General features: G+C 35.9%; 2 protein-coding genes and 1 pseudogene across 3 annotated transcripts; 1 reads left to right on the top strand and 2 right to left on the bottom strand.

Moving 5' to 3' along the window:
- Positions 1 to 45888: 45888 nt before the first annotated feature.
- Positions 45889 to 176095, bottom strand: LOC149530279 (elongation factor P (EF-P) family protein). 2 transcript variants are annotated; one of them, XM_089810304.1, is made up of 7 exons: positions 175872 to 176095; positions 175686 to 175763; positions 104300 to 104406; positions 48274 to 48351; positions 46773 to 46874; positions 46265 to 46346; positions 45889 to 46161 (listed from the first exon to the last, which is right to left on the bottom strand). In XM_089810304.1, exons 1-7 carry the CDS (start codon positions 175999 to 176001, stop codon positions 46043 to 46045), a joined length of 696 nt encoding a protein of 231 aa, XP_089666430.1. In that variant the 5' UTR covers positions 176002 to 176095; the 3' UTR covers positions 45889 to 46042. The 2 variants fall into 2 exon arrangements, with proteins under 2 accessions (XP_089666430.1, XP_089666431.1); XM_089810305.1 differs by having other exon boundaries at positions 175686 to 175774; positions 175872 to 176054.
- LOC149530281 (uncharacterized) lies at positions 97631 to 101332 on the bottom strand (annotated as a pseudogene).
- Positions 164143 to 166870, top strand: LOC149530280 (uncharacterized). The gene is made up of 6 exons (XM_089809446.1): positions 164143 to 164239; positions 164379 to 164611; positions 164727 to 164879; positions 165021 to 165421; positions 165559 to 165964; positions 166099 to 166870. The coding sequence occupies exons 1-6, from the start codon at positions 164151 to 164153 to the stop codon at positions 166677 to 166679; spliced, it is 1863 nt and encodes a 620-aa protein (XP_089665572.1). The 5' UTR covers positions 164143 to 164150; the 3' UTR covers positions 166680 to 166870.
- Positions 176096 to 287402: the final 111307 nt, after the last annotated feature.

The raw sequence follows: 287402 nt of genomic DNA, 5'->3' as shown, positions 1-287402 counted from the left end.
GCACCTACGGACCTTGATAGGGTCAAAATCTCTAAATTTTACTGAGTGTCAAAATTGAAATTCTAGCATCTGGGTTTTGTTTTTCTTCATCCCAAAGCTATTTTTGGATGTTTGCCCTTGAATTTCTCTATCATCTTAGCAATCTTAGCTGCATCTGGAAGAACAAAAGCCTCATACTTGTCTTTTACCTTTTTCAGTAATTGTCTACCTCAATCTGGGTGTCAGCAAAATCCCTGAGTTTGGTATCCAATTCTAATAAGGCTTCTTCTATCCTGAAGGCTTGTTAGATTTCCTCATCATCAACAACCTCCACAAAAATCTTCTTGAAATTCTCCACTACTGTCTCTATAGGTAACAACTTTTCTCGTTCCTCATCTTCAAAAATATCCAAGCATGCATCACTATAATGTCTCTCTGCTTCCAAAATTCACTCTCAGGCTTGGTCCTTGAGCCAATGAATCTCCTCATGTAATGTCTCCATTACTTTATTGCTATCTGCTATTTTCTCTATCCAGTCATCAATCATGTCTAATTCTTCTCTAGTATATACATCAATCAAAACCTGATATCTTTGGCCTTTTATGGCTTATAGAGTTTGCAAATCCTTACTCCAGGCCCGTACCTCATCTATGATACTGAAGTCCTGCTTCAAAATTGCCACGATCTTATTCATGTTCTCTTATGTAGCATGCAGTAACTTCAAATTCCCTATGATAATTGTAACATCTTTCTTCTCAAAACTTTCTCACCACTCCTGACAAGCCTTCAAAAATGGGTCTAATTGTACACCTCCCCCTTCTCTAAGTACAATGTTCAAAGTCTGCTTAGGTTGTTTAGGATCAAGAGGACCAACGACTTTGGCTAGATATCCCTTTAGGATCTCAACTTGCCTCGAAGTTCTTGGAGTTCAATCTCATCTTGCTCCATGTGCTTAAGAACCTCTTTGACTCCCAGAGTCATCATTTGTTGGGTTGAATCTCGTGTAGGCCTTCCCAACATAACATCTTTTAATTCATAATCCTCAAGGCTAAGGCCTTCTGCATTTGTGCCTTCAGGAGGGAGAGCCACTTGTGCAAATAAATCTTGGTTCCTTATGTTGGTAACAAATACCAATGGTGTTGCCTCGTGTGATGGAGACTCAAGTTTATTCATGATTTATGCAATATCACAAATGTTTTCCTTTGAAGCACAAAATTGATGCTTCGTACTCCTCATTATCTCCTTTCAGATCCATCTAGGGATGCATCCTACTGAGGACCTGGCTCTTGATGACAAAGGGGTGTGTTCTACTATCTCCTTCCCCTTATCGCTCCTACTTGGAGTCATATCCTTTCAGGAGGGTTCCCCTTCTGTAGCCTCAGTCTTTTTGGATCCTATAGCTTGAACCTCGGTGTCTTGGGAAGGTGGTTGAGAATATTACGCTATTTGTCCCTCCTTCAACACTTAATCGATCGTCATTTGTTCTGATCACTCCTTTGATGAAGGCTCCTTCTGAACCTGTTCTTCCTCTAAACTTTGAGGTGGAGGGGTCACCAAGCCCTGTTCTACCATTGTAACTTGTGGTGGAGATGGAGGAGTAAGATTAGGACCCTATGTATCTTGCAGCATTTGCATCCAATCTTCTTGTTATGGTTCACCTATAGGGGTGTCCCTTATTTTATCCTCGATCAACTCTGTACCTATGGGCATGAAATCAAAATATGACATTGAAAAAACATCATTGCCGTCTTCACTTTTCTCATCCACCCATTGTTGTATTTCATCTTTCGAAGAAGAGAGTTCTAAGGGTTCTACTTGAGTGGATGGCAGGGTACCCATGGCACTCTTTCTCCTTTGCAACTTTGTGGCTCTAGCTAGCCAAGTTCTTCCTTGTAGGGGCACTTGTTCCTCTTCCTCTTCTGATTGTTCTTCTTCCTCCTCTTCATCTCCTTCCAGAATGCTTTCAAGAATAGATGGATTAGGCACTAATCTTCTACTGATCCTTTGCCTTTTCTTCATTCAAATCTTAATCCTTTTCTTATGTTTCTTGGAAGTAGAAGGATAAGCTGGCTCATCTTGCACAGGAGGAATGGAGATTTGTGAAATCTCTCCCTCTTCTGGTTGGGTAGACACAAAGGGAGGCAACTACGGTTCATCCTGGACCTAGGTAGCTCCAGTATCTTGGGACCCTTGTGGACTCTATTCCTGCTGCTGGGGAGGTGCCTATTCTATCTAAATCCTCTGAGGAGAGGTCCTCTTTCTTTTGTTCTTTCCCTTCCTTTCAAGAGGGTGATAATATCCAACTGGGCGATCAAGCTGGTACACTGTATTTGGCCTAATAGGAGACTGGGCCACAAAGGTAGGAATTGTGACTTTCTTTCCTCTACCTCTTTCTGGGTGAGCATGTGCCTGAAAGATCACTGTGTCAGGAATTGGATCAAGTGGAAAAGGTTTCTTGATCCAATCCTTTGTCATTTTGATGACATGCCTCACTTGATGATTAATATCATCTACCTACTCCCTGTCAACCTTAGCATTCATAATAGGTCTTTCACCAATTTTGTCTATGTTGAACATGGGGTCCAGTAACTCCTTAGAATCTTGTTGCTTTATATACTTTGGGATGTTCAATTGGAAAGACTTTTCTGCTAGATACAAAGTCATCCTAAAATAGTCCCTAATACAGACATCATAGTCATTTTTGACATTCATCCAATGATCTTCAACAACATCCTCATGATGGAAGTCCTTTCCTGCCACACTCTCCACTCTCCCAACATTGTCAAAATTGGGTCGGGGAAAGTTGTATTCTTCAAGGGGATAGTTCTCCCACTCCCACTCAAAGGATGGATTATCCTACTTCCTCTTCACCTGATATGGTCCAATGACCAATGGCCATGCCCAACAAGGTCTCTGTTGTCTCTTTATCTTCTCATAGGCTGACTCAATTTGTCGGGATATCTCCAATAGCACTAGTTTGTCACTTGGGTAGCTCGGGAGCTTCTTGGGATTGATGGAGGCACCAACTACCCATAGATAGGTGAACGTTTTGAATTGGATGAAGTAGGCTCTGAGAGCTATGACTTTTGTTTTGTCTTCATCAGATAACCTCTTCCCATAGTCTCCCTCAATAAATCAAATGATCGCAGAAATGAACACATCATTCACAATTCTATATTCCTTGCTCTGTGCTAAGAGCTTCTTCTTCACCAAATGAGGGTAGACTATGTATGGCCAGGCATTGGGATCCTACATATTACCTCTTCTATACAAACCAAGGTAGTTTGTCACCCTTGCTGCAAGTAGGTATACCATGTAAGAAGTCATATAAAACTTCTTTTTGTCCTTCACCATCCTCAGTTGCTCACACAAATTTTCACTTAGTGTGGTGGCCCAATCTAGTGGTATCTTCGCCTGTCTGATGGTCTCAATAAAGTTGACCATAAAGGTGTTGAGGTGGCCCGCTGCGGGTAAGCCCATGACTCTACTCAAGAGAATGATGGAATAATTGATATCCTCCTTCATGTATCCTCGAGTCATATCCACTTTGCCTGTTATCTTTCCTCGAGGGGGCTTCTCAATGAGGTAAGAGGACTGAACAATGTCAATTGCTTCCTACTGGTGTTCCCTATACCATCTCTTAGCTACTTCATACGAGAGCCTTATGAACTGATTCGCTCTTAGCAGTTGGAAGACCCTCTCAATGTTGTCGGGTTGAAGATCCAACACGACTTCCCCTATGACGCTCTTGATGACTTTTTCATCAGGAACAAAATGTTGTGATAGGGCCATGATTAGTTTAGCTGATTGTACTAACACGAGGTGAGATGCTGCATTTATGAATCCAGAACGGATCAACATGGATACCAAGGTTGTTCTCTCTATTGGCTTGTTGCAAATTCTCAAGAATTCTCCTAGATCTGTGTGTCTGGGGTTGGTATCTTTGATTTCTACATAATCATCATGGAACCTCGACTTTGAAGGTACACCTTGGAATTTGAAGACTACAGGTTTGGGTGCTATTCCGGCTATGGACGCCATTTAATCACCTACATATTGTGAGAAAAACCGTTTATTAGCCCAAAAATAAAACATAAAAACTAATTATGAATTGAAATAAGCATAACGAAAAAATGCCCAATTTGGGTATTTTGTAATTTTTTAATTTTCTCCCTTTTTTATTTTTAGAATTTTAAAATTATATATATAGATATATAATTTTATTTTTTAATTTTTAAAATGTCATCATTTTTTTATTTTTTCGAAAAAAATTTAAATAAATAAATGTGTGTGGGGAGGGGTTTTGAAGGTGCGCATAGCTAGGGTTTCAAGGGGCGTGACCAAGCAAGTGGCACGTGGGTGTGAAGCACCATCGCGTGCGCTCATTTTTTTGGGTGAAGTGTGCATATATTTTATGGCACCGTGGAAGCGGGATGGTGGAGGTTATGAGTGGCACTAGGCGCAAGGTGCGCACCACAGTCGCTAGGGGTGAGTGGTGCCAGGCGGTTGCGATGGCGGGAGATGAAGGCACAATGCACAGCACACAACAAAGATGTGGACATGAAGGGCATCGCAAGCGCGGGTGCAAAAAGAAAGAGGCACTATCATGGGCACATAACAAAAGAGTGCTGCCACACTCATGCTGCAGGTGCAAAACAAAAAGGTGTTGCCACGCTCATGCCACAGGTGCAAAACAAAAAGGAGTAATCACGCTCATGCTACAGGCGTGGGTGCAAAACGAAAGAGGCACCGCCGTGCTCATGTCGTAGGCATAGGCATAAAACAAAAAAGAGGCTTCACCGTCCTCATGTCATGGGCGCAAAACAAAAAGGTGCCGCCATGCTCATGCCGCGGGCGCAGGCGCAAAACAAAAGAGGTGTTGTCGCGCCCATGTCTCACCTTAGCGTAGGGTTTGGAAGAGCACCAAACTTGTAGTCTTCAATGAAAATAATGGTGTGTGAAGTGTTTTTTTTTTTTTTTCTTTTTGGGGGGGGGGTGTTTATAATCCCTCCTTGTGCCGAGTCAGGTGCGCTCTACACCTCAGCATGTGCGTCGATGCGTGGCACACACTCTACCCGTGCGCGCGCTTGTATGCATGCTTATGACTTTTGTTAAATTTTTTGTTTATTTTTATTTTTTATGTTTTGAAATTTTATAATAATTTAAAAAAAAAATTCAAATTTTGATTTTTTTGTATTTTTTGTATTTTTTGTATTTTTTTGTATTTTTCCTAAATTTCTTTTTTTAGACTCTAACATTTTAACTAAAAAATTTCTTCTCCCAACTCTCAAACTGTGAGTCTGGGAGTTGGAAAAAAAAGAGTAGGGGGTCCCCATTCCTAGTGAGGAATGGGGCGTGTGTTGTGGACACCACAACAAATAGTCTCGAAAGGCATTTCTTCATTAGCAAACATCCTTCCAACGTGTATCAAACACCAACCAACTTTGAACATCTCGAGCATCTTTTAGATGACTTTACAATCAAAATCTCAGAATTCAAAACCTTCAAACTCAGTGTGTGCATTGTGTATTTATTCCCTTTGACACCTTAGGATGTCTATCAAAATTTTCTAACAACTCGAAACATTCTTCCACTCCTCTCGACTCATTCATTCAAAATCCCCATGAAGGCTATTCATCGATCACTTGCTTGACCAAATGAGAGAATCAATTCGAGGGCTCTTGGCAAGATGCCATGTTCTTTTAATTTCCTAGCCATTTGAATAATTGCTCCATGTCATTCAAAATGTTACTTCTAATGAAGCAATAATTTTGAATATAAGATACTTTGTTTCGAGAACTTATCATTTTCCATTTTAGATCTTTAGAATCCTTTATTCTTAACACTGTATTTCTCTCTCTCTTTTTGTATCCTGACTATGCTTAGACTGTGTAGTCAGGACATCGATGTAGTTTCTTGGATTCAATCTCTTGCAAACATCCCTTGTGTTCCTATTTTAGAACTTTCAAAAACTCTTGCGCCAAACAACGACCTTAGCAACCATTCGAAGAGACCCCTCCTATTTGAACCAATTGAAATTTGGATTGCCCCTCGTCATCTTTGACTCTGATTCAACAACACTTAAAACAATCAAATTTTTAAATTTGCAAAGTGTTGAGAACTTGTTGGTCTAGACTTCGGATTTCAAGACTAAAAGTCCCCTATTTCCACAAAAAATGTCAGTTGCTTGGTTGGTATAAGACACACAATCGTCGAAATGTTTTAATAAAGAAATACTTCTTCCTAAAATCGAAACCCAAGAGTGGTTAGTAAAATTTTGAGAAGAAATCTCAAGTACACCTTACCCCCCAAGGACTGACACAACTTTGAAAGGAAACATATGACTGAAAGCAAACACACAACATGAAAGCAAACACACTTGCAGAAATAAACACACTTGTGGGAATGAAAATCTAAACTAGATGCAGAAATAAAATCTAACCAGTTTTTTCTTTTCTTTTTTCTTTTTAGGCTCCAAAATAATGCTTCAGAAACTACCCATTTACAAGCAAGGGAAGAAATTCCCCCTGTAAGGAATTGAGCCTAAAAGTGTTTTCTCTAAGAATATCTGTGATCTAATAAGGGCTCATCCACAAGCAGTGAAACTTGATATGACTACCTGGCTTTTCTTTCACCTTATCCCAAAGTGGAACAAGGTCAAAAATCTTGAATGATTTAATCGTGGCTCTCTTGTCAAACCATATTTTGACAAAAGCTTGATGTTTAGTCATGTGCTCCAATGCAATTGTTCGTCTCTCATCCATCTCTAAAAGATTTATCAATCTGATTTGTACTTTGTCAGCATCTTCAGCATACCCACTCATGAACTTCAAAATTGGAATTATGAGATTAAGTGGGAACTCTGGCTCTTGTCTATAGATAAGTAAATATGGAGAAATCCCCAAAGCATTTTTGACTCTCACTCGATCTGTCCATAGGGCATATTTGAGTTGTGCATGCCAATCCCTAGGATTCTCCTTCAATAATCATCTTATTATTGTGATCAAGTTCTTGTTTGTAGATTTAGCTACCCCATTTCCTTCTGGGTAATAATTAGAAGAGAACTTCATAATGACTTTGTTTTCAAATGCCCACTGGGTCAAGAATGTAGATGCAAATGCAGACCCATTATCACACACAAGGGCGAATGGCACTCTGAACCTAGTAACAATGTGTTCTTCCAAGAAGTCTGTTACCACCTTAGTAGTGCAATTTTTGAATGTTTCTACTTCTGCCCATCATGTACAATAATCCGTAGCTGTGAGAATAAATGTGTGTCCAGTTGATGATGGTGGGTTGACTGGACCAATGAAATCTAGCCCCCACTTTGTGAAGGGGCATATCTCGTACATAGGCTATAAGGGCATTGTTGGATTCATTTATTTGTTGCCACTAGTTTGACAGATATGGCAAGAGCATACATGCTCAAAAGTATCTTTGAATATCGAGGGCCAAAAATAGCCCGATCTTAGAATCATGTGGACCATTGTTTCTACCGAACCATGTCCTGTACCATACTTATCGTGAAAGTGCTCCAAGACTTCCTTTGCTTCCTCATGGCCTAAACACTTCAAATAAATCCCTTCATAGTTTCTTTTGTACAACTTGTTGTCATGTAACATGTAGGACTCACATTTCATTTTAAGTCCCCTACATTGTGAACTATTCATCCATTTGGGGCATTGGTCTTGTAGGAGATAATAAACAATGTCTTGATACCAAACATCTGTCACCACACCCTGATTAATGTCAACTTGTGATACTTCTGATCATCCTCATTTGTTTCATCATCAAACTTGAATTTCTTTTCATTTCCATCCTAGTTATCAGCTATTATCTTTGACAACCCTTGACCTTGACTAATCTCATAGATTGAATTCTTGAAGTATGGCCATCCATTTTCCTCTTCTTTCACCAAGTTCATTCTGCATTAAAAGAATCTTCACTGCTAGATTAGGTACAATTGTGAATACCTTGCTTCTTAATATGTAGTGATAGAACTTCTTTACTACCTTGATTAACACAAAGGATTGTTTATCAAGATTTGAATAATTCAACTCTGCATTCTTCAATGACAACTCATAAAAGCAATTGGTCTTTCATCTTCCTTTTCCCTTTCTTGTGTCAGGGTTCCTGCACAAGAGTCTTCAGAAGCAAAGGAATAGATCTTAAAGGGTAACTCGTAATCAAGTCTCACCAAGACCGGTGCTATAGAAATGGAAACCTTGATATCTTCAAATGATTTCTTTATCTCTAGCACCCATTCTGTCTTAGCCCCCCTTTTTGAGTAAATCATTAAGGGGACAAAATATCTCTGCAAATCCACTTATGAATTTTCGCACGAAGTTTATCTTTTTGAAGAAAGACTTCAATTCCTTGTGACTATGTGGAGGTGCTAACTTCATAATGGATTTGACTCTATCCAAATCAATGGAGATTCTGACTTCAGAAATAACATGTCCCAAGAGCTTTCCTTTAGTAACGCCAAACGAGCATTTCTTGGGATTGAGGGATATGCCATATTTACAACATCTATTGAATACCTATCTAAGATCAGCAATATGAGTACTTCGATCTTTTGAAAAGACAGTCAAGTCATCCATGTAGATGACTATACATCTATTAATCAATCCTTTAAAAGCTTCATCCATCGCTCGTTGAAATGTAGCTCCCGCATTAATCAATCCAAAGGGCATTCTTCTATAGGCAAAAGTTCCCCACTTCGTTGTGAAATCTATTTTTAGTCTATCTTCTTCATCAACCATCACTTGATTATATCCAAAATATCTGTCTAGGAAAGACATCATTTTTGAACCATTTACAATTTGCAGAACCTCGTCAAGTGAGGATAGAGGATAATTGTTCTTCTGAGATGCTAGATTCAAGTTACGTTAGTCAACACAAAGACGAATCTCTCCAGTCTTCTTGTGCACGAGAACCAAATTTTCCACCCATGTGGAATGGTGGATAGGAAATATGATCTTAGCATCTAGTAGATTCTTTATTTCTTTCATGATCAGTGGTTCAATGATAGGATTTACCGATCTTTGTCTCTGTCGGAATGGTTTGGCATCAGGTTTCAACAGGATGTCATGTGTGATAATCTTAGGATCATAAGTCTTCAGCTCTTTCATAGCTCCAAGAAATGACATCCTCATACTAGATGAGTAATTTGAGCATGTCCTCCCTTTCCTGTTGATTGCACACCTTTCCTATCTATACCATTTTTGGTTCTTCATCAATACCCAAATTGTACGAGTCACATTCTTCAATTCACTTTTCTTGGGTTACCCTTCTATTGAGTGCTGATTCATCATGATCAAAGATACGTTTAAGTTCAACCATTCCTTTTGGAATAGTGTTGGTTTTCAGATTAAGAATCCCATCTTCATCTTCAAGTCCATCATCTTCAGGTCTTTCATCTAGTGCATCATCAATTTCTTGTCCTTCAAAATGGCAACTACACATGATAAACTCAAGTATATGTTGATAATCTTGAAAGACCTGAAAGTTTGCGATATTGTCAAGAATGGATGTAACAACAACCAATTCTACTAAAAATCTTTTCAACTTGGTTCTTTCAACTAGTTGTAAAGAACTTGCGTAAATGGCGAGAGCATCTACTACCATGTTCTTTCTTCTTGGAATGGATTTGATGTTTAAAGCTTCAAAGTCATCCATTATATCCCATACCCTCTTTTTGTAAGCAAGTAATCTTTTATCATTGCAAGAGTATATGGATTTTACTTGTCGTATAACCAATTGAGAATCGCCTTCGATTATGAGAGCTGTGACTCCTTTGTCCAATGCAAAGAGAAGTCCTCAAATTAACACCTCGTATTCTGTAGCATTATTAGTACATCTAAACTGTATTCAATATGCGGCATAGAAAGACCTACCTTTTGGGTTGACCAATTCGATACCTGTGCTGACTCCCATCTTGCACCTAGAACCATCAAAGCGGGGTGTCCAAATTGCATTTTCCTTGGGTTTTTTGACTTTATGCTTATTCATCCTTAACTTCTCTTTCACATGAGCCTTGAATGACTATTTCTTAAGAATCCAGTGTAACTTTCCTTGTGTAGGACTCCAGGACTCCCCTTCGTAATCTATGGATAGAGGAAGTGTATGTTTTTCTTGTTTATCTTGAATTTCCCCTATCATTTTTTTGATTTCCTCAACTTTAGGTTCAGGATGAATGACTACTAAAGTCCATCCTTTACCTTTCACATATCATCTTCTTCTTTGAATTTTAATCATCCCTGGAGGAGGAGAAGACAAACCTCCCCCATCTGATGAGGTATCATTGTATGACACATTTAAATCTTCAATTTCTTCTTTAATCTTTTCAACAAGGTTGGATGAGTTCACCAAATTTTGGCTTTCCTTGAATTCATCTATTGACGTGTTTTTATCCTTGTTTTCCATTAGGTGTGTCAATACCTTCGCTACTGCTGCTTGACATGATGAGTATTCAAATTCAAAGTGACTAACTTTGTGTAACTAACAAAATCTTGCAAGGAGGAGGGTGTTGGGATCAACTTCCTCTCCCAAGCATTGTAAATTAGTCACCATACTGTCTATGAACTGTGTCACGGTTTCATCTTTGGGTATCGGCACCTTAGGTTCTTCATTATGATCTTGAGATGTATTGTTTGGAACCGTATCCAATACCATCACTTTGTATGAACCCAAATCCGATTGTAAGTATGCTATCTCATTCAAGGCATTGTAATTTGTAATCATCATTTTCAATTTGGGCTCAGCATCTATCTTGATTTGATTGTTCAATCCTTTCCATGGCAACCACAATTGAGTGAAGTCTATAGAAAACCATCCTCTTAGACATTTCAGCCATTCTCTGCTCAGAAGTAACCCATATGTTTTTGGGATATCAACCACATGGATATGAATAATGTCCTGATCGAAGGGTCAACTGTCAACTATATTTGCACATCTTTCAATACACCAATGACTTTTACCTTTGTTTTATCCAACTGTATCACCACTCGATTAGAGGGTTGAGGACTAACTCCTAGCTTTTGAGCTATTGATAATGGCATTATGTTACATGAAGCTCCTGAATCAATGAGATAATTGTGAAGATTCTTCCCATATATCTTAATGCTAAGAAAAAATGGGGGTACCTTAACTTTTTCTTTGAACATAGTGGGCATCACTTCTGTAGCATTCACTTGTTGAGATACTGTCTTTTGAGGAACAATATTTGTATTGTGGGAAACCTTTGTATGATCCAATGTCTTCATAAGAGCTTCTCATTGTTGTGGGAAATTTTGTAACATTTCAAACATGGACATATTGACCTTAGTCCTTTTCAAATCCTCTATCGCATTGAACTTTTTAGTGGACCAAGCGGGATTCTTCAGTATTGTTAGTACATTCACTTGATTTTGATTCTATTGTCCTCCATACATTGGCCTTATTGGTGGCGGATTGTTAATTGCTCTTAGATTAGGTGGAGTTGGTTGTAAACCTAGAGGAATCCCATCTATCAAAGGATCCTTTCTATTTCTTAGATTATACTTATTGCAATTGTCATTGTGAAAAGCAAACATCTCATCATGTTGAATATCAGGTTCCTGACTAAATGGGAATGAGAATTCCTCACTTGCTGGTTGTTCCACTTGTGTATTTTGTGCAGAATTGTAGGATTCCAATAGTATTGTATAGGAGTAGGATTGTCATTTACCTGTGAATTTCAATTCATCTCCTAATTGCCATTATAGTACAAACCATCATTGTTAAGCACATTTTGGCTATCATCATACTGATTGATGTCAGCATATTGAACGTTGTTGTTGTTGTTATCAGTAGGAATGCTTCCATTTTTCAGATGGGTGTTCCATTGTTGGTTCTGCCTTTGGAAGATATTGTTGTGATTAGGAGGATTGAAGTTGTTTCCCCCATTGTTGTTTCCTGCATTGTTGTTGTTATTGTTCCCGTTGAAGTTCCTATTGTAATTCTGACCAAAATTGTTGTTGTAGGGGCCAACATTGTTTCTTTGGAAGTTATTTTTTCCTTGTGACAATTTGAAACGTGTCAATTCATTGTTCATTTGTGACATAGTCTTCTTCATTTAACCAACTTTTGAAATAAGGTTATTGTTTGTTTACACAGGAACTGTGGCCTTCTGTTCAAAGAAAGCTATTTTTGGAGGCTCATACCCCGGATATGTTATCACATGATTCTGTGGAGTGGGTGCCTGTTGTAATGGAACTGGATTCATAGGTATGAACTGACTAGGCACCGTGGGTGCTCCCATTGGGTATGTTGGTATTGTAGTGACTGCTTGCGTTGGAAGCATCATTCTTCCTCCATTAGGATTGGCTTGCTTCATAAATGTGATTGCCTCTGCAAAGACTTTATCTGATGTGTTGATATTTGCTACAAGAAGTCTTCTTAGAAAAATCATAGTAAGATGATCTATAGCATTCAGATAAATTTGAATAGCGGCTTCAACTAGTATGGTGTATGGTGTTTCCAACTTGCAGTAGGCCATATGAAAGTGATGTTTGAAGAGAGAAACTGTCTCAGTTGGATCCCTTTTGATTGATATAAACTGTTGATGTATCATAGTTGGGTTGATGAATGTTTTGAATTGTTCCAAGAATAATTTTTTGAATGTATCCCAATCTCCAATGCATCCAGGTGGCAAATTGATGTACCAATTGAAGGCAATTTCCCCCAAAAAGTAGGGGAATAAACGAAGAACCATGTCCTTATTAGCAATTTTCTTTCAGTTGCAAATTTCCTTGAAAACTTTGACATGATCTTCGGCAGTTCGAGTCTCACCATAGATGAATCTAGGGCAAAACTTCTTAGGATTCTTAGGGAGGTCATGGAGTGCACTTCTCTAGTTTATTGGTGAGTCCACGACGTTTGCGAAAAAGCCCATTGGAGGGTTTGGCGGACCTAACGGTGGTTGTTGAGAAGTAGCTATTAGAATATGTGGTGGTCCACTAGGTGGTTGGAGTGGAGGTGGAGTTGAAGAAGATGATAAAAGTTTGAATGGAAGTGGTTGAACTCAAGATGTTGCCTTGTCACTATGTGGTTTGCGAAAGTGGGTAAGCTCAAGAAACTTGTGTGCACTTGGCATAGACCTTAATACTCGCTGAAATGGGGATTTTGGATCAATATCCTCTAGCTTGCATCAATTCTGGAAAAAGCGCACCTCTATAGAAGTACACTTTCTCACTTGTCTGAATTTTGTGCACCATAATGTTTTGTGCACCTGCGCACCTGCAAAGTTGCTGATGGATGGTGGGGTACCCGTGACACTCTTTCTCCTTTACAACTCTATGGCTCTAGCTAGCTGAGTTCTTCCCTGTAGGGGCACTTGCTCCTCTTCATCTTCTTATTCTTCTCCTTCCTCCTCTTTATCTCCTTCCAGAATGCTTTTAGGAATAGATGGATTAGGCATTAATCTTCTACTAATCCTTTTCCTTTTCTTCATCTGAATCTTAATCCTTTTCTTATGTTTCTTGGAGGTAGAAGGAGAAGTTGGCTCATCTTGCACAGGAGGAATGGAGACTTGTAGAATCTCTCCCTCTTCTGGTTGGGTAGACACAACGAGAGGCAACTGTGGTTCATCTTGGACTTGGATAGCTCCAATATCTTGGGACCCTTGTGGACTCTGTTCCTGCTGCTGGGGAGGTGCTTGTTCTGTCTGAATCCTTTGAGGAGAGGTCCTCTTTCTTTTGTTTTTTCTCTTCCTTTTAGAAGGGTGATAATATCCAACTAGACGATCAAGCTGGTACACTGTCTTTGGCCTGATAGGAGATTGGGCTGCAAAGGTAAGAATTGTGACTTTCTTTCCTCTACCTCTTTTTGGGTGAGCATGTCCCTGGAAGATCACTATGTTAGGAATTGGATCAAGTGGAAAAGGTTTCTTGATCCAATCCTTTGTCATTTTGATGACATGCCTTGCTCGATAATTAATATCACCAGCCTCCTCCCTGTCAACCTCAGCATTCATAATGGATCTTTCACCAATTTTGTTTGCATTGAACAGGGGGTCCAGTAACTCCTTAGAATCCTGTTGCTTTATCTCCTCTGGGATGTTCAACTGGAGAGCCTTTTTTGCTAGATACAAAGTCATCCTACAATACTCCCTAATGTGGACATCATAGTCATTTATGGCATTCATCCAGTGATCTTCAATAGCATCCTCATGATGGAAGTCCTTTCCTGCCAGACTCTTCACTCTCCCAACATTATCAAAATTGGGTTGGGGAAAGTTGTATTCTTCAAGGGTATCGATAGTTCTCCCACTCCCACTCAAAGGACATAATATCCTACTTCCTCTTCACCTGATATGGTCCAATGGCCAATGGCCATGCCCAACAAGGTCTCTGTTGTCTCTTTATCTTCTCATAAGCTAACTCAATTTGTCGAGATATCTCCAATAGCACTAGTTTGTCACTTGTGTATCTTGGGAGCTTCTTAGGATTGATGGAGGCACGAGCTACCCGTAGATAGGTGAACATTTTGAATTGGGTGAAGTAGGTTCCAAGAGTTGTGACTTGTGTTTTGGCTTCATCAGATAACCTCTTCCCATAGTCTCCCTCAATTAATTGAATGATCGCAAAAATGAACGCATCATTCAAAATTCTGTATTCCTTGCTCTGTGCTAAGAGCTTCTTCACCGAGGGTAGACTATGTATGGCTAGGCATGGGAATCTTGCATACTACCTCTTCTGTACAAACTAGGGTAATTCGTCGCCCTTGTTGCAAGAAGGTATTGTACACTCGAAAGTGTCCCACTCTAAACCCTTCTATCCAAACGATTCCATGAGTTGGAATGTTCGGATGCCGGCTTAGAGCTCCCTATCCACGGAGTGCAAGAGAGTGTATTTCAAGTTCAAGGGCTCTCAGTTGAGCCTTAGGAATACTCTTCTTGCTAGTAAACCATGCAATGGGAGGTTCCAAAGACAAGATGCAAGAATGCAAATGTCCCAAGGAGTTCCTCAAGGATGCAATGCAAATGAAGATTAAGCTAGAATGAGAATGTCAAATGCAGCTATGCTAGAATATGAATGAGAGTGTTACAATACCATTATTAAGCTATGTGAGATTAAGCTACATGTAAAAATAAAAGCTAAGCTAAGCTAGAATGCCATGATGCCATGGATGAGAGAATGTAGACAAGAAATAGAAGTTCTCCACAAAGCTCCAAAGAAACCTGTTAGAAAACCTGCAGCATAACAATGTTCAAAAGATCGATTGATTGAGGGGGAAAGCTCTCTCCCTTTTAAAGATGTATGGACGGTGGAGATCAAGATGAAGATGGTGGATGATCAATGGTGGAATTTGAAAATAGGAGTGATCCATGTGCACACACAAGTCAACCAATAGAATATAAGTTGACTTGTCATATAAGACAAAAGTCACAAAGCCTTTTCTTTTAATTGCAAAATAAAAAAAGGACTTTATGTGTGCACTTTAAGTGGGTTAGAAGAATGGGGTATTTCATTTAATTAAAAGGGGACATGTTCTTTTAATCAAATAATGAACTTAGGATAGCATAGTCAAACTATAGGTTATAATCAAATAAATTGATTATTAGCAATTTGGCTTAGGTAAGTGATTAAATTAATTTAGCCAAAATGTTGAAAAGGGGGCTAATAGTCTAGATGACCATTTTTAGGTGATTACATTTGCCCCTCTTTGACTAATGTGTGATCGATCTGGGAACACATTATGTCAAAGAAAATTGAAGCCAAGTAGGCAATGGTAGATATAGATGTCTGATTCCGAAGAGTGAAATGCAGAAATAGATAGCAAGTCCTTAATGCACAGCCTGATAGCAGTAGTACTGAACACTAGGAAGAGATGATATCAGAATTGAAGAAGAATACTAACACTTAGAAAAGAAAATAGAGTGAGAGCAAGTGAGAAGATCAAACAAATGCTCCTAAGCAATAGATAGCTATAACAATCAGCAATAGAGTATTTCTGCCCCCTCGGGATCGAAATCGAAATGAGGTAAGGGGATGCAAAAACCAACTAGACATGAGAAAATTAGAATAGAACAATGTCCAAGATGACAGATAGATGATTAGAACCCAAGAATGACTATAAGAAACTGATAAAATGCCCCAGTTTGACTAGAGTTGACCTTGAAGGATATAGCATAAAATTAGGTCAAATCTAGTAGAAAGATGATTTAGATGTGAAACAGCAAATTGAAGTAGATATGAACCATAGAAATGATGAAGACATGAAGAAATGAAGATGCCCCAGTGATGATTCAGAGATTAGACCTCAAAAGGTCAGCTAATTGCTCAGAAGAAAGTAGAATTTTAAAAGACAATTTTGACCATCAAGATGAACTCGAATTTGGATTTTGATCCCGAAAATGAATCTAGGACGTCAAAATTATTTAAGAGGTCAAAACTTTATATAATGTGATGACAAGATAGAAAAGAGATGAAGCGAAAGATTAAGAAGGTGAAAAGACATGAACAAGAAGAAAGTAAAGAAATATATGAAAGGAGTTAGCTGATATGTCCACAAAAAGATGAAGAGAGAGCTCTCCCCATATGCAAGAATGCAAGACTAAGCTAGAAAATGAACCTAAAATGCAAGCTAATATGCAAAGTGGTTTACCAGCAAGAAGCGCATAACATTTAGACTCTTAATTTCATCATTGAGCATTTATTAGGGACATCATGAGATCATACAACCATCACTAGTATAACTATGAGGATATGAATATGATCAATATCAGATAGGTATGTGGAAATCCAATCTAAGCATCAGAGACATGTAAGTCAAGATAACTACGTGATTAGATTCTCTAAGTTTAATTTAGCAAGATTACACCTGTATCAAGGCATAAGCACTAGGATAAACCCTGAGTGCGGTCTTGCAAAACAGTCAAGGATGATACATTTGTAAGTCAACGTGTTGAATAGAACCAACATAAATGCTTACAACACTATAGAAAAAAAAAAGTATACCCACAGGCAGAAATCAAGAAAATATGTCCCATGCCCCCAGTCTTCTAGTCAATGACATCCTCGAAAGACTATTAGGGAGGGAACACATGGCAAAGAAATCATCATAGACAATACACAAAGTAGATATAGATAAGCATAGCTCAGTCGTTTAAGTGTTAAAGTGCGTGTGTGTAAGTCACTTGGCCATTTCTTCCAGACTTGATTTTGATAGTGAGATATCGCGACATCGGAGACCGTAGGTAAACTATCTGAAAAGTGTTGAAAAACACTTGATGTCAAGGTGGGGGAAGTGTTGAGAAACACTATTTTGTGAGTTGTCAAAGAAACCCTAATGCACAAGAATACCTCAATAGGCTAAGCAATTGTGCCCCCAAGACGAGGACAAGAAACAATTCCAAGCTAGGAAATGTGTAGCGAAGTGGATGATTGAGACTGATAGACATAGGTGCGAGGGTTTCAAGTAGCGCCTGTTTCCAAGTTTTAACCACTTTAACAAATTTTTTTAAGACTTTTTTCAATTTTTTTGTATTTTTTGATTTTTGATTTTTTTTGGTGATACATCAAAGTGCCTATTGCTAGGTTTTCACTAAGAAGATCTTTTTTTTAAGGACATTTTCTAATTTTTAGGATTTTTTCAGCATCATATATGATTTTTTGGATTTTTTAGAAGATTTTAGAGATCACTAGTTCTCAAGCAAGATCACATCATTTTCTCCCAATGTCTAGCAAGGTATAGGACACGATGGAGAAACAAGCCGATGGATAAGCAAAGATGCATAAGAAAGGAATGTGAAGCAAGTGAAAGTGATCCTCAAGAACTGACTCCTCAAGAGTACCCAAGCTAGGGAAAGAGGTGAAATAGTCATATGAAGCATATTTTGGATAAGCAATGGAAGTAATGAGAAATATAGCATGTAGGATAAGCAATGAAGCCAACAAGTGAGATAGCATGAAGCATGTAGTCCAAAAGAGTAGCCATGTCAAGAGACCTAAGAACCATTTTTCATTTATTATGATCAAGACCAACGGGTCAACTAGATAGGATAGCGATGGGATAGAGAAATAAGAACAAAGCTCAAGATAGAGGCTATGAGTGAATGGGAGAGCACAATAGAAAATTTGGTGGATAAGATAGCCAATATGCAAAGATAGCTCAACATTGTCAAGATCAAAGAGAGAAGAGGGGATAGATGATGATGGAAGAATTACGCATGATGTCTGTTTGCCAGGTTTTCATCATGGTTCTTATCCAAGGTGCCACAAGAAGTAGTTTTCACCATAGGATAAATCTATTTCTCTTTACTTTTGCTACCAAGGTGCCACAAGATGTGGTTTTCACTAAGGCACATTTTCATTTTTTTCATTTTTTTATTTTTTCTTCATTTTTTTTTTGAATTTTTAGAAAGAGCTGAAGCTATTTGAATGTAGATAATGCTCCTATAGAAAAGATAAGTCATGATAAGCCAATACCATAGAAAGGTATGCTCAAAGATGTTGATAGGGTGATGAAAGGGAAATGGTAGTAGGAAGAATATATGGAGGATAAGAGTTCATGTATAGAAAGGAGGTATAAGCTTTAGAGGATTTCATGTGGGTAGCTAAAATATTGGACAAGATCAACATTGACACACAACTTGAAGGGTATTGGAACAATGGAGGAATCATGGATGAAGTAGCTTGAGGTTTAGATGCATGAGGTGGTAGAAGAGATTTGGAAAAAGTTGGAGTGGAAGGCTTTGGAATATTTTTAGGAAGATTTTTGGAAGAAGATGGAATGGAAGCCTTTGGAGGTTTGAATGTCAACTTTGAAGTATTTTCAATCTTCAAGTCTTTTAAAAGAGACTTGGGAATCCATATAGCTTTAGATTTTCCTTGTTCTTTGGGTGCTTGAGATTGCATTTCTTCAATGATGGATTTAGGAACCCACATTTGCTTTGATTTAGCTCTCTTCACAGTGGACCTTTGTAGTCTCTTTTGTGCATTTTCCTTCTTAGCATTCACATGTCGATTAGATGGGACATAGTGATCTTCATTTTTTAATGGATTCTTATGTTTATTCTCACTTCCAAAGGAATTGGGATTTGTGGATGAATAAGGATGATATGACTGGTTTAGATGTATAGATGGGTGAAAAGTCATCAAGGATGAGTGTCTTTGTTGATCTTGAGGTATGATAGGAGTGCTAGGAGTGGAAAATGTAGAAGATGAAGGAACATAAGTTCCCAATATGGATGGAAGGTTTGAATGCTTTAGCTTAGATGGATATGGACCAAGGATAGATTTAGAAGATGCTGAGGGATAGTGGAAAGGGATATCAACATCTTTAGAGTGAGCAAAATGGTCAAAGTCATCAATAGACTCATGAGTACCTTTGATAGGAACAACATTTTTAATACAAGCACTTGAAGCTTGAGCACAATTTCGAAGTGGATATTGAGAAGAAGAACATGAGGGGATGCTTTGATCTTGACAAGTAGCCTTGGATAGCATATGAAGAGAACTTTTCTCATAATTTTCAGTAAGCTCAAGGGAAATGGAAGTGCTATCTTCATCATACTTAGGAGGTCGACAAGATATAGGATATGGAGGGGAAAAATCTTGAAAGAGATGAAAAGGTGCTTGATCTTGATCTTTCTTGACATTTATAGCTTTTTCATTTTGAGAGCCCTCTTGACATGGAGCCACTTCTAAGGACAAGGGAGAATGAAGAGTGAGTGGAGTAGTGCTTGGATTAGTCATAGTAGTGCATGAAGGTTGAGGATGTTTAGGATTGGTAGCATGGAAAAGGGCCAAAAATGTACACTCGAAAGTGTCCCACTCTGAACCCTTCTATCCAAACGATTCCATGAGTTGGAATGTTCGGATGCCGGCTTAGAGCTCCCTATCCACGGAGTGCAAGAGAGTGTATTTCAAGTTCAAGGGCTCTCAGTTGAGCCTTAGGAATACTCTTCTTGCTAGTAAACCATGCAATGGGAGGTTCCAAAGACAAGATGCAAGAATGCAAATGTCCCAAGGAGTTCCTCAAGGATGCAATGCAAATGAAGATTAAGCTAGAATGAGAATGTCAAATGCAGCTATGCTAGAATATGAATGAGAGTGTTACAATACCATTATTAAGCTATGTGAGATTAAGCTACATGTAAAAATAAAAGCTAAGCTAAGCTAGAATGCCATGATGCCATGGATGAGAGAATGTAGACAAGAAAGAGAAGTTCTCCACAAAGCTCCAAAGAAACCTGTTAGAAAACCTGCAGCATAACAATGTTCAAAAGATCGATTGATTGAGGGGGAAAGCTCTCTCCCTTTTAAAGATGTATGGACGGTGGAGATCAAGATGAAGATGGTGGATGATCAACGGTGGAATTTGAAAATAGGAGTGATCCATGTGCACACACAAGTCAACCAATAGAATATAAGTTGACTTGTCATATAAGACAAAAGTATGAGAGAATAACAAGGATAGCATAATGAACTTAGGATAGCATAGTCAAACTATAGGTTATAATCAAATAAATTGATTATTAGCAATTTGGCTTAGGTAAGTGATTAAATTAATTTAGCCAAAATGTTGAAAAGGGGGCTAATAGTCTAGATGACCATTTTTAGGTGATTACAGGTATACATGTAAGAAGTCCTTAGTTGCTCACACAAGTTTTCACTTAGTGTGGTGGCCCAATCCAGTAGTATCTTCGCCTATTTGATGGTCTCAATAAAGTTGACCATAAAGGTGCTAAGGTGGCCCACTATGGGTAAGCCCATGACTCTGCTCAGGAGAATGATGGAATAACCGATATCCTCCTTCATGTATCCTCGGGTCATATCCACTTTTCTTGTTATCTTTCCCCGAGGGGGCTTCTCAATGAGGTAAGAGGACTGAATGATGTCAATTGCTTCCTGTTGGTGTTCCCTATACCATCTCTTAGTTGCTTCATATGAGAGCCTTATGAACTGATCCACTCTTGGTAGGTGGAAGACCCTCTCAATGTTGTTGGGTCGAAGATCTAACATAACTTCCCCTATGACGTTCTTGACCACTCTTTCATCAGGAACAAAATGCTATAACAAGGCCATGATTAGTTTAGCTGATTGTACTGACACAGGGTGAGATGTTGCATTTACCAATCCAGAACAGATCAACGTGGATACCAAGGCTGATCTCTTTGTTGGCTTGTTACAAATTCTCAAGAATTCTCCTAGATCCGTGTGTTTGAGTTCGGTATCTCTGATTTTTGCGTAATCATCGTGGAATCTCAACTTCGAAGGTACGCCTTGGAATTTGAAGACTATAGGTTTGGGTGCTACTCTGGATGTGGACGTCATTTAATCACTTGCATATTGTGAGAAAAAACATTTATTAGCCCAAAAATAAAACATAAAAACTAACTATGAATTGAAATAAGCATAATGGAAAAAAAAAAAAATGCCCAATTTTGGTATTTTGTAATTTTTTATTTTTTTATTTTTAGAATTTTAAAATTATATATATATATATATATATATATATATATATAGTTTTTTCAAAAAAAATTAAAAAAAATAAAAACAAAACATGTGTGTGGGGAGGGGTTTTGGAGGCGCACATAGCTAATGTTTTAAGAGGTGCGACCAAGCAAGTGGCGCGTGGGCATGAAGTGCCGTTGTGGGTGCTCTTTTTTTTTGGTGACGTACACGTATGTTTTATGGTGCTACGAAAGCGGGATGGTGGAGGTTATGAGTGGCGTCGGGCACAAGGCACACGCCGTGGTCGCTAGGGGTGAGTGGTGTCAGGTAGTTGCGATGGCGGGTGGTGAAGGCACAATGCGTTGCGTGCAACAGAGATGTAGACATGAAGGGCGCCACGGACGCAAGCGCAAAACAAAAGAGGCACTGCCATGGGCACAAAACAAAAGAGCGTTGCCACCCTCATGTTGCGAGTGCAAAACAAGAAGGCACCGCCGCACTCATGTTGTGGGCGCAAAACAAAAAGGCGTCGCGCCGCTCATGCCGCATGCGCAAGTGCAAAATGAAAGATGCACCACCGCGCTCACGCCGCGAGTGAGGGTGCAAAACAAAAAACAAGCACTATTGCGCTCATGCCATGGGTGCAAGCGCAAAACAAAAGAGGCACTGTCGTGCCCATGTCTCACCTTAGTGCGGGGGTCGGAAGAGCGTCGAACTTGTAGTCTTCAATGAAAATAATGGTGTGTGAAGTGTTTTGGGGGGAGGGGTTATAAACTCTCCTTGTGCTAGTGCGCAGTGCGCACTTTGCCCGCACTTGTGCGCATGCTGATGATTTTATATTATTTTTGAAAATTTTATAATTTTTCCAATTTTTTTTTTTTTGTATTTTTTGATTTTTTTTTGTATTTTTCCTTATTTTTTATTTTTTATTTTTTGACTCTAACATTTTAACTAAAAAATTTCTTCTATCAACTCTCGAACTGTGAGTCTGGGAGTTGGAAAAAAAAAAAAAGGGGGTCCCCATTCCTAGTGAGGAATGGGGCGTGTCTTGTGCACACCACAATAGGAGTTAGACTCAATTTTCTAAGTTAAGTTTAGAACTATTGTTCTTGCAACCACTAGAAACAGAACCAATTACTGTTCCTACAACAGTAGGTGCATAGGTGTATGGTTAAGTAGTTCTCTGAGTTTCCTTCCAGTCATAAGATAGTTGTCTTTCTTTTTGATAAAATAGATTTCCTTAATGGTTATTTTATTCAAGGTAGTAGTGACTTTTAGTAGAGGCTAGAGGATATACTTTGCAGACATCATCTCAAGTTCACGCTCTCGAATTGATATTTAATGAAGACCAACATAGTACTTTGGTAGTAAAGGATGTCCAATCCTTCAACTAAAAAGGTGTTATATTGGCTTGACATTGAGCATATTTTCAATTCATATAATTGTTTATAGTTTATAGACATGTAAAGAGGAAAAAAGAGAACCAATTTAAATAAATAATAATAGAGACCTAGTAGTAGTGCATACTCAAATGATCAAATTTAAGAAAAGAAAAGATAGGTAGTAAGAAGTTTATCAAAGAGGAATATAATTTTTGCATCTAAATGAAGTGGAAAACAACTAGGGTAACCATAAAACATCTTCACGTCACTATACCCTAGAACCATTGACTCAAGAAATAGAATTTCACATGCATTGCAAAGTATCTTAGTCAAGAGCATTGAAGGTGAAGGGTTATCATCCAAAATACAATTTTCACTTAGTATTGCACACATTGATAGTCAACCTGGCAACCTACCATAGAAAACTTGAACCCAAATTTTGAACGACTCAATCTTCATTCCATTAGCTAACTTTAACATCCGCAAGTAAGTGTAGACTATGTATCTCCTTATCTAATCAAAAATTCAAATCAGTCGACAATATCCAAATCTTTGTTGTAATCCCATAACCTTAGAATGGAACTTATACACATTTAGTCATAATGTGTACCATTCAAAAATAACCAGAACTTGATATGAGTGTAAACCCTTTCAAATTAAACATCAAGTCATTTGACTAAATCATAAACATTAGCGTATCTTTCAAAAAAAAAAAAGTTATGTTTTTTCCTTGTTGAGTTTTGGGCATGACAATATCTTGACCTTTCATATATACGAAATCCAATGTCAATTCGGCTCGAATACCCTTTCAAACAAATAAATAACATCCACTGAGTTGGGTTGCATAAACCAACAAATGGATAGAACTAATCTGCTGAAGGTTGGCTAAAATTAGGTCACTCAGTTACGATAGAGTTCCTTGGTAACTGACCTGACTCGATTTACACAGGAATCCTTGAACTTTTCTTCTGAACTTTTTCTCAACGAATACTGGAGTCTTCTGAACTCAGTTCCAACTGGAAATGCTCAGTTAGAGTATAACATTTGTGTAACATAAATGACGATATACAATTGAATAATGTTTATCAACAGACTCTGTTTTGGTGGTGGTGATGCATCAGGCACAAAATTGGTAATGACTAAAGGTGAGCTCTAAGCAATTAGACATTGAGTTCGATATTATAAATCTATATGGGCCTACTCAAGATAAGGGGAAAAATATGTTTTAGCAATCATTGTCAGGGGTATCAGAGGAGATGATTGTGTTGGTAGGAGATTTCAATGCAATGCTTAATCTTGCAATGAAAAAAGGTGAAAGGGGTTGGAGGTCAGCTAGTCAAGGTGATTTTACAAACTTTGTGGTAGGAGTGAATTGTTTGAGATCCCTTTTAAGAGGGAAATTAACTTGGACAAATCAAAGACCAAATTTTTTTAATATTGCAAAAAATCTTGATATATTTTTTGCAGGAGACTGGAAAAGTGTAATTTGGATGGTGGAAGCTAAATTCCTCCTTATCCATGGGTCTAATCATTTCCCAATAGGAGTTAGAGTGTAGAGGTTTCCTCTTTGGAAAAATTCCCCTTTAAGTTTGAAGCAATATGGCTTTGACATGATGGTTTTAGAGAATTAGTTGAGAAATGGTGGTCTGCTGCCCCAATCTATGAAGGGAATAAAGCCTTTATTTTCTTTAAGAAATTACAATTCTTAAAAGAAAAGTTGAAAATGTGGAATAGAGAAACTTTTTAGAATATTTTCAAAAAAAAGCTAGATTTGGAAGAGTCTCTAAAGGAGCTCAATGAAAAGGTTATAAGGAATGGGATGCGAGAGGAAGATTTTGCTGAGGAAAAAACTCTTAGTAACGAATATGATGAGTTGTTAGCAAGAGAGGATATATTTTGGTGACAGAAATGTAGAGAAATTGGGCTTAATAAGGGTGATGGAAATAAAAAAATTGTTTCACATCTATGTAAAGATGAGGTGAGCTTATAAAAATATCTTTTGGATTGAAAACATGGAGGGTGAATTACTTAAGGAAGGTAGGGAGATTAATGCATAAGTTGTATCTTTCTTTAAAAGAAAAGGAGCAGGGAGAGGTGATGGACATAGAGGGAGTTCTCTCTTGCATCCCACAAAAGATCTCTGGTGAACATAATAAGCTATTGAATCCAAAGGTCTCTATAAAGAAGGTGCAAAAATCCCTATGGGGTCTTGGTAAAGACAAAGATCCTAGCCTTGATGGGTTCTCTATCCAGTTTTTTAGAACATTTTGGGATTTGTTTACTACTGATCTATAGGAAGTGGTGGAAGAGTCAAGATAGGGAGGGTTTGTGTTCTAATATCTAAATAACACTTTATAGCTCTGGTGCCCAAGAAGGATGAGATTAATTTTTTTGAGGATTTTAGACCAATTGCTTTATGCAATAATTTATATATGATAATTGCAAAAGTAATTGCTAATAGATTAAAAATGGTTTTGAAAGAGGTGATCTCTATTGAATAGAGTGGTTTCTCTCCAAGACACTCTATAAATGAGGGGGTGATTATAGCACATGAAATTATTCATCCCATCTAGGTGAAGAAGCTGGAAAAAATGATGGTGAAATTAGATATCAAAAGGGCTTATGATAAGGTAGATAGGGATTTTCTTTTGGGGGTTCTAGAGAAGTTTTGGTTTGATGTAAGATGGGTTAATTGGGTAAATTGTTGTATATTAACTCTTGATTTTTCAATTTTGGTCAATGGCAATCCCCAAGGTTTCTTTGAGGTTAAAAAAGGAATAAGGCAAGGGGGTCCTCTCTTCCCTTTCCTTTTAATTATTTTGATAGAAGTGTTGGGTAGACTGATTTGTAAAAGGAGAAGAGATAAGATTTGGAAGGGTGTGAAGGTAACTGAAAGGGTGGAAGTTGTTCCCCACCTCTAGTTTGTTGATGACGCTTTCTTAATAGGTAAAGCTTCATAGAGGGAGGCTTGGGTGATGAAACAAACTCTTGATTTATATGGAAAAGCTTTAGGGTAGAAAATTAGTTGGTAAAAATATGAAGTTTTCTTTTTTAATACCCCTTTATGTAAACAAAGAGAAATTAGTAGGATCCCGAATATAAGCAATGGTGCTCTGCCAAGCACATAATTAGGGATCCCTTTGTTTCAATGTAAAAATAAGGATGACCTTTGGAAAGGTCTGGTGGATAAATGTTTGAAAGGGATGGAGGGGTGGAAAGGATGGTGGTTGACTTTAGCAGGCCGCATTTTAATGCTTAATTTTTTTGTGTCTTTTGTTCCCATTTTCTCAATGATGTGCTTAAATATCCGAAAAAAAAGTGATTAAAATGGTGGAGCCAAAAAGGAGGAAATTATTTTGGAATGGTGTAGGGAAGGGAGATAAGCTTCTTTTGCTTGGATGGGATAAAATTTGTAAGCCAACAAAGTATGGTGGTGCACTCTTGTGAGATTGGAGTTTGATGGATATTGTTAGAGTAATTATTTGTTTGCACTTATTAATTAAATCACTTTGATTTAATTAATTAAGTTGCCTATTACTCTAGTTTGCTTAAGCTATCTTGTAGGCACATATAATTAATATTTTATTAATTATATTGTGCAACCTAACTTTTTTAGGCTTTTAGGTTACCCTTTTTTGGGTTTCGATCTCCTTTTATAAGGATTGATCTCTTTGTATTTTTTATTATGAAGCTTCGTTGAATAATATTTTCTTCGTCTGAGTTTTTCAGATCAAACCCTTGCCTCTTCTTGTCTTTTTCTTCTCCGTGACAGGTTTTCTGCATGCAGGTTTTCTTGGGCTTCGTGGATTTGTTGTGTGCTTTTGCTCAAATCCTACATTGTATCAGAGCTAGATCTACTGTAGCTTGTTTGGTGTTTCAAAGAAAAGGGAGAACAAGGGTTTGGCAGATCAGATTTAGTGTTTTTTCAGGTTTTTATGAGAAAACAGGGGGGTCACTAATTTTCAGAGCAATTTCAGGCTAAGAAAATGATGCCATTAGATCTGAAAAGTCGTTTACAGTCAAGATTCATATAATTTTTTTTATTTTTTTAGCTTTTGTAGCGTTAGGCAAAATTTTTTGGCCCCTCCGGGAGGCCGTACGGACATGATTTTTGAGAAAAAAATATTAAAAATATATAAAAAAGTGGCCGCACAATGGCCACCACTGCGCTGCCACCGCGCCATTACTGCTGGCAATAGCATTGTGGAGCCGTCACAGCGCCACCCACCAGCCTCTGCCGCTCCACAGCCACCTTGGTGCCACCCGTCCTCCTCCTCCGTCGCAGCGCCATCGGCATCTTTAGCCCCTATGGCCACCACCACCAGCGGCCGCTGCCCTCCTACAGCCCCGCCTATTCAGCCCATGTGGCTTTTTCCAGGCAGTCAACACCATTCAGCGGGTGCCACGTTGGCCCCTGCCACATCTGCCCGCCACATCACCATTTTGGGCCCGCATTGGTGGTAGTCCATTTTTTTTTTTTGCAACAGCCCCCTGTCCATCAAATTTTTTGCCGTAAAATGCTGACATCGGCACACCTGCAAACTCTCCAAGGTCCCTTTTTTACCTTCTCGCACTTTTTTGGCCATATCTTGAGCATACAGAGGTTTTTTTTCGATCCGAAAGAAGCGTCAAAAAGTTGGTTCCGAGATGAAGAGAGTGGTGCAAGATTTTTTTGGTTTTGATACAGTTTAGTTTCTTGTTTTTGTAATTAAAGTCCAAAGTTCTATTTTTGACTCCGGCGAGCATTTCTTGTGCGTCCCATCTCTGTTTTTTGAAAACATGATATTTTTAGAAAGTTGGTTCTGTCTACTTTTTAGAAATGATGTAATTTCTTCTAGATTCTGCCCCATGCTCTTTCTATCATGTTTTTGAAATTTTTGCTCTATGATGGATATCTTGGGTGTTTCAGGTTCGAGGATCGTTTTCTTGGCATGGGATCTTTTGTTTTGGGTTGTACTATTTTTTGTATTAGCTTTGTTCCCTTCCTAATCATTGTTGATATTCATTGTAAGAATCTTTATGCAAACGCACTGAGATAAAGTGCCACTCTTGTGTTTTGGGATCATTTTCATCATTGTGATTCGTTGTACTCGCACTATTTTATAAAGTGCCATGGGGGGGGATAGTTGTTTACCAATTTTGTGCCCTCTTCCTCTTTTGCCTCATGCAGTGTCAGTGACACGTGCCTTTATAGGTGTCTGTACCTCACTCTCGATGTGTCTGGTTCCTGTGTTGTAGGAGATTTTTTGACCCACCTTTTCAGTTGCCTGTCACCTCACTTTCCTTAAGGGGGGTTATATTGTTGTTCTATGCTTCTTTGGTTGATGGTTCGTTGGTGTGAGCTATGTATTTAGTACTTGATCCTACATACTAGGCGATTGCAGTGGCTAGCTACCTATGCATTTCGGTGAGATGGATCATTTACTATATAGACACGCTCAATTTGTGCCTTCTATTTCCATGGAGGTTCTACAGATCATCATTTTCGATAGAGTTTTGCAGTTTTTCATGCTTCAGTGGTTCTCTTCATGATCATTCTTTGTTCCTTCTTCTGGAACATTCTTTGCTATCTCTTTTTGGAGAAGGTTTTTTCCCATGTGGTTTTCTCTATTTCTCCTCTTTATAGAGATTTTGTTGTGATTGGGTACCTAATCAGGTCTTGTTGTCGAGACCCAATTTTCTGCTTTCATAACTGTGCTAGGTTAGCTTACCTCCTGAGCTTCGCTTAAGAGGGGGTGCTAGAGTAATTATTTGTTTGCACTTATTAATTAAATCACTTTGATTTAATTAATTAAGTTGCCTATTACTCTAGTTTTCTTAAGCTATCTTGTAGGTCCATATAATTAATATTTTATTGATTATATTGTGTAACCTAGCTTTTTTGGGCTTTTAGGTTACCTTTTTTTGGGTTTCGATCTCCTTTTATAAGGATTGATCTCTTTGTATTTTTTATTATGAAGATCCGTTGAATAATATTTTTTTCATTTGAGTTTTTCAGATCAAACCCTTGCCTCTTCTTGTCTTTTTCTTCTTCGTGACAAGTTTTCTGCATGCAGGTTTTCTTGGGCTTCGTGGATTTGTTGTGCGCTTTTGCTCAAATCCTACAGATATTACATTAGGAGATAACCTAGTCTAACATTTATATAGAAGCCTGGAGAAGTTATGGGTTAATATTTTAAGGTCTAACTATAATGTCCTAAAGACATGATTACTAGCCATGTTTAATGGAAGATAGGTGATAGAAGGAAATAATTTTTTTGGGAGGATTCATTAAATGGTTACCCAATTGTTTATGAGGTTTTTTAGGATGAGGATTTGAAAAGGTTTTTGTGTTCTAGAAACAAGATAAAGTGCCTCCAAATTCTAGATGTTTGGTTAAATGGTGTGCCACAAATGATAAAGTGCAAGAAACTTTGGGGTGTGAGAAACAAGATACAAGATAAAGTGCATACAAATTTTGGATGTTTAGTTAAATGGTGCACCCCAAATGATGAATGGGTCAAGGAAAACTTCAATGGAGATGAAAAGGGTAATCCAGGCCCTTCTGGAGATGAGTTTATCATGAGAGACTAGTTAGGAGAGATTATGTCCTATGGGGGAATGAGATTGATAGAAGGGAAAAATAATTGTGTTGAGATGAAAGCAACTTTACTGGTAGTGAAATTTGCAAAGGAAATAGGGGTGCAATGGCTTCATTTAGAAGGAGATTCTTTAGTAGTAATACAATCCATTCAATCAAATAGAGTTAAGGCATGGCATTTGGAGAATTATGTGAGACTAGCCCCCATCCCATTGTAGATACATTATAATATTAATAATAACAAGGTCACCAAGAACAAAGGAAAGTACATTGGTTAACAAGGACCAACTCATATTATCGAACCCGTTGGAAAAGTCAATAGAAATGATTGACACAACAAACGTGCAAAGCCGTGTGGAAAGGAAGAAGTTAAACTCACGTTGAACAAGTTGTACCTAAGAACTCCAACAAAAATACATAGGGAAACAAAGATATATGTGGCATTAGATTTGATCCAAAAGAAGGATACAAATTAATAATAAAAGATCAAATAATTAACCTCCAACAAATTAGGACCACCATTATATGCAAGTATGTTGGATATATAAAACATAGACAAAAGATTAATGGAGATAGAGGCATTAGGCATCGAGCCAATAAAGGTAAGTATTAAGGATTTTGTTATTGGTAATGTTAAAGAATACATCCACAAACCCCATAAAAGAATAAATGTCCAAGTACAGTCCATCCAAAGTCCATAAAAGAATAAAATATCCATACGATACATCATCTTATATCATAAGGTACATCTCACACATATGATACATCCCCAAAAGGAAGTACATCAGTGCCCATTTGTCTCTCTTGTGGCTAGATGGATAGGATCAGTTGGATCTAGTTGTACTACTGAGGTCATAATTGGATATACTCTTGAGTAACCTAAGAAGGATGTGGCAATGATAATTGTGCCATATGACTCCTGAGAACTTAGTGATGCAACCTCTTTATCTGAGTGTGACTAATAAGAATTTGAATGGTATGTGCCAAAGTAGTCCATATCACAACATCATCCTCCCCTCCTATCCCCCCTTCAAAGCATTCAACCTCCCTAAGCTCTCTATCTCCCTCATCTACACCAAACCACTAGTTGACCATTGTTGCATGGGTGTGTTCATTGGATATTGGCTCTTCCCTGACCTCTATGAGGACCCTTCCCTGTGTGTAGCTCCCCTTGCTTCAATCCATGTACCATTCCTTGTATCCTATGACTAGGAGACCCTCCTAAAGTGCTCTCTTCATTCCTATGGAAAAAAATGTATGGTGGCTCAATCTATAAAACCCAACCTAATCTTGCAAATCTAACATCTCACTCTAGAGCCAAGAAATCTCCTAGACATCAACCATTGATTGTCCACCTTACACCATCACCTAAGCTCATGTCACTACCAGATCCTGTAGTAGTTAGTCCCTCTCCTGATGCAGATGATCTCTATCCTCCTATAAGTTATCTCACTAAGTCATAATTTTCCTCGCTCGTCAATAATGACAAGGCACTCCTGAAATGCTCACCCTAGATATTTCTATAGTGCATCCCTCACCTCTATGATATGTGCCAACTTTCTAGCCAACCTATCATTATCCTATTGGGTGTCCTACAATAACTAACTCACTCTTCCATGTATAGTCTTAAGGGACACTATCCTAGCCTCTATCCCATCAGCGTCCCCTCCAAATGATGATCCTCTTCCTCCTCTTGATCCCCCATAGGTTCCTAAGTAGCAGACGATACTTGTGGACCCTTCCCTTTGTCCCCTCCATCTCCTCCATCCCATTAGTATCCTCCACCATCCACATACATATGATCTCCTCCTTAGACCTCCTCTCCCCTAACCTCTTTTCGAACCCTCTCCCTAGGTTGCACCTTGATTGACATCACCCTCAAAACGTACCCACCTTGGGCTCCTTATCTTGCTCCCCTCCCCTCCTTTTTGCCTATGTATCTTCTCTCAACCTCTCAACCATTGGAGGTATCCCTTTTCTCTTGACTATAAGTGGCCTCCTAAACTAGTCTCAATACTCCTATATGCTACCAACATCTACAAGTCTTCTTTGCCAATCCCAATAGATAGTTTGAATGTCATGTCGTATTGCTAAAAACCCCTTTTGTCTAGACACCACCCAAAATTTTCTCCGTACTCATGGGTTATCTTATAATATCATACCTTTGTGTCTAGTACCCCTTTTGTGAACCCAAAATGGAGAGCCGTCATATTCATTTAATGATGCTCCACAACATACTCCTAGGGGGTTGTAATATATCTTGGAGTCATGGAAAATGGCAGCTACAACCGATCCTCTAATTGGGGACCCACTCCAAGGTATGGGCATCATGTAATGCCATCACAAATGTCATCACTGGACTATGTCTAGTAGTTCAAGTCATCAACATCGAGATAGGTCAATGGCTCGTCCTAGTTGAATACTATAGGTTTATCTTCCTATTTGTCTTATTTTCCAATAGGTTGAAGAACTGCAACATGCTCCCATGCCCATACTTATACTAATGCAAAAAATTCAATGCTGTGTCTCTGGCTTTTGTCTATGTGGTATGCAAACTAATAAACATATCAATCTAGCTCTATCAGCATAAGAGTACCCCATGTAGTAGGTACTCTGACATCAATAATATGCACAACCATAGGGATAACTACTAGCATGAAACCCATCCCTCCTATGTATGGGGAAATCTAGTCTAGCACTAGTCCACAAATGAAGAAATACACTTGCCTCAAAGATGTAGCATCCAAGTGGTGGTTCAATGCAAATTCTTTAAGCCTCAAATATGGTGCTACTCTTGGACTAGCCAACCCTTGCACAACCTCTCTTTGTGTCACCTCTACTGCAATCACATCTAGATCTCACATTCAAAAGCCAAAAAATCTTGTAAATATCCTCTAATATAACTATCATTTCCCATGTCACAAGATAGAAAATGGTTGTCTCCAAGTGCCACTACTTGCATAATGTTATAACCATGACCATGTATGTCCTTTGATGGAGCATCTTGGCTATATACCCCAAGATTATCACATTGACCAATTTTTGATACACAAACATAAAATGCGTAGTTAATTGCAGTACTACTATTTGCCTCTCTCAGGAAACCAATCGGTCTACAGACCACTACGTCCAAGTTTAATCTAGTCATGTCATCTTTAGGCTAGTTACTAACAAAGAATTAACCCTCCCCTTAGGTGCATTTGCTCATGGTCCCATTTTTACTCAAGTTTAACCCCAAAGCTCATAATCCTACTTGCTAGTCATGGCAATCCCATAGCTAAGCCTAGTCCCCACATTCTTGTCAGTACAAGAACATGAAACCCAAGCCACTACATTTTGGTCACACAAGTGCATTCATACAGTCACTTGACCTAACCCCTTGCAAGATCCCATTTTATCCTAGCTCACCTATATTTTTTCTTTGGGAACGTGATATCACAAGAAAGTCCTTAGAGGACTACATTCCCACTATAGAAAAAGTTCTACCTATCCCCCATTTTTTGTGATCCCATGAAACATTCCCCAAAAACCCTAAATTCTAAACAATTTCTTGTAGGATTTTAATCCCTCAAATCATAGTAATAATCTCATCCATCCTGATCTAGTGAGAACACAACTTTGAAAACAGTAACTACAAATAAAGGAATTACATAAATGATAAAGCATGTTTTTTTATCCCACCAATCTATCTAGCACTCGATGCCTCTACACGCCCCTCACCACATTTGTACAGTTCCTTAGATGTCCTCTCACCATCGTGTAAGACAAATCCAAAGTTCCAAACAACAAGAAGTCAATAACCAGTATGAATGCAAATGATCTACTTTTTGTCCCTCTAGGCCCTTATATAGTACCCCTTCCGAGCCTTTCTTCCTTGTTTTGCCTCCTAAGTGACCACTCGTTTCCGTCCCTAGTTATTTTTTACCTCCTAATTGCAAATTCAACATCCTTTACCCCTCTCGTATCATTTTCCCCATCAGGGCATTCTTTCTTTTTGAGATGTCATAAAGTCTCATTTTCTCTCCCTATTGCCTTCTCGAGGAGGCATCACCTAGTCCAATCTCTTGTATTCCTCTCAAAATTGGGGCAATTCAATTGATTTGTAAATTTTTTTCATTGTTGATTTATTTTAAGCATCTTAAAAATAATGTTGTCTCAATGCTATATCTAAGAGGGGCAAAATGTAGAAACCTAAATTTGAATACACAAGTAATTAATCCTATTAAGTTCTATCCTACAGAACTACTGATTAAATAATTAACATTTAATTAATGTGCATCTTCCCCTTAGTAAATTAATCTAATTAATTAAGTATAGTCCAATTAATAATCAATATGACAATCCATAGTTTGATTATTAATTAAATCCTCCTTCCTCTATTAAATTAAAAAATTGCACAAAGCCTATTTAATTTAATTCCTAAAATTCATTTTGATTAAACAAATACCCTTTAATCAACCCTAATCCTAGTCAAACCCCTAACGCAATCATAACGCCTATGTCCACTTACTTAACTAATTAAACATGGTTAGTTAAGTGACCCACTTGCATTCTCCTAACATTTCCACTTGCACTTTAATCACCCACTAATCCAAACGTAATCAAATCTTAATCATTTGTACAACTTCAAGTATGATGATTAAGAAATCCTAACCCAAACTCAACTCAACTCTTGTCACGTTCTCCCACTCCCCAACCCAAATGCATTAAATTTTTCCATAAATTCTCTTTACACCTCCCTTACACACTCCATCCATATCTTAAACCTTTGTCCCCTTCACATCCCCCAAAATGGTGACATTCTCTCCAAAATTGTAATCTTCTTGCAAACTCTCTTATTGTGAAACTTGTCAAAAGGTTATGCATTTGAGAAAGCACAATCCATGTGCTCCCCTCTCCTTGTATATTAGTCACTCTTGAGAAATTTTCATGCTTGCATCTTGACCACCTAATTTCACCTATTTTTGCCTATAAATTGAACCCTTCTACCTTCACAAATCATCCACAATCTATTACAAAGTTATAATGCTCATTTGAGAGCCTATAAACTACCAACTTGCAATTATAATGCCAATTTTTTCCCACATGCATAGCTTGAGCCATTCATCTACCATTGTTGAATCAAATATGGGTCAATGAGTTTCACTCAAAAGATATACACATCTTCCTAATAACAATATCATAAATCTCTCATCCTTTGAAGCTTGAGCAACACTTTGAGCACACATTCATCTTGGACCAAATCTACTCAACAAAGGAGCTACTTGACTTGCAAGGTTTTCTCATCTTTTGTTTATTGTATGCTCTTTTATGGTCTAATATTAAGTGTATGGATTCATTAGTTTGTTAAAATACTTAGTTATCTTTGTATTCCTAACACAATAGTAAATATTGTTTACAACTTTGATCCCAAGAAAACCTCTCTTCGTCCATCTTGAATAGGTTCCAACTAATAACTTATGCAATCATAATAAAAAGGTCAAGAGAGGGGCTCCCTTCATAGATCCCTTTTTGGTAGTCAGAAACTACTTGGAGAACCATTAAGGAGGATAGAGAACTTTAATACATCCTAGTACACTCATTCATAAGGTTGACAAACCTATCACAGAATCCCACTTTGGAGAGAACTTTGAACAAAAAACTCTCAATTGACCCTATCATAGGCCTTTGAGATATCTAGTTTCAATACCGTACGTAGTTCCCAACATTTTTCTATGGAGAGGATAATTTCATGAGTAGAGATAGTAGTGTTGAAGATTTGACAACCAAGGACAACTCTTATGAAATCCTTGATAAAAAATTCAACAAAAGGTTGATTCTATTAACATAGGCATTGTTCTAAATTTAGTCAACATTTTAGGCTCTAGGACCTTAGGAACAAAAATGATATAGGTTATATTGGTTTTCTTTATCAACTTGCTAGTTCTAAAATAATCCTTAATGGCACAGGTGATATCATGACCTACAATGTCACAATACTCTTGAAGAAAGTACTAGGGGAAACCATCAGGCCTCAAAGCCTTGAAAGCTCTCATAGAGAAGACAACATCCCTCACTTCTTCATTAGTAACTTGAGAAAGAAATTGTTTATTTTCCTCATCGGTGATTGTCCTAAGGGATAAGATCAAGTAGTAGTTCCTTTTGACCATTCAAATGGGGAGAAGACTCACATGAAGTAATCTTGAAATAGTTCACTATCGATTCACCAAATTTCTCACTGTCTTGGATGACTTGATTATGATCATTCACTAAATTAAGGATCAAGTTTCTCTTGCAATGCCTACTAGCAGATATATGGAGAAAAATAATGTTCCTGTCTCCCCTCTTCAATCACTAGACCCTAGATCTTTGTTTCCAATTGTAGACACCTAAATCTTATCACATAAATTTTTAATCATATTTAGTCATCTTCTAAATCGTATTTTAATTAAATATTAAATATTAAATAATTTTAGGACCATCCCCTAATTAATTAATTATGATCAAATTAATTAATTAACAGACAACCACTAGTCTAAATTTATTAATTTAATCACCCTTCTATTAAATTAAATAAATGCAAAAGTCATTTAATTTAATCCCAAATACCCTCTCTATTTAATTAATTTAATTAATTAAATCCTTCCAACCACAAACTAACCCTTCAACCCAACAGTTAGCCAAACTCAATCTAAACACCAGTAATTCCCCTTTTAATCAAATAATTCATTTATTTAATTTAATTCACCCACCAACCTTTTTTTCTAACGAATCCACTGACCAATCATATCATCTAGTCAACTAAGCCACCTCACCCACCTTAAGTGAAACACATCACCTCCTCTTCCATGTCTAAAGTCCCTCTCCAAATCACTTGCATGAATCAAGACAATTTATTTCCTCTGCCTCAAGCCCAAGTCCACTCTTTTGCCACATCTCCCTCTTCCACCTCCTAACACATTAGTTTATCTCCACCTATTCTAGTCAATTGAAGCCTATCACACACCTCACTTAGTTAACTATGCATCAACAATATCTATCTCCTCATCCAATTGCCTATTAATTGAACTCTTTGGTCCTCACAAATCATCCACCTTATGAGTGGAATTACTATACCATTTTGAGAGCTAATTGCTTTCAAAGTGCTATTGATATTATTCAGATTCTCACACATCCATCCCCAATTAATCCATCGTTGAAGCATTGAGCACAATATTTAGCACACATCCATAGTCACGACCATATCCACACAACAAGAAGGCTAGATGGAGTTATTCAAGTTTGCATTCTTTGTATTTGGTTTCATGTATGGTTTATCATATTTTTTGCTTTATTAATAGCCTGTGGATGTTTAATTTTAGTTTCATATCCTTAGCACACTAGTTTTATCGCATACACCAATAAATGTCCTCACTTTCAAGATTTTACTTCCATTTCTTGCGCCAATTTTCCTCCTCAAGGTGAAAAGAGTGAGTGGGGTTCTCTTTAGCCATAACATCTTGCGAACTATCTAGCTTAGAAGAGATGTTTTCTTTTTTTTCTTTTTTTTCTACTTGAAGTTGTCATCAGATGTGGCTTTATTCGAAATTTTCACTGTCCCTGATAATTTCAACTTTTTTGTGAAACTTTGAACAAAGCAATACTTGATAATTTTGTTATTAAACTAAATTTATTTTAATTTAACTTTCCTTTTTTATTATTTTCAAACAATTATTGTAAATGTCCATCGTGACATAAGTTCAAGTAAAATCACTTTGTTAGTAAGGTGACACCAAAAATTCAAACTCTTACTAGACTTGAGTGCACTAGACAAGTTATATGCCTAGAATTTAAAATAAAAATATTAAATACAATATTACATAAATCTAAATTACAATAATTATTAATAATACTAAAAAATATTTTATATCATTGAATGGTACAAAAGTTACTTTAATAAAATAAATTGGTGCAAGAGAAATCCTATCCAATACAATTTTCTACCTTTCATGACATGATATTATGCTTATTCATACAGGCAACTAGTGTACCTACTATTAGCATTATTATATAAATTAATTGATTACATATAAATATAATTTAGTTGATAGGCTATTCTTTTAGAGAGACCTCCTAATAGAACTCAAGTCCTCATATTGGGAGGAAGGAAAAAGTAGTATTGGTAGAAAAATACATATTGATAGTCATAGTACCTGATTTGGTTTCCAACACACATATTACATCATTTTTGTGAAATCTTACTCCTTACATTTGGGAAAGACCTACAAAAATTGGGAAGCGTCTACGCAGCAGACAAAATGTCTATTTATTAATATTTATTTATTATTTAATATGAAATTAAAATTGACAATTTCATTTTATTATAATTTATAAATGATTAATTAGTTACCATACACAACCATTCTGTCTGCTGTATAGCCAATTAGCAAAAATTGCACCACCATTGCTCAGGCTGTCTTTATGCATGGTAATGAAATCGTGTCTTTATGCTGCTTAATCATTGCATCCATTACCAACGTGTTGTACGGTTGCATACCGAAATGTTATCTATCGAGTCTATTTTTTGGTTCTTGGCTTAGTAGTCGTTGTACACGCTGAACATTGATACCAAGATTTTAGCCCTAAAGATTATGTCAACATATTCGTAGGCACAATTCTTGCTCTCTTATTTTGGGAGCCTACATTAATTTAAGTGTTGGCTTTTTAATTTTTTATGACTCGCCCGTGTTTCTGCTCTGGAAGAATTTTCACACCAATCCTACAGATGAATCACTACATGCTCAATGCTTCTTACTGTCTTGAATAGTTTTCATGCGATCTATATTGATAAGTTCAAAAGCAACTGCGAGCTATTTGTTATGGTGATAAAGTATAGCTTCCATGTATTTCTCATATCTTTCGTCTCTTTGCTCTTCCAGGTCATTCAACTGAAAGCTTTCTATTAGGAACATAACCTACCAAAGCTTGAAGAACACAATTGATTTCAAACTGACAAAGCACTTGGCTGTGTGGGCTTTAGAACACGTCTCTATTGACATGGTACAGCCACAAGTATGAGATGTCTCCAAATGTGCATTCACTTGACATCACAGACAATCATTTTGAGCTTATTTTAATCTTATTTACAAATTTCGTCGGGAGTTGATAAAAATAAAAAATCTGACGTGTTCCTCCACCATTTTAGCAACCAGCTGAAATATTCTTGTACAAAAGGTAATAATAAAAATTAAATCTTATCAATCAATCAAATTATTAGTTTGGTGATTTTTTAATTTGACTAATAGTGGCTTAGTTTAAGACAGCCTATTTTTTTTTTAATAAATTTTAATTAATCTCTTTCCTAAAAATATTAGTTAAAATAAAAACTTCCAGAAGATGTTAATATATTTTATGCTGGGGAGACAATGAATATTCTTGTAATTTTAATCTCGATTTGGAATTGGCCTTAACTTATTTTAATAAACAATATAATCTTAATAATAATTTTGAAAGATAAAATTTACATTGTAATAATAACATACCAATAAAATGATAAGATCTTATGGAATTAAAGTATAATTTTTCAAGTTTATATATATATATATATATATATATATATATATTCTAGAATTTGCTTTCACTCATATTTTCAAAAGTATCGTATCTTATAATACTATCATGTATATAAATAAATTAACAATTAAAAAAGTGCTTAATGTTTATTCTAAAAATATTATTCCTACAAGAGAAATATTATAGTTAGAAACAAAAAAATTATTATGAACAATGAAATCCTTTACATCCTTCTAACTCACACTAAGATTTCAACAAAGAAAAAATTGTTTTAATATTTATGGTACTAATCTAAAAAAATAAATACAACCTTTTGTAAATAAAAATTAGTAACAAATAAATTAACACAAAACTTTTATTGGAGAATCTTTATTTATACATGGTAATTATTTGATGAAAGAGAAATGAATCCAAATTGGCTTGTTTTATTAGAAATTGTGAATGGAGATCTCAAAACATGTAATGTTCTTCTAATCTAAAAAATAGGAACATATTACTTAGAAAATAGGTAAAATGATATCTCTATGTTTCTTTTTAAAATAATATTAAATGTATGTACCAAAAGTGTATGGATAGCAATACATGTTAGTCATTTTTACTAATTTTACATTTAAAGACATAATTTTTCTTTTTCTATTTATTTGTTAGTACTCTTTCTTCAACAAAAGAGATGTAAGAAAATAATACAAATAAGCCACTTTAATTCAAATGCAAAACACAAAAAAACTAGTGTAAATTTTTAAAAACCTAAAAGTTCTCTTTGAAACTTGTTTGAGGTTGGCCCCAAATTTGTTGATAGAAGCATTGGATTCCACAAGATCTTTAGGCTTTTTTTAAAATAGAAATCAGAAACACATTCATTTCCCTTGTCCCAAAGAAGACAAATGCCACTAATTTGGATGAATTTACCCGTTTCTCTTTGCAACACCGTATACAAACTTCTGACAAAAACTCTTGCTAATAGACTAAAAAGGATCTTGGGAAAATTATCGGAGAGGAGCATACAAGTTTTTTCCCAAGTAGATATATATTTTATGGAGTCATCATAGCTCAAGAGGTCATTCATTCAATCCAAAAGAATAAACAACCTAGTGTGATAATAAAACTAGACATTAAAAAAGCTTACAACAAGGTGGATTGGAGATTTTTAGCTAAGTACATAAAAAAACTAGCTTCTCTAGATCACGAATAACCTTAATTTTCTATTGCATATCAACACCAATGTTCTCAATTTTGATCAATGGCTCACCCCATGGTTACTTTAAAAGCTTTAGGGGAATTTGACGAGGGAACCTAATTTCCCCCATCATCTTCATCATAATGGCAGAAGCTCTAAGTAAGAGGTTAAGTAGTCTCTGGAATCAAGGCATACTAAAAGGTGTGGAAGTCACATCCTCATGGCCAGTAATAAACGAAGAGTCTATGTGGAAACTTGTGTATTATATCACCCTTAATACTTATCTAGGAATTATGGGAGGAAAGAAATTGAAGAATCTTCTAGGACTCTTTGTCCCTCAAGTTATACATAAAGGAGGGCAAGTAAGCTCCAAGAAGAAAGAAAGTTGTGGAAGGTCTCTGACAACTAGTAGTTGGTACTAGAGTTAAAACTTTGATGGGGCCTTCCGACCAAACCTTGATCTGTCAAGTGCTAAATGAATCATTCGCTCTAGCAATGGAGAGACTAAAGCAAGATTAGCATTGCCCATAGTTGAGGATACTAAAAGTGTAACATAATTCAAAGCTATACTAAAAGGAATATCCCTATGCTTAGAATAGAAGCTAACAAAAATGGAAATTGAAGAGGACTCAATAATTGTGATAAATGCAGTGAGGTCGAAGGCTACCCCAAATCGAAGATTACATTCTCTTTCGGAAGTGGTGTTATCCTTGATTAACAAATTTGAGCAAGCTGCAATAAACCACATCTACAAAGAAGGGAATAGTTTATCAGATTAGCTAGTCAAGATGGGTGTGGAGGAAATCATCCCAAACAAACATTTGAAGGAAGGTGAGAAGTATCGAAAGTTGAACAAGACCAAGACGATCAAAATAACACACTTCCTCATAATACTCTACCGCCAAAAATGGTTGGGATAATAGAAACTCGAGAGAATTAGGGTTGTACTTATCAAAATAAATATGATGAAAACTAAGGGATTAGAAAGCAACGACTCCAAAGGAGAACGAGGGAAATGACAAACTAGTGGAAGAGGTAGACAAAAATAGTGAGCAAGATGCTAAAGAGTTGATTAGGTAGCAAGAGATTGCAATGCCCAAGGATAAAATATCTTCAACTCCATTAGACTAAAGAGCAACATATAAACATCTATGTGACTATAAACTATGTTGTTTCAAACATACTTATACAAAATTCTTGGTTTTAGCCCCTTATTTAGCCAAAACAATATCAAGCTTCTTTTTAAATTATTTATATTATAAAAACAATAAATATTCATACTTATAACAATTTTTTTTTTTAAAAGTAAATGTAAATAATATAAGAGTTAAGTTTTAGGATTGATATATAAATATGGTTCATTTGAATGGTTGAGGTACAATAATTATTTAAAATTTTGATGTAGCATAAAGAAGTAAATGATCTTTGAAAACCAAATGTAAAGGATGTACAAGTTAGTTTGACTTGATATTTATAAGCATATAAATAGTAAATATAATGATTATTTTAAAATTTTAATCAGCATAAAAAAATATTATAACTTTTTTAGAGTTTTAACATTAAGATTCGTCTGTGGGTAAGATTGCCGAATCTTCCCCTTCACTTATGGTTGGATTTTGTCCTGGAGGCTGTGGGGGAGGCCCTTAGGGACTTCTTGTTGGTTGATATTGCGTCTTCCAATGTGTTTCAAACGATGTCTGTTCGCATTCTTGTGGAAATCGACATTTGTCTACTTTTTCCTTGTTGTAAGCTTCCAGTCCCATAGACCCACGTTGTGGTCTTTTGTTGGACATTAATAAATTTATCTTATCTTATCTTATCTATCTCCTAATGGCTCTTGGATTCAACTTCTTGATTAAGAGGGTATCCCCTTCAGATGCAAGAAATGTCATAAGACCGGCCACCTTGTTACGTGATGCTCCTTCGAAAAGTTTAGATCAAAGAAGTCACCTTCTTGGTGGATGGGGGTTTCGGATGATCACTACACCGTTCAAAAAATTTTCTTTGTTGGGGTTGGTTTATTTGACTCTTCTCAAGATTCTTTGGTGGCGAATTCTATGGTTGTCTCTGATGGTTCAAATGTTGCCCCTACGGTGGTGACCAATACAATTGTCCCTCCTTCAGATGTTGTAATTGGTGATTCAATTGTTGCCCCTCTTGTGGCTCTGTCTTAGGATAGTGTGGTTTCCCTTCTATTGTTGTGGTCCAAAATTCGTGTGGTGGTGGTGTTTCTTTTCATGTTGCAAGGGTTTTGGGGGCTAGTTGTGGTGTTGCAGACTTTGTGTGGCAGAAGGCAATTGGGAAGGTGGGGGATGGATGGACAACAATAAAAAGAAAAAAGGTCAAGCCCTCTGCTCCATCTTGTGATATGTCTTTACATTCTCAAAAGACAGGACCAAAATGTAAATCTTGAGGCACGGTTTCCTTAACCTGTTGCTCACTTGTTTGAGGTTGTCCCCCTTTTGTTTAGTGCTCCTAACCCTTTTGGCCTGTTGTTCTTTGTAGTTTGACATGGTTTAGAACTAATTATTTATTTCTTTTGTAACCATGGGGTTTCTGGTTTCCGTTCAAAACCTGTTTTGGTGGTTGAAGTGTACTATATTATCTGTGAGGCCACCCTGGTCACCTTGTTTTGGTTGGTGACCTGTTTCACCCTTTGGCTATAGTATTTTTGGTTTGGGCTTCATTGAAAATATTTTGATTTGTAAAGAGTTTTAGGCACCCTTCCAAACCTATTTTCCTTAATCAAAAACATTAATTATTGATTTTAGAGTGCAAATATGACATGAGCATGCATTGAAAGCGTATTTGATTATTTTATTGGAATGATTAGGTTAGAGGGAGAAGTAATTGTTACAATAATTGGTGTAAAAACTTACCACTCAATGTTGTATAAGGATTTATGAATTTTTCGTTATAAATAATTTGAGATATAAACTATTATAGATATATTAAAGTAATCTACCTAAAGAAATGACGATAGATTATCATTATAAAACAATTAAAAATTAATTTACTACATATAAATATTTATATTGACTTCCAATGTTATTATTATTTTATTATAAAACAATTATGAAATGTTTTTGTTCTAGCTGTTGCTTTGTCCATGCAATTTTGGACATTAACCATCTTATTTAACTAAAACCTTTTAAACTTCACTCCATACATATACAATATGTAATTGACAATTGTTTATATTTTTATTATTCACCTTTATTTTTGGAGATCTAGTTTTTATGTTGTTGCTTAAATTATGCAAAACTATTTACATGATATTGAGTTACCTTCAAATTTGCAAATTTGCCACCAATAGGGAGACCTGTGAATAATTTTTACCCGTATTTCCTGTTTATTAGCAACCCAATGGAAGGGAAAGAGTTCACTGCATTACTTAATCAACCCAATGGAGAAACTAGAGTGAGGAAGCTATTCCAAGGGGATCGATCATCCATCAAAGCTGCTAACAATAATTCTTCTTGATGATAATACTACTACAGCTACAGATTGTATCTTATAGTGTATGAGTTCCACAAGTGATAATGTTACTGTTGGAGATCTGATTTTGTCGAGGATTAGTACCACGTGTTAATGCTACTAAATCTATTAATGCCTTTACTTCTACATAGCCTTACAGATTTATGTGATTATTTACTACAATTCTAAGTCTATAGTGTATCTATCAAATCTCTGATCATTTTTACATTTACAACCAATTAGGGTTGGTTGTTGATGACGAACATGTCACAACAATGCAGACAAGGCTGAATAATGTGTAGATGGTTTGAGAGGTTTATGGTATTCATAGCATGTGTATATACTAGGATTTCACTCTACGCCAATACCACCTCTTTATTTGTGTGCAAAATAGTCCCACATAATATCAATAATGCATAAGAAGTGTTCTAAATACTAAAAATTGCTCGTCCCTAAAACAAAATAGGAAAAGAAGTCAACAAGTCCCTATATTATAGTATTAGTTCTCTTGTCTTCTCTAATAATAGAATCATTGAATGGCTATCACTACAAATGTTTTAGCAAGGTTGCATGGGTACTTGTACCCACACCCTTGGTACTCGTACCCACATACCCAAGTACTGGGTACACGTATCCCAAGTACCGAGTACTTAGTGGAGAGCATCATAGCTAAGGACCTTGATTTAGATTTTTGATTTTTTTTCCGATTTTTTGTGTGTATCAGCTCGTTGTTTATAAAGCTTAATTCAGTACCTAATCAGTTCGAAACTTTGATAGAATATTGATTGATAGTAAACTTTATCACTGTTCAAGCATAAGTTTATCATTTCCAATATGTCATCGTCATATGATTTATGATCTTGTTCATGTTTAAAGTTTTCCTTCCCTGTTATTTGTTTATCAAGCTTAATTCAATACCTAATCAGTTTGAAACTTTGATACAATATTGATCAACAATAAACTTTATCACTATTAAAGCCAAAAATTTATCATTTGCAATATGTCAGTGTCATATGATTTATGATCTTGTTCATGTTTACAATCTGCCTTCTATGTTATGCATCTAAACATTTATCATAAATTATTATTACAAACATATAACAAATCTGAAACTGAAAACAATACACTACATTGGCAAACTTTATCACTGTTCTTGATTTGTAAAGTCATTGTCATGACAAATAAATTCAGGTTTTCTATAAATATAAAAGTATAACTAAAAATAAAAGTTTGACATACCCAAGTACCCCCCGTCTCCTATTATAAAAAATAGTTGTACCCGTACCCATACCAGTACCCTAAGTACCCCAAGTACCCCCGTCCCCGTGCAACCTTGTGTTTTAGTAAGTACCAGTAACTAAGTTACATTTACTTGTAAATTGTTGACCAAAGAATGCAAAGGAGTTTGAAACTTTGATGCGATAGGTCACAGGAGAAATAATGCATAAGGATAAAATAAAACAAAGGACAGAATGTGTAAAGACTAGGGCACATGCAAACATAAAGGAATCAAAAACTAAGGCTTGGGAAGCACAAAAAGTAAAACAGTTGTGTAGGTCATCAGGATTTAAGAAAGGTTTGCACAAAAGGCCAAGATTGCTGAAGGAAGCCAAATGTCTATTCGAAGACCCAAAGAGAAAATTGCCTGATAAGCAACTCCCAAATAGCTGCACAAGGTGGCATGAAATAACAAGCCAAAGTGATGACATGAGTATGAACACAGCCAAGAGATCAAAGAACTATTGGCCAAACATTCAGATAAGTATTCAAAGTCCCATGTCTTGAGGAATGAAGGCCTATAAGAAGGTAAGATGTCCATGTATTTAACATCATCAGGAAGAGCTTGTGAAAGCATGCCAAGATTATGTCAGATTGATTAGAGTGAGAATAGGCTCTTGTAGAACAGCAGATATGTTGCTAAGTTAATTGAGGAAAGTTTACACCTCTTCCAGGTGAGTGCAATATGGAGAAGTAATTTGTGCATGCATGCGTGCTTCTTGGTATAGTTAGAATACTATTGTCCATGTGTTATTATGGTCACTACTACATGTCCCAGTATCTTTACATCATTGACTGCCAACAGATATGATAGGAATTCCCGAGGAGTCGCTGCTGGTAAGGTGAGCTCCTAGGTTTTCTTGGTCTAGGTCTAGGTGATAGGCCAGTGGACTCTTCTTGAGACATCATGGTTTGCACAGCACCTAGATGTGACAAGAAACAACACCGACATATAACCATATGGTAGGACCGCATGCCATGTCATGAACATTTTTCTTACATCATTGTGGAAGCATTTCCTTCAATTTATCCAAAATCAATCCACAAATATAGAAAAAAAGATGCACAAAAAACATAAATATATAAACTAAGATTATTAAAGTTGCAGCCAAGAGATACATTATCAAACTCAAACATATAAGTTGATAATATAGCTGGAATGTTGTTTCACTGAAAAATTGGAACCTACAAAAAAATAATTATTAGGAAATAGCACCTAAGCACGACTTGTGTAGGTCCCTGTCCTTGTGTCCACAAGAATCTCATCACCAAGATTGACAAACAGAGGAACACTCACAACAGCACCTGTCTCCAAAGTAACTAGTTTTGATCCACCTGCCAACAAGCAAATTCAGTCGACAATGTGATTATAGCCATCTGTCAACCAAGACGAAACTATGAAATAAACAGTTAGAGATAGATAATTTATATTAAAGACCTTGAACTGTGTCTCCTTTCACCCCAGATTCTGCTTCGGTAACTTTGTACTTGACAGTAATTGGGAAATCAACATCAATTATCTGCAAGAGATTTTCATTCAGTCTCTACTGCTGCTATTTATTGAACTATACTAGCATGCCCATTCCATGAAAGAGGATGTATTAATACCCTGTTCATTTCATCTGACATCTCAATTTGACTCTGAGAACTTCCCACCTTCCAACTTCTAACTGCATACTAGTGTAATATATTTTAATATTTATAATTTTAACATAGAAAGTGCATTACTCATCAAAAAAAAATCAAAACAAGATTCGCTAGTCTATTATTACTTTTTCCATAATTATCTTCTTGCAAACATTGTAATTCAATTATACAGTTCTAAGAACAATCTTGAAAGGGGTTTATTATTCATCATAAGACCAATTCCCTACTCAGGTCCCATACCCTCTATGCATTAATGCTAACTTTGATAAGAAATCATGTTCAAAGGAAATGTGTTGTACCCGCCCATTCCAAGATAGGACGCCACATTCCATGCCCTCCTTCAACCACTTCTTCTTGTCACCAATTTCTCTCTCGCTTAGTCGGGATTCATCATATGTCGACTGTAAAGGCAATGCAAAAAGAATACAACTGAGAACTGAATTAAAAATGAAATGTTAATTAATGTGCTACAATGATCAGAAGATTGAAACAATAACGAGAACAGGGATCCCCCCATGGAAAACATGGTGAAATCTCTGTTACGCACTTCACATTATATGTTACACTTAAATATATGTGCAAAGAGATGATTGAGATTTGAGCTTATGAATAAAATTTCTTTCTCCATTGCACTAATAAAATGGTTGCTACAACAAATTGAGATTCAACTGCTCGTTTATTAGGAAACTACAGAAAATTCAAACAACCAATGCTCAATTTCTCAAAAAATTGTACAATTAAAAGATAATGGAAAACAAAAGCTCAGCAAGGCTTATTTATGGGCTATAATAAGTGCACCAATAAATTTCCAAAATGGGGAAAGTAATTTTTTGCTACATGACTTCACCAATTGGAATTTCCTGGTTGCCTTCTCCAAGAAGAAAGGCTGAGATAAGTAGTTTGTAAGGAAATTTAATCTCTCACTGTGTCATTTACCTAACAAAAGTATAACAATCTAACTTTTAGGATGCCCAATCTGTCAGGCACAATAAAACAATAGGTAAACAAGAAACAAATAACTCCAGAGTAGCCTAAAAATTGTTTGAGAAGACCACATGTCCTCATTTTGTCATTTCCTTCCAATCAGAATTCTTCGACGCTATACACTAACAGCCGTCTTCCATTTTGATTGTTTCGTTACTCAGTTTCAATATTAATATAAGCTCTTTTATTTTGTAGTTCAAAAAAGACCACAAAAAGTCAAGAAAAAAAGTAGAAGATTTGCCTTTGCTGTGTGGTAACACCTAAAGGATTACTGTAGCATATGTAACCTAATTCTGAGATATGATAAACCATGTGATAAGGAAGTTTTTACATTGCATCATCTATGCACAAATGAATTGACCACAGAGAACAACCTGACGAGAAAAAACTGTAACTTTCTCTAAATAGTAAAGAGATCAGAGATCTGTGAGACAGCTTTAGTCTTGCTGGTCCTTCATCTAACAAAAGTATGCCTTAATTTAAGTTTGAAAAACCTGAACTGACAGGTAAAGCAAAACAATCTAACTAGAGGCTTCTAAAATGTGCAACTACCATGAAGCAAGGAATAAAAGAAGAATCTGAAAATGAAGATTTGGCCTTTCATGTTTGGTATCACAAAGAATATCAAAAGAATGTGCAACCCAAAGATCCATGAGTTAGTAAACATGCAACAAAGGAAATGGGATTTTTCACATTAACATTTCTATGCGCATGACCAGAATTAGCAATAGACAATTTATAATGCACTGATAAAGCAGATGTGTCCTGGAGTTTATATGGAGTCTAATAAGTGCCCCTATACAACTGAAATCCCACCATATCCATGAACACAAACTGTTCGCCATCTTTATATGTATATTGTTTTGTTTCCTTCACAATATTTGCCTCATCCACCTGCAAATATAGACATTGTTGCAAACAATAAGACAAACAATAGAAACAAATTCCCAACATCGAAGAAAAGGAAAACAGAAAGCAACTCCTTAATCATCAAATTGAAAATAACATCAGAAATTATCAGTTGGATTTGTTTGCATTACATCAGTTAGAGCATATAATAATAATAACAATAACCAAATGTGCAAGTCTATAAAAATGGGCAGTAGGTCAAATTTTCCATTAGTAACAGAACACCTTTGATCAGCAAAACCAGTTATAATATTTTCCTTGTATTGTAGTAATAGACACAAAAACTCTATGAATAAATTATAAAACTACTCAGGTCACATGTGATCCTATTTTGGAATATACTCATGGCTTGAAGTTGATGAAAACAGCTGCATCAGAAAAGACAGATTTTTATAAAAGATTCGTATTAGTTTGAATTTTGTTGTTCCCTTGACCTTAAATGAAGAGGGTGCTCTCCGGCTTTGGTGAATTTCAAAAATTAGATTCAAAATATTTCAACAAGAGTAGCTTGTGTACCTGGTTCACTCTTCCATAACAAATTTCAATAGTACAGAAGATCCGCAATGAAATCTCAAAGCTGTCTCTTTATAAACTTTGTGTGGTAAACCTATGGTTTCAAAATGACAAAAGAATCTACACTTGTTAAGATTGAAAGAAAATGGAAACATTTAAGATCCCATGTAAGTTAAAAAGAAAATCAATATAGAAAAATCACTGGCCAAGACAACTAAATGTGTATACTAAAGATTCCAATCAAGAGAAAGATACAGGGAAAAGGAATGCAAACTTCCACTTTATTATAAGCATCTAAAGGATTCCAATCGAGAGAAAGAACAAGGCAAAAATAAGCTATTGAAGCATAGGCATCTCGCGGTTTCATTTGCAAGGATGGGGACAAGAACAAGATTATGTGGATCATTTTCTTTTCCAGAACTTTTTACATCCTCTCTTTCCCACTTAAATGTTAAACAATGTTCCCAGTTGGCATTAGAAGAGAATCAAAGATGTTAAGATCATCTCCCGGACAGACCTAACTGCCACTATCTGTCTTAGAACATGTCTAAGAGGTTAGAAAACACATATTGCCCTAACCCAATAGAAAGAAATTGAACTTTGAGTACCATGCACTAAGAGGCTGTTTGAGACTAAACTAAGATTTTTTCAACCAATATAAACCAAGGATTTTTTACCTTCTTCCATATCACACTCTACTTATATCTTATGGATCTCTTCACCCAAATCACCATGAAGGAAAATTAGCGTCACTCCATTTGTTCATCTCAAGATCAAATATTGTTGTAATAGATAATAAGAACCAAATGAATGTCAGTTTAACAACTCGAGGAAAAATAATAAATCTCATCATAATCAATTCCCTCAACCTAAGCATATCCCTTTCCAACTAGTCTAGCCTTGTGCTTTTCAACATTACCAATAGAACAAACCTCCTTCCGAACATCCGTCTAGAACCAATGGGTTTCTGGCCATCAAGCAAGGGTATTAAGCATTGTTCCATAACTCAACACAACTCATGTGAGTTTAGGTGGGTTGTGGACTGTGTAGTCTCTACAAAATTCATGACTCATCAGCATGACCCGCATGACTTGTCGAGCTAGCGTGTCATGCCATGACCCACATGCGACATTGCATCCTCCTAGCTAAAACAAAAAAAACATTTCCCAATTTTTTTGCATATCTTTTGATTATTGACCTAAAAGGTGTTTTATTTTCTTGTTCTGAGAAGAAGAGAGGAAAAGTGAGTGAGAGAGAGAGAGAGAGAGAGAGAGAGAGAGAGAGAGAGAGAGAGAGAGAGAGAGAGAGAGAAGAGGCCATAGGTTTGCAACCGGCAAAGAAGCAAAACGTCGAGGAGTCCAAAAATCACATTGGGGAAGCCATAGGTTTGCATCAAAGTAACGAGAATCGAAATCTTCAAGGCCGAATCGAATTGTGAATCGGCCACAAATCGGAATCGAATCGGCAAATTTTAAAAAACTCTTGAAATTTAGTAACTTATTTCATAAACCCTTTATCGTTGATTCGATTCACCGATTCACAAAAAATCGTTTGGCTTGAATCGAATCGCCAAATTGCGTGAATCGCCGTGATTCTTGGAACTATGGTTTGCATTGAGCTAAGTTATCATTTCAAGTTCGATTCGAAGTTTGAGTTCAAAGAACCGATTCATCGGTACGAAAACATTTTGCAAAGGGGTTTGGGTTCGTTTAGGTTCCTTTGTGCAAAAACATGTAAAGATTATGAAAAACTATATATATATATTTATTTATTTATTTATGAAGCCAAGAAGCATGAGTTAAAATTAGAAAGACACATAATATCATAAATCATACGATTTAAACAACAAAAGCACCATAAACTTCAAAACTTTTAATCATAGCATCATGAGTCATGATCATACCATTATATACTTCAAGTTCAACATCAAAGATTCAAAGCATTAAAATTAAATCATAACAGCAAGTTCAAGTATCATTGTTTCTAGTTCAACTGATGGACTGAAGATTTATTTATCAAGAAAAAATAACCTTCTTGCACACCACAAATAAGAATTAAAAGCCAACATAAGCCTTTCATTTCCAACTTTTCGGGTTAAGATGTAACATACGGATTTTCCTAAACAAGTTTTAATCTTGAATCAAACTGATTTCCTATTTCATTTCACATGACTATGATTTCCATCAACTGTTTAAACTGAAATAAAAACTCTTTTCAATATACATTACATATTCTACCAAGTTTCCAAGAATACAAAATGAGATATTAGTATTGTTAACATTTAACTTCATATTCAGCTGAAAGTAAATAACAGATGTTCTTGTAATGAAATATCTAAAAATACAAAATGAGATATTATGTATTGCAATCATTTAACTACTAAATATTCAACTGAATTTAAATAACAAATGTTCTTGAAATGAAATATCTATCAAATTACAAATTGAGATAATTGCAAACATTTAACTTCTTCTAATTAAAGTAATAGCTATTTGTAAAGTAAATGACTTTCACCTTGAAATGAAATAACTAAACATTCGGAAGTTTAAAGAACATTCAGTATAATTTGTGAAACTTCTTTTACTTGTTGTCCAAGCCCCGACATTGGTGAGAGGAGAAGCATTGACATAGGCTTAACCTCCCAACCGCGGACCATTACTTATCCCCACATATTCTAATTTAATAGAACGGCCCTCCCTACCCTGAGGTCAGGCTTGGGATGTTCATAAGTCCAACCACTAGAGTAATCAAGTGGGTTGAAGTCCCAACAGTTATTCGCCAAAATAATTGAAGCGTCTGGACAATCAACAAAGATCACTTGCTCGGCATATCTGCCTAATTCGACCCTGGCCAAGGATTTCAAAATTGGGTCTACAAACCCAATCTCCACCAACTCGGCTTGACAACATTCTTCATGAGTGGAACATGCATGAGCTAATGCATTATTTATCATGTTATTTATTTATTCTGATGTCATTCTTGTTTTGCAGATTCTGTACACCTCCTCACCTTATTCAGGCCTCCAAGCTGATGATTCCCAAGTGCTATCATACTATAATTGCAGCAGAACAATTCACCTTCTTCACCATATTCTAGCATCATCGCCTGGTGAATTCATTGTTGTTCTGATTTTGAGATATTCTATTCACCATTATGAAATATGATTGGAAGTATTTGGATTTAAACATATTTGTCAGACTACACGGCAAGGTTTCCATTATATGAAGCTGAATACAAATGTGTATATCTATTTCTACCTATCATCCTTTGCATTCGAATGGAACTATCAGATATCATGACATGGAATCGGTATTACAATCTCCTTACTGTTGTTACAATATGAAAAGGAAAACTGAGAACCAGCGGGACTTAGAGCATATAAATAAACTTGGTTTGTTGTGCATTGAACTTGACAAATAAAGAAAGTATAACAAGATGCAACAAGTGCCTTACGTGACTCCTCTAAATGATTTTGAAAGGCTTGCGCTTGGTTGAAACCTTGATTTCTGATCTGTGATCCATGGCAAGTGTGATAAGAAAAGTTCAGGCAAAAATGAATTCAATTTTTGAGCTCTGTTACTTTTGGGTTACCGGCGGCAATGGGCTTGAGAGGCTGAAGGAAAATAATTGAATGCATGATACGATTATGGGAGTCAAAGAAATAAACAAGAGCCTGACTCTATGGCTTCCATCCGTTACAAGAAACCATTCAAATCGACTTAAAGGATAAAAAGAAAGGAGGGAAAGAAAGAAAGAAAGAAGATGAAAAGTTTTTAAAGTTATTATTATTATATTTTCTCATCTACGCTTATGTGTACGTAATGATAAGGTGGCATCATTGGATTATTATTTATAATGTATTGGTGTCATCTTATTATTATTTACATATGTTCGTATTTGAGAATGTAAAATAATAGTTAAATAATAATATTTGATAAGTCTTTTAAAGGTAAGAATTTATGTTTATTTTAATTTATTTATTAAAATGTTCTTATAGCTCATGTGGTTCCACCATGAAATATGTTATCAAGTCCTAGTAACCTTGCCAAGATTGTTTTAGGTCAAACCTGTCAATTCTGATGACTGGGTTATTCGACCACCCCCTTCCGATGACCCCGTTTAGCAATGCTCCCCCTCTCTTCAGTCTTCTTCCTATAATCATTCAAAACGACATTCTCACCGAGACATCAATTCAAGATTTAAAAATTGCCAATTTAAAATCATCAAGTGACCGTTAGGGATTTCATCAATGTCAGAGTAACTAACTCTACATGTTCATCATATATACAACGACTATAATTAACTTACTTTCACATGATCATGAATGAATTGATACAATGGCTATAATTAACTAACTCACTTTCATATGATAAATAAATTGACACAACGACTATAATTAACTAACTCAATTTCATACAATCATGAAGAAATAATCAACGGCTATAATTAACTAACTCAATTTCACATGATATTGTTTCGTTAAATCAACAACTATGTTCAACTTAAAATTTAGGGCAAAATTTGGGATGTAACATAAGATGTGAAGAATTTATAAAATTGAGAAAAAGCCTCACTTAAATAATGTTCGCAGGTCCTAGTCAATCAAAGTTCATGCTTGGTTCGACATGTTTGGGCATGGTTTGTCCAGATTCGATCTAATAGTTAGCAAGTTCGTACTGGGTCCTTATTTTTGAACACTGCTCAAACCAGAAAATGAATTGGACCAGGACCAAGTACCAATTCATACCCAAGCATGGTCCAGAGGGGCTAGGGGCGTGCTAGTTAACTAGGGCATTAAGAGAATCAAGGAGTCCATAGCAGTTGTCTGAAGACTCCTCAACTCATCTAAAAGAGACAAGTGATAAATTTTGTAAACTTGGTTATTTTTGTATGTTTATGGCTTTTCCGTTTTTTTGTTAAATATTATAAGTTTTCAAATCTTGAGGAGTTTTCTATTAAAATATAAATTGCATATTTCAATGAAATAAGTAGAATAGAAAACCCTAGTTTTTTTGAAAAAAAATGTAAATATGTATTTACAATTTTTTCTAAAAAACTATAGGGTTTTCTGATTTTTTTAAAATACAATCCACAAATGGTAATTTGTTAGTAAAATTGTCTTACTGCAACACCCTTCATGTTTTGAAAACATTATTTTTTTCCAATACCTCCAAAGGATAAACATTGTAAATATACCGAAGAGTTTCTTGATAGACAAAAAATCAAGCAAAGTGTATGTTATGTAAAGAAATCAATCATGGTGGCATCAATAGATTTAAATACCATATTGTCGGCACACGTGGCAATGATGTTAAGCCATGTTTACTCACAACTCCTAAGGCAAAATGTTTTTGTTATGTCCAATTAGAAACATATTCACAAGAAAAAGGAAACTAAGAAGAGGTAATGGGAAGAATTAAATGATATTGGCACCCATTCATCTGTGGTTGCATCCACATCCACATCAGCATCTGTAAGTTGTGTTGGAAGGGTTTTTTCATGCCTCCCTTTCGTCCTAGTGCTAGTGCTTTTACTTCTACTCCTAGTGGCACTTTTGTCCTTGGTCCTAGGGTCCATAAATTGAAGTTGGACAGATATTTTGTGCCACGCACTACTCCTAGTGCTAGCTCTTGTTTGAGAACATGGGTTGAAACAAGGAGGTCCATGATGTTGCAAGAAAACAAATTGCAAGTTTTGGTACTTTTGCAACATTTCATTTGCTGCAGCCACATGATTTTTTGATTTGATTGCTTTAAGTTTAACATTAACTTTTCAAATTTATACTTTAATTATAATTTACTTGTGATAGGTATCCTTATTGGCAAGGCATGATAGATGTCATAACCATTTGAGGGGTGGGGTTTAAAGCCCCTACTAATGCTGAGATAAGTGGCCCCCTCTTGTTAGAAATGGTTAATGATATGAAAGTTGAGCTAGAAGACCATGGATAGTCCTAGAGCCAAAAGGATTGCACCATCACGACAGATGGTTAGATGGATAGGAGGAACAAAACACCTAAATTTACTTGTTTCTAGCAGAGGAGATTGATAATTCTACATCCCTAAATGCATTGAATAATTTATATTTTGATTTGATTGATCTGTGATAATTGATAATTATATTTTTGTATTTCCAGGATCCACAATATTCTTGAGGTCTATTGATGCTTCCTCGCATGTGAAAAGTGCCACATACTTATGTGAGGCTATTGAGGAAGTCATACATGAGATAGGGGAAGAAACTGCGATGCAAGTGGTGACACATAATGCAATGAGTTATGTTGTTGCAAGTAATCTTTTAACTTTTAAAGTTTTGATGGAGAGGCATCTATGAATTTATTATTAAAAAAAATTATGGAGAGGCATCTATGAATTTATTATTAAAAAAATTTACACATCTAGATTTCTAATTAATTTGAAATTGTTGTAGGTAAACTTTCGATGGACAGGCACACCAAAAAAAAATTGGTCTCTGTGTGCGGCCCATTGCCTTGACCTTGTGTTGGAGGATATTGGTAAGCTTGAAAGGGTGAAATCATGTGTTAAAAGAGCCAAAAATATTTGCAAATATATCTACAATCATGCATTGGCCCTGTTAGTTCCCAAACTCGCAGGTTGGAATCCTACGAGCCTTGCCTGTTCGATGCTGGGATATCCAACAGGTTAGGGCCAACTTGACGGAACTGAACAATACGGTCCGAGTTCCTTGCACTTCCGGCTCTGCAAGACCGAGGCGGGTGTACCTGATCCTGGATGAAACACTTAGATCCAAGAAACTTAAACAAATCAATTAGAATGCGATTGTGGCAAAAGCTTTCAAAACGGCAAGAATTATAGGAAACTTCAAACTTATGTTTTAAATAAAGAATAATTAAAGATTAATGCAACAGATGAATATATTATTTCTTCAAATGGAAAGAAATGAAACAGCTGCCAGCATATAGATTATGAATCAGGAGTAAAAGACCAGTGCTTAAGTAAATGGGCAATCAGAGTCAATATTATAAGTTGAAACGTACAACTTTGTAAAGTTTAATATATTTAAACTATAAACAACTTTTAATAATTCAGATGCGACAGATCAATTATATAAACGCATTTTAAACTAGTCTGAAATGCACTTTAACTCCTGTGGAAACAAATTAGACATAAATACGGAAACAATAAAATATTTCACAATATCTATGTTTATCAAATTTAAAATGCAATAACGACCTAGTCCACTTATCTGAATATTAAAATATTTATAGAAAATAATTTAAAAACATTCATAAAGGACACAACTTAATAATAATTTAGAACTCCGAAATATAAAATAAATAATTATGCCAAAAATAAAATTGCAATAAAGACACTCCTTACAGATGATCTATTTACTGCATTTTGATTCCAAAATCGCATATTAATTTGCTCCGTAATTCAATGCACAAGCTTAGTTCAAAAACTTCATTTCTCCGTCAATAAAAGAATATAATACATCATAGAGCATGGTATAGGTAAAAAAAAATTAAAAATATGAATAATGAATTCTATCTTGTTTGGTTTTACGTCCTATATTTATAAAGGACAAAAGGGTACTCATCCCTTCATAAAACAACACACCCCTCCAAAACCAATGACTAATCACAAATTAGATGATTTGAATGCACGTTTCATACAGGAGCTTCATTCCAATACATATTCGCATAAGTCCCTGGATTTCCCATGCGTGTTCACAGTACACTCGGCCCAGGCATTTCGTGACTCCAAACTAGAAGGGTTTTTTGTCGGTGGTATTTTGGGCGCTGCTACATGGTCCTGTAGTCTCTACATATTCAGACCTGCAAAAAACATAAAATGTTATCAGATACACATCATCAAACAATCACCAACGGGTTGATGAAGGGTTAGCGCTATAATTTCTATGATCAAGAATATTGAAACTGAGTCTTTCATATCTCTTTCAACCTTCACTCGGATTCCTCTTCACTCCCAGGCTATGCTTGCTGCACTTGCTTTACAGGCATAGGTTGTTCAACTGGAAGAGCAGGCTTTGCTAGCAATCTCAAAAGCCACTCTAGCAATTCGATCAACCTCAGAAGTGGAATAGACCTCTGTTGTGGGTATCGAAACCTGCTGCCATCCATTGTAATTCACATATGATGTAGACCCTCTAGCTCGGATTTGTTCATCCTAACACCATTGTATAGAACACGTAAAATACTCAAATTTCATATGCTTTCTTATCCCATTGAAGTGTTGGAGGCTTATGACAGAATGAAGCTGTGTACTGCATTCAAATATCATCGCAATCTTTTATTGTCTTCATTATACATGCCTGTCAGTGCTATGTATGCTGCTCACACATATTATCTTAAAAACTGTTTCAATAACACCATACTTTCTATATTTTCTATTTTGTTGAGTACGACATCTGTGGCCCTCTTCGTCTCAGCATACATACAACCATATGCTGATATGCATAATTTGCACTCTGGGCAATTCTTCGCACATATAAGACGTACTAAGTCTGGTACTATGTTCTGTATATTCTAATGTGCAATCAAAACTGGTTTGTTCATTCTCGTTTATGAGATGTTGTACTTATGGAAAATGTGTCCAAATAATTGGAACTATATGCAACTTGAATGAATGATCCTCCATGAATATCTGAACACAGAGGTATGTGAACGGCATGACTAGGAATATATTAAAGTCACATGAAAAAGCTTTCCTCAAAATGTTATCAAAAGGCTTCTGAATATTCTCCCTCTATTCTTTTAGACAATTAACAAGTTTTATTCTTTCTTCTTCATCTTTCAACAAGGATGCAGCCTTAACAAATTGAATAGGAGTATGTTCTGTAGATGATCTTAAATCCGAGCATAAAACAGCTTGTTTGTCTAACTGGACCACCATTTTCTCAGCATCAACTCTCTGTTGTTCAGTATTGTATTCATAATCTCCTTTCTGTATTAATGGAATGATAGTCAAAACCAATTTCTCAAATGATAACAAATCTGATATGCCTTTTATATATGCAGGACCTTTTAACATGGCAAGAATGAATTATTATTTTGACCAGTATTTTCTCGTGTTTAAATAGACTGTCATCATCATATTTTCAGAGCTGCTAAATGTGGTCTTGAATCAACTTCAGATAAGGTAGATAATCACTGCTTGTTCACTGATTTATAACACCATCTTAATACTTAGCTTCGTATGTTGCTGTAGGCTTTTATGTCACTGCTACTTATTTCTTTATTCTTTAACAGGCACACATATTAATTTAATCTCCAGTCAATACTGCATAATGTATAAATTCAGTATTCTATGCTCACATATTTGCATGCAAACTTCACATCTGCAAAGTATTCGAATAGGAATCTGTAAACAAGCCCTTGTTTGCAGTGAATAATCCTTGTTATGATCTGAAAATAGAATATTGATCTCCAACATGCTTCACGAATGGAAGCTCTAACTCCTGTGAAAATCTAGGCTCCAGATTTCATATTGCTCAGTCTTCAAGATCAAAAATGGAAGCTAGAATTTTGGGCTCCATCAGGCCCTTGGCATTATGAGGCAATACATGGTGCAAAAGGAGTTGGTGATGAAATCAAAGGCAGCTTTGAGACACATGTTTGTTGGCGATGAGTGGACTGCCTCATCCAATGCTACAACCACTGCAGGGCTATATGTGGCAAATTGTATTTTTTTATGAACCAAGCTTTTGGACCCCTTGTGCAAAGATCATGCAAGTAAATATATTTTTGCTTTTTTTTGCAACTTTGTAATTTTTCTTATCTTAATGCAGACCTGTAACTTAACTATTTTTTTTAATATTATATGCAGGTTACTAAGCCCCTGGCAGTTCTCCCAGAATTTGTTAATGGGGAGAAGCCCTTTATGCTACACACGAGGTCATGAATAGGGCCAAGGAGGCCATTAGATCCGTGTGTGCAAGAGTTGAGGATAGGTATGGCAACATTTGGAAGATAATTGACAGGAGATGGTAAAACTAGATTCACAAGCCATCCATGCAACAACTTATTTCCTCAATCTGGCATTTCGAATCCACGATAACTTCAAGGTAGACAAGGAGATTCTTAATGGCCAATGTATAGTGCTACAAAAGATTTCTATTGATGGCACAAATACGGTGCAAAAGATAGATGCATATAATAATGAACTAGGGGTGATTTTCTGCGAGCAAGATGTACAAAGGCACTTGAACAGCATCAACCAGCTACAAATATGTGTTATACTTAAGATTCTTAAGTTTATGGCTTATGTAATTTGTTTTTATAATCTATCCTTAAAGTTGGAAATGAGACTGATTTTTTTAATTTTCCTTATTTTAAATAGATGGTAGCAAATGTTAGGGCCCAAAGCCCTAAACCTTCAAAAAATTGTCATCCGTATTATGAGTCATCCATGCAACACTTATAGATGTGAGCGCAATTGGTTCATATTCGAGCACATCCACTCGAAGAGGCATAAGAGATTGTATGTGGAGAGGTTGAATGATCTCTTCTTTGTTCATTACAACCTCTGTCTTAGTACTACACAAATTTTGGACATTGGCTCCTCTCTGATCACTCTGGCGGAGATCAATCTAGAGTCAAAGTGGCTCATTGAGTCTATCAATCATGTCTTCATTGAGGAGGACCAAGAGTTTGTTGACTAGGAAAAAAAAGGTTGAAACTATGGCTATGGAAAAGGAGGAAGATATAGCACGATCATGCGCCCACGTAGCTGATGTTAATCAGAGTGGCACATCACAGGCAAAGACTATGGCTTGCCAATCATCCAAGACCTACCTCAAATGCCTTCGTAGGAGGCAGACAAACTACTCTGAGCTTGAGGTTGTGCTAGAGTTTGAGCCATAGAATTGTTTTTGTTTACATATATATGTTAGGTACCATTTGATGTCATGGATTTCATGGATTTTATATAAATTTGACAATATTTATAATTTTGCATATCTATGTTTTCTATTTCCTTCAACTATAATTTACCCTTGTACTTATGTGATGGATGTATGTTTATGTATGTGATAAAATTAGCTTCAATTTGATGATGTTATAGTGTCTTTAAGGTTTATTCAATAATGGGTGCATAAAACAAGTTTTATATCATTAAAAATCTCTAAATTTCAAGGTTTATTTTTCATTTAACTATGGTACTAAGTTTCATGAGTGTAAGTTTCTTAAAAGCAACCATCTCATCCATTAACACTCTATAGAGTAAAAGTCATCCATACCAGATACCTTCTTCATAGTTCTAGCCTCATCTATGTTAGTAATCAAATTAAAAATGCATCTTCAATTAGAATAATACCTTTCTAGTTGTTGTTTTTACCAAGTCGGCCTTTTGAAGAGCTGAGATAGAGATCTTATTTAATCTTTGTAATTATCTTAAGTATTTGATCTCTCTTTAATTCCTTCACAAGCTTCTCTTTCAACTTTATTAATCTTTGGAGGTAATTTGACCATATATTTCTTCTTATTCTCCAATAACAAAACTAGAGAGGAAGGCTTAATCATTTTGAAAAAATAACACGTATATTGTACAAAACTCTACCAGCCTCAAGATCCCAAAGCTTGTACGCTCACACTAACATCAGAGTTGATGAAGATGCACTTAACTACCTTTTTCTCTAATTTTAATTGTTTCTCCCTACATAGATGTGCATACACCTCACAACCAAAAACACCAAGATGATGTAATGAGGACTTTTTTTCCCAACTAGGCCTTCACAAGAATCTTATTCAAAAGAGCTGATGTAGTATGCTAAATAATCAAGAACAAACCATAGCAACTGCTTCTACCCAGAAAATTTGTTCCAAGAGAGAGCCATGTGGCCCAATCAAATGTAGGAGTAGGTATAGACAACTACCTTAACAACTATATGCACAAATAATTATGTAGCCTAAGAAATCATAAAAGACAACTAATATGCCTAAGTGGAACTTAGGCATAGAGTAGAAAACAATTTGCTCTAACACCTCCCATTAAGTGCAGCTTAAGGAGAAAAATGTCTCACTAACCACTAAGGCCTCCTTGGCTTGACTAAAAAGTATTTCTCTGAATTTTTTTCTCCAACTAATGATGCAACTACTTCATCTATTTTGAATTTATGAGTACTCCTAATTGTCATCTCTAAGTGATCCCACAAGTCTATTAAAGATTATAACAAAGTCTAACAATGATTCTCATCCTCAATCTTCACTCCAACAAAGTGCAAATAGGTAACAATCATTTTGAAAGAATTCAAGTGCTCAACCATAAAATCACCATCCTCCATCCTAAGGATGTATTTCTTTCTTAGGAAAATTTCGCTTGCCTACTCAACCAGCTTTTTTCTAGAGAGTTGCAACAATGGCTTCTTCATGTAAATTCAACAATAGAAATCTACCAAATGGAGCCTCATGAGACCCTTCGTATTTTTGTCCATATTGTCTCAATCTTCTAGTGACATAGAAGCTAGTGTGGATCCAAATATTGCAACCTATATCTTTATTCAAAAGTATATCCTACATCTTGAGCTTACAGAGATCAGAGTTTGTACCTAAGAATTATCCATTTGTAACCTTGATGTGGTTGTCATTTTTCCTCCAACAAGATCTCCTATGTAAACTCCCACTCAATTCAAGTTTTGTACAAAAACTCCTATCCTTAACACCTAGAATGTGATTTGGGAAAAGCCTGGCTGAAGCCATGAAAGAGCTTTCCTAGTGCTTTGTTTCTGTTGTTGTCTGTTAGTTTTGTTTAAGTGTCTGTCTGGTCTATCATGCTGGTTGCTGGTCCGTCCTGCTGGTATTTTGTTTCTTCCAGCAGTGTTTAGGTCTTTTCTGCCCTCTATGAAATTTGGTCTTTAAATGTTTTTTCTGTTCTATAGTTAGGTGTAATTATGACTGAGGTTTCAGGTCCATATAAAACTTGCGATGCTATCTTATGGTAGATATTATGGTTATAATTTATTATCTTATGATCTTGTTGTAAGGGGTTTTGGGTCCCCTCAAAACTTGGTTTTACCTTAATCCAAAAACACCTAGAATGTGAGGTAATCATGTTTTGCTACCAAATAAAAGGAAGCAAGAGTATAGAAATACATCCTAATCTAGTATTGGAGGAAACGAATGTGCAAATAAACTAAATATTGGTAGTTACTAGAAAAAAATACACGAGAAGAAAAATGCCTATAAAACTCATTGTCCAACCTCCATCTCAAGCATCTAACAAATGGGAGAAGCAATACATGAAACCATCAAATGGTACCTTAGAATCTAGTTCCCAAAATCCTATTTTACTAATAAAAAATATCCGGCTTCCAATTGTTAGAAATTAGTGTTCAGATTAGTATTTAGATAAAATATAAAGTTGGTGACAAACAACTTTGTAGTATTGTTAGACTAATATAAATGTTAGCAATATTATTATATTATGGTTTGAGTTGTTTTAAGTTTTAATAACTCATATGTTGTGAGCTGTGTTTCGTTACGCGAGTACCAATAAAAACTAAATAGGGGGGTTCCCTACAAAATACGATGTGAGAAATCCTATATATATGTAAGATGTATTTGAAATTTGAATGAAAATAATGAGAAGCCCATATAAATTTCTTTTAATTATTTTAGCTTTTGTTCATCTGTCCCCTATTTTCTAATATGATATCAGAGCAGGGATCCATTTTGTCCGTGGACACCTGAGATCTGATTGAGAGTTTTATTGTAGTGGAACAGGCAACACCATTTTGGGAGGCATTTAACAATTTTATTTTTGCAGGTGTGTGCATCATATTCCCTGTAGAGTCTTTCAAACATTTCCTGTTGCTTGTTGGTCCGTGTATTACAAGGCGTCATGTTTTGTTGCCATGTTTGCACACCATGCCCTGCATAATCAGCTCTAACTCATTGGTTTTTGGCTGACCTGTTGGTTGTATGGGCTTATTATGAGACCTACAGATCTTGTTTGTAGGTCAATATTTCTTTTGCTGTGATCACTTTTGGTAGATGGTGTGAAGAGATCAGTTGTGAGCACTTGTAGCACCATTTAATTGAATTGAACAAAAGTAGTGTTTGTTTTGGTACAACCTCTTATTCATTGAAATTAACCCATATTGGGCTTGGCGCATTGTTTGCTCAAAGTCTCTATCGGTTGGTAATCCCTCTCACGTACCAACATTGGCTCATTTTTCAGCAACTAGCATTCATTGCTCTAACTAGCGATTACTTATATCTAGTAGTGCATTGTTGTGGAGGTTCTTTGTATTTGACTCGATTCATATTGTTCACAAAGGCTTTGTTGGTCCACAAAACTGCAGATTGGAATCCTACGAGTCTTGCCAACTCGATGTTGGGATATCCAATTGGTTATGGCCAACACGATGGGATTGATAGATGCAATCCAAATCCCCTGCGCTTCTAGCTCTGCAAGGCCAAGGTGGGTATACCTGACCCTGAACAACTCACTTGAGTCCAAGATGCTTAAAGTAGATTGGTTAGAACACAAATTAAATAAAATTTTCCCGATTGGTAAAGATTACAAAAAACTTTACACTTGTAAATTATGATTTAAGAACAAAAGTAAATGATTATACAAATGAGTGGTTTTAAATAAAGAATAATTATGAATTATTGCAACAAATGAATACATTAATTCTTCAAAGGAAAGATATAGTGTTACACCGGCGTGAGGGTGCGGCAGTGTAGGGGGACGTCAAGACGAGTTTCAGGTGCAGGAAAAAAAGGGCCTCAATTTGGGGACAATGGGGGGACGGCGGGCGTGCGGAGGGGGGGGGGAGGAGGTTGCATAGTACATATAATAATATATATGACTAAAAATGCTAATTATGAAATGATACTTCAATATATTATATTATATAACATACCAAATATAGTTGAATAGAGAAAATTGAAATGCGATTCACAAATCAAAAGTTCAAACTTGAAACTTGAAACTTCATAACCATTACCAATGACTATTTAACAAATTAACTTAGTTTAAGATGCAAGATTCAAAATTCATTGTTCAACTATGTGTAATGTTCCCGTTATAAAATAAATAATAAATCAAACTTTTGTAACGAGCCAATTGATTTAATGTATCTCGAACCCATTTTTATTTTTGTTCTCGTAGTTTGTGTCGCCGTCGGCTATCTTTGTACACCCTCGGAAAGTTTCCCGATGGGTATTTAAGCACGGCTTGTAGGTAGTCTGTATGTATGCTTTTGGATTTCTTTATCTCTGTACTACGAATTCTTGTTGGAGTTTTGGATCATTCGCCATTTCAGAAGTGGAAGATCTTCCCTATTTGGCTCGTGCGGTTTCGGTGGGATTCAGCCCTCACCCTATTCCATTGTTGCATGTAATTCTTTGTTCGAGTTTGGCAAATTGGAGCATTATCTTTTGCAATTACTATTCGCATTCAAATCTCTATTATTGTGTGGTTTGCATTAGGGTCTATTGTGTTTTGTGTATGAACATGGGGTGAATTTTGTTTGGGTCCCCGATACCTCTCTGGCAGCTTCTTGTCATTTCCGTACTGCTTCTTACCCATTGTCGTACATTGCCCTGTCACTCACCCATACCAAGTACGGCCTTCCGTACAGACTCCTAGCTCCCCACTGTACGTCCTCCTCACTCTCCTCACCATACTCCTACCACAACCACCATACAGTCTTCCTTGCCTTCCCTTCCATACGGTCATTTTTCCATTTGCATCGTACGACCAAGTAGAATTCCTGTCGTACAGCCCTCAAATCCAACCATACAGTCCTCTGTTTCACATTATTTTCACCATACGAACATCCTGTCATTAGCATCAAACTCTATACGGCCTGCAACTTGGTCACCGTACATCACCTCTTTTCCACCGTACGGCCTTCTAGTTATTTCCTCTGCACGGCCTCTTCTTCACCCTCATTGTACGGTTACTCCCCAGCCTTGTAGATTCATTTGACATTCAAGTAACTAGCACCCGAAGCGCACATATAGAAGAACGGGATCTAGAGTACTACAATATTAATATCATATATCATAAAGATGCTCATGTTGACAATGAGCCAAGTAGCATGAAATAGTGAAATGAAATAATGTATCATAGCCATATCAAAGTGAATACAATCAACAAAATGACAAAATGCCAATAATGAGAATGGAATCATCCCAGGTGCTCTCTAATCATCCCCTATACCGAAGTCCTCATCATTGGAACTACTAGGCTCCTCGTGGTTAAGATCCGGATTCTCTAAAGGAACACCAACTAGCCCTATATTGGCTTCTGCTACATCGTCATCCTCATAAATCTGAGCTAGATCCTCTAGCTCCACATCCCATCATGCTGCAGGGCTCTCCTTGTAGTCGCATGTCTTGTGATCTTTGAGCCAAAAGAAACCATGTACAGCAACAAACTTCTCCACTTCTTAGAGGTAAGTCTGTTCCTCTTAACAGAGTGAATGAAGCTATAGGTGGACCAATTCCTCTCTACAGTTGAGGAGCTAGACACCTGGGATAATAGAGTTGAAAGTTGCAACTTACAAACAAAAGTTCATACAACAAATGATAAATGGTAAATCATTGAATCGATGAATCATAGATTAAAATCAGTAAAGTAACTCTTAAAGTTAAGATTATAAAGGGGTGAAATTCTGAATTACAAACTTGAGAAAGCAGTCGGATGGCTAGTGAGGTGATCTTTGACTTCTGTGACCCATGACATTTCCGCCACAAAATGGGATTCTTTTGTGCCATAGTTTTGAGATCCACCTTTGCAATATCCAAGTATCCTACAAGTTACAAGTTTACAACATAATATTAAAATAACTTAAATTAAAGTTATAAGTAACAATTAAAAGAACTTATAATTATAAAGAGTTTAGAGCACTTAATCAAGATTTAAGGATTACCTGAAAGACTAGCAAATTCGGACCATTCAGTGCGAATCTCACTAGCAGTCTTAGTATCATACATCCTAGCAATGCATTGAAAGAACCCATTCTTCACCTCATCATCCCAAAGTGGTGTGACTCTACCAGGCCTAGATATGTACAACTTCGGGTTCAATGCATAGGCAGCCATGTGCAAAGGAGTGTTCAGCATCTCCCACCTGTGGTGAATGATAAGCTCAATGTGCTCTGTATAGAATGCTAGAGTGGGGTCTCTCTCACGCACAACCCTCATCTTCCCAAGCATGGAATCAATGCACTCATAAACCTCTCCAAGGCTAGGTGAATCTGCATCTCCGTATCTAATCACATGAAACACTGGAGTACTGATGTAGACTATGTATTTTGTGTCACTCCAAAACTAATCACTCTTCACTGTTTCCTTTACCCTCTTCCCTTGCTCTGTTTTGGACTCAGGCCATCGATTCCATTCTTGTGTCATAACCATGAGTTGCAATGGCTCTTGCAACTCAATCGTTCTCTCCAAGAGAATATAATATGATGCGTATCTGGTCTCAACTGGTTTCAGGAATTGCTTCTTTGCGAAGCTCTTGAAAAGTGCATGTGATGTATGATGATTGCAGATAAACATTTGCACCTCTCTCCCATCATTAACCACATTTCTAATCCACTCTATTTTCCTCATGTCTTTGACTGCATTGTTCATGGCATGCACACCACATGGAGTCCACCAAATATGCCTATAGGCTGCCTCAACAAGCCTCCCTACCACTTTGCACACGTGTTGCATCTATCACAACTTGGACCACATTTTGTAGCCCAATCTCCTCAATGGCTTCCCTAAGCACATGAAACTGAAAATCAGCATCTTTATGATGCCCTGAACAATCAACTGCCCTTAAAAAGTATGGGCCCTTGGTGCATGTAACCATAATGTTGATGAGTGGATGATGACTAATGTCTATCCACCCATCCATGATAATGTTGCAGCCTGAATCCATCCAACATGCTTTCATCTGTTCCATCAAGATCCCAACCTTGTCATAAGCTCTATCTAACACTATGATCCTCAACTTGTGGTCACCTGATGGCACATATGATGGCTCTCCCTCATTCACTGCCATGGACATCATCCTCACAAAATAGGGAGATTGAGCCATATGTGTAAGGATGCCATTGGAAAAGAAGAAATCACCAACAACATCATCTAACCAGTCTCTTGCGTGCATGTTAAATAAATGAGCAATGGGTTACTACCACTACGACTTGTAGTTGCTTTCTATTTCCCCCTACTGCTATCCCTTGTTGAACTATGTGTAGGGTGAGGAAAAGGATGGTGTAGGTGACATAGTCCTTGCTCTCTGATGCAAGATACAAGTAGATGTATCTCGCTGCCCTGTAATTGTTGTATACCTTGTACTTGTTGCCTGGCAGCCAAAGATCTAGGCACTAGAACATCAATATCATCAGTAATGCCCCATAGTTTGTTCACTTCAATCCTGTATTTCACATTCTCAGGATTTGACAAGAATATGCATGGGTTCACACCATAACCAGTCCAAAAAAGGTGTGAATTAACTCTTGTAATGCTGCCAAACCATTCTGCGCCACATATATTACACTTCCATTTACGTGTGCCACCACCTGAAGGTGGAGGGCATATAATTTTCATAGCAAATTGTTTTAGAAGGGACTTTGGATCATAAGGATCCCTAGCATACTTTGCCAAAATCTTTGAAGAGCAATCAATAGAAGGCACCCCTGCTGCAACATGAGGCTCTTCCTCAAATTGATCATCTACATTAGCCCCATGATCACTTCCCTTGGGCTTAGGTTCATAATCAGATGCACTTGCCTCATTAATTTCTTTGTCTTCTCCACTTTGGCCGGATCTAGATGCCATTTATAAAACTGCATTTCACAAAATGAAAATAAAATTATAAAAATGATCATGATACATTTCAGCCCAAGTTAAAATAAGTTATACAAACTAGTTTCAGCCTACTTAAAACTTTATTATATAATTTTAGCATTTACTATTTAAAAATATTATATATATAAAAAAAAGGAAGCTAAATACTAAATACGTTTGAGCATAATTTTTAATTTTTATTTTTAGAGCAATGAAAAAATTAATATAGATAATAAAAATCATAGAACTATCAACTATCTACTATCAACAAGATTCAAAAATGAAACATTCAAAAATTTTAAGTTGAAACTTGAAAGTAAATCTAAATACTAAATTTAAAAATTATAAATTGATTTCTAAAATAAAATAAAAGTTGCAAATAAAAAAAACCTACCTTGAACTTGAGGAGACACTTGCCAAATCAAATCTTTTGGCTTCTCTTGCTCCTCTTGCTCTTGCAATCCCTTGCAAAATCATCCACTAAGCTCTCACAAACTCCTCCGAACTCTTTTGCTCACTTAGCTCCTTGCTGCTCTAAAACAATGAAGTGAAATGGTGAAATGAAAATGAAGTCTAGTGGTCTTATTAAACCTTCAAATAGACCACATGGGACCCACAACCAATTAGGGTTAGCATGCATTAAAAAAAAACTAAAAATAAATGTAAAAAAAAAAATTCTAACTTTTTTGGCCATTCAACCGGCCGCACCCCGCAAGCACCCTAGGAGCACCCCCACACCCGAGGACATGCCACACACCTGGGTCTCACATCCCACCTGGGTGCTCGACCAGTGCAACGGTGCAATTTCAGCTTGTGGGGGTACTCGAGTGCATCGGGTTTTTGACTCGAGTGTGCACACCCAGGTTACATTGGAAAGATATGAATTAATTGCCAATGTAAGGATTTTGAATCATGAATAATATAAAGACTAGTGCCACAATTGAAAGGCAAATAGAGTCAATATTATAAGTTATTACGTACAACTTTATAAAGTTCTATGCACCTTAACTATAAATAATTTAGTAATCAACATGCGACGGATCAAATATATGGACGCAATTTTAAAATAGTCTAGAATGTATTTTAACTCGTGTTTTGGAGACAAACCAGACATAGATATAGAAACAATTAAACATTTCACTATATCTATGATGTTCGATTTTAAAATGCGATAATTGACCTTGTTCACTTATCTATCATATAAATCATTTATAGAAATTTTTTTTTTAAATTATAAAGGATGAAACTTTATACATTTTCAACTCTAAAATTTAAAATAAATAATTATGCTTACAAATGATGTCAGAAATAAAATTGCAATAGAGACTCCTTATGGATGATCCATCCACAACAAATTATTCCATAATAGCATAAAATTTCATCCGACGATCCACTATCCATGGGCTTAGTTCAACTTTCCATTTCTTTACCAAATGAAAGATTAATATATATCAAGCGTGCTTATATGGTATGAAAAAAATTGTAGGAGAAATATATGAATTGTCCCCTCTTAGTTTCACATCTCATATTTATAAATGAACAAAACGTTTTACAATGGCTTCCTATAATGTCCCCATTTTTTGCCAGTCTGTGCGGTTGATTGAGTTAGCTCATCACAGCGACCCTCATGAGCTGACAAGGTGTTTTGGGGGTCTCAATTGATTACTTAGTGTTTTTAGTAAGTCTATTATGGGCAATTTCTATTTTCAGCAGCGCAGTGGATGGCTTGGCAGTTGGTTGTCACCTGCAATTGATCAGGTTAATAATTGCATGAGCTATTATTTATTTATTATTTATTGAGTTGCATTATTATAATAATGTTTATATTATTATAATAATGACTTTAAGAGATATTTCTAAAAAGCAAGTTGGAAAGTTTCTAGTGTTGAGTTCTTTGGGGAAACTTCCACGTTTTCTGAAGTGGAGTTTTATGGAAACTTTTGCTAATGAAAGCTTATAAATGAGAGCTCATTTCATCAAAAAAAGCACGCATTGATTATATATTTGATTTTGTGCCTTTGTGGCTTTTTCCTGGGTTCTTAACTGTATGCCCTTGCTGATGTATAAGGGTCTTTGAAGTTTCTAATGTTTGAAGTCACTTTGATGTATAATGATTTCACTATCTAAATCTCCTATCTATGTTTCCTATGTCTGGGAGATTGTTCTAGTAATTTCATTGCAAATTGTGTTGTTATAAACAATTTGCCGAGTCTCCTTACTGTAATCACTGTGGCTACGGAGATTATTATTTTGAAGGAAATCGATTGTATTTTGCTGCCAACTGGCAATCGATTTGATTAACGTTTTGAGGAAATTGAAGACTGTTGTTTCTCTATTTGGGTTGACGTCTAAAAGATTGTGGATTTAATTAGTACTGGAGTCATACTTGTGCTGGGCGGAATTGTGTGTTGTTGACACTCTCAAAATCATCCACCTGTGATTTTCTTATAGCTGGACGTGTCTCCTTTCTTGGCCGCAATTCGCATTGGGTGTTATTCGCATTAACTTCAGACTATTGTGATAACATCTCTAGCTTGCCTTGGGGATAAACATGAAGACGTGGGGTTAAGGAGCTGCCTTTATCTCATATTTGGATTTCCCTTTCAGCCAGCAAGCACAAGAATTAAGTTGTGGAGAAAACTCAAGTTTCTTTTCTGAATTACTGATGGAATTCGATTCATGTTTATTGTATTGCCTTTCTACTTAAAATTATGAATATTGCTGAAGTTGAGTTGCTAGTATTTTCCTTGCACTTTTAATGTATTATGAAAATCAGTTCTAATAAAACTAAGTGGCATAGCAACATTGTTCATTGGCACCAAAAAATCCTATGAGAGCATACTTACAGTTTTTACAATGGTATTAGAGCGGTTTCCTGCCAGCTTGCAGGAATTGGGCTCAGTTTTTATTTTGTTCGGTGCTAACTTTGAAGATATTCAGATCTGATTACTAGAGTGACCATCACTTTAATTTCTCCAGCTATGGACAAACATAAGACTGGCAGTTCTAGAAGTCGATGGAGTAATGAGGAAGTTAGCGTAAAAATGAATGCTTTGCAAGAGAGTATGGAGAAACTTAAGCTTCATCAACAGAGGTTGACGGAGAGCTTGTCAAATCCAGCGATACTTGGGAGGGCAGCAAGGTATATGGTTTCCACCTTTAGAAGGCCGACACTGAAGTTGCAAGGAAGGAAACTTGAGTATTCCCCGATAGGTGTCCATGATGTTGATGTACCTATATTTAGTACGACATCTGCGAGTCCTATCCGCAGTGTCGATGATGGACTCATTTCATAGACATGTGGATGTGCCCGTGATGGATAGCAACACTGAGTTTCAGCAGGTTGAGGCTCCCAAAGTAGTCGCTATGGTTAGTTTAGAGGCAGTTGATGATGTAGTTATCACTAACTTTTCAGACTCACCAACGAGGGAGTTGTTATTGGCGACTTATATGTCAGCTACTGTGGTGTTTCTCCAGTATAGGAGGCAGTTACTTCCTTAGGTGGGACCGAGGCAAGTATAGTCACCCAACTTTGATGTTGGTGATATAGGTGTTACAATGAAGTCGAGAGATGTGGATGCAGATGGTATGGACTCGTCTGATGATGCTATGAGCTACACTAGGTATGATATCCCTTATTAGATAGTGGGTGATGACTCCAGGGAGGTTTTTGATGAGTCTCAGGATTGATGTTTACATGATCTTATGTTTGAGGTGGAAGCTGAGACATGCGAGGAGATTGATAGTGCGAGGGTTTCCATTTCTTCAGATGAGGAGTTGATTGAGGTACCTAGTAGTTGTACCTCGGATGTGGAGTTGTGCGAGGATGATGGCGCATGTATGAGTGATCTTGTGGTGGGTAGTTGTAATTTAGTTTCCTATCACAGTGTAGTTTGTGAGATAGAGAGATTGCATAGGAGTCAGGGGTTACAGAGGCATCATGTGACCAGTCGGCTGAACGTGAGTGATAGTGACATTTCTTCAGCTCTTGGGCATTATGATGTTGTTCGTCAGATGCTAGCTACATTTGGTTGGGGTGCTCCTATGTTTGATGAGCGCAGTGATAGTACTATTTCTCGAGCAGAGGTTCATGTGCTTCGAGAGACTGTTAGGATCTTGAAGCATAATTACTCGAAGCTAGTTGTTGAGCGGGAATACCTTCTGGAGTGGAGTAGCATCTATCATGAGACATTGTTAGAGAGAGGAGGAGGTGGTGGAGCTCACCCAAGAGCTTGAGGTGACTGTGGACTCTCTTTGGTATACTTAGTGGGCTCTTCAAGAGTCACAGTCACGATTGGATGAGGTGACCGTAGAGTTGGAGCATGTTCTAACCACAACAGCCCCAGATCCAATTCATTTGCATATTGTGGTTGGTGGTGAGTTTGCTTCTACAGTTGGGGATGATGTGGCTGACACATCCATCCAAGATATGGGTGCAGTAGGTACAGATGAGATGAGAGTATTCGAGGAGTTCGGCTCTCATGCTGATTTGCTTCCTTCTACTGGAAGCAAATCTATTTGTTCGTCTCATACAGCTAATAGCATTGGATAGTTGACAAGGCCACATTTTCAAAGGGATCAACTGTGGGTTGCAGGGGAGCAAGTGGATGCTTCCACATATAATTTCTACTGCACAGAGTCCTTCATGGAGTATCTATTGGAGAGTTTGGATCTAAAGGAGGATTCATACAAAATGTCTGAGGGTACTCTCATTCAAGGGTCTCATTCTATTCAAAGGTTAGTGGAAAAGATTGTAAAGACTCTGTCTGCTATGCTTCCCCACAGGGACTTTGAGGTTCGGTTTGCTGAGCGGGTTGCCCAGGATCCTGCTCGACCAATAGTTCGAAGTCAGAGATTGGAGCCATCTTCTGATTCCCAGTTTGAGATTGGAGTATTTATTGGCATTACACTGTGAGGAGTGCTCATCATTTTTCTTTTGACCCACAGGTAGAGGACTTGGTTTCATGTCGGTGAGGGTTGGCTCTAGTTTCATACAATCCATTATGGGATGGGTTAGCACCATCTTTTGCAGATGGGATTGACAGTAGCAAGTTAGACCCCTTGCAGTATCTATACACCCAAGACATTTTGGCAGAGCTTGGAGTTGGTGTTAGTAATTCAAGTACCTATGGTTGTTACCATCTCCATAGTGCAATTGGGTGTGATTATCAGTTTGATGGGAACTCAGGTGTGGACAGAGTTGATATTTCAATTGCGTAGAGTTCTGATGGGTTGTTTTTTATTAGGGAAAACAAGTTTTGAAAGGTGCCTGAAACCCTTTATAGATCAAATAATATTCAATGAAGCCCAAACATTGTACCAACAAACCTTAGTTGAAACAGGTCACCCAACAAAACAAGGTAATCAGGGTGGCCTCACAGATAACACAGTGCTCTACTACCACCTAAACAAATTTTAAACGGGATCCTGAAACCTCATGGTACCAAGAAAAGACATTAAATCCAGGACCATGTCAAACTACAAAACAACAGGCCGAAGAGACCAGGAGAACCAAAACAAAAAAGGGGCAACCTCAAAAAAACTAAGCGAGCAATAGGAAAAGAAAATCGAACCTAAAGATTTACCTTTAGAGCTCGTCTTTTGAGAACGTAAAGACATATCAAATGATGGAATAGAGGGCTTGACCTTTCTTCCTTTAACTGTTGTCCATCCATCCTCCACCATTCCAGCAGCCTTTAGCCATGCAAAGTTATCCACACCACAAACTGTACACTCGAAATGTGTCACGCTCTAAACCATTCTATCCAAACGATTCCATGAGTTGGAATGCTTAGATGCTGGCTTAGAGCTCCCTATCCACGGAGTGCAAGAAGTTAGTATTCAAGCATGAAGGCTCTCAGCCAAGCCTTAGAAATGTACTTCTTGCTAGTAAACCATGCAACGAGAGGTTCTTTGAGACAAGAGCAAGAGTGCAAATATCTTCAAGGAATCCCTCAAGAATGCAATGCAAGTATGGAAACTAAGCTAAGATGATAATGCAAAATGCAGCTATGCTAAGCATGAATGAGAGTGTTACAATACTGTTATTTCAACTATGTGAGATAGATCATTACAAGAAAATAACTAAACTAGCATGTAAGTATGAATCTAAACTAGTGTGCAATGGTAATGAGAGAATGAGACAAGAAATGTGAAGTTCTCCACAAAGCTCCAAAGAAACCTGTTAGAAAACCTGCAGCATAACAATATTCAAAAGATGGATGGATCCTTTGAGGGGGAAAGCTCTCTCCCTTTTAAAGTCGTATGGACTGTAGAGATCAAGATGAAGATGGTGGATGATCAACGGTGGAATTTGAAAATAGGTGTGATCCATGTGCACACACAAGTCAACCAATAGAATATAAGTTGACTTGTCATATAAGACAAAAGTCTCACAAGCCTTTTCTTTTAATTGTAAAATAGAAAAAGGACTTTATGTGTGCACTTTTAGTGGGTTAGAAGAATGGGGTGTTTTATTTAATTAAAAGGGGACATGTTCTTTTAATCAAATAATGAACTTAGGATAGCATAGTCAAACTATAGGTTATAATCAAATAAATTGATTATTAGCAATTTGGTCTAGATAAATGATTAAATTAATTTAGCCAAAATGCTGAGAAGGGGGCTAATAGTCTAGATGACCATTTTTAGGTAATTACATTTGCCCCTCTTTGACTAATGCATGATCGATCTGGGAACACATTATGTCAAAGAAAATCGAAGCCAAGTAGGCGATGATAGATATAGATATCTGATTCCAATGAATGAAATGCAGAAATAGATAGCAATTCCTGAATGCACAGCTTGATAGCGGTAGTACTGAACATTAGGAAGATGATGTTAGGATCCAAAAAGAAATCTAACATCTAGCAAAGCGAATAGATCGAGAGCAAGTGATAAGGTCAAACAAATGCTCCTAAGAAATAGATAGCTGTAACAATCAGCAATAGAGTATTTTTGCCCCCTCGGGATCGAAATCGAAATGAGGTAAAGGAAGCAGAAAGTAGCTAGACATGAGAAAATCGAGATATAGCAATGTCTTATATGATAGATAAATGATTAGAACCCAAGAATGACTATAAGAAACTGATAAAATGCCCTAGTTTGACCAAAGTTGCCCGCGAAAGATAAATCATAAAAATTAGGTCAAATTGAGTAGAAAGAGGATTTAGATGTGAAAAGGTGAATAGAAGTAGATATGAAGCATAGAAATGATGAAGTCATGAAGAAATGAAGATGCCCCAGCAATGATTCAAAGATTAGACCTCAAACGGTCAGCTAACTGCTCAAAAGAAGGTAAAATTTTAAAATGCGATTTTGACCATCAAGATGAACTCTGATTTCGATTTCGATCTCGAAAATGGATCCAGGACGTCGAAATTAGCTAGGGGTGCAATTTTCGCGCAATTCCGAGGAGTTTGAAAATTAGGTCAAAATGAGGTTGGAGGCTATAAAAGGGGTCCAAGTGTCATTTTCACTATTCATTTGTCTTTTTGTGATTTGAGAGATTTTGTGTGGTTCACATAGCATCATGGCTTAGGCGAATATTCTTCTTCATCGACACCGTTTCGAGCGCAGCCGGTTGCACAACTGGCCAGAGCGATATGGGGTGCCGGTAAGTAACTACCTTTTTGTTGCTTTTTCGAGCTATTTGTGAGTTTTTTCGCACGTTTTTAAGTTTTTTGAAAAAAAGTCGCACGATACTTTTAAAGTATCGCACGGGCTTAGAAAAAGTGTCGCACCGTTCAGAAAAATATGTCACCCCGGCGATACCCAAATGTCACACGGCGCGGTGCGAAATGTCGCACGACATAAAAATGTCGCACTCCTATGTAAAAAGTGTCGCGCGACACTATTTCAAAAAAAATGTCGCACTCGTTATGTAAAAAGTGTCACATGGCTAGTTTTGTTGTTTTTCTTAATGCTTTTTTTCGTCATGTGACTATTATTGATGATTGCTTGTTTTACCTGGACAGGAGGTATTCCCCGCATTACAGATTAGAGCTCCCAGGGTGGTTGGTTTGCACGTTGTGGAGCATTTGAGCGATGAGGAGCAGACTGCGCTAGTGGCTATGGGCTTGCGTTGGGTTGTACGGATGCCCCATATTCGGGCAAACCACGGTTTGCTGTCTGTGCTGGCAGAGAGGTGGCATAGCGAGCATAACACCTTTCACTTACCGACCGGCGAGGCGTCGATTACCTTGAAGGACGTATATCGCATTCTACGAGTGTCATGCCACGGCGAGCCGGTAAGTTACTTGGTTAGTAGTTTGTTGATTTAGCCATTTCAATGTTGGATGCCAGGTGTACTGATGTTAAGTTTGGTGATGGCATAGGTGTACTATGATACGACCCCAACAAAGGGGCGAGCGCGAGTGCAGGAGCTTTTCCAAGATGTGACCATTCTAGACCGTCACCTGAGTTGGGAGAGATTGATGACTGAGTACGGATATGATTATCCTTTGCCCAGCTTGTTATGCTCTTTGGTAGCCCAGGCCCTGGTGACAGACCGAGGCCAGAAGGGCTTTCCACTAGGATGGGGTCGACTGGTATATGATCTGATCTCCCGACCACGTAGGATGGCATGGGGGCCTGCTATACTGGCAGAGATGTACCACAAGCTTCATGAGATAGTATACCATGAGGGTGGGTCATGGGCATGCGGAGCAGTGTTAGCGCAGATCTGGGCTTGGGAGCACATCGCTGTGATCCGGCCACGGGTGCAACCACGAGAGCGCAGCCAGCTGTACATTTTTTGCTATAGAGGTTTCATCCCACAGAGGCATAATGGAGATGTGACCTATTACCGACGCCTGTTTGATGAGCTGATAGCATTCACATGGCGACTGTACCGGGAGTGTCAGCAGTGGTCAGATTCATGGGAGTTAGACTACATGCGGTATAGCAGACCGCTAGTGGGTCGGAGCACAGACATTGTGGAGCGGTTTGTGATCAGTCGCATATGGCGGGAGTTTGCAGAGCAACAGGTGGTGTCAATGGAGACCACTACCTATGCCCGGATGCGCATAGATGAGGGATTGAGATGGCTACCGATGCTGGACTATCAGATAGCAGTTCGGGATACCGCAGCACTAGTGGCGACTCCCTGGGATTATCGCCTAGATGTGGCAGATGCAGGGGCTGATCCGAGGTATCTTTATGAGATGCAGAGACACCCATTCCCCCGATTCACACATCCAGATGCAGCACCTGTAGGAGTGGGAGGTGGAGGTGGCGGCGGAGGAGGAGGAGGCGGAGGGAGAGGGAGAGGGGGTAGGCAGATGGAGGGGGAGAGTTCCCGAGCAGGGCGGAGGAGGATCGAGCGCAGGCGATGCAGGAGGCGGTGGAGTCCTCAAAGTCTGATGGTGATGATGGTGGAGAGGAGGAGGTGCCCTTGAGGAGACGGCGAGCGATTAGGGTAGAGGTACCTACAAAGCAGCCAGCAGGAGGAGAGGAGCAGGGTGCGAGGATTCGTGCCTTGGAGGCAGAGCTATAGGCAGCTCGGGTGACCATTGCAGTACGGGATGAGCGAGCACGAGCAGATGAGCTGCGCCGAGAGCGGGATACTGCGAGGCGAGAGGCAGCGCATCATGGTGCCCGAGCTACATACTATTATGCCGCCTATAGGAGTGTAGTACCACCAGGACAGGGTCTTCCTGATTATTCGGAGCGAGCGGGCAGATCAGAGGGTGCAGTGCAAGCTCCGAATAGGAGACAGGCTCCTCCACCAGGGCCAGCACCAGCCGCAGAGGGTGGCAGTCAGACATGACATTGTGTTTTGATTTGTACCTCATGTATTTTTGAGACATATATCCAGATTTTGGATCTCACATTTGTATATGTACCATGACACATTTGATATATATATGAGATACTGGGTTTATCGATATTATTGTGTACTTTTCTCAAAATGTATGTTTCAACTTTCATGTGATGTTTCAGTTTTTGTTTTCAGCTCATGTATGTGTATATGCTTATGTGTATTGATTTTGATCTCTCATATGGGGGTTATAGACTTAAATGTTTTTGTGAAAATGTGACACTTGGATAGATCGTATGTGATGATTTTTGGATTAACCCCTTGTGATGACAGGTTAGCAAAGAAATGTAGCGAAAGATTAAGAAGGTGAAAAGACAAGCAGAAGCGAAAGATAAAAGCAGCTAGCTGATATGTCCATGAAAAAGATGAAGAGAGAGAGCTCTTCCCACATGTAGGAATGTGCAACTAGAAAAAATGACATGAACCTAAAATGCAAGCTACTATGCAAAGTGGTTTACCAACAAGAAACTCATAACATTTAGACTCTTAATTTCATCATTGAGCGTTTATTAGGGACATCATGAGATCATACAACCATCACTAGTATAACTATGAGGATATGAATATGATCGATATTAGATAGGTATGTGGAAATCCAATCTAAGCATTATTGACATGTAAGTCAAGATAACTACGCGATTAGATTCCCTAAGTTTAATTTAGTAAGATTACACCTATATCAAGGCATAAGAGCTAGGATAAACCCTGAGTGCGGTCTTGCAAAACAGTCAAGGATGATACATTTGCAAGTCAACGTGTTGAATAGGACCAGCATAAATGCTTACAACACTATAGACAAATAAAAGTATACCCACAAGTAGAAATCAAGAAAATATGTCCCATGCCCCCAGTCTTCTAGTCAATGACATCCTCGAAAGACTATTAGGGAGGGAACACATGGCAAAGAAATCATCATAGACAGCACACAAAGTAGATAAAGATCAGCATAGCTCAGTCGTTTAAGTGTTAAAGTCCGTGTGTGTAAGTCACTTGGCCATTTCTTCTAGACTTGATTCTGATAGTGAGAAATATCGCGACATCGGAGACCGTAGGTAAACTATCTGTAAAGTGTTGAAAAACACTTGATGTCAAAGTGGGTGGGGGTAGTGTTGAGAAACATTGTTTTGTGAGTTGTCAAAGAAACCCTAATGCACAAGAATCCTCAATAGGCTAAGTAGCTATGCCCCCGAGACGAGGACAAGAAACAATTCCAAGCCAGGAAATGTGTAGCGAAGTGGATGATTGAGACTGATAGACATAGGTGTAAGGGTTTCAAGTAGCGCCTATTTCCAAGTTTTCACCACTTGACAGATTTTTTTTTTTTTTTTTTTGAATTTTTCAATTTTTCAATTTTTCAATTTTTTTGGTGATACATCAAAGTGCCTATTGCTAGGTTTTCACTAAGATGATCATTTTTTTTTTTTTTTAGGATTTTTTCAGGATCATAGATATATACAAGATAGCTGAGCGACAAGCCTCTAAGTATAGAACTTCTTCAAGTGTAGGATGTTGATAGGCTCTGCAAGTTCTTCCCCCTCTGAAGTAGACAACTGATAAGCACCAGACCCAAATGCTGTTGTGATAATGTAAGGAGCCAACCAGTTAGGTTCAAATTTCCCTTTCTGCTCTCGATGTTGCTGATTTTTTGGATTCTCCCTAAGCACGAGTTCACCAACCTGGAACTCACGGGGGTGAACCTTCTTGTTATATTGTGTAGACATGCGTTTCTGATAAGCCCTCATGTGATCAAAAGCAGCCTTACGATGTTCATCAAGAGTCTCTAATTCCTGTACTCGCATAGCTCTATGGTTTTCATCGGTTATTAACCCATGTAAGGAGACGCGCAAGGAAGGTATCTCGACTTCTAACGGGAGAACAGCCTCAGAGCCATTGACTAGAGAAAAGGGTGTAGCCCCTGTAGGAGTACGAATAGAGGTTCTATAGGCCCAAAGTGCCGAAATTATTTGCAAGTGCCAATCTTTCCCAGACTTGTGAACTGTGCGGTGTAGGATTTTCAGCAGTGTTTTATTAGAGGCCTCAACTTGGCCATTCCCTTGGGGATATTAAATGGAAAACCAGTGTTGCTTAATTCGAAACTTTTTGCATAGCTGTTTTAAGTCCTTATTCTTGAACTGCCCTCCATTATCCGTAACAATAGAGGATGGGATACCATATCGGCAAATGATGTGATTCAGTATAAACAAGGCAACATGTTTGCCTGTAGCAGCAGATAATGGTACAGCTTCAACCCATTTAGTGAAATACTTCGTTGTTGTGATGATGAATTTATGACCGCTAGATGAACTTGGATGAATCTTTCCTACCAAGTCAAAGGCCCATTGTTGAAATGGCCAATATGTCACAGAAGGGATTAACTCTTTCTCGGGAGCATGTATCAAGTTGCCATGGAGCTGACATTTCTGACAGGACTTTGCATAGCGCACAGCATCAGCTTGCATGGTGGGCCAGTAATAACCCATCCTAAGCAGTTTTTGGGCAAGTGCAAGGCCATTAGAATGTGCCCCACAAATGCCATCGTGGACTTCGGCAAGTGCCTTCTCGGACTCTTCTAGCTCTAAACACCTAAGCAACGTTCCATCTAGACCTTTCCTATACAAGTCACCAGAGACCAAAGTGTAGTGTGAGGCATTACGAAGGAGTTGGCGTTTTTGGTTGCGCGTGAGGGTTTCGGGAATAACCTGATCACGTAGGTAGGAGAAAATAGCCGCATAGCAGGAGGAATCGTGACCCACAACAGTGTAGATCACCTGGTTATCTGAGGAATCATAGGCTAGATGATGCAATTCTTCCACCAGGAACTCAAATCGCGATTCATGTTCTTGTAATTGGAGGATAGATGCTAAGGTGGCCATAGCATCAGCAGCCTTGTTTTCTGCTCTAGGAATCTATTGGAATGTTACAAAGGTAAAATAATTCCTTAGAGCGTCTATCAACTTTTTATAAGGGATCAACTTGTCATCCTTTGTTTGATATTCATTATTCACTTGGTTCACAACCAGTTGAGAATCTCCATAGATGTGTAGCTCAGTTATTCGCCATTCAAGGGCCATTTTGATCCCATTTGTTAATGCTTCATACTCTGCAATGTTGTTTGTACATGGGAACAATAGTTTGTAGGATTTTGGGATCGTATAACCATGAGGGGAAACAAACAAAATCCCTGCTCCAGCTCCATTCTGTGTGTGGGATCCATCAAAAAACATCTTCCATGTTCTGTCAGTAATGTACATGATCGAGGTATCTGGAAACTCAATTTGCATAGGTGCTACATCTTCAAGTGGGAAGTCAGCCAACTAGTCAGCTATGGCCTGTCCTTTGATTGCCTTACGTTCAACATACTGAATGTCAAATTCGGAAAGAATCATCATCCATTTAGCAAGACGACCAGTAAGTGCAGCTTTACTTAATAGATATTTCAAAGGGTCTATCTTGGCAATCAAGTGAACTGTATGGGTCAACATATAATGCCGGAGTTTTTGGGAGGCAAAAACTACAGCAAGGCATGCCTTCTCTATACTTGTATAATTTAGTTCATAAGCCACCAAAGTTCGACTGATATAGTATATGGCTCTTTCTTTACCCGTGTCATCACTTTGGGCTAAGAGTGCTCCTAGAGAAGAATCCGTAGCTGAAATGTACAGAATCAAAGGTTTTCCCAGAATGGGTGGCATCAAAACTGGCGGTTTTGCCAAGTAGCCTTTGATTTGATCTAAGCTTTGTTGACAGTCACTGTTCCAAATATGGGTAGATCCTTTATGCAAATTTTTATTGAAAGGTTGAGCCTTATCAGCTAATTGAGAGATAAATCTTCTTATGGATTGTAGCCGTCCTTGCAGACCTCTAAGCTGACTAATAGTCTTTGGTGGAGGCATATCCATGATAGCTTGGACCTTTTCAGGGTCAACCTCAATGCCTTTTGCTGAAATGATATAACCTAGCAATTTTCCAGAAGTGACACCAAAGGCACATTTTTTTGGATTCAGCCTAAGTTGGAATTGTTCCATACGGTCCAATATCAAACTAAGGTCTTTGAGATGTGTGTCTCGTTTCTTTGATTTTGCAAATGTGTCATCAACATAGTCTTCCATGTTTTTATGCATCATATCATGAAAGATGGTTGTCATTGCTCTTTGATATGTAGCGCCAACATTTTTGAGCCCAAAAGGCATGACATTCCAACAAAAGGTACCCCATGCACATGTAAAAGCTGTCTTTTCTTGGTCTGCTGGAGCTATCTTTATTTGGTTGTACCCAGAAAATCCATCCATGAGCGAGTACATCTCATAACACGCAATCATGTCCACTATCATATCGATGTTTGGTAGTGGAAAGTCATCCTTGGGGCACGCTTTATTGAGATCTCTAAAATCAATACAAACTCGTATGGATTTGTCATGCTTGGAGACAGGTACAATGTTGGAAATCCACTCAGCATAATCAATGGCCCTAATGAAGTTTGCATTCAATAGTTTTTCTAACTCTGTCTTGACCAGTAGAGCCACATGTGGATGCATTTTTCTCAACTTCTGTTTGACAGGCTTGACATCTGGTGAGATTGATAAGTGATGCATGATGAGATCTGTATCAAGCCCTGGCATGTCAGAGTATGTCCATGCGAAGTTGACCTTCTTGTCTTGAAAGAATTGAGCAAACTGTGTCTTTTCTTCGTCTGACAAAGATTGAGCTACATGGATAATCTGAGGACATTCTTCTGTTCCCAAGTTGATAGGCTGTGTAGGTTCAACTAGAACCGAAGATCTATCCTGGAAATAGCTTGGCAGACTACCAAGTACCTCATCCGCAGGTGCCTCAGAGAGGTTTTCACCATCAGATACGCCTTTATTTTTACTTTTTTGAGGATCAGACACCACCACAATGTGGTTTTTGCCATCTGATCGCTTATTTTTCCTTTTAATTTTTTGACTGAGGTACTTGATATCTGATTTCGTCATGTTAACCGCGGGTTCGCTAGTGGAAGAACTAATAGGTTCAATTGCGTTCAGATAACAAGCGATCTCATAGTCATTTTGGAAAGACCGTATTTAAGGTCTTTGATTTTGGATAGACCAATCTATGAGATCTTGGTGAATTAGCGAGAGTGAGGGAGAAGTTTCAAAGTGATTGATATGGAAGGAGTCATCTCTGGTGACCTGTGAAGTTGAGCCTATAGAAAATGTCACAAAGGAGTCCAGCTCAGGAATAGTCCTGGAGGAACTAGCGTGATCCATTGAGACATGTTGTGAGTCAAACTCATCTGACCCCATACTAGACCATTCGACTACATCGGGTTGGGTTGCATAGGCATGAATGACATCCACCCCTAGCTCGCAAGATGCATCAGAGAGGCTTTTCCACTCATACTCATGAGAATCTGTACTTTGACCCCTAGCTATGAGATGAGCAATATTCTGCCTAATTCGTCCTCTATTTATGTCCTCAGAAGTAGACCCTTCTTGTTCCTGTTATTGGGAGGTAGAAGTTTCTTCATTATTAGCAGTCACTATTTCTTCTCCCCAAAGGAGGGAAGTGAGAGGAACAAAGTCTTTGTCTTGTGCAGTAGTAGCAATTATGGAAGAGTCATCATCCTCCGATTCACTAGACATGAGCAATCTTCGATCACAGGTTGGTATATTATTGTTTAGCCCAAAGCCTAGACCAGCGGTGTCTTGAGCATCACGACCTTGAGTGTGACTTAAAGGTTCAACTAGAGCGTTCTTACAACCAGTTAAGGACCCGTGGCCTTGGTAGCCCATTTTTGTCAAAAATTTATAGCCTTTTCCATATTTTTTGGGAGAAATAGGTGTAGTCATTGTAACCTCCTCGTCTTCCTCTTCTCTGTAGATCTAGTCCCTAATGGCTTGTTCTTCCTTCTCTGCTTCTAGTGGTATGGAAGATTGCACAAAAGTGCCAAAAAGTGTCATAGCAGAAGACTTCTTTGCAATAGTTGGTTTCCCATAGGACCGAGGGGAAATTGGTAAGGCAGCAATAGAGTCCAAAGTGTACTCGCCCATACCAAGGCTCATCATTTTCAGTTTTTGTTCACATTCTGTGAAAGATGGTGCTAGCTCATGAGAAGAGCGATTGTGCGGGACTAGCGTTTCAGCAGCAGATAATGTGTTGATAGACATGGAGTTGTCGCCGGGGACAACTACTTCAGTACCATTAAAAGGGAACTTAATGCACTGATGGTATGTAGAGGGTACTGCTTGCTTATCGTGAATCCATGGCCATCCCAACAAGAAGTTGTATGCAAGTGGTATGTCTAAGACTTGGAAAATGACATTCTTCTCAACTGGACCAACTCTGATTGGAAGTACAATTAGACCTTTAGAAGGCCTTTCGACCTCATCATAGGCCTTTATAGTGATCTTGCGCTTAGGATCGATGGCAAATTCAGACATGCCCAACTATTGGATTACATTGAACGAAATGATATTTAACCCTGCACCATTGTCTATCAGGACTCGATGGACGCGAGTACGAAAGATTTGAACTTCGACATGAAGAGCAAGGTTCTGCGGATGACTGAGAGCTCGGTCATCTTCTTCAGAAAAGGTGAGATAGTGAGGCGAGGAGATGTGGTTCACCATAGCTTGGAATTGTTCCGCATCAATATCTGTGGGAACATTGGCAGAATGTAAAGCTTTCTCAAGGATATCCCTGTGCAAAGGAGATAACTCTAGCAATTTGAAAATGGAGATTTGTGCTTGTGTGCGTTGCAGTTGGCTAACAAGATCATAGTTGGAGATCTTGGAAGTAATTGGTTGCTTAGATGATGAAGCATTTTTAGGATCATTAGCAACTTTTAGGACAACCTTAGATTGCCCCCTAGTGACAGCGTTAAGTGGTTCAACCTAAGAAGATGAAGACTCAGCCACTCGGAGTACCACCTTGGGTCTAGTATCAATATGATCTTGAGGAGTGGATCGTGTCCTTAAGACCACTCTTGGTCGTTCATCTTCAGCGTCATAATTTGGCCAGTTGTCATTGTTGGAGCTTGCCATACATATGTATTCAACGGGCTCAAGCATGCCTATAACATTATCAGTGTTAGCGTAAGCATAACTGATTTTGGCGTCAGGATTCTTTTTGGTAGCTACCCTTGAGGTCTCACCCTTTTCGTATTCAGGTAATGATTTTTGGAAAGCCTTATGATCAGTATTCTTAACAAGGCCATCTGTAACAACTTTGCCAGCTTTGATGAGGTCTTGAATTACATCTTTGAGTTTGAAGCAATTCTCTGTGTTATGTCCTTTACTTCGGTGATAGCTGCAAGTATGATCTTCTCTCCACCATGGAGGTCTAACGGGTGGATCGTAAGGACGTGAGTTGTCTGGCAAGGTAACCAATTTGTTTGCAATTAAGGTTTTTAAAACCACTTCATAAGGTTTGACCATAGGTGTGTAAACACGTCGCTTCTTTGCAAATTTAGAGCCTTTGTCAAAGGGTTGTGGTTTTGAACCTTCTTGTTGCTTTGCTGCATAGATGGCATTGGAAAGGTTAAACGCAGGTTCCTTAGTCTTAGGAGTGTCCACTGCTCCGTCATTGACAACATACTTGTTTTTGTTCCAAGGTTTGCCTTTGTCTTTACCGTTTCCATTGTTAACTCTATCCTTGTTTATGGCAATGTCACCTCTTTTGATAGCAACATCCTCAATGCGATATGCACTTTCTACCATGGCGTTGAAGGATGTGAATAACTGTTTTCTTAGATCAAAGTATAATTCGGGTACAAGCGTATTGACAAAAATGTCAATTTTTTCAGCCTCAGGCACTTACCGAGGATACCGAGAGTATAAAGATCTCAATCGTTGAAGGTATATTGCAAAAGATTCTCCTGGTTTTTGTTTGATGTTGCATAAGTCTAGCACAGTCACAGGATGTTGAATGTTGTATGAATATTGTTGGATGAAGCGTTGCGCAAGTTCGTCAAATGTTTTAAGAGGAGGACTTAATTTTGTGAACCATTCCATAGCTTGTCCTCTTAGACTTCTAGGAAACAAACGCATAAGAAAGGTGTCTTCATGCATAAAGTCCATGCTGAAATGTCTCACATGGTCGTGAGGGTCACCATTTCCATCGTATTTGTTTTACTTAGGAACCTCTATATCCTTAGGAAATGGCAGCATGTATAGACTCCTATCAAATGGAAGAGCACAAATTGATTCAACAAATGATGTCTTAGGTGGCTCTTTTGAAGTTTGTAGTCGTGCAAATTGTTTCCTTAGTTCCTGTATTTCTTCCCTTAAGATTTCAGCCTCAGTGGGCTCTCGTTTTGGAATAATATGTTCAACATTAAAACCTTGAGGGAGTTTCCATCCCCTAGCTGCCATGTATCGGAAGTATTGGTCTCCATTTTCCTCTAAAGCTCTGAGCATTAGTTTTTGGGCAAAGCCATCTTGTTGAAATTTGATCACGTCTTCGCTAGTTACTTCTTCATCACTATCATGATGATATGGTTTAGGTGAAGGACATGCGCCAGCGGCAGCTCTAGGAGTCCTTGGAGGCGTGTGATTACCATCATTGTTCTCAAAAGGATTTCGAGGACAAGTTCCTTTATATCCTTCATAGCGTGCCTGATTGTCAGTTTCAACTTGTTGATTTTCTCTCTCCATAGCGTATATAGCCTCCAAAGTCTTTTGGGTTTCACGTGCTTGTTCTTCTAAGCGACGTTTAATTTCATCACGGTGCACCATAGTGACTATACCACTCGTATCCTAGGGTGTACCAAATGGATTTTCAAAACTATAAAGTGGGTTGTGCCGAACGTTGGCCGTTTGTGTTTGAGCAAATTCGAGATTCTTATCACAAGGTTGTTTGCAAGGACATTTGGGTGGTGTTTCCAATTGCTTGAAAATGAAAGGCGTGTGGCTACTGTTACCAACTTGATATCTAGTTGTGACCGGCATGTAAAGAGTTGTCTTTGTTTAGTAGGACAAGAAAAGCGAGCCGAATTTGAAGCTTTTACGATCAGGACTAGTCACTTGTCAAAATGTGATAGATGGCTTGTCAAACAGTGCTCAAGATCTTACAGCACGGGTGACTCGAGCCAAGCGGACGAGCAAGAAGCTCAATAGCAGATAGCTAGAATAAAATAATAACTGAATTTTGACAAGTGATTCATCAAGATGTTTCAAGACTTACATTTGACGGACTAAACCCATCTTTTCAACCTAGGACGAATTCTTCACACACTGATACGTAGCTAGGATCAAGGATGACCAGCGTGACGCTCCTTAGACCAAATAAATCCAACTACAAACTCTGTTTTTGACCCAAAATGACTCTAGGCGATACTTTCTCAAAAGGAGGGCGGCATAAGTTCAGCAAATAGTATCGCGCGACAAAATTTTAACAAGGGGGCGACACTTTTTGTCTAAGCGACAGATATTTGAACTGAGTGCGACAGAATCTTGGACACAGTGCGACAGAATTTACTACGGACATGCGACAGAATTTTGAAAAAAAATGTCGCGAGATATTTCTCATGAAAGCATGCGACAGAGTGCCAGTTTTGTGCAAAAAAAAGTCAATTTTTGGTTTGAAGTTCGTTTAAATTTGTCAATCAGACAGTCGTTTCAATCAGACAGCATTTCATTTCAGTTCGTATCAGTAAACAACAAGGTTTGCAAACAGTAAGTGTTGTAACATGTCTCAAAACAATTGATCAAGGGTAAAAACAACCTTGTCAATACGCATTTGGGATATCAGAACGGCCTTCCTAACAACTTTTTATCGGAATGTTTATGTTGCAAGAACGTTAACACTGGTCAAAACATCGAAAACAATAGCCAAGCAATCTACCTTAGAGTCACGGTTCATTACTCAACAACTTGGCCCACGCTTGATGCTCCTTTGCCTCACACCAAGTGGTTTCCCACAAGAGATATTGGCTTTGTCATGGAAGTGCCATAAGCACAACCAAGGGAACACATATGGTGAGTGTAAATCTTGGGGTGATCCAGGTAGTCCACTAGGATCGATCCTTGCATCAAGAAGTTGAGCGGCTAAAAAGGGTAGTTACTAACTTAGGGTTTTTAGATCGGGCTTCCGTTCATAGTGTTCCTCTTGCTCCCAATTATGGGACACCTCACCTTGTGATGAGTAACCGATCTCACGACCACAAGAGTACCTTAAGCATTCTTGCCTAGTGATCTCCCTATGGTCGAAATCCCATAGGCGATCACACTAGGCGAAGACAAACACTACGTCTACCAAAGTTTTGTGTCCTTGGTAGCCTTGAGTTTATAGTGGGTTGGAAGAGCCAGGTAATCGACTTGTCCCCACTTAGGTCATTCCTCTCAGGTTGTCCGAGAGCAGGCCCTCTAAAGGATTCTAACTACACAAAGTGGATCAACTTTCGGAAGTCAAGATTTCTGGTTCACCACAAGGGTGAAGAGCATACTCTCCTATTCCAATTGTTTTCTCCCAAACGCGCCAGGAAGATTCAGTTACCCCTTGCTTTTGAAACCAAATGGCAAGTCAAGATTTCTGATTCACCACGAGGGTGAAGAGCATACTCTCCTATTACCAAAAGACTCCAATCACAAGTTTTATGTGCCTATAAAAATGAACAATTATTCAATACCGCATATGGAAACAAAAATCAAGCAAGTTTGGGTTTTTATGCTTTGGGCAGCCTTGCAAACAATGTTAGTAGCCCTTGCGCATTTGAAGCTTTGACATGCGTTCTTTTGTATGCAAGGTTTCAATTTTTTCTTCACAAAGAGGGCAACCTGCAATCACAACTCGTTAGCCCACAAGTTAGCACGAAATAATCACAAAAACTATGAATTAAACCTCTATAAAACAGCCTAGAAATCTACTTAAAAACAACAGTCAGCCAGCTAAGAAGAAATTTGATCAAAACCCTCAAAGAACGAGCAAAAAATTGTCAGGCGATACCTTTTGCTGAACAAATGTCGTGCGATACTTCACTGTATAGCGAGGCGATAGTTTTTGTTCAGGCGATACTTTTTCTTCATCCGTGCGACAGAGTTTTGGACAGAGGGCGACAGAATGCAGGTTTAAAGTGTGACACTATTTTTAAAAAAAGTGTCGCACGACAGTATTGTGAATTGTCGCGTGATACTGAAAAAATGTCGCCCAAAACTGCGACTGTAAAAAAAGAAAAAAATGCAGAGCAGTAAGGGAAATGCAAGCGGAAATAGGATAATGCATGGTGAAAAGTACAGTCCAGCCCCACAGTGGGCGCCAAAAATGTATACTCGAAATGTGTCACGCTCTAAACCATTCTATCCAAACGATTCCATGAGTTGGAATGCTTAGATGCCGACTTAGAGCTCCCTATCCACGGAGTGCAAAAAGTTAGTATTCAAGCATGAAGGCTCTCAGCCAAGCCTTAGAAATGTACTTCTTGCTAGTAAACCATGCAATGGGAGGTTCTTCGAGACAAGAGTAAGAGTGCAAATATCTTCAAAGAATCCCTCAAGAATGCAATGCAAATGAAGATTAAGCTAGAATGAAATGTAAAGTGTAGCTATGCTAAGCATATATGAGAGTGTTGCAATCCAACTATTAGACTATATGATTTAAGCCACATGTAAAAATGAAAGCTAAGCTAAGCTAGAATGCCATGATGCCATGGATGAGAGAATGTAGACAAGAAATGGAAGTTCTCCACAAAGCTCCAAAGAAACCTGTTAGAAAACCTGCAGCATAACAATATTTAAAAGATGGATGGATCCTTTGAGGGGGAAAGCTGTCCTTTTTAAAGTCGTATGGACAGTAGAGATCAAGATGAAGATGGTGGATGATCAACGGTGGAATTTGAAAATAGGTGTGATCCATGTGCACACACAAGTCAACCAATAGAATATAAGTTGACTTGTCATATAAAACAAAAGTCTCACAAGCCTTTTCTTTTAATTGTAAAATAGAAAAAGGACTTTATGTGTGCACTTTAAGTGGGTTAGAAGAATAGGGTGTTTTATTTAATTAAAAGGGGACATGTTCTTTTAATCAAATAATGAACTTAGGATAGCATAGTCAAACTATAGGTTATAATCAAATAAATTGATTATTAGCAATTTGGTCTAGATAAATGATTAAATTAATTTAGCCAAAATGTTGAGAAGGGGGCTAATAGTCTAGATGACCATTTTTAGGTGATTACACAAACAACCCCCAAAGCCTGCTCAGCTAGGGAAGAAGTTCAACCACCACACGAAAGAGGGGCAACAGTTCCACCTGGAGCCATAGCCACATGAGGAGCAACAATCGAAACAGCCTTAACAGCATCTGAATAAGGGACAACAGTATTGACCACCTCCGAAGGGGAAACATTTAAATCATGAGCAGCAACAGAGTCCACCAACGAATCCTCAACCAACCCACCCCCAATAGAGGGAGCTTTCTAAACAGTATAGTGATCATCTGAAACCCCCATCCACCAAGAAGGAGACTTCTTCAATCAAACCTTTCCAGAGGAGCAACGCACTACTAGGTGGCCAGTCTTATGGCATTTCTGACATCTGAAAGGAATGCCCTCATAATCAAGAAGCTGAATCCAAAAGCCATTGGAAGAGGCCAACTTAATGATTTCCGGAAGCCCCTTAGAGACATCTATCTCCACAAGAATGCAAGCATACATCGTCTGAAACATAGTGGAAGATGCAGAATCAACCAACAAAAAATCCCCTAGGGCCTCCCCCACAACCTCCAAGACTGAATCCAGCCAGAAGTGAAGGGGAAGATTAGGCAACCTTCAATCGATGGATCAAAATCCACAAACCAAGGTTTGGCCATCAAAGGGAACCTCTCCTCCCAAGAGAAACCACGCCGAAGGATGGCATTTCGATCATCAGTAGAAGCAAATTTCACAATAAAAAGGCTCCTTGCCACAGGGAAAATCTAGAGTAAATCTGAAACAATAGGCTCCCAAAATTTGGAAATCCAAGCATGCAGATTCGACAGATGGCCAAAAACCCCTAAAGTGAAAGATGGTAGCACTAGAGGAGAAATCCTCCGCATAAGTAGAAATCTCATCGACTAGATCAGACTCAAGATTAATCAAAATGGGGTTACTTACTGCAACAGGCACAACACCACGGGGCCCCGAACGCACAGCCTATCCACCCAAACCAGCCTCATAGGTGGCCACATCAGCATAGGAAATGGCCGACCCACCCACAACTCCTGGTGAACGAATCTCCCCACCAGGAATAAGAGAAGCCCTAGCCTAAAAAGCAGCAAAGGGGCCGCCCCCTGCCCTAGGCAAAGGTTGAAACCCTCCCTCCGAAACTGCCTAAGAAAGGGCAGGAGAAGCCCAGCGAACAACATCACCGTCCAAAGGAACAGACGAAGTGGGAGACACAGACGCAGTAGCAGAAGCAGTGCCGAAGCAGGAGTGAGAGCAGGCGCCATTTGTTTAGGGTTAAATGATAGATTGATTATTGCCTTCATCAGCACCTCGAGTTAGTTTTCAGATGATTCTAATGTTGATGTTCGTTATTTGGGTATTGGTGCTATAGGAGTTGCTTATACACAGCAAGGATGGTACACAGTTCTACCTTTGGGATCTAGGTGGATTGTGTGTCCATTTTGCTCTAGGATTGCTTGGGGACAAGCAATCTTAGGGAGGGAGGACTGTAATGTCCCCGTTTTTGGCCATTTTGTGCGTTGATAGGGTTAGCTCACCATAGCGACCCTCGTGAGCTAATAGAGTGTTTTGGGGGTCTCAGTTGATTACTTACTATTTTTAGTAAGTCTATTATGGGCAGTTGCTATTTTCAGCAACGCAGTGGATGGCTTGGTAGTTGGTCGTCACCTGCAGTTGATCAAGTTAATAATTGCATGAGCTATTATTTATTTATTATTCATTGAATTGCATTATTATAATAATGTTTATATTATTATAATAATGACTTTAAGAGACATTTCTAAAAAGCAAGTTGGAAAGTTTCTAGTGTTGAGTTCTTTTGGGAAACTTCCACATTTTTTGAAGTGGATTTTTATGGAAACTTTTGCCAACGAAAGCTTATAAATGAGAGCTCATTTCATCGGGAAAAGCACGCATTGATTATATATTTGATTTTGTGCCTTTGTGGCTTTTTCCCGAGTTCTTAATTGTATGCCCTTGCTGATGCATAAGGGTCTTTGAAGTTTCTAATGTTTGAAGTCACTATTGATGTATAGTGATTTCACTATCTAAATCTCCTATCTATGTTTCCTGTGTCTAGCAGATTGTTCTGGTAATTTCATTGCAAATTGTGTTGTTATAAACAATTTGCCGAGTCTCCTTACTATAATCACTGTGGCTACGGAGATTGTTATTCTGAAGGAAATCAATTGTATTTTGCTGCCAACTGGCAATCGATCTGATTAACGTTTTGAGGAAATTGAAGGCTGTTGTTTCTCTATTGGGCTGACGTCTAAAAGACTGTGGATTTAATTAGTGTTGGAGTCATACTTGTGCTGGGCGGATTTGTGTGCAGTCAGCACTCTTAAAATCATCCACTTGTAATTTTCTTATAGCTGGACGCCTCTCCTTTCTTGGCCGCAATTCGCATTGGGAGTTATTCGCATTAACTTCAGACTGTTGTGATAACGTCTCTAGCTTGCCTTGTGGATAAACATGATGACATGGGGTTGAAGAGCTGCCTTTATCTCATATTTGGATTTCCCTCTCAGCCGGCAAGCACAAGAATTAAGCTGTGGAGAAAAATCAGGTTTCTGTTCTGAATTACTAGTGGAATTCGATTCATGTTTATTGTATTGCCTTTCTACTTAAAATTATGAATATTGCTGAAGTTGAGTTGCTAGTATTTTCCTTGCACTTTTAATGTATTCTAAAAATCAGTTCTAATAAAACTAAGTGGCATAGCAACAATGTTCATTGGCACCAAAAAATCCTATTAGAGCACACTTAGAGTTTTTACACTTCCCAACCATCGTAACTCTTCAAAACAAAAAACTAATTATCTTGTTAACCTATTACATAATTGTTTAATATAATCAGGAACTCTAATTTCCAACAGCTTCAGGATTGCTGTGAATTCCAAGGGGAGATCATAGTTTTTAGAAATAATTTAGAAAGTGAAATTTTTTCATTCTTGAGCCTTTCTATATTTTTCATCAGGCAAGAACAATAAACTGAATCTCTCCCCGCAAATATGATGTCTTGCTGATGAAGATGGGGTGGATAGAATTCAAGTTGCTCCTTCATAATCGGTTTGATGGCAAGATACATCAACGTTCAGTGTTTCACTACTTGACTTCATCAATTCAACTTGGGTTTCCTTCATATGGGCTTCTCCAAACCTGCATGGAACACAAAATTTTATTAGATATCCAAATGATTTTAATAACATGCCATTTTTTGCATATTTACGACACTTCACAATCATAATTATTGTTGTCGTTTTGGGAATCGATTTTCAAACTGGTCATCATTTTTAATGATCCATCTCCATTAAAAGAGAGATCCTTCTTCTCATAGTCATTTGTCGGGTATCTTATGCATCGAGAACATATCGTTTGAAGAAAAAGTTCGATTGAAATTTGATGAATGGACATTGACGGCACACTCATCCCGCTTGTTTCAGAGCATCCATTTGCTATAGTAGGTTTTGCTTTAGACAGCCTCTTCTCTGAAGAAAATATTCTTCTTTGGCAACAAACTACTTCCCAAATTATTTCCTTGTGCACTGAGAAAGGATTTATTAGCATCGTACCCAACTCCTAGCAGCATCATACAAGAATGGTTTCCGTTGATTCCTTTGTACGCTGTTTTTTTCTTAATAATGTGTCGTGGCTTTTCCATGATTTTTCTTCTGAATGAAGAATGGCCTCTCGAATATCTTAGTATTTGAGAAACAAGAGAGGTGCAACTTCAGAGGGACTTCACAATAATACTTTGATAAATATCCAAAACTATATCCATAGTAATTTGTGCTATGCATACAAACTTAGCACTCATAGGGTTCATGATTCCACCTTTGAATCCTACTGCCAGATTTGAAACTTCATAAAAAGGAGCCATAATCATCACTATATGTTTCAGACGATCTAATGCCTTAGATTCTTTATTTCCAACATACTATTTCCACCTGATTGTATTCATTGGTTGTTGGAGTTTGTGTTCAACATTTGAATGCATTCTCTGCAATTTTATTCATTTCTAGACCAAAATACTTCATCCCCTTTTCATTCTCTTCAATACTATCCCATTTCTTTCAATATTGTTGTTGATTTGTCACTCCACCCTTGATAGTATGATGCAGATGTGAAAATACAGATGCCTGTATATATCACTAGTGCCTTCATATCTTTATGCATTTTCTATTCTCTATCAAAGGTGTAATGCCCCACCTAGAGATCCTTGGAACAAGAATCTAATACAAGCCAAGATATATTTTTTTTTTTAAAACAAGTATGAATGCACACGACAACATCATACAGGGATCATAAAGATCGCAACGGAAGACTTAACCAACAATCCTGGCAACCAACAAATCTCCAAACGTCACTACCAAACTGACACATACAAACAAAAGGATGACATCAGAACGTAAAATCTCCAATCTGTCAAAGCCTGGTAATTCAAGCAATCCCAAAGGGTACTCAAATCACCAAATTGCGTTCTTTGAAAAAATGGCGGAGACACCCCTTGTTTTTCGCACGAGAAAATACCACTGACAATTTCACACAAGGAAGTACCCCTTCGCAGGAGGAAGTACAACAAGCCACATGAGAAACTACCCTTTCGCACGAAGAACTGTCTAGCCCAGCAGCCAAACATCACTGTATTGATCCCAAGGTTCGTGTGAGGAAGTGCAAAGAAACATGCGAAGAAATGCAAGACTGGGCACAAGGAAACGCCAAGTCTCACGTAGGAGAAATAACAATCTCACGGAGGAGCAAGTACAATCTGGTGTGAGGTTTTGCAATAGCAACCAAGGTAAACACAAAACGAGAAGATAGGGAAAACAATTCCTCCACACCAGGGAGTACTGGATCCACAAATTGAGGCTTAGACACTCGAACACAACAGCTGCAAGACAGAAACTGCATTTGACCATTTGAGACATAGAAGTAAAGGAAACGTACTGAGAGCAACATCGCAATGAATGAACATAACAAAACTCATGCACGGTTCCTCCCAACCATAATAACATCATGAGACCTCGAAGATCCTAGCCATCCCCCATGCGTAACATCCCAAACTGCCAACTAGATAATCAGAGCCGTCTTATGAGGACGTCACTACTAAAGCGTAATAACATCATAAGAATAGGAAATCTAACATGCTAATCCAATAAGCAATAGATAATCTAACTAAGCAAATCACAACATCTAATCATATGCTAAACATCATAATAAAAGAATGCGTCAAATAAACTAGCATCATCTAAACATGATATCCAAGCATTCCAATGAAAGCATAAATCGCAAGAAAGCATAAATCGCAAGAAAGCATACTCTATAACCCAAAGTACCAAGTGAAATCATCCAGCAATGGTTGCACTGGGATAATAGACCGTCTCTGTACACCTATCCCCAGTAGGGGTATAGGTAGCTATGCCTCCCAACCATGTGGAACCCATAGGTCCACTCCCGCCATGCTAATGGAGATAATGAACCAACCACAAACACACATAAAACACATGTCCATGGCTATCACTCATGCTAGACAATAAAGAGGACTATAACAAAGATCATGAGACAATGCAAATACAACAAGTCCTGGTCAGACACTCTATGGGTCAACTATGCAGGGACTCTAGTGAAGTGTCACTACTTGCCATCAAGTAGTGCAAGTACTTCAAGCCTTCGATCAACTCCCTCAGAAGGCCAAACTCAAAAAGTATCTTCGATCAACTCTTGCAGGAGGCCAGATACTGTGCCTTCGATCAACTCACTCAGGAGGCCAAACACACACACCTTCGATCAACTACCTTGGGAGGCCACGTATTCAAAATCTTATCTTTTCATTAAGTTTTAGTACCCATTTATTAATTAAGTTATCACTTGTTAAAACCTCTTCTTGTTACCTTGTCGGCCACTTCCAGGCCAGGGCACACAAGAGAAGCCACTTCACACATCTACCCTACATACCCATGCTCATCACACGATGAGTTCCCAAAGGCAATGCAAGTTTCCAACCCAACCCCAATGAACATAAGTCCATCGAAATACAACCGAGAATTCGGGCATCGCAAGTCACCTGACAAATGCATGCGCACGCGCTTGTGTGCGGTGCACCACCATCACGAAGATCATAAAACAAGGGCTAGATGAGAACACAAGCAAAATAACACTCAACTGAATACAAGCTCGGGAGTACAAATTCTACACGAATCCCAATAAACAATAAAACCATAGATCATGAACTCACTCAACCAGCCTCAATCCGGTAGTATGGATTCTACACGAATCGTAGTGTCCATGAAATAATAACAAGGTCCAAAAGAAACCATAACACTAGGTATAAAATCACTCAACCGAACATGTCGGGAGCATGGATGTGGCATGCATTCCAATGCAAACATAAAGATGCAACAATGGTCAGATTGGCATCCTATGGATAATTTGAATCCACAACCAACACCATGCCAAGAAAATCTGAGAAAACTGGTTGGCACGCAAATCGAGGTGAAAAAACCTCAAAACTCAAAAACTTCGAAATTAAAACCCATTTTTTCTTGGGGCACAAAAGCCACAAATATCAAATAAAAACTAGGTTTGGAGTTCGTATGCAAAAATAACCAACATAACGGTGCAAAACCCCAAACCCTCATCCTGGAACACAAGGAAATGCTCATACCAATCCAATCGAGTAGAGCTAGCATACAGAAATGGAGGGGACACTAGTTCTCAACCTCCTAACAAATGGCTACCAAAAACATAAGTAGAAATGGAGCTGAAACAACAAAACGGGAGAGGCCTCGTAGCCAAAAGGGCAAAATGGGAATCTGAACCATAAAATAAAAATCCCACAGAAGTTGTCAAAAATCACGGCAATCCAAGGTCTCCCTAAGTTGGATCCAACAAGATTGATCTTGCGACGATCCCATGCCCGTAGCTCCCACAACGAACACAATGGTAATTCTTCATGAAGAGGATTTTGAGTTTTACTCTCAAACTTTCTAATTCAAAAGTGAGAAGTGAGGAATAAAATTCCTTTTTGGATACTTATTCACTTGAAAAGTGAATAATCGATTAGGATAAGTAACTTAGTAACCTAGTTAAACTCTAAATCAACCCAAACGAAAACAGGCTATTCCAAGTAATTGGAATTCATCTATGACAAAGCTGCTAGAAAAAATTAAATAAAGCCCGAAATTCTCTTAAAACAAAATCATAGAACCCCTTTATAACTTTCATGACAATGCGAACCTCTAAATGCATACGCATTCATAGGTCTAATCACATAATGCAAATGAGTCCAGATTTAATCAAATCACCAAAAGGTTTAATTTAAACAATTAAATAAGATACATCAACCATACAGGGACGACATTGGTTAAATATGAACAGTTGAATCACTAACTCCATGTGTCACTGCCAGGGACATAAATCCTGCACACTAAACAACACGATCAAGTGCAATTGCATATAATAATATAGTCGAAGCGATAAATGCATTAAATTACCTAATTTAACCATTTATTTAATTGTACTGAAGTAATCCATTTACATCACTCACTTTCGTATAAAACATCACAAAGAAAGATCATCAAGATTGCATCCATCAGGATGACTTACAGAAATCCATTGGGAGAGGCACTACAAAAGGTGCCTCACATATCATCCACCTATTTCTGGAATCTCTTTTCATTAATACTAGGTCTGATACTCTGTCATGTTAGAACAATGTTATTTTATTTTTCATATTTGCTAACGTGATATACTCCTCTAGTTTCTCAAGAATATTTAAAGGTCGCTGCACTTGTAGTACATACATTCATACTAAAGGAATGCTGCCACTTATAGAAGGTTGCCACTACTTCCTGTCCATCTGTATATTTGAACTATCATTTTGTGTATCTTATACTTGTTCTGTTCTTCAGAAGATAGGTGTACAGTGCCACACTTAACAGTAATGCCAGGACAGGTTTCAACTTTTTAATTCACTTTCAAAACACCCCTCAGCATATTTCTACCAGCAACAGCACTTTTATTTCATCAACTTCAGCACCATGTTTATTTACATCAAATGATCCGATTATAATCATGTCATTTGGGGAAACAAAATTACGTTTAGGAATAGGAATCTTCTCTGTTATGTATTCACATACAACATCAATGTTGTACTTCAGTTGTGCAGATATTGATATAACTGGCTCTCCATCAGCAATGGTATGCTGAATAAATTTTTGAGTCGCCTTGTGCTGGTTGTTTGCTTCACTTTCCTGAATCAGATCAACTTTGTTTTATTGAATAATATGCTGAAGACGCATTATCTGTACAGCAGCACAGCTCTCACTACTTGCTGTCAAAAGTAATGCACTGTCCATAATAGCAGAGCCATCTAACACAGTAGCCATAAGAATATCATGACCCAGTAATCAATAAATGAATGTGTCTTTAAAGCTTCATGCGTGCATCTTCAAATCCAGGGACATCATACAAAGGATTGGTTTCATTTCCACTACCATATGCCTATGGTGAGTATATTTTTAAAAATAAATAGCACCAACATCGGTACCATATGAGTGTTTAACAACAAGATGTGCTCGTTTCAGGATGTTTCATTTGGTATGATCCCGTGTTTTTGCTTGAGACAAATGATCTTTAAGATGATCAGAAGATAAGAGATGAGTCTCCAACATTACTTCACAATTGGAGGCCCTAAATTTTGCAAAAAATAGGGTTCCATCAGGCTTCATAAATCTTTTTGAAGGGCCATGCATCTAAGGTGAATATATTTATAGGAAAATTGATTGCTTTGAATCACCATGCATTAATTTTTCCTCACAGCTTGCATTTGGATTTGAGCAGTTCACAAGCATGTGAGCTAGAAGTGTGACTGGCACAGTTCCTTGTGCTTGAAAGTCATCACATCATGTGCTCCTTTCTTCATCACCCTGATTGACCTGAGCATCGATGGCTTGAACTGCAATGTGGCCACAACATGCTCATTCCTTGGTGTGTGTAGTTAATGGATTCCACATTTTTTAGCAGGTCAAGTTATCACCATTGATTAATATTTGTTTATGGTGGTCTCTATTTACAATTTTAGGAGTTTCAAGATAACTAGTTGTAAAGTAGGGTCTAACTTTTGGCATGTGATCAAAAGTAACAAAGAAATATAAAATTGTTTCAATTGTGAATGAACGCATTATCGCTTATACGTGGTGTTCATATTTAGGGGGACATTTCAAAACTGATCCTCAAAGTCAGATTTTCTAATTAAATAGCAAAACAATGGAGGATGGAAGCAACAGAGGCTGGAGAACAACCAGTGACCTGTAATCATTTGCCAACAACAGGGCCACACAGTTGATTCGGTGACCAGTGTGCAGTGTGCTTTAATTTTTTGGTGTGGAATTTAGTTTTTCAGATTTTAAGTGGTGTGTGGAATCTGGATACAAGAAAAAAATGATTATATTGGACAGCAAATGACTGCAGAGATCCTCTGACTACAAATATCCTCTGACTGCAGTTATCTCTGAGTGTCATACTTTGTAGGAAGATGGTTGACTGGTGAATATGTTCACTAGCAATAACGGCCATGTGCAACAAGATCCAGACAGTAGTATGCAGTATAGTATGATTTTCTTTTCAGTATTCCTGTTTGTGTTAATAAATGGAATATCCCATTATGGGGGGGTGGGGGTGTAATAATAACCAATGTTCCATTCCCATTTTGCACCAAAATTGCTAAAGTTAAAAGGCAGTTTCCAGTGGCAGTGGCAGTTCTCTACGCTGTTTGAGATCGAGTGGCAGCAATCAATAATAGTGACTACAATTAAGAACATTGTGTTCATATGGAATGTAACGTGAAACCTACCTTTTCTGGTACAGGTTTTTTAGATTTAAGACTGCCTTGATGTACAAGCATAGTGGTGAATAAAAAACTCAGTGCAATGTAGTTCATAGATATTGAAAGGGTTTGTGGGAGGATCCAGAAAACCACAAGGTGGACAGATGGTGGAGATTCGTGTCCATGTCAATGTTTGTAGTAAGCCTATTTAAAACCATGGGAGGAGAGAGCCTTTCTTTGGATCGAGTTCATGGGTCAGTTGGACATGCCACAGTGATGAGCATATACTGTAGATGAAGGGTGTGAATTCTACCATGTTCACACTAAGAGGGGGAATGTTGGAAATTAGTGTTCACATTAGTATTTAGATTACATATAAAAAAATGTTGACAAACAACTTTGTAGTACTGTTAGGCCAATATTCAACTCATTCAAACTTTATTCAAAAAACATTATAATCTAATTTACTGTATTCGCTCCTAAAAGGGCAAAGTCGACATTCAATTTGCTAGAATTCATAGTCGGTTCACATTCTTGTCAAATTTGCCTTTTCCCTAACAAATTCCCTGCAGATTCGCCTTTTCGAGCCTTGGTCAACTTTGAAGGAATTTCAAGCAAATTTGGAAAATGTCTGACATGCCTGGGCAGAATGTCAGTGACTTGACAATGAATTTGGGGAAAGCGCAAAAATTTTGTTGACTTTTTAATGTTTTAATAAAACACTTTTTGGTCCAACCTCCCTAGACCTAAAACGACATCGGTTTAATATCTATTCTGGGCAGCATTTGCACTTAATATTTATGCAGCGACAGCAATATTTGTTCCTCCAGCCACCCACTCGACTTGCAACCTCTACCTGCATTTTGGATTTTTATGCAACCTCCCTTTGCTTATGACCACTTCATCTTTGGGCAACAAAAAGGTGGATGCTCAAGCAGTCAGCAAACAAAGTAAAACGGAGTGAGCAGGTATTTTAATATATTTGTTTGTTTTTTAATTTTTTTAATTTATTATAATATTTATTATTATTGAATGGCATATACATTTGAATTCAGTCCAGACCGCCAAGTTCATCTAGATGAAAAATATCTATCTACCACTGAGTTCGAATACCTGTTTCTAGTATTTGAAATTTTTATTAGAATCTTGCTACAATTATGGATTTTTTATTTTTTTATTTATTATGTATACTTAGACTATTTCAGTGAAATGCATGAGAGCATATGTATTAATTTGTGATTGTAGATGCATTTTGATCTGATGTGCATGACTGGAAGTCTGAGAGTTGTTTGTTTTGGTTTATGTTCTCGAATCTTTTCTCATTGTTGTAACTTGTTTTGTTTGTTTGTGGATTCTATCATGGCTGCAAGTGCTTGTGTTGCCAATAACCCCACTTCCAAAATTGACAGATGTTCCCCACTTTGGAAATATGTGCAAATGATTCGACAATGTCAGATGGAGCAGGTTGTGTGGATTTGTAGCCATTGCAAAGAGGAATTTAATAGCTCTTCTAGTAGAGTAAAAGCACAAATGTGCTTTATTCCTCAAAAAGGCATCAAATTTTGTACTAGGAAGTCAAGAGTAAATAGAGTGCTACCTAAAATCTTCCTTCCAAATCACATCGTAAACAAATACATTCAAGAACAGAAGCAAGCAGAGGAAGTTGCTGGGAGGACAAATTCTTCACATCCATTGGAAAGTGGTAAGCCTTTAAAGAAAGGGAAAACATCGTCTATGTCTTCAACTACCACTCCTAGTGAACCACCTGCAGAGGGCCATCCATTCTTGCATCGTCCTCAGCAACAAATTGTAAGAGAGCATTGGGACCCTTTGAATCATCATTCCAAAATGAAGCTAGAGACATTGTTGATCAAGCCATAGCCAGATGCATCTATGCAAATGGCTTGTCATTTAATGTTGTTCTCTCACCGTATTGGCAACACATGGTCAAGGCACTTAATGAGACTCCAAATGGGTTCAAGGGCCCTAGTTATGAGAAGATACACACCACTTTATTGGATGATGAGGTGGCCTGTGTAGAGAATGCCATGTTGCCCATCAAGGAATCATGGGTCGAAATAGGTGTGACAATAATATCGGATGGATGGAAAGATGCAAGGAATCATCCTTTGTTAAATGTTATTGCAGTGTCTACAAGAGGTGCAATGTTTTTGAAAGTTGTGGATTGTGAAGGAGAAAGTAAAGGATGGTCCTTTCATTGTAAACATTCTCATCCAAGCTATCAAGCAAGTTGGCCCTTAGAATGTTATTCAAGTAATAACCGACAATGTGAAGAATTGTAGAGCTGATGGCTTATTGGTTGAGCAGTATGAACACATTTTTTTGGATACCTTATGTTGTGCACTCACTCAAACCTAATGCTACGAAAAATTGGCACTAAAGTTGGGTGGATAAAAAAATGTATGAAGAGGCAAAAGAGATCCAAATGTTTGTCACGAACCACCATATGATGCAAGCCATATTCAGATAATTCTTGAAATTGAAGCTCTTGAAGGTAAGTTGAATTGTTTAAAATTTAGACATGTTTTAGAAATCTAGTCACTTCAATAAACTTTCAATGTTTTCAAATTTTGAATCTATTATTGTTTTGATTTTAAAATAGGTTGTTGAGACCCACTTTGCCTCCAACATTATTGTTTTGAGACGCTTTGTCAATGTTAAAGACGCATTGTCTAGAATGGTAACCAATGCTAATTGGAGTGTATGGAGGCAATCTAATAGTGCCAAGGAAGCTTCCATAAGGAGATTGATACTAAATGAATCTTGGTGGGATCGTGCTAAGTATATTCTGAAGAACACTGAGCCTATATTGAGCATGATCCAATACACTGACATCGATAGGCCTTGCTTGGGTGAGGTATATGATGGCATTAATTCCATGATTGACGACATTAGAAATACCATAAATGAGAAAAAGCAAGATCCTGATGAAATGTTCTTCAAGGGGCTACAAGTAATCATGGTAGAGAGATGGGAAAAAACGACTACACCTTTGCATCTACTTGTCTTTGTATTGAGCCCCAAGTTCTATAGACAATTGATCCTCAAGGGGAGTACCACTAAAATTGCCCCATACAAATATCCTGAAGTTCTCAAGGGTACAAGGTAGTCCTTCGAAGACTCTTTCCTGAGCACCTATGACCTGCAATGAGGTTTGAAATTATGAGTTTCACGAGCACCCATGATTGTGGTCTTAACACTCTTGAAGACAAGAACAATGTTGATGCTCATAAATGGTGGTACTTCCATGGACAAAGATACCAACACGTGCAGCCGTTTGCAATCAAAATTTTATCACAGATAAGTTTTTTAATATTAAGATTCTAATTTCTCGTTTCTTGTTAGTAAATATTCAAAACTCTAATTTCTAGTTTCTTGCTAGTAAATTTGCAAATTTTGATAGGTTGCTAGTTCATCATCATCTAAGAGGAACTGGAGCACATACTCCTTCATCCACTCAATAAAACGCAACCGACTAAACTCCAAGAAGAAAGATAACTTTGTGTTTGTGCATTCAAACTTGAGGCTCACAACTCACAAAGAGAATACCTACAAAAAGGGGGAGGCAAAACAATGGGATGTTGAACTAGAGGCTGGACAGTTGGAGGTCCACTTTGATGCACTTGTGATTGAAGATGGTGATCCTGAGATACCTATAGTGATGATAGGGCTGATCTTGAGGCTATGGCTGAGACTGTTGATGCTAGTGGCACTAATTGTACTTCTAATCAGCTACTGCTTGCTGATGATGAATTTTTGATGATACATTAATATTTGATCACATATGAGTCTATGACTGATTACTAATTACTGATTAGCAATGTCGACATTGCTGTTTTAAAGCTTTTGAAATGAAACATTCATATGGTGGTGTATTTTGATATTTTGTCATGCCATTGGAACAAAATCGTTAATATATGTGGTGGTATATTTAGCTTAATCGCTTTATATTAGCATAGCGGTGTATGAACTTATTTGCTGCAGCATATGTTTACATATATATATATATATTTAATAAAATAAACTTGTACGGACGAATCCAAAACGAACCCAAACCCAGCCCAAAAAAAATTGAGCGAATTTCAAACCCGCATCCGAACTGGCAACTTAGATTATAATAGAATTCAATGAATCTTTCAGAATACTTTAAGAAGTCGGTTGCTACTGCTTTTTATTTTTATCAATGCACCCTTGAAAAATCTTGGATAACCAAGAACCTAGACTCAATTGTGTAGTCATCAGCGGAGTACAGGCCACCAATCATGGATTTTATTGTTGCCTATTCTTTGTATAGATTGCTGTGTCATCTCAAATTGAATTTGTCACAGAAAAAAGCAGATAGATTTCTTTTCCTTTCACACATGCAGTAACGTACTCAATAATAGGGAATCCACGCATTAAAATATTGATATATTCTCATTGTTTTTCTTCCTGATGATAATAGATAAAAATTATTAGCCATTAGTCACCGATACCAGTACCTCTCTATGATCATGAAAACAAAATGTTGCTCTGTGATGCATTTGTTCATAATTTAATACTTTCAAAAACTTGCAGTGGTAAACCTTTGAAATTCCATATATTCGTGCAATTATGCTCTCCACAGTTAACCTATGACCAAAGGGATCTCCTCCCTAGTCACCAGCTACCTATGCGAGCTACAAAGAGAACCAAAAGCATAGATCTGTTCAAACTGGTTCTGAACCAACAATGATGACCTTTTAATACTCAACATTGAAAAGTAGAAAACTGCAGATTTCATAAACATAATAAGCATAAAATAAAAATACAAAACGATAGAAGAACTTACTGATGCCCCAGCACGAAATGTTTTATCGACTGTGTTGCCAGACACATAATTCCGCAATTTTGTTCTTACAAAAGCTGCACCTTTCCCAGGCTTTACATGCAGAAATTCTTCATTAAAGCCATGCAATTGAAAACATTGTGAGACAAAAAGCTATTTAAAGAAGCTAGAAAGCATTTAAAAGTCGACCTAAAGAAACAAATGACAATAAATCTTTAGCAATAGAAAAAAGAATACAAGATAAGCCAGTTGCAAAAAAAAAAAAACATTAACAACAGCATTATTAATTGGTTGACTTAAATTTTCAAGATGAATTATCCAGAAATAGAAAATAAAAACCTGAATGGTTTTGACAACAACTGAATATGAATAAAAGTTTGCAGATGTGACTAGAGGGAAAATCTGAAGACTAAAAAGGCAAAAAGTAAATGAATTTCTACATCATATTTAGATATAATTTGTAGGGTATGCGGGTCCAAGTGTGGGTGTGCAATATATAAAATCCAAGTGTATGAGTTTCTCTTCTCCGTAATTGTGTGTATATTGAATTTAAGACTTCTGCAAGTTTTGACATGTGCACAACCTAGTGACAATGATCTTAGGCTAGGACATTCGGCCCTTCCCCTGGGTCCCCAGGTCCCAGTACAGTTCAAACTGAGTCTGAGTCCTGTCCCACTCCACTGCCAATCCACAGAGGTACAAATCCTAACTGTGGGTTTAGCCCTGCCAAATCCAGGTGGACCAAGGAAGAATTTCAGACATTTTGCCAAATATTTTCCAGAACTTCTGCCAGACTGCCATGAATTTTGTCCATGCAGGGTCTTCTTAGATAATGGTTTCATCCATATTAGTAGCATGACGAATATTAGTCGTAGGAGGATGTAAGAGGCTTCCCAAATCCCTGTTGAACTTCTGCACTTTCCCTTATAACAAGTATCTGAGCACTATGGTCATTTCCCCTTTTTTCATTTACCAGTTATTTTAAAATGTGCTAACAAGTCTTTTGTTTTCATGCATATCCATATATAGTTCAGATTATAACAGATTACCAACTATTCACTGAGAAAAATGAACGTAGTTAACCAGATATCTGATTTTAAGAGCACATCCACTTAACCCATTTTTGGCACTACGGTTTGAAAATTGGATATTATTCACTAAGATTCAATCCTTTCCAAGAGAATTACAACAACATTAATAAGATTAATAAGAGGATTTTTAAGACCTATTTGCTAGGAGAAACTTCAACAGCTCTAAACACTAGTACAGAATCTTTATCTTTTGTCCTCCACAATTTATAAGTTCAATCAACAAGATTTCACAGCCCCTACTTAAGCTGTAACTGCTGGAAGTGTAGTTCTACTGTTTTGAAAGAGGTTGTCACTTCCCATATGCCTCTAAATACTTGTCGACCTGCCCCTGTCCATGCATTGTAACTACAGAAGACCCCTGATTTCTGCTATTCTAAAAAAACTTAGATGGTCAAGAATAAACCAGAAAACAACTGCGGTTAGCTAAGTGAAGGTAACGTCGATCACTTCTCTGAGATATGATGAGTTGTGTTGTACACCCAAAGTATTGAATCAGAGACAGCTTGACATCTTTTAGAAACTCAGAAATTGCTAGCGATGGTAATAAGAGAGTCCCATGTTGGTAGGAAACTATCGTTTTGAAGATTCAATCAATCATACTTGCATTGGAACCATGAATTGATTTGATGCTTAAAAGACATCTCCTTTCCTTGTCCATTTCATCACTTCCTTAGGCAGAAACTTTTTACCAGTAACTATTAGACTCAGCGATGGAAGAATGTAGCCGCAATAAACTGGGAACTACAGGTTAATGGTAAAGCTTGACACGGGATTTCCTAAGAGTATCCAACATTTACAGCATAACTCCTCTTAGTGTTTGAAATTTGAATAATACCATCAATGAATTGTTTGGTTCTTATGGAAAAACTTACACAAGGTGAAACATTACCTCAAATCAACACCACCTAGAATTGATTTCTTTAGTCTCTGATTATTACTTCCTGTTGTAGCTCTGTTGGAATGTACAGTTGTAACTCCCAAGTTTAGATTTCTTTTCTAAACTTTCAAAAAACAATGAACCAGATACCAAACTTGTCGTGAGATTATCTTTCAAACCTGAAGACAATGGCCTCCTGGAAAATGTTTGTTATCCAGAAGCTGATAATGAACTATTCTCTGCGAAAATTCCTGAAGAAGTCTGAATTTCAAGTCTGCCCGTTTTCAGAAAAACTCCTTTTAATTAACCTCTTTTCTTTCCCAACGTCGCTCTACATTTGAAATTCTTGAATTGTATTTTTTACTCTGTAATTGCTCTCACACAAGACAAACTTGAGGAAATATTTCCCCTTTATATGATTAAAAAATTATTAATCCAAGTGAAACATTTTAAAAACAATTAAATGCTAATTAACAGGATATTAGCATTTAATCCTAATAAATTGGTATTAATGGACTTCATCTCAGGGGCACATTACAGACCTCCCTACCCAATATTGCTTGTCCTCAAGCAATTTCAGTCTTGTATGCATCAAGATTTGCTCGTTCTCCCAAGTTGCATCTTCCACGGGTACGTCCTTCCACTTCACTAAGTACTCTTTAATCACACTCTTCCTAAGTTTACATTCTCTGGTTTCAATTATAGCTTCCGGAATTAAGATCAATTTTCCTTCTTCATCCAAGGGTGGCAACACGATAGGAGTTGCATTGTGTCTGAGAGCTTTCTTCCAACATGAAACATAAAAAACATTATGTACCTTATTGATTTTTGGGAACTCCCAACTCGTATGCAATTTGGAACGAACCATAAAATCTAGGTTTGAGCTTTTTTGAGCCACTTCTTTTAAGTGAGCATTGCCTGTAGGGTTGCAATCTTAGATAATACACCAAATCACCAACCTCAAAATGCCTTTCAATTCTATGCTGGTCTGCATATAGTTTTTGTTGATTTTGAGCTTGTTGGATGTTTTCCTTCAAAGATTTCATGATTTCCTAAACCCTCTGCAACAAATCCTTAGCTTTAGGTACTGTAATATCTCCAAACAGTATGTCCATGAAACGCGGTGGTCCATACCCATAAAGAGCCATAATTGGAGACATCTTGATTGACATATGGTATGTAAAGTGACGGCAATACTCACTCAAATGTAACTATTTCACCCATGCTTTCTGCTTCCCTAAAATGTAGTTTCTTAAATAGTGCTCCAATCACTTGTTAACTACTTCTGTTAAGAGTATCAGTGTGGATGATAGCTAGTGTTAGGAGTGAGTTTTGTTCCCCTCGATCTGAATAACTCTTGCCAAAACAAACTCATAAATTTCTTATCCCTGTCACTATATTCTGAGGCAACCCATGTAATCTGAAAATTTTCCTTGAAAATCTACCACCAATGTTGTTGTAACACTGCTGAAATTGCATAGAAAAGGGCAAATTTAGTTTATCTGTTAACTATAACATATATACGATGTTTCCCATGAACATTAGGTGACCCAATTATAAGATCCATCAAAATGCTTTCCCATTTTTTATTGGAAATACATAGGGGATGCAATCAACCAGCAGGGTATGTGTTCTCATGTTTATTTTTTGGCACAATGGACACTCTTAAACAAATTTCTTAACTTCATTTTTAAGCCCTTTCCAACTAAACATCTCCCTATCTTATATGTTTTGAAAAAATCAGCATGACCAGCCATGGGAGTGTCATGAAAAGATTTGATAACAACCAGTTTGAACTTATGATTAGGCGCTACAAATATTATACTTTTTATAGAAGATGAGCTCACTTTAAACTATGTATCTATCATCATGTATGGCACCCTCCAAAATGCTAGAAGCCCATGGATCTTTTGCATATTCAGCTGTTATTGATTCCTTTAAATCTGCTGTAATATCCTCTAAAGAACATAAATGTGGTCTCCTAGACAATGTATTAGCCGCTACATTTTTTTCTCCTTGACATAGACTATGCCAAAGTCGTAAGTTTGCAGTTTGCTCACCCAACTTTGTTGTCTTTCACTCAAATCCTATTGATTCAGAAAATATTTGAGACTCTATGATCAGTTTTAACTGTGAATTTACCTCGCACAAGATAAACAACTTGGCCTGAATTTAGCTAATGCATGCACTATATTGCCAAAATTTCCTTATCATAAAATGAATAACTCTTTTATGTCCCTCTCAATTTTCTACTTTCATAAGCAATAAAATGTTTATTCTGCATAAACACAACACCTACTCCTTCATCAGATGCATCACATTCAAGCTCAAAAGGTTTAGAAAAATCAAGAATCGCAAATACCGAACAAGTGTTCAGTATAGGGTTAAACTAATCAAAACATTTTTGTGCCTTTTCAGACCATACAAAGGCTCCCTTTTTGGTCAAATCAGTCAATGTGGCAGCAAGCTATGAAAAACCTTATACAGACCTCCCATAGAATCCACACAATTCAAAAAAAAAAAAACTTAAGCTGTGACAAGCTTGTACGTGGAGGCCAATCCATAATTGTCTTCATTTTTTCACGGTCAACACTAACAACTTTAGAGCTGATTATATGACCAAGATATAACAATTTTGTCAACCCAAATTCACATTTGATTCCTTAGCATATAAGGACTCCCTTCTCAAGAATATTAATCACTTTTTCCGAGTGCTTCAAGTGCAACCCAAATGGTGTGACTTAAAATTCATAATGACCAAAATGGCATCTAAAAGCAGTCTTCTCATCATCCTCCTCTCAAACTCTAATCTGATGGCAGCCCAATCTCAAATCAATTTTTCAAAAAGTAACAAGCACCATACAGCTCCTCAATCAATTCATCAATATGTGAGACTTGGTATTAGTCTTCTTATTTAATGCCCTCTAATCAATGCACATTCCCATTGTCCCATCTTTCTCTTTAACCAAAACCATTGAAGAGGCAAAAGGATTATTTAGCCTTATGTGTCCCATTACAAACAATTCTCTATGGCCTTCGGAGTGCCTATAAGGAGTACTTATAACTGGTTGAGCACCTTCCTCAAGTTCTATAACATGCTCAACATCTCTATCTGGTGGAACTCCATGAGGAATATCACTAAACACCTTACTAAACTTGCTCGGCACCACCTCAACATCAAGCTGATAACTTCTCTTTTGCTGTCCTAAATCAATAGGGATGATAATGTATTCAGCTGCCTACTCCACTTGATCATGTCTCATCAATCTTTCCACTCTTTTTAAGGCTACCATCTTTGGACCACCATTCGTCATGCCTCTAAGAAAAAAAATCCATCTACTTCAAATTTCATTTCCATCATTTGTAAATTCATCCTGAACTCACCAAGTGAATGTAACCATTGACCCCCAAGCACTGCATTTGTATTACCAATCCTAACCATGTAGAAGTCATCTCTCAACTCATACTCACCCAACTAAATACATAACTGTGGAATCTTTCTGGTGCAAGTAAGAGTGAAACCATCAGCAAACATTACCTTAAAGCCTTCACATTCTTTTGTCTTCAAACCCCTTCTTGCCACAACACCTTCATCAATAAAATTATGTGTTGCACCTTTGTCAAGAAGTGTAACTATACACTGCCCACACAACACACTCCTAACCCTGAAAGAGTCTATTTCCTGCAAGTTGGTTAATTGTGCCATGACACCACCTCTTGTTCCCTTTTGACTCCTTTGATGAAGTAGCCTCCTCGCTAGTGTCAGATTTAGTTTGTTGTCCTAAATTTTTTTAACTTGATTAAAGAACTGTAAAGTATTCAAGTTGTTTTTCTTTAGCCTTAATAGCACATTTACGAGTTGGGACCCAAGGTTGTTTGCATTGGAAACACAATTTCTTCTTTCTAAATTCATTAAGTTGATCATCACAGAGTCTTGGGCTACAATTTCTTATTCTGGTATGAATCTTTGTGAGAATATTTTTTGTCCTTTTCTTTTTTGTGGTGAAGAGTCCTTAATCGAAATCTACTCCTTGATGTAGAAGTTTTCATCTCCCTTTCTCTTTTACTTGTCTCCTACAAATTTGATGGGTTGAAACCTTTAACCCACCCCTTAGGCTCCATCAAACCATCCACAAAGAGGACTAGCCATTAGATATTTGGCTTGTTCATAACCTCTATTGGAACACAGATATGCCTAATACTTATATCTCAACATTCCCCTATTGAGACGACTATAAAGGAGGTGGCAGCATCATGGAAGTGTGTATTTCATTTTGAGAAAATGTGGTTGTGCTCACCAAAGATTATGAACAAACTTGAACGATGGCAGAGCGAATTGGGTTTCTTTGTTGGCATGGAAATATTCAAATGTAACAAAATGACGCTTATAAAAGAAAATTTGAAGGAATGGAACATAAATAGTTTTAAAAATTATTTTAAGAAGAAGAGAGTTAAATTGGAACTTGAGAACCTCAGTAATGGAGTAGTCCAAAATGGTATGACAGCCAAAGAATACAAAGAGGAGAAGAGTCTTTTGGCATATTATGAGGAATTATAGGACTACGAGGAGAACTATTGGTGGTCTAAACCAAGAGATATGTGGCTTCTAGAGGGAGATTATAAAACATTTTCCATTATATGGAAAAGATGAAGAGCACAAAGAATAAAATAAAACAAATTAAGATTGATGATAATGCTTGGACTACTAACCTAGAGGAAATTCAAAGACTAGGATGGAGTATTTTAAGGGTCTCATATGTTGTGTGCCAGGGTCTGGGAGGAGGAAATTGAGACTGTACTATTCCAAATGCATCCCAATAATTCCCCCAAGCTTAATGGGTTTAATGCACTCTTTTTCCAAAAATGTTGGTCTTTTATGAAAACCGATATTGTCAGGAGTTCAAACTGTTCAACATTCATGGTTTACAAACGTATCTTGCTCTGTAATACGGTATACAAGATTATCTCCAAAGTTATGTTGAATCTTCTCAAGAAGATCTTGCCCAGTATTATCACCCAAGAGAAGCTTTTGTGTCAGAGCAGCACATCACAAATGAATTAATCATCACTAATGAGGTTATTCATTCTGCCAAGAAGCAAGGTATGTGCAATACGCGTTTAAAATTGGATGTGAGTAAAGCATAAGATAAAGTTGGATAAACTTTTCTTGTGAAAACCATGAAGAAATTAGGATTTTGTGATTGGATGGACTGAACGAGTTTTTGCATGCATCTCCGTGATGAGTTACTTGTTAATGTTGTAGCTTCAATTGGATTGAATTGATCTAGAGATAATCCTTCTATGGTTATTGGTTAAATATTATTCCATTTGGTTAATCATAAATTAGACAAACTCATATAAATATGTGTGTGTGTGTGTGTGTGTTTATATATTGTTAATATTGTCTAATGATTATTAACTTGCAAAATACCATAGAGACATGCCTCTTCATGAGACTCCTCTACTCATATTCAAAAACAAATACCAAAAAAGGCAGCGCTATTAGAGGGCAGAATTTTTTTTATTCTTTTGTGACAACTTATACTTCATTCATTTGATGGTGGTAATATGTGGGATAGCAATGATCATGTCTGTACAAATATACGTTGAGATCTGTAAAAATCCTTTGCCGGCTATAACTTTATAACACCAATTTCTTTTACTGAATTAATAGTTTGGCAATGTTTAAATGTTTTCTAATTTATTCAGTATTTCCCAAGTTTGATATGTAGTAGAAATTACAAGAATTTTGAAATGAGGATGTAAAATCAAATTATAACTGTAAAGAAATTCTTGTATTTTATTTGAAAACCTCAAATCAGAATTACATATATAAATATTGGCACTTGGATTGCAATCAAATTTGCCTAGCCGTGCCACCAAATGTCCTCCCTTTACTGCCAATCCTTGCCTTAAGTAATGAACACCCTTGTTGTCAACAATGTGCAGATTGTGGGCATGTGTAAGGGCCTACTGTTGTGACGTGACTCCCTTTCTACTTCAGAATGGCTGCCTCGATGAAACATAATCTTCAGCAAATGAGACGTGGCCTCCCACAATTGTTTCAAGGCAAAAAGTGAGGAGAATACAAAGTAACTGTCATACAGTCTCTTCCTTAGCCACAACTACCAATATTGCAGATTTCCAAGACAATTTTGACCACCACTGTAACCTTCCAGCAAGGTTACGCAACCTCCACAATTCAGGTAAAGAAAACTCTCAAATATCTCCAAGCCACAATAACCACAGTAGCCACAGTAGGAGTATTCGATGATTGTTTACCTCAGCACAATTATCAGAGACCATCCCAGAAGTTCTTCAAACCCTTAACCAAATGATATATAATTCAAGATTATTCTCCTGAGCTACAAGAATACAGTAGAAGAATGTAGGCCAATTGTATACTGAACAATTGCCAAGAACTTTCTCAAACGAGACCCTTATACTTCAGCAAGGGCTCACAAGTCAGAAATCAGAAAAAGCCACAAAGGCACAAACAACAAATATATTTTTAAAGCGTGTTTTTCCCAATGAAAAGAGCTCTTATTTATAAGCTTCCGTTGGCCAAAGTTTCCCTAAAACTCCACTTCAGAAATTGTGGAAGTTCCCCAAGAAACTTAACATTAGAAACTTTCCAACTCGCTTTTTAAGAAATATCTCTTAAAGTCATTATTATAATAATGCAACTCAGTGATTAATAAATAAATAAGAACTCATGCAATTTATTACTTTATAAACTGTAGGTGACGACCAACTGCTGAAGCCACCCACTGCACTGCTAAAAATAGCAACTATGGAAAATAGACTCACTAAAAATAGCAAGTCCATAACTGAGACCCTCAAAACACCTTGTTAGCTCATGAGGGTCACTATGATGAGCTAACTCCATCCACTATGTTGACCTACCAAAATCGGGGACATTACAAGATCACAGAGGGATTGTAGGTTGTCATGACCCTATATTGACATATAATTAATCCTCTAAATATTTGAGTCAATCATATTAATCAAATATTTAGAATAAATATGTGAATGTCATTGAAAAATAGTATCAATCAATATAGTTCCATAAAAATATTTATGATGAACATTGAATACCAAAATAAAATCTTTTATAAAATTTGCAAAATAATAAATAAATTTTCTAAACAACTAAATTAATATAAACCTTATTGAAACATCTTAATTTTATCTTATTAGGAATATACAAATAAACTTACAATTCTATGAATCAAAATATTATATAAAATATATTATAACTTTATCAAAGAATAATTAATCATGTGGCCGAGTCAATGATTGGAAATCCAATATTAGTAAAATATATATGGTGGGAGAAGATAACAAGCAGGAAAAGAAAAGAAACAAAAAGGGAAGCATGCACGTCTAGACTCTACAAGGAGATGATACAAGGAGGAACAAACATGGGAAGGCATCTACAGGCCCGAGTTAGGGAACATATGTTTAGCAACAGAATGATCAATGTTAGGAGAACGTCCAGGTTCTAACACCCAAGAATACTATATGAATCGGTCATCGACTGCAAATAAAGAATGATAGAATGGAGATTCATGGGGAGAGGTAACAGTCTTCTAAAAGTCATCTAGTATTCATCAAATGAAGGAGCACAGAGTCAGGGTGAGCTAGATAAGTTAGTCTAAGAAATAGTGGAAGATAAGCCACCATAGTATTTGTCACACGAGACTTCCATGACTATCAATTCAAGAAGGATAATTGAACATAAAACTATAAGACATCATGGACGATACACTGATATATGGAGGGGTGAGTTCAGCTTTGGGGGCTTAATCAACCATAAGAAGATCTGAAGGAACATAGTAATCAGCATACGGACATCGGTGTCAAAGAGGTCTTTTTACTAATTGTAACCAAGGGTTGACAGTGATAAGTAATACGATAAAGTTAATTAAGAATATAGAATTGAGGATCGATATTATATGAGAGTAAAGGGAACATCAGCACTTCTCATATATTGAGTTAAATTACTGCCACAATAGTCTTATACATGATTTCATTTGTGGTCAACAGCAGATGATCAGACACAGGTCAGGAAAAATAGGAGACAATCATGTTCTACAGTAAATAGTTGACCTACTTATACAACCAGCATCTAACATACAAACCTCAGACAAGAATTCCACAACACCTTAAATACTAAGCAATGAACGCAGACAATACATGAAGGGATAAAATACAAGAATGGTATTTCAATAAGGATATTATCCAATAGAAACATAAAAACATGCACTAAGCCATCAAGCTATGAAGACAATGATAGCAATAAAGAGCAGACAATAAATACGAGATAAGAGGACCAAAATAAGAATTAGTGAGATGTAGTGAGTTAAATGATAAAATACATAACAAAGGTTGACATACAGTTAAAGATAACTAGATTGTAGAATTATATTTTATAGTAGAAAGATAAAATAATAGACAAAGAATAAATTAACTAAAGGAGCATATAATTGCAGACTGGAGTGGCTACCAGAGGTATGTAACTTTGATATCTATAAGTTAGAACTAAACATGAATTATATAGATATATGATAATTATGTATAATGAGGGGAACTTTATAGTTCTCATAGAGACCAAGTAGATTCTTGGTAGAGGATGTTCGTTATGGATGTCGAGTTTCTCACAAGAGAAGTCAAAGATTAGAGGACATTCTTGATTAAATGTCAGAATTCAAAATTGGATTCTAGAGAGGGATTTATAGAGAATCCCTTAGAGAGAATATATATTGTAGTGGTCAAACATATGCATATGCCAGAGATTAAAGACTTGGTAGAGGTGGGATCTCTACCAAGTAATGTTTTCTAGAGATCCCAAAGGGGCCTAAGGGGGATGCTCTTCCTATGACAATTACCTAATCAAGATACAATTCTCACCAAAGGGTTAGATGACTGGAGAAAGGATCTCTTCCGAAGGATTAGGAAGGGTAGCTTGGGTAGTATATAGATTAGTATTTACTTAAATCTAATATTGCTAATATGTTTTACATACAATTCTCGATATTGACAAATGGTTGCAGGTTACAACATTCAAACTTAAATTAGAAGAGGGGACATTACATAGGCTCACTCCTAAAGCAAATTGGAAGAAATGTTTTGACTCTATAAAATGGAATGAGTGAAAATTTTACATTGTGGGGGGATAACAATAACCAATGTTCCATTCCCACTTAAACCATCTTTAGAGGGGAATTGTCAAGGAAAGGACATCCTCAGAATTTCAAATCTGAATCATCCTTTGATTTGATGCATATGGACCTCCATTGAAGCAACTTGTATCAAGGATATTGATGTGCAGATAGTATTTATTATTTTTAAGTATTATAATTACTTGCTTATTGTAGTCTCTTGCTTATATGAATAATAAGAGCCACTTTCCTTGATGCACTCTTGTTCCATTCTTTGGTCTACACGAGTATTCTTCCAAGATAAGAAGAATGATGCATTAGGAATGTTGTTGAGTGATAACATATGGGACTATGAAATAAAGACAAGACAAGAGGCTCTTCCATTGAGAGGGAGCAAAATGCAATGAATTTTGTTCTAAGATCAAGATTGGTCATTCAAATGATCTTAAGATAGTAGTTCAAGAGTGACTAACCAGAGGATCTACTTCATTTGACATCAGAGGATCTTGGACATTTTGTTTCAAAGGGAGTCAAACAAGCAACCTTGAACAAAAAAGTCAAAAAATTGAGATTTTCTTAATGAGGAAGAAGTTGAGGTGAAATTCCTTGTAATGCATTCTTCTTTGTGAGAGAGAAGTTTGAGGTGAAAGTCCTTGTTCCACCCTCTAGGAGAAGCTAAGGTGGATCCACCCTCTGACATGGATCATGGTGAATATCATGTGAGTTACTACATGATTATGTTGAAAAACATCATGAGAGGTGATGATCTTTTATCAACGTTTGATTATGATCGTTGTTGTAAGGTGATGATCTTAACAATGGCTTGACCTGTTATCATGATGGACTACATTAAGTTGATGTCCTAGAGTTTATGATAACCTACCTGTCATGATGGGCTACATTAAGTTGTTGTCCCAGAGGTCATGAGAGCCTATCTACTATTCATGATGGACTACATTCAGTTGTTATCCCAGAGATTATGATAACCACTTGTTATTCTAATGGACTACCTTAAGTTGATGTCCTAGAGATCAAATAACACATATCCCTCTAGGAAGGCATCATGGACTTGATGCCGGTACACATACCAATAGAATATGATGAATATCATATAATTGATATTCCTTGTTGAATCATACTTTGGATGATATCAAAAGATAACATCTAATTTGATGGATATGTATTGATATCCTAAAATATGTCATTCCAAGAATATCATATTAAGATGTTATTTCTCTGTATGCTTGAGAGCATAATGTGTTGATCTATAACAATCCTACCTGTTATCCTACATTTTGTCACCACAAAATGTTGGTAACAGCACGAAACTTTTTTAAGCTAGTTTTGCGTATCTCTAAGTTTGAATTTGATATTCAATTGTTTAATGTTGATCGATCAATCGACTTCAATTCATATATCAAATTGTTTTATTGAAGGCTTTCGTCAAGTCTTTTTCATTTTGCTTTTTGTCGAGCCTTTGCTTGATTTTTGAGGCCTTCATCATCCTTTTCTTTGCTTTTGAGTTTGCATTTGTTGGTTTTTAGTCCTTTGGTTTTGCTCATATCATGGCTTTCAGTTTCCCCTTCGTTTTGGTCTAACCTAGAGCATAATCGGAGTTGTAGGTCAAGAGATATGGTCATTTTAGTGCCTCAAAAGTGGACCTTTTTGATGCAACAACACAAATTATAAATATAACTTAAATTCACTTTATGTTATATTTTTAAGTTACTTCATCATTTAAATTTTCACTTAAAGTAACTATAGCGCACTTTATTTTATAAAATTTAGGTTGAGTTACTTTTTGATTTTTCACTTAAAGTCACTATATAAACTATATAGTTTCAATTTAATTTTTGATATTTAAATCAAATGCTCATTTAAATATTACTTTTCAAATGATATTTATGTGTTATATTTTTAATATGATATATAAATATGGTTTATGTCCCCATTAAAGTAACATTTTTATGTAATTAAATTGATATATGCTTATTAAATGTCTTTAAGTTATCAAAAGTGGTCATTTTTCATCTCACTACATATAAAGTTCAACTTAAAAGCATAAGACTATCAAAGGACCTTTTTGGTGTCATTGCACCAAAAGTGTGAACTTTCACTTAAAATGTGTCATTGCACCAAAAATGTGACATACAACATAAAATATGAATGTCACCCCAAAAGGTGTGATGTTGACCAAATGCATGTTTTAAAATGTGTCATGCACTCTAAAAGGTCTGATTTACCTTGTTGAGAGTTTTTAAAATATGCATGTCACCCCAAAAGGTCCAATTTTGACCAAGAACATATTTTAAAACATGTTTTGCCTTCTAAAAAGTCTGATTTTGGAAGAACACATGCATTTGCTCTCCAAGAACCCGATTTTGCACATTGTGAGAGATCTACTTGATGTTTTTGACATGAGATCTTCTTCATTAAGGTCGTTTTTGCTTGACAATGGATTTTCTAGCATCAAAAATGGATTCATCTTGCTGAAAATCGTTTTCCTAAGCTCTATCCTAAGGCATGTTTTTGAGAAAAACTTCAAATAAATCCATTTTTTATCAACGTTTTTGCTCCAAGAAGAATTGATTTGGTCTTATTTGGTGATTACATTGCATATTGGTAAGTGTTTTGGTGTTTAAACACCAAAAACAATTTGATCTCTTGCCTTGGTGAAAAACGTTTTTCACCAAAAGCGTCCCATAGCTTGAGCATGCAAAAACGTTCGAACATAGAGCAAGTTTAGGGCACATTTTGGCATCTTCCTCCAAAAACGCCTTGTTTGCTGCCCTCTCCCATTCGAATTTGCAAAGTTGGAAAAATTCTAAGTGTTTTTGAAGACATTTTCAACATTGGATCATTTTTCCCCTTCATTTTTGGCACTTAAGCTTCATGTAAGTGGCCTTATTTTTTCTTGCTATTTCATTTGTGTTTATCTTGTTGATTTTATGCACATTATTGCTTGATGATTGCCACTTGTTGAAATCAATGCCATGGTAAGTGCATTTTTCCTTCAAAAATGAAGAAATTGTTTATTTTCTTGTTTTTGGTTTTTTGCCAATTTTCAACTTCGAATTTGTGTGTTGGAGTGCTTCGCACCTTGACATGTTTGAGTCACTTTCCAAAGGTATGTTTTTCTTTTGAGTTTTTGTGCTTTGTGCTTGCTTGCCAGTTTTCTCCACTTTGGAGAAGTCACAAGTTCTTTCCCAAAAACTTCTTGTTGTTTCACTTCCATTTTCCGTGTCACAACACTTCGCATCTCATCTAAGTTTCTAACAAATGCAATTACATGTTTTCCATCTCATTCACCATCCGCACATGCATGTAATCTCATTTTCCACTTCCATTTTCACTCATCTCACTTTTCGCATCCATTCACACAGCACGATTATACGAAAAGCCTTACATGTAATAGCATCTCAAAACACCGATTTTGACTAAAAATCACTTTTTGAAAAGTCAAAAAGATGTCATTTTCATCTTCCATGTACTTTGATTTTATCTTTTCACCAAAGATGACTATAAAGCTCATTATCCCTCTTCCATTTTCCATTTTCATCTCTTCCTATGCATTTGCGCCTTCGTGAGCAAATACATATTTCTGCATCTTTCCATGCATTGCACCTCATCTTCCATCCGCATTCACATCTCATCTCACCTTTCATCTCCCGTTACATGTTGCACTTACATGTACTTTTTTTTTCATGCAACAATGCCTTGAAAATCCTAAATCACGTTTGAAAATCAGTAATCTTCATCCACATGCATTCGCATGCATTCCACCTTCACACATTTTCATTTCATTCCCTCTTCCATTTTCCACCTTCATAACACTTCATTCTGCATTCCGTTCATTTCATCTTCATTCACTGCATATGCATGATGATTTCTTTTTGAGATCATTTCATCGGATCTACAAAGTCTCCAATCTGTTTCCGAATCTTTGTTGCTGATCGCAAATCAACTTGTATGGCGATTCCTTCTGATGATGTGTTTATGTTTTTGGATTTTTGTGTTGCAGTGCAAACACAAGAGATGTCCTCATCAACAAAATCCAAAGGAAAGATGAAATATCAATATGATAAAGAGTTGGCTCATGCAACTCCATCAATTGTATCTGTTCTTGATAATGTAATGGACACAATGATTGGTCATGTGGACATGGCTGATTTTCTACGGAGAGTTGAAACTCTTGTTGGTCACGAGATGAAGCACATCAAAAGAAGTAACATTCACTTGGTCTCTACAATTCCTATGGCAGCCATGGAACCTAATTTTGTTCTTGAATGTGCACGGCATTTTACTCCAAAATCAAAGACTATCAAGGACGTTGATGGCAAGGTTGTCATTAGCCTTGATCCAGAGGTCATTGAACAAATCTTTAAAGTTTCACATAAAGCAGAGTGTGCAGATCTAACCAAAGAATCATCTTTGGCATGTTGGAATGAGCAGAAAGGTGATTATCAGAAGTATGTCAACCAATACTAGTTAGACAATAAAAGGAAAAACTTCTCAAGATGGCCAAAGACCATTCATCAGTCTAATTTCAAACAAGAGTACAAGGATCTCAGTAGAGTTTGCGGTCTCAAAGATTCTGCTAATTCCGAGCCATGGATGTACAAGTTCATCTTTCAAATCATGGAAAACAGAGAAGACATCTTTTGGGGAGAGCTGATCAGCACTACACTTTGCTAGCAAATACTCAACATGGGAACTTCAACACCCTTCTACACGAACTCCTATCTTGTCTACATTGTTGTTACCATAGGATCTTTCTCTAGTCTCTCAACCAAGGGAGATCGTCTTTAGATTCCTGTTTGGAATTACTATGACCAAATCACTTTCGCAAATAGTAAATTTCATTACAGAAGAGTCCAAGATGCCTTCTTTGGGCATTTCCGGTGCTTGTTCGATATATAGTTATCTGTCAAGAGGGTATCTGATGCAGCATGGGAAAAGGTGAATCAATACGGCTGTATTTTTATTCAATTTCCAACTTTTACATACTTAAGAGTTGGGTATTTCAAAAGTGAACCGTATACCTTACCTAGGTATGCTACCGATCGAATCATCTTGATGGAGCTAGCTAGACAACTCATGGACGTGCAGAGTGATCAGCATGCAATGCATAGGCTTGGTTTTGGCATTACTTCAGCCAAACCCTTAGCGATTGGCAACTATTTAATCAATTCTGTGCCCAAAGCAAAGAACATGGAAGCAGAGCTGCAATTGATCACCTTGAAGAAGTTCAAGGCTAGATTTGATATTGATTACCAAAAGATGAATTCTCAAATGAAAAGAGCTTACACTCACATTCATTGCATCAAAGATATTTGGATTGATATGAGAACAGAGCTTGACATCATGAAGATGGACTACTGCAAATTAACCTTGCAACAGATAATTGATCTCAACATGTTGGGGATTCCTTCAGATTTCCAAGTTGAAGATGATGGCAACATTCTTGATGCAGAGTTTCATCAAGCCGGCTTTGATAACAAGTGCCCTTTTCCTATTCAGTGGCAACAAAAGGAAGGTACATCCATTATGGATAGATTTCAATCCATCTTGGTAAACACTAATAAATGGCTGAAAAATAGAGGCCTAAAAAGAGTAAATCCTAAGATGGGCCTAGATTGTGGAAGCTTTGGCCCTCTTGGCAGGAAGGCACAGCTAGAGATTACAGGGAAAGATGATGCCCCATCTTCTGATATTCTCTCAAATTCAAATTGAAGGGTAGAAAAGGCTCTAAGTCTTCTCAGATCTCTAAACCAATTCAAGAGTCAGAGGAAGAATCAGAAGAGGAACTGGAGACAGAATCAGATAAAGAAGATACAAATGAAGAACGGGATGTTATGATCATATCTCCCCCAAGATCTGCACAAACTCGTGAACTATCTATACATGAAGCACCTTTTCTGGATGAGGTAGATGATGATGTGGAGTCATTCTCCACGGTTTTCGCTCCTTCTATCCCAGTCTCGGAAGTTAATACAATGGCCCTTCCTATTTTTTCTATTGCTCCTCTCATTCCTACAAATGAACAATATGAGCATTTGGCAAATGTGTTTGAGGATTTTCCAACTCTCACAAGTGGTCAAGTTTCCCAACTTGATACCTCTTTGACGGGTTTTGAGCTTTTCATGATAGAATCTCCTCAGCATGTTCCTATGCCTTCAGCTGTGCGGACTGAATCTTGCTCTATTATGATAGAAATACAATCTGGATCAATGCCTGTGGTCTCCACTGTACCTGCTTCTATAGATGAAGGTTTCAGCTTGCCTGCATGGTTGAGCAAAATAACAACAAAAAGAAGAAAAGTGATTGTACCGCCGGATAATCTCCTTGTCAAGAAGACCAAATCCAAATCTTTCAAAGATAAGATTGTTTCAAGGATTTTGGTTGATTCAGATAAAACCAAATTTGTTGAAGTTGGTGAGCCCTTGGTGGACAAACCTGTGGAAGAACTTACTCGTCCTGATTACAAATTCAATAAGGTTGAAATTGGTAAGCAATCACGTCTGAGTTGTTCACAGGATGCTCAAGATGCATTGGCTAATGTATCAAAGAGAAATCATGAGCTATGGGAGAAGAAAAATCAATTGAAACAGGAGGTTTCTCGCCTGAATGAGGTCATTTGGCAACAATCTTCTCGAAGTGTTGTTGCTATGTCTCAAACATCTAAGGAGAGAAAACTGATTTAAGCCGCCAAGTCTTGGATAGGAGAAATCATCTCTGAAGGAGTCTGAACCATCACAAAGACATTTGTAGTTCTTAGGTGTGTCAAAGAGATAAATGGAATAGAGCAAAACTTGATCTCTTCTTTGACTAGAGAAGCGAATAATTTGAGGAAATCGTCAATGATTGGGATGAAATGGCAAGATTTGATCTAGATGCCTTGGTCTCATGTGACATTTTTCCGTCATGTGAAATGTTTTACAGATTTCAAAGACTTATTGGATACAAAGAAGAAACGTTGAGGAAGCTGATCGCAAAGTTGCAGGCAGCACTTGGAGATTGTCAAGCAGTTGAAATAGGTGTTACTTGTGATTTGGAATAGATGGGATGCCATGTTATTGATGAATCCAGTAACCTCATTGCAGTTAAAAGGGTAAGCTTGAAATATACAATCAGGATCAATGCTGATGTAGAATTTGAAGACTTTGGTTCACATACAATGAACAAGTTCATCTTGTATAAATCCTCGACAAAACACTTGTTAGATTCTATGGCAGCAAATTCCAAAGTTGTGCAATTAACGTATGAAGATGCAAAGAGGATCGAAGCAATATTAAAGACCATGAAATTTTTTGATCTTCCCACAGTGCGTGATATCATCGTCAAATTCAAGGCATTGAGAAACAATCTTTAAGATTGTTGTTTTTGTTTTTATTTCATGTTTGTAAGTTTAAAGGGATGCATTACATGAAATGGTGTAATTACATGTAATGCGAGTTACATGTATGTAAAAGGATGTTATGCGAGTTGCATGTGCAATTGCATGTAACCCTATAATTTCTCTTCTAGTTAGACTAGGTCAAAGTTGGTTGAGTTGCTCCCACTTTTTCCTCCACCTTTTTCTCAACTCCTGTGCTATATAAAGGAGTGTCCCCTCATTGTAAAATCATCTTTATCTTTATGCAAGAGAGCTCTGGAGAAATTGTGCCAGCAGAACTCTGTTTGTGTAGCACTATTTTGAGAGAAAGTGAATACAAAGGAGCATTTGAGACTTAACTTTGATTAAGTGAGATTGTTACTTGTGTGAGTGATAAGCTTTGTCTATAATTCATCTAAGTTGTCTTTGATTCATGTTATCTTGTGTTCTTGGTAATTGTATCTTGTGAATTGAATATAAAAGAGTTAAGAAGCAATTGGAGTCGAAGCTTTTACCAAGAGCAATTGTGGAAATGTATAGCTAGAAGCTTTGTCTGTAGCTTATACTTCTTTATTTGCAAAATAGTTAAGTTATTTTTACTTTTAGGAGTCTTTATGCCCTAGTTGTAAAGCCTTTCCATATAGAAGTATGACCAGACTTAGAGCCAAACTGGAACATTTTCAACTAGCCTTTGAGTTAGTGAAAGTTTATCGGTATCACTGTTTCCAACTCTTGATAGAAGTGTAGTTAGAGATTCACCCTGCCCATTACTCACTTCACGAGTAAGTGGATTCTTTCTTGAAAGATAAGAAGAAAGGATATTGGTAACATCCATTTTATAAAATCTCTCAACTTCTTGCTTACCTTGAGTTGATCCAAAGAACAGTGAGAAGGGGGAGCCTTCCCTATTTTGTGACTGGATTTTTACCCAAAATTGCCAGTTGCAAAATATACTACCTATATAAAGAATGTTAATGTTGTCGCTTCAGTCAGATTGAATTGATCTGGAGATAATCCTTCTGTGGTTATTGGTTAAACATTATTCCATTTGGTTAATCATAAATTAGACAAACTCATATATATATATATATAGTGTAATGATTATTAACTTGCAAAATACCATAAAGACATGTCTCTTCAGATTTATATGTGTGTGTGTGTGTGTGTATCTTCAAATCTGCACTTCGAACACATTATTCCATTTGGTTAATCATAAATTAGACAAACTCATATATATATATATATATATATATATATATATATATATATATATATATATATATATATATATATATATATTGTTAATATTGTGTAATGATTATTAACTTGCAAAATACCATAAAGAGATGTCTCTTCAGATTTATATGTGTGTGTGTATGTGTATCTTCAAATCTGCACTTAGAACACACATACCGAAAAAGGCAATGCTATTACATTTGCAGCGATCTGGAAATTAACAATACTCAATCTTGATTAGCGGATAGCCATGTGATTTCTTTGAGGGAGCAAATGGGTTATGCCAGGGTGACCCACTCTCCCTATTTCTCTTTGTTATCATGGTTGATGCTCTCATCCATATGACAAAAGATGTTGCAAGGTCTAGAAAACAGCAAGGGATCAAAATAGTGAATGACTTGGACCCCTTCACACATCAATTCTTTATCGATGGCACCTTGTTGATGGGGATGGCTACCTACGAGGAAGGAATACTCACAAACCTGAGGAAAAATTGTAAATGAGCAAAAATCGAGAATATGTTTTTATAATACATCCAATTCCATTCAAAGGAGGATTAGAAGTTTTGGGTTAAGAAACTACTAGCAACATATTTGGGGATTCCACTTTGTAGATCCACATGAGATGGGCTATGGGAAGACTTAAGTTGAGAAATGTGAAAAAAAATCCATGTGCTAGAAGGGGAAATGCTTAAACTAGCTAGCTGAATAGCCATGCTAGAGTCAGTAATCTTTGTTATACCTCTTTATGTGTTGTCCTCTATTGAGATAACATGGAAAAAAAATGAATGCTCAATAGACATGGTTTCTATGGGAAAGGGCCAATGACAACCATAGAATACCCCTCGTTGCATGGGAGGAATCACAAAGAGAAAGGTTCTTTATTATCAAGTGTTAGGTGCTAAGCTAATATGGAAAATGTTTAAATGCCCAGAGGCCCCATGGTGCAAACTTTTGCAACATAAATACTTCGACAACAAAGAGAAATCTAGAATCCTTACTATTGATTCACCAAGTGGTTCATCAACGGGTTTTCTGCCTTGTCCACTATGAATGGGATAGAAGAGGCATATTATGTGATTGAGAACATATATGTATGCTTGGTGCATAGCTGCATGGAACCCTCTATAGATTGGACAAGTCCGTGTTTAAAATGGAAACATTTTGAGATGGTCAGTGAAAATGAGAAGTGAGGTTGAAAAACTCAGAGTCAACAATAACTCAGTCAACCCAAAAGAATTGAAAAAATCGGAATCGCCAAAAGCTCGGCTAAAACATCGATACTGTTGTCGAAGATTTGACAATATAGAATTTCTTAAAATGTTCTTAGAAATACACACATACAATAAATTTGAAGAACATATACTAATTTGAGATGTCCATATGTTAATCAAAGTTGAGTTATATAATATTTTAGTTTTTAATATTAATATAGATCTAAATATACTTAAATCTATTTTAATTTTTAGTATATTATAACTTACATATATGTTACTAGATTTTAACTTTTTCATATATAAAATTAAAAATACATAACTGTAATGTAAAATTAAAAATACAAACATAAAACTTTCATATGAATGCAATGCAATGTATATATATATATATATATATATATATTTGTTTATTTATAAATATGAAGTAGTAATATATATATAAATTTATAAATATATTGTATGTCTATAAATAACTATTATATTTATATATAAATAATTTATTTTTATTTTTTAATTTTAAACTAATAAATTACAGACATAATATATTTTTAGTTTTATATTTACATATGAATTATTAAAAAGTTTCAACCAATGTAATACGACGACTCGCACCACCCTCCCAAACCTCAAAGTACGCATCCCCGAGATGTCCCTACACTAGGAACTTGAGTATCCAAGTACCCCCATCTCTGTCATTCCGCAACCCTGTCACCACGGGGATGGGTACTTGAATTTATATTTAAATTTTGATTTTTGAATGTTACTATTGGGTATGTAATATGTTACTACATTGAATGTTCAATGATTCTAGTTCATGTTGCAATTTTGCAATGTTCAAGTATTTTAATTTGGTATGTTCTACTGAAACATCATTTCATAACTATCATTTCAAGTTAATATGTATACTTTACAACAACCCTCCCCGCCTTGTCCTCCCCTTGCCATTGTCTCGAAAATGAGGCCCATTTTCCCCGCATCTCAAAAACTCATCCTGAAATACCCCAATACAGGTGTTACACTATTTAAAAGTACATTGTATTCATCAAGTGGGAAATGTTTTTTTATAAGGGTAAAGTGATTTGTCCCACATTCACAAGATGAAAGAGAAAGCTTCACAAGATGTATACTTTACAAAAACCCTCCCCGCCTTGTCCTCCCCTTGCCATTGTCCCGAAAATGAGGCCCATTTTTCCCGCATCTCAAAAACTCATCCCGAAATAGCCCAGTACTGGTGTTACACTGTTTAAAAGTATATTGTATTCATCAAGTGGGAAATGTTTTTTTTATAAGGGTAAAGTGATTTGTCCCACAATCACACTGTATACTTTACTATTGGGTATGTAATATGTTACTATGTTGAATGTTCAATGATTCTAGTTCATGTTGCAATTTTGCAATGTTCAAGTATTTTAATTTGGTATGTTCTACTGAAACATCATTTCATAACTAGCATTTCAAGTTAATATGTATACTTTACAACAACCCTCCCCGCCTTGTCCTCCCCTTGCCATTGTCCCGAAAATGAAGCCCATTTTCCCTACGTCTCAAAAACTCATCCCGAAATACCCCAATACTAGTGTTACACTGTTTAAAAGTACATTGTATTCATCAAGTGGAAAATGTTTTATAAAGAGGGGAAGCTTCTCATTTTGGGCATGCTTGGATATTGTATGAATTTGGTGATTGTGGAGATTTTCGCTTTGGGCTTGGAGGACGTAATGCTCTTTTGCTAGCATTCTTCTTGCTGTTGAAAGACACAGTCAGAAGGATTTGGTTTAAGTATTTAAGGAAAAAAATCTTGCTGCTACAGTATTTTGTTATATTTTTGAGATTTTTGCAGCATTTGGCAAGAGTGTTTCATGCCATACAAGACTCGTTTAGCACAGAACTGAGCCATTTGAACTCACAGGAAGAATATGGGGGTTGAACAAGTCTTTGAACACTAGAGCAGCAATGCCCAACTCTATAACCACTTAATATCAGTCATAGCAGTCTATAAATTGTATTATATTGGGCCATACAGGTTAAAGAAGCTGAGAAGAGTGTTGTAGAAGTTCCCAGGTGGTCATAGCAGATCTAAGCTGATTCAAACTAAGTCATATGTTGCCTACTAGAGCTGCATCAAGTCTGGAAAAAGTGTTTAACAGCAGACTGGTATGTTTTGTCTTTGTATGTCATTTGATAAATAACATTTGTATAAACAACTACATGAAGGAATTGAAGTTTATGTGTTGTTGTTCAATAGCAACGGAAATAATATAATTTCAAATCATGGTATAGTCTTTATTGCCTTATTTGCTGAAAGACATTGTTTACTCTTCTACTTAATGATTGGGTTTATATCATTCCTAATATGTAATAACCCCAACAGGTTATAACTTTGTCAAACACAGTCTTCTCAAATTGAATTGTTCGACATTTTGTCAAACACTTCGCAAGCAAGCTCTGATACCAATGTAATAACCTCAACTGATTATAACTTTATCAAACATCAAATTCTTCTCTAATTCAGTTGTTTGACATTTTGTCAAACACTTTGCAAGCAAGCTCTTATACCACAGTAAAATCATGTGCAATTCTAATTTTTATTTCCTAATTTGTAACTTGAGAATTTCGTCAAACATTTTGCACACAAGGGATATATATATTGCAGATCTAAAGTCTGATTACTTTCTAAATGCCAAACTTTAATTGGTACGCTTGCAAAACTCCAAACAACCAACAACAGATGTTTTTGTATTGTTTTGAAACATAGAGCATTGACTATAAATGAGAAAATATGCATCTACATCAATAAGACATTAGGGCAACAATTCTCATATAAAACTGATATAAATCAGATTACAACAGATTTTACAAACCCTACCAATGCCCTAAATATCTACTCTCAAACAATGCAAAATGTAGTAGATAAAACCCTGGGATTGCTCCAAAATATAGCAAATCACTGTAGCGACAGCACTATAGCAGCATTATTGTAGCAAGGTTATTGTAACAGTGGTAATGTAGCAAGTTATTGTAGCAACGGTATTGTAGCAAAGTTACTATAGCAATATCCAACTTATTTCTTACTCCACAAATCTGGCCCTAGGCCACAAATTTGGCACAATGAAAAGACTAATTTGTCTTCTCCAACAATCGCAACCCTTCGGAAGATATTTCACCACCTCAATTATGCAAATCAACGGGAGTGTTCGTTCCCAATGATCAATGTAACAACTGCAGAAGCCCTTGGCTCCACAAGCTATCCGGAAGAGTAGATGGCAACACATTCGATGCTCAACAATAAGGCTGCCCTCCCTATTTATTCTTTTCCTCCAATAGATGGACCTCCTTCTAGAAGAAATAAAATAATATTTAATTCCTCCTTCTAGAAGATTCTTTTAATTTATTTAATTAACTTTAGTCACTTTTAATTAAATTAATTAAATATTAAGTTACCTTTTAATTTTAATTTATTTAATGACTTTATAAGAAATTAATTTAATCAATTTCTCCTTATTTCTCCACTTAGCCTTCAGAGAATGTAAAGGCTAAGTATTAATGTTTTATAGCTTCTGTCAGATAAAATATGATGTAATCTTAAAGATTAAACTCTTTGATTATATATATTTCTACCGATTCATATCGGGTTGAAGACATCTGCTATAGTTCAACATATTGATCAGGGATTGGGTTTAGTAGCACTTCTGATATTCTAAGTATCAGGCTTTCATATGGATGATTACTAATCATTAGGCTATGCATATTTATCTTACATTTAACTTGTTGTGCATAGTTGCCGAGTTTGCTTATTGTATCGAGCATGTTAATAAAGAGGCACATTAGTTATCATCGGTGTTTAAGACAGTTTTGATTAGTGATGACCACGTAGGGTCATGACTCTACGTGGCCTTTGGCCACGTAGAGTCATGCCCCTACGAGGCCATGTCTTTTGGTAGAATATAAATATATTATGCACATCGGTGGACAAAGCAGTATCAATCACCTAACATACTGCAATCCCTAAGATCGTACCACCTGCAAATTTCCAAATACATCATCAACACTTGATTCATTGAAGACAAATTTGGAGATCTGAACTTCTGCATAAAAGAAAGGTAAGTCGGAATTATATCTCTATCAATATTTCTATCAGAGATCCTGCACAATAACACTAAGAACTCCACTAAGAGGCTAAAAAGATGGGAACATTACATAATAAATTACAAAAAAACACAACCTCAAAAAACAATACACATCTGCATTTCGAAAACTCAGAACTCTCAGCATCCAAGTTGCATGCAAATTGTTGACAAAATTAAGATTATTGGAAAACAAGTAAAAACATCAAAGCAGGGTAGTATATTACATGAATCATCCCACTAGCATCACCACTAAACTTGTGAGTGATTAAAGCAAGATCAATTTTGAAGTTAGGTCCATGGAATATCGTTTCTAGTGGCTTGTCCTTCTGTAACATAACCCATGCATCTGTGTGTAGCTTTGCCAATGTATCTTTGAAAAACAAGGACTTCTTAATGATATGATCTTCAAATATCTCCTCAAGCTTATCTTCAAATGCAATATCAAATTGCACCATCCCCCCCACCAAACACCAAATTGCCCTTCATTGTCTTCCTCCATGAGAGCAACTTGTTCATCATCTTGCATATTTTCACTAAAGGCACTTGAAGCTTCTTCACCTAACATAAGATTGCCAATCGATTATTTTTTAGGAACATCTTGCAATTTTTCATTTAAGCCTTCCCAATGTGGCATGCATGATAACCTATTAAACATAGTGTAATCAAAACTTGAGAGTTTGCTGACAAGTGGATCTTCAAATATCTCCATGAGTTGTTCATCAAATACAATCTCAAGCAGCAATACTTCTGGTAGTCGAAGTTGATGGCGAATCATGTCACTTGCAACAATCTGTCGTCCTTGAAATGTCGTTGCCAATGGTTCCTTTTGTATTTCTTCCTTGAGATCTTACAACAACAACACCCCCCCCCCCCCCAAGAATATGGTGGTAATCACATCTTGTGTCGCGTTGTCGAATTGCCCTTCATTGTCTTCTTCCACTGGAGCAACTTGTTCATCATCTTGCATATTTTCACTAATGGCACTTGAAGCTTCTTCATCTGACATAAGATTGCCAATTGATTCTTTTTTAGAAACATCTTGCAATTCTCCATTTAAGCCTTCCCAATGTGTCATGTATGAGTACTTATTAAACATAGTGTCTTCAAAACTTACGGATTTGTTGATAGGTGGATCTTCAAATATCTCCATGAGTTGTTCATCAAATACAATCTCAAGCGGTAATACTTTTGGCGGTCAGAGTTGGTGAATCATGTCACTTGCAAAAACTTGTCCTCCTTGAAATGTCATTAGCAATGGTTCCTTTTGTATATCTTCATTAAGATCTTTCAACATGACCCTAAAGAATATAGTGGTAATGAGATCTTGTATCACCTTGTTGAATTGCTCTTCATTTTTGTATTCATTTGTGATATCTTAAAATTCTTCCTTAAATCTGCCCACTTGATTACCTTCACCTCCAAGGATGTCTAAAATTTCTTGCAATTCATTTAAAGAACTTCCTTCTATAGTATGCATGAAAGTGCACCAAGGATTCCCTCTTCTTCAACATTGTGATGACCTTCTTGCAATTCTTCACCCTTGAGAGTTTCCAAATGCTTGTCTTTGGATATTATCCTTTTGCTTTCTTCGATGAATCCAATCGCTTTCTTGAAAAAAAAAATTGACTCCTTCCTCTTGGGATGTAAGACATGAAAGTTTGTATTCCTCTTGATTATCTTGGTTGTCAATCTCAATCACTTCCTTTGATGATTCCTTGTACCACCCCATTTGGAGCTTGACTAGGTTGATGGTATCTTGGCAAGATTGATAAGTATACTCTAAATGTGACGTATTGTGTACATTGCACCATCAATAGCGCCAAGTACTTCCTTCATATGTGTTTCCTTCCAAACTTGGTGTCCTCTTGACCTTTTCCTTGTGTGCATGAAATTAAATTCTGATCTGACAAGTATTACCAATTTGTGCACATCTGGAAAAGAAAATTTTCATTGCAGTGCTAATTCTATCCTCAAAAAAATACTGAACAATGCAACTCTTCATGCTCAATGATGCCATGTATTCTACACCCTCTTGGTGATAGACAGTCCTTCAAACTTTTTTTAGATTTTTCAGCTTTTAAGATCTCTCATATCTCAAATGTAACTTGAAAGCTCATAATTGTTGATAACTCCACAAATGAACTTATTCAGCCCTCATTCTAGTACCAACTTATGTTGACATGACGATGAGGGTATGCATACCATTAAGGCTTTCATCTTCTAAGTTATTCCAATAAATGAATCTTGATCAACCTTCCTTCTAGCACCAAATTCTATTGATGGAGTTTAATTTGACTACAACATGCAAAACTAAATACTTAGTATTCCAAGATGAAACACCAAATCTCCAACTTTCTCTTTTAAATAAGGATGCTCATATGCTAAACAATGTAGATAAATTGTGTGATCAAATGAGACAACCTCAAGATTCCTTCTTATTGTGGACTTCCACACTATTGTAACGATGTTATATGCTAGGCATCACAAAGGGACTTATGTTGTTCAAACAATGAATATCAACTACTCCAACTACCTCCAACAACAAACTAAAAAGGCAAAGGGTTTTGAAAGTTGTTCTACTCCTAGAATGCAAGAGACCGTAAATGTCTTTGTGACTCTACTAGACTTAGTTGATAGGTCAATACTGGGGCAAATGAATTTGAAATAATCAATACTTTAAATGAATTTCACGAGGGCGTAAGCTTTTGAAAGGTGACCAGGCAATATGTCATCAAGGGGTGCAGGTTGTGAACTGAGTGGTTATGAATGCACTTATAACACATGAAAAAAAACCTACAAAAAAAACCAAATCAATCTGGCGACAGGAACATCAGAAACAAAACCAAAAACATCAATCCATAATAAAGACAACAGCAACAACAATTTATAGAAGAAATAACAGTAACATAAATATTGATAGAAACATTATATTCTACTCTAAAGTCTCTAAAGAAATTAATCTAAAACTCACTAACTAATATAAATATAAACACTAATTTGACAAAAGCAAGAAGTAGAAAATTACACAAATATTTAATAAAATAAACACAATAATAAACATGCATCACCATGTTTTACCAAATAGTGGGCCCTTACTCACTAGCTTGCACGGTGGGTGGAACGGATTTTCTATGCTGTTGTAATCATGTAAAATATCACTTTATTCATCAAAATAATATGTTTTTTGATACAATACTGTCGCCCAGAAATCTTCTTCACAATACTCTCCTTTCATAGCTTATATTACGTGACTTATATACACGCAGTTTACAACAGCAAATATGTGGAATAATAAAGAGTTTGTTTCAATATTAATGATTCAGAAAACTTGATGAACCTTGTCCATGAATCAAAAACAGATTTGTTATAACAATGAACAGGAATTGTACGAGGAGATATGTGTTTTTGTCAAACATATCCATTCACCCCAAACTAGTATTATCATTTCCTTTAGAGAGCACATGTCCCACACATTACCATTCCACGTAGATCCATTAGTTACTGTAGAAAATCATGGGATCTCAGTTGGCCACGAGAATAATGTATTCTCCTAACAACAAATGAAAACTGAAGGTCTCTATGCAGTTGGAAAATGCATCTTGCACAAGTTTGCATTGTCCATAATAAGCTATGATGAAAAGAAACCAACGTGGCTATAGAATGTCTGCAAAAAGAACCAAAGGAGGGTAACCAATGGTGTACAGTCAGAAACTATGCCATCTTGGAAGCAATTATGCATGTCCCAAATTAATACACATCATTTCCTGACTAGAAAATGACAGCAGGACCTGCACCCTTAAACTTTCATCTTGTAAAATATATCTTCCAAGGAAGAAGATGATAATGCCTATTAATAATAACAATCAATAATTAATTTTCATAATTTCATCTCAAAAGTATATAAATACTACTTATTAATATTTAATCATATGCAACCTAAAACAGTGAAATTGAATAGAAATAGAATGTGGAAATGGGGGTAAAGGTGTATGAAATTATCTAAAGTATGGTATAAAATGGGATATAATTGGCTCTCATCATTAGTTGAGCCATCAACATCAACCAAGCTAGTGTGATCTCACAAGGTAGATTTAAGATGTTCAAACTATCACCATTCTATTAACACATCCCTTGGTATGCGAGCAATAATCAAAGTTCAGCTTATGATTTTATATCACTTTACCACACAAGGCATAGTTACAATCAAGAAGCAATTTGTGGTTTGATCTAAGGAAGTTCACCAAAGATGCATCCAAACTATCCTCCATTCAACTAAACACTGCTTCTAATCAACACGAAACGAAATCCTACTCTAAGTGAGGAAATGGAAACGCAGAAATTGTGCAATACTCCAAAGCAACACAAGTAATCCACCATGAAGACCAACAATGAATTAGCCATTGTTTTGACAACACTATGGAAAAAATTTCTCCAAGTCTTTCCCTTAACTATTCTAAACTAACTCTAATCTCATCTCTAATCCCTAATCCCATGTGTTACAAATGAGGAAGGTTTAGTCATTTATAGTTGTTCAATTACAATAGAGGGCTAAGATTTATCCACTAAAGCCCTAATCTACCTAACTGCTACAAGCATTTTTGCTATCCAACTACAATTAAGCACCACCTTGTCAAACATTGCTTTCATGGGCCAATAAGAAAATAGATTAGGTACAAGCTCGAAATAGAAGACACCCATCAATCGGCCAATGATAAAAAGCCACATGGGCTTACAATAAATCTTCTTTTAGAAGATAATATTATGTGACTTGCCCTCTTTTGGCAAATTCAATGAATCTAGACATAATATAATGAAGCCCCCTCATTAGGACACTTGACGCATTTTGATTATTAAATGAATGGGTGTCACCTCAACATGCTTATCTTATAGACTTGATAAATACTCTTAGTCCTCTTCATAAACCCCTCTACTCTTGGAAATCTTCTCATTGCCTTTGCTTGTTTTTGCATTCTTGACATCTTTGTGATGCATAGTCCTTAACCTTGGGCTTGCAAGTGTCTTGTGTTAGGTGTCTTTTATAGTCCACAACACCAGCGATAGTTTTTGGTTTGACATATGGTGACAGTGATATGGGACTAGCTCATACTCCTTTTTGGGAGGCACCTAACTGCACTACAAATGAGGCATGCATACCTTACCCCCCAGTGGGATTCAAACTTTTGACCTCCTATTTGTGTGTACTTGACTCTTGAACCTTCACTTTTATTAGCTCCCAACATTCCTTATCCAACAGGGCACACCATCGCTTGTAAATAATCGTTGAATTTTAAACGGTAATTTCAACATATCTAGTAAGACCTACAAAATCATCATAAACTTGCTCTAGCTATAATTCAAATCATCTCTTGAAATGAGACGAAACTAATGGATATGAAATCAAATCTTCAGTTCAATTTTCTCTCAAAACCATTCTAGTCATTTTTGTTTAAATCGCAGCTTCCCATTTTAATTTCTAATAACAAAATTTGATTGGGTAATGCAAATCAAAATCTCAACTCTCATCTTCAAATTAATTTACAACCAATTATAATCAGCGTCATTTAACAAAAATGTTATTTTCCTTGTTCAAAATCGATGCTAATTATTTAAATTTGATGACACCTTGAATTAATCAATTTGAATTAGCTCCCCTCTACTTGAAACCGATTGATATTTTTGCAAAATCAAGGACCTTGGAAAATTCATTCAGTGCATGGCCCTTTACAACTTCAAGTTAATAAGAAAAAATTTAATCCATTATCCTAAATGATTAATTTTCTCATTAATTTGAAATAGCCCATTTGTTATAATCAATGCCATGTGGATAAATTTAATGAAACAATGGATGAATTAATTATTTCATATTTAAAATTGATCTATATTTTGCAAAATTGAGATAAATTTAATCTTGTCTCAATTTTAAATCCATTGTCGTTTGTGAAGTCAAAAAAAATTGCTTTCATCTCAATTTAAGATTGATCTTCATTTTGTGAAATCAAATTAAATTGGGGCTTCTGCATTTAAAATCGATTCTCATCCTTGTAAAATCATTGAAATTGGGTCCCTATCTTAGTTTCAAATTAATTTCCAACCCAATTAATGCCATTAAAATCGATCTCCCCTTGCTTAATATTATTAAATATTTAATCCAAAGCTCAAGTCAAACTTTAATTATATTACTACTAGAAAATTCAAATTCAATCTCCATTCACAAATCGACCTCTTCATTTAAAATTTTAAATACATTTTCTCTCTCTTCATGTAATTCGCACCATCGGCATTTGACTCGAGCTCTACTTACAAAGTTCATTCTCCAATAAACTTCATAACTCTGAAGCATTTTTGTTTACACTTAAGGCTAGGTGGGTTGAAATTGATGTTTAAACAAAGAGTGGAAACCTCAACTTAGTTAGGCAAAACCATTAATGACCAAGTGGAAACCACCCTACACTTTAAAAAACATTAAAATCCCAACAGTGGAAACCACCTTACACTTAAGAAAAGCCATTGTGAATGGAATGTGTGGGTTCGGAAAACCACAGATTGGAAATCCAAAAGCTTTGCCAACTCTATAAAAGGATTACTCGATCAGTTTTGGCAAACGAATGGAAATAACCTTAACTCCCCTGCCCTTTTAGCTTCACTAAATCTAGGTAGGTAAACCTTCCATAAACCCTCATGACTAGGTTCAAAGCTTTTCTCTAGCGAATTTATACATAGAGAATTATAAAGTTGCCAAATCTTTAAACTTGGTCATAAAGTATATGAATGCTTGAAATGATTAAATGTTTATATAAGATTTTATAAATAATTGAGTTGATGTTTGCAAGAAGGAAAATATAGAGAACGATCACAGATTTCGACTATGAACCCAAAGACTACTTTTCAATGATTCTAAAAGACCAATGCCTTGTTTACTTGGGCAATAGAGTTTACAATAAAGACTCTTATGTAAAAATTTATGGAACGACATTCATTTAAATATCATCAATTGTTCCTGTATTCTAAATGCGGAAAACCAATCATATATGCAATTAATGTTAGTCTAGAAGGATTTTTTACTTCTTCAAATGTTAAGTCCAATTAGACACAAATGAGGAAACACTTAAATATTTCACACCATCCCTGATTATCAAACAAAAATGCTATGAAGAATCTACTACACATGTACGGTAAGTAATAATTCACCAATCACCTTGTTGACCATAAGGGACTAACCCAAATTGTAATTTATCTCCTTGCCTTTTAAATAAACAAAAAATAAGACTTTTTATTAATCATGAAATACTAATATGTTAATTCATATTTGTATGTCAAGCCTTCATCTATAATCCTTTACAAAGTCAGAATACTCCTTTTTAATTATATTGCTTATTTCTGCTTTTTGACTCCTTCATAGTCTTTATTCTTATGCCATTTTATTTCCATCGCTAGATGTAATATATTAGAAAATGTTGTCTTGTTGTACTAATATTCTGCATATATACTCCTGTAAAGTCCTTCATCGTTGAAGATGTTACATACTGATGTGAGGACCCTTCATTGCTGAAGAGTATAGTTATTGTCATATTCCATTGATCTTGCCAATATAAACGTGTTGTAAACTACCACACACTTTGTCTAAACTTTCTTATTCTTTGTTGAAAACTCCTAATATATTTCTTGTGTCATGGATGCTTACTTCATATGTAGTTGTTTATACTATACTAACAATGCTCACTTCCTCTGTTGGGTATGTGTGATAAACATACTTTGATTACATATATATATATATTTGCAGGTCACTCTGACCTAAAAACGTGATATACTGTTCTTCTCTAAATTGTTATTAGCAGACTTGTACTATCGTGCTATCTACGTGAGAAACCAGATCACTGTCTAATGATAATGTTTTCTGTTTATATTAATTTCCTTTTTGCTATGCAGATCTTTTAGGGTCACGTGATATAATCTGGAACTATACGCATATTCCACTTCAACAATAACTCCCAGTGACCTTTTCCAATCAACGATTGCTTCAGGCATCATATAAAATAATAGTAATCCTTGACAAAATTTCAGGTCAGCCTGCTAGGTCATTGATGCTTTATCTCCTGCCCAAACTGAGATAATGATATTCTTTTTATCCTTCGCAATAATTTGATAAGCATGGAATAGTCCTTCATTCATGCTCTGTATAATAAGATCTTGGTTCTTTTTAATATGCCCAATGTTTGCTTGCTTAAAAAGTGTTTTTCTTCATGATAATCAAATAATAAGATATGAATCCCATCATACTACCATGGAAAGTGAAAGAAAGCACAAATGGAGGTCCCAACATTTGGGCTCCATCAGTGGCTCTTATTGGGAACATATGCCCCTTGCAAGCATAATGAGATTCCAGCTATCTCTGGAAAAACTGACCAAGTATCCATGCTCAACCTGATGTAAAGTTAAATTGGGTGGTTCCGGGCCCCAAAACTGATCATTGATTATCTCCTATATCAAACATCCAATTCTGATCATGCAACAACTTATTCCTCCTGATCACGGTATTATATCGAACTTTTTCTTTACCAACAAGAGTACTTGGAAAGAAACAAACTTCATAATCCTTTAGCCCCACCATTTGATCCCTTGCTGTATTAGATGCATCATCCTTATGAAGAATACTTATTTCTTCATCAATGTGGTCTTTAGTATCTGACTCTTGTTTTGCTTTTGAAGAGTCATCAGGTGCATTGTGATCATTGCTGAATGGACAATCCCTATGCATTTGATCAGCATCTAAATCAAATTTCTCTGCTTGGATGTCTTCTCACACACAATTTACTCCATCTCCATACTCCAAATACTGTTTCTCCTCACGAAAAGGTTTTGAAGTTATCTCATGTTCAGAAAATATTGCTCCTCTTTTATCAAGAATCTGATCAAATAGGACATTTGGAAAAATTTCAGAATTATTCTTCAACACAATCTCCTCAACGTATCTGTCTGATTTCATCTCATCTTCAAATGTCTGATAAAATTCTTGCTCACAGGATTAACTAATGCATATCTCACTTTCTGAATACACTTCCACACTCATATCTTGAGTTCCATCATCTTCACAATCATCATTAAGCCTTCTTTCTTCATTATGATGTTGATGGACTTGATTGCATAGAAAATTCTCTTGAAATAATGGATTCAAGAACATAGAAAACTCAGACATAGCTTCATGAGAACTTTTATCTGGATCATCAGGTGTTTCATTGCACAAGATATCACCAAATTGTAGACCTTTATTAAGTTCATCCTTTTGATAATCATCATTTGCATGATCAAAAAAACAGATATCTTCATTTACATCATCTTCGGAAACTTCTTCCTGTTCATCTACCGTTTGCAGTCCTATTTCATCTTCACTTTTTGATTCCTGGGAATAATTATCTCCTCCATCTAGTACCCCCTGAATATGTGCTAATTTGTTAGCTTGTTTATTGTAGTGGATTGCGAAAAAATCTGGACCATTTTAATCAATATGTTTATGATATTCTATATCTAAGAAGGCTGAAATCTCTTCCACGTTGAGCTAATCCTCTTCCTCATTTTCATATTCCCTGTAGTTTATTACCATACAAGTCTCATCATGATTGAATTCCTCCTCAGACTACCCACAAATTTCTACTCCATTCAAATCTGAAACATCATTATGTTTTTGTATCACTTTGAAATGTTTTTCATCATCTTCTTCTAATATTTGAAAACGAAGATTCAAATCAAGAGCATTTGGCAAGACTCCCAACTCAAAGAAATTTTTGAGAAGTTCCACGCATGGAAGCATGAGGTTTGATGGTTATCACATGATAAGTGTTTGTCATCCTCATGAACAAATGTGTTGAAGACTCCCCTTCAAATCTCTCCACACTGAGAAATGGCATCAAGTAGAGACATATTAGGATCATCTTCCATGTTGCAGCTTTGCCCTTCATACTGTTCATAACACATATTATCGTCCTCGCTTACATCATGAAATTCATATAGGAACCATTCTTCAAATACTTTCCAAGATGAGATACTGTGTGTAGGTAGTGATTCATAAGCTTGCCTTGTATTGTCTTTAAATGTCCTGACAAATAGCTTCATCACCTGATCCTCTTTACAAATCTCATAATCTTCTACAAATGTATAACACGCATCCAAAAGTTAAGGTGCTGATTCATCCCATTCTCCATAGAACTTTGGTACAAGTTGTGAAAGCTTTGGGAACAACTTGTTAGGTTTACAATCAAAATTTCTGACATCCAACAATCTGGTGCCATGTGGAATAAAAGGCTTCTTTAAAACGATCGATACATTTTAAAAGGCTATATACCAGTTTCTTCTGAGTCTTCTCCCTCAGAGTTGCCAACTGAAATCTTATTGAATAGAGTCGTCACCTCTTTCGATTAATGCATTGATTTGTTGATCTTCCAGATTCAAACTTCCAACAAAGTACACTTCCGAACAAACTAATACAAACTGCTTTCTAATTCTGATCAATGAAATCTCAAATTTTGGGTAACTTTACAACATATATTGTGAGCAACTCTCCCAAGAGAGTTGCCAATATGTTGGTTCCCAAAACTACAAATTGGAAATCCAATAAGCTTTGGAAATTTTCCAACATGATTACTCAATCAGTTTTGGCCAAGGAATGAAAATAACCTTAACTCCCCTGCGCTTTTGGCTTCGCTAAACCTAGACGGGTAAACCTTCCTTAAACCCTAATGACTTGGTGAATTACAAAGTCAGTAAATCTTTAGACTTGGTAATAAAGCTATATGAATGCTTCAAATGATTAAATGTTTATATAAGATTTTATAAATAATTGAGTTGATGTTTGCTATAAGGATCACAGATTTCGACTATGACTCCAATGACTACTTTTCATTGATTCTAAAAGACCAGTGCCTTGTTTACTTAGGCAATAGAGTTTACAATAAAGATTTTTATGTACAACCTTATGGGACAACATACATTGAAATACAGTCAATTGTTCATGTATTCTAAATGCGGAAGACCAATCATATATGCAATTAATGTTAGTCTAGAAGGATTTTTTACTTCTTCAAAGGTAAGTCCAGTTAAACATGGATGAGGAAACACTTATATATTTCACACTATCCCTGATTATCAAACAAAACAGCTATGAAGGATCTAATACACATGTAGAGTTGGGAATAATTCACCGATAACCTTGGTGACCATAAGGGACTATCCCGAATTGTAATTTATCTCCTTGCCTTTTAAATAAACAAATATTGAGAATTTTTATTAATCATGAAATAATAATACATTTATTCATCTTTGTATGTGAAGCCTTCATCTATAATCCTTTACAAAATCTGAATACTCCTTTATAATTATATTGCTTATTTCTTCTTTTCGACTCCTTCATAGACTTTATTCTTATGCCATTTTATTTCCAATGCTAGATGTAATATATTAAAAATTGTTATGTCTTGTTGAACTAATATTCTGTATACATACTCATGTAGAGCCCTTCATTGTTGAAGATGTTACATATTAATGTAAGGACCCTTAATCGTTGAAGAGTATAGTTATTGTCGTATTCCATTGATCTTTGCAATATAAACTTGTAAACTCCAACGCACTTTGTCTAAACTTTCTTATTCTTTGTTAAAAACTTGTAATATATTTCTTCTGTCGTGGATGCTTACTTCATCTATAATTGTTTATACGATACTAACAACGCTCACTTCCTCTATCAGGTATGTATGATAAACATACTTTGATTACAAATGTATATGAGAAGTTATAAAAAAACTTGTATTATCGTGCCATCTACGTGAGAAACCAGATCACTGTATAATGATAATGTCTGCTGTTTATATTAATTTCCTTTTTGCTATGCAGATCTTTTAGGTTTGGGTGATATAATCTAGAACTATACGCATATTCTCCTTCAATAATAACTCCCAGTGACATCTTCCAATCAATGATTGCTTCATCCATCATATAAAATAATAGTAATCTTTGACAAAATTTCAAGTATGCCTATTAGTTCATTGATGTTTTATCTCCTGCCCAGACTCAGATAATGATATTCCTTTTATCCTTTGCAATAGTTTGATAAGCATGGAATAGTCCTTCATTCATGCTCTGTTTAATAAGATCCTGGTTCTTTTTAATTTGCCCAATGCTTGCTTGCTTCAAAAGTGTTGTTCTTCATGATAAGCAAAAAATAAGATATCAATCCCGCCAATACTACTGTGGAAAGTAAAAAGGAGCACAAATGGAGGTCCCAAAATTTGGGCTCCATCAATGGCTCTTATTGGGTACATATGCCCCTTGTAGGCATAATGAGAATCCAGCTATATCTGGAGAAGTTGACCAAGTATCCATGCTCAGCCTGATGCAGAGTTAAATAGGGTGGCCCCGAGCAACCAAAAATGAACATTGATACTTTCCTCTATAAAACACCCGATTCTGATCATTCAACAACTTATTCCTCCTGATCATGGTATTATATCGCTCTTTTTCTTTACCAACAAGATAACTTGAAAGGAAACAAACTTCACACTCCTTTAGCCCCAACATTTGATCCCTTTTTGCATTAGATGAATCATCCTTATGGAGAACACTTATTGCTTCATCAATGTGTTTAGTATCTGATTTTTGTTTTTCTTTTGAACAATGATCAGGTGCATTGTGATCTTTGCTGAATAGACAATTCCTATGCATTTGATCAGCATCTAGATCAATTTTCTTTGCTTAAATGCCTTCTCGCACACAATTTGCTCCATCTCCATACTCCAAATACTATTTTTCCTCAAGAAAAGGTTTTTAAGTTATCTCATGTTCAGAAAATATTGCTCCTCTTTGATCAAGAATCTGATCAAATAGGACATTTGGAAAAATAATCATAGATGGGCATTGTCTGTTACTACCTTTTCCAGCACCCCAAACCTGACTAAAATATTTTCCTTCAGGAAGTTGCATACAATTTCAGAAGTGGTTTTCTTGACCGGGATTTCTTCCACCCATTTGGTGAAGTAATCGATGGTGGTCAAGATATGGGTCTGTCCAGCATTGAAAGTATATTGACTGGGCTGAAATTATAGCAGAACAATTCCATGAAGAGCTTTCACAAGCATTTGGGTTTTCTGGTTTTTATATGGCTTCTTATCTATTCTATATCCTAGCATGTTGTAAAGAGTAGGAAGGTTTGCCCCACCAAGATTGGGTAAATGACATGCCCATCTATGATTATTTTCCTCTGTTGCAGAAGGAGAAGAATCCTAAGGATTTCAAAAGGGTATAGGATACATTTCTTGCCAGATTGGTTTTTGAGCTCCAAGGTAGAGACCATAGGAGATTAACAGAAGCAGCAACTCAATTTGTCACTATCTATAGTAGCTTCTTCACCCAATTTCCCAAATTCACATACATAAGAGTGGGCAGGTATGAAGGTAAACCTCTGAAATTACCCAGATACTGCTTAGACCGCTATCTCCTGATTGAAGTTTACAAGCAGGTAGCTGAGGTGGATAAGAATTGTAAAGCTAGAAAAGGATCAAGAGTTCAAGTTCAAGGTTTAGATTTGAGGAGAACATGTCATGAAATCAAAAACTAAAGGAGATTTTCTCGACACTTTGGTGACTCCTTATTGAAGTTTGCAGGCACATAGCTGAGGTGGATAAGAATTGTAAAGCTAGAAAAGGTTTTGGTTTTATCTTGTTTACTGTACAAGGTAAGATATAACACAAAACAAATACTTTATTCATATACGCAATATGCACTCCAATGCTTACAATATGATTATGATCATGATGATGTCTCAAATGTCTTAATAGTCCCTTCCGGACGGTGTACATATACTTTCTCGAAGGGGTGACTCAACCGTCACACACCCTTTCGGATACAATTCTACCCGTCGGCTACACTATATATTTTACCGACAACATCATCCCCCACAAAAAAGTAAAGTTGTCTCTAGACGACAATTACAAAATATCCGAGACAGATTAACAAAATGGAATGCATTAACTATGACTAACAAAATAGATATTTTTCCATCACATCACATTCACATTCCTCCTATGCCTCTCCAAAAACACGTTGCATCCGTAGCCTCTGCTAACACAATACTGTCTCCCTAGCCAATTTGACCTTGATAGCAACCTGTACCACCTTCTCTACTTCCAACTCTTGGGTATGCTGAGCCAAGTGTTGCTCTATTGCCTCCAATTGGATGGTCAGCTCCTCCCGAACTTTCTATGCATCCACCAAGACAGCCTCACGTCCAACACCTACTCCGAATGCCTCAAAGCGTACCACCCCTCTCGAACGGCTTGCTTCAGTGCTCTCTCCACCTCTGGCATACAGACACTCTATCCCTACAACAACTCCAGGTCTCATCAACTGGTCACACTTCCCAAGACTGATAACTGAACTAATTGGGAGTCTAGGGGGCAACACTCTCAGCAGGGTCAAGGGGCAGCACTCCCGTCGCCAAGACCAATTTAGCACCCTCAAACCCACACAAAAGTCCATGGAACACACCATTTTTGTGATTTTCTTCCGATCTCATACTCTTTCTGCTAATCGCTTATGTTTTCTTCACTACTTGTTTGTCTTTCCCTTCGGTACCATACGTTATTCATTGTGAACTGTTTTGGTCTGTCATCGTCTTTTTTTCTTTTTTCTTTTACCAATGCCGCACAATAGGGTTATACTTTGTAGATCTACCTGTTCGTACGAAGGTACTCTTTCAATGTCTACCTATCAATCTTTACTTTTTATGTTCCTTATTCAATCACATGACCGTACAGTTCTTATCTCCTTGGCTATCCACACAACATAATATCTTATGCGTGACCGTATGGTGTTTCCTTGTTCTCCTCAATGTCGTGCGGTGGTGTTTATGTTCCGTACGGTATGAAAGTTGGTCTTAATCATATGCTCGTGCACTCCCTTGATCGTACGATGACAACACTGTTTGTATTGGTTGTACGACCGTACAGTGATCTTGTGGCCCTTTGTTTTGACTTTACCATACGGTGTATGGTGAGCATATGTCGTACGAGCTATAACATGCAATCTCCTCCCTTAGGCAGGGTCATACAGTATGCAGACTCTCTAAAAAGGACCATATGGTCCACTCTTTCATGTCGTACAGTAGTCTTCCAGTTCCCTTATTGTCGTACGTTGTACTCTGTGCACGTGCTTTATCACAGCCTTATGGTACGGTCATCTCCTCATACACATTCACCATGACCATATAGTTCATTCTATATAGCCATCAACTTATTTATTATATTTTGTCATTGCTCCAATGTTATAATTTTCTCTTTTAGCTTCTTATTTTGTAGATCTTTATTATACTTTATTTACATTTACTTATTTTACATATATACATTTTTTTAATCTATTATTTATATTCTCTTTGAATTTTTCGTCTGCGAAGGCACATTATTTCTTTCATGGTAGATTTTTAGTTTTGACCTATTCACTGCATCGAGCACTTCCTTCCCGTCGAGCATCCATAATTTGATTGCTCCATTATCACCAACTTCATAGATCTTGTACGGTCCTATCTATTTTACCTTGAACTTTCCTAGTCTGATCTTGTTGCACCCATGGTGCTTCAAAACTAATTGCCCTGGTTGAAATCTGTTCAACTTCAAGTGCTTGTCATGCTATGCCTTACACCTGTACTGTGTAACTTTCGTGGCCCATTGTGCTTGCAATCATCGCTCATCAAGTTTATTTAAATTATACAGTCTTTGTATTTTTTATTCTAGAACCTTCACTCCATACTGCTGAAGTTTTAATTAAGACCTTCCTCTTTGTTTCCTGTGCAGATCGTACAATGAGTTTTCCTTGTTGTCTGGACCTTTCTACTAAATCAGTGGTGCGGTGTAACCTTTTCTTTCCGTGCGGTTTGTTCACTATGTACCATATGGTGGAATCTTTCCTTTTGCTGGGTCAGTACAGTATGTTCTTTCTCTTGTACTAGCCATACGATATGCTCTTTCCTTCCACTTCAGCCATAACCGCCTTTCCTTCTTTCACTTCTTTGTATTCCTTCAGACATCATTTTCCTCTTTTCCATCGTTGACCCCTAACATGTTACAACTCGAAAAGAGCTCATAGTCCTCCATCTACCAATGGAGTTGGTCGTTCACCGAGTCCAAGTCATCATTGTTAGACCCTCCTTCCAATCTCAATATCCCCTCTTCATCAGGTTCCATTTTTCCTTCCCCTCGTCATCCCCACCGCCTTCACCTTTGGAATCCAACGACGCTACCTCCTCACCTACCATCTGTGCATGTAGGTCGATTACAAATCTCCGACCTCCACCTTCCATGGACAAGGTATTCTGTTTCCAATCATGTTTTACCTTCACCTATACCAGCCAACCTCGTCTGAGAATGGCGTCGTACCCTTTTCTTTTTTACGGGATGACTACAAAATCCAATAAGAATGGTTGTGTTCCGATAGTTACAGGCCTTACCATCAAGGTCCCTAGAGGCTTGATTCCGTGTTGATCGGTAGTGAGTAGTTGAAATTTAGGTGGCCACAACGCAAGTTGTCCCAACTTCCTCCATACATCTTCTGGTAATACATTCACTCCTAACCCTCCATCGACAATTGTGTCTGTGAGTACGGTTCCTAGTATACCCCATCTCTACTACTGCAGGATGTCTTCCCGTAGTGAGTGCTAGTAGCATTGGGTCTATTGTAGTCGCTCCGTTATCATTCTTTCCTGTCTCTTTCGTTGCTTTTGGGAGTGGTGTCATGTTCAGTATCACAGTTCATAACTGCAGCATTGTAAGCAGGTCATTCAGTTTTATAAGAACTTCCATTTGCATTACTTGCCTTAAAATATTTTGTTCTACCAGGATCCTCTTCGAGGTGTCGGCAGTGTCTTTTGTTTGTAATTTTTTCATTTCCATTTGTTTTTCCAACTCCGTTCGTGCTTGTTGCAACCTCTTCTTCTCTTCCTCTGCATCTAGGTACATTGCCTTCTTTGCTTGTTTGCGAGTGATGGCTAGTATCTTCTCGTCACATGTTTCGATGCTTAACAAGTTCACCCCTTGCTTAAGGCATTTCGCATCCTCATGGTCTCTCGAACCGCACCATCTGCACAACGGCTATGGCGTTTCCACCGTGGTAAAATCTCTGGTAAAGTGACCCCATAGGTTGCAGTTGCACGCACGACATTGTATCATCGGCCGTCCACTCGAGTCGTACTGTATCCGACTTCGGCCCCCATTATTGTTATTATTATTATTGTTACCGCCTCGTCCACACCAGTTTTTGTTATGATACCCTCCTGAGGTTGCGTCATTGTTTGTGTTTGTTCCTACTCCTGAGGTGTACACTTCTTGTGTCAGTAACACTTGTTGGTGTCCCTTTGTCTTCATATTGAACGGGCATTCCTTTGTGGAATGTCCTGCAATCTGGCAAATATCGCAAAATTGGTTTTTCGGGCAGGAGCCCTTTGTGTGGCCCTCCTTACAGTCCGTACACCACAATTCCCCTTTCACCGAGTCAGGATTCTTATTCAAATTTTTAAACTCCATCATCCGTAACATATCCTTGTCCAACGCTCAAACCTTCTTACTTGATTCTTCGTCGTTGCTGCTACTTTTGGAAGATGAATCGTCTAAGTCTGACAATTTGTGCTTCTTTTTGCTCGTTTTCTGCTCACTCTCCAGATCCATCGCCCAATTATACGCATCTATGTACGATGTTGGAGGTACAATTTTCATCTTTTTCTTTAGTGTCGGGTCATAGCCCTTCAACAAACCGTCTTTTCTTTAATCCGCCCATTGGTTGGCTCTCCATTTTCTCCACTAGCGCCTTCAACCTTCTTGCATATCCCCAAATTGTTTTGTTCTTCCCCTGTTTTGTACTGTATATTTCCGCTACTATTTAATTATCATCCCTCAGTAGTCAGAATTCTACTATGAATTCTTTCTTGGCATTCGGCCATGTAGTTAATTTATGAGGATCAACATCCGAAAGGGTCGCCAGAAACTGTCGAATCCAGTCATCTTGGTCTATAACACCATTCACCATCCAGATCCTTTCACATGTTTTACAATGCCTAATTGGATCGATCGTCCCATCACTATTAAACTTCGACAATTTTTCCTTTGGTCCTACCATTGCTACTTTCTTCTGATTTTGGGTACTTATTGTGTACCCGCGCTATTTTGAGCACCCGCGTTGTTCTAAGCACCCGTGTTGTTCTGCACAATTGCGCTATTTCACACAACTGCCCTACTTTGGACAACTATGCTACCCAATGTGAAAAGATCTTCCTTAAGCAAAGTTGTTCAATTCTCTACCTGTCTCCGTTCATCGGGTGTATCGGAAACAAAGAGTTCACTCCACGCTTGTGCTCCTTTGGCACTTCGAGCCATGCGATTTACTTCCCTTCCGTTCGGATTCTCTACCCTCGGTGTATACAAGTTAAGGAACTCCTCCCTTGTCTCTTCCACCAAATTCAATTTTTGTCAAGTTTCTTCTAACAATTCCTCGACACTACTCGATCTGCTAGGTGAATGAACTCCCTCCATTTGTGCTCCTTCACCCCCTCGGTGTCCATCGGTAAGTTGTTGAAGCTTCTGTCTGCACTCCACCTGTTGTACTAAAATTAGTACTTCTTGTATTGTGCATATCTCATCCTTATCTTTTATCTTATTCATATCTTTATTAAGCATATTCGGCATTAATCTTCATAACACTTCCTTTGTTCTAGGTTCAACTGGCAACGGCACCAAATGTTTACCATACAGGTTAAAAGGAAACTTATCGCATGTAGTACAGTAAGATATAACACAAAATAGATACTTTATTCATATAAGCAATATGCACTCCAATGCTTACAATATGATTATGATCACGATGATGTCTCAATAGTCCCTTCCAGATGGTGTACATATACTTTCCCGAAAGGGTGACTCAACCGTCACGCACCCTTTCAGATACAATTCTACCCGTCGGCTACACTATAGATTTTACCGACAACATATCTTTCCAATTGAGCTTGGCCATTATTGGTGCAAAAGCATTCAAGATGCCTTCGGTCTTGAAATTGAATTAAAGACTATGAACCTGGCATTCTATTCTACACACTCAAAGGTCGATAGTAAAAGCTTTACACGATCTTAGTTTGAATTACGCCCATCTTTTACCCACATTCCTCAAATAGAAGATTTTTGGGTAGATTGCAAAGAAGACTATGACCTAAGGAAAAGATGGTGGTTCAGATTCACCTCGAAGCAAATTAAAGTGTTCAAGCTACAGATAGATGTTAAGGAGGTAGACGAAGATGAGAATGAAGAAATAGTTAATCCCTTCTATGCAACTCAGGTTGAAGCTTTTCCCCCTTCCTAAAAGAAATTGGAATTTACCTAAGGAGGATGACCTTCAAGCTCGGACCCTCCCTGTCATCGAAAGAACTAAGAATTAGCTAGCAGAGAAAGGGAGGTCCAAGTTGGGGCATGCCGAGTTACAACTTCATAATGGCTCTACCAATTCTAATCAAAGTTGCCTATTCATTGCATTGATAAAATTGTCACATCTTGCTCTGCAGATGCTTTGATCCCTGAACCTAAAATTGAAACTGAAACTATTGTTCAGAGTTCAATTCAGTCCTCAACTTCGGCTAGGTGGACCCGTTCCAGCACTAAGAAGGAAAGAGCTCAACAAACCACCACTGCAAACCCCAACATAGAACCAATTGAAATTGAGGTCATGGCTGACTCTACTGGAGAAACCCAATTGAAATCATGGATCAAAACAGTCGACAAGCAATAGATGGAGCTAATGCCTTGAACGCACTAGCTGTTGGAACTTCCCCTATTCTTCAAACTCCTCCACCGAAGAGTAGCTCTTCTACACTGAATTGGTTCGATCTATCTGTGAGCAAGAAAAGAAGCATAGTTCCAGTGAATGTCTCAGTGGAGGACATGGTAGGGAAGTGTCTAGGTAAAACCCTGAAAAGGAAAAAGCCCAAAATAGAGACCTTATTGGAGGCAGATGAGCAAACAAGACACTAGGTAGCTGATGTTTATTAACCATATGCGGATAAGAGCTTGGATGATATTACACCTCAGGATTATATAGTGGAGAAGACAGTTCTTGGGCCAGCTCCTAGGGCTGCTGACATGAAAATCCTTGATGTTGGTCACGCAATGGTCACCAGCCGGATTTGAAAAGATTGTAAGGAGAAGAAGTAACTAAAGTGAATTATCCGTCTGCTGGCAAAATATATCCATACTCTGCAGAATGTTGAAGTTGAGATTCAACCCCATGTCATTTCTATGGTTGATGTGACTTCTCCTGGGAACCAACAATTCATCGACCAAGTGAAAAGGGATAGATTAGTTTCTCATGCATTTGACGAGTGGATTGAATCAGTCGTCTCTCGTTAAGTCAATTACATTGCCCGGCTTGCTGAAACAAGGACAAAAGCTTATCAAATGATGGTTGATCTAGAATCAAAGTTGAATGCTTGGGAAGCGGAGAAAGTGAAATGGGATGAAGTGATCATTCATATAACTGAAGTCAAAGTGTATGGAATAGATAAGTTCCTAGTAGAGAGACCAAGCTCCAGCTTAGATGCTGATTTCCTATATGTATCCAAGACTAATCTAGAATGGAGAAATTTGGTGATTGAACAGTGCCTGAATGAGTGCTCTCAATTGGTTAAAGAATTAGAATGTCTGAAGCAAATTCTAGACAATGACAAAAATGCATTGATGTGGAAATCATGGGGAACAAGGATCAACCAAATAAGGATTTGAAAGATATATGTGTTGCCTGTCAAGATAAACTGAGGGCCACGAAAGAAACCAAAGAGGTCTCTGTCACAAATTTCATCATCATAGCTCGGGCAGATTCCATGATTATCATCTATGAAGACCACCTAATGGTTCAAGACAAGCAATTGGAGCATATGGCAATTAAGAACTGAGCAGCTGGGAATCCCACAACAAAAGGAAATCATAGAGTTTGAAGTCACTTGTAAGAAGTGGAAGGAAGCAGGTGGAAATACACTTACTGATCAAGAACAACAAACCGCCTTGGTCAACACAGTTGGCAATTAGATTGGAATTAGGGGCTTCAGCCAATAGTTGTTCTTACTTTTGGTTAGCCGTGTTAAGCTTTTAGTTAAAACTTTTTAATTACTCCTTATGGAGTTAGTTTTTTTAAAAACTTTCAAAGGCCCTATGTGGCTTATAACACTGTTTTATTTGATAATGCAGGGGGCGATACTCTGGATATTTTTAATAGTAATTAGATATAAGACTTGGTCGAAGGAAATATTTTGATGGTGTTACTTTCATATGGATTAATAGAAAATAGTGATGAATCCGTTCGTTCTTCACATAATATTGTCTCTAACATGAAATCCTATGGTTTTGAGTAAATTGGATTGGTTTCATTAGGAGTGCAATCTTGATTGTGGGGATTAATTGTCTATTATTTCTGTGAATGTTATTTGAATCAATTATGTTCAGTGGAATTGATCAACTTGTATGATTCTCTTTCATTTTATAAGTCTTAAGGCTTATTTGTGGATCATTTACCTATCAGCAATGCTTTTACATGTTTATGCAAAAGTGTTTTGAATGCCTTCAATTCATTTTGGTTAAAAGAATGGTTTCAATTTCATTATTTTTAAATAAGGGATATTCTTGTTGAATTTATCTTGGAGGGAGTTGTGCCTCTAAACATGGGGAGTTACAAATGGAGAACTCATTTTTTATGGAGTAGTTTTTCTTGCTATCTATAAAGAGCACATATCAGTTAGAAGGGAAAAATTGTTCACTAACAGTTTTTGGCAACTCTACTAGGAAGCCAATCTGATAATCAAAATTACAAAATAGCAGACTATTTCGTAGGATGGTCTTGCCTCATCAAGACATATTCCCCGTTCTCCAGTCAGGCTCAGGTTTTGATAACACTCAAGAAGATATCATTTCTAACTTGAATATCTTAGCTTGGAATACCAAAACTAGCCTAGAGCAATATTGCAAGTTAGTTAGGTTCTTGAAGACGAAGAAGAACGCGTCGAACTGATCCGAGGAGTACCTGTTGCTCAAGAAGTAGCAGTAGTGGAAAGATTGGCTCAACAACCTTAAGTTAATCCCCCTAATCCTGCTCAACAATCCAAACCCTAAGTCTTAATTCAAATAGGTTGGTTGGGAGTAAGTATACTCGAAGTGACAGATATAAGGGTTATGTGGACGAATCATACAAATTTGTGAAATTGCAGAATTTTGCTCCTGATCTCACCCATAGGAGGAAAAGAATAACTAAGTGTAGAAGCAAGCCATCCTCTCCCGAAAGACCTACACCAGTTGCTACTACCCTACAAGCCTAAGTGCTACCTGGAACCCTAATTCCAACCTATCAATTTCATATTACCTAACATGGCCACAAATCCTTGGGGTGCTCAAGTTGGACCTCTCACCCTCGGGCCTAACCCAGACCCTCTACTGAAGGGGGCCAGGGATATCCTTCCCAAGTTCAATAGTGATGGAAAGAAATCAATAAACAAACACTTGAACGCTTTTAATACTACATGCGAAGTTCTCACTGTTCCAACAGAAAATGTGGCAATTAGACTGTTTGTACAAACTTTAACAGTTATTGCAGACTAGTTCCATCATCTCCCAAATGGAGCCAATACTGATTGGGCCTCTATGAGGACTGCTTTTGAAGCAAGGTTTAAGTTTGTTGAAGATGAACATACCCTTTTGCTACAATTGTCACAACTTAAGAAAGAAGTCCATGAACCCATGCGTGATTTTGTAGCAAAGTTCAACAAAATTTTGCACAAGATCCCCACTGTGAAGAGGGCACACGCAGAGAATAGGAAAGGCTTCTTTGTCAATGCCATTCCACCTGACATTAGTTTTCACTTGAGATGTAACTGGGTAGCAGATGTCGATGCAACACAGAGATTGGTTGTTGAATTAGAGGATGATTTCCTCGCTACAGGCAAATGGAGGCGAGACATACAAACACCTAATTTGCAACCATCTACTTCTGGTTCAAATGACCCTTTAGTTCAAAGGTTGATAAATGATATGATAATGGTAAAAAGGAAATTACCAAAAGCTAACACACCTTATCAAGATATTTCAAGGAAATATCCAAATCAGAGGGTGACGAGAAGACAACCTCATATGTTACTTGGCAATCAGAAGTTGTTGAGTGAGGGACCTACCACAGGCAAATCAAGTATGTGCATTTTTCATTCCATAGATGATCATGATGGTGCCTTATGTCCAGAAATGATATGCTATAGAAAAATGAATGTGAACAAAGAGACAGTGGAAGAAGTACTGGTCAAAGATGAAGACTCTGGAGGACTTGGCAACTCTATAAATTATTACCTCAAATATGAGTCGGATTTTGAGCACGGTAGTGATATTCTTATCACTCTTGAAGAACCCTCCTACTTTGTACTCACAAGAAACCAAAGAATAAATGGAAAGAACTTGTTTAGCTGAAAAGTGATCCAAAAATTCAAAGGGCCCCTATGCAGGAGGTAAAGATTTTAAACAAGTTTGAACCCGAACCTGCCTTTGACATTGTCGAATTTTGAAGTCTCTAAGAATCCAAATTTCTCCTACTGATTACTTGAAATCAAATCCAAATGAACTAGATAAGTTGATTGAATTTGTGAGAGGTTTTGCCTCACCAAATAGGGTTCAACATGTTAACACTATATAGAAGATACATCGGTACACAAGGCCTATTGCAGAAGATACATTGGTACATGCAGAGACTTCACAAAATCTTAATGTCCTCGGAAAACCTAACCCCTTTTATGTATCTTTGTTTATCCATGGTCATAAGCTAAATAATTGTATCATAGATTCTGAAGCTTTTGATAATATTATGCCTTCTATTGCCAAAGCCCTAGATTTGCCTATGACCAAAACCTTTGGCAAGTGTTATGCAATGGACTCCAAGCAAGTTCCACTGGTAGGGCAAATCAAAGATGCTCAAGTCTCCTTAGCTGAATTCCTTGAAAAGAGGGTCAAATTAACTATCCTAGTCACAGAGATCCCGACTAGTTATGGTATGCTACTAAATTGAACATTCAATAAAGACCTAAGGGGGAGAAATTAAACTAGATTGATCCCAAGCTACCATACCAATTGGGAACAAGAGGGTCATATTGAAACCTGAAAATAAAGCAAAGTATATCGTTTTTCCCTCTAATGATCTTAGGTCTCATATCCTGCATCATGAAACTGATTTTGCTAACTATGTTGTTTTATCTAAAGAAGATGTTAGAAGGTCAAAAGAGCTGGCAGACAAGGGCTTGTGGGTCCTGGAGTTTGACTACAGCTATGCATCAATTCGCTATGGAGCAAGAGTTGTACTTATTTCGCCTTCTGGTAAAATATTTCCTCATGCCTTCAAGCTTGAATTTGAAAACACTAACAATACAACCGAATATGAAGCACTACTTTTGGGAATACAAGAAGCTAAGAGGAATTAAGCTTTTGAGGGCTAAAAGAGATGCAGAATTGGTAGTTAAGCAAGTCAAGGCTATTTTTGTTGTGAAGAACACGAGGCTGAGACACTACAAGAATAGGGTATGAAATGAACTTGAAGGGTTTGAAGCCTTTTCAATAGAAGTTGTGCCCAGGGAGTTAAATACTAGAGCAGATGCACTACCTAGGTTAGCATCCTTGACGATACCACATCCTAATTTCACAGAAGATATATGTACTATTGAATTGATCCATCGACCCAGTGTGCCTGATAATTCAAGATCCTGGCAAGTGTTCAATAATGATGCATTGATCAAAGCATTCTTGCAAGGAGGCGAAAAGTTTGGCTCTCTTTTCTTCGAGGGTTTTGCTTCTAAGTGCCATGAGCTTTGTCCAGACAATGGAGGTGGAAATGTAGAGGGAGTCATTCAATTGAAAGGAAACTATATTCCTAAAGGTTTGATAGCCCTTGAAGCTCTATTCAATAGAAAAGACCACTGACTTAAAAAGGACGCAAAAGTAAAAGATGAGAAATCTGGAGCATGTGAAAAGATCAATATAGGTACTGAAGACAACCCAAAGCTAATTAACCTAGGAAAATGTGTACTGAAATAGAAAAATCAAGGTTCACAAATTTGTTAAAGGAATTCGGAGACGTGTTTGCATGGTCTTATGAAGACTTGAAGGATTTTTTATAGGGACAATTCAAACACCAAATCCTATTTAAGCCTGGAGCAACGCCATTTTGGCAGAAATTATGGAATCATAACCCAAGAGTAGCAGATGCAATTTTCAAGGAGGTTGATAAAATGCTCAAGGCCCATATAATTTACCCTATTTGTCATTCTACTTGGGTGGCTAATATAGCGTCAGTCCATAAAAAGTGGGGAAATTAGAATCTGTGTAGACTTCAGGAATTTGAACCAAGCAAGTCTAAAGAACAACTTTTCCCTACCCAACATGGACCATATCCTACAAATGGTAGCAGGCTCCGGGGTGATGTCCATGCTAGACGGATTCTTTGGATATAATCAAATCAGCATGGCCCCTAAAGATCAGCATAAGACTGCTTTTACCACCCCTTGGAGACCCTTTGCTTATAACTGAATGCTTTTCAAGCTTATAAACGCAAGTGTCACTTTTCAAAGGGCAATGAATTCATCTCATCAATTGATCAAAAGAATAGTCATATACTTGGATGGCATGACAGTTTTCTCAAGGAGAAGGAAGAAACATTTGCGAGACTTGAGATTAGTCCTCCAAAGGTACAGAGAGCATGGTGTGTTCCTCAATCCTAAGAAGTCCATATTTTGTGTTGAGGGAAAAATCCTAGGACATTTGATGTTGAAAGAGGGGATCAAGATTGATCTGGCAAGGGTCCGAGCAATTCAGCAATTATGTCTCCCTTCAAACCATAATGGAGTTAGATCATTCTTCAGTCAGATAAATTTTTTGAGGAGGTTTGTGCCTGAATTCTCTTAAACCACTAGACCTGTTGCTAACCTTCTTAGTGAAAAGTTAACATTCAAATAGAGTGATGAAGCTATGAAAGCTTTTGAAGAAGTGAAATCTGCCATTGTGCAAGCTCCTATGTTGGCTCACCCTAATTACAAAAAAGATTTTATAATCTATTGTTATGCTAGTGAACATACTATGTCCGCAGTCTTGCTACAAAAGAACGGAGAAGGTGAAGAGTTTCTCATCTCATTCATGAGTGTGTCGTTGAAGAACCACAAGCATATTCAGTGGTAAAAGTTGGCAAGCAATTTTGCTACTCTCCCACTCTACAATCTTTGTCCAAGTACAGCTGTCAAAAGCATCCTGACTCAACAAGAAGTAGTAGTGAACAACAGAGCGACATGGGTATAAAAAGTTCAAGAGTTTGATCTCAAAATTAAAGCCAACCAAACTTGTAAGAGGACAAGACCTGTGCAAATTGATATCTGAGAATGAAGAAGAGATCGGTGAAGAGAAAGCATTGGTATTATTTGTAAGTCTGACAAATTGTTGATTTTCAGACATCGCTTATTACCTTACTTATGGTGAATGTCTGGAACACTTAACAGGTAAAGCTAAAAGAAACTTGAAGTTGAGATCTGCTAGGTATGTAATTGTGGATGATATTTTATACAAAAGGGGCTTAGACGGCACATTCGTACGATGTGTTGATAAAGATCACCAGGAGAAGTTACTTCTTACATTTCACAACGAAGCATGTGGAGGGCATTATTCATCCACGATCACTATTTTCAAAATACTTCGATATGGATACTATTGGCTTGGCATGTTTGCTAATGCATATAGGTGGGTTGGGAGATGTGAACAATGTAAAATGTTCTCCGCAAAACCTAAGCTAGCAGCTCTTCCTTTAAGAACTATAATAATAGAAGAATCTTTCAAACAATGGGATCTTGACTTCATCAGCCCACTGAACCCTAGTTCGAGTGCTAGGCACACCCATATCTTGACCGCCGCCAATTACTTCACCAAATGGGTGGAAGCAATCCTTGTCAAGAAAGCCACTTCTGAAATTGTATGCAACTTCCTCAAGGAAAATATTTTAGTCAAGTTTGGAGTGTCAGAAAAGGTAGTAACAGACAATGCCCAAACTTTTCTTCAAATGAATTACGCCTCTTCTGTTATGATAACGAAATATGGCTTTCACATGCTTCTGATTACTTTCCACAAGGAAATGGCTAGGCCAAACCTTCTAATAAGGATTTTATTTCTATCATGAAGAAGCTAGGTAGCGAAAATGCAAGGGATTGGCATAAGAGATTGTATGAAGCTTTGTGGGCAGATCGCACTACTCTTAAGAGGGCAATTGGTATGACACCTTTTGAATTGGTGTATTGCATAGAAGCACAGTTATCACTTCCCCTCAAGCTAGCTGCAGCCAAACTTCAAAAGACAATGGAAGATGCAACTTTAAAGATGCCTTGGAAAAGAGGATTTGCTACTTGATGAAGATAGAGGAAGAACGAGAAAAGGTGGTAGATCGTATTACAGAACATCAAGCTCAGGTTAAGAAGATCTTTGATCGCTGAGCCAAGCCCAAGAAATTCATGGACGATGACAAAGTTTTGTTATGGGACAAAAGAAGAGAGCCTAAAGGTGCTCATAGAAAGTTTGAGTCACTCTGGAAAGGAAATTTTGAAATCAGCTAGGTACTTGGACCAAACTCCTTCAAGCTCAGGTATTTGGACGAAACTAAGTTGCCCTTGTCATACAATGGGAAAGACTTAAAGCTTTATCAATTATAGTGGTCCTTCTTTATTCCTTTTGTACATAATGTATATAGTTGTGTGCAGTGTGTTCTTTGGGTTTAGGTTTTTCTTTCGTCCTGCTCTGTCCTTTTTCTTGTTTGAGTCATTTGTGAAACCAAAGAATCTGAATTCATTTTCAGTCCCTTGTTGTCCGAATCCCCAATCAAAGCCAATTGTTACCCGCATTTTAAGTCTAACCTTTTTAACGCTTTTTAGAGTCTTTTGTGAAAAATCAAATTTGAGTTTGAACCTTGAACTTGAACCAATAGGTTCAGAGTTCAAAAGTTCAATGTCACCAAAGTGCCTTGAGAAAATCTCCTTTAGTTTTTTATTTCATGACATGTTCTCCCCAATTTGAAACTTGAACTTGAACTCTTGAACCTTTTCTAAATTTACAATTCTTATCCATAATGTATATAGTTGCGTGGAGTGTGTTCTTTGGGTTTAGGTTTTTCTTTCGTCTTGCTTTGTCCTTTTTCTTGTTTGAGTCATTTGTGAAACCAAAGAATCTGAATTCATTTTCAGTCCCTTGTTATCCAAATCCCCAATCAAAGCCAATTGTTACCCGCATTTTAAGTCTAACCTTTTTAACGCTTTTTAGAGTCTTTTGTGAAAAATCAAATTTGAGTTTGAACCTTGAACTTGAACCAATAGGTTCAGAGTTCAAAAGTTCAATGTCACCAAAGTGCCTTGAGAAAATCTCCTTTAGTTTTTGATTTCATGACATGTTCTCCCCAAATTTGAACCTTGAACTTGAACTCTTGAACCTTTTCGAAATTTACAATTCTTATCCATAATGTATATAGTTGTGTGGAGTGTGTTCTTTGGGTTTAGGTTTTTCTTCGTCTTGCTCTGTCCTTTTTCTTGTTTGAGTCATTTGTGAAACCAAAGAATCTGAATTCATTTTTAGTCCCTTGTAGTCCGAATCCCCAATCAAAGCCAATTGTTACCCGCAAAGAATCTGAATTCATTTTCAATCCCTTGTAGTCCAAATCCCCAATCAAAGCCAATTGTTACCCGCATTTTAAGTCTAACCTTTTTAACGCTTTTTAGAGTCTTTTGTGAAAAATCAAATTTGAGTTTGAACCTTGAACTTGAACCAATAGGTTCAGAGTTCAAAAGTTCAATGTCACCAAAGTGTCTTGAGAAAATCTCCTTTAGTTTTTGATTTCATGACATGTTCTCCCCAAATCTGAAACTTGAACTTGAACTCTTGAACATTTTCTAAATTTACAATTCTTATCCACCTCAGCTACTTACCTACAAACTTCAATCAGGACATAGCAGTCTAAGCAATATCTAGGTAATTTCAGAGGTTTTCCTTCGTACCTGCTCACTCTTATGTACATGAATTTGGGAAACTGGGAGAAGCTAACATAGATAGTGACAAATTGAGCTACTTCTTTAGTCCATCTCATATGCTCTCTACCTTGGAGCTCAAAAACCAATCTGGCAAGAAATTTATCCTATACCCATTTGAAATCCTGAGGATTCTTCTCTTTCTGCAACAGAGGAAAATAATCATAGATGGGCATGTCATTTACCCAATCTTGGTGGGGCAAACCTTCTCGCTCTTTACAACATGCTAGGATATAGAACAAATAAGAAGTCATACAAAAAAAAGAAACCCCAGACACTTGTGAAAGCTCTTCATGCAATTGGTCTGCTATAATTTCAACCAAGTCAATATACTTTCCTTCAATTAGAATGGTCTGAAAAAAGAAATACATCCAATTTTCCCAGAAAAGGGCATTCTTATTCTCTTTGATTCAATTCAGGAGAGTGATTATGTCTTTAATTTCAGGAATCATATGCTCTCGCATCAAGGGGTGGGGAAGATGAAAACCTCCTTTCTCAGGTTTGAGCAACCAATTCTTAGCTATGGCATTATTGTATTGGCTAGTGTCGGTGGCAAAATGGGAGTCCAACAGACTGATGGTCCAAACTTCATATTCTTCATGCAAAAGGATTCTCAAGGCACCCATTACTGTAACTATGTTGACATACACCAACACCTCTCCTGTATGCGTTCTAATACACCTTTGGGTAACATCATACTTATCTCTACATTCCAAAACTAGCCCTGGGCAACAAAATGCTTCTGGAAAACTCTTCGCTTGCAACAACCCACTCTTAGCTACCTTTTCTGCAGTAGACTCACGCTTAGGTTTTGAAAATCTTGTTGTCAATTTTCTGATATCCTCATTAGCTAGAAAGGTATCTCCTCGTTCCGGTAAGAAACTAGTTAATGTGGTGGTTGTATTTTCTTTAAGTAATTTGAGTGAGAAGCGGCCATGGTAGAAAGAAGATTACAATTTTCACCGTAAGGAAAAGACAGAACGAAAAGGACCAATAGAGATATCTTTGCTTTTAAATGGAAATAACAGTAGCTAATGAGGAATAGGAATGACACTCACCGGGAGGGAGACACAACAAATCTCCAAACAAAAGAGACTGTTGCAGGCTACTTGCATCTCCAGGAAAATTAGAATGCTTACCTCATAAGGCGATGACAAAATGAACAAGAAAGGAAACTTTTAATAGTTTAAACAGGAAAGCACATCATGGATCAATGAAGCAAGTACCAATTTGACAGGGCTTTTTAATCATTAATAACGTTTAACTCTACACGTACCAAGTCACTTGACCACCTTTCGCACCAATTAGCCATCAAGGCCTATCTTTTCTACCTTTTCGAAAAAGATTTAATCATTTTCGTACTGCAATTTGTCATTATTTGCACGCCTTTCAGACTAACGAATTTTGAACTCTTGAACCATGGGGAAAGGTTCAAGGTTCAAGTTTGATAGTCTTAAAATATTGGGATATGCTTCTTACATACTGACTCAATGCAATCGAAAGATTCCATTCTAACACGAGACTTTGAACTTGAACCTTAACAGTTCAAAGTTATAGTTCGAAAAGAGCACCGAAATCCACTAGGTATCCTGAGCGCTATTGGGACTTACTCATACCGCTGTAATCTGAACTCTTGAACCTTGAACCTTGAACCAACGGTTCAAGAGTTCAAGTTCAAGGTTCAGATTTGGGGAGCACATGTCATGAAACCAAAACTAAAGGAGACTTTCTCAAGGCGCTTTGGTGACATTGAACTTTTGAACATTGAACCTATTGGTTCAAGTTCAAGGTTCAAACTAAAATTTAATTTTTCACAAAGGGCTCTAAAAAGCGTTTAAAAGGTTAGGACTTAAAATGTGGGTAACAGCCCTGACAAATAGCTTCATCACCTAATTCTCTGCACAAATCTCATAATCTTTTACAAATGTATAAAAGCCATCCAAATGTTGAAGTGTTGATTCATCCCATTCTCCATAGAACTTTGGTACAAGTTGTAACAGCTTTGGGAACAACTTGTTAGGTTTACAATAAAAATTTCTGAGATCCAACAGCCTGATGCCATATGGAATAAAAGGTTTTCTTTTAAATGACATATACATTTGAAAAAGCTATATACCATTTTCTTCTGAGTCTTCTAACTCAGAGTTACAAACTGAAATCTTATTAAATAGAGTCGCTACCTCTTTCGAGGAATGCATTGATTTGTTGATCCTTCGGGTTCAAACTTCCAACAGAGTGCACTTTCAAGCAAACTAATACAACTGCTTTCTGATTCTGATCAGCGAAATCTGAAATTCTAGGTAACTTTACAACATATATTGCGAGCAACTCTCCCCAACAGAGTCGCCAATATGTTGGTTCCCAAAACCACAAATTGGAAATCCAATAAGCTTTGCCAATTTTCCAACACGATTACTCAATCAGTTTTGGCCAACGAATGGGAATCACTTTAACTCCGCTGCACTTTTGGCTTCGCTAAACCCAAGTGGGTAAACCTTCGTTAGATCATCGTGACTTGGTTCAAAGCTTTTCTATAGCAAATTTAGACTTGGTGAATTATAAAGTTGGCAAATCTTTAAACATGGCAATAAAGCTATATGAATGGTTGACATGATTATATGTTTATACAAGATTTTATTAATAATTGAGTTGATGTTTGCAAGAAGGATCACAAATTTCAACTATAAACCCAATGACTACTTTTCAATGATTCTAAAAGACCAGTGCCTTGTTTACTTGTGCATTAGAGTTTACAATAAAGATTCTTATGTACAACCTTATTGGACGACATACATTCAAATATCATCAATAGTTCATGTTGCTAAATGTGGAGGACCAATCATATATTTAATTAATATTAATCTAGAAGGATTTTCAACTTCTTCAAAGCTAAGTCCAATTAGACACAGATGAGGAAACACTTGTATATTTCACAGTATCCCTGATTATCAAACAAAAATGCTATAAAGGATCTAATATACATGTACGGTGAGGAATAATTTATCAATCACCTTGGTGACCATAAGGGGCTAACCCAAATTGTAATTTATCTCCTTGCCTTTTAAATAAACAAAAATTAAGAATTTTTATTAATCATGAAATAATAATACATTAATTCATCTTTGTATGTGAAGCCTTCATCCATAATCCTTTACAAAATCTGAATACATAATTATATTACTTATTTCTGCTTTTTGACTTCTTCATAGTCTTTATTCTTATGCCATTTTATTTCCATCAATAGATGTAATATATTAAAAATGGTTATGTCTTGTTGAGCTAATATTCTGCATACATACTCATATAGAGCCCTTCATCGTTGAAGATGTTACATACTAACGTGAGGACCCTTCATCACTGAAGAGTATAATTATTTCTGTATTCCATTGATCTTTGCAATATAAACTTGTTGTAAACTCCAACGCACTTTGTCTAAACTTTATAATTCTTTGTTGAAAACTTGTAATATATTTCTTGCGTTGTGGATGCTTACTTCAAATGTAGTTGTTTATACTACACTAACAACGCTCACTTCCTCTGTTGGGTATGTACGATAAACATACTTTGATTACAGATGTATATTTGCAGGTCACTATGGCCTATGAACATGATATACCATTCTTCTCTAAATTGTTATTAGCAGACTTGTATTATTGTGCCATCTACATGAGAAACCAGATCACTGTCTAATGATAATGTTTTCTGTTTATATTAATTTCCTTTTTGCTATGCAAATCTTTTAGGTTCAGGTGATATAATTTGGAACTATACACATATTCCCCTTCAACAATAACTCCCAGTGGCCTTTTCCAATCAAAGATTGCTTCAGGCATCATATAAAATAATAGTAATCTTTGACAAAATTTCAAGTCTGCATGTTAGTTCATTGATGTTTTATCTCCCAGAGACTGAAAGAATGATATTCTTTTTATCCTTTGCAATAATTTAGTAAGCATGGAATTGTCCTTCATTCATGCTCCTTGTATAATAAGATCCTGGTTCTTTTTAATTTGCCCAATGTTTTCTTGCTTCAAAAGCATTGCTCTTCATGATAAGAAAAAAATAAGATATAAATCCCGTCAATACTACTGTGGAAAGTGAAAGAGAGCACAAATGGAGGTCCCAAAATTTGGGCTCCATCAGTGGCTCTTATTCGGGACATATGCCCCTTGCAGGAATAATGAGATTCCAACTATCTCCGGAGAAGCAGACCAAGTATCCATGCTCAACCTGATGCAGAGTTAAATTGGGTGACCCTGGGCCCTCAAAAATGAACATTGATTCTTTCCTCCTAAGTCACAAGGTTCGAATTCGAATTCAAGTTCGGCAACCATAAAATTCGGACAAAATTCGACAAGAGCATAAATTCGGAAAAAAGTTCGACATTAAATTTGCCAATATATATATATCATAGTTCCAAAAATCGCCATGAAATCGCCGAAATCGCCGAAATCGCGATAAGATTCATGGCTCCCGATTTTTTTGGAATCGGAAATCGCTGGTGGCGATTTTTTCTTGTGAATCGCCTGAATCGCCAAAATCGGCGATTCATGGCAAAAATCGCCAAAATCGCCATCGTGAATCTCCAGAAATCGGCCGCGGCAGCAAGGATAGAAAGTTCAATTTTTTTTAAAAAACACATGTTTTATTTGCTTTCTAAGTTGACTTTCCTCTTTGTTATAACCCTAAAGAGCCTTCTATTTGCTTAGTATGAGTAGAAGAGAGGAAGAGTGAGAGAGAAGAAGAGAAAAGAGAATCCATAGGTTTCCAACCGGCAAGAAGGAAGAGCACCAAAGAGATCAGAAGTCCATTTGGGGAGGCCATAAATTGCATTGGGAGCATTAAGGAGTCAATATCAACACTCCTCAACTCATTTGCAAGAGGTAAGTGTTGGTTTTTTTTTTGCATGTTAGTGTAGTATGCATTTTTTGTTAAATTTTTTTAGTGTTCATTTGCAAATCTTGAATGTTTTTTATTTTTAGTTTTACTAAATTGCAAACTAGGGTTTGTTGTTTTGTAGTTTTTGTTTATTAGTTGCAAACTTTGATTTTTTACATGAATTTTTTTATTGCAGCAGCCCTTTGCTTTCATTTTCCAATTTCCACAATGGGTAAAAAAGATGAATGCTGGAAATATAATGAAGAGTTTCCTGGGAGAACCAAATATCAAACAAAATGTATATTTTGCAAAGAAAAAATAAATTCGGGAGGTATCTATAGATTGAAATACCACATTGTTGGCATACCTGGCCATGATGTCACAGTTTGCACTCAACAAACCGCTGAGGCAAAACGCTCTTGTTTAGTGGCATTAGAAAAAATTGAACAAGACAAGTTGACTAAGAAAATGCAACTTGAAGGGTTAAGAGGTATTGGCTCCCGTGCTCCCACATCCGCAACCGCATCTACATCTGCAAGTGCATCTGCATCAGCTTCCGCATCCGTAGGTTGTGTTGGAGAGGGTTCTTCTAGGCCTCCTTTTCATCCTAGTGCTAGTGCTCATGTGAGTGTTAGTGGTAGTCGGTCTCATACTGAGACAAAGTCCAACACCAACCTATTGCGGCCTAGAGTGCGGAAAAGCAGAATGGATAGTTACTTTGTGCCCCGTACTACTCCTGGCTCCCAACCCACGCTTGAGGGCATGGGTTTGAACAAGGAGATTCATGATGCTGCCAGAAAAGAGATTTGCAAATTCTGGTACTTTTGCAACATTCCATTTATTGCAGCCAGGTAATTGATTCTTTTTTCTTTGTTATCTTCAAAGTTAAAGTTAAAAGTAAAAGTAAAACTTTAATTATATCTACTTGTTTTATGATTTTAGTTTTTGACATCTAAATTTCTAATCAATATCATTATCTATTTGTGATAGGACTCCTTATTGGCAGAACATGATAGATGCAGTTACCATTTGTGGTCCGAGGTTTAAAGCCCCAACTGAGGCTGAGTTGAGTGGATACCTCCTGGAGGAAATGGTTGAGGATATGAGGCATGAGCTTGAGGACAACCGAAAGGAGTGGATCGAAAAGGGTTGCACCATCATGACTGATGGTTGGACAGATAGGAGGGGAAGAACACTCCTCAATTTTCTTGTATCCTGTGGAGGTGATTGATCATTCTACTTTCCTACATACATAATTTTGAATCGTGATTGACTATTTCAAATTTTGATTTGTTGATTGCTAATAGTAATTATAATTCGTTGTTTTGTTACTTGTAGGATATACCATGTTCCTCAAATCCATTGATGCTTCTGCTCATGTAAAAAACGCCACATACTTATGTGAGGTTATTGAGGAAGTTATAGCAGAGGTGGGGGAACAACATGTGGTGCAAGTGGTGACGGATAATGCAGCAAGTTATGTTGCTGCAGGTAAACTTTTAACTTTTTAAGTTTTGAAAATAAATTTATTTGAATTTTGAACTTTTTCTAATTCTAACTTAGAATTTCTAAATTTCCTAAGTTCTAACATGTTTGAAATTTGAATTTCTAATTATCTTAAAATTGTTGTAGGCAAACTTTTGATGGAGAGGCACCCCACCATATTTTGGTCCCCTTGTGCAGCACACTGCCTTGACCTCATGTTGGAAGAAATTAGCAAACTTGAGTGGGTCAAGTCATGTGTGGAAAGGGCAAAAAACATATGTAAGTTTATTTATAATCATTCATTTGTCCTTAGCACAATGAGGAAGTACACAGGAGACAAAGAGTTAGCTCGTCCAGGGATCACGAGGTTTGCCTCGAATTTCATCACCTTGCAGTCCTTGTTGACATCAAGGGATGATTTGAGGAGCATGTTTGTTGGGCGGGAGTGGATTTCATCTTCCTATGCTACGACCACTGCAGCGATAGATGTGGTGGATTGCATATTTGATGATGATGGTTTTTGGAAACCTGCTAGAGAAATACTTAAGGTAATTTTATTGCAATTTAACATTTAATATTTTACAGTTTACTATGCTAATTGTTTAATGATTTAGTTTTACCTTATATTATTGAATTATTCTATGTTTAAGTTTTGACTCAAATTTTTGTTTTACTTTATATGTAGGCCACTGAGCCTCTTGTATCTCTCCTACGAACTGCTGATGGGGAGAAGCCCTCTATGGGCTACATATATGAGGGCATGGATAGGGCCAAGGAGGCCATTAGAGCTCAGTATGCAGGAGTGCAGGAGAAGTATGCCCCTATTTGGGACATCATTGATAGGAGATGGCAGAATCAGCTCCACAGACCCATCCATGCAGCAGCTTACTTTTTGAATTCGGCATTTCGTTTCCGTCCTAACTTCAAGGCGGATGAGGAGGTTCTCACCGGATTATATACAGTGATCCAGAGGTTGAGTACTGATGAGGATAGCAGTGCTACAATTATTGAGCTTGATAAGTTCAATAATAAAGAAGGGCCACTTTTCTCTAGCAGGGTAGCCATAGATGCTCGGGAAACAATACAGCCAGGTAAAAATTAAATAATATATTCAATGTTCATGAATCTAGATTCTAAACTTAAAGTTGATTATGTAATTTTAGAGTTAACTTGTAATTTGTAATTTGTAAATGAGACTAATTATTTTTATTTTCCCTTATTTCAGATAGATGGTGGCAAATGTTTGGGGCCACAACCCCAAAACTTCAAAAAATTGCCATTCGTATTCTGAGTCAGCCAAGCAGCGCTTATGGATGTGAGCGCAGTTGGTCCATGTTCGAGCACATCCACTCGAAGAGGAGAAACAGGTTGACAGTGCAGAGGTTGAATGATCTTGTCTTCGTTCATTACAACCTCCGTCTTAGGATCAGACAGATTTTGGGCACTGACTCCTCTCCGATCATTCTGGAGGAGATTGATCCAGAATCAGAGTGGCTCACAGAGGTTGTAGATCCAGTCTTCACTGAGGAAGACCGTGCGTGGATTGACCAGGTGGATATAGAGGCTGAGGCAGCTAGAGCACGTTCTTTAGGCATTGGTAGACGCACACGTGCACACACAGACACAGGCCCTAGCGACATTCGTGAGCCCATCTTATATGCGGGAGATATGGCTCAACAGTCCTCTAGGACCTACATTAGACGCCTTGCTACTAGGCAGACTGGATACTCAGAGGCTGAGGCTGAGGCTGTAGCCGAGCTTGAGGATGATGTTGAGGATGATGATGACTATGAGCCTGAGGCTTGAGCTGGAGCCTTGTTTTTATATTTTGTTTATAGATATTGATACTGAATCATTGATAGACATATGTTTCAAAGTTTCAAACTTTCATGGATCTTCATCTTAGATTCTTACATAAATTTATGATTTGATGTCTTATGGATCATCTTACATACATTCTATGATTTAAATCATTATGATCATTTGATTTCTATTTACTTCAGCTAGCCTACAATTTACATTTTAGATAACATAGTTACGTATGTGATGGATTTTATGTTTCATGTTTATGTATGTTAAGTTTTAACTTCTATTTGATGATGTTATAGTGTGCTTAAGTTATATTCAATAAAGGGTGCATGAAATAAGTTTTAAATTGTTAAAATCTTTAAATTTAAAGGGTTTTTTCAAATTTGCCGATTCATCGCCGATTCATTGCCGATTCATTGCCGATTCACGATTCGATTCGGCCTTGCCGATTCCGATTCACGTTTCTTTGATATATATATATATATATATATATATAAGTAAAATAACAAAATATTTAAACTTTGTTAAATAGGTTTAAAATCATTATAAAAAGATTGAAACATTTATAAAATATCAATTATGCTTAAATTATATGATTAATTATTGAATAATATAATTTAATATATATAGAATAAATGAGCAATATATTTTATCATTGTTAAATAGTTTTAAATTCATTTCAAAAACATTGACACGTTTAAAAAATATAAGATATTTATAAGTTTATGATTAAATTTTTATTAATATAAATTTAATATAAAACATAAAATTATAACAATTTAATATTCTAATTTTGTTTAAACAAAACTAAATACCAAAAATGAAAAACTATATGACAATATTAAACTTTAAATAAATCGCAAACAATGATAAAACCTAAAACAATAACAATAGTAATAACGCCTAACTATGTTGGCCCACATAAAGTTTGTCTAGCATCGCATTCGGAAAACGTGAGGCGCTTAAAAAAACTGGATAAGCGTTGGAATAAGCATTGGTTCTCAGCTTCTATTAAGCCTCCCACGAGTTTTTACAGTGAAGTCGAGAGCTTCCTGATGCAGCTACATGCAGAAGCAGATGGACTCCAAAAAGCAATGAAGATAGTTGTTGGCCTCCGGTTAAATAACACATTCACTGTTGCCTCTCGACTGCAATATATGATAGCTTCAACTAGGGTAGCCAATGGTGAAAAGGAGAGACCCCGAGCAGCATTGTATAGAAAAAGTGTAGTAAAAAACCTTTAACAATAGTATTTCAAACTCCTAAAATCTGTTATAAATTTTTTGCCTTGATGAAAAAGCCCGTCCTCATTTCCGTACGAACACAAGTCGATTTTTAACGAATTTTATGGAAACTTTTGAAGTTTGCCCAAATTCGAATTTCATGCATGAAATGCGGCGAACTCTGTGACACAGCTTTCCTCTATCAAACACCCGATTCTGATCATGCAACAACTTATTCTTCCTGATCATGGTATTATATCGTTATTTTCCTTTACCAACAATAGTACTTGAAAAGAAACAAACTTCATAATCCTTTAGCCCCAACATTTGATCCCTTGTTGTATTAGATGCATCATCCTTATGGAGAATACTTATTGCTTCATCAATGTGGTCTTTTGTATCTGACTTTTGTTTTGCTTTTGAAGAGTCATCAGGTACATTGTGATCTTTGCTGAGTGGACAATCCCTATGCATTTGATCAGCATCTAGATCAATTTTCTCTGCTTGGATGTCTTCTAAGTTCTCGCACACAATTTGCTCCATCCCCATTCTCCAAATACTGTTTCTCCACATGAAAAGGTTTTGAAGTTATCTAATGTTCAGAAAATATTGCTCCTCATTTATCAAGAATCTGATCAAATAGGACATTTGGAAAAATTTCAGAACTATTCTTCAACACAATCTCCTCAACATGTTTGTCTGATTTCATCTCATCTTCACATGTTTGATAAAATTCTTGCTCATAGGATTAAATAATGCATATCTCACTTTCTAAATACACTTCCCCACTCATATCTCAAGTTCCATCATCTTCACAATCATCATTAAGCCTGCTATCTTCATCATAGCGCCGATGGACTTCATTGCATAGAAAATTCTCTTCAAATATTGGATTCAAGAACATAGAAACCTCAGACATATCTTCATGAGAACTTTTATCTGGATTATAAAGTGTTTCGTTACACAAGATATCGGCAAATTGTAGACCTTTATTAAGTTCATCCCTTTGAGAATCATCATTTGCTTGATCAAAAAAACTGGTATCTTCATTGACATCATCTTCTTAATCTTCTTCCTGTTCCATCTTCTTAATCTTCTACCATTTGCAGTCCTATTTCATATCCACTTTTTGATTCCTGGGAATTATCATCTCCTTCATCTAGTACCCCCTGAATATGTGCTAATTCATTAGCTTGTTTATTGTGGTGGATTGATAAAAAATCTGAACCATTTTTCTTAATATGTTTATGATATTCTATATCTAACAAGGCTGAAATCTCTTCCACATTGAGAGAATCCTCTTCCTCATTTTCATATTCCTTGCAGTTTATTTCCATACAAGTTTCATCATGATTCAATTCATCCTCAGACTCTGCACAAATTTCTCCTCCATTCAAATCTGAAACATCCTTATTTTTTTAATCACTTCGAAATGTTTTTCTTCATCTTCTTGTAATATTTGAAAATGAAGTTTCAAATTAGGATCATTTGGCGAGATTCCCAACTCAAAGAATTTTTTTAGAAATTCCACGTATGGAGGCATGAGGTTTGATGGTATCTCATGATAAATGCTTGTCGTCCTCATGGACAAATGTGCTAAAGACTTACTTTCAAATTTCTCCACACTGAAAAAGGCATCAAATAGAATTATATTAGGATCCTCTTCCATGCTGCAGCTTTGGTCTTCATACTATTCATAATACATGTTATCTTCCTCACTTGCATCATGAAATTCATATAGGAACCATTCTTCAAATTCTTTCCAAGATGAGATACTGTGTGTAGGTAGTGACTCATAAGCTTGCCTCATATTGTCCTTTAATACAAATAGCTTCATCGCCTGATCCTCTGCACAAATCTCATAATCTTCTACAAATGTATAAAACGCATCCAAATGTTGAGTGTTGATTCATCCCATTCTCCATGGAACTTTAGTACAAGTTGTGAAAGCTTTGGGAACAACTTGTTAGGTTTACAATCAAAATTTCTGAGATCCAACAGCCTAATGTCATGTGGAATGAAAGGCTTTCTTTTATACGATCGATACATTCGAAAAAGCTATATAACATTTACTTTTGAGTCTTCTCCCTCAAAGTTACCAACTGAAATCTTATTGAATAGAGTCGCTACCTCTTTTGAGGAATGCATTGATTTGTTGATCTTCTAGGTTCAAACTTCCAACAAAGTACACTTCCAAACAAACTAATACAACTGGTTTCTAATTCTGATGTGCGAAATCTGAAATTTTACGTAACATCATACCATATATTGCAAGAAACTCTCTCCAGCAGGGTCGCCAATGTGTTGGTTCACAAAAGCACAAATTGGAAATCCAAAAGCTTTGCCAATTCTCCAATAGGGTTACTCAATCAGTATTGGCCAACGAACAGGAATAATCCTAACTCCCCTACACTTTTGGCTTCGCTAAACCTAGGCAGGTAAACCTTCCTTAAACTTACTTTCATGACTTGGATCAAAGCTTTTCTATAGCGAATTTAGACTTGGTGAATTATAAAGTTGGAAAATCTTTGAACTTGGTAATAAAGCTATATGAATGCTTGAATGATTGAATGTTTATATAAGATTTTATAAATAATTGAGTTGATGTTTGCAAGAAGGATCACAAATTTCGACTATGAACCCAATGACTACTTTTCAATGATTCTAAAAGACTAGTGCCTTGTTTACTTGGGCAATAGAGTTTACAATAAAGATTCTTATGTACAACCCTATGGAACGACATACATTCAAATATCAGCAATTGTTCTTGTATTCTAAATGCGGAAGATCAATCATATATGCAATTAATGTTAGTCTAGAAGGAATTTTAACTTCTTCAAAGGGAAGTCCAAATAGACACAGATGAGGAAACACTTAGATATTTCATTCTATCCCTAATTATCAAACAAAATTTCTATGAAGGATCTAATACACATGTATGGTTAGGAATAATTCGCCAATTGCCTTGGACACCATAAGGGACTAACCCAAATTGTAATTTATCTCCTTGCCTTTTAATAAACAAAAATTGAGAATTTTTATTAATCGTGAAATAATAAAACATTAATTCATTTTTGTATGTGAAGCTTTCATATGTAATCCTTTACAAAATCTAAATACTCCTTTATAATTATATTGCTTATTTCTGCTTTTCAACTCCTTCGTAGTCTTTATTCTTATGCCATTTTATTTCCATCGGTAGATGTAATATATTAAAACTGTTTTTTCATGTTGTACTAATATTCTGCATACATACTCCTGTGAGAGCCTTTCATCGTTGAAGATGTTACATACTAACTTGAGGAACCTTTATCGCTGACGAGTATTGTTATTGCCATATTCCATTGATCTTGGCAATATAAACTTGTCGTAAACTCCAACACACTTTGTCTAAACTTTCTTATTCTTTGTTGAAAACTTATAATATATTTCTTGTGTCATGGATGCTTACTTCATATGTAGTTGTTTATACTATACTAACAAAACTCGCTTCCTGGTTATTGCTTACTCTCGGTGGTCCCTTTCAGTCACAGAGTGAGGAGCACATGAGTAAAGAGGGTGTGCAGTGTGCAGAAATGGTAGGCGAAAGGTGCAGAAAGGAGCCGGTGCGAGATTTTGAGAAATGGAGAAGTAGGGAGAAGGTGTGGGAAAAGCTAGAAGAGGATGGGGTTACCAATTATATCATGAAGCTGCATGGTTTTGATCAGGAGGTGACCAAAAGCATGGTGGGGTCCTGGAAGGATGGTAAGGTGAAGGTGAACGGGGTCTACTTCCAGATAACGAAGGAGGTGATTGCGACTGTCACTGAAATCCCTATTGAGGGTTTTAAATTCTTCAGGGATAAGAAGCTCTCAGCCAATGCAGTTAGGGACTTTGTGGAGAGTGAGAAGGAATTGAAGGCGCTGAGAAAGATTGACACCTACTATGTCCCCGACTCCATGAAGAAACGGTGGAGGTATGTTCTGAGAGCTGTTATCGAGTACATCAAGTTGGACCCTAGGTTTGATAGAGCTCGCACCCACCACTTTGTTATATTGAATCATTTCCGGCATAATGCAAATATTTCCTTTCCATATTATCTGTTAACCTCAATGAGCAAGGCAGTGGACAGCTTCAAAAAGAAGCCCACCGCAAACCCAACTCTACACGAGGGGTTGTTGTTGCTTATCCACGAGCACTTTAAGGCTCAGACTATAAGCATCGCTCCCCCTCAAGCAGAGAAGGTGGAGTCTAGTAGCTCTAGTTACTCCTCTGACTCGGGTGAAATTCAGAGCCTCAGCTCTAAGGAAGGAGGGATCTCTTCTTCAGGGAAATTAGCGACTCACCAAGCTAAAAAATCGCCCTCCCCCATAACCCCTAGCAAAAAAAGCCCTAGGGATCTTGGGCAGAAGCCTCCTGAGAAGGATGAGGACGGAGTCAGTGATAATGAGGAGGAGCCGGAGTCTGAGGAGGTGGTTAAGGAGATGCAAGAGGAAATTAAGGATGAAAGTGGAACGAAGAAACGCAAGAGGGAGAGTTTGGAGGAAGTGTGCTCTCAGTTTGAGGAGGCGTCTGTGCTGCCCCTATCTCCTATCCACCTCCAAGCCCAACCTGAGGAAAAGAAAGAGGAGAATGCACGGTATGCGGAAGGGGAAGTGCACGTCAATGATAGGAGGAAAGCTTGGATAAACTTTAATGTCAAGACTTCGAAGATGGGCATCTTCAGGGAGGCCATGAATCCCCAAATCCTCATGGAAAATCAAGAGGAACAGCGGCTGGAAGAACTCATTGACCCAGCGATAGTGGCTATTTCGGACAAAGCCAAGGAGATAGGGATGAACCTCTTAAACAATCCTCGTAATAGTATGATTGACAATTTTAGATCAATCAAATGGCTTTTCCATGAGCTGGAGGAGGTCAAAGAACAGGTGAGACATATTGAGGCAACAAGGAAAGGGATGGATGCTAACAGGAGGACGGATTCGGCTGACAGGCTCAGTCTAGCAGAAAGAAGGATACACAACTTGGAGAACTACAATCACAACCTTGCGAATCAAATGTTCTCTTTGTTAAGCTCCATTAACAACAACATCATCTCTCTTACGGGCCGGATCAAAGACAGAGAAATGCAGATGATGAGGAAGGAAAAGACAGGGATCAAGCCAGAAGGGAGGACGACTCCGCAAAGGACAACACCATTCCTGATCAGGACCAGGGGGACCAAAGGGCACAACAGCTGGAAGCGGAGGAGAACCAAATGGCCTTCGAGGCTGCTCAAATTATGCATGAGCTGGAGCGGAAGAGCGAGGAATAACTCTCGCCTGTTCTTTTGTTCTTTGTCTTTTGGCTTTTGGTCTAGCTTTAGGCCGTGGTTTTACTTGTCTTTTTTCCTGGTCTTTTCTCAGAACTCTACTTTGTGGCTGGGCTTTATGCTTATTATCAGCCTCTGAACTTATACTTTTTTGGCTGGGCTTTCACGCTTATTATCAGCCTTATATGTTTTAACTATTGGGTTTCAGGATCCCTGTAAAACCTATTTATCTAATCAAAAACAAAACTCGCTTCCTCTGTAGGGTATGTATGATAGACATACTTTGATTACAGATATATATTTACAGGTCACTGTGGCCTAAGAACATGATATACTGTTCTTCTCTAAATTGTTATTAACAGACGTATATTATCGTGCCATCTGCATGAGAAACTAGATCACTGTCTAATGATAATGTTTTCTGTTTATATTAATTTCCTTTTTGCTGTGCAGATATTTTAGGTTCAGGTGATATAATCTGGAATTACACGCATATTCCCCGTCAACATTAACTCCCACTGGCCTTTTCCAATCAACGATTGCTTCAGGCATCGTATAAAATGAATAGTAATCTTTGACAAAATTTCAAGTCTGTCTGTTAGTTCATTGATGTTTTAGCTCCTGCCCAGAGTGAGATAATGATATTCTTTTTATCCTTTGCAATTATTTGATAAGCATGGAATAGTCCTGCATTCATGCTCTGTATAATAGGATCCTGGTTCTTTTTAATTTGCCCGATGTTTGCTTGCTTCAAAAGTTCTGTTCTTCATGATAAGCAAAAAATAAGATATGAATCCCATCAATACTACTATGGAAAGTGAAAGAGAGCACAAATGGAGGTCCCAAAGTTTTGGCTCCATCAGAGTGGAAACCACTACTTGGTAAAACCAATCAACAAGTGGAAACCACAATCTACTTAGGCAAAACCTCTATGCATGAAGTGGAAACCACTCATGACTTAAGCAAAAGTAAACAATTGCTTGGTGGAAATTTACACCAACCTAGGCAAGGTACAATGTGCAGTGGAAATCGACATGGACTTAGGCAAGGGCATACAACTTGAAATGGAAAGCAACATGGACTTAGGCAAGAGCATAAAACTTGAAGTAAAAATCAAATGGACTTGGCCAAGTGCATGCAATGTGTGGTGGAAAATCACCATGTAGTTAGGCAAATTTGAAGCATATGGTGGAAGTTTAGTCCAACTTAGACAAAATCCATTTCAATTCATAGCTTCCTCTCAAAAGTGTTTTATATCGGTTCATTAATCCCTGCCAATTTATTTTAATTTTCCACATTGCCAAATCCACATGATCAAAATGCTACCATGTCTGATTACACTCCACTAAGCCTGATTTCACTAAGTCCGGTTTTATCAACACCCATAATATTGTTTAACCCATTTGTTCTTCAAGGTTAACTCTTCATTGTGCTCTTCCTCGAGCTCTGAAAATGTTGCCTAGCTAGCCAGACACTGACACCTACAGCAAACAAAACTGAACCTGCAGCAAAAAGAGGGGGTTCCCATTTGCAATGGGGCGATGGTGTGTAAACCCCACAACAGGAACACAGAGTTTTTCTCTTTAGTTGCTTGTCTGCATTAGTGTTTCTTCTAGCCTAGGCACTATACTAAGATGGCAATCCTTCATTTGCAAATCTTAAGAGTTCTCTTGTTCTATAAAAGAGGCGCAGGGCACAGCACGGAAACAAGAAAGATTAAGAAAGCAAATAGAAAGTGAATATTTGAGTTTTGGACTAGTCCAATGTAGTTCTTTCAGCAAAAATACAGAGATAGATGTAGTATTGAGAGTTCAGATTTGTGGGTTTCTGCTATTTGTATTTTCAACAGGTGTACATAGATCTGCCGTTCTGCTTGGATTATTTATTTTAAGCTACGTTACAGTTAGGGTTCACTCTCTTGTGCAGAATCTACTTTACCATGGTCTGAAAAAATTAAACCTTTATCCAACCCGTTTTTGGAGTTCGTTTAATTCGGTTCTGATTAATAAGATTCCACATACAAAGACAATAAAAATAAATAAGTGTGCCGGAATCAAAATATGGATACTTGGTGAATATTATTTGCGAATACCGAAATCAATATGTTTATCTGAGCGTTAAATTGGAACACTAATTTTTAATTGCTTGATATATGAAATACAAATTCGAGAATGAACCATAAAAATCTAAGCCCGTCTAAGTAATAATGTTATTTTTGTTATTTAACTTTTTATCTTTTTCTTTTATGTAATGACGTTAGTACTGGTTTTATTATGGTAGCAGACTAATAACAGCAAAACACTCGAGCCTACACGATAAGTGCACTATAAATGAGAAACCTCGCATTACGATACAATAATTGGAATGTTTGCCTCCTCAAACTTTAAAACTGCTGAAAGAAGGTTCTCAAATATTTTGTATAATATGCATTTGAGTGTGTGCTGCTAAAATGGGACATCCCATAAATGAGTGAGAAAAAAAATAGCGTACCCATCACACGCCATGGAGCTCCATCAACTTCTATGTTGGTACCCACTTTAATATCGTTAGTCGATAGCGCCAAAATTTCTGAAAACAAACTGTTATTTTATTTATAACCAGAATGCACGGTTCTAATTTTCCATTGAATCAGGCAGTACGCATGGATAAGGTGAGACTAAGGCATTGAAGATATACTTGACAGAAATTTTGGACGGCATGAAATTGCGTTGCATCGTTGCATCCGTGAAGGAAAACAAGATAAAGAGCAGGAGGTGCCGGCGCTGCCAGCTAGAGCATTTGACAATGTCGCACTTCTCATCTTCATCCTTTGCTACTTTGTTTCACAGAGGAAACACGAGCTTAAAGTACTGATTCCTATAGAGGGATTGATTAAACATATAAGAATGCTATTAAATTGATATTTGAAATTAAACCAAAGAAATGAAACCATAAGCTATAGTAAATGTATACTTAAGTACTTGTATCTTTGAAAAGTGCAAGGGTTATGTTGATAATGTTTTATATATCAAATGTTGTCACTGTAATGCTAACATAGAAACTTTTTCTCATTAACAATGTAAAACATTGGTATGATGATTTTTATCTTTATTTATTTTCTATCTTTGGTGCGCATGGAATATACCATGTTAGACTTTTCCTTTGTCGAGGTTCATCCTATATTTTCAATAATTTATCTTCTTTATAATGTTTTTAGTATCTTTGCTCCATTTTTCATCTATAATAAACTTTATAGGCTCTTGGTCATAATGGCTTGTGCTTTGATTATCCTCCTCCAAAAGAATAGGTGTTATAGGAACATTGACATTGTTATTAATGAAATACAAATTATTATCGCGGTTTTTGTAGACATGGATCGTGGGAGTATCTGAGCTATCAAAATTGTCGATTTGGGATACCTGGCTCTTCAAATGGTGCACATGAATGTTAGTTCAAGTCACCACGCAGGCTACATAAATTCCACAATAGTCTGCCCAAGTTCCATCTTCCATCATTTTTTCATAGTATTCTTCAAAATTCATGTCATCTTTCTAAGAAAAGGAAGGCTCAAAGTCTAAATTATACTCCATAATGTACTCCACCACCATACTATGATACTTTGAGTTTTGGTCTTGGTTACCTTCAAGTTGATCTTCTAGGGCTCTGAAAAAACAATTTCCATATGGTAGCATTTGCACCATTCTCATTTGCAGTCAATTTTGTTGAGCCTTAATTTCTTCTTGGCTCTCATCTTCATTCTTAGCTTCATCCAACAAGACATTTAATTGAGATTACTTGTCTTTTTATTTGATCAACATTTTCGATTGAGGAAAATATGGTTCTAGTAAAATAGTTCTTTAACATTATGTCAGATATATAATGAGATGTACAATTCAAACTTACATATAAGCTATAGGAATTTTATTCTAAGAGATCGTAATGTTATGTTCAACTACTCTGTAATGGTTTCAACCTCTCTATAAATTATCAAATGCATTCATGTGTGATCTTACAAAATAGGAAGATGATTAGTTGTAGAATTCATTTAAATACAACCCTGCATAATATAAATTAGATGAATTGAACTTTATGAACATGTAAGCAATAAATTACCTCTAAAGGTGTAGGAGACGAATAGTTATAGTTGGAAGTGATGGGAGAGCCAAATATGATGCCAATACATCTTTGGCAAGTTGTGAGAAACAAGAAATAAAATATCTTCTATATATATATAGAAACTACTTATATGTCCTTGGCATAGTGTGAAAAACACATTATTACATGTGTACGATATATAGACATAATTTACTTGAAGCACTCATAAATATATTTTTTTGAACTCTATCCTATTCATGTGCATGTTTAATTGAACTAGGGAATTGCCACATTCATTATCCTTGTCACGAGCTTTTACCATACATAGTGTTATATCCAGAATTATTCTGATTTTTTTTAAGATATGGAATTGCTTGATTTTTTTTGGTTAAATAATGTTTTGAACCACACATCAAGTGCAATACCTAATACAAAAATTATTTTCTTAATTTTGTGGGTGTGCTTGGTTATAAAAGGCATTTTACTTTTACCATAGTGAATGTGGTGTATTTTCTTATCCATAAAGAATTTCAAAGTTAATGTTGAATTCTAATAGCACAACTTTCCAAAGCTATAAGTTTTTACTCATACATCTTATTATTTATTATAATATAACATTAGAATATTTGCAAAAAGACATGCAATATTTTATCCATTTTGTGTTATTTTTGAAAGATTTTGAGGTTTTTACATTTTAATTTAAAACTTATAGAAGAAATTTTAACAAATGCTAATATCTCCCAGACAATAGAAGATATCATTCTTTCACCATTTAGTTTAATTTTGTTTGTTTCTCTCCTTGAATTTGGTTTTTATGTCTATACATAACCTACATAAACTGACTGACTCAAAAATAGTAAATAATCATATTTCAGTTTATTGATAGGTTCACTTTGTCCATAAGAAGTAGTCTTCCAAAAGTGTTATATTTTACTTTTACCAGTGAAAAAATGTGTAACCTTGGTGTTGTAGAAATTTCACTATGATTTTTGCGCCCAAATTAATTTAAATAGTAGAAACTAGTGAATAATGAACCATTAAGAATTTGGTACCAATGAGACTAATATTTTTTTATAGAACATCATGATCTAGGTTGTCTTGTTATTTGATCCTATACATACATTTTCTAAGATGACTTAGGATCATTTTATCTCATTATGTTTGTCTCGCCTTATTTATATTTACTTAGTTGTATTTCATTCCCCCATTTTCTCCCCCTTCTCTACCTATCTCACCCTGTTTCTCATATCATCTATATCTTTCCCAAGTTATGTATATCTCTACATATATCCCCCTCTTTCTATTCATTCTAAAGGATTTGAGCAATACAAATCCACAAAACCCGAAGAACACCTGCACGCAAGAACCTGTCACAAAGAAGAAGAAACAAAGAAGAGGCAAGGGTTTTGCTCTGAAAATATGAAAAATTATATTATCAGATTGAAAAGATGAAATGAAATTTATAATTGATCAATCCTTATAGAAGGAGATCGAAAACCTAAAAGGGAAACCCTAAGAGGTAAATGACATTTAATAATTACTAATTAATTATTAAATGGAAATGCAAGTGCATAAAGGGAAATCTTAAGAAGGGAGTAAAGGTAATTTAATAAATGAAATGAAAGTAACCCTTTACTCTAACCCCCGTCGCCCCCCAAGATGAGCAACAATGCATGAAAAAGCAAGGAAACTACAATGTTGAAAGCAAAACTTGGGTCCCAACAACAAGGCTTGATGAGGTACCCAATCACAACCAAATCTCAATGAAATAGAGAAATAGAGAAAACCTAGTGGGAAAAATCCTACTACAAAAAGAGATAGAAAATGATGCACAAGACCATAAGTACAATGAAATATCTCAAAAGACTCTCTCAAGACCATAAGTACAATGGAACCCCCCATGATAGAGGCTTAAGACTCCATAACCCCCCCACCAAGAATGAAAAAATTCATGTGTTAATGAACATACCAATGTCGCTCCAATCTGAAAGAAATGAAGCTAGTAGACAAGGAGGGTGAAACCCCTAGATGTAAGGTGAAGCTAGAAGTCCTAGTTGATGTTGAAAGGAGAATGCACGAGAATCCTAAAATGGAATCTCCAATGGAGGTGGGATAACAAGTGTGTTGAATCTATCATCTGAGAGAAGATGTGTGTCCTCTGATACATCCCCAACAACTGCAATAGATGGCTCGATGTTTGGAGCTACAATGGTAGGCAATGTTGAAGAGTAATCTTGTTCAATAGATGGAATCTGAATAGGAGGTGGAGGTGTAGAAGTCACAACACTAGTCCCGGGAACAACACATAAGTTCAGGTAACCCGACTTCACCTCAGTAGCCTCTCGTGAAGAAGGAGAGTGAGTCTTCAATAGTGGAGATGGTGGACTAAAATGAGAGAAAGAGTATAGGCAGGAAGAGTGGTCAACACTCTCTATTGCAATAATATTGCATGTCTCGCTATTTTTTATGTGTACTAAATCTTGTGCAAACTCAATTGTCTCCTATGTCCCACTATGTATACTCTAATAAATAGAGAGAAGGTTAGAGGACAAATATGGAAGACATAGTACATCATGAAATGTATCATCATCAATGTCAATCAAACCTTTTTCATATACAGTCATAATAGTGTTGTTCCCCATCAAAATGTGTGGAATAGGAGAAGCCTCAAAAGAAGAGAACAAGTCCTTAGAAGATACCATATGGTGTGAAGCACCTGAATCTAGTAACCATCTAGAAGAATGTGGAGTAGTAGTTGCACATAGTGCATGATCCTTTCCTATATCTTTACCATCTAACTAAAATGATGATGAAGAAGAAGATTTGCGAGAAGTAGAAGGAATATCAATGTTTCTCTTCTGAAGGAGAGTTGTCAAATCCTAAACCTATTTGGCATAGCCATCTAACTTTTTCTCATAGCAATGTGACTCATCATGATTGGGCTTATTACAATAAGCATACTTCGGGCTTTCTAGATTTGGTTTATCTGCCTTAGGAGGAGGTGGGCCTGATGTGATGTGAGGGTTGGAATCAATATGAGACTCTATAGGATGTGACTTTTGTTTCTTCTCCTCCATCCCAGAAGATGGTTGAGCTACCAATACATAAGTCGGTGAGCCTATGAGAGAATCCAACTGAGAGAGCTTAGCTTTCTCTCGAGTCAAACGATCATAAAAAATCTCAAAGGATGGCATGGTAAATCTAGTACCCAAAGCATCCTTGGTGGAATAGAAGGTAGAAGCAAAAATCTGAAAGTTTCCACAAAGCTAAGAAAGAATCAGGTAAATGCACTTAGTATTAGTCTTGGTTTTCCCACAACCCTACAATAAAGATCTTTGTTTTGAACTTCATCAAGAAGTCCTCAATGGAAGGAAAAGAATATGATATGAGAGAGGTAAGCTCTACCTCAATCTGAAGTACCTTGTACTCATTTGTTGTACCAAACAAGTCATCAAGCTTGGTCTACGTAGCTAGAGGGGTATTATCAAGATGAAACTGTAGACTATTGGATAGTAAAGCAATCAACCCCATTGCCTCATATATCTTGTTCTTATGTTGCATGACCTCAAAAGGCCTTTCTAAAATTGGTTGCACTACATCTAAACAAGACCACAACCCTTTTGACCAGAGAAGTCGTGTCATTAGGGACTTCTATGTGTGATAGTTATGAGGGGTCAGAAGTTATATACATAAAGAGGTCTCAAAAATTGTTTTAGAAGGTGGTGGATTGTTTTTTGAAAAAAATTGATTTACTGATATAAATAACATAAATAATAATATAAAACACCCCCATAATGCAAAAAATTGAACCCCGACTGCTAGAAGGAATGCATATACAAGAAAAGAGAAAAAAGATTTAGTTTGAGAATCATATATACCTTAAAAAATAATGATGAATATAATAGAGAATCTAGATAGTGCTCAAGAAGAGCTTTCTAATACTCTTTCAGATCGGAAAACGGAGCTAAAACAAGCAAGTTATGCCCCCTAGAAGATAGAATGCATCATCTGACTTTGAGCAAAAAAATAGGTACCAAATGAAAAAATATCAAAAAATACCTTCACCATCATGTCCATCTTTGAATCATCTTTTTTATGCTTCTTTTGAATCCAAAAAATGCCTCTGTATGCTCAAGTTAGAACCAAACAACCGATAGGGCCTCCATAGCAAAGAAAATAATTTCAAACCCCCACACAAATTGAAAAGGGGCTTAAAAAATAGCTTGCCCCCCCCCCCCCCGCCACCATATGACAGTGAGCTAGGTGGGGGAGGCGAAGGTAGTCCGACGGCTACGCTCAGGTAGAGCACGCGATAGAGGAGAGGCAACGGGCGGTGGTGAAACACCTGCTAGCGATTAAACTGCCACGATTGGCAAACCTCGTGCAGTTTATAAACTAACACGGTTGGTTTGTTAACCCACCACATAGTTTTTATTAAAATAACACATTTTTAAAAAAATGCAATATTTTTATTACATATTGATTTGTGTGTCAGCGGTCGTACAACCTTGGTATGCAAAAAAAATTGCCTCTCCTATCAACATTATCCAAAATTGACAAATTTTATATGAAAATAGGGGTTTTGATGTCTTTTTAAGCCATTTGTGAGGTCTGTTTGGCCTCAAAGTGCTCTAATTTTCAAAGACCCCCTATTTGCACAAAAAATAGTAGAAAAAGCCAAATTTGTTCTATCAAACCCTCATTCCTCTTTCTCTCCAAATAAGAACAAGCTACAATAGGTCAAGCTCTAATACCATGAAGGATTTGAGAAATACAAATCCACAAAACCCAAAGAACACCTACATGTAAGAACATGTCACAGAGAACAAAAGACAAAGAAGATACAAGAGTTTTGTTCTAAAAATATGAAAAATTATATTATCAGACTGAAAAGATGAAATGAAATTTACAATTGATCAATCCTTATAGAAGGAGATCAAAAACCTAAAAGGGAAACCCTAAGAGGTAAATAACATTAATAATTACTAATTAATTATTCAATGGAAATGCAAGAGCATAAAGGGAAGTCTTAAGAAGGGAGTAAAGGTAATTTAATAAATAAAATAAAATTAACCCTTTACTCTAAAACATTCATTTCTCCCTCCCACACAATATTTATCACTACTTATTTCTACATCTCTCTACTAATCACTCTTTATCTATTTATGTCCCTCCTAGCTACACACACACAAACACACACACATACACACGCAATTATATCTACATCTAATTATCTCCAACTCTCTTAAATTCACTTCATCTCTTGCTTCAATTGTCCTAATCTCTCTATTACTTTCTATTGATATCCATACTACCTCCATCCACCTATTGCTATCTTTGTCTGTATCTATAGATATCTTTCTGTATCCCTTTCTTCAAATACATCTCTTCCTCTATAAATTCTTAATCTATCTCATTGCCTCATTCTCTCAGTCACCCTCTACACGTCTCTCTCCATTTCTCTACATATATCTCTCTATTTACCACCTCTCTCTCTCTCTCTCTCTCTCTCTCTCTCTCTCTCTCTCTCTCCTGCTATGTATCTCTATTATCTCCCTTTTTCTTTTCATCTATCTATATGTCACTCTTTATCTAAAAACAAATAAGTGGTTTATTAAGCCATAAAAATTATTTCCCTTTCCCTTTGTTCTTATTTTAACCCCAATTTTCAGAAAAATCATTTTGTAACATCTAAGAATGAAAATTAAAATGAAAGGAGCAAATCGACTAATCTTAAAAGTAGTTTTAATGAGGAACAAAATTTACATATGAATCATTTGTAATATTCTTTGGTATTTTATGAAGTGTCAATTTTAAGGAATATCTTTTAATATGATAATTTTGTAAATTGTAGTGCCTGCCCCTAGTTCACATTTCTGTTATCATTGTCAAATTCTTTTAGGTTGATTTTATGTATTGATTAGTTTAGAGATATTGGATTTACAATATTATGATATTATTTCATGTCTTGAATTACAAATGCATCGGTTATTATTGCTTAGTTGATTTCATTCATGTGTTGTTAATGGTATTTTGATGATCCTAGTTAGTAAATGTGGTTTCTTTCATAAAAATGTTAACAGGATGTCTTTAATGATGATTATGTTGTATTGATAGAGATGCATTATTATATGTACGCATTTGATCTTAGATTTGTGATTTTTATACTTACCCCATACTTGCATGTGTATGGTGTGCGTGTTTATTTTATCTTTCTGTCTGACGCGTTTGATGTGGTTAGGGGAGGGAGTCGTAGTCACCTGCTAGTCGGGATCTACACGATGAACCACTCCCCGTCATTGTCTGTTTAGTTTAGATATATTATATACATGTACATGCTCGTCTTTTATGCAGGATGCAGGTATCGGGCATCGACTTCCCTGAATTGCCAGGATGAGCGTGCCCTATTACAAATACTCAAATGGTGAGAATGAGAAGATAATGATCAGGTCCAATCCTAGCCATAAGCCTATAATACTTGTCCTGCAAGGAGGACTCGTAACAGACTGTCTACCCTTTTTAAAACCCATGTGTATTTTTGTGCGTATGTTGTTTTGTGAGTCTTTGATGAATTTCTATTAACTAAGTCCAATTAATAGATTAAATTAATAATTTAATTTAATGGAGAATTATTATGACTTTTTGAATATTTAATTATATTTAATTAATTGAGAAATTAATTAAATATAAAGAATTGAATTGGAAGATAAAAGTTTTAAGATTAAATTTAGAACATGATAATATTTATTTAATTTAATAATAATATATTTAGAGTTCATTTTTAAATAAATGCTAAATATTATTGTTATTTAAGTTAATAAATATTTATCAAATTAAACGTTCAAAATATATTAAAAGTGAAAAGATATTAATTTATGAATAAAAGATTTAAGTTCGCATGAATGAGTTTTAAATATAAGAGATTAATTTAAAAGATAAAAAAACATGTGAACTTAATAAAGATATTCTAAGAAAGTGTGCATGAGATTTTAAAAGGTTATTAAATTAATTTAAAGTAAAGTAAAGTGGAAAGTTAAATAAAGTAATTTAATAATTCACTTAAAGTGCATGAAGGAATAATAAAAGAATATTTTATTTTAAAAAGGAAATTAATTGTGCATGAATGAAGTAATTAAATAAGAGAGAATTAAATATTGGAGATAAAAGTTAAAGTTTAAATTTAGAAAGTGATTATATTTATTTAATTTAATAATAATATATTTAGAGTGCATTTTTAAATAAATGCTAAATATTATTGTTATTTAAGTTAATAAATATTTTATCAATTAAGTTTCTAAAAATGAAATTTAAAAGTGAAAAGATATTTAATTATCATAAAGATTATAGTTCGCATGATTTATGCATGAGTTGAAAATAAAAGAAATTAATTGAAAAGATTAAACATGTGAAATTAATAAAGATATTTAATAGCATTAATTGCGCATGAGATTTATAAGTTATAAATTGATTAAAATAGAAGTTGAGTGGAAATTAAATAAAGAGATTTAATAATCCATTTAACGTGCATGAAAATATGAAAGATAAGATAAATAAAGGTTGATTTTAGAGTTAACAAGATTGATCAAGAGACCTCTCGGGTAAACGCACAATTAGTGCCCCGATTGTAGGAAGAGAACTCCTTATCAAATTTGAGGGTTCATTTTTCAAGAGAGATTTTTGGGAGACAAGTTTGAGAACACACACAGGTTTTGGAGAGCAATTCAGAGGGTTTGGAGAAGAAGAAATTTTTTGCAGCTTAAAAGATATTGCTTGCAGTAGAAATTTTCATCCAGCTGTTAGAGTTTTAGCATTAGTACGAGGTAGGGTTTTGAAATCCCGTGAATGCAATTTTAATTGAAAATATCTGTCTGCTTCGTGATTGTTGGGTGATTGAAATTACGTTTGTCATCTTGATTGTGTTCCCGATCTGACTGATTGATAATTAGTCTCCTGAAATTTTGTTTATCATTTCGATTATTTTCAAGATCTAATTGGTTTAAATTAGTTTCTCATTGTTTATACAGAAGAATCATTGAGGAAATTAATTAAATCATGTAGGGTTTGAAGGAAAAGAATATTTAAAATTAGAAATTCGAATGATTTGTTGTGTCTTCTCTACCAGACTATATTTGCTGATGATATTAAAAAAAAATAAATAAATAAAAAATCGATTAGTTGCTCGAATTTTCTCTATCAGATTAACATTGAAAATAATTTAAAAAAAAAATAAAAAATAAAAATAAAAATAAATAATAAATATATATATATATATATATTTTTTAAAGAAAGTTTGTTTTATAAATTTTATATGTTTATAAAATTTATTAAAATAAAATTATTGAGAAAAAGTCTTTTGTTAAAATTAATAAATAAATAAATAATTTATTAAAAATATATATATATATATATATATATAATGAAATTGGGAAGTGGGGGCCACGACCTCCCCCAACTTCCCCCCTGGTGTACGGCCGCCGGCAGTCCCTGCTGACGCAGGTACTGCGCAGGCGAGCTGCCGCAAGCCCTGCGTCAGCAGGCCTGCCACCGGCAGCAGCCTTTTTAAAGGCATGCGATTGTTTTAAAAATAATTCGTATTAAAATTAGATTGTTTCTTTTAATGTTTATTATTAATTTTGTTTTATTATAATAAATAATATTTATATTAAATTATATGTATTAAATTTAAATTGTTAATAATGTTTTTTTTTAATAATTGTTAATTTAATTAATAGTTAATGAAATTTAAATAGTTTATTTTAATTAATTATTAATCATTTTTACTAAATAATTTTGTTAAATATTAATTAATTAATAAATTTTATTATTAATTATTTAATTAATTTCTGAACTGGTAATTGTTATTTTAAAAGAAAGGGGATTTATCTTGTGAATTTTGGAGTTGACCTAGTTTGACCAGTCTAGGATGTACAGTAGAGGCTTTGTCAAATTTCTTTAATACCCTTTATGTGGCTTTATGTCATGATGTGTTTTGTGATTTATATTGGAGATTATATTTATGAGGTTTATCTTGTGGAAAAATTATGTGTACTTGGATGGGAGAACCATCTTGTTATCAGGTTGCCTGTTAAGGAACCGAGTTTGATTTTTATGGGTGTTGTGGTATGGGACGCAACTGTGTTTTTATGTGCTTAGGAGAAGTTGTCTAGGTACGTGACTTGGGAGTGGCTTGCATAGGGGTCCGGGACCCAAAGTGGTCAGTACCAGGGTAACCTAATGCAAGTTATGTAATAAGTGATAATCTAGTAATTAAAACTTTTGGGGGGAAAACACACTTAAAAAGATAAGTTAGAGATATTTGATCCACCCATGCCTTTACTTGTATAGATTAAGGATGGGAATGAGATGAGTGCCTCGTCTTCTTGAGAGGGCTTTCTAGTTTCCATATGTGTGATGTTGAGGGTCCGGGGTTCTGAGTAACCAGTCCGGGGTAACTCAACGCTTGAGGGTCCGGGGTCTATTAAGAGATCAGTCCAGGGTAACTCAAGCAGCCATGTGATGACACTCCCTAGTATGTAGCATGAGTCTCCTCTATAGATTTTGTGTACCTCTGGTGGTGTACTTATTGTTGGATGTGGTGTATCTATTGTTGGATGTGTTTATTGTGGTTACTTACTTTCATTGATGATGATTGGTGTTTCATTATGTTGTACTTTTGACGTGTGACTTTTGACTTGAGGTGATTATCTTTCGTTGACTTTATCTTATGATCTTGGTAATTGGTTTATACTTGGTTTGTGTATGATGTTTGGTTATGTGGTGTCAGTATTGGATTGAGTGTTCTTTCTTTGGATTATTTTATCTTCTTGAGTAGTATGTGTTACCTTTGAGGTAGTTTTGGCTATTAGGGGTACCTTGCCTAGGAATGTTTTATGTTTGATAGCCGTATGTGGATCATTCATTATCTTCCCTGCACGGTGGGAGTGGAAGCCTAACTAGGTAACCACGTGGTCGGGAGGTAGTGTCTTCTTACCATTTGGGTTCCCCTCACATTACCAGATGTTGGATGTTCGTTGCAGAAGATGTACCTTTATCATTCTTATTTCTTATCTCAGAGACTTCTTTTCAGATGAAGTATATATGTTATCATGTATTCTGATGTATTGTATCTATTCTCACATACCCTGCGACATGTGCAGTGGATGTTATTGATTGGATGTACTTTCATTGTATTGTTTATACTTATGCAATTGCTTATGCGATTATGTATCTGGTATTTCTTTATGATCATGAGACATTGTACTTGGAACTTAAACTAATTAATTTAAAAATTATTAAATGTGACTCAACGTAAAGGAACCTTTGAGGAATTGAAACTATATCTGTAATTGCAAATGTGTATTTGTTGTGTATGTTCATATTGCTTCCGCATTAATGTTATCTTGATGTTGTTTAAACTTCAAAAAAAAAAAATAGTTCAGTAAACATTGTAACATGTTAAGTTTAATTCTCTTGGGTTACCGAGCGGGGCGTTACATAAACGTTCAATTTTCTCAAATAGGCCACAATTTTTTTATTTCAAGCTCTCTGAAAGAAGTCAAAAGTACAAAGGTAGGAAGCCCTTTAGCATTTGACACATGAATATTTGTAACGATAGTGCTTCGATCTCCATTAATGTATCATTGAATGAAAGCTCCAGTCTCTCAAGTCGAGGACACAGACTTTCAAAAATCAAAATCTTATCCACTTTTAGGTTGTTTAGTTTTATATTCTTCAGGTTGGATAAAGATGTTGCAAAGGACGAGAATCGTCATATTCTAAATCACACTTTCATTGATCATATTCTTAGATTTAAAAATAGATGAAGGGACAACTATAGGGGATGAAGCCACATGCGCAGAGAGGTGGGTAAGGACATTGGAGATGCAAATGGAGTGGTTTTTTTTTTCTCATTGACCCATCTATGTGTGGTTTAGCCATGTAACACCAATGGATGTAGTAGACCACCTTTCCTCCCCAATTTAGTATATGAATTACTCCCATTATGCTTGCGTTGTCATTGGCATGCAACTTCAATGCTATTCTTAGTGACCCAATTGGTGAACATCCAACAATCAACATTCTCGCAGTTTCCACACAGGATTAGAGTGTAGTGATTCATGTAGGAATTCTTCAATCTACCAATGAGACTAAAACCTCTTTTCTAGCAAGACATTTTTTGACTTAGAAATTTAACGAACATCACTTTTTGTTTCTCAACATGAAACTACCATAGAATCCAAACAATCCTTCTGAAGATCTTGAAGGAGAAGAAGCCTATTGGCTTTGCTATTAAATTAACAGTGGATGATTATAGTTCTTTTTTTTTAATGAAAATGGCGTTATTTTTTTAAATTTTTAGTTAGAAAGCTAGAGTAGAATTTCTTTAAAGCAATTCAAGTTGGATATTTAGTAATAATTTTTTTTTATTCCTTAATAGAATTTTAATAAGTTTGTGGGGTTGGAAAAAACAAGGAATGACTTTATATATAATTTAAAATTATAAAAAATAAGGATTTTTTTCTTTTTCTTGGAAGCTAAATAAAGTAGCTCAACTCTAGTTATGTAATATTGTTATAACAATTTTTTATTAGATTTTATTGGATTTTTGAAGGGGAAGTTGGTTGTTAGACTAAAAAGAATATTTTCATGGGTATATCTATGTTATTGTCTTTTTGTGATTGGATTTTGTTATTCTTTTCGCTTCTTCTATTATTTTAGGTTAATTAACTAGAAGTATTAATCATTATAAATAAAATAGAGTTTCTAATATGTGTATTTATTTTGCAATTAATCTAAACGTTAGTTAAGGTAAATTATCATGGAATTAGAGCTTTGAATAGAGAGCCAAGATTTGTGACATAGATTTTAGAAGAAGAAGAAGAAAAATCATATTTATATCTCCAAATTCTCTTGTGACTATGGCAACCAATGTTCAATACAAGAACAAGCTTGAAGGGGCATCTAACATCTTGCAATGGAAGGCTCAAATTTGTAAGGACTTGTATCTTACTAAGCATGTCATGTCATCAATATTTAGAAATTGCTGAAAAATCACATATAAGACAAAGTCAATATTCAAAATTTGACTACTCAACATGAATTATATAATGCATAAAAAGAACCATCAATTGGAAATTTAGAGAGAGAGAGAGAGAGAGAGAGAGAGAGAGAGAGAGTATTTTCATTTTATAAATATTATAGCACAACATATACATTTGATGTCGACCTACTCATTGAGCATCCCTCAAGTATAATATGATAAATGATACATGGATCATTAATACATCAAATATAAGGTACATCATGATACATAAGATGCCCTTAGATAACTGTCTGTTTGCAAGTCTTTGTCCCATGAGCTCTCAAAAAATGTGTCCATTTATTAGTCGAGATGAGAGTATGGTCCAGACATTTCTAACACCCAACCACAAAGTGGTTATCTCTCCCAATTTTTTCCTAACATGAAGAACTCCCCGACCCTACTCAAGAAGCCTAACAACTTGAAACTAATGGATTGGATGGGTCTGGTGCAATCGTGAAACTAACCACAATGTCACATATTTATAACATGTAGAATGTAATTACAGATGTGGCAAGGAGATGAAACAATAACTAAGCATATAAAATAACATATGCAAAAATAGCTTTGGCCAAAGCACTTAAAACTAGAATAATAACTGGCAAATAGAATGAAAAGCATGTCATTTTCATCTCTACCCTTCCCTAATATTCCCCAATCAAAATCCCTCCCATGTGCAAGCATAAGTACAAAAAATAATAATAGATAATTCACATGAACACAAGATATTCTGTAAAGAATAAATCACTCCTAATAAGTGACCAATCCATTCATATTATAATTTGAACACTTAAGTTTATCACGGTTTCATATTGTCATCTTAGTTATATATTATTACCCAACTAGTTTCATCTCATAACTATCGGGTAGTTCAAATGTATGTGTATAATTATCAAACATTTTAGAAAACAATTTAAATACTCATAAATAGTTCAACTAACAAAAGTGTTTGTCATATGCTCAATAGCAAAAATTGTATACATAAATGAACACTCAATCATTAGGAAGAAAAATAGGTAACTACTTCCAATGATTTCTCCTTCCATATATTTCAATCTTAATCCTAAAATTATTCAAGTTAGACCAAATAATATGTTCTTCATTAAATCTTTGTCACCCACAGTGATTAAGGAATTTTCGCATATAGTTAAAATAGAGAAAATGTAATGACAAGATAAAAATAAATAAAAAGGCATGTAGTTTCTTATGCAAGAGCTAAAGACCAATTAGAGCTCTATAGTTTTATAAAACAAGTATTAGATAACTTACCAAAATGAACATATAAAAACCCACAAGAAAAATAGACACCGAATCTCATATGGGGAGGTTAGAAATCGGGCATCTCGAAATGGAGAATATTATGTTTATCATGGGTGGGATTGATCTTCTTTTGAAATTTATTTCCCACGCTGGACAATCCAAAACTACTCGATAGAGTTAATAATGTAAGAAAACTTGGCATGAAAGAGAAGTAACATAAAATAAAGAAAACTTTATATGCTCGATGGTAATGATAGAAGGTGTCATGCCCAAATATTAGGGCAAATACAAACCAACAATTATTTTTTGAAAATGCCAATGTTTACTAAGTCAACTATTTATATATTTCTAATTTATGTTTGCCTATGAGTTTACAAAGGTGAACAAGATACTTAGAGTTTATAGTCGAGGGGCATCATGACTAATCATCAATTGCATAGTTCTCCCACCATCGCAACTGAGTTAGTCTACCTTCCTTCAGGGTTTGACCTAACCCATAAAGTTAAATCTAACAGATTTAAAGGTTAACCTAGATATTCATTTGAATCTAATATTTTATTTACTTAAAACCATTAATGCAATTTATTATTGTATAGCCATTATCTTATAGTGAAGGCTAAGTTCATAACTAGGTTGAATGAGTTAACATAGGTTTAACTTACATTAACTATTGGAAATTACAATTGGAACAATCGTTATGTTGTCATTGATGTCAAACCTTATTGGCAAGACAATTGCTACTTGAGTAGACTGTCATATCAAGATGATTGATGAAGAGGATTTGAAAAGAAGAGATAACAAGAGGATATGGTGGAAAGGTGAGGAACTACAATGGGTACTTGATCAATTGAAATTTGCCAAGAAAATGTGTTGTTTAATCATAACACTAAGTGGAGATGATAGTTATGTTGAAGCCTAGAAGATATGATCAATGAAGGACCAAATACATAGGCTAAATTGAGCTTCAAAGCATAAGATTAAGGAACTTATTGTTGAACTAGAGTTGTGCTGGTATCGACTGAGTGAATAGTAGAAGCTAAGAAAATATAGTGTTGATCGAGCATCAACAAAGATAGAATATTAGAAAAGTTGGACAGAGTAAGTATAAGTTGAACAAGAAAGTTAGTGATTACTAAGTTATCTAGTAATGGCCGAGGCCAAGGCACATAGTATTGACTGAGTGTCAGCATTTATTATTTTGTGAAGAAATTGAGATCCCCAACCGATATAATTGAATTCTTGAAATATGTAAAGCATGTTGAAGATAAGGATTGATGAGCTAGAACATTTAATGCAAGAGAGATTGTGTTTGAGTGTTTCTAGGCAAGGATTTAAAGAGAGGTTTTGAGAAGTTTCTAGAAGGAGAAGGAGAAGGAGAAGAAGAAGGAGGAAACAAAAAGATGGAAGGATTCGATGAATCTGACCTAAACCTAAGATCAACAGTGGTGTTTAAGCGAAAAAAGATCAAAGATACCTATTTAAGGAGGCATAAGAATTAATCTATATTAGGGTTAGCAATTGCTAATTTTGTTGATTGGTGAACTTGAGCATAAGGTTGAGAAGAAGGAAAAGAGCTAAGGTGAAGAATGATTTCTTGAAGGATTTTCCATGCTAATTAGAGACAATGATCAAGAAATGAATGGAGTTTAGTTAGTGAGTTACTAGATGAGCTAGATTGTGATCTATATTTGCAAAGTGAGTCGTACTTATCAGATAAATCTGTTGTTACTTTCTAATCATTATATTAGTTGAAATTCAAGGTGAAATTCTAATGGAAAGTTCTAAAGTTCTCTAAGAAGGCCACTCCTAACAAGACGATTAAATCTTTTAACAGGATCACACCTAACAATGTCTATTATAACCTTTAACAGGGTTGGCTCCTAACATAACTCACTTCAGAAGAGTGAAAAAATGGTGACATGTTGCTAGTGGTTTTTTCCAAATTGGGTTTCCATGTTAAATCTTGGTGTCTTACTAGTGTGGATGTTATTTGAGATGTTTTACTATTTATGTTTTACATTTTGCAAGTTAGTTATTAATGGGATAGTGGAGAACAAGTTATATGTTACCAATAAGTTGCTATAGAGACCTAACTACTTAATGATTAGATCTAAATTGTTGTAATCACCTATAAATGATCATCTAGACTATTAGCCCGCTTCTAAGCATTTTGGCTAAATTATTTAATCATTTACCTAGGCCAAATTGCTAAAAATCAATTTATTTGATTTTAACCTATAGTTTGACTATAATACTGTTGACATTATAGTCATGTTTGTTATTAGTGACATACACTTATTAAAATTGTAAGTATCTACCGAGCACATTGTATAGTTAATAGTGTTAACCAAGCATTTCAGTATCTACCAAGTTCTATAGTTGCTATTGAGTCCAAGGGACAGTATTTAGTTTGCATCGAGCAATTACTACCAAGGTGTTGATCAGTAGTATAAATCGAGCATCTCAGTGTATGTCGAGTTTATCAGTGCAAAGCAAGTTGTGCAGTGCTTACTGAATTCATAGTTGATGTGATTTGAGTCTAGTGTTAATTGAGCTACTCAGTGTTAACTAAGTGACTCAATTTATATCAAGCTCATAGTGATAGCATTGACTGAGCTACATAGTGTGGATCAAGTGATTCAATTTATATGTCAAGTTTCACAATATTCATCGAATCACTAGTGCAAACCAAGTTCAAGACTACTTGGAAGTGATCAATATTGATGCAGGAGCATCCAGAGGTATAAGTGCAATCTTGTGTCACCCAAAAAAATGTACTTAGACTTAGTTTCTGTTTCATGTCTTTACATTTTTGGATACCCATTTGGCTCAAATAAAGGTTCCAACTCTCATAGTTCAACTATCAGTGCGTTTGAAAATCCCAAAAAAATAGGAGCATGTATTTGGGCCATCATTTCGGTAAACTAGAAGGTGTGAATTGGCCAGATGAATGTAATCATGATTTAGAGCATTCTAGAAAAAGAATTAGGTCAATAGGCCCCACGGTTTGAAATTTATTATAGTTTTTTGGGTTTTGGAGACCTCCTAAGAATGCTTCAAAGTCAAGTTTGGGGCATTAAATGACCTCGAAAAGGGTCAAAAAATGGGGGACGAGCAAAGCTTGTCCATAGGGCTATAGAGTGCTTTGAGAGCTTTCCGAAAATGTAAACGGTTCGTCAATCGGAGCTACGGTTCAAAAGTTATGCCTCCCGGAAGTTCGGTTACCGTTTCTGGATTCTTCTAGATTTGCACCGACTTCTAATGCAGCTTTCGGAACCTTCTATTTTGTCGGTGGATGCCTACTAGCACTTTCTAGAATGTACTCCTAGTCCTTAACCCTCCGAGGTCTATTTAAGGAGATTTCTGGCATTGTAAAAGGGAGTTCGGAGTGGAGTTTGAGAGGAGGTGCTAAAAGGATAAATATTCTCTAGATTTATGCTATTGTAAGCCCTTAGGGCATGTTTTGAAGCTTATTTTCTCTGTACTATTTGTACTAGCTTATTTTCTTAGTTAATATAATTTTCCCTTTCTGTTGGTTCCATTCTGTTCTTGGGTTGTGTCCCCATCAAATATGGACCAAGCTTCTATGTCTACCGAGTGCATGATGATGCCAAGCATTGATAGTGGATGCTGAGTATCAGAACCTCACCGAGCTAGTCTTCAGAACCTGAGTTCCTGCAGTTGGGCTGACTTTGTGGTTCTGAAGAGCAACCAACAAAGATACTCAGTATAAAGAGCAACAAAGATTTATCTATCACAGCAAGGTGATTTTTACATTCAAAAGAATCTTTTTTAGCAAACCAAGTTGCAGATCAGAGATCAGCTACTATTTCATCCTAATAGATGGATCAGTCAAATCCTTTAATAATATAGACCTAACAGTTTTGTGTAGATCTCTTTACCGAGTGCATACTTCATTGTATGTTTGTAAATCTTTTTGCAAGGTAGACCTAGCAATCCTTATTTCTCCTAATAGGGTAGATCATCATAAGTGATCATTGTAAGCCTTAACAGGCCAACTTCATATTGCAGTACTAAAGCTTGTGGGTATCATCCCCACCCCAGTTTTACTTTCTATTTGGAAGGTTTCTGTGTCACCAAATTTGTGTGTCAAAAGTGTTATGTATGCTTTAATATTTTTAGTTTCTCATGCATGCAATTAGATTAGAATACACATGAAGGATTAATTTCTAATTAAGGATTAAATTTTATCAATTACTGATTCACCCCTCCCCTCTCAGTAACTTAGCCTATCATAATATTTCCAACAATTGATATTAGAGATTTGTGGTTCTCAGAGAAAAGTTTAACAGCTTGAGGAAAGATCAAAGGAGATGGAGGTATTTAGACTTGACAAGGCTATTAACGATGAGAAGCTAGACTTGGAATTGGCTATTAGAAAACTCAAAAAATAAAAAGAGCAACTCTCTCAATCCATGAAAAGAAGGAAAGATCTTGCAATCTAGATGAATGATCAACTCTACATTGAAGAAAGAATTGAAGACATCCATTCAAGTAATTTGGATGAAGTTGATGAAGTAATCAAATAACTATTTGAAAAGAATAGTACTCTTTAAGAAGAAATGAGAATATTGAGAAGAGAAAGAGAAATTCAGTCAATTAGATTATGTGAAGTCATGGAAGAGAAAAATAAGATAAAAGAAGAGTTAGAAGGAAAGAACAATGAAATTCAACAACTATCCCTTTAGAAGTAGACTTCATTGATTAGCTCACCAATGCAAATAAAGAAATCATGAATCTAAGATCAGAGAATGAAAGATTGTAGAATGATCTAAACACTAAAAGGCAAACCAATGAGAGGATGATGAAATCTCAAGGAGACATGAATCAATTGAATGAGAAAAGCCATTACAGACAAAAGGGAAAAATAAGAATTGAATATATAGAAGAATGTGAATCATCCAAGAAAAGAGCTCAAAAGAATCAAAGACCTACTTGCAGTCATTGTGGTAAGATAGGTCATAGATCGAACAAATGTTGGATCAATAGGAAAGAAAAATTCAATCGAAAGTGCTACAATTGCAATCAGCATGGTCATAGGGTAAATGAATGCAAAGAGTAACCTAAGTTTGAAAGTAAATGTCACAAATGTAGGAAGCATGGGCACAAATCCTCAAAATACAAACCTAAGATATTTAACCCAACATAACAAATTGTGAACTACATTTGGTTGGGACTATAACACTTGGTGCAGATGTGCAGATGTCATTACTGTGGATAATTTGGACACATTGGAATGAATTGTGTGAAACATCACATGAGGACAAGAGACACTACCAGAAGATGTTTCATTTATATAGAACTTGGTCATCTTGCCAATAACTGTATGAATACTAGAAGAATTGAAGATGAAAAGAAGGAAAAAGTTGATAACATCATAAAGCAGATGAGACAACAATGGATTCCAAAATCTTCTGAGAATGCAAGTCTGAGCAATGATAAACAAGTCACTCAAGAATTGAGTGACTCCACCATTTCCACTTGATCTCTCATAGGAGAACTGGAACTAGGATTCTAAAGATATCTCACATCAGTTCCACTTAGCAGAATGAAAGATCCAAATCAGCCTTTAAGATGCAAAGGGATCACCAAGTAAAAAATACCAATGATTACCGAGCAAGGTTGGGTTGCAGACCCTACTGAGCAAGGTCGGGAGTAACTAAGTTATATGTGGTTACCAAGTCATGGAAGACTCTATCGAGCATTCAATGTAAGTGAAGTGGATGATAGTTTGTCATTTAAGTGAACAATCGAACAAGGCATTTATGGTGAAATATGATGAAAAAGAGTGAAATCAAAGTTATTTCTCACTGTGAAATTTTGAGAGCTATCTGTGCTGAGTGATCTTTAGAAGCATTCAAGCAATTTGAGCAAATTGTTGTTAAAGATTTTTGTGTTCTCTCAAACCCTACCAAGCAAAGATGGCATCCACCAACAACAAATCAAAGAAAGGTTTAGACATGTTAGTTCGAGGCATGGAGTGTAAGGCACTAGATTTTAAGATGAGTCCTGTCGTTACTGAAACCCTAGATCCGAGTGGACCTCAGTCACAAATTCCACCAAAGGTATTGTTAATCAATGATATTCGTTCACATTTTTAATGTGCAATTCAAGATATTGAAACATTGGAGATGGATGAATCATTGAAAGAATTATGCATTGATGGTGTGTTAAAACTGAAACATCAACATCTTGAAACAAAAGGTTTAACTCACATTTCGCATATGCCACATGATTTTCAAATAAAATAGATATGATAAATTCTTATTCGTGTGCATAATGGTCAGTTGTGGTTAGAACAACCTATTTTGATGACTAAGACGATGGTCCACAGGATCACTGGTCTTCCCATGTTGATAAAAGTGAAAATGACCAAAACCTTAAGTTGGATTGAACTAGAGAAGAGAACCCTTGCTAAGTGGGATGGAAGGGGAATGAAGATCAATTGTGTTACTAACAGGGAACTTAAGTTTGGGATATATGTCATCACTTACAAGATTTATAGCTCGAGCAGACTGAACAACATGTCATGTGAAGCAATGGATTTGGCATACAAAGTGGTCAAGAATAATCTATCACTTGACCTTGTTGAGTTGATGTTGAACCAGTTCAACAAGAACATGGAGACTATAAGAACTTCCAAGAACAATCCTTGTAAGTTTAGTTCACTTTTGACTCGTTTATTTTTCTATGTACGTAAGTTTTTCCCATCTAAAGGTACAATAGTTTGGAGGAAGGATGTACCTATTCTTTATCAGATTATTATTAGATTAATGAGTATATAGCTGAAAATGGGAGAAAATTATGTAAGTATTATGGATAACTACTTTGATGCATTCAAAGAGAAGATGAACAACAGATTCTAGATTCCCAAGAAACTAGTTGATGATTACAAAGATGATGTTTGTTTCATGGTTGATAGTGACAAAGTATATATTTATCTAGTCAGACCAAGGACAGTATGGGTAAAACCTCTTGGCTATGAGATAAACATATTTGAAACCAAGGACATAATTGAGGCACTAATTAATGATATTTTTTACCCTCAGTTGCATACTTTGGCACTTATGATGAAGCAAAGGCTAGAATTGAACTTGAAATCAAACTCCCTCAAGCAGTCAACAAAGGGAAGAAGAGAATTGCCAAACTAAAAACTAATTCCACTCTTCAACTGACTGAAGGGAAAGGAGATGATATTGAGGATGAAGAAGTAGAAGATGAAGAAAAATTAGAGGATGAAGAGCCACTGAAGAAGAAAGGTAAGGTAATTGTTACCAAGCTTGCCAAAACATCTATTACTGTGTTTACTAGAAGATCATCTAGGACAAAAGCAGATAAAGGAGGAGGAGATATAGTCTTTAAGAGGCCTTCACCTACTTTTGAAGAAAGACTGAAAGGTATTGAATCAAGATTAGGTATACCAAATTTCAAAGCACTATAGTATGAGACTAGGACTGTAGAAGAGCAAAGGCAAATAGAAGATGTGTTAATGTCTAAAATGGGTAAGTGGAAGTATTCCCCAGACTAGTTTGCTCAGTAGCTTCCAAGTGATCTAATGGAGAAGATCAAGCCAAGATGGGAGAATGCCTTGAAAACTACAAAAGACATTTATGAGCAGACCCTAAGGCAACTCATGCTGAGGTTGGATGACAAGGAGGTAAAGGAATCTTTGAAGAAAAATGAAGAAAAGCTTACTTTGAGATTCAACACTTGTCTTATATTGTTGAATGACATTGAACATGTGGTAAGGAATGCTACAAACACATAGAAGAACATTTATGTTCTTCAAAAGCAAAGTGATTTTTTTGTCAATGTGAGTGATAAGGATGAAGGTGATGATGAAAAAGAAAAAGATGAAGAAATTGATAATGAAGAAGTTACTCATTATGATAATGTAGATGATGATGAAGAAGATTAGGGGCAGGAAGCTACTAAGGAAGATTTACCAGATGATGTACAAGATGTTGGGGAGACTAACCCAGTGAAAATTATTGTAGCAGTCATAGCCTCACTTCCTCATTCTCCAACCAAAGCACTAAAACCATCAAGCCTAGAGAAAGCTTTAGTAGGATTGATTGTAACAAAAATTGAAAGCACAAGCACTTCATCTACCGAGTAGCCAATACTTCCCTCTCACTAGCACATTTGCACTTGTTTTTCTACCAAATTTTTTGACCAAAGCTATGAATTTTGTTTTTTGGTTTTCATCCCTGTATTCGTCGAAAATGTCCTAAATTGTCCCAAGTTGGTTGGAATTTTGACCAACTTGGGTTATAACAAAGAAAAGTCAGGTTTATATTGTATCATGTTATTATTCCTTTATGTTATTTCATTCCTGCATCAGGTATCATGGAAATTCATGGGTAACATTAGGGCTCATTTTGCAGTGATCATGGGTAATATTGGGGCTCATTTTGCAGTGAGCGCGGGTAATATTAGGGTTCATTTTGTAGTGACTGATCACTGGAGGAAGAATCTACATGTTCTTGCAAAGTCCAGGATAGGGTTTATGTAATTGATCTTCTTGGGATATGGTCGATACTCAGACAAGCCAAATCCACATGATTTTCCATTTGAAGGTTACAACCCAGTGAGATTTTAATTGTAGTCAGGTATCTATTAACTGTTAATTAGTTTTAACAATCTAAATATACTAATTACAATAGTTATTGATCTTCAACTACCATTGTGTAGCATGTACCTAATGAAGTGGGATCATACAACATAGTTGCTTCAATATCTCGGGAACTATCCTATATGTGTTACCTGTAATCCTTTACATATATGTGATATCTCTAACAAGACTAGTATATTGTATGTTTTCCTCCTCACCTATGATACTCATTACTATGAATACCCTTGTTAGTTGTTTTCCCTAATCCACATAGACCTGGCTATCTAAACTGTTACTCGAGAATTTTTTAAGAGCACATATAAAGACTGAAGTAAATGATTTGAGGATTATTAATGGATCTTGTTGACTGCAACAACTTTTTTTATCTCATTAATTTCATCTCAACATGGGGAATTGTCCATTGTAGATACTACTTGGTATGTTGAACTTTAAGCTCATTTGTAATGGATTCTGATTTTTAGCTACGAAATATATGCAGAGCTCTGCACACATTTGGGAGCTCCTATTTTTTGCTAGTATTTGTAAGATGCACATATATTTTTTATTTCAAAGCTCAGGCCTCAATCCTGCATTAATTATGGCATAGATCAGAAAATCAATCAAACTGTTGACCAGAATAGGACCATTGTTTGTCTGCTAGGAATGTTATAATGGATGTTCTAGATGCTTTGGTGACCCTAGGGGCCCCCACTTAGGGGATATTTCCATAAGACCCCCCATAGTTTTTCATGCTCTATCAATATATTTTGCTAAAAACTGATCCTACAACAAACTTTTGCTTCAACAAAAACTACCTAATTCAAGACTTGTTTGGTTCTATCTTCTAAGAGGATTCATCAGGGACTATTTTTTGTTGAAAACAATACCAAGTATCAGGTGAGCGTGCTAACTTTTTAGATAGTTTTATGGAATAATTTTTTTCATAGACACTCTCTTAATGTTCAGTCTTAAACATGTAGCTGGAGAATTTAAAACTTTCATCAAGAAATATCACAATTTTTTGAGTATCAATTATTCCATGGTGATTGTCAATGACTCAATTCAGCTCAAGAGATCCATTTCTATTGTCAAAATTGACTGAAGTTCTTAAAAGACCTCTCCACCAATGTCTAGTAGAACAACCTCTAAGATTACTTAGTGCCTAGTGGACAATCTGAAGAGGTTAAATTCTATTGTCAAAGTTCTTTAATAATCCATGTTCACAAAGGTTCTTTAATTTCTATGATGAATGATTTATCACTGCTATGGTATGCATATTTCAAAATTTCTATATTATTATTTTTTCTCCTATGTTTAAACATCAATCTTTTGGCATCTTATTAAAAATGGTTGCAAAGTACCCCAATACCAAAAACATTTTTCGTTATCCCATACCATTCCTGTCCCCAAACCTAGTGAAGCTTAGCTTAGCCTAATACCTTTTCAGATAAGGTTACTTTATAGAAGACTAATCAGAATATTGTTCTCATCAATCACTTTTTATTCAACAATGTCCTTTTCTAGCACCTTTATCATCCAACAAAAGAAAATATCCAAAGAGTCTATGCAAGTGGTTAGCATGACACTTTCTAAAGATCCTAGATGAAGCATAATATAAACTATGTGAGGGCAACATCTTTTGGCATACTTGAGACTTCCAGCCATTGAGAGCAGATTTCTCTACCATTTGGTCACCTTATTGATCTTTTCAAAAAATCATTGCCACACTACCTTGAAAGAAAGGTTTAAAGAGGGATCCCTGAAAACTAACTATTTTATTAGGTATGTTCTAGCTTCAAACCTTTTTCACCACACAAGAATTTTAACCAACCTAAAGTAGAAGGGATAATGGATAGCAATTTTTGAACCACATGTTTTGTAGCATATTTAAGTCTCTCATTTAACCATCAAAATCATTTTCATCCAAGACTTGAAAATCAAAAGTATCACAAATAACAAATTGCATTTCCAACAAAAAATCTTTGTTGGGAAGAAAAATGTCTTCTTGTTTAACCATCAAGATCATTTTTATCCAAGACATGAAATTAGGGAGTATCACACATAAAAAATTGCGCTTCAAACAAATCACCTTTTTTGGGAAGAAAAATGTATTTGATAGGGGGTTTGAGTGAAGATTCCTTTAGCCAAAAATGTAGTTCTTTTGTTGCATACAAGTATAAGAATTGTACTGTGTCTTAATTTTTATTGTTGTTTTATATAAAGTGCTTCCAAACCTGAACCAAAAGATATCTTTCTATTTCAGGCAGTTATTAGCTGTTATTGCTAGTAAAGTTTTCATCTTCATCTTCTTGTTTAGTCCTGTTATATAATTTTTTTTAAATAAATCAAAAGCAGGTTCCCCTTATAACAAGAGCATGACTAGTCTTAACTATTGTTCAAAATAGTATTTTTGAAGCACTTAAGGGAGAATAATGTCCATACCTTTGGTTAGTAGATTACCTATTTTTACATAAGTGCCTTGAAAGGGTTACCATAAAAGTTTGTGATCTTTTTTTAATCCTCCAAGCCGTGTCAGTTTTAGTTCTAAGATGAAGGCCTTAATGCCTCCTTGTTGTTTGACATGTTAATACCAACCAATTGATAAGTTAATGCAAATTTCCTATGACATAAGTGCCTTTAAAGGTTTACCATATAAGTCTATGGTCTTTTTTTATCCTACAAGCCATGTCAGTTTAAGTTCTAGGTTGAAGGACTTAATGCCTCCTTGTTGTTGGACATGTTAATACCAACCAATTGACAAGTTAATGCAAATTTCCTATGATCACAATGAGTTTCTATAAAAATCATTCATATTGTAGGTTTACCACCTCTGAATCCTTTACTGTATATTTTAAAAGGTCCTTTTTTGGGGGATTATGGTCTTCTTATTAGAGTCTGGTAATGCATTTTTTATTTGTTGAATAATCATTGTTTGAGTTCATATTGAATGCACTTTTTTGTTACACATGATGTGATGTTTGTCGTTATTGGATAACATTGCTTCATAGTCTACCAATACTCAGTATATTCAAATATTTAGTTGCAAGCTTCATAAATTTGAGACTTGTTATATTTTATAGTAATTTTATAACCACCTTAGAGATTTCCTTGAAATGAGATGTATAACATGTTGTTTCATTCTACTTTTTTTATCATTCCAAATCCTTCAAAATCGAGCTACATATAGCGTGTCAAAAAAATTGCCTATAATAAGGGATGACATAAGCAAAATAGGAAATGATGAAGTAGTGAAGACCCTTGGTTAATACAATTTATCACAACTCAAAATTATGTTTACTTTTGTATGAGACTAACATTTATAGTTAGACGTTTTTTTTGTAATTGTAAACTTTGAAATATGAATAACAAGCATCTTTGTTTTGTAACATCCTGATGTAGGAATGGGATTCATTCTCTATTATGATGTTTTGTTCCACAATAATATTGAGCAATATTATTGAAGCACTGTTAGTGCTTGCCTTCTTTTACAATAGTAACCAAGGGTTAGTTGAGTCCATTCGGTGCATTACAACTTAGACATAAGTTGAGTCCACTGCGGGGTCTCACTGATATGGAATTACCCATCTTAGGGAAACTACATGGTTGCTTCACACTTTGAGCTGGAGCTAAGGGCGAGAAGAAGGTCATAATAAGCTATGCCTAGGTTTGAGTCATGGGAAATGATAGCTATAAAGTATGGTCACAAAGATATTGGGAGACCTAAAGAGACAGAGTAGTCCTCTATGGGTAATTTAGAGACATCAAAAAGTTCCTTATCAAAATACAAATGGATTGACCGTAAATATGTCACAAAGTCTTGTTGTGCCATGTATTTTAGATTTGGATCTTTCGATAGAACTCCTGCTAGTGGACCTGATACAGACCACAACTTGCTTTCATTTGCCTACATGGTCTCCCAAAATAGATAAACAACACAATGTGATCTATAACATTAAAAATATTATGTAGAAATTTGAAACATGAAGTCTGACAATGAATTCTATGGGAAACTACTTTTAGCTTTCCACCATCTATGATTGAGAGAATTTATACTTTAGGACTTGTAGAAATAAAAGTCATTTGATTATGATTTTCCAATGGCAAATTAATTCATGTTTTCCATATCTTGGACACTGGCTTTGATTTATAGCAACAACTTCCTAAGGTTGTTAAAGTATGAAAGAGTATAATCTACAGTTTACTACTATGGAAATCAAAATGCATTAATAGTTGTTTAAAGGAATTATAGCAATATTTGGATAAATGATCAACCACATGACCTAGTATAAATTCTGGAGATGTTAGAGCCTTGCTAGATGCCTATTTATTTGTCCTTCTTCAATCAATTTCACAGTATGTAAATAAATTTTATGTTGTATATGCAATTTTATTGACTATATGTAGGACTCATTATATTGACTTTAAACATTAGAGTCTTATATTCAAGATTGTTTGTTGTTGAGAAATTTGTTATGTACTCATATATTCCACAGAACTCGTGAATTTCATGATAAGACACAAGAACCTTTTTTATTTTTTGAAAATGTGATGTGTCAATGTTTCAATGTCTTAGCCTATCTTACATTTATGTATTTGTATTATTCATATTTGTTATTTGTGAGGCATATCATAGTTTTACATCTTGCACATGTCACCACTAATCCTTTCCACTGAGAAAAAAATCACAAGATAGAAGAAAATTTGCTTTAGAGTATGCTAGTTTCCTATATTTAGCATATCTGACAAATGTTTGACTTTTGATGCTCAAGTACCTGGTAGTTGGAGCTCATCCACCTGACTACTTGTTATATACACTTGGTGTACCTATAACTAGGAAGGGTGCTATCCAAATTTGGTCCATTTTCAATCCAAACTTGAATGAAAAAACTTTTACTTTTAAGCAGCAGAAGGTAAAAGGAAAGAGACAATTGGATAAAAATGGACCTGTTCATCAAGAAAATGGAGACTCAAACAGTATTGGTTCTAGCCTGTTCAAAGAATTTGTAGTTGGACAATGCTTTATTTTAGGACTAAGCAAAGAGCTAGACCATGAGATAGATCTGTTTGACCAAAAGATAGGAAAGCATGGGAGTGAATAAGACTGTATACCTATTGATTGTTGTTATCAACAAGCAACTTGCAATGATTCTAAATTGATTTCTCAAGAACGTACCAACATAATGGATAAAGTTGAGTCCAAGGTTGATGATGATAGTGTTGAATTTTTAGTGGAAAATATTGGCAAGAATTTTTTCTATTGTATAGGAATTGTTGGATTAAATGAGAGTACTAGAAAATGTATCAAATCAACAAATAGAAAAGTAAACTACTCTACAACAACATCATCTATTGATGATACAAGCTCTTTTCCAATTGAGGAAAACAACTTGCCTAGAATGGTCTTGTGTTTGGCACATGAAGGAGAAGTTGCATGGGATGTGAAATGGCAACCATCAAGTGAGAAGGACCTACGTAACCAACATCATTTGGGATTTCTAGATGTACTATTGGGAGATGGGTCAATGCATGTGTAAGAATATTTTTACTTTACTTTTTGACAATTGTGAAAATTCTTTCATTGATTTAACTCAAGAGCATCTTTTTGCATGACCATATGAAATGAGCTATTGTTAATTTTGATTTTCTTTATATTGACATGCTACTCACTATTTTCTATAGCTCGTTGTTTTCTATGCAACATTTTTTTTTGACATTGACATGATAACATTTGTCATGGAATTATAATAAGTTTGAATTTAATAATAATTTGGAATATCAACCACTATTTTTTATTAAGTAAAATTGGTTTTACAGGGATCCTGAAACCCAAAAGTATTACAACATATAAAAAATAGAAATATTTAGTAATGTCCAGCATAAACGAAGCAGCTTAACAAAAGCCAAACATAACAACCAACCCATGACCAGGAACAAAAAACCAACAATACAAGAACAAAAAAGAACCATCTACACTAGGAAAGAACAACAACCTAACTATCAATTCTCTTTATCAAGAACCTACAGGGATTTTGCAACTTCTATGGTCTTCCTATTGTCCGCATCCTCCCAGTCCTGGTTCTGAGCATCCACCTGGTCCCTAGTTTCTTTTAGATAATCCTTTGCCTGCCTATTTTCTAGGTTGGACTTCTCTAGTATTTCCCTGCCAAATCCAACACTAATCATTGATTCATGCAGGCTGTTAATATTTTCATTCAAGGTATTCAAGGTGGCGATCACCTAATTTGCCAGGTTCTGGTGGAAGAACTCCATCCTTTGGACTCTTTGTTCAACCTTTGTGATTCTGTCCTCCTAGTCGGTCCTGTGATCCTAGATGTTGATATGCTATTGGCTTCCATCCTGGCTTATGTCCTCTTCATTGTGCCCCTAGTCGCTACCTCTGTTCTGGTCACCTTCCTGGCTTTTTCTCCCCTTGAGTTATTCAATTTCATGGAACAACCATTTGATAGACCAAAAATTGTCTATCATGTTGTTCCTAGCATTATTCAGAAGGTTAAGCCCAGTTTCCCTTGTGTTATCTAAGATCACAACTAGACCTGGATCAATGAGATCATCATAATGGGTTTTTCCATCAATGTCCTCCATCACTTGAATATTGAAAGGCTCCCTAACAATCCCCAATTTGGCTTTATTCGAATTAGAATTACTCCAAGACTTCCTCCTATTTTTCATTATCACCTCCCCACTCTTTTTTTTGAGAATGTCTACAATCGGGGAGGAAGTGAGGCTAGGGCCAGGAATCTGGTCTTTGGTGTCAAAGGCCTCATCTGCTTTCATTTTCTTAGGATTCCCCAACATGTTGGCAAAATCCTCCTCCTTCTTTTCACTATCCCTCCCCTTCTTCTCCTCCTTCTCATCATCCTCTTCCTTCTCCTCTTCCTCTGAATCAGTGTCCTCTTCACCCTTATTACCCTCCTCCACCTCTTGAGGCTTAGGCTTAAGGGGAATGAGGGGTAAACCTCTCAGGCTCTTTCTGCAGGGAATGCGGGTAGAGGGTTTCCTTTCTTCTTTGGATTTAGACTCCTCTTCTTCTAATTTTATGCTCTCCACTTCCTCAAAGTCTGAGCTCCCAATTTCCTCAGAAGCACACCTAGCATCACCAAGGGATTTTCCCTAGTTTGAGCCTTCAGATACTCATAAACCAGGAGGAGTAATCCCTCATGAAGAGCTGGATTAGCAGTGGGTTTTCTCTTGAAACCCTTGATACCCTTTATCATGGAGGTGAAAGGTTAAAAAGGAAAAGAAATTTTGATTCTATGTCTAAAGTGATTAAGCAAGACAAAATGATGCGTTCTTATCCTATCAAATCTGGGGTCTAGGGAAATATACTCAATGATGATCCTGATAACATACCTCCATAGCTTTTTGATTGACTCCATCTCATAGTTTGTCTCCACCTTGACGAGCTTATTCAACTCCTTATCATCCTTCACAAAAAATTTGACAGCGTTTGTCGACATTTTCTTATCTCTAAAAAATGGTCCCTTCCAAAGGGATTTTTGCAACTCGAGCTATCAATTCCGCATTGACATGGTGGGTGACCCCATCAATTTTGACTCTCCCATTTTTCCAGGAGTCCACCATAACCTTGGTTATCCCTGCATCAAAACCATGGAGCTTCTCTAGGAATCAAGAAATCTTGCCCTTTTCTAGTTTTCGCCAAACCTTCGGTTTCTCCTTCTAGTTCCTCACCTCTCTCGATGGTTCCCTCCTGTTTCTCTCTCCCACCATGGTTTCCTCTGATACTAAAAGCCCCCACCTACTCATAGATTTCTTATAGACCTCGACCTTTTTTAGACTACAAAACTCTAAGATGTTTTTGAAAATACCAGTATTAATGGTAGTATTCAAAAAAACCCTTAAAATGTGTCGTACGTACATGCTATTATGATAAAAGAGTTTCACGTGATTTTTAATAACTCCCCCTCCTACGTGCAATCTTGCAAATATTTCCATTATTTATTTTGGATTTCTCTAGTACTTCCTTGGATGTGATCTTGTAATAGTAAATTATTTATTGCTACCGAAAAGATGTCGCCGACATGCCACATCATCTCCGCATTATTGGCAACCACTTCATTGGCAAACCAGTCAGCAACCAAATTGGCCTCCCTATACATGTGGTTGATATAGGTCTTATTGAACTTGCTAAGGTCAGAATTTATTTTCTCTGTTATATTTGCAATGGTCCATGAGGGTTTAGCATGACCATTGAGACAATTGATGATGTTTAATGAGTCCCCCTCTAGCCATAGGTTCTCAATCCTGAAGCCAGGGCCAGCTTAACAATGTGACTAGCAACACTGGCTTAAGCAAAATGGTTTATCTGATGACTGAGCGGGTAGGAAAAAGTCACAACTCCTCCCCCATAAGTATTCTTGATGATGCCTCCACTGCCCACAGCTCTTGGGTTCCCTTTAGCAACCCCATCGAAATTGGCCTTGAACCATTTTTTAGGGGGAAAAGACCACCTGGCCTCCTGTCTTTTCCTATCCCTTTCCATTTTCCTTTGTTTTTTGTTCCCTCCTTCTTCAATATTTCCTTCCTTAGTGGTGGTGAAGTTCTCCTTCATTAGACCTTCAATTTTTTGAGCAATGACAAACTCACGAGATTCCCTATCTCTGAAGATTCAGTTATTCTACTCTTTCCAAATACCCCAAAAAAATGCGAAAGGGACTAGGAGCCAATTAGTTGGGAGATAAGACCATTATTTGAATTCCTCCATTAGATGAAGAAATCTTGAATGTTGGCTGGAGTGCACCAACTGACCCCAAAGTCCTTGGTAAGGAGGTTCCAAACATTAGAGGAATAGGGATAATGGATAAATAAATGATTGACCATTTCCAAAGCATGCTTGCATAAACTGTATATGTTGGGGATAAGCTGAACTCACTTAGCAAGATTGTCCAGAGTAATGATTTTGTCTTGGAGCAAAAGCCAGAAAAATATATTAATTTATGGGGTAAGACTAGGGATCCATGCCTTTGCCTAGATGGGTTTCTCCATTCGATACCCACAAAGAAAAGTATCTAGAGGTGACAGAGTAATGGCCATTCGAGTTACCTCCCCAAATGACTTCATCCTCCTTATTATTTATTGGAATAGCATTAAGGGTAATCATCAGAGAATTAAGAACCGAGGATATCAACGACAAGTCCTACCCACCATTACCTATTCTGTAATCACTAACTTTTAGACCATATCTTCTTATGCATGGCTCTGCCCATCTACCATAATTAAGGTGGTCAATGAGAGGTCCCTAGCTAGTCCAGTCGTCCTACCAAAATAATATTTTCTCACCTTTGCCAACTTTCCATTTCACCTTGGACTTAGCCAAAGTCATAGCCTTTAGGATCCCATTCCATATGTAAGATCCTTGAGGGATATTATCCTCATGAAGCAAAAGGCTAAGTGACTACCTTCTTAGATACTTTTCAGTCATGATTTCCTTCCATTCTCTTGTACTCTAAAAGATGCACTAGATTTGTTTGGCTAGAAGGGCATTGTTTAGATGTCTAATTTTTCTAATACCAAGGCCTCCATAACATTTGGGAAGGCAAACATGGTCCCAGGAAACTAAATGATATCTTTTATGCTCTTCAACCCTTGTCCAGAGAAAGTCCCTCTAATTCTTCTCCATTCTGTTAGCTTGCACTGTTATAACATCTGATTTCAATAATATTTTCTAGATATATTATTCATGATTGAATAGTAATTCTCTTCAACTTTTTGATATAAGACATGGGAATTAGGTTATAGAGAACTAGATCATGTTTATATTTTAACAAGTTTTGAATTGTAAGATAAAGTTTTTCTTGCTATTCTCTGGCCACTAGCCTATTTACCTAAATATTTGAAGTCTCCATTCTGAACCTGCAGACAACTAAAGTCAATCAATGATTAAACAAGTTTAAATAAAAAATTTGAACTCATTATATATGGGAACTAGGAACAACAAGTTAATTAGTTTTGCAAGTTTGTTCTAAAGATACCAAGTATGAATATGGAGATAAGTTGTCATAGCTGAAGTGGACACAGGTAGTATCACATAATTAAATCATGATAATTTAAAAGTAATTATAAAAAATGTTTAGTCATTTGTTTGCATTGAGCCATTAAAGAATGGAAGATAGATACATAGAAATTAAAGGAGACATAAAAAGAAATACCTTTGTCCTTCATAAATTATGAAATTTTAAAATCCCATGGTTTTGTATAATTTTTTGATAGGGTATTGCATTCAACACATTCAATAATCTTTCGGTGATTTCATATTACATGGAGCACATCAAAGATTGCCACATGTCAAAACTTTGGTTATGTTGAATACTCCTCACTGCTGTTTAATATGGAATAATAATGGGGAGAAGTATTGGATAAAGGGAGACTATTATCATATTATGTGGAGTAGAATGACAATGATTCAAATAAAAGGATGCAACTACCTTGAATGTTACACCAACTCAACAGATACATCAATGCTATATTATTTGATTAAGTCAAGCAAATTAAGATACATGATATCCATTAAAGGTTAATGAGAATAAAAAAGGAATGCTAAACTATCTATTGTGACCTCAATAAAGGATGCTACTGATCAACTAATTGATAAACTATACATTTATAATAATGGACACATAAATATCAATCATCAATTGATTGTTGAACAAGAAGCATAGACATGTTGATAAACAATTAATAGTAATAATAACTTGTGATTGGTTACCTCGTGATGACATTGATTAACATCAATAATATTAGTCAAAGGCCATATCAATAAACTAGTTATTTGAGAGGTGTGATTATCTTGAAGGGATGTGATTTAGGAAGTGACATATCTCTTGGACATTCAAGGGATGCAACCTTGAGTTTTTGTAGGATATATGATGGACATCCAATCCCTTATCCAATGATCACTGTGGATGTTTTCTTTTGTTCATTTATCCTTTATTGATCTGTTATGTTTAAAGCATTTGCCTTTGACATTTTGGTGCTGGTGTGCATTGGCCATATCGGAGACTGCATCACAGGATTGTTGAGATTTAAGAATTCATATCAGACACAGCATCAACAAGTCTATTGCTTTCAAAGTGATTAGTACTTCATACATTGCATATCAAAAACAACAATCTTGTTGCTATAAGAAACATAGTACTCCATTGCATGCCATATACTATAAAGAAAGATCAGACATAGCAATCTATATCACCCTTGATGATATCATCTCATTAGTTGTTGCATACATAATCAGACTGATCATATATCACGACCATTTCTAAAAGCCTAAAAGAAAAAATTATTTGATTTCATAATTGAAGTATATATATCAGATATTTTATATCACTATAAGTGATAAGAATATCAATCACATAACATACTTAATAATAGATATATCAGACATTTATGTTGATACACTGATACATATAATTGCACATAGGTAGATTGATTATATTAGGAGTTGCAATTGGTTTTGATTTATCTTCCATTACTTGCTTAAATAAGTATTTAGTTGACATGGAAGAAAGGGAGATTGAAGTAACTGTCTTGGCTTTTCTAACTTGGCCAAAAATGGGACATTACAAAATGAAAAGGAAAAACAAAAAAATGTTCATTTACTAGTCCAGGGATGAAAAAATGTCAGTCACAAATTAGTCCACCCATGTTGGAGTATGGAGATGATTGACTTACCACTTTCAAAACAAGTCAACCCATTTCCAAAATTCAAAATTATATTTATGAATCTATATTGTTACCATATAATAATATTTCAATATTTTATAGCAAAGTCACAATTTTCTTCCATTGGATACATCTAATATTGAAACAACACACCATGGGCACTGAAAAAATACATGACAATTCTTGGGGAGATGAAAATTATTGTTATTTTAAGTTGTCTTGCGATAAGCTTGATAAAATATTATCTAAATTTCTAATAGATCTTTCAATTAAAAATAATATCTTATGGAAGCATATCAAATACCAATTGAAGATAAGTCTCCTATCCATTAAGGTGGGAACTAAATTGATGGCCTTTTCCTCACCCTTTTAGATGATGTGGTTGCTTGTTGATGTGTCTACATTGTTTTCTAGTATGATGAACATAGAATCCACCTTGGTGAATTAGAAGATCACAATATCTCTAACAGCATGGGAACACTCTAGGCTTCTCATGATTAGGATGTTTCTCTACAATCATGAATATTCTTCCAATTATCAACATTGGTTGATATGACACATGAATATCTCAACTCGGGGAATCAGTGTTAGCTTCTTTTAAGGGCTTTTGGAAATTCTTTTATGTTTTTCAAGGACTTGGTAACTTCTGTAATATTCTCATAAAATAATCTTTATTGTGTGCATTAGAGAATGGTTATAAATTTATATGTGTGTGGATACCATTTTATAGTTCTCTAGGTTATCAATTAGTATGATACAATATTTTCCTTTTACTGATGCACATTTAGGTGAGATTATTACATTTTGTAAATGGAAGTAATGACATGTTATCATGCAATAAGATGTGGAACTAGTTTTTGTTTAAGTAGTGACTTAACCTTTTTAAGACTTTGTTTGTATTATTCAATATTTATCATACTTCTTATGGTAAGTTTAAAGTTGGATAAAGTTTTTTCATCAAAATAATTGTAATGGCTTAGAAATTTGAGTCTCAAATCTAGACCCAGTTTGTGGACATGTAGTAAGAGAACCCAAACTATTAGGTTCAAATATGTGAATTAAAAGTAGATAACTAATAAAATGCAGTTGATACTAGATATAATTACTAAAGAAACAATTTTTTTGTTCTTTGAGCTAGCTAGGGTTTTTGGAACTCTTTAGTCTTGAGATGATGAAAAAAAATCTGTTGGTTTCTCTTACTACAATAGTATAGCTATTTCTAAGCTTGTTTCTGTTGGTATGCAAGTGTCAACAATTTGGAATTAATCTTTCATCCTTATTTAATTAAGATGATATATATACATACACACACACAAATAGGGACATACCCATATACAGACTCATATCCACACACATAGACACACACAAGAAAAGCTTAATGTGATTTTTGAGGTCAATATCTAAAATGTCACCAATTCTTGAAGTTTACTTTGTTTTTCCATTATACAGGTTGCTTTTAGTTCTAGCCTTTTGCAAGCTCACAGTTGTAAGGATTGTACCAGTTAATGTTTGCTATGTTGCAAATTACAACTCAAATATATTTGTTGTCTATGTTGTCCTGGATCTATCTTATGCTTTTAATGTGGGCAAAATTCCTAAGATAATATATGTCCAATGGTGAGTGTAAGAATTGAAGTTCAGGAAAAAACTGTTAAGGATTTTCAATATGTGAGTTGTCAAAATTTCTCCATCTTTCTTGGTGGTTGTCTTGTATTTAACTATTTGATTCTAAACTGAACTAAAGATAATTTTTTGACTCTTAAACCTATACATTGCCACTTCTTGTTTTCATATATTACCTATCTCCTCATTCATTGTTATTGTGTTTTAGATGGGAGGTTCCTATTCCAAGTGTAGTGAATATGCCATTCAACTTCAACTAATGTTAGAGCTAGCTTGGATCCTCGAGTTATAAAATTGGACCCTATCTTTAAATGCTCCAAGCTTCAATGTGATGGTCGCTAGAGGTATGCAATCTATGTTAATGATTTTGGTGTTGTGTTATACTTTTGCACAACTATCTTTATGATAAAAAGAAATCTGCAACTAAATTTACATAAATACCATAGAATAAAAAATAGCTCTTTTAAGCTGGTAGTGGCATGGTCTGATGGTTAAGTTGCGGTGGTGTTGCTTTTGCCATAAAGGTTAAAACTCCAAGGAGGTGGTATTATTGAATATTTCAATGGGAATGATGTGTCTAGTTTGTTAACTCAATGATTCATAGCTCTAGGTCAAAAGCATTTAACTCTTTTTTGGAAAATAAGTTATAAACATAATTCATCTATAAAACATAATATGTATGAAGCAAGAAAACAAACCTTGTTTTTAGTGCAGGAGAGGGAAAGTCATTGTGCATTTTGAAGTCTAACAACATCTGACAATATAGTGTGCCACAAAGGCCTCACATTATTAGTTGAATGAAAAGTGATTTCAGAATAAAATATCCATCTTAAATTAGATACCAAATAGGCAAATTATAGCCCATAAGAAATTATATAAATCTTTGTGCAATTGTTAAAAATAAAAAGCTATAGGCTAGAAACTATCATCTCTACCTATACTAAAATATTACACACCATTGTTAACAATGTTGGAATAATGATACATTTGTCATTAGTTACAGCACTTATTTGATTCTGAATGCTTACTGAGTTCATCACTCAGTTTACAGTTCATACCGAGCATTCGTTGGTTACCAAGTATGTTCAGTAGTGTTTACCGAGTCAGGAAGGTAAACAAAAGTTTCAGTGTTTACCGAGTCAGGAAGGTAAACGAAAGTTTTAGTGTTTACCAAGTCAGGAAGGTAAACGAAGGATTTAGTGTTTACCGATTCAGGAAGGTAAACGAAGGATTTAGTATTTATCGAGTCAGAAAGGTAAATGAAGGATTTAGTGTTTACCGAGTCAGGAAGGTAAATGAAGGTTCCAATGATTACCAAGACAGAAAGGAAAAAGAAGTATTCAGTGCTTACCAAGTGAATTGAAAGAGTTAGTTTCTACCGAGTGACACAATGTTTACCGAGTCACCAGTGGTTACCAAGTTCCAAGCTACTCAGAGTGATTAGTACGGACCGAGCCCCTACCTCTACCGAGTGCATGATGATGCCATGTAATGTAGTGGATACCGAGTGTCAAAAGGTCACCGAGTAAGTTTGAGGAACCTAAGTTTTCTACTATCTGGCTGACTCAGTAATATTTTGTCCACTTGTGTTTGGCCGACCTTGTTGTTGTAAATATTGGAATGGTATATATGTAATGTATTGTACCATTTACAAAAGATATAATGAAGAAGAGTAACAATCAAGCAAGATTGAAGTAAGAATGTAATTGAGCGAATTGAAAAAGAATCAGCAGCGAAGTATTCAGCAAGGTTATCAAGGAGCAGCAAAGATATATCCATCACATCAAGTGATCAGTACATAAGATCTAATCAACAAACCAGTTGCAAGCAGATCCACTGCTTCATCCTAACAGGTGAATCAGTTTTGTAAATCCTTTAATAGGGTAGACTTAACAGTCTTATGTAAATCTCCTAACAGAGTGCATACTTCATTGTATGTTTGTAAATCCTCTAACAAGGTGGATCTAGCAGTCCTACTTGCTCCTAATAGGGTAGATCACCAGAAGTGATCACTGTAAGCCTTAACCGGCCAACTTTATACTGCAGTATTGAAGTTTCGTGGGCATCATCCCCACCCCAGTTTTACTTTCAATTTGAAAGGTTTCTGGGTCACCAAATCAGTGTGTTAATCTTTTCATGCGTTCAGTAAAGTAGATGAATGAATGGTGAATTTGTTATTATGTTGAATTGGTTTAAATTTTAAAGCTTACTGATTCACCCCTCCCCTCTCAGTAACATTGTTAGACCTGAATATTTTCAACAAATAACTCTTCACCATGCATACTCTCTTGAGGATCAAGGTCTTTTGATAGGTTTAAGTTGCCCATATAAAGTCTCATTAGGGCTATAGCCTTCCCTACACAATCTATAAAACAAAGACCACAATACAAAAAGAAAAATAAGTAAAATTTTATATCATAGTTTGAATTGCTTGCCTTACACAAAAAAGACATCAAAGATAACAAACCTATATAATTTCAAATAAGAGATGCGATTTCAAATGATTTCAAAGATAATAAACCTATATAATATTGTAGATGTGATTTCAAATGAGTTCATTTTAGCTATATAATTTGAGAATAAGAGATTGGTGAGGAGGTTGGAATTCTCTCTTTGTCAGCCTTGGTATACATTTATGTTAGGGAGCTGTCAACTATTCTTCCAAGCTAGATATGAGCTTCAAATTTTTGAAGCAAGTGTGAACAGATTTTTTTTGCTTCAAAAGGACTACCTTAGTTGCACAAGGAAGATGATAAATATTGTTGTCAATTTAGTGGACAACTCGTAATTTATAACATTACCATTCCCCAGCACTGTGCTCTACCATTTGTAGCCATATGCATCTGTTCAGTCGTAGGATTGAGGGAACACCAAAATGTTGTTGTTATTGTAGAGTTCCTAGTCATGGTATGATGTTTGTGGCCTCTATCTTGCTGATTTTTGCAAGGGATTTACAATATTGTACCATTTTACTTTTACTGATATTCATGATTTTTAATTTTAGACTATTATTATGAGTCATGTTTAGCTACTATTTGCAGATTTGTGGAAATATTTAGTGTAGCATACTGCTTGTAAAAAGTTTCAACCATTAGAGCAGAAGAAAACAATTTTTAACAAATACTGCTTTTTTGTTTTGACTTTGACTTAGAGTAGATTTAGATTTTCATAGCTACATGGGTAGGATCCATTAGAACTCGAATAATCATCATCATGCTCATTTTTATGTCAAACTGGTGTAGATAAATAAGGTGACAAATCCATACATCATCCTTAGGTCTTGTGAGAATTTGTGGATGGTTCTAGTTATCTTCACAAGCTTATGGAGAATTGGTTGCCTTCCGTTTGATCCAAATTGGAGATGGAAAAATAAAAAATCTAGACAACATGAACATGTCAATCTAATTTAAGACATTGGCATGATGTCATTCCAACATTAAGGTCTGCATCATGCTCTTTGGATAGAGATGCATCATCTAACATAAAAGAGACCAGGGATGTGACATAGTCTAGTGTGGGATGGCCAAATCATTGCTAGTAAATCTTGTCATTCCTTGGAGGTCTATTAGTCGGCTTTTTTGGCTGACATTTCTACAATTTTCTATACACATTTGAGGTGTGTGAAGCATATTACTAGTGGACATTAAAATCTAGCACAAGTTTGTCCTCTTTGGGGAGGTTTCCCAATAAGTTTTTGGTTAATTAATTTTTGAAGTCTTTTATTGTGTGCCAATCAATTTTTAAAATCTTTTCTTCTGTGCTTTTTTTAAGATAACAAAGATGAGCAATGATAGATTCCTAAAACTCCAAATGCAAAGCATGAGGAGTAACTAGATTTAGAGGAATGAAAAAAGGCTTTTAAAATAAAGCCTTAACAAAGAAGCATCCAGAACAATTCTTCTGACCAAAAGCTTTTCAACATAATATAATGTCAATAGGTAAGTTTAAAGAAAATAACATAAGCAGAACCTATGCATGGCACTTTCACTATTGCAATAAATATGAGATAAAAAAAGATTTGAAATGAATATACATTGCCTGGAAAGAGAAAAATTGTCCATCCATTAATTCGATTTTGCGACATCAGCCCCATTTTGCCCTTTCCTCCATTGCCTTTGCCTCTCCTCTATTTCACTATGATATTCACTTATGTATCTTGATCGCATGAGCAATATAGAAACTATACATTTACATTTTTAGTGGATTGTACATTTACATTTTTTTGAATTCTATTAAGTGGATTGTACCAATACATTTTTAGTTAACTACACAGATAGAAACCCCAAAATGCTTTAGCTTTCAGTTTCAACCATTAAGGAACTGGACATGTCTACAATAAATAATTCTACCAATATACAAGACTGCTAAAATTTCCACTACAGTATGGCATCAAAGACTAAATATATCTATTTTCTCAAGGCATCCTTTAATCCATTTATTTTTCTTCTGTGTTAGTTTTCTGAACTTGCTGCTTGGCTAATGTTCTACTTCTGTAGGGTGCAAAAATCAGTAGTTCTATTTATTTGTTTGTGTTTTACTTCTTATCCTTCGTCAAGCACAGATCACCTAATTAGTAGAGGTCCTACATTTGAAGGGATTCTAAAGATCAACTACAATTCTTATTTCTCAAGCAACATCCTTCCTATCTTTTGTTTTGCTCACTTTCTGCTTTAGTTTTTAATATTAAATCTTATTTTTCTAACTTAATGCTCCTTTAAAATGTGTATCTAAACGTAACCAAGTGCAGAGCAAAAAACATGCAGAGAAAGCAGTGTAATTGATTTTAGTTTATAGGAGACAAAATTTTTATTACTGTTTGCATTTTCAAGAGAGCATTTATAGAAGATATCGTACTTAGGTCTGATTTTTTGATTAAAGATATAATTTGCATTTAAGATTAGTTTTTTGAGTGCAGTATGCTGGTTTGAAAATTTAACAATAATGACCTATTTAAGAAAAAGAGTTGAGATTCTAAAGACACTTCAAACAGGTATCACCATTCTTTATATCTTACAGTACCAGCTAGTCACTAAGCTCAAACTAGAAGCTTTAAAAGGAGATTAGGACAAGTTTTCTATTCATCACATTTAATAGTTCACATGCTAAATGTTTAAAGTCCACAACGAATAAGCTTTGTAAGTTGCATTTAGTAAAAATGTCATGTGAGATTGGATTTTGAAAGACACCATAGTAAAGAGTGAGTTCTATGATGGTCTAGAGCCTTAAAAAAATACCTCCATTGGAGTTAATGGACATTTTCCATTCCTCCTAATTTGTCTAGGTTTAATGATACAACTTGTTCTATTGAACTTGCCCCTCTAGCCTTTTTCTCGAGCAACATCCAACTCTTCCTTTTCTTCCTTGGCCCCATCATATACACAATAGGAAAATGCTACCATATCCTACAAATCAACTAGGTAACACATATGGGTTAATCCGACATAACTACAAATGGGTTAACTATCAATAAAATTGGATTTAAATGCTAGAAAAAAAGTAAAACTAAGTGTAAGCACCTCTTCAAATTAAAGATGAACAACAATATATTTTCCACCACTTATGGAGCTATGCTTAAACATGCATTGTACTAACTAGTATGTGAGGGTAGAAATTGGTTCAACAAACATTAGTGCTTCATAATTTGCCAAACATCTCATCTGTTGAATTAACGGTGGAACCTCTTGTGATAATCGATTGGTAAATGGAGAAATCCATATCACACCGCACCATGAAGAATGCAGCATTAGAAAATTCAAAACCTACAAACCATTTCTAATGTTGCATTTGCTGCGGATGTATTCCCAAATCAACATCTTCCAAACTCTATATTTATTTTATTGCAGTATATGGTGACTCGTCTTACACATGCCAACGACATCACTTTAGAAGCAATATGTATCAATATATTAAAATAACCATTACTAAGCATTCATTAGGGGATTCACCCACTCTATTTAAAAAAATAAAAAAATAGAACAAGAATTGGTGGAAATTTTAACTAATTCTTGATAGTTTTCTACCAAGAATCGGTCAAAATTTCCACCAATTCTTGAAAGTTTTTGACCAACAATTGGTGGAAATTTTTACAAATTCTTGATAGTTTTCTACTAAGAATTTTCACCAATTCTTGAAAGTTTTCGACCAAACATTGGTGGAAATTTCAATCAATTCTTGAAAGTTTTCTACGAAGAAGTGGTTAAAATTTTGACCAATTCTAGAAAGTTTTTGACCAAGCATTGGTGGAAATTTTGACCAATTCTTGAAAGTTTTCCACCAAGAATTGGTCAAAATTTCAACCAAAAATGACAAAGTAGAGTTAGCAAAGACAATTTTTTTTTGATGAATGTAATGGTCAAAATTTCAACAGGAAAAATTTCCATGAACTGCTTGGTCGAAATTTTGACCAGCTTGGGTCAAAATTTTGACCAAAATTCATCAAAAATTGAGTTCAAATTTACTAGTGTATACATTAGTTTTGGTAAATCTAGGTATTTATACTATAGGTATTTTGGCAATAAGTGTAGTATCTACAACTAGTCCTACCATTTCTACAATTGTTTCCATTCTTGGCATGCAATTAATAAGTGCAAAGACAATTGAGACCAAGTCTCAACCGAGCACAAAATTCTGGAGTAGAGTAAAGGAAAAGTGAAGGAAGAAGACATAGATCTTGATAAGGAGATTGTTATTCCTAATTGGGACATCTCAAATCTCAATCTTGATCAGATACATATTTTTGGAGAAATTCTTTAGAAGAAAGCTAAGTAGCAGAGGCTTAGAGAAGAAAGGAACAAGGAATTCCAAATAATTGAAGATGCAAAGAATATCCTTGTAGAGGCATTAAATACAGAGGTTGATACTTCTCAACCAATTTTTAACCAGTTAGCAGAAGTAGTCCAAACATTCAATGATAATTTGAATGGACAAGAGAAATTATTGTAGAGAGTTGAGAAGAAGTTTGAGAATAAAGTTTTGGAACTTATTGCTCAACAAATTGCTATCCATCAAGTAGAATTATCTACTATTCTAGGCTCACTAGAGACCTCTTGCAACGCTGTATCTCTACTATTTGGTAAACTCTCTGATATTTCAAATTTCACTAAGGAAATAAAAGATAAACTATCAAAGATTGATGAAGATCTGAAGGCAAGTGCACAACAATTGCAACTTGACTTGAGCTACAACTTTTCCCATTACAACAAGATTAGATTCCTAACTGATATGTAGGCAGAATTGCTGAGGGAAGAGGCAAGAATAAGAACTACATTAATAGATATATAGGGAATGATTCTCCCAAACATGGATGCATTGTAGAAACACATTGCACATGCTAAAAGACTCATCCATGACAACAACTTCTCAGTTGCAGACCACATGATAGAATTGTCTATAGAAGTGCAAATTGCACCGCACACATGCAAGGTTTTGCAAGAGAATTGAAACAAGACATTGGCATTAATCTTGAAGGTACATTCAAATTTCTTGTCACATTTTGGTATTACTATATAGTGTATATATAACATACATCTTTGGCATTAATGTCAAAAAGGGGGAGAAGATGTATATTGTGAAGAAAATGTATTGTGTAAAGGGGAAAAGATGTAAAGAAAAGAGGAGAAAATGCATTTATTAGATATGAAAAGATGTATAGTATATTGTATATTATGTATGGGGGAGCATTATCATATTATTCATGTACAGATACTCAGAGGTACATCTCTTACAAAACCAATTTTGAAAAATCTCAAAAATAGTATACTCTACCAAGTTAGAAACATTAGGTGATGAATAAAAGATGTTCTTAATTTTTTGAATTCAGTTTTGACTGATAAGTGTTTTTGTCACTAATGCCAAAGGGGGAGATTTTTGACATTACAGTCATGTTTGTTATTAGTGACATACACTTATTTAGATTGTAAGTATCTACTGAGTACATTGTACAATTAACAGTGTTAACCAAGCATTTTAGTATCTACCAAGTTCTAAAGTTGCTACTGAGTCCAAGGGACAATATTTAGTTCGCATCAAGAAGTTACTACCAAGGTGTTGATTGGTAGTATAAACTGAGCATCTCAGTGTATGTCGAGTTTATAAGTGCAAACCAAGTTGTGCAGTGATTACTAAGTTCGTAGTTGGTGTGATGTGAGTCTAGTGTTAACTGAGCTACTTAGTGTTAACCAAGTGACTCAGTTTATATTGAGCTCATAGTGATAGAATTGACCGAGCTATATAGTGTGAATTGAGTGATTCAGTTTATATGCTGAGTTTCACAATATTCACTGAGTCACCAGTGTAGACTGAGTTCAAGACTACTTGGAAGTGATCAGTATGGACTGAGCTTCTACGTCTATCGAGTGCATGACGATGCCAAGCATTGAAAATGGATGTCGAGTATTAGAACCTCGTCGAGCCAGTCTTCAGAACTTGAGTTCCTGCAGCTGAGCCAACTTTGTGGTTTTTGTGTAAACTTGTATTGTGGCCAACTTTGTAATTTATAAATTGGATTCATATATATGTAACGTATTGTATCACATCCAAGTATGGCATGAAGTAATGTAATAAGTAGAGCAAAGTAGAAGAGTGAATTACAAAGACTAAAAGAGTATAAGGAGCAACAAAGATTTATTTATCATAGCAAGATGATTTCTACATTCAAAGGAATCTCATTCAGCAAACCATGTTGCAAATTAGAGATCAACTATTGTTTCATCTTAATAGATGGATCAGTCAAATCCTTTAACAAGGTATACCTAATAGTCTTTTGTAAATCTCTTTACCGAGTGTATACTTCATTGTATGTTTGTAAATCCTTTTGCAAGGTGGACCTAGTAGTCCTTATTGCTCCTAATAGGGTAGATCATCAGGAGTGATCATTGTAAGCCTTAACAGGGCAACTTTATAATGTAGTACTAAAGCTTGTGGGTATTATCCTCACCCTATTTTTACTTTCTATTTGGAAGGTTTCTAGGTCACCAAATTTGTGTGTCAAAAATGTTATATATGCTTTAATGTTTTCAGTTTCTCATGCATGGAATTAGATCATAATACACATGAAGGTTTGATTGCTAATTAAGGATTAAGTTTTATCAGTTATTGATTCACCCCTCCCCTCTCCGTAACTTTTCCAATCATAATATTTCCAACAAATACCCTAATTTCATATTTGATTAAAATAACATGTCCCCTTTTAATTAAAGACCCCATTCTTCTAACCCACTCAATGGGTGCACATAAAGTCTTTTTCATATTTACAAATTAAAAGAAAAAACTGTCTCACATGAAAAGTCAACTCTCTCTCTCATTCATTGACTTGATCTTACACATGGATCATGCCAAAAGTCAACCTCCACCCTTGATCCCTCATTTCTTGATCTTGATCTCAACCATTCATACACCTTTAAAAGAGAGAGCTCTCTCCATTTCTAAGAATCTCGATTTTGATCTATTGTTATGTTGCAGGTTTAATGACAGGTTTTCTTGGAGCACTTGTTGACAACTTCTTGCTTTTTGTCTCATTCTTGTAGTGTCATTCTACTTTAGATTTATTTTCAATAGTTTAGCTTTCCTTTTGCATTGACTTAGATCACTTATCTTAATTAAAGTGTTGTAATACTCTCATTTTGCTTAATTTAGTTGCATTCTTGCATTCCATTATAGCATAGTTCTTTTCTTGCATTGCATGTTTGAGAGCTCTTTGACATTAGCACTCTTTCTTTTGTCTAAAGAATCTCTCATTGCATGGTTTACTAGCAAGGGTTGCATCTCTAAGGCTCATTTGAGAGCTCTTCATATGCTTATACACACACCTTTGCACTCCATGGATAGGGAGCTCTAAGTCACCATTCAAGCATTCCAATCTATGGAATATCTTGGCTAGAAGGGTTTAGGGAGGTGCACTTTCTTAGTTTACATTTTTGGTGCTCATCGTGGGGAAAGACGTCTTGGCTTTACCGTTGTATTGCATTTTTGTTTGTTATTTTGATACTTTTTTCTCTATAGTCATAAGTATCATGTGATACTTTATTAGTATCATACGATATTTGTCAGTACTGTAGTGTAATAATTTACCAATTAAAGTATCACAGGGCTATTTAGAAGTCTATCAGACTAACACTATAAGTTCTATCATACAGGTATACTAAAGAATATCGCATAAAGAAGAATTATCATCCCTGTATACTAAAAAGTATCGTACAATACTCTGTTAGTAGAAATGTATCGCTCCACCTAGAACTTGTTGTTGTTTGAGTTACTTGGTCAATTTTGAATCTTTGGAATTTTGTTTTTTAGGTTACTCAAGTTTATTAATATTTGACAAAGGTTTATTGTAGGTTTTTATCTAATTTTGGACTAACCCTTTGTTGGACTAACATTTTTGTTTGTAGGGTTGCTCTAAAAATGCTTGCAAAATTACCCTAAAAGAACTCATGTCAAAGATTCAATGCTAAAGGCTACTAATTCTTGTTTGCAGGGCTGCCTAAAAGCATAAAATATAAACAAACAAGTGTGCTTATGATTTCTTTGATTTTGTGTGCGGCAATATACTAGTTGTTCATTTTTATAGGCACATAAAACTTGCAAGTACGATCTTTTGGTGATAGAAAAGTATGCTCTTCACTCTTGGGGTGAACCAAAAATCTTGACCCACACTTAGATTCCAAAAGTAAGTGGGATAATTGAGCTTCTTGGCCTATTTGGGGGAAATGATTGGAATAGGAGAGTATGCTGTTCACCCTTGTGGTGAATCATAAATTTTGACCTCTAAAAGTGGATCCATTTTGTGTAATCTAGAATCCTTTAGAGGGCCTACTCTTAAGCAATCAAGAGGAATGACCCAAATGGGGACAAGTGAACCCGTCCATTCTAACTCACTATAAAATCAAGGCTATCAAGGACACAAAACCTTGGTAGACATAGTGCTTGTCTTTGCTTAGTGTGAGTACTTGTGGTATTGGGATCATAAAGAACATGCTAGGCAAGAATGCTTAAGGTACTCTTGTAGCCATGAGGTCTGTTACTTTCCACAAGGTAAGGTGTCTCATTTTGGGAGCAAGGGGAGTGCTATGAATAGAAGCCCTTTCTAAGTACCATAGGGTATAAGCTACCTTTTTTTTCCACTCAACATCTTGGTGCAAAGACTGATCCTAATGGATTACCCAGATCACCCCAAGATATTACACTCACCATTTATGTCCCCTTGGTTATGCCAATGACATGTCCATTGCAAAGCCAATATCTCTTATCTAAAACTGCTTGGTGTGAGGCAAAGGGGCATCAAGCATGGGCTAAGGTGCTGAGTAATGAACTGTGACCTTAGGTAATGTTTCTTGGCATGTGTCTTCGAATGTGAACAAACCTATGTAAACACTCTTGAATGTTAAACATCTCATCAATATTCATAGGAATTTTTCTTTTGGATATCACAATTGCTTGTGTTGGAAAAATTGCTTTGTCCCTTGTCCAACTATTTGAGGCATGTGAATTTTCCCTTACTATTTTCAAACCACAATATTTTCTGCTGCAAACTAAAGTCTTATATGGTCAACACTACATGTTAGTCTAAAACATTCAAGAAACCAAATTGAAACATAAGATTTTCAAGTCTTAAATTACATTTTTCACACTTCATTGGCCCTTTATCGCACAACCTTCTAAGAAATATCGTGTGATATTTTGCACCTGCCAAACTATCGCATCATTGTTATGAACTCTATCATATGCTACTTGTCAAGTCTATCATATCGATTAAAGAAAACTATCACATGAGTGAAAAGTATTGCTCAACTATAGAAAAGTCAATGATACGATAATTGTTGCCAAACTTGTATCACTTGGTCTTCTAAGAAGTATCTCTCAGCCTCTATTACTTCCAAAACTGAGTTAGAATTGAGTCATAGCTGATCTAGGGGTATCATCACTTCATCCTACTCAAGTATGGTCTAAAATCTTTATGTTAGGTATTGTTCTAAGTTAAAAAGATGGGTCTAGTTTGTTAGATGTAAGCTAAGAAACATCGCTAATGTTCACTTGTCAAAATTTAATTACCTCTATAATGCCCTGCCATGCCAGGGAACCTAAAATAAATTAACCTAAAATTTCACTAAGTTTTCCTAACATTTTTTTTGGAAAGAATAAAATAACAAGAGATAATATAGCGGAAGCAATAACTCACATAGATACAAACAAGCCATAAACATATTACATCTCTTAAGGGTTCCATGATGTTGAATCACATACATAAGTTTTATTAACACTAAATTTGATGAATAAATAAATCCACATCATAGAATAATCACAAGTATGAATCTAATTAAATAATATACAAATTACATAAGATGACACTTGGCATAACCAAAATGCATAATCATCCATTGTAAAAGTCACAGGGTATGAAAAGCTCAAAGAATATGCATCATGAATAAACTACATCATCTCATAAGACCTTTGATAATCAAGTAAAATACAACATAATATAACCATCGAAGAAAAGTACATAAGATCATAAAGAAAGAAAAAATTGCACAAGCACATCCAAGAATGACATCCAGCTATCAGATCTCAATGGTATAAGAAACACTACCACCATACCTCATAGAACCTAAATGGCCCACTCCCATCATCCCAAAGAGATAATCTAAAGTCCTAAATGGATAACAAATCCAATAGTCATAACCAACATCTAGGTCAAGGAAAACCTAATAGCAATCTATCTCAAAGATACCAATACACAAATAACATCTAAACCCAACGACAACAAAGATACGTAGGAAATCTACTATGTAAGTGGGCAAGTGTCATTGCATGAGCCAACTCTAAGGTTACCCTAGTAGCCTCTCTAGACTTTCCCCCCCTAGTATCTCTATACAACATCAATATCCTTTCATATAGAGAAGACATACTAATGAGGCAAGGTCACAACGAAGCATCCTCTCTACTCCCATCCTAGCCTGTACTAGCACTCGAGGCATGGGCGAGGAAAAAAACTAACACTTTTTAATTCATTTTAAACTCACTTAATGAAATATTATCACTTATTAAAACAACCTACAATGGGTTACCTAGGCAACTTCTTTTAGGCTTTGGCCTCCATTGCAAGCCACTTCCCAACATATACATAGATAACCTACCCTAAAGCTCATGAAAAGAACAACTCATAAAATCACAATATTCACCTTAGTCCTATATAAGAAACTGGAAAGCACCAAAAGATAACTAATGAAAAACTAAAAGGTTACAACAAGAAAGTTACAATAATCACCTCAGCTCTATGCAAACAACTAGAAAGCATCAAAAGATAACTGATTAAAACTTAAAGGTTACACTAGAAAAATCACACCATTCACCTTAGTCCTATACAAGCATCTGGAAAACACTAATAGGCAACTAATCAAAACTCATCATAGAAATATGTGAATACATCACAATGATTGAGAATAAAAGATCATGAATAGATAAGAAACACTGATCCATATCTCAAGGATCAAAACATAAACCATGACATCTCATATAACATCATTAAATGGTAACTCCCAAGCCTCTGCTAAGCATCCAAAATTGATCAACATACTAAGTCAACCCCAATCCCAACACAAGGTAAAACATACATCACAAGTGTAGTTTCATAATTTGTTTGGTTTTGAAAACATAAGATTTCAATTTAAAAAGGTCTCAAGTTTTCATTTTCAAGTGTCATATTTGCTAAGGCTTTCGAGTTCACAAGATTCTCAAAAGACCCGACAATTCATAAAAAGTCATCTAAATATTAAAAATCCATATTTTTCTTTTATATAAAAATGAACTACCCTTTTAATAAAATCCAACTTCATTGAAAAAAATTCTTCAATTAAAAGAAAATTGAATTATAATACAACTTAATGATAACTATAAAACTAAGTATGTTTAATAAATATTATTAACATTAAATAATAAATTATTAAATAATAATAATAGTAAAATTAATAATTAATAATTTATTTATTTATTAAAGATAATTATTAATTTAATAATATAATAAAAATAATTAATAATTAATAATAATTAATATTGATTATATTAATTAATAAAAAACTATATATAATAAAATAATTATTAATAAAAAATGCATGACAAAATGTTTAAGGCTCATCGGTCAGCTTAATCAAGATGCGGCAATGTTATTGCATCAACAACAATGTATCGCCTTACAATAGTACCTGTTGCTATGAAAACATCAGGCTACCGTACGAATTGCAAAACACAACCACAGGGTGGGGTTGGGGATTTGGTGGCTCCTACCCCCCCTATCAAACCCTTTTAAATATTTTTTTAATTTATTTTTTAATAAAAGTAAATAAAGTAATGCCCCCCCCCGCATAAACAAAATTGCATCTTATATATTTTATAATTATCACAACAACAATTAATTACTATGGTAATTATATACATATATACATATATGTACATATATACATATACATATACATATACATATACATATATGTATATATATGTACATACATATATATCTATATATAAAAATATATATGTATATATATACATATACATATAAATACACACACACACACACGCACACACATATACACACTCTCCAGTACAAGCCTGGAAAACAAACTTTTTTGGCAACCCTTTTTTAATTTTTAATTTTTTAAAAACAAGATAAAAATGATTCTCTCAATCAAGTTATCAATTTAATAGAGATTGAACTCCAAAACAAACCCTACCTAAGTTTTGTTTCCAAACATCAATCCTGACATGAGGGTTTTCAGTTAATTTTTCATTCCTAGATGATTTAATAACAAATTAAAAAAATTCTCAAAAAAGGGTTTCAAATCTGATTTTTGTTCATAGACGTTTCAACAATGTAGAACAATAAATTTATCAACAAGCATTTCAACTAGAACTATTTTTGAAAACATATCCATAAAAAAATACGGAGAAGACAGAGGAAATTTGAAGGGAAATTACTATGAAAATCTCAACAAGATCCTACCTCAATCTGATGCTAACCAGATATATGCTCAAAACTTGTAAGAATTCCCGATTTCTCGAAAGCCCTCTTTCTCGAAATTTGCTCCTCCAAACTTTTGTGTGGAGAAATGAGCTCTAATTTCTTAATAAAAAGCTTTCTCCCTTTAGGGTTTCAATTTTACAATCACGCTAGCCTTTTTCTTTATTATTTTATTTTATTTTAATTTCATGTGCAAACTTTTTGCATTTTAATCAAAATAAACATTATTAAATTTATTCTCTCTCTCTCTCTCTCTCTCTCTCTCTCTTATTAAATCATAAGACGTCTTTAATAATATATTTATTAATTTAACTAATAGTAATATTTAGAGTTTATTATTAAAATGAAACTTATAAATAGATTATTATTAAATTAAATTATTATTATTATGCCAAATTTGGAACTTTAATTAAATCTTATAAATTTAATTCTTTGATTTAATTAATTTCTCAATTAATAATATAAAATTACAAATTGATTTTTCTTTATAATTTTTTTATTAAATTAAATCATTCAATACTCTTGTACTTTGATTTAATTATAACTAAAATTCACAATAGACCCACAAAACTAAATAAGGAAACCCATCTAAAAGACAAACTACTAAATCAAACTCAAGGGTCAAAATCTCAAATTCACGTCACTTGACAAATTTGGAAGGGTAAATAACTCAGGTACTTGTCCTACTTTCTAGGATAATTGACTTAGGGTTAGGATTTGGACTTAAGGACTATCTCCCCTCTTTACCATTGAGATACTACGATAGGGCACACTCATCCTAGTAATTCATGGAAGTTGATGCTCAATATGTGTAATTTGCATAAAAATCACACATGTACATATACATATAAATCTAAACTAAATAGGAAATGGTACATGTACACCATACACATGCAAGTATGTGGTAAGTAACCATATAAAACCACATATAGATCATCCATCTAACTATCATCATGAAATAACTAAAATCACTATATGGGCATACAAGCATCAACACATGAAATAACTGAGTATCAAGTAGCTCATCAAATATATTAATTGAGTATGAAATAACATTCAATCAAATTAGGTAACCAAGTACCACTAAACATAAAACATAACCATAAAGTTGGCCTAAAATAATTCGACAATATAACATGAAAAGTAAACTAGGGGTAGGCATAACATCCAACCCCCCAGACTTAGGCTTACTCTTAGAAGCCTACAAGAAAGATAAAATTGAAGCACTCAATGTTCAGGTCCCATTGGACCCTTTCCCCCTGTAGGAGGATAAGACTCCACTACAAACACCCTTCAAGATCTACCAATATCTCCTACAACATCCAAGTAAGAACAACAAAGATTCTCACATAGTCAACAAAGGCATACCACCTTAAAGAACAATCACAAGAAAATATGTTTGAAATCTAACTCAAGAGTTATTCTAGTTTTTCCTCTTTCTATGTTCGAGTAATCAAGTTTTAAGTTCAAGTATTCAAGTTGTAATAGATACATATAGATGTTTAAGTTTCGTTTTAAGTTAAAGTTGTCATCTAATGGCATTCCAATATATCCATAGCTCCCAATGTAGAAACTCAGGCTCTGATACCAAATGTAATGCCACGCTAGAGAACCAAAAATAAATTAACCTAAAGTTTCACAAAGTTTTCCAAACATCTTTTTTGAAAGATTAAAACAACAAGAGATAATATAGTGGAAGCAATAACTCACATATATACAAACAAACCATAAATAAATTTCATCTCTTAAGAGTTCCATGACATTGAATCACATACATAAGTTTTATTAACATTAAATCTGATACATAACAAAATCCACATCATAGAATAATCATAAGTATAAATCTAATTAAATAATATATAAATTAAATAAGATGCCACTTGGCTATTGTATAAGTCACTGGGTATGAAAAGCTCAAAGAATATACATTATGAATAAAATGCATCATCTCATAAGATCTCTGATAATCAAGTACAGTACAATAGATATAACCATCCAACAAAAACACATATGATCATAAAGAAAGGAACAACTGCACAAGCACATCCAACAATGGCATCCAGCTGTCGGATCTCAATGGTATTAGGAACACTACTACCCGACCTCATGGAATCTAAATGACCCACTCTCGCTATGTTGAGGAGATAATCTCAAGTCCTAAACTTAAAAAAAATCCAATAGTCATAACCAACATCTAGGTCAAAGAAAACTTGATAGCAATCTATCTCAAAGGTACCAAGACACAAATAACATCTAAACCCAGAGGCAACAAAGATACATAGAAAATTTACTATGTTAGTGGGCAAGTGTCATCACACGAGCCAACTCTAAGGTTACTCTGACAGCCTCTCTTAATTTTGGCCCCCTAGTGTCTCTATTCGGCATTAGTATCCTTTTGTATAGACAAGGAATACTAATGAGGCAAGGTTACAACCAAACATCATCTCTACTCCCATGCTAGCCTATACTAGCACACAAGGCATGGGCGAGGAAAAACACTAATTATTTTTAATTCATTTTAACCCCACTTAATAAAATATTATTACTTATTAAAACAACCTACAATGGGTTACCCACACAACCTCTTTAGGGCTCTGACCTCCATTGCAAGCTGCTTCCCAACATATACATAGATAACCTACCCTAAGCTCAAGAAAAATACAACTCATAAGATCAAAATATTCACCTTAGTCCTATACAAGCAACTTGAAAGCACCAAAAGATAACTGATCAAAAACTCAAAGGTTACAACAAGAAAGTCATAATAATCACCTCAGTTCTATACAAGCAACTGGAAAGCATCAAAAGATAACTGTGAGGCCTCGCCCTAACCCATCATAGCATAGTTGATACATTATTATGTTATCTTATGTTGTGTGATGTTTTACTTTCAGATGTTTGATTATGTTATTTGATGTTTTATGAACATGTATACTGATGAAGTAGTGTAGAAAGTGAATGCAAAATTAACACTCTGAGTATGCAATTTTAATGATTAAGAATATGAGTAGAACAAGATAAAAAAATGGTTATTTGAAAAAAATAGATGTTTTAAGTTAAGTGCTTCTATTCAAATACTTATTTATTACATTTAATCTCATTATCACTTTAAAAATAAAAAAATAAAAAAAATTTGTTGGTGTATTTTTGCCCTGTATTTTGGGCATGACAATAACTGATCGAAACTCAAAGGTTACACCAGGAAAATAACACCATTCACCTTTGTCCTATACAAGCAACTAGAAAGCACTAACAAGAAACTGATCAAAACTCATCATAGAAATACATAAATATATCACAATGGTTAGGAATAAAAGATTGTGACAAAATAATAAACACTGATCCATATCTCAAGGATCAAAACATAAACCATGACCTCTCATATAACATTATAAAACATTAACTCCCAGGCCTCTGGTAAACATCCAAAACTGATCAACATAATAAGTCAACCCCAATCCCAACACAAGGTAAAACATACATCACAAGAAGTGTAGTTTCATAATTTGTTTGGTTTTAAAAGCATAAGATTTTGATTTAGAAAGGGCTCAAGTTTTCATTTTAAAGTTTCATATTTGCTAAGGTTTTCGAGTTCACAAGATTCTCAAAAGACCTAATAATTCATAAAAAGTCATATAAATATAAAAAACCATATTTTTCTTTTATATAAAAATGTACTACGCTTTTAATAAAATCCAACTTCATTGAACAAAAATCTTCAATTAAACAAAAATGGATTATAATACAACTTAATGATAACTATAAAAGTATGTTGAATAATTATTATTAACATTAAATAATAAATTATTAAATTATTATAATAATAATTATTAAATGATTAATAAAATAATATTAATTTTTCATTAATAACAATAATTATTAATTTAATAATATAATACTAATTATTAACAATTAATACTAATATTTAATATTAATTATATTAATTAATAAAAAATATATATATATATTATAAATTAAAAAAACTGCATGACAAAACATTTAAGGCCTGTTGGCTGACTTAATCAAGTTGTGACAATAGCAGGCTGCCATGCAGACTGCAAAACACAACTGCAAGGTGGGGTTGGGGATTTGGCAGCCCTCGCCCCCCCTCAAACCCTTTTAAATATTAAAAAAGAAAAACAATGCCCTCCCCCCACATAAAAAAAATGTATTTTTTATATTTTATAATTATCACAATAATAATTAGTAATTATACATACATACATATATAATTTACTCTCTAGTACAAGCCTGGAATACAAACTTTTTCGATTAACTCTTTTTTTAATTTTTAAATAAGATAAAAATGATTCTCTCAATCAAGTTATCAATTTAATAGAGACCAAATTCCAAACAAACCCTACCTAAGTTTTGTTTCCAAACATCAATTCTTGACATGAGGGTTTTCAATTAATTTTTTCATTCCCCAATGATTCAATAACAAAATAATTTTTTTCTCAAACAAGGGTTTCAAATCTGATTTTTGTTCGCAAACATTTCAACAATGTAGAATAGTAAATTTATCAATAAGTGTTTCAACCAAAATTATTTCTAAAAATAGATCCATAAACAAACACAGAGAAGAAATGAAATTCGAAGGGAAATTACTATGAAAATCTCAACAAGATCCTACCTCGATCTAATGCTAACCAAATTAATGCTCAAAACTTGCAAGAATTCCCAACTTCTCGAAAGCCATCTTTCTCAAAATTTGCTCCTCCAAACTTGTGTGTGGAGAAATGAGCTCTAATTTCTTTATAAAGAACTTTCTCCCTATAGGGTTTCGGTTTTACAATCACGCAAACCCATTTCTTTATTATTTTATTTTATTTTTATTTCATGTGCAAACTTTTTGTAATTTAAATTAAAATAAACTTTATTAAATTTATTTTCTCTTTTTTTAATTAAATCATAAGATGTCTTTAATAATATATTTGTTAATTTAACTAATAGTAACATTTAGAGTTTATTATTAAAATGAAACTCTAAATAAATTATTATTAAATTAAAAAAAAATTATGCCAAATTTGGAACTTTATTTAAATCTTTTAAATTTAATTTTTCTATTTAATTAATTTCTTAATTAATTAAATAATATTAAAATTTGATTTTTCTTTATAAAATTTTCATTAAATTAAATCACTTAATACTCTTTTAATTTGATTTAATTATAATTGAAAATCACAACAGACCCACAAAACTAAACAAGATAACCCATCTAAAAGACCAACTACTAAATCAAACTCAAGGGTCAAAATCTCGAATTCACGTCACTTGACAAATTCAGAAGGGTAGATAACTTAGTGATGCAAGAGTATCTTGGGTTTGCTCGATAACTACTTTTGAGTTCATTGGAGGAGGTTCGATAGTTTCTTTGGAGGGTGCTTGGATTGGTACTCGGTCAAAAGAGTGGTGCTTGGTCACTATTGGGTTTGGTGTTGGCTGAGTAGCTCGGTCTTTGAAGGGAGCTCATCATACACTATGGAGCCTGGCATGGTCTTGGAGCTTGACATGGTCTTAGAGCTCGACATTGTCTCAAAGCTCGACATAGTCTGGGAGCTCGACAATGCTTGGGAGTTTGCTGACACTTGATAGTGTGTTGGTGCTGAGTGGAGTTCTTGGTGCATTTTATGCATGTAGTTTGTGATCATAACATGAATCGATCTGGAAGTTTGTGTGGACCTATTTGTGGTCTTGGTTATCTCTCTTATGTGCATTTAATCATGGTTGTAAACTTGGGGCTTGTCCTAAGTATTTTTGTGCAGTTATCACATGTTAACTACAGGTTAACGTGAGGGTTAATATTTTGTATTTAATGTTTATTGTGAGCTGAGTTGTGTCTTAAATATTCATTTAATGCATGGGGTTTATTTAATTTTGTAATTGCTAGGCTGACTTGTGGCTTAGTTGGGTATAAGTAGGGGGTCTTGTGGAGTCTTTAGGAATTCATTCATGGAGTGATTCATTCATTTAAGAGGAGTGAGTTTGGAGAGTAGTTGAAGAGTGAGTTTTCTTGAGTCTGTGGACAGAGCGCCAAATGTGAGCTAGTTTACAATAAGATTGTAGTAGAGTTGCAAGTTTGTGAGAAGGGCTAGTGGCTGTGGTTTAAAAACAAGGAGGTTGCTTGGTGGCTTGCGAGCATAAGTTGAGACCTTGGGGGTCTCTATTAGAGTGTTGTTGTGTTACAGATCTAGACTAGCTAGGATTAGCATGGATTTTGATCTTGAGGGATCTTGAAGAATTGTTATTATAAATTCTTTTGTATTGGTCATAACCTAGAAGGCCTTACAACTGGGCATATTGCATGTAATCAGTTATTTTATGAATAAAGAGTTGTGGTTTGGTATCAGATCTTACATCTGTGTTGCATTATTGTTGTGTTTCCATAGTGTGGTTATTTGCTAGGGACTAGGACATCTCCTTTGGGGATTCTCCTGCCTTATACTGTGTCAGGTGGTATTAGAGCAAAGGTTGTTCCTGAGCTTGTAGACAGATCATAAAGTTGAGGCAGTTGCACTAGGACTTGGTTGGAGAAGTTGATTTGAGAAGATCTTGATCTGGTGGTGAATTGTTCTTTCTGGAGTCCTAGATCTCTTGGTTGTGAGATGGAAAATCATCATTCTAACTTGCAATTGCAGAGGGCTTGCAGATGGATTGATGGAGGTGAAGATGGAAAGTTGATCTTGTTGAGGTATGATCATAGAGAGTTTACGTATTGCAGATCTATGATTTGGTTTCTAATTGTTCATGCGAGGTGGTAGGTTGTGACCTGACTTGCAGACAATTTGGATTTATCACAAGGAGCATGGGAAGGATTTGTTGCAGAAGGTTTGTGAAAATCTTGGGAGATGGCTTCAAGAGGATTGGACCCTGGGATGATTGCAAATTTCCATGATGTGGTGGAGATGAGGTTTTCTAAGATGTCTGCTCGGTTTGAAGCTAGTTTGGTTGATCGAGATAAGGAGGTGTCTGCTTGGTTTGAAGCTAGTTTGGCTTATCGAGTTAAGGATAGGATGAGGAAGGCATTCTATAGAGCTTTGTGGAGTTGGATTCTACTGATCTAGAAAAGAGTTTCCTAGCCAGTTAGAAGACTTGTTGGTGAGAGAAGATGGCATAACAAGGTTGAGGTGGAAGAGGTTTCTTTTGTTGATCAGTTTGTGTAGTCTGATACAGAACTTGTAGAGAAACTTAAAGGTTGTTGCTGAGGACATTCCTAACCTTGTTGATGCTCAGTTGGAGATTGGTTTTCATGATCAGTCAATTGGGTCTGACATGGATATTACAGAGCATCTTGTTGTGAGCAATGAGATTGTTAGTTTTGTGTGTTTGGCATGTGTTGATGGAGATCTACATATTACTGCTGATGTGGAGTTTGTTGCTACTGTGGATGAGGATTTGTTGGTGAAGCATTATGTTCATTTTGTTCTTGGGAGTGATCATATTAATTAGATTATTGAGATTCTGGTGTTTGACTAAATGATGTAGGTGTGGATGATGTGCAGATTGGTTTTATTGTCCATGTTGGAGTGGAAGCCTTTGGTGAAGATGAAGATGGTTGTTGATCTTTATTTGGGCATCAAAGTGTGAGACACACTTTTATATTTACCTAGGGAGTCTGATGCAGGAGCATCTTGGGTTTTCTTGGTGACTACTTTGGAACTCATTGAAGGAGGCTTGGTAGTTTCTTTGGAGGGTGCTTGGGCTAGTATTCTATCGAAGGAGTGATGCTTAGTTGCTATTAGATTTGGTGTTGGCCAAGTAGCTTGGTCTTTGAAGGGAGCTCAGTATACACTATGGACTTGGCATGGTCTTGGAGCTCAGCATGGTCTTAGAGCTTGACATGCTATGGGAGCTTGGTATGCTTGGGAGTTTGCTAGTACTTGATAGTGTGTTGGTACCTACTAGAGTTCTTGGTGCATTTTATGCATGTAGCATGTGATCATGACATGAATCTATCTGGGAGTTTGTGTGGACCTATTTTTGGTCAGTTATCTCTATTATGTGTATTTAATCATTGTTGTAAACTTGGGGCTTGTCCTAAGTATTTTCGTGTGGTAATAATGTATTAACTATGGGTGGGTTATCCCATGCAACTCGTTCCCACTTTTCATCATTAATGGATTGGATGACAAGTGGGAAAAACATTTTTTGAGTGCTTTGAGAAAAGCATTGGCTTCCATCGAATCCACCACATGACTTCGCTCAAAGCCATGTAGAGAGGGCTTTGATGGAAGCCAAGGGTTTCGCTTGAAGCCCTTGCTATCCATGGGTCCACTTGGGCTTCGAGTGAAGCCATGGGCTTCCTTCAAAGCCTTCGAAGGAAGCCATTACGACTTTGAGAAAAGCCCTAAAGGCTTCATTCAAAACCCTTAAAAACCCTAACCGCGATGACTTTTATGCTGCTTTACCACTTTTGAATGTCATTTTCACGGTGACTATTTTGGGCTCACGGTTGGAGCGAAGTTCGTGACGTTTGCAATTAGACTGTCATTCTAGATTAGCATATTTGGCCTCCTTTGAGCATTCAGTGTACCATGTATGTTCATCTTTGTATTTTTAATGAATATTTAGTTATTTTTAATGATTGTTTAGTTATTTTGATGAATTATTAGTAGTTTTACAAAAAATAGTTAGTTTTATGAATTTATTTAGCTTTTTTATGGGTATTTTGTTATTTTTAGTATCCAGTAATTAATTTTATGTTTATATGTTGTATTTTAGTTTAAATGTTAGAAATCATTGTTAAAGTTGTAGTTAATGGAAGAAATATTATATATTTAGTTTATTTAAAATGCTAGGTAGATAAACAATAAAAAGAAAAAATATGATTAGATTTAGAAAAGAAAAAATATGATTCTAGATGTAGAAAACCAAAAATTGGATTCGCCATGTGTAGAAAACCAAAAATAGGATTCGATGTAGAAAACTAAAAAAATGATCTAATATGTAGAAAACCAACAATAAGATTAGATGTAGAAAATAAAAAATGATTTAAAACTTAGAGATGAATAAAAATTAATAAAAAATTACCTTCAATATCTAGAAAAAATCTCTCTTTCTCACATCACTTTCCCTCTCTTCACTTTCTCTCTGTTCTCACTTTCTCTCTCCTCATGCTTTCTCTATCTTCTCATTTTCTCTCCTTAGACTTTCTCTCTTCTTACTTTCTCTCTCCTTAGACTTTCTCTCTCTTCTCACTTTCTCTCTCCTTAATTTCTCTCTCATCACTTTGTCTCTCCTCACACACTCTCTCCTCACACTTTCTCTCATCACACTTTCTTTCTCCTCACACTCTCTCACTCTTCTTACTTTCTCTCTCCTTATTTTATCTCTCTTCACTTTCTCTCTTCTCACTTTCTCTCTCCTCAGACTTTCTTGCTCTTCTCACTTCTCTCTCATCAATTTCTCTCTCCTCACACTCTCTCTCTCCTCACACTTTCTCTCTCATCACACTTTTTCTCTCCTTACACTCTCCCTCTTTTTACTTCTCTCTCTTCTCACTTTCTCTCTCCTTAGAATTTCTCTTTCTTCTCACTTTCTCTCTCTTCTCACTTCTCTATCATCAGTATCTGTCTCTTCACACTCTCTCTCTCCTCACTCTTTCTCTCTCATTACACTTTCTCTCTTCTCACACACACACACACACTCTCTCTCTCTTCTTGCTTTCTCTCTCACCACTTTCTCTCTCCTCACACTGTCTCGAGCTCTCCTCACACTTTCTCACACTTTCTCTCTCCTCACACTTTCTTGAGCTCTCCTCACACTTTCTCTGTCCCTAAACTCTCTCTCACACAAGTTCTTTGTCTCCTCATACTCTCTCTCTTCTTATTTTCTCTCCTCACACTTTCTCTCTCACACAAGTTCTTTGTCTCCTCACACTCTCTCCCTCTTCTTACTTTCTCTCTCCTCACTCTCTCTTCTCACATTTTCTCTCTCCTCACACTCTCTACCTTTTCTTACTTTCTCTCTCATTACTTTATCTCTCCTCTCACTTCTCTCTCGTTACTTTCTCTCTCATCAATTTCTCTCTCCTCACACACTCTCTTTCTCTCTCCTCACTCTTTCTCTCTCCTCACACTTTATTGAGCTCTTCCCACACTTTCTCTCTCCTTGAACTCTCTCTCATACACTTTCTCTCTCCTCACACTTTATCTCTCCTTTCAAATCTCTCTCTCCTCTTGCTTCTGTCTCATTACGTCTCTCCTTAAACTTTCTCTCTCCTCACACACATTCTCTCTCCTCATTCTTTCTCTCTCATCACTTCTCTCTCCTTACTTTCTCTCTCCTCATACTCTCTTCCTCTTCTTATTTTCTCCCCTCACACTTTCTCTCTCACACAATTTCTCTGTCTCCTCACACTTTCTCCCTCTTCTTACTTTCTCTATCTTCTTGAACTTTCTCTCTCCTCTCACTTCTCTCTCCTTACTTTCTCTCTTATCAATTTCTCTCTCCTCACTCTCTCTCATCACACTTTCTCTCTCCTCACTCTCTCCCTCTTCTTACTTTCTCTCTCCTCTCACTTCTCTCCCCTTTCTCTCTCATTAATTTCTCTCTGCTCACTCTTTCTCTCTCATCACTTTCTCTCTCTTCACTCTCCTCACACTTTCTCTCTCATCACTTTCTATCTCCTCACACACTCTCTCCTCACTCTTTCGCTATCATCACTTTCTCTTTGTCATCACTTCTCTCTCCTTACTTTCTCTCTCATCACTTTCTCTTTCCTCACTCTCTCTCCTCACTCTTTGTCTCTCATCATTTCTCTCTCCTCACTCTCTCCTCACACTCTCTCCCTCTTCTTACTTTCTCTCTCATCACTTTTGCTCTCCTGTCACTTCTCCCCTTACTTTCTCTCTCATTAATTTCTCTCTCCTCACTCTCTCTCTCCTTACTCTTTCTCTCTCATCACTTTTTCTCTCCTCACTTTCTCTCTCCTCACACTCTCTCTCATCACACTTTTTGTCTCCTTACACTCTCTCCCTCTTCCCACTTCTCTCTCCTTACTTTCTCATTAATTTATCTCTTCTCACACATTTTCTCTCATCACTTTCTCTCTCCTCACACTTTCTCGATCTCTCCTCACACTTTCTCTCTCTGCACATTTTATCCCTCCTTTCAAATTTCTCTCTCCTCACACTTCTCTCTCCTTAAACTTTCTCTCTCCTCTCACTCTCTCTCCTCACTCTTTCTCTCTCATCACTTCTCTCTCCTTACTTTCTCTCTCATCTACTTCTCTCTCCTTACACTTCTCTCCTTTAAATCTCTCTCTTTCTCACTCTCTCTCCTCACACTTTATCTCTCCTTTTAAATCTCTCTCTCTCTCTCCTTTCTTTCTCTTTCATCACTTTCTCTAGATCCTTGTGCACTTTCTCTCTCCTAACTCTCTCTCTCACTCTCTCATCACTTTCATAATATTAAGTTAACATTAAGTTCCCCTTATGTTCTTGTAATATTAAGTCAACATTTAGTTTGCACGTCGTACCTGTAGATGGCATCCCACAATTAGCCTTAGGATTGGGGATAGGGAGAGGGACATGGACAAGATCAAGGACAGAGAGAGGGACATGGACATGGATAAGCATAGGCATAGGCACAGGCACAGATACAGGGACAAGAATAGGGATGGGCTTGTGTTCCTGATATGTCAACTATATTTCAGTTTTCGACTACAAAGATTGCTAGACTGAGATTGACTATTGAGCAATCTCAGGATCATCTATATAGAGGTATATGTTAGCAAATTTTGACTAGTCTTGAGGAACTTATTGATAGACTTAGATCACAACCTACATTTACACCACAATCCCTATATAGGATCTTTGATGAGCTTAGAGCAGAGATCTCAGTTGGTATATCCTTAGACCAGGTTTAGAGCCTAGTTTCTAAGGAGATTATCAGACAAGAGGTCTTCCCATTTTATGAGGGGAAGACTAGGTCAGGGTATATTAGGTTACTATATGTGTTATGCCACAAATTGCTTGTATGATGGTCATTATCCTAATAATGACCAAATTCCATTATATTTTGCCCAGTAGTTGTATGTAGAGTTCCATTTGGGGCACTGCATCAACTATTTATATATTCTAGGATATTATGGTTAGGGTCAAGGTAGAGTTTGTGATCGTGATGCATACCATGAGGCGACTCGTGTTGTTCATCATCATCATGCATTGGTGGGATCTAGGACCCCAACAATGACTCCAATGATGGCTGCTATTGCGGATAGAGTTGTCATGGCTTCTTAGAGGAAAGCAATTGAATGGATAGGACACATTGCATTTGCTGCTAGGAGCATTACATCTGACACTCTGGGCAGATATCTTTTGAGTAGACCTAGTCAGCGTAGATCATCTTCTGAGGCATCATCAAGTACTACACTACCCATTGATGAGATCTATAGAGTTGCACATATTCCTACCCCAACATATATATGTGACCTCACTAGAGAGCACAAACATATAGAGATGGCCTTGTATCTTCTAGATGATCTTTTACATGCATAGTCATACACTGTAGATACATAGGGGATGCCTTTACATAGTGTCGTGGAGACAATTTCATAGAAGCCTATATTTCGAGCATCCCATGACATGTCATCATGTTATGCACACCAAAGTACACAACACTCTGCACAAGACTTTGGCATTGAGCACTCTACACAACACTCTGATGCTCAACAGTCTAGCACTCAACACTCAACTCAGCACTCAACTCATCACTTAGCTCAGCACTCAGCACAATAATTTTTTGTAGCTCCACCTAAGGGGGTCTTAGGAGTTAGTTGAGGTATATCTCTTTCTAATGATGGAGTTGATGTGCTTGATCAACAGTTTCAAGATTTGAGTTAGATTCATGTTCCCAGTGACATAGGATCATACATGGACATGTTGCAATTTCAATCTATTGACTCTACACCACTTCCATCCTAGCTTGGTAGTCCTTTGCACTTCTCACTGTTTTAGAGGATTGAGACTATTAGAGATGGAGTTTCTATTGATGACACCGTAGTATGTGTCATTGATGACCCTCTTGCTCCTAAGACTCAGGTACACCTCTTTTAAGTTTCATTTTTACAATAACAAATTTCCATGTACAAACTTATAATTATGTACTCATATTTCCAAATGAGTTATATTTTTGTAGGTATAGGTAGCAAAGCATGCTTCTTCTAGTGTGGGCTCTAATCATAGTGGGAGGAGAAATGTTGTCAAATGAAGCCCCCTAGGTAGTTGAAGCCCTTTGGTCACGAAAGGGTTGGCCAAGGGGCTTCAATCGAAGCCCATCGGCTTGCACAGGTGGCTTTGAACGAAGCCCCCTGGTCATCCCACATGGCCATTTTTGGCTACCATGAAACAGCCCAGGGGGCTTCATTTGAAGCCCCCTTGATAAGCAATAAATCGCCCAAGGGGCTTCATGTGAAGTCGCTTTTCTTGAAAACCCAAAAATGGGCTTAGAATTTCTGATTATGCTCAAATTTGAAAAATAAAAAGCTTTTAGATTATGCTCAATTTCTGACAAATTTTCTTCTTTTGATGCTCAAATAAGGGCCAAATAAGTTTGAACTCTGAAACTAAGTTAAGAAATGTGTTCTCCTTTCAATAAGATTTCCAATGAATATACTTTTAGGATATATTGTGTTTATTGTGATGTTTTATTTTTAATTTTATTAATTATAGGTTTTTAAAATCATTTTAGAAACCTCCGTTCGAAGCCTTGGGAAAAATGTAGAAGTAAAGAATAATTTATTTTTTAAATATGATCATCAAAGCTATGTGTATTAGCTTTCTAGCAAGTCAAGAAAAATTGTATTTCGATATACACAAATCAAGTTATATTGATCAAAAGTAACCCATGTCTAAATTATCATTAGTGTCCATTTGACACTAAATAAAACCTATAATTTTTGACAAAATTGAACAAAACCAAAAAAACTTGCTAGTTATTGATGTTTCTATTCTAGCCCAAAAAGAATTTTGTAATTATCCCATTTAAAAAAAAGAAGTTATGTTGATCAAAACACCCATGACTTTTTGAAAATATCAATTTTTCGTATAAAGCACTTCTCAGAGGAGATAAAAAAAAAGGACTTCAAATGAAATTATTAAAAAAACTAAAAATATTGTTAGAAACTAGATAGAAAATGCTAAAAATCACTGGTTTACATCATCATCAAATTCTTTTTGTCGTAATATGCATTTGAAAATCAAGTTTTTGTTAAAAATATCTATGCAAAGGTTAATGTTTTGTATTTGATGTTTGTTGTGAGCCAACTTGTGTCTTAAATATTCATTTAATGCATGGGGTTTATTTAATTTTGTAATTTCTAGGCCAACTTGTGGCTTAGTTGGGTATAAGTAGGGGGTCTTGTGGAGTCTTTAGGCATTCATTCATGGAGTGATTCATTCATTTCAGAGGAGTGAGTCTGGAGAGTAGCTGAAGAGCAAGTTTTTTCCTGAGTCTATGGATAGAATGCCGAATGTGAGCTAGTTTATAACAAGATTGTGGTAGAGTTGCGAGTTTGTGAGAAGGGATAGTGGTTGTAGTTTAGAAACAAGGAGGTTGCTTTGTGGCTTGCGAGCACAAGTTGAGATCTTGGGGGTTTCTACTAGAGTTTTTTTGTGTTACAGATTTAGACTAGCTGGGATTGGCATGGAGTTGGATCTTGAGGGATCTTGAAGAACTGTTATTGTAATTGCTTTTGTGTTGGCCATAACCTAGAAGGCCTTACAATCAAGCATATTTCATGTAATCAGTTATTTTATGAATAAAGAGTTGTGATTTGGTATTAGATCTTGCATCTATGTTGCATTATTGTTGTGTTTCCACTGTGTGGTTATTTGTTGGGGGCTAGGGCATCTCCTTTGGGGATTCTCCTGCCTTACATCGTGTCACTCAGATATGTGTCCTACTTTCTAGGAAAATTGGCTTAGGGTTAGGATTTGGACTTAAGGACTATCTCCCCTCTTTACCATTGAGATATTGCAATAGGGCACTCTCATCCTAGAAATTGAGGGAAGTTAATGCCCTGTAGCTACAATTTTCATAAAAGCCGCACATGTACATATACATATAAATCTAAACTAAAAAGGAAATGGTGGGGAGTGGTGCATTGTGTAGATCCTGACTAGCAGGTGACTGTGACTCCCTCCCTCAACCACATTAGAAATTTCAAACATAAAGTAAAACATACATGTACACCATACACATGCAAATATGTGGTAAGTAACCATAGAAAACCACATATAGATCATCCATCTAACTATCATCATGAAATAACTAAAATCACCATATGAGCATACAAGCATGAACATTAAAAGAATAATCACGAACACATGAAATAACTAAGTATCAAGTAGCTCATAAAATATATCAACTGAGTATAAATAAAATCCAATCAAATTAGGTAACCAAGTACCACTAAACATAAAACATAACCATAAAGATGGCCTAAAATAATTCAGCAATATAATATGGAAAGTAAACTAGGGGTAGGCTTTACAACCTCACTATTCTAGCTACTTTCTATTGAGCTTCTTGCTCAACTTCTTGGCCTAAGTGTTAGTGCTATAAGTTCTTGAGAACTCTTGACAAGCCACTCATTTATTCTATCTTTGACAAGTGATTATTCTTGACCATACAAACTCTAAATTTGAAAAGCTTTATTTCATCCTATTAAACTAAGACATATCCTTACATGTCGGTTGCAACTAGGTTCTAAGTTGGTCAAGGAATGACTCATCCTTCTTTCACCTTTGAAGAATTAGTAACTCCAACTAGGCATCCTCATGAACAATCTTCTGTGGAGGAACCTATATCTGATAAGTCAAAAGAGGCTAATACTTGGCATAGTTTGCTCTATAGCCCTGAGAACCCTTTCGATACACCTAGGGATGAAGACAATGTGTCACTTACCATGCATCTTGAAGAGAGGAAATGCCACCTAGCAGAACAAGTGCATTAAGAAAAAGAAAAACCACAAGAGGCCATACACATGACTAATAGAGAAAGATCTTATCATCAAGCTGAGGCTAATGCTCATGCACGTAATGCTAAAAATAGACATGCACATGATTACTATAGAAATACTTTTGATAACATTCCTCTTGGTGACAATGATGTAAACAACGTGCCACTTAGATCTCCTAGAATAAATGAAAGAGAATGTCCATCACCACCTAGACACTCACAGTCACATCACAAAAGTGAGGTTAATGATGAAATACTAGCAAAGAGCTTATGAGATTTCAACAAGATGAGGTTACTCAAAGGTTAATGCTAAAAGCCATAGAAAAAAATGGTGACCAATATTTTCCATGTATGACAACTAAGGGATGAAAACTCCCTCATGAATTTTATGTATGGAGAAGCATACAAAAATGAGATCCTACTGAAGCTGAAATCTTGAGAAAAGAGATGCAAGAACTTAAAAATCAACTCATTCAATTACAAGATTCCAAGGAACAACCCAAGACCTCTTTTGTAGAATCAATATGTGCTCTTCTATTCGATATAAGTCTTTACATGGTATCATTTCCTAGGGATATAGAGGTTCCTAAATATGGCAAATATGATTGAAATGGAGATCCTCATGATCATATAACACATTGTCATGTCCTGTAATTATGGTAATATAGGTGAATGAAATAAAATAGTTTAATTATTTTAAATAAATAAATATATTAAATTATTGGAGTAAATGACTATATATAAACATATTATAATTTCATGATGAATAAATATAATTATAAAATATATTATTAAAGAATAAAATAATATATTATTGATATAATAATAAGACGTTACTAATGTAATATTTAATAAAATAATGTCAAATAAATACTAATAAATAAAGATAGAAATTAATATAATAATAAAAAAAATCAATTCTTATAAATATACTAATAACACTTAACCTTAATGAAAGACAAATATGTTAATAAATGAATAAAGCATATAGACTCAATTAATAATCAAAATACTGATTAGCCATGAGGAGTCGTGACTCATGGGTAAAAATATATAAGTATCAGGGGAATGGAGGTAACTTGGAGATACTTTAGGAGGGATCAAAATCATAAAAATATGAATGGGAATGAATAAAATTATAGACTATTGATGAGATAATGCACATTTGAAGGTGTAATTGAATGCAAATTATCAAGGGACATCACAGTGGTATTAGAGCAGTTCTCTTGCCAGCCTGTGAAGTTACATATGAACTTGATATTGCAATAAAAAGTATAGAGAATGAAGAAAGATTGATATGGATTGATAAATTTAAAAAAATAAAATAAAATTCATACAATCAATGTGGAAACATTACATGCTATTAGAATTCGACAATTATTGGGAATACATTTTCTCTTGTGGAATCAATTCTTTGAAGTATGGTGAATTTGAATCTTACCATATAGAATGATATAACATGTTGTCTTAGTTTATTATGTTCATTGCATCATACTATGCATTAATATGAGCTATAAGTTATATCACAAAGGTACGAAAGAATCTATTATCAAGATGGAACATATCACTAATCTGCATAGATATAATTATTGTAAATATAATTCTTAAAGAGAGAGAATGTTATTGCAAGAAAATAGATTAACTGTGCATCATTTGGAATCAAGAAATTCATCAATGAAAATAGTAAATTAAATAAGCAATAATAATATTTTTAAGTGTCAACAACAGAGGATACATCAACTGTAAGGTGCAAGAAATCCCATATTATTTTCAGGACACACACAACTAGCGAGCTTAATATTGAGAGAAAATATATCTCACCAAACTATATAATAATAGAGAGCAAATGATTAAGAATACACTTTTGATGACATATATGTAAGAAATTTTAGACTAGTTGGTATCCTATGGGATTAGGAATTGAAGACTAGAACAACCATTTCTCTCATTGAGGCAACATTAGGGAGAATAAGTTTAAAATAAAATGTCATATGTTATGGATTGGAGGTCACCTTCAAACATTCATTGAACAAGATCACGTTTTCTTGATATGAGACACTGTTAAAGGATCTACAATGTCAATGCCAGAATTGAGTGGGAGTTATCAAATTTGGATTGTATTTCATATTCAAATTTCATAATATCTTGGTTGGCATCTTTGTAATACAAGGCATGAATACATATATTTCATTTATATTAATGGTTTATCCTAGTAACAATGACTATATAACTCTATAGTACATGAATCATGATTGTTGGAGACAAATATGAAGGCATTAAGATTTGCAATAAAATATATTGGGAGACAAATTATTTAGATAATGTTCATTAACAAGGTTGAATAATTTCTATTGGTGAACTGAGTAGATCGACATATAGAAAAATAGAAGAAACATTTTTCTTCGCATTTACTATAACCATTTGAAGTAGATTACCAAAGGAAAAGAGGATTCCCATGGGAAGAGGATAAGAAATACCTAATATTTGGAAAAATCAAAACACATTAATATTAGATTGGGATGTCTTAATTGTAAGCATTACCAGGTACTCATTATGAGAATTATCACATAAGCCTTTGCATCTCTCTAAGGAGTGGTCATATGCATTAAGGCATTCAAATAGTATAAAATTAATACATATTGTAGTTTTTGTATGGAAAAAAAGGATCATATTATTTAAGTTAATTACGACTCCACTCCATTGTTGTCATCTTTGTAGCATGAGACAAAGTGAAGAAGAACTGCATAGGATGGAGGATAGGTGAAAGTTAGCATAAAGGAATAGGTTATACTTAAATTTTTTTTATCAAAATCTACAATCATGAATATGAGTTCTAAGTTAGAAGATAACATATTATCATTATTATGAATCTTCTCTCCAAGGACATAGCAACCCATGAATTAAAAATATCTAAGGATAGAATGGACCATACCACTCCACATAAGCATGGAATTATCCATTGGTTATATCACAATGCTATCATGATTTGTTATTTTCATTCATGTAGCCGAATTCTACAGTTTATTAAGACCAAACCAAGAGATAAAATGAAGAAGTAATGACATCTAAGAATCCAAATTTCATTAGGATTCATTATCATCATCTTGAGAAGACACAACAAACAATGAATCTAATGTAGTGGAACACTTTAGCATGAAGGGACTAGTCACGATAGGGTAAGAAGAGATCGACTAGTACAATATCACATAAGACTATGTGCCCATCGAGGAGGTCATTTGCCACAAAAAGTGAACTGGACAACAAGACCAAGGCCCACATCATTGACAAGCATATAAAAAGTATAAAGGTAAATTTTTCCTAAGGAGTGGGGACATCCATGTCATCGGTAGAAAAGGACAACAAATCACCATAGATCCAGGTAAGGAAGCACAAGTCTTTAATACATATAATTAAATTCATAACTAAATAATATTAAAGGGTGTAAAATGTTTATTATTTTATAAATAATAAATTAGTAAGAGAGAAATGTAAATGTATAATCAAAGACTAAATATAAATGGTAATGATAATTAGTAGTATAATAAAGAGAGGGATGTATTCCACTCTTGGGTTTAGGCTTATCGAGCTATGGGACCCCACTACAATACCCAAGTACTCTAGTAAGACAATCATTAAGAAATAATGATTATAAAATGATCCCAAGATTATGTTAATCAGTAAGAAACTAGGTGGGTAAGAGAGTAGGGCTATGTCCTAAGGAAAGAAGGATATATACCAACTCTTGGGTTTAAATTTATCGAGCTATGGGACACTACCACAATGTTTCAAGGACTGTGGTATGGTATAACATCTAGGCATGGTGAGAGATGGAAGGTATCCATTTGAAAGGCAAGGACCAAGGTCTTATCAAGCCTTTAATGTGATTTCTTTGTCCAATCCTTAGGTGACCTAGCCTATACATACAATGTAATTGATAGGATATATACATATATGAAGAATTATTTTGATTAAAAAATGAAACAATAATCTTTTAAATTGTATGGTTGAGCAATTTTTCCTAGTTAAAACTATTATGTTCTTTTGAAAGTATAATCATGTGTACTAACTTGTATTCCTTTGGTGTAGGACTTTGGATAAAAGTATAGTGACAAATCATATTTTTATTAGAATAATCTTATTAGATTATAGGATGATAGTTTCAATATGTGTATACATCGTGTCTTCATGCATTAATGTGTCTTCTTCGTGTATTCTTCGTGTCTACAAGTACTCATATATTTACTTCATGCATTACGACATTAATTGCATGCATACCTTATGTATTCTTGCATCCTAGTGTATAACTTGTATATTGACTTCACAAGAAAGGTTTAGTGTAAACGGTCATTGCTTGAGGACAAGCAATTTGAGGAAGGGTGGTCTGTCATGTCCCCTAATTATGGTAACATAGGTGAATGAAATAAAATAGTTTAATTATTTTAAATAAATAAACACATTAAATTATTAGAGTAAATGACTATATATAAACATATTATAATTTCATGATGAATAAATATAATTATAAAAATATGTTTAATAATATAATATATTATTAAAGAATAAAATAATATATTATTGAGATAATAATAAGACATTAATAATGTAATAAATAATAAAATAATAAGGTCAAAGAAATACTAATAAATAAAGAGAGAAATTAATATAATAATTAACAATAATCAATTCTTATAAATATATTAATAACACTTAACCTTAATGAAAGACAAATATGTTAATAAATGAATAAAGCATATAGACTCAATTAATAACATTGATTAGCCATGAGGAGTCATGACTCATGGATAAAAAGATATAAGTATCAGGGGAATGGAGGTAACCCAGAGATACTTCAAGAGGGATTGAAATGATAAAAATATGAATGGGAATGAATAAACTTACAGACTATTGATGAGATAATGCATATTTGAAGGCGCAATTGAATACAAATTATAAAGGGACATCACATACACTTCCATGCTCTTAGCATGGATTTTATGCACAAAGACACCTATCTTATGAGGGTACAAGCTATGGAATTGTTCACAAAGTTGTCACCTCCCCTCAAATCATTTGACGATGATTCATTCAATAATATTTCTACAATATTCAACATCCTATCACTATGCTAGACTTGTGCAACATTAAACAAAAAACAAGGTGATCATATTGCTACATACCTCCAATGTTGAAGATCTTTACACTCAAGGTACCCTTGGGAGATTCTTGAAACCGAGAAGATTGAAATCTCTGTCAACATGCTTATACCTAAATTATACTTTGATCTTAGAAAATAATTGTTCACATCCTTCAATGACATGATTGAAAGTGCTTACCAAATTGAAAATGTTTCCATTAAGAAAGGTATATTATGCTAAACAAAGACAAATTGAAATGACAAGGACAATAATAAACCTTGGAATAAGAACAAGTATGTTGTCAAAGATGGAGTAGTGGACACTCCTAAGACCAAGGAATTAGCCTTCAACCTTTATAATGCTATCTATACTACCAAACAAAAAGAGACTTCAAAGTCTCAAACCTTTGAAAAAACCATGAAATCATCTAAACCAAAGTGTATCTATACACCAATGGTAGAATCCTATGAGGTGGTCCTAAAGACCTTGCTCACATATAAGCTTGTCACACTTCTAGATAACTCTTGATCCAATAACTTGTTGGAAATATAGATGGAGTAACTGAGAGGTGGGGGGGGGGCAGTGAATCAATTATCACAAAAAAAAATCCACAGATCCCTTAGATGTCTAATAAAACTAATTACTATTGTCACTCGGCAAACATATAGAAAAATGCTGTAACTCAGTAGATGTAGTGTATGTTAACTTTAGTAGATTTTAAACATTCATAGTGATTAACATGCAACCATAAAAGAAATAACATGAACACATGAGACCATGATTTAATGTGAAAATCCAATATGGGAAAAACCACCAAGTAACTAGCTACTGATTTTCACTCTTCTGAAGTGAGCCCTGTTAGGAGCCAACTTGGTTAAAGGTTACAGAACACACTATTAGGTGTGACCTTGTTAGAGGATTTAATCACCCTATTAGGAGTGGCCTTGCAAAAGGTCTTTAGAATAATTTAATAGAACTGTCACCTTGTTAGAGGATTTACAAATGGCTGTTAAACCAACTTTGTTAAGAGATTTAGAAATCACTGCTACAATGGTGAGAAAGTAACAATGAAGTGACTTGAATGAGATGCAATTGAATTGCTGATTACAGATCTTTGTTCTGCTCCACTAGATCCTCTCTGATTGAATGAATCTTTACTACTCCTCAAGGATATCTGACCATCCTTCAAAGTTCTCTCACACTTTCTTCTTCACACAATCAACACACTTGCATGCTCACTCATTAGACTTTAGAATTCTTAACATGACCTTTTATTTATACCTTACAAATTATCAAGTTGGCTCATTTACAACTTACAATTACCAATAATCATTACCTCAATTGGCTACAATCATTACATAAAGTAATTAAACTTTATTTTCTAAAATAGCAAAATCCTTCATTGGGCGACCCTACTCGGTAAATACTACTCTAGAACTGATTTCTAGTGTTAACCAACAGAAGTTTGGTTAACACTACAAACTTTGCAAAATCTTTTGGAGACTAAGTGAACTCGTTAAACACTGACTTTCCTTTATTAACCTTGTGAGCTCAGTTACCACTGACTTCTGCCACAAAATCCTTCGATGCCTGAGTGAGCTCGATAGACACTGTTTCCAACGAGTAATTTCCAGGAATGCTTAGTAGACTCTAAAATTTGCTTTGCTAACCAACTGAGCTCAGTAAGCATTGTTTGCCAACTAATATGAAATTTGTGTAACATCAAAGACAAAACATTATTGAACAATTGTATCCAACAATCTCCCTCTTTGGCATTGACAGCAACACAACATGTCATAGCACAATGAAATTTGAAAACAAGTCTTTTCTGATAGAACTTTTCTCCCTCTTAGATTTTATGCCACAAACTTCTCTAATGTAGTAATCTCCCTCTATGAAGGAATTACATAGCTTCTTCTTCAAACAACAAACTCTCCCTTAGATAAATTCAAATTTTAGAAAGATATGACACTAAACTCTCCCTCTTTGACAACACATGCCAAAGACAACACATACCCCAATGAGTAGCAATGTACTTTAAGTACTGATTCATATGCAATGTTTCCATGACTATGCTAAATCGACTGATAGATTTTCAACTTGGTTCCTATTGATGCATCACTACAACTTTATTTTGGTGAGCTTCAGATAGGGGAATGAGCCCTAACTTACCTCTAAGATAAAAAAATGCATCCATAGGTAATGGCTTGGTGTATATGTCAGAAATTTGTTCTTTTGTATGGATATATTCCAATCTGATTTCCTTATCCTACACCAATTCTTTGACAAAATGATATTTTATAGCAATGTGCTTGGTTTTGGAATGCATCACTGGATTCTTTGTTATGTTGATTGCACTTGTATTATCATAGAACATAACAACTAGTTCTTTGATCTCAACCTTCATGCCTTCCAACAACTATTTAAACCAAATAATATTAGAACAATTCATTGCTGCTGCAACATATGCTACTTCAACTGTAGATTGGGATGTTTAATTTTTCTTTTTACTTGTCCAAGATACCAATCTCTTTCCAAGAAAGAATGCTCCACCACTTGATTTTTTCTGTCATCAATGTTTCCTGCCCAATCAACATCAGTAAACACTTTCAAATCCAAATTTCCTCCAAATTTATACCATAATCCATAATCTTTAGTGCCTTTAAAGTATCTCAAGATCCTCTTGATTGCCATCATGTGATTCTCTCTGGGTTTTGCTGAAAATCTTGCCACTATACCAACTGCAAGAACAATATCAGGCCTTGTATGAACTACATACTGCAATTTTCCAATCATTGATCTATATAAGGTTTGATCTACCTCTTTTGAATCATCATCTTTGGTAAACTTTAGTCCAATACACATGGGAGTTCCAACTAGTTTGGAGTCTTCCATATCGAACTTCTTGAGTATCTCTTTGATATACTTAGACTGAGTGATGTAGATACCATTCTTGCTCTGCTGAAACTGAAGACCAACAAATAATTTAATCTCACCAAACATAGGCATTTCAATTTCCTTGTTCATTTGTTCTAAAAATTCTTTACATAGATCATCATTCCCTATAAAAAAAGTATCATCCACAAATATTTCTGCCAAAACAATCTTGTTATCTGGTCCTTCCTTGATATATAGACTACAGTTGTCATTAGTTCTCTAGAAACCAATCTGAATAAGATAGTTATGCAATCTCTCATACCATGCTCTAGGGGCTTGTTTTAGACCATACAATGCTTTGTGTAATTTGCAAACCATGTCCTTCTTATTTGGATCAACAAAACCTTCAGGTTGCTCAATGTAGACTTCTTCATCCAAAATACCATTGAGAAATGCAGATTTGACATCCATCTGATATACCTTAAATATTTTGTGTGCAACATATGCAAGTAGGGTCCTAACACCTTCCAATATTGCAACAAGAGAAAAATTCTCTCCATAATCAATTCCTTCCTCTTGAGAGTAGCCTTTACACACCAATCTAGCTTTGTTCCTTGATACCTTACCATCTTCATTCAACTTATTTCTGAATACCCATTTAGTTCCAATCACATTTTTATCTTTAGGCCTAGGTACAAGAGTCCATGTTTTGTTCTTCTCTATTTGTTCTATCTCTTCATTCATAGCCTCAATCCAACTTTCATTTTCTAATGCATCTTTGACATTTCTTGGTTCAAGATCAGCAAGTAAACAAGTACCTTTCAGCTTACTTCTTGTCATAGTACCTTAAGATTTGTCTCCAATAATCTGATCTAGTGCATGATGTCTCCTAACATACTTGGCCAATATAGGTTCCTTGCCTTTTGAATGAGTTGCATTGTCATTTTCTTGAACTTCAACTTCAGGTCCTAGCTGCTTTGACTCGGAGGCATTGGCTCGATAGCTTCAGAATGTGACACAAGTTCCTGCAACTTAGTTTGAACTTTGTGTAACTTGGTGAGTAATGAAGACTCAAGAGTAGAAGGCTCCTGATTTATATATGTTTCTAGCACTGTATCAGGTTCAATGAAAAAAAATCTCCTATAATCTTTTGGTTCCTTTTTTCTTTCTTCTTTAGTTCTTTTTGCAAACTCATCAACTTTCACATGTGCACTTTCTATGATTTTGTGAGTAGACAAATTCAAACATCTATATGCCTTAGTTTTGCAAGAATATCCCAAAAATATGTCTTCATCACCCTTCGCATCAAATTTTCCTTTCCTAGATTCTTTCAAGATATAACATTTACTTCCAAATACTTTCAGGTAACTTACATTGGGTTTATAGCCATACAATAACTCATAGGGGTTTTTGAATGAGTCCTTCTTCAACTGTACTAGGTTAAAGGTATGAACTGTAGTGTTGATAGCTTCCTTCTAGTATTTGATAGCAATGTTCTTTTCAATCATTAGAGTCTTTGCACAATCCATGATAGATCTATTCCTCCTTTCAGCTATTTCGTTTTGCTCGGGAGTTCCAGGGGCTGATACCTATCTTTTGATTCCTCTTTCAATGCAATAGTTATTAAATTCATGGGAGATGAATTTACCAGCTCTGTCTAATCTCAAACATTTCACTCTTTTCCCTATTTCTTTTTCTACTTCGGCCAAATACCATTTGAACTTCTCAAATGCTTTTGATTTCTCTCTCAGATACATGACAATCATCATTCTAGAGTTGTCATGAATAAAAAGAATGAAGAAATTTTCTCTAGTATAGCTCTCAATTCCAATAGGTCCACACAAATCAGTATGCACAATTTCCAAAATATCTTTAGACTGATAGTTTTTACTTTTAAAATTAGTCCTTCCCATCTTACCAATCTGATAATTCTTGCATAGACCGACATCAGGTTTCTTTATACTAGGAATGTCTCTTACTTTCCTAAATTTGCTTATCTTTACCATGTTATCAAAATTCACATGACATAACCTTCTACGACATAACCAACCTTTTTTCAAATTGAGCAATAAAACATGAGCATTCACCAAGTTCAAGATAAAACAAGTTACCTTTTTTTTGTATGCCTGATCCAATTAGCTTTCCTTTGTCATCCAATAGTCTTGCCTTTCCATGCATGAATTCCACCTTGAATCCAATATTGATTAGCTGTGCTAAACTCAACAGATTATGTTTTAGTCCTTCAACCCAATAGGCATTATCGCATACAAGCTCTTTGGTTAAAGAGATTCTTCCTCTTCCTTTTATGCAACAAGGTTCATTATTTCCAAACCTTCCACTACCACCATCATAGTCTTCAAAATGTTCAAACTTAGTTTTGTCACCAGTCATATGATGTGAACAACCATTGTCTATGATCCGTGTATCATTTTTACTTACATGAGAGATAAGTGCCATCTTATCTTCCTCATCATTATCAAATTCATCTTTCACAGCAATGTAAACAATTTCATCTTCACTATTGTCAGAATCCTTAGAGTCTTTAGCCATGAAACATGTTTTCTTACCTTTGTTCTTGAATGATTTGAAGTCTTTCTTGCCATTGCACTTGTGACCTTTCTTCTCATCCTTGTTTTTCTTGTTTGGGCACCTAGCAACAATATGACCAATTTTCTCACATGAAAAATAGATTAGGGGAACTTTACCTTTGTATTTTCATTTGCCTCTAGAATATTTCCTTGCAAGTAGAGCTTCAACTACTTCAAGATCACTGTTAGAACTTTCTTCTGATTCTTCTTCACTTTTTGACTAAGCGTCCTTTATCTTCTTGCCCTTTTCTTTGAGTGAAAGCTTGGCTTCAAATGTTGATTCAATGTTCTTGGAAGCTAGAACATAATTGTCATAGTTATCTAGCTCAAATGCTGTCAACCTTCCTACTATGGCATCCAAATTTATCTTATGATTTGCTTCACATCTTCTTTCTTGAATTGCAGATACTCTGATTGCATAAATGAGAAGCAATGTTCTAAGAACTTTACTTACAACTATTTACTCCTTAATATCTCCTTCAGAAGCTTTGATTGCACTGACACTTGCTCTGACTCTTTCAATATATTTGGCAATGTTTTCATCCTCTCTCATCCTCATCTGATCAAATTGTCCCCGTAGACTTTCTACTTTGGCTCTTCTTACATTGTCATCACCTCCATAGATATCCTTCAACTTGTTCCACATTTCAAAGGTAGTTTTCAGTCCTTGATATCATAAAATTCTTCATAGCTTAGGGTAGATGCAATGCCTATCATCATGGTGTTATGAGTCTTATTCTCAACAATGTCATTGACAGATAATGTACCAAAAGGAGTTGTATATTCTTCATCAAGATATTTCAATCCTATATCTCCAATGGAAGCCATATGGAGTCTCATGGGACCTTGCCATGCTGAAAAGTTATCCCTGTTAAGCCTTGGAATTTCTCTCTTGTAAGACATCTTGATCTTTAGCTTAGATCCTTGAAATCCATCCTGCAAGCACCAAAAACTCTGATACCAATTGTTGGAAATATAGATGGAGTAACTAAGAGGTGGGGGGGGGTGAATCAGTTATCACAAAAAAAAATCCAAAGATCCCTTAGATGTTTGATAAAACTAATTACTGTTGTCACTAAGTAAACATACAAAAAAATGCTGTAACTCGATAGATGTAGTGCACGTTAACTTTAGTAGATTTTAAACATTCATAATGATTAACATGCAACCATAAAAGAAATAACATGAACACATGAGACACTAGAATTAACATGGAAACCCAATATGGGAAAAACCACCAAGTAACTAGCTATTGATTTTCATTCTTATAAAGTGAGCCCTGTTAGGAGCCAACTTGGTTAAAGGTTACAAAATACACTGTTAGGTGTGACCTTGTTAGAGGATTTAATTACCCTGTTAGGAGTGGCCTTGCAAAAGGTCTTTAAAAAAATTTAATAGAATTGTCACCTTGTTAGAGGATTTACAAATGGTTGTTAAACCAACTCTGTTAAGAGATTTAGAAATCATTGCTACAATGGTGAGAAAGTAACAATGAAGTGACCTGAATGAGATGCAATTGAATTGCTGATTACAGATCTTTTTTTTGCTCCACTAGATCCTCTCTGATCGAATAAATCTTTATTGCTCCTCAAGGATATTTGACCATCCTTCAAAGTTTGCTCACACTTTCTTCTTCACACAATCAACACACTTGCATGCTTGCTCATTATACTTTAGAATTCTCAACTTGACCTTTTATTTATACCTTACAAATTGTCAAGTCGGCTCATTCACAACTTACAATTACCAATAATCATTACCTCAGTTGGATATAGTCATTACATAAAGTAATTAAACTTTATTTTCCAAAACAAAAAAATCCTTCATTTGCTGACCTTGCTTGGTAAATATTGCTCCAGAACTGATTTCCAGTGTTAATCAACAGAAGCTCGATTAACACTGCAAACTCTACAAAATCCTTTGGAGACCTAGTGAACTCAATAAACACTAACTTTCCTTTGTTAACCTTGTGAGCTCGGTTACCACTGACTTCTACCACAAAATCCTTCAACGCTCGAGTGAGCTCAATAGATACTATTTCCATAGAGTAATTTCCAAGAATGCTCGGTAGACTCTGAAATTTTCTTTTCTGACCAATTGAGCTTAGTAAGCACTATCTACCAACTAATATGACATTTTTGTAACATCAAAGACAACACACAATTGAACAATTGTATCCAACATAACTCACCCATCAAGCCTACTTGGTGGAGGGATGATCATTTTTGAAATTATCATAGGAGCAAGGGACATAACACCAAAAAATCATTCAAGCTCAAGGATGTTATCCAAGGCCTCATTGATGGAGGAAAAGTCATAAGAGATGGTGACCACAAAGCCTTCAAGAAATAATTGCCTTAATATGAAAAAGGGGAATCATCTCATGCTCACAAGAAAAATCATGATGCAAAGATTAATTACACTTACACTGACATAGACAATGTCATAAACATGTTGGAACCTATTGAACATATATTCATGATGGATCCTAAATTTGGCAAGGAACCCAACTATGACACTAACGATGAAAAGCCTAAGGTAGTCTGAAGAACACATAATGCTCAACAAAACTTTCAAGATACTAGGCGTAAGACAATTCTTAAGATTGCAGAACCATCCTCTTCACATGGTGGGACACTCAATGCTGTCACTAGGGGTAGTCCAAGGTTGTAGTAGAAAATGATCCTAAGAATGCCTCATCATCCAAACAAGTGACTACTCCAGCTATATCCAGTTATGATCTTGTTAGTCAGTTACAATGAACCCCTGCTCAAATATCCATCTTTGAGTTTCTAGAATGATCTCCTTTGCACAAAAAAATTCTTGAAAAAAAATTATGCACAACCAATGTTCCCATGGATATTGACACTGAGTGATTCCAAGCTATGGTTAATCATATTTCCTCACCTCACTATCTCACATTCTCTAAAGAAGATGGCAAGCCACTTGGTCATCCCCATAACCTAGCCCTCCACATCGAAGTCTAGATCTTTTGTACTCACATCCGTCGAGTCTTGATAGACAATGGTGTTGGGTTAAATATTATCTCCTTCAATTTCATCCAACAACTAGGCATGTCTAAATTTGCTATCAATCCTAGACAAAAAATCACTATCAAAGTATATGATGAGGTCAAACAACCTTCCAAAGGCCTAATTATGCTACCTATCCATGTGGGTCCCATGGAAAAAGATGTGATATTTAAAGTCTTAGACATCCCACTAGCATATAATTTATTTCTTGGAAGACCATGGATCCATGACATGTAAGTTGTGCCATCAACGTACCATTAGAGTATAGAATTACCATTCAATGGTATTGAGATCATTATTCCAAGGGACAATTCAATGTCCATCAACATGCTCACCATTGTTGAGATGCTAGTCCCCCATAATTACTCTTCTTATGAGCTCAAACCATCCCTCAATACATATGAACATAAATTGAAAATGATGAGCCTTGGCATAAAATAATACACTCTTGATTCTATCATTGCTTTGTTAGTTTCTCCTAGAGCTTATGGGAAACCTTTTGAGAAATTGAAGCCCTCGTCTTCTGCTATGACTATTTTTGGGATCTTTGTTTAGTCTTCTATTCCCTTAGAAGTAGAAAAAGAAGATCAAGCTATACGAGGTTGGATTTATAGGGAAGAGGAAGATGTTGAGGAGGTTACAATCACTACTCCTATTTCTCCCAATTGCTATGGAAAAGGATACAAATTTCTAAAAAACATGGGCTATCATGGCCAAGGGTCCCTAATTGGTTTTAAGAAATCTCTTGTAGAACCCTTAAGTCATACTAGGAGTGCAAAAATAGAGATACTTCTAGACTAGGCTTTGGGTTTGGGTTTGAATTACCAAAGTTTGATAGAAGGGCCCCCATGGTTAGTGAATTAGAGGATGATGATCCACATGTTGCTACTTCCACTACACAAGAAGAGGAATTCATTCCTCCTACTTCCTCCTAAAATCACCCCAAATCTACCTATAATCACCCAAAATCAATCCTAATCAACCTGAAACATGTCAGATACCTTTAATAAATCATCATCTATCCAATCCTAGGAATTTATGTGGCTTTTAGTACCTCAAAAACCTAACCATCTATCAAACCTATCAATTTGACCTTAGTATTGCCATGGCTCTCAAAAATACCAATTGTTGGAAATATAGATGGAGTAACTAAGAGGTTGGGAGGGGGGGGGGGGGGGGGGGTGAATCAGTTATCACAAAAAAAATCCAAAGATCCCTTAGATGTTTGATAAAACTAATTACTGTTGTCACTCAGTAAACATACAAAAAAATGCTGTAACTCGGTAGATGCAGTGCATGTTAAATTTAGTAGATTTTAAACATTCATAATGAGTAACATGTAACCATAAAAGAAATAACATGAACACATGAGACACTAGAATTAACATGGAAATCCAATATGGGAAAAACCACCAAGTAACTAGCTACTGATTTTCACTCTTCTGAAGTGAGCCTTGTTAGGAGCCAACTTGGTTAAAGGTTACAAAATATACTATTAGGTGTGACCTTGTTAGAGGATTTAATCACCCTGTTAGGAGTGGCCTTGCAAAAGGTCTTTAAAACAATTTAATAGAACTGTCACCTTGTTAGAGGATTTACAAATGGCTGTTAAACCAACTCTGTTAAGAGATTTAGAAATCACTGCTACATGGTGAGAAAGTAACAATGAAGTTACCTGAATGAGATGCAATTGAATTGCTGATTACAGATCTTTTTTTTGCTCCACTAGGTCCTCTCTGATCGAATAAATCTTTACTGCTCCTCAAGGATATTTGACCATCCTTCAAAGTTTGCTCACACTTTCTTCTTCACACAATCAACACACTTGCATGCTTGCTCATTATACTTTAGAATTCTCAACTTGACCTTTTATTTATACCTTACAAATTGTCAAGTTGGCTCATTCACAACTTAAAATTACCAATAATCATTACCTCAGTTGGCTACAGTCATTACATAAAGTAATTAAACTTTATTTTCCAAAAGAAAAAAATCCTTCATTTGCTGACCCTGCTTGGTAAATATTGCTCCAGAACTGATTTCCAGTGTTAATCAACAGAAGCTCGGTTTACACTGCAAACTCTACAAAATCCTTTGGAGACCTAGTGAACTCAATAAACACTAACTTTCCTTTGTTAACCTTGTGAGCTCTGTTACCAATGACTTCTACCACAAAATCCTTCAATGCTCGAGTGAGCTCAATAGATACTATTTCCATAGAGTAATTTCCAAGAATGCTTGGTAGACTCTGAAATTTGCTTTTCTGACCAATTGAGCTTAGTAAGCACTATCTACCAACTAATATGACATTTTGGTAACATCAAAGACAACACACAATTGAACAATTGTATCCGACATAACTCACCCATCAAGCCTACTTGGTGGAGGGATGATCATTTTTGAAATTATCATAGGAGCAAGGGACATAACACCAAAAAATCATTCAAGCTCAAGGATGTTATCCAAGGCCTCATTGATGGAGGCAAAGTCATAATAGATGGTGACCACAAAGCCTTCAAGCAATCATTACCTTAATATGAAAAAGGGGAATCATCTCATGCTCACAAGAAAAATCATGATGCAAAGATTAATTACACTTACACTGACATAGACAATGTCATAAAATTTTTGGAACCTATTGAACATATATTCATGATGGATCCTAAATTTGACAAGGAACCCAACTATGACACTAATGATGAAAAGCCTAAGGTAGTCTTAAGAACACATAATGCTCAAAAAAACTTTCAAGATACTAGGTGTAAGACAATTCTTAAGATTGCAGAACCATCCTCTTCGCATGGTGGGACACTTAATGCTGTCACTAGGGGTAATCCAAGGTTGTAGTAGAAAATGATCCTAAGAATGCCTCATCATCAAAACAAGTGACTAGTCCAGCTATATCCAGTTATGATCTTGTTAGTCAGTTATAATGAACCCCTACTCAAATATCCATCTTTGAGTTTCTAGAATGATCTCCTTTGCACAAGAAGATTCTTGAAAAAAAATTATGCACAACCAATGTTCCCATGGATATTGACGCTAAGTGATTCCAAGCTATGGTCAATCATATTTCCTCACCTCACTATCTCACATTCTCTAAAGAAGATGGCAAGCCACTTGGTCATCCCCATAACCTAGCCCTCCACATCGAAGTCTAGATCTTCTGTACTCACATCCGTCGAGTCTTGATAGACAATGGTGTTGGGTTAAATATTATCTCCTTCAATGTCATCCAACAACTAGGCATGTCTAAATTTGCTATCAATCCTAGACAAAAAATCACTATCAAAGCATATGATGAGGTCAAACAACCCTCTAAAGGCCTAATTATGCTACATATGCTACCTAATTATGGAAAAAGATGTGATCTTTAAAGTCTTAGACATCCCACTAGCATATAATTTATTTCTTGGAAGACCATGGATCCATGACATGTAAGTTGTGCCATCAACGTACCATTAGAGTATAAAATTACCATTCAATCGTACTGAGATCATTATTCCAAGGGACAATTCAATGTCCATCAACATGCTCACCATTGCTGAGATGCTAGTCCCCCATAATTACTCTTCTTATGAGCTTGAATCATCCCTCAATGCATATGAACATAAATTGAAAATGATGAGCCTTGGCATAAAATAATACACTCTTGATTCTATCATTGCTTTGTTAGTTTCTCCTAGAGCTTATGGGAAACCTTCTGAGAAATTGAAGCCCTTGTCTTCTGCTATGACTATTTTTGGGATCTTTGTTTAGTCCTCTATTCCCTTAGAAGTAGAAAAAGAAGATCAAGCTATACGAGGTTGAATTTATAGGGAAGAGGAAGATGTTGAGGAGGTTACAATCACTACTCCCATTTCTCCCAAGTGCTATGGAAAAGGATACAAATTTCTAAAAAACATGGGCTATCATGGCCAAGGGTCCCTAATTGGTTTTAAGAAATCTCTTGTAGAACCCTTAAGTCATACTAGGAGTGCAAAAATAGAGATACTTCTAGACTAGGCTTTGGGTTAGGGTTTTAATTACCAAAGTTTGATAGAAGTCCCCCCCCATGGTTAGTGAATTAGAGGATGATGATCCATGTGTTGCTACTTCCACTACACAAGAAGATGAATTCATTCCTCCTACTTCCCTCCTTGGGGGAGAAGAAAAAATGGCCACCCATAATGATGTTGAAGTTTTCACCTCTAGACAACACAAATCTGATAAATCTAATTATGAAGATCCTAATAGAGGAAGGATAAGAGAAAACATTGCTCAATTGCTAGCCCAGAATTAGAGCACTGACTCTAGTGAATATGAATAGGAATCTCTCTCAGATACATCTTGTGAGTTAGGATTGGATGTCAAACATGCCTATGTCACCAAACTAAATGTAGTTGACAAGTCTAGCCTAGGGTCTGATGCATTTGGTTTGCAATGTGCTCTAGTAGATTACGCTAACCCCTCTAGGTCTCCTCCTGATTTAGAAACCTTTGGGACTTTCCCTATAGGCTCAACCTCTCATTTTACTAGAGATAGTTTATTCCACATCAACAATCTCAAAGCTTCCACTTCCTTCTCACTCATCCATCGTGATCTCACTGATTGGTTTGTTCAACACCAAAGACTAGAGCTACCCTCTTTTCAAAATGACTATGAAATTGCTTGCTACCTAAATGGCATTGAACCTATGATATATTCCACCAAAAAACTAATTATTAACATGAAAAAAATAGATATCAAGTACATTAGTTAAAAAATCAAAAGGAAAATGAAAAACAAGGCTTCAGACGACAAAAAACACTTTGTGGTGGTGTCTGAACCTCAAAAGCCTAAAAATAAATATGTATCCAAGGGTAACAACCTCTTTGAGCTGCCTAAGGATGAGGTTCTTGGTAGTATGCCAAGCTATTTTCAAGATAGATCTTCAATTCTTATTGAACCTACATAGCCTATCAATCTTGGTACAAAAGAGTCTCTTAAGATCATTCATGTTGCTCAATCACTATCTACAAAGGAAAAGGAGAAATTCACTAAATTCCTTCAAGAAAAGAAGATAAACTTTGCATCGACCTATTTAGATATTCCTAGCCTTGACTATAACACCTTGCTAGGGAACCCAAAATAAATTAACCTAAAGTTTCACTAATTTGTCAAACATTTTTTTTTAAAGGATAATAACATAACAACAATAGAAGTAATAAGATACACATAAACACATACCATAAAATAGATTACAATTCTTAAGGGTCCCATGAAATTGAATCACATTTAAGTTTAATTAATACTAAAACCAATATATAACACATCCATATTAAAGAATAACTACAGGTACAAATTCCATTTAAATAATATTCAATTATCCCGAATACCACTTGGAAATAATCAAAATCCACAATCATCTACTATACAGGTCATAGGGTATGAAAGGATAAAAGAATATACATCATAAAATAAATACATCACATAAAATCTCTTATAATAAAGTAAAATATAATAGAGAATAACCATCCATCAAAAATTATACGATCATAAGGAAAGGTACATCTGCACAAACACATCTAGCAACAACATCCAATGGTTAGATCTCAATGGTATAAGAAAATGCACTACCACCTAACCTCATGAAACCCAAAAAGGTCCACTCCCATCATGCTAAGGAGATAGTCTCAAGTCCCAAATAGGATAACAAATTCACAAGTCAAAACCAACACCTAGGCTCAAGGAATCACCTGAAAGAAAACTATCTCAAAGGTTACCAAGACACAAGTATCAACTAATCCCAATAGCAACAAAGACACGTAGTAAATATTCTATGTAAGTGGGAAAATGTCATCACATGAGCCAACTCTAAGATTACCCTGGTAGCCTCTTTGGACTTCGGCCCTCTAGTGTTTCTATGTGGCATCAGTATCCTTTTGTACAGACAAGGCATACTAACGAGTCAACTCTAAGGTTACCCTGGTAGTTTCTCAAGACTCTGGCACCCTAGTGACTTTATGTGGTACCATATCTTATTAATTCATTTTAAACCCATTTAATGAAATATTATCACTTATTAAAACAACCTACACTAGGTTACCCAGGCAGCCTCTTTAGAGCTCTAGCCTCCATTGCAAGCCACTTCCCAACATGACATACACATAACCTACCCTAAGATCAACAAAAGAAAAAAATATCAAATGACTTATAAACCAAACATTAGTTCTTAAGCAAGCAATTGGAAAGCACTGAAATATTACTGATCATAATCACAAGGTAAAAGTACAAACCTGTGTCACCCTTTTACAAAGGAAAAGGCTAACAAAAGTATAACTATTCAACTTTAATGACCTAAATCTTGTATTATAAATTTTAATAATTATTTGAAAAAATTGATAGATTTTCCTATTTTGTAAAGGTAACTTTTTAGTTGCTGAAAAATGCTAGAAGGTAGGGGTCTAGTTCCCACCACAAAACTACAAGGAAATAAATTTATTTCCTTTTGATCTCGGATTATACTATAGATAATATATGTAGCTAGAACAATCAAAAACAAAAATTGACTTTAGACTTATATTTTCTCTTTTATAATGATTCAAATTTCAACTTATTCAAATCGATAGTTTTCATCTCCCACCACATTTTTGAAAATAAACCTATTCCAACCAAATTTTTTTTTTATAGATAGTTGAAGAGGACTCTCTCCTCTAGAACATCATATCATTTTAAATTTTTTCTGATATGATTTACTATTTTTTTCTTTCTCAAAATTGATATCTTCTCGGGTGTTAAAATGCATACTTATAGAATTTTTAAATTACAATATATTATATCTAATTAAAACACTATGAACTCTATATAAGAATATTCTTGACTTTGACCTCTATAAAATGGTGTTTGCATGTTATTAAAAAAAATATAAAAAACAATAAGAGTTATTGAAACTTTAATTTTTTGAAATTATTTAATTTCTTTGGTAATTTGATACTAACTACTATAAAACATGCATTTAATAGACATTTCCAATTGGAAAAGTGTGAGACCATATATAGCTTAGCTAGAATAAATTTAACAAGATCATATGTTTGAAAAAAATTGATCTTTAGATAGAAAACCTCAAATTTAATCATTCTGATTAGTCAACCTAAAAGGTGACACAACTTTGTACTTTCACCCCACAAATTTCACTAATACAATCATCCTAATAGGACTAATCCAAAATCAAATACACATAAACCAAATCCATGTCATAACAAGACATCACCAAAAAAACAAATCATTTAATCACCTTAGTCCTATATAAGCAACTCAGAAGCAATCAAAGATAACTGATCGAAGACTCAAAGGTTATATTAGGAAAGACACATCATCCACCTTAGCTCTACACAAGAACTGGAAAGCACATCAAAACATCTGATCAAACTCATCATAGTACACAACATGACACATCACCATGGTCGGGTATAAAAGATCGTAATCAAAACATCATCATGACATCACATCACAAAACTCCCAAGCCTTTGGTAAACATCCCAACTAGCCATAACTAAGTCAAACTTGAAAACCCCAACACTAGTAAATCACACATCACATAAAGAGTACATACAAAAGTCATTTTCATAATTTATTAGGTTTCGAAAACACAATAGTTCAATTTTCACTAAAGGTTTCAAGTTTTCATTTTCTTCATTTTTAGGTATTATAGATTCACTAAATTTTTCGAGTTCGCTAGAATCCCAGACTATTCAACAATTAAAATAAAGTTTTATAAATGTTGTTTCATTGTTCAGATCATTGATTTATAGTTTTTGTGTTTTCAAAGTGTGATAACTACTAAGGTTTTCAAATCATAAAATTTCCCTAGTTTTATAAATCATTTTCATTTACAATATTACAATTGATAGGGTTTTTGATTAAAATCTAAGGTTCATATTTTCCGTTTCCAAAGTTTTCAAATCTATAATCGAAATAAAATTTCCCTAGTAATGAAAATTATCTCATTTAACTAAACCATATCACCAAAACAAACCTATTAAAAAGCCCATCAATTTCCCAAATTACAATTCACAAATTTACTTTCCAAAAAAAAAACATTTTACTAATAATTTAATTAAAGACTTTAATTAAATATTATTAAAATTCAATCAAGAGTCATTACATTATTAAAGATTATAACTATCTATTAATTAATATCTTATTTTGCGTTATTAATAAAATAATTATAAATCTATTAATAGAATGACAATTAATAATAATAATAATATAATTAAGAAATTATATTAATTAAATTATTCAACAAAATTGTATTTAAAATCATTTATTAAATTATTTAAATTTAATAACTTTAAATAAATTTATACTAAATAAATAAATAAATAAATAAATAAATAAATATATAATTAAATTAAAATTTGATAATATTTAAAATTATAAAAAAAATTATTAAAAAAACTAAACGTTTTATGCCTGTTGATCGACTCTTAAAGGGTAGGACTACCACCATAGTGGTCTGCGGCCGTAGCAACAGAACAAAGTATTGTTGCTGCTGTCACAACACCTGCTACGTGTAGCTGTGACCAAACTACCACCGGGAGGGTAAGGGAAGAAGGGGGTGGGGGGTGGTGGCCCCCACCCACCAAAGATATTATATTTAATTTTTTAAAATATTATTTTGTTTTCTATAAACAAAACAACACAACATCACTCCCCTATTTAATTTAATTTTATATTATTATTTTTAAAAATAATTATGAACAATACTCTGATAGGGAAACCCAAATAAACCAATCAAATTTAAATTCTAAATTTTGATTTTTAAATGAAAACCCAATTGATTAAAATTTACAAGCATGAGGGTTTTCCAAAATTTCTATTCCTCAAACACAGATAACTTTGAAATGAAAATAAACTTAGATTCATAATAGGGTTTCATTAAAGAAATCAAACAAATCAACAATTATTTGAGAACGAATCTATCTAAACATGAAGTAGATAGAATATTGGAAAACTAAAATTATTGTGAAATTAAACACTAGATTCTACCTGAATCTGATGCTAACCCGCAAACATGTTATCACATGAAGAACACGAGAAAATCCTTTCCTTTAAAAACTTCCTTTCCTGAAAATCGCTTTTGCAAAACCTGTGTCCCTACAAAATGAGCTCTGGATCTCTGATAAAGAGTTCTCCCCTAATTTGGGGCTCTGATTGTGCAATCACGTGAGGGAACTCACTAATCAATTTCTCTTATTATTTTATTATCTTTTACATTTTTCATGCACAAACTTTTAGATATTTAATTACAAAATTTCTTTATTTAAATAATTAGCTCTCTCTCTCTCTCTCTCTCTCTCTCTCTCTCTCTCTCTTTAATTTTTGAAGCATTTTTAATAATATATTAATAAATTTAATTAATAATATTATTTAGAGTTTATTATTAAAATAAAACTCCTAAATAATTATCATTAAATTAAATAAATATAACTATGCCACAATTAGTACCATAACTTTATCTTTAAATTTCATTCTTTTATTTAAATAAATTCACGAGATGTTTTTAATAATATACTTATTAACTTAATTAATAACATTATTTAGAGTTTATTATTAAAATAATACCCCTAAATAATTATCATTAAATAAAATAAATATAAATACGTCAAAAAATATAAATTCAATTAAATCTTTTAAATTTAATTTTTTTATTTAATTAATTTCACAAATAATTAAATATAATTAAATATCAAATTTTCTTTATAAAATTTCTATTCAATTGAATGATTAAATATCTTTTAATTTGATTTAATTATAATAGAAAATCATCATAGACCCGCTAAACCAAATACGACAACTCAACTGAAAGTCAAAGGACAAATTCAAACTCTAGGGTCAAAGTCATGAATTCATGTCATTTGACAAATTTGGAAAGGTGAAAATAACTCAGATAATTGTCCTATTTTCTAAGATAACTGGCTTAGGTTAGGATTTGGACTCAAGAGTTATCTCCCCACTTATACCATTGAAATATTGTAATAGGGTACGCTCATCCTGGCAATTCAAGGAAGTGGATACCTGGTACCTACAATCTGCATAAAATCTATGCATGTACAAAATCATATATTCTAAACTAAATAGGCAATGGTAGGAAGTGGTACATCATGTAGATCTCAACTAGCAAGTGACTATGACTCCCTCCCTCAACCACATCAAGAATGCCAATCATAAAGTAAAACATACACGCACACTATATACATGCAAGCATGGGGTAAGTAATCATAGAATTGCAGATAAATAATCCATCTACTAATTGTCATAAGATAACTAAAATCACTGAATAAAAATACATCTATCCTTATCGAAATAATCATGAAATAACTGAAATAACTAAGTAACTCATCACATATATCAACTGAGTATAAAATAACATTTAATCAAATTTGGTAATCAAGCACTAATAATCATAAAACATAATCAGAAAACTAACCTAAAATAATCTAGCACTACAATAGAAAAGTCAAGTAGGGGTAGGCATTACATTGACATAGATCTTATCATGCATCACCTATCTATTTCCCCTGGTGTTAAACTTGTCAAGCAAAAACTAAGAAAAATGCACCCTCATCTGGCATTACTAATAAAAAATGAGCTTGAAAATCTGTTGAGGGAAAAATTTATCTGAGCTATTGATTATGCAGAGTGGATCTCCAACATTGTGCCCGTGTCCAAACATGATAAGTCCATTCATGTATGAAAATATTTTAGAGACTTGAATAAAACATGCCCTAAGGATGATTTTCCACTTCCTAACATAGACATGATAGTGGATATGACTATGGGGTATGAAATGTACTCTATAGAGGATGGATTATGTGGATACAATCAAATCAAAATTGCCCCTAGAGATCAAGAGAAGATGACCTTTACATGTGCATGGGGTAATTTCTGTTGGAATTTCATGCCATTCAGGTTAGAGAATGTAGGAGCCACTTGTCAAAGAGCCATGATTATTATCTTCCATGATATGATGCATAAGCATATGGAAGATTATGTTGATGAAACATCAGCTATATTCAATAAAAGATATACACACTTTGATGTCTTGAGTTTGATATTGGACCGCATGGACTAGTTTCAACTTAGGTTAAATCCCAAAAAGTGGTCTTTTGGTGTTACATCAGGAAAGTTTCTAGGCTACATCATATTTGCAAATGACATAGAAGTTCATCCAGAAAAGGTGCAAGCCATTATGGAAACACCTCCTCCTAAGAAAATTAGTCAACTAAGAAGTCTTCATTCTATTAGTAGGTTTAATATCTCCATTAGTTGATAGAGAAAAATCCTTCAATAAAATTTTGCACAAAGGGTCCACATGTATTTGGAATGAAGAATGTTAGAAGAGCTTAGATCAAGTCAAAGAATACTTGACTACACCCCAATATTGATGCCACCTATACTAGGAAAATCTTTGATCTTATATATATCAACTACATATTCTTCCTAAGGAGCATTACTATCACAAAGTGATGAGAATGGAAAGGAACGTGCTATATACCACATTAGTCATACTTTGGTGGCTTATGAAGTAAATTACAACAACATTGAAAAAGCTTTCCTCACAATGGTATTTGCATCCCAAAAAATTAGGCACTACATGCTTTCCCACATGGTGCATCTTATTGCAAAAATTGATCCTCTCAAATATCTACTAAGTAAAGCTACACTTACTGGATGACTTGCCAAATGGATGATGATTCTCTCAGAATTTGACATTTAGTACATCAAATGTAAAGCCATTAAGGGATAAGCTATAGTAGATCAAGTTGCCGAGTTTCTATTACAAGACAATGCTCATATACAAATTGAATTTCCTAATGCTTCTTTCATGTATGTCACTGAGAGGATGTGGAAAATGTTCTTCGATGGCTCTAACACCTAGAATGGAGCCAGTGTAGGAATTTTATTTGTCACACTTCATTGTTATACAATTCCAAAGTCCTAAAAACTCCTTTTTCCATGCACCAACATTATAATAGAGTATGAGGCTTTAACCAATGGGATTAAAATGGCTTTAGAATGGAGGATCATAGAGCTACACATCTATAGAGACTCTCAACTAGTCATTAATCAAGGTAATAATGATTATCAAACTTAAGATGACAAGCTTGTACCTGAAAAGAAATTTATTGATGCCTTGAGGAACTACTTCACACTTGTAACATTCTAGAAAATTCCTAGGGTAGAAAACAAGGATGCAAATGCTATGGCCACTCTAGTACCTATTCTACAATTGCAAGAAGATGGATCGTGCTTTGAGTTCCTGGTGGAAGAATTATGTCATCCCACATATAACTCCCCCAATAATCATGTGATCTCACTATTTTTGGTTATGAATCCTCTTGTTGCTCCACCATCTTCTCCTACTTGTGTGATCAAATAATTCTTGAAAATCTCATGCACAACTAAAAATGCCAACTCCTTCACAATGCCTCCCACTATTCCCTTATCTTTGGTGATTTGTATAGGAAGGGTTTAGATGGAACACTTCTTTAGAATCTAGAACTAGTAGAGTCTAAAAATGCATTGGTCGAAGTCCACAATGACATTTGTGAGGCACACTTTAATGGCTTTGCACTTGCTCAAAAACTACTTAGGGCGGGTTACTATTGGCCAACTATGCAGGTTGATGTTGTTAGATATGTTAAATCTTGCAAGAATTTTTAGTTACAGGGTAACTTGATTCATGCTTCTAGATGTGAGCTTATCCCTTCTATCACATATTAGCCTTTTTAACAACATGCCTTTAATTTGGTGGTAAAAATTAATCCAAGCGCAAGTTCATCTTTACAACAACTGAATACTTCAAGAAATGGGTTGAAGTTGTGCCCTTATCTACTACTATAGGAAAACATGTTGCCTTATTCATACTCAACCACATTATTTGTCACTATGGTATCCCATTATCCATTGTCACAGATAATGGGGGACAATTCAAAAATAAGGACCTTAAACAACTCTACAATAAATTTAAGATAAAACAACATTGGTCCTCTATATATTACCCTTAAGGGAAAAACCAAGCTGAGGCCTCTAACAAGACACTTCTAAAGATTTTTCATAGAATAGAGCAAAAATCAGTTAGAGATTGGCATTTTCAAATCAATCTAGCACTATGGGCCTATAGGACCACTATACACACTCCTAAAGGTGCTACACCTTTTTCACTAGTCTATAGTTATGAAGTTGTTGTACCTTTAAAGGTTGATATTTCCTCATTATAAGTCTCCCTACATGGGTTGATCATTGAGCAAGACCATAGAGCTATGACAATACATGAGCTAGAAGCCCTTGATGAATGCCACAAGGTCACTTTTGATCACATGAGAGATTATCAGAAAAGATTGTCTACAGCTACAATAAAAAGGTTAATCCTTGAGAGTTTCAAGTGGGTGAACTTTTTCTTCAAGAGAACCCTAAGAATTAGAAAAATAGGGAGCATAAAGGAAAATTTGAGCCTAATTGTTTGGGTCCTTACATTGTGACAACAACGTTTGGATCTGGTGCCTATCAACTTTCTACTCCTGAAGGGGAAGAACTCACTGAGCCTATCAATATTCTACATTTGAAGAAATTCTACGCTTAAAGGCTCTTATGGCTTAGCTATCTGTACATATTATATGATTATGAAAAACTCCTACAAAATAGAAAATTCCCTAACAAATGATCATCTTAGTGAAAACTTAGCAATAGGCACTTTGATGTATTACCAAAAAAAATCAAAAAATACAAAAAAATTGAAAAAAGTCCTAAAATAATTTGTCAAGTGGTGAAAAACTAAAAATAGGTGCTACTTGATACTCTTACACCTATGTCTATCAGTCTCATTTCCCACTCATTTGCTTCACCATACTTTTCGTAGCTTGGAATCTACTCGTGTTCTTGTCTAAGGGGCACAATTTCTTAGCTTATCAAAGTCTTTCTATGAAGATTTCTTTGCTAAGTGCTCCCTCCCTAATATTCTTTCAAGGATGTCATGGACTAGAAGACTGGGGATATGGGGCATGTTTTTTCTTTTTTTGCTTATGGATATGCTTTGTTAGTCTAAAGTGTTAAGAGTCTTTATGCTTATCCTTATTGACACCTTGACCTATCATCCTTGTCTATTTTTGCAAGACTACACTTGGAGGTTATCCTAGCGCTTATGCCTTAATACAAGTGTAATCTTACTATACTAAATTTAGGGAATAAAACTACATTAGGCATCTTGACCTATGTGTCTTTGATGCTTAGCTTGGATTCCCACATAGCTATCCAAAATTAGATCTTATTAATATCCTCATAGTTATACTAGTGAGCATTGTATGATCTTTTGATGTCCCTAATAATGCTCAATAGTGAAATTAGAGTCTAAATGTTTTGCATCCCTTCACTACTACATTTAGACCCAAATTGTGATGGTGGGCCATCGCAATTTAGACATCCTACCATCACCCAAGTGATAGAACCAAAAGTTGCTTCCTGTCAGATAGGCATCATACTTTTTACATCATAGAGTGCAATGAAAAGCTCATCTATCACAAGTACGATGCCAAAATTTATCACAATTGTGTAGAAGCCAAGGCCAATAGGTCACCATCACATTGTCAGTTGTGATAGGAAACTGTTGCAACTAACATCTCAACGATGATGGTATGCGACAATAATTCTGTGGGTACGATGACTTTCTATCATGTTTGTGATGGATATGTGAGGTCAATGCTCTTATTCTAATGGTGTTATGTCGAATATGCTACCATAATTATGATGGATTGCTTATATATGAAAAAAAATGTTTGTTCTTCTTTGTTAGAGATACATTTTACTATGTTGATCACACATGCACACTGTTTAGTGCAGGTCATGTAGTTTCCTCTTTGGGCCCTCTCATAGAGATTCTATTTGAAATTATTCTAAGTTGTCTGACTGATACTACTTTTTCTCAAGCATTTCAAAGATAGTATTACATTTCCATTTCCTTTTTATATTACTATAGATAAGAAGTTGAACATCATGATTATTTCTCCATGGACACTGAAAAAATAGTCACCACATTCGACTTCTTATCTATAGTAATATAAAAAGGAAATGGAAATGCAACACTATCTACGAACACTTGAGCAGAAGCAATATCAATAAGAAAAAATAGAATAATGTCAAACACAATCTTCATGAGAGGGGCCAAAGAGGAAATTGCATGACTTGTGCTAAACAATGTACGCATGTGATCAACATAGTAAAATATATTCCTAACAAATAAGAAAAAACATTTTTTTAAACATATTCTAAATAATGTATACTAACATATTGCGAGTATGATCTTAAAATTAATCATGCTTAATAACTCACAATATTATGTAGAAGATTCAAGAACCCATTGTGATGGTTCCAGTTGCTTCTATCATGGTTCAAGGTCCTCTTGTTGTTGTTGATGGTGTCACTAGAGCTCCTTTCCTTGGTCCTTGTGATATCATGTCCACTTTACCTATTGGTGCTTCAATGGGGGATGTGTGTATTCCTTGCTCATCTCTTTCTTGGAGGTTCCTCTTTCTCATATGGTTTTTGTAGCAACTTCTATTGGTGTGGATGTCCCTGTGGTTGCTAAGATTTGAACTCTACAAGAATGTATATTCCATCTTTGAATTATTATGTTGTGATAAGGCTCATTGAATAGAACTTAGACCAAACTTATATTAAATAGAGGTTAATTGAAATCAAATCACAAAAATTAATCAGAATATAATATTCTTATTTCAGTACTTAACCAATGGAGGAAGTGGTATCAATCATTGCCATTGCATCTTTGTTCAAAATCCTCCCCTTCTCATCCACCATGCAAACATAAGGTGTTTTATAGCCAAAAATGGAATATATCTTAGATTTTTTGTGAGCAAGTCCACTCAATCCAATGCATAAGAAGACATGTCTTCCCATGCTGACAATCATTTTAGGCCCTTCTGTTCTAATTGTTCAGTGCTACGAAAAACTAAAAAGCTTCCAGTCTCAAAAATAATAGATAATTGATGACAAAATGAGGAAGTCTAGGAGTTGTTGGGTGTATAAGTAAGTATTCTAATGGGAAACTTAGATGCTAATGATTTATAATAGCTCCAAACATATATGATTTTTATGCCTTTTGAATTAAATTACAACTACTACAAGTTCCTCCCTAATGTTTCCAATTTTTCATGAGTATAGTCATGATTTATTGAATTGATGATGAAGATGAGGGGAGTTTGTGGTTGGAGTGATGATGAATGGAAGGGGCACTGATGATAATCAAACAAAAAGCCTTCCTCATCAATATTTCTAATCATCTTAATAGAACTAATGTTTCCAAATAGCTACGATTGCCAAAATGGTCCGAAAGTTTTCTTAAACTATCACACTTTGAAAGATCTAGATATTTCAGTGCTACAAGGCAATGGAAATCATTGCAAAATTCCTCTAGTTTACTAATAATTGTAAGGTTTCTAGTGAGCCAAGTTTCTTGAAACCTAGAGGTAGCCTTAACAATCTCTTGCAATTACTCAGTTCTAATGTTTTCAATCCCACCAAGTAGTGAAAGTCTAAGCTCTCACACCTTGCTAAATCTAAATGAAGATACCTAATTTCAAAGATCACATGGATTCTATATCTGATGAATTTGAGCATGTTTAAATTTGAAAGGTTTTGCAATGATAATTATGAAGGTTATTTCACAACTCATCACTACTAAAGAGAAAAGTGGGAATCTATTAGCAAAGATCAAGTGTAGATTTATGAAGGCTTCTATGGACAAATTTATGACCATATAGAGGACTATGCTTTCTCTATGGAAAAATTTATGTGTATATAGAGGATAATGGAAGGACTATAAATTGTGAAATCCATTAAGTGTTGCATGTCATATAGACTTTACGATCCTTTACTTCCTCCCTGTAATATTATTCAACATATATAAATGAGTTTGACTATGGCATCATTCTACATTACTTGAAACAAAGAGATTTACACAGTTAGTTGTCATGCAATCATAGGTTAATGTTGAGCTTCACTTGGTTTCAAGAATAGTTTAATATTCTCTACTAATCAGGGCCAACCATATGAAGGTGGAAGTTGATTTGTGCCCCCCCACCCCCCCACATCTACATGTTGGAATTCTTTAGAATAGTTGAGAGGGGGTGAATCTGTTATCTAAGGTCCAGATATACAAATATAAATTTTTATAGCTTAGTGAACCCATACAATTTTTTCATCATGCATGCATCCATAAGATTATGCAATCACTTAAACTTGTAGGTTATTGTCAAATCAACTTTGCATAAATGTAAACATGAAACATAACAAATTTTATAACACATTTGATAGAATGATTTAACATGGAAACCCAATTTGGGAAAAACCACCAGTAACATGCTACTCATTCTCACTCTTCTAAAGTGATTCCTTGTGAAAAGCCAACCTTGTTAAAGGTTACAATGTACACTGTTAAATATGACCGAGTTAAAGGATTTCAATCACCCTATTAGGAGTGAGCCTTGTTAGAGGACTTTAGATCATTCACTTGGAATGTCACCTAGTTAAAGGATTTACAAATGATTGTTAGGTTAGCCTTAATCCAAAGGATTTACCATATACTAATACAATGATTATAAAGTAATAGTAAGGCTTGATCTGACAACAACTTACAACATACTTGCAGATTATAGATCTCTATTTTAGTCTTCCATTCTGCTTGGCTTTCACACACTTCAGCTCTGATAGCTTGTTCACCCTTCAAGAATCTATACTCTTAAGCCTTCTTGCTTTTCTTTCCAATGCAGTCTCTTCTCTTAGGTCACTGAATGAAGCAATACCCTAGACTCCTTGTCTTCCTTAGGTTCTCACACATGACAACCTTTGCTTCTGACCAACCATATCTATAAATAGAGAATCGAGATCTTTTTCCATTCATCCTCCATCTTCCATTTTAGGGTTAGGTTAGATTAGGTAGGATTCAATGAATCTACCCCTTATTTCATTTCATTCTCTTCTAGAAACCTCTCCTTTATTCCTCTTTGAATTCACCTCAAAATGCTTCACCATGTATTCTATGCCCCCAATTCATCAACCTTATCTTCCATACGGTTCACACAATTCAAGAAATAAAACTTGATGGCTCAAATTTATTGAATTTTTAATGTTTCTCATAATGCTGATACTTGACCTTAACTGGCCTTTGATGCTTGGCACATAGTGCATTGCTTGACATCCTCTATCAAATCACTCAGCACAAACTAAAGTTTACTAGTGCTCAACATCAACTAAACTTTACTTGGCATACACTTTTCACTCGGCTTACACTGAAATTGAGTTTGCTTAGCTCTAACTTATTTTATGCTTGGGTTGCACTAACTTTTCTCAACACCTATTGTGCAGATTGTCAAGCCATGAGCACTCTAAGCCTTACCTTATCTTGGATGTCAGTCAAGTAAATTCTATTTCTCCTTTGATTAAATCAGAAAAAAGACTTAATCGACACATGCATTTCAAGAATCAATTATATTCAATGTTGAGATCATTGCAATTCTTTTTTATTAATGGTGGAATTTAGTTTTTATGATTTCAAAGGAAACTATTGGAGTGAATGTGTTTCTTGATCAACATTAATAGGCTAGAGAGTAAAAACTCATCCATACCCCAAAATGACCAAGGAAATCAAAGGCTCAAGAAAATTAAAAATGGAGTATATCTTAGAAGTAGAAGATCACCTATTGTTTGGTGGAGCTAAGAAAATAGTCTAGGGTTGATAAAATTGAACTAATATTGCATAGATCATGCTTTCAACTCTATTTATTTTTCTATTCAACAAAATAGGAAGAGTTTGTATATTAAAAAAATCATTTTGTGTATTTTGTAATATCTGCTATGATATATTTTTGTAAAATTTCTTGCAAACTCTGCCCATTTTTTGTGATCTGCATTATTTTTATGCAAGATCTTGAGGTAAGTCAGTTAGCAAGGGTTTAGTGAGTTTTATTTTATTATTATTTGGATTTTGGAATATGTATGCATCTGGATCAATTTTTCTTCATTTTTTCTATTGTGTAGATAATATGTAATAAGCACCTTAAAAAAGATCTCTCTGAATATATAAAGAGATACATGTTTAGATGGAAAAATAAACACATACATATTTAGAAGGAAAGGAAATATAAACACATACATACCTCTTCTCACTCTAGAAGAAAATCACAGAGTAAGGGCAAGTAGATCAAAAAGGCATGACACAACGATGAAATTGTAGAGCAAGGGCATGACATGACAATGAATCACAAAGAAAGGGCACAAAAATAAATCATAGACCAAGGGCATGACACAACAATGAAATTGCAGAGTAAGGACATGAAAATGACCTCTTTCACCCGCAATTCTCCAAATTCAAAATCAAATCGAAAATGATTGTCGTATTTTATTTTCTTTGTTTATGCTCATGAGGTTGTCACAATTATGATGCCAACATTGGTATTGCAACAATGTCAGGGATAATTGCAAAAAAAAACATGAAAATTATTGCAAAATACATCGGCACCACAAATTGTTGTCACAATTTGACCCCAAATGTTGTAGTGCTTGCAAGTAAACTATTTTGCATCCTAGTTTATATTATAGTTTAGTCTTGCATTTTGCATATGGAGAGAGCTCTCTCTTCATCTTTCACATACACATCAGCTAATTGCATTCATATCATCTCAGTCTTTCTCTTGATCATGTCTTTCAATCCTTTTTTATCACATTTACTTTCTTACTTCTTTTATACCTGTCATCACAAGGGGTTAATCTAATCATCACATCTAATCTATCCAAGTATCACATTTTCTAAACATGAGTCTACATCAAAAAACATGAGAGACAAAACATCTATCAGAGATATCCAAGAGCATAATCAACAAGAACATCAAAATTGAGCATACATAAACATGAGCATGAGAAAAACATCATACAGAAATGAAAATACAAATATTGAGACATCCATGTAAAATGTCCATCACATGAGCGTAAAAATGAGACAAGTACACAATGAAGATCAAATCTAGTATCTTATATATATTTACAATCCAATAAACTAGATTACATGAACATTTAAGATCCAAAATCTAGATAACTATCCCAAAATACATATGATACAACAAAAAAGTGTCACAAGGACATCATCCTAGACCTACTCCTAGACCTAAGACTAACTCCCATCCTCCTAGGCTGGAGCCTATCTCCTATCTGGTGTTTGTATCACACCCTCTGATCTCCTGAGTCACTCTAAATAATCAGGGAGTCCCTATCCTGGCAGTATCACACCCATGCATGTAGCATAGTAAGAGGCTTCCCACTCTCCAAGGTGCTCAAATTCTCACCTTGCTGCATCCTACTCCATATGGAGCTCATCACTTTGTGATTTCTCATCAATGAGTTGCTAATGTTACATAACCATGTTAATCTATGCCACCTAAATCTCTACATCTAATGCACAAATCTGAGCATCTTGGGTATCCTCTGCATCTCCTCCTACTAGCTACTCTTGTGGCTCCACCCTCTCTAACCTCTTGCACCTTAGTGATCACTCCTCCTCCCTCACAGCTTGGGACCATGTCCATCTCCCCATAGGCCCTTGGGAACTACTCCCCACCTACATCCATCTCCCACCTTTGCCTCTACCTCCACCATCTTCACCATCTCCCCCTATCCCACTACCATAGACAGTGCATCTAGCACTCTAAATCATAGAAAGGGATGCTCTACATCTCATAAAGATATGTTGGATCAACCCTTAGATCAACCATATTTGGTCGGTAATCCCATGGTTCTCTCATTAGGGTGGTTGTATCTCTCACCTTTGTTTGGTAGTCTAACATAGGTAACCATCCCTAGTCCTCTCTACAGAAGTGAGCATATGTGGTGGACTCCATGGATACCATCTGCCTCTATCCAAACTACCTCTATACCTAGCTAATGACAAAATTATCTACTATATCTGAGTACCTCCCGACTAGTGGCCTGCTATAATGTATATACTTGAGCTCTTAGGCATCTGTCCTTCTCACACATTTTTAGTATGGTCACCATGCAAAGGATGTCAACTTATCAAACAATCTCCTATAATAATTAACATCCTTGTTGTATGTCTGGAGGATGAACCATAGATATCTATAGAGGAAGGGATGGCTCCACTCTCATGGCTGCACCTAGGGTTGTATCAGTGTGCTCCCACACTTAGATCTGGGCCAAAATTGTACCACATACCCAAGTCCTACCCTCTTAGTACATGATCTCATGCAACTCATAGTACATATATGTAAGGATCGGTGGTCCCCATGCCATCCATCTCAATCGACCCAGTAGATCTGCAACTAATCTACCCCACCCCAAAGCAAAGCCCTTTTGGCTCCTTTTTGTGATAAGGGCCTGGGAAACTAATGAAAAAATGATGTAGAGAAAGGGATACTAATCCTTGTACTCATCTATGAGTCTCTCCCAACTGATGTGTTAGCCTAGGATGGTCACATCCTCAAAATGGTGCTAGTAATCTCCCCTCTATAGGGGTCTCATCATAATAAACCTGTGACATGCAGAAACTCATATTAAAACATCTCATATGGAAATAAAAAACCTAAAAATATCACAAAATAATGATCATACTGACAATATCTCTATAGTATGATACATGAAGGATGTGATACACATTGTCAAGGGTGATCATGGCCTCAATAGTGGGCATATAGAAAGTGTTATGCTCACTATGCCACCACTCGACTAATGTTGTCAACAAGCCATGGTCTTCCTGAATATGGGGCATGTGCAACAACCAACTAAATCCCATTCTCTCTATGGAGGACTTCTCATCATCCTCTAGATGACATATGACATGCAACTTGACCACCTTGGGGACTTTGATCAATAATGTTGGGAAATCTATCTACATAACCAAATCAAGTGACAAAAGAATGTCAATATTAACCATAATAGATCAAGTGGCATCATAAAAAACTAAATACAATAGAGAAAAATAATCAAATGTTTAAAATATTATCCTAAACATGAAAATATTCTCAATTTTAAACTATGCAATACTTCTTATAACACGTGTGCAATACATTTTGTTGATAAAGTATTGTGCAATACTTTTTATAATACTCGTGCAACACTTTTTGTTTGTGTGATAGTTCACACATCATCATGCAAGATTTGGGTGCCTCTGATGTGATATATCTCATAAAGTCATGCAATACAATTTTTTCATTAAAAGTATCACGTGATTCTTCTCAGAGTAGGTGTGTGATTCTTTTAAAGTATCACATGATATTTTGGACAAAAATCATAAAAAGAATTAAAAATATTTCAAAAAGGCATTAAATGACCCAAAAATCATGAAATTTTCAAAGACTTACCAGGGCCTCATACTCAAGTGGCCAGTTGTGCAACTGGCTACACTTAAAATGATGTCTTGTTGGTATCTCTAACCATTGTTGTCTATTAGCATCAACCACTTAGTTATTTACAAGGTAGATTTAGATAGTCATCACTATGACTGAGCTACTCCATATAAGTCGAGTCATATACATAAGAAAGTATTAATGAGCTCTATAGGATTCAAGTAAGTTTATGGTCATTGAGTATTTTCCATACGTGCTAAGCTCAACAATGACCAAACAAGTTTCAAGTATATAGGTGCCAAGTTAGATAGTGTATATTGAAAAATACAGACCGAGCAACAATAATGCCAAGCAATAGAAAATAGTAAAGGTTGAGTAATGTAAAGTTTACATAAAAGTAAGGAATGGAACAAATTTTGAGGTAAAACATTTTTCAAGTTGACTTGGAAGGAATATTTTAAGTTTGTAGAGGTTGTTATGGAAAATTTAATACATGTAGTAGTTGTTACAGAATATTTAAATGATATAGATTACATATCCCTATGTTGTGCGATCAACAATTTAGATGGAGTTGCTATTATGGAAGAATATAGAAAAGTCTTTATTGAACTCTTTGGATAGTAGAGATCTTAACCTAGATTTTCCATGAATGAGAAAGTAAGAGGATGAGCATGTGCGAAAGAGAAGTGAAGGATCGATATCAGATCAGAAGTTAGTGAAAGGGTTATGTTATCACTTAATAGAGTAAGTTACCTATTCATAGCATTGAAGTGAAGGAGAAGAAAAGTTTATAAAATCTGAGGAAAGGATCAATTATCAAGGAGAAGACTCAAAATCAACATACATAGCATATCAAGAGTCAAGTATAGAATTAGTTCTAATTGACTTGAATCAGGGTAAACCTCTTAACAGAGTGGTCTTTGTACACTAGAAAAGGTGCACTTCTCTAAATCATTCTATCCGAAATTCTCCATAGATTGGAAAGCTCGAATGCCAACTTAGAGCTCCCTAGTCATGGAGTGCAAGGGGCATACAAATGAGTATATAGGAGCTCTCAGCTGAGCCTTAGAAATACAACCCTTGCTAGTAAACCACAAAATGGTAGATTCTTTAGACAAGAGCAAGAGTGCTAGTGTCAAAGAACTCTTAGATCATGCAATGCAAAAATGAAACTAGATTAGGATGAGATGCACAATGCAAGCTATGCTAACAATGAGATGGGAATGTTACAAATCCAACTATTAATCTATGTGATCTAATTATTTGCAAAGGAATCAAAGTTAAACTAAAATGCAACTATGCTAAGAATGCCATATGATCTTATGCTAATGTGATGGAATGAGAGAATGAGACAAGAAATGAGAAGTTCTCCACAAAGCTCCAAAGAAACCTGTTAGAAAACCTGCAACATAACAATATTCAAATGAGGATGGATTCTTTGAGGGGGAAAGCTCTCTCCCTTTTAAAGATGTATGAACGGTGGAGATCAAGATGAAGATGGTGGATGATCAACGGTTGAATTAAAAAATAGGAGTGATCCATGTGCACACACAAGTCAACCAATAGAATATAAGTTGACTTGTCATATAAGACAAAAGTCACAAAGCCTTTTCTTTTAATTGTAAAATAGAAAAAGGACTTTATGTGTGCACTTTAAGTGGGTTAGAAGAATGGGGTGTTTTATTTAATTAAAAGGGGACATATTCTTTTAATAAAATAATGAACTTAGGATAGCATAGTCAAACTATAGGTTATAATCAAATAAATTGATTATTAGCAATTTGTTCTAGGTAAATGATTAAATTAATTTAGCCAAAATGTTGAGAAGGGGGCTAATAGTCTAGATGACCATTTTTAGGTGATTACATTTGCCCCTCTTTGACTAATGCGTGATCGATCTGGGAACACATTATGTCAAAGAAAATCGAAGCCAAGTAGGCAATGATAGATATAGATATCTGATTCCAAAAAATGAAATGCAGAAATAGATAGCAAGTCCTAAATGCACAGCCTGATAGCAGTAGTACTGAACATTAGGAAGATGATGTTAAGATCCAAAAAGAATTTTAACACCTAGCAAGGCGAATAGGTTGAGAGCAAGTGATAAGGTCAAACAAATGCTCCTAAGAAATAGATAGCTGTAACAATCAGCAATAGAGTATTTCTGCCCCCTCGGGATTGAAATTGAAATGAGGTAAGGGGATGCAAAAACTGGCTAGACATGAGAGAAATAGAATAAAGCAATGTCTGAGATGATAGATAAATGATTAGAACCCAAGAATGACTATAAGAAATTGATAAAATGCCCCAGTTTGACTAGAGTTGACCTTGAAGGATATAGCATAAAAATTAGGTCAAATCGAGTAGAAAGACGATTTAGATGTGAAAAGGTGAATAGAAGTAGATATGAAGTATGGAAATGATGAAGACATGAAGAAATGAAGATGCCCCAGTGATGATTTAAAGATTAGACCTCAAATGGTCAGCTAACTGCTCAGAAGAAGGTAGAATTTTAAAAGACAATTTTGACCATCAAGATGAACTCAGATTTTGATTTCGATCCTGAAAATGGATCTAGGACGTCGAAATTAGCTAGGGGTGCAATTTTCACGCAATTCTGAGGAGTAAAAAAAATTAGGTCAAAATGAGGTTGGAGGCTATAAAAGGGGTCCAAGTGTCATTTTCACTATTCATTTGTCTTTTTGTGATTTGAGAGATTTTGTGTGGTCCACATAGCATCATGGCTCAGGTGAAAATTCCTCTTCATCGACACCATTTCGAGCGCAGCCGGTTGCACAACCGGCCAGAGCGATATGGGGCGCCGGTAAGTGACTATCTTTTTGTTGCTTTTTTCGAGCTTTTTGTGAGTTTTTCGCACGTTTTCAAGCTTTTTGAAAAAAAGTCACGCGATAATTTTTAAAGTATCACACGGCTTCAGAAGTATTATCGCGCGATACTTTTTTTGAAAATTAGGAAAATGTGTCGCTCGAGGGACACCCAAATGTCACACGACATGGTGCGAAGTGTCGCACCACGTAAAAATGTCACACTACTATTGAAAAAAGTGTCGCGCGACACTGTTTCAGAAAAAGTGTCGCACTCTTATTTAAAAAAGTGTCGCACAACACTGTTTCAAAAAGTGTTGTACTCTTTTTGAAAAAAATGTCGTATAGATAGTTTTGTTATTTTTATGAATGCTTTTTTTTTCGTCATGTGACTATTACTAATGATTTCTTGTTTTACCTGGACAAGAGGTATTCCCGACATTACAGATTAGAGCTCCCAAGGTGGTTGGTTTACGCGTTGTGCAGCATTTGAGCGATGAGGAGCATACTGCGGTAGTGGCTATGGGCTTGCGCTGGGTTGTACGGATGCCCCATATTCGGGAAAACCATGGTTTGCTGTTTGCACTAGCAGAGAGGTGGCATAGCGAGCATAACACCTTTTACTTACCGATTGGCGAGGCGTCGATAACTTTGGAGGACGTATATCGCATTCTGCGAGTGCCATGCCATGGCGAGCTGGTAAGTTACTTGGTTAGTAGTTTGTTGATTTAGCCATTTCAATGTTGGATGCCAGGTGTACTGATGTTAAGTTTTCATGATGGTACAGGTGTACTATGATACGACCCCGAAAGAGGGGCGAGCGCAAGTGAAGGAGCTTTTCCAGGATGTGACCATTTTGGATCATCACCTGAGTTGGGAGAGATTGATGACTAAGTATGGATATGATTATCCTTTGCCCAACTTATTATGTTCTTTGGTAGCCTAGGCCCTGGTGACAGACCGAGGCCAGAAGGGCTTTCCACTAGGATGGGGTCGACTGGTATATAATCTGATCTCTCGACCACATAGGATGGCATGGTGGCCTGCAATATTGGTAGAGATGTACCACGAGCTTCATGAGATAGTATATCATGAGGGTGGATCATGGGCATGCGAAGCAGTGTTAGCGCAGATCTGGGCTTGGGAGCACATTGCTGTGATCCGACCACGGGTGCAGCCACGAGAGCGCAGCCAGCCATACATTTTTTGTTATAGAGGTTTCATCCCATAGAGGCATAGTGGAGATGTGACCTATTATCGACACGTGTTTGATGAGCTGACAGCATTCACATGGCGACCATATCGGGAGTGTCAGCGATGGTCAGATTCATGGGAGTTAGATTACATGCGATATAGCAGACCGCTGGTGGGTCGAAGCACAGACATTGTGGAGCGGTTTGTGATTAGTCACGTATGGCGGCAGTTTGCAGAGCGACAGGTGGTATCAGTGGAGACTACTACCTATTCCTGGATGCGCATAGATGAGGGATTGGGATGGTTGCCGATGTTGGACTATCATACAGCAGTTTGGGATATCGTAGCACTAGTGGCGACTCCTTGGGATTATCGCTCAAATGTGGCAGATGCAGGGGCTAATCCGAGGTATCTTTATGAGATGCAAAGGCACCCATTCCCCCGATTCACACATCCAGATGCAACACCTACAGGAGTGGGAGGTGGAGGTGGTGACGGAGGAGGAGGAGGTGAAGGAGGAGGGAGAGGGGGGAGGCAGATGGAGGGGGAGAGTTCTCGAGTAGGGTGGAGGAGGATGCGAGCGCAGGCAAGGCATGTGATAGAGGGGTCCTTGGAGTTCGAGGAGGAGGAGGTACCCTTGAGGAGACGACGAGCAGTGCGGGTAGAGGCACCTGCAGAGCAGCTAGCAGGAGGAGAGGAGGAGGTGCCCTTGAGGAGGCGGCGAGCGATGGTGGTGGAGGCACCTGCAGAGCAGCCAGCAGGAGGAGATGAGCAGTGTGTGAGGATCCGTGCCTTGGAGGCAGAGATGCAGGCACTTCGGGTGACTATCGCAGTATGGGATCAGCAGCTGATGGACGAGCGAGCACGAGCAGATGAGCTACACCGAGAGCGGGATGCTGCGAGATGAGAGGCAACGCATCATGGTGCCCGAGCTACATACTATTATGCCACCTATAGGAGTGTGGTGCCACCAGGATAAGGTCTTCCTGATTATTCAGAGCGAGCAGGCAAATCAGAGGGTGCAGTGCAGGCACCAGATAGGAGACAGGCTCCTCCACCAGGGCCAGCACCAGCTGCGGAGGGTGGTAGTCAGACATGACATTGTGTTTTGATTTGTACCTTATTTATTTTTGAGACGTATATCCAGATTTTGGATCTCACATTTGTATATGTACCATGACACATTTGATATATATATGAGATACTGGGTTTATCGATATTCATGTGTACTTGTCTCAAAAATGTATGTTTTCAACTTTCATGTGATGTTTTTTTTATTTCCAGCTCATGCATGTGTATATGTTTATGTGTATTATTTTTGATCTCTCATATGGGTGGTATAGATTTAAATGTTTTCATGAAAATGTGACACTTGGATAGATCGTATGTGATGATTTTTTTGGATTAACCCCTTGTGATGACAAGTAAAGAAATGTAGCGAAAGATTAAGAAGGTGAAAAGACATGAATAGGAAGAAAGAAATATATGAAAGGAGTTAGCTGATATGTCCACAAAAAGATGAAGAGAGAGCTTTCCCCATATGCAAGAATGCAAGACTAAGCTAGAAAATGAACCTAAAATGCAAGCTAATATGCAAAGTGGTTTACTAGCAAGAAGCGCATAACATTTAGACTCTTAATTTCATCATTAAGCATTTATTAGGGACATCATGAGATCATACAACCATCACTAGTATAACTATGAGGATATGAATATGATCGATATTAGATAGGTATGTGGAAATCCAATCTAAGCATCAAAGACATGTAAGTCAAGATAACTACACGATTAGATTCCCTAAGTTTAATTTAGCAAGATTACACCTATATCAAGGCATAAGTGCCAAGATAAACCCTAAGTGCGATCTTGCAAAATAGTCAAGGATGATACATTTATAAGTCAAAGTGTTGAATAGGACAAGCATGAATGCTTACAACACTATAGACAAACAAAGTATACCCACAAGCAGAAATCAAGAAGACATGCCCCATGCCCCCAGTCTTCTAGTCAATGACATCCTCAAAAGACTATTAGGGAGGGAACACATGGCAAAGAAATCATCATAGACAACACACAAAGTAGATAAAGATCAACATAGCTCAGTTGTTTAAGTGTTAAAGTACGTGTGTGCAAGTCACTTGGCCATTTCTTCCAGACTTGATTCTGATAGTGAGAAATATTGCGACATCGGAGACCGTAGGTAAACTATCTGTAAAGTGTTGAAAAAAACTTGATGTCAAGGTGGGGGAAGTGTTGAGAAACACTATGTTGTGAGTTGTCGAAGAAACCCTAATGCGCAAGAACACCTCAATATGCTAAGTAGCTATGCCCCCAAGATGAGGACAAGAAACAATTCCAAGCTAGGAAATGTGTAGTGAAGTGGATGATTGAGATTGATAGACATAGGTGCAAGGGTTTCAAGTAGCGCCTGTTTCTAGGTTTTCACCACTTTGACAGATTTTTTCAGGACTTTTTTCAAATTTTTTTTTTTTTTGGGTGATACATCAAAGTGAGGTTTTCACTAAGATGATCATTTTTTCAGGACATTTTCTGATTTTTAAGATTTTTTCAGGCTCATAGATATATACAAGATAGCTAAGCAGCAAGCTTCTAAGCATAGAACTTCTTCAAGTGTAGGATGTTGATAGGTTCCGCAAGTTCTTTGCCTTCTGAAGTAGACAACTGGTAAGCACCAGACCCAAATGCTACTGTGATAATGTAAGGACCCAACTAGTTAGGTTCAAATTTCCCTTTCTGTTCTCGATTTTGCTAATTTTTGGGATTCTCTCTAAGCACGAGTTCACCAACTTGGAACTCATGAGGGTGAACCTTTTTGTTATATTGTGTAGACATGCAATTCTGATAAGCTCTCATGTGATCAAAAGCAGCCTTGTGCCGTTCATCCAGAGTCTCTAATTCCTGTACTCTCATAGCTCTATGATCTTCATCGATTATTAACCCATGTAAGGAGACGCGCAGAGAAGGTATCTGAGAAGAACCTCCTTATAGCAATATCGTGAGAATGTTCGAAATAACAGAATACAAAGTGATAGCAGAACTCAGAATAAATCTACTGATCGCAGGCCACTTCGAGGGGGTAACCTCCTTTGAGCAAGCTCAATACAATAAATTCGTCCGTACCCATCAAGGGCCTCAACCTATTCTTATATACTGGGTACGATCTAGAAAAGTAATACTACCTATGCATGTGGGATAATAAAATAAACTCACGGGACGACTTACAAAGCATATGCGTCCAACACTCTACTCTAACAAAATAAACAGAAGGAACACACAGGTTCCTAACATCCCCTCTCCCTTAGAAAAAAGCTTTGTCCTCAAAGCTTAAGGTGTGGAAATTGTTGTTGAATCTGAAGAAGGGGTTCCCAGGTAGCATCCTCTGGTTGCATGCCATGCCACTGAATCAAGACCTCAGAGATGGAGCGAGAGCGAAGCTGGCGAGTGCGCTGGTCAATGATTGCCACCGGCTCCAGGATAATGGATCCTTCCGTATCCATTTCAGGGAGAGTAGTTTGTGCTCTGACAGTGGTACCCAGAACTTTCTTTAGACAAGAAACATGAAAAACTGGATGAATGCGGGAAGAAGGAGGAAGTTCCAGTTTATAAGCAACTGAACCAATCTTCTGCAGAACCTGATAAGGCCCATAAAATTTTGGGGCCAGCTTATGACGCCCTTTCAGCTTTAGGGAGGATTGTTTGTATGGCTGTAGACGAAGAAAAACCATATCCCCAACTTGAAATGAGCGCTCAGAACGGTGTTGATCTGCTTGCTGTTTCATCCGATTACGGGCCATGTGAAGATTATCCTA

The sequence above is a fragment of the Cupressus sempervirens genome, chromosome 11, assembly GCF_028749045.1.
Source record: "Cupressus sempervirens isolate cs-2001-9-10 chromosome 11, ASM2874904v1, whole genome shotgun sequence".
Classification (NCBI taxonomy): Eukaryota; Viridiplantae; Streptophyta; class Pinopsida; order Cupressales; family Cupressaceae; genus Cupressus; species Cupressus sempervirens.
Note: the sequence above shows the minus strand (reverse complement) of the source record. Positions and strands in the feature narration are given on the sequence as shown.

Excerpts from the sequence above, each read along its gene's own strand:
- LOC149530280 (XM_089809446.1), top strand. The coding sequence starts at position 164,151 with ATGGGTTTGAACAAGGAGATTCATGATGCTGCCAGAAAAGAGATTTGC. Across the intron at positions 164,612-164,726 it reads TTTTCTTGTATCCTGTGGAG|GATATACCATGTTCCTCAAA; the intron begins GTGATTGATCAT and ends TGTTACTTGTAG. Across the intron at positions 165,422-165,558 it reads CTGCTAGAGAAATACTTAAG|GCCACTGAGCCTCTTGTATC; the intron begins GTAATTTTATTG and ends CTTTATATGTAG.
- LOC149530279 (XM_089810304.1), bottom strand. The coding sequence starts at position 176,001 with ATGAAGATGAGAAGTGCGACATTGTCAAATGCTCTAGCTGGCAGCGCC. Across the intron at positions 104,407-175,685 it reads AGCTCCATGGCGTGTGATGG|AATTTCTGCATGTAAAGCCT; the intron begins GTACGCTATTTT and ends GCTTTAATGAAG. Across the intron at positions 46,875-48,273 it reads AGTTTGTGTTCATGGATATG|TCGACATATGATGAATCCCG; the intron begins GTGGGATTTCAG and ends TTGCCTTTACAG.